General features: G+C 40.1%; 1 protein-coding gene and 1 pseudogene across 4 annotated transcripts; one reads left to right on the top strand and one right to left on the bottom strand.

Moving 5' to 3' along the window:
- Positions 1-43,376: 43,376 nt before the first annotated feature.
- On the bottom strand, positions 43,377-271,268 carry Arhgap32 (Rho GTPase activating protein 32). 4 transcript variants are annotated; one of them, XM_057766589.1, is made up of 23 exons: positions 270,990-271,268; positions 187,690-187,798; positions 168,923-169,014; positions 168,399-168,440; positions 167,973-168,057; positions 147,863-147,949; positions 131,474-131,611; positions 127,339-127,431; positions 125,965-126,087; positions 122,319-122,396; positions 104,371-104,452; positions 72,550-72,699; positions 62,438-62,540; positions 61,687-61,831; positions 61,189-61,271; positions 60,390-60,497; positions 59,963-60,108; positions 58,875-59,070; positions 57,280-57,425; positions 55,143-55,214; positions 52,303-53,181; positions 50,665-51,647; positions 43,377-49,190 (listed from the first exon to the last, which is right to left on the bottom strand). In XM_057766589.1, exons 2-23 carry the CDS (start codon positions 187,792-187,794, stop codon positions 46,941-46,943), a joined length of 6,186 nt encoding a protein of 2,061 aa, XP_057622572.1. In that variant the 5' UTR covers positions 187,795-187,798; positions 270,990-271,268; the 3' UTR covers positions 43,377-46,940. The 4 variants fall into 4 exon arrangements, with proteins under 4 accessions (XP_057622572.1, XP_057622570.1, XP_057622571.1 ...); XM_057766587.1 differs by lacking the exon at positions 270,990-271,268 and adding an exon at positions 201,466-201,581; XM_057766588.1 differs by lacking the exons at positions 168,399-168,440; positions 270,990-271,268 and adding an exon at positions 201,466-201,581.
- Positions 146,371-146,704, top strand: LOC130872597 (eukaryotic translation initiation factor 1-like; annotated as a pseudogene).
- Positions 271,269-283,382: the final 12,114 nt, after the last annotated feature.

Here is a 283,382-nt window from a genome sequence, read left to right as displayed (position 1 = left end):
TGATGGGAAAGAGTCCCCCGTCTAGTCTATCTGGAGAACATGTCCCGGCTTGTTATCTGTAGCAACTGGGAACCTTCATTCACACCTCTTATCCCATGGCCTGCCTTCCAGCTGGCTTCAGCTATGTGACTCCTCTGAGCAATGACCACAGAAGCAGACACAGCTTACCGTGGAGTTGACAAAGAGCAAAGGTTGCACGTTGACTTTTCAAACATACCTTTGCACCTATCACATGTGGGGCTGTGGTTAGACACCCCTTCCGGATTCCTGGACTTGGTTCTCCAAATGCTACAGTGAAGGTATTTGTAGCTCTCTGTTACCACAATGAGAGGCATGGCACCCCTCAAGCAAACATGGTCACAGCAGGGGGTGGGGCATCATCCTGCAGAAACACCCTTAGGGATCAGCTCCCCAGGCTGCAGACACAAACAGGCCCAACTCTCACAGTGGTGCTTGCTGATGCCCTGCTGTGCTGTAGGGCAGCATTCCCTTCATCCTGCAGCAGGATAATCAGGCAACACCATTCTCCGGTGCCCAGAGAACTAATAAGCCTTGGGAAAAGATTCCGTTGGGGAAGAATGGCTTTCCCTGAGGGTCTACTTAACCGCTGGGCTTGAGTTCTCTATCAGTAGCCTAAACTGTTGTGTCGATTTGCCCTCCTGAGTGTAGGATTTCAATCTTATGAGAAAGAATATGGCTACTCTGCGAAAGGTTCACCCAACAAAGCGGCTTGACCTTAGATAGCTCTTTCTCATTTAAAATAGGTCAATCCTAAATTGTCGGAATTCAGGTGCATTCCCACTTGGAGCAAACTCATTCCTGTTTTTGTTCATCTAAACCTGCAATTATTGGCATTTGTCATTTGAGCCAGTATTGGGGTGGGAGGGTCAGGCCTAGAGAGACCACTGCCCCAGTAACAGGGTTCACAGGGAAAGCACACATCAAGATGGCAGGCAAGACAGATGGCCAGGGAGTCACAAAGCTTGTCTGTCCACACATAACTTTCACCTTTTATTTAATGTTAGATAATCGGAACACACCTTAAGTCATGAGTGACTGTATCTTTTTCCTTTGACTAACTTTGAAAATACCCACTTTAGGGGGTCCCTGGGCTGTCAGTCTTCAGGCAAGGCATAAGTAATGACTGTACTCAGGGAACCCTGGGGAAAGATGGGGAGGCTGCGGTAGTCGAGGAGAGCCAGCGAGTTCTCATGGGAGACCTGAGCTCCCCTGAGCATGTCCCTGGCAATGGGGTTGATAGGAGGTGGGCCCCTGTTTTGGTCATCAACTGGCAATGTCCAAATCTCACACAGGCATGGTGGCTAACTAGACGTTCCTCACTCAGATTCCAGTGCAAAAATGACACAGTGGGCCAGGACACTGATTCATCTTGAGGGGTGGCAGAAGAAGCCCCAGCAGTTACTGTGTGATGGACATCCCATGTACATCCCATGTCTCACCTAGCGCCCACCCACAGGCTAAGGAGAGAGAAGGAAACCCAAGAGATGCCCTGGCAGACAGCAGTCACACAGACTGCTCCCATCAGCAACCAGCAGTCAGTAAGAGCGCCTGGTGACACGGAGTGACACGGAGTGTGGGGACTGCCCGAGAGTGGTAGAAAACAGAGACGCAGGCATGAGACAGGGAGCTGCTGGGAGGCCAACAGCTTCTCACTGAGTGTGCCCCAGCCTGTGGGCACAACCATGAAAGCTGTGCAGATGTCTAAAGGAAGGTTATCGGAAAAGGAATCCCCACAAGGGCTGTGAATTGAGGAAATACCAGAAGATACATGAATCTAGTAGCAGACTCCCAGAAAATCCACCCTAGGGACGCATAACAGTGCCCCTTTAGACCCTAGCAGAGCCCAGCAACAAGATGTGTCCACCTTTTTGTGGGAAACAGATGTCTAGGGAAAAGTTTTGGAAATAGAAACGTTGGCTGAGTTGGTTCTTTTTTCCCCCCTCTATGGGACTATTTGCTTTTATTCAAAAGCAGCTATTCAAATAACCTTGGCTTCCGTGTGCTAGAGGCAAGCGTTCTAAACCACAGGGGAGGGATTGCTGAGAACTCAATGTGTTCGCCAGCACACTGAACTTCATCCTCCTCAAACAGTAGTGTAAGCACAGAGAACCAGGGTCATTCGGGGTGAGGCTGCTGCTGGAACAAAGTAGCTGGTATATATGTCTGTGCCTTGAGGATGCCTGTGTGTGTACTTGCTGACTGCTGCTGTCTCATTCTGAACCACCTCTGAAATAAACACGTGGACAGAAGAGACTACAGCCAGCCCTGTGTGATCTGAAACTCCCAGGCTCTCCTAGCTGGGCTGCGACCCAGGGAAGTGAGCCGCTGCAGCCATTCCGGGATTCACCTACCATCTGCCGTCCTTGCGGAGTGGAGCTCTCTGGGTCTGGTCCATGGAGACATGTGGAAAAGAGGGAAGCTTGTTCCTCAGATTGACTGTGCTCTCGAGGGTAGGGAAAGCCATACAGCTGGCAGTGTTGCCTGGCAGGGTCTTCCCCTCCCTCCTCTTCAGGCTAGAATTCTTCCCATTAAGACACCCTATCTTTTGGGGCTCCTAACCGCCTCTCTGTGTCATATAAGGATGCTCCTGTCTGTATGTCTCTCAGAAACCCCACAGCAGGAAAACCTGGGCATCAATCCAGCTGCTGTTCATTCTGGTCATTCTCTCTGGGCCTGGGAGGCCTTCGCTAGGTATATAATACCAGTCTTATGGTGAAGGAAACGGAAGTCCAGGCTGCATATATCTCAGTGGAAGATATCATGCAAGGATCTGGGCCTAATTCCCAGCATACATCAAAAGGTAGGGACGGAGGCAGAGGAGAGAGAGAGAGAGAGAGAGAGAGAGAGAGAGAGAGAGAGAGAGAGAGAGAGAGAGAGAAAAGAAAGCAGAGGGCTCAATTCACAAAATGTCCAAAGGGCCTCTGAATTCTCACGCCTTCATCTTTCCTATATGTACCACCACTACGTTCCAGAAGCAGGAGATAATGTACCAAGGCCAGGGAGTAAGGACGTGTGGACCAAGCTCTGCGATTAGGATGGGAGATCTAGCCAGGATTCTAAGAAACCTGAAAGCCCCAGAGAGGAGTCAGGTGTAAAACCAATGTGCTTATCAAGGGTTAGGGCCTCCTGTGGCCCACCCAGTGAGTGAAAGTGTACACGTGCGTACCTACACATACAACCCTGTGGCAATGAAAATATGAAGCATGTAGCAGTGCACACACACACACACACACACACACGCACGCACAGCCCTATGGCAATGAAAATATGTAGTGTGTAGCAGTGCGCGCGCGCACGCACACACACACACACACGCACAGCCCTATGGCAATGAAAATATGAAGTGTGTAGCAGTGCACACACGCGCGCACACACATGCACACACACACACACGCGCGCGCGCACAGCCCTACGGCAATGAAAATATGAAGTGTGTAGCAGTGGTCTTACCTAAGCCACAAAAGCAGTGTTTGAACTGAGATCTGGAGGATGAGCAAGAATGGGGGTGATGTACAGGGGAAAACCTAGAGAAAGACATTCCTTGTTTAGGTGACCAAGACACAGGAAGGGGTGGCTGGAGCTCACAGTGGGACTGAAGCTGGAAGACAACAGCCTTGGTCACAAGGAGCAGATTTTGATGGTCACCTTCAGAGCAATGGACTCCTCCGAGAGATCACGGGTTTCCGGTGACAAGCCTGCTTAAGCATGGAGATGGGCTGGACTGGCGAACAGTGAGGGTGAGCTGAACCAAGACGGCATCAGAGCCAAGCAAATGTAAGATGACTGTAGAAAGTATATGAGCCGGGCGGGGGTAGCGCACACCTTTAATCCCAGCACTCGGGAGGCAGAGGCAGGCGGATCTCTGTGAGTTTGAGGCCAACCTGGTCTACAAGAGCTAGTTCCAGGACAGGCTCCAAAACTACAAAGAAACCCTGTCTCGAAAACAAAACAAACAAAACAAACAAAAAAAAAAAAGAAAGAAAGAAAAAGAAAATGAAAAAAGAAGAAAGTGTATAAAGACTAATTTGCAGAACTGTCAGGTGCAAGGTTGAGAGCAATGGTGACCACCCACACTCCTGGACTCCCAGATTACCTAGTGTAGCTGCCCTGGAATAGAATCTACTTTGAGGTAGGGGAGCATGAGTTTAGTTTCAGATCAAACACTCAAAAACAGGTATTTTCAAACATTCATCTAGATCCGCATGGATGAGTCCTGGGATTGGGAGTCATCACGATAGAGGTGGGATTGAAATCGAATCCCCAGAGAAGATTGTCCTAGAAGAAAACAGATGTTCCTAGCCGGCTGAGGCACGGCCCTAGAGAGCTCCTGCAGGCATGACATTAGCTGATGAGAAGACGGGGCTGAGGAGTAAGGAGAAGAGGAATTTGCCATACCGCACATCACCTTCCAGAACTCTCCAAGATGTTCAGATGGAAAGACCCTTGAGGTACCACCAAGAGAACTGCTGTTGCTAAGCCCTCTGGGATTCCAAACGGAACTGGGCAGGGAGCCCTTGGAAGTCTGGTCAGGAGTAAGCGTTCAGGGGCAAATGACTTAAGGTAGCTCTGCTCTCCTAAGCAGACCATCGCCTTTGGAAGCTCCCATTCAGTTCCCCTTCCCAGCCACATCTTGGTCCTGGGCTCCCCTCTGATGCCCACTTCTGCATATAGCCTTGTTTTCTTCTGCGAGTCACATCCGAGCTGTTCTGACTTCGCCTAATTAGCTCCTTTTACATGGTAGCTTTGCCGCTCCTTTCCATCTCCGCTGCCCATTTGAAAACCTTATTTTCATTTCCGAAGCATTCCCTTTTATACTCCCTGTCACCTCTTTGGTTTCTATTGTGAATCTGACATGTCGCTAGCTTAAAAGAGTACATTTCCATATTCTTCTTGCAGATTTGCATTTCCATTTCATCTAGAGAGAAAACGGTGGAATCCTCAGAAAGCGCTGGTGGGCAGAGGGGGCACCAAGGAAGTGACTGGTTCCTTTGTAATATGATATCTCAGAGGAAAATTTAAGACACTAACCACAGGCAGAAAACCTTGAATAGTAAGAGCTGGTATAAAATTGAATTCCTACATCACTGCCCCAGATCTGCCCTATCCCCTTAATTTATATTGACTATGCCCGGAAGGGTATATAGAAGCGCTTTTGGTTATAGCTGATGTCCCAAATGTTCCATTTTACTTATTTCATCTTCTAAAGAGTAAGCTGTGTCTCATGAGCGCGTTCTTCCTGTCCTCAGAGCCTGGCACTACCCTGTCCTTTCCCTACTTAGGAAGGCTAAGGCAGCTGTGCTCAAGGTTCTGTAGAAAAACATTCAGACAGCCTTCACAGAGGTGTCAACACTCGGCAGCATTTTCACCCCCATGCCATAGAGGGCAAGTCCTCTCCCAGGTTTGCAGCCTTCCAGGCTCACAGCAGGCTGCAGCCGTGACTTCACAATTCTATCGCTACTTCCCCTACTGACCTTTGAGATGATTGCAATCACCCTTGCCTTGCTCATCAATTTCCTGAGCGAGGTATAAATAGAACCCCACGCACAGGCACCAGCACTTCAGCACTGTGTGTGCATAGGAGGTTTGGGATAGACTATCTAGACAAGCTTCGCACTGCTCCGCTGATGGTGTCTCCTCTGTGCTCGTGTCCACTCTGTCTCAGAAGGAGAAAACCCTTTCAGGCCTGCAGGCCTGCATTTGGCTTCTGAGTATCTTTCTCTACCGTGGACCAGTGAGGGATACCCCATGGGTGCCGGAGAACTAACTAATGGAGCCTCTTGGGAAGGAAGGGTTTCTTCTGATGGTTTGTAAATACAAGCTTCGCACTCTTTACCTTAGGGGTCATGGACATAAAGGGACAGTATGTCTGTCCATCTTCATGCTGCCCAGTAACTAAGGATGTTAATTCTTTTCTGTCTGTTCTCCCTCATCCTCTCTTCCCTTGTCCCCTCCTCTTAAACTTCATCATGACAGCATCTATCTCAGAATGGCTGGCCTTTCAAGAACATCTTGGATCCAGAGTCAGACGTCTTTCCACTGTTGGTAGCTGTGCCCCTGAGAGAGGCCCTGTGGTTCTGCCATGGGGCTTCTTTCTCTTTACACTCTAACTGGTTGTATTTGTCAGACTTTCCAGTCCCAATATACTTGGGGGAAAAAAAAGAAGAAGAAAAGAAAGAAAGAAAAAAGAAAAGAAAAAAAAGAAGAAAGAAAAAGGAAAAAGCTTAAAATAAGATACATGCCCCGAGGACAATCCCCTAGTGACCAGCAGGCCCTTTCTTCTAAAATACCTAGAACTCTCCAAAATAAGCTACTAGCCGGGATCCAAGCAAACCCTTTATTAATAACAAGGTGAAGAGGATGGCTTTTCCTATTAGAATGTTTCATTGTCGCCAGCCCTTCAGCACTCACTCACCCTGCGGTCAGTTACTAAGCATGTACCATGTTGTGGTTAGTTCCGTGTCCAGTGTCATGCCATGTCCTTCTTCAAGGGAGAATGGAAGGCATTAACTAAAACCCATCTCGCTTCGAATACTCTGTGTGCAGGGCGTTGAGGCTGAGATGCCTAACTATCAGCTCTTGTTACTGCTGCACCTGCGACAGACAAGGATTCTTATGGAAGGGGAAGCAGCAACCCCTCCCCTCAATCTTCTCCTGCAGTTTGTGAGAACCGTGGAGGTTTTCTGATTTCATGGTAACAGGCCCAACAGAGGCTTTTGGAAAGGACTCTGGGGCTGTGAGACAGTTCAGTGGGTAAAGGCACTTGCTGTCAAGCTTGAGACCCGAGTTCAGACACTTGGACCCACATGGTAGAAGGGGAGAACCAACCTCCACAGGTTGCCCTCTGATCCCCACATGCATGCTGGCATATCACCCCTCCCCAACAAAAACATTTCTGTTTGAAAAGAAAAGGCTCTGAATCCTCACGTGGGCAGCCAGTGGAACCATCCACTCACAAATTAGAGGGCTATTTTGCATGCTAAACACATTTTTCAGCTATAAGGGAGCCACGTGGACATTAGCCACAATAGAAGGCTATAATAAATTAATCTACAGCAGACGAGCCCCCAGAAAATTGTTTGCCATGGTCATTGAACCAGATGACCTCAGCCCCAGACTGCTGCTAGTCCTGCAGACACGTGCACTGCACAGTGAGGGTTAGAGCTTCGTTGCAGAACCCATTGTGCAGAAAGCCAGCAGCCCTGCACAGCTCTGTGCAGGAAGAGGGTAAGCTACACTGTGTGTGCATAGGAGGTTTGGGATAGACTAGACTGCCGCTCCCAACACATGCAGTTCCTTCTCCTCCCCACCCTGCCCAGTGCCATGCCAGAACCACAGCAGTAAGCAAGAGAGGCTGTTGGCTCTAGACGCTGTTCTAGCCTTTCTGCTGGACTTCTTCATGGTGTTTGCTTCCCTGTGATATTTCATTTTCTCTTCCCCTCTTCCTCCCCTTCCAGTTACATGCTTCGTTATTTGGTTCTGCCTTCTGATGTGCAACAGATGATGTTTTCACACACACACACACACACACACACACGCACACACACACACACTCACGCACTTACGCCAATGCACAGCTGATGCTAATGTCAGCAGTGTTTGGAGATGAGGGCGTTGGGTACAGTGTCTCATGACAGCATGAGGTGAGATCCTTACTCTGAGATTAGCATCCTTATAAAAAATGACAGGTAGAAGCACCATTCCTCTCTACTCTATGAGGATATTTTTTAAAAATGCTATCTACTTTAATCCCAGCACTCGGGAGGCAGAGGCCGGCAGATCTCTGTGAGTTCGAGGCCAACCTGGTCTAGAAGAGCTAGTTCCGGGACAGAAACCAAAAAAAAGCTACGGAGAAACCCTGTCTCAAAAAATCCAAAAAAAAAAAAAAAAAATGCTATCTACAAACTAGGGCCTGGTGCTAACCACACACAAGATCTGCTGGCACCCTGACCTTGAACCTCCTGGCTTTCAAACTATGAGAAATAGATTATTGCTTAAGTTGCCCAGTCTACAGTATCTATACGATTATTCCAAGTTGACTGAGACTTTTTCCAAGTCTCAAGACCAGCACAGCAAGGAAAAGGCCAAACACTTCCTTGGGGGGGGGCACGGTATTAACTACAGATTTAACAAGTAAAAATATAGGATTCCCTGTTAATTTAAGTTTCATGTAAGTAATAAGTAATTGTATAATGTGAGCACATCCATGTAATGTCTGCAATGTACTTACACTAACATGTTTTCTGTTTTTGTTTTTTTCGTATCTGAAATTCAAATGGAGCTAGGTATGCTGTATTTTCACTAAATCTGGGGCCTACTCACTTCAGCCCACAGGCTTAGTGGGAGCAATCATGGTAGTTGAAGATCTTTGCTGTCCCTATGATGGGGAAGTGATAGGAAAAGCTGTACCCAAGCATGCTGATGGAAAGGTTCCTTTGTCGCCGAGTATTGGTTATGTCCCTCATCACTGCAACAAAATGCCCAACAGGAGCAACTTAAGGGAATGAGTTTTCTTTCGGCTCATGGTTTCAGGGAATATGGTCCACTGCAGTGGAAAGGGCATGGCAGGTGACTACCTGGAGTGGCAGGAGCCAGCAGCTTCTACTTCTCACATCCTAGCAGATCACGAAGAAAGCAAGCTGGAAATGGGGCAGGTATAAATCCTCAAGGCTCACTTCTAGTGCCTTATGTCTGTCACCTGGGGTCCATGTCCCAACATTTTTACCACCTTCCAAAATATTGCCACTGGCTGAGCATCAAGTGTTCTGATCCGTGAGTTTTCTGGGAACACTTCCGATTCAAAGCAAAGATCTGGTGCTGAGAAAAATCAGTCTGGAGGGTCCCATTACACCCCAAGCACCCGGCTCCTTTGCCTCTGAAAACCGAAGGCTGTAACTAGATAATCCATCATAGCCCTTTAGTCTGACCTTCTGGGCCTCTTTACATAGCTATAACCATATTCTGGATGCACGAGGGTATTGTTTTTCCGTTGACTTAGTGGCTGCACCTGGATCTACTGATCATTTAACTACCTTCTGCAGCCCCAGAACCTGCAGTCAGCCCCCCACCCCCACCCCCAGGCCACAGTCTGGTGGGATTTCCAGTCCAGCAAGCACTGGCTCTGCCATGTGTTTTTAACTAAATATTTTGTTCTATTTACCAATAAAGACTTGGGAGTCGGATGTTGGGGTGTAAACCTGCTATCTCAGAGATGCTGAAAAGCAACCAGTTGACCTTCAGTTTTTTTTTTTTTTGAGTTTCATGAAGTATTTATAGAAACGAAACAAAGAAAGTCATAAATTGAGACACTTTGCAAATACATTGGTGAGAACATTAGGTAGGAATGCTAAAGCAAAATGGAGAAACCTGTGCCATAGGCCTCAAACATTATATAATGACAATTTTTAAAGGTACATTATTAGATTTATTTTGAATTACAGTATTATTTATTCCTGATGTGTTTGTCAGGATGCAATCCCATAGTAAGTCATCTGGGTATGATTTCTCTTTATCTATACACAAATCAGTCTGCCTCTAAACAAAAGTCAGAAGTCAAAAAACAAAGACCTTCATTTTTGGTCAGAGAAGCATCTCTCCAGGTATCCCAAACCAAAAAGACAGAAAAACTCCAAGTCCCTTCTTCTTCTTTCCTGTGTGTGTCTCTGTCAGTCTTCCTGGCTTCTCTGCACTCCAAGGCTAATCCCTGCCAACTAGTTGCTGTCTCTGCCCACTGACCCAAGGCTGATTTTATTAACACAGTCTAGGGTTTTATAGTGCCATCAAACATCCTGCAACATGAGAGTCACTTAAAGCACACACTGAATAAAGGTGTCCAACCTTGGATCCCACCCTTGGAAGACTGATATGAGCCCCTGCGTTCTTATCACCAAAACAGAGTCAATATTCTTAGCTGGCTGTAGTGGTGCATGTCTTTGAATCAAGATTTTGAGAGGCAGAGACAGGCAGGTCTCTCTGAGTTTGAGGCCAGCCTGACCTACAGAGTTAATTCCAGGACAGTCAGAACTATATATGGAGACCCTGTCTTCAAGATTCTTGATTATTGTATGTTGGCACTATCCCAGACAGAGCCGAGACTTCAAGCACACCTTCACATCTGTCATCAACAAGTGGCCAGCCCCATTCTGCACGTCTGGCAGAGTCAGTTCCCACAGGTCTGGAACCAGGTGACTTACTACCATGTATTTAATCCCTTTGAAAACTGGAGATATGCGCTCCTTCCATGACACCAGTATTGCCTAGAAATAAAGCTAGCTCACAGCCTCCAGATACAGACACCTTCAGCCCAAGTCTGCTTGCTTTCTTGACAGCACCAGCCAGTGACTGGATATGGGGAGCTCCTCTCTGAACAGTCTGGGACTAGAGATCTCCACTTGTCTCACTGAGAGTATTCTGAGGATCACCCAGTCTGGCCCTTCTTCCTCCTCCTTCACCTCCCATAGTCTGCTGACTTCAATAGTGACCCAAGTAAGTCTCCATCCACCCACTTTTGCTTAGCTCAGCATGGCATTGACAGGCGTTCTCCTTGGCACATGTCCACTATGCCCACGTGGGCTCGGGTATACTCTTCCTGGAGGATTCAACTGATAAATCATTCCATGCTTTGGGGAGCTAGCTTTTCCTATCAAGGTGCTGATGACACAGTCTAGGGATCTTATTGGGTTAATTTTCTCTGCCTGTTAAAGAAAAGACAGAAAAACTGCAGCGCAACAGTGGTAGCAGAAACACCTTGAGCACTGCAGGCAGGCTTAACAGTTGAAGGTGTTTCTCGGAGGGGGGGGGTGAGGAAACACACATATGCAGCAGACACACAGAGTAAAAGGACCTTCTACAAAGCGGAGCAGAGACTCAGAAAACTGAAAATCCCGTTCTCTTCTGGAAGGTTGGCTTTGGGGCTTGTTTGTTTGTTTAAGTCTCTGAAGAAGTTTCCTTCCCTAATTTAGGGTTGGTCAATTTAAGAATGACAGGATGATTGATTGACTGGCAACTGTGCGTGTGACGCGTCCTAATCTTGGCCTTGAACTTGTTGGGCCAGTCCATCAGCAGGGTGACTGCTGGTGGAGACAAAAGCCTACAAGGCCTTTGCTTCATGCTGCCAGACTTTTGTCTCAAGTCAAGAGGGCACAGAAGAAGCAGGCCACCTTGGAAGCTTGCCAGCTTTGTTACCTGGCCCTGGCCCCTCTCCCTGTCTGTCTGTCTGCCTACCGGGAGCAGTCTGTCTAATTCCTAGTCTCATGTTAACTTTAGCATGAAGAACTTATGGGCCCATTCATTTGGTCTTTCAGACAGCAGAAATCAAGCTAATCTTGACCTCATTTCAGCATAGCAGAAGGACCTCTAAACATGGCATAGAGATCTTCTAGCTTCAAGTCACATCCTGAGCTGGGTGGTTTTATGTTAACTTGACAAAAGCTAGAATCATTTGGGAAGAGGGAACCTCAACTGAGAAAATGACCCTACCCGACTGGCCTGTCAGCAAGCCTGAGGTACATTTTCTTGATTGACACTGGATGTGGGAGGGCCCAACTCACTGTGGGTGGTACCACCCGTAGGTTGGTGGTCCTGGGTTGCTAGAAGCAAGCCAGTGAGCAGCACTCTTCCATGGCCTCTGCATCAGATATTGCCTCTAGGTTCCTACTTTGAGTCCCTGCCCTGACTTCCCTGGATTATGAATTATAAATTGTAAGATTAAATAAACCCTTTCTTTAGTGAAAGTTGAGTCATGGTGTTTCCTCACAGCAATAAAAACCTTAACTAAGACATGCCCTGGGTTAACAATCGGTGGGCTTGGGTGTGTGGTTCTCCACCGCTGAGAACTGGCAACTCCACAGCCTTTGCTATGCCTCCATGCCTTCCGTGTGCTAGAATGTTATCTGACGGCTGGGACCCTCTTCATTTGTCTTCCCATTCAAGCTTTTGTGAAACATTGAGATCAGACACACTGGGGATCCCACCTAGCATCCACTGAGAATAGATTTAACCAACCAAAGGCAATAAGAGTCTTTGTCATCAACTAGTTTCCCATACAAGTTGACAGTTGCCCTGAGGGCTTTAGAATCCCATGAGAGACAGAGAGACAGAGAGACAGAGAGAGAGAGAGAGAGACCAAGCATGCTGAGGCCAGAGTTTGATATCGGTTGTCTTCTTTTATCATTTGCCTTCCTTTTATTTTATTTTTTTAAAACAAGGTCAATCAGTCAACCCAGAATTCATTGATTCAGTGAGACTCAGCCAGTTCTGGGATCCTCATACCTTTCTCTACCTCTCTAGCACTAGAATAGAGACTCATGTCACCATGTCCTGCTGTGTATGTGGGGCTGGAGATCTGAAGTCAAGTCCTCACATCTGCACAACAAGCACTTACCTGACTGAGCCATCTCCTGGACCCCAGGCTCCCAATGACCTTTAAAGGTAGGGCAGTCTGGACACTGAAGGGGTTCTTGCCGCAACTGAAAAAGAAGCCCTTAGGCTGACAAGCACACAGAGGCAGGGGCTCTAGGCAGGACTCATTGGCAGTATGGGAACTTACTGGAAAGGGGGTGCACACCTTTCATCCCAACGCTCAGGAGCCTGAGGCAGGAAGACTGTGACTGTGAAAGAAACCTGGACAACACACCAAGACTCTATCTAAAAGAAACAAAACCAAACCAACTACAAGCCAGCCAGCAATGCAAATACCTGGCCACTGCAATTGTGCAAAATAAAGAGGCTGACCTGGGCCACCCACGGTATCCGCCACAGGTGTCAACCACTGCTGTACCGCCTACCCATCTCAGCTATTTCCCTCTCGTGGTCCATGCCAGTGCCAGGGCCCAGCAGCAGGGCAATGCAGCGAGTACTGACTTTCCTGCTAGAGTTTTGTGGTGACGTATGCAATCTTTATTTTTTAGAAGGTGCTATCATAGACTATAATGTAAATGTCACGTGAGTTTTCAAAACTAAGTGTGAATCTCCCCAAACCCTCATTATTGACACTAGCTGCTTGGTGTGGACCATCTAGAGCTCCTTTCCGCCAAGGGGAAAAGACTGCCAAGCAGAGCTGAGGGTCACTCAGGCCACCCCGCAGATTGTGACAGATTGCAAGGATCGGATCAGCAGCGAGTCCCAGAGAGTACATGAGCCTCGGGCGCAGTGGTGGCAGCACCAGGGCTGACATTCTTACTTCTGGGCTGGGACAACACCCAAAAAGTCATTCTGCAATTAGCACTGAGTTAGCATTTTGAGGTTCACTCTAAACCGTGTGGCAGAAGGGAGTGCATGACAGGACAAGACTAACCCAGGCCGAGTGTTCCCTGAGTTGTTCTTAAAGGAAGTGACACTGCATGTGAGCTCTGAAGAGAAGCAGGGGTGGATTGAGAAAGAGGCATGGAAGGGGAAAAAAGCCTCAGCTATGGGAGGCAGCTTGTGCTAAGGCCAGGGAGGAGAAAGTGCTCGAGAGTGACAGGCTTGGCTGTGAACCAGGAAGAGAAGAGAGGCCACACAGGATGATCTCCAGAGGCATTCCCGGCTGCCAGGCAATGCTGGGACTTCCACCTCCAAAGCAGGTCTGCAGAGAGAGGGCTCCTGTCAGCTTTTAAATAAGACTCACAGTCCTGAAACAGGCCACTCAGTCATAGTGTGGAGAGTAACAAAGGGAAGGACTGTATGGTTACTAAGCAGTCAATTAGGGGGCAGAGGTGTTAGCCCAGGAAGGGGATGCTCACAGCTCAGGCCAGGGGAGGATGGGAGGAAGCAGACCGGTTCAGGAGAAAGAAAGAGGTAGGATTGGCAAGCAGGAAAGGAGAGGACAGAATTCCTGGGTTGTGCCGGAACAGCTGGTGCGACCGCAAGCCTTCTGTTACCATACAAACACCCACAGTAAATCAACTTGTGAAGAAAGGCGGCTTGTGTTAGCTCACAGTTTGGAAGTTTCAGTCCATCGTTGCTTGGTCCCATTCTTTGGAGCCTGTGGTGACACCTCGTTAATGCAAGAAATACAAATCTATCTTGGAGAGTTGTTCAGGAGCCAAGTATGAGTGCCCACAGCTCAGAAAGATAGATTTAGTTGATCCCAACTCCCATGACCTCAGGCAGCATCAGTTTTTACAATAGAACGACAACAACAGCAAAAAGATAACCCGACATGCTTTTCAAACACGCAGCTGACTATATCAGGTTGGTGTGTTCCACTGCACACTGTTACCAAACGATGGCCTGGTTCACCTACTGAAAGCTTCATCCACCCCCAACTGTCCTGATCATCTGTGCAAGTCTATCAGCACTTAGTCCTGGCATATGCTCAGAGACGGACAGACAGACAGCTGGCTAATGAGACACACACGTCTTACACTTGGGACAGGGATGACCTTTGGGCAACTAAGAAACCTTGGCACAAAGCAAGGTGCAGGATGGCAGACAGGTAAAGGTTGGGCTGTTGCCAGGATCCCTGCTTCCTGTCCCCCTCTGCTCATCAAACCTGTGTCAACAAAGTCGGGCCCTAATCTCAGAAACCATTAGAAGGCACTGAGAACAAATGAAGTATGAGCCGCACAGCCGAGCAGGCATGTCCACCAAAGCCGGCATTCATCTCTTGCTCAGGAAAAACATCAGGAGTTAAAGACAGAGCAGCCCAGATGTGAGCTGTGCACTGACTGCTTTCCCAGGACTCTCTACTGATAAGTCATGTGAACTCTGGCCTCTGTTTCTTTTCCTTTCGCTACTTAGGGTACAGAATGGTTGGGGGATAGTGGAAGACACCAGTATTGTTTACCAAATGCCAAGAGTAGTCTCTCCAGACAAGGCTGATTTTCAGCTAAGGTGACATCTTCCCTCTGGGAATGTTCCTTAAGATGTTGTGATGGCTATTTTTGTGTCAGCTTGTCTGGGGCAAGAGCTGAAGACATATGATCAAAAACTATTCCAGACATATCTGGTAATAGAAAGTTGGGCTCTGTGGTCAGGGTTTAGGTACGTGAAGAACCTGGTATCTGTGAAGGGGTTTGTTGGATGGGGTGGGTGTTTAAGTCAGCAAATGCTGGATAAAACACATTGCCCTTCCTCTTGCACGTGAGCCTCATCTAGTCAGACCTAAAGAGCCCAGAGCTCTGACCTAACCTGAGCCAGAAGGAGTCTCCGGTAGACTGTCTGTGGCTGGAACTGCAACACCAGCTCCTTGCTGGATCGCCAGCCTACTTCCAATGGTTTAGACTTACTAGCTTCCAGAACCTTCTGGGCTAGTTCTGCTATTTCTATATATGCACCTTCTACTGGGTCTGATTTTCTGCAGAATCCTGACGGATACTCGGATAGAATTCAGATGGCTGGAAAAACACAGAATGAAGAAACCTAAACACCAATGTAGCCCAAAGAAACAAGATCACAGTCTGCTGACAGCAGGGTCTTTCGGTAGGTTGTGCTTCCACTCTGATGATGGCCAAGAACCCACTCGTGACCAGGACGGCGTGGAGCCTGAGGAGTCACAGACTCAGAGACAGCATGTTTTGGATCTTACTGAAGCAGGAAGAATTCCCTCCTTTGACAGGCACGGAGTCCCTGTTACTATCCAGACATTGTTCTAGCCTTTGGGGATAACGATAACAACGCAATGGATTCCAGTGGCTCTACAACACGGTCTGCTCGGGGCACAGAATTATTCTGTGTATAAACACGATGGAAGGAAAAGTCCTGAAGTTTCGCAGATGTAAAAATAGGAAGAATATACCTCATAATGAATAAAATATGAGAATGGCAACAGTGACAGGTAAGCCTTGCTTTGTTCAGGCACCAGCCACAGCACTTCGTGTATGCTGACTCATTTAGTGCACACAGCACAGCCTAGAGACAAAATCTATTGTCATCCTACTTTATGCATTAAGACTGTGATTTCTACAGGCCTGGTACGCACATGGGTGCTCAAAGCTGCCTAAGAACAGAGCTAAGACTTAAAACAAAAGCCTGGGGTTTCTCCACGATCTCACTATAGGAACAGTTTATTCCAAGTCTGTCCATTGTCCAGTGTCCTGTTCAACAGTCCATGGCCCATTCTAGAAAGTTCAGTGACTGTCAGTCAGCAAGCCTGGCTGTGTCTACTTTCAAATGTATCATTTGAATTTTCTGAGAAATTAAATTAAAATACATCTAGAGCAGTTTAGGACTGAGCCATGATGTCACTTTGCCAAATGGCAAATGCAGTGAGAGGCGGGAACACAAAGAGCTCCATGCTACTAACTGCATGTATTGAGAGAACACCGGGTTACTTAGGTTTTATCAGAACCTAGCCCTCACCCATGAATCCGCTCAATAAGCAATTACCACACACCAGGAACCAGGCAGTTGCTGAAAGGGAAGATTCTAGGAACACAGAGAGAGTGCCTATGTCACACGCCCCTCCCATAGGCTAAATCAAAGTGAGGACAGAAAATCTGGACTCTTACAACTTGAGAGGAAGTAGAAGGGCTCTGAGGAAATGCCCTACAGAACAATCTTTTAGATGGTCTCCTCTCTGGTGGTGGTATTTAAGACATCCTGGGGCATTTCACCTCAGCAAAGGGATCACATTGCCATCCAGTTCCCATGGAAACCAAACTGGGACAGGAAGAGCAGCAGCCTCTCAAGGTTATTAGCTCCAAGGACAGTAGAGAAGGCACTCCATCATTTCAGTAGTGCCAGACCCCAGCCACCAAGGACAGCTGAGACAGAGTGTCACTCCAGTGGTCCCAGACCCCAGCCACCAAGGACAGTAGAGACACAGCTCAGCTCCATCTGTCCGGTGGTCTCAGACCCCAGCGCCAAGGACAGTAGAGGCACAGCTCCATCTGTCCAGTGGTCTCAGACCCCAGCACCAAGGACAGTAGAGACACAGCTCCATCTGTCCAGTGGTCTCAGACCCCAGCACCAAGGACAGTAGAGGCACAGTTCCATTTGTCCAGTGGTCCTGGACCCCAGCGCCAAGGACAGTAGAGACACAGCTCCATCTGTCCAGTGGTCCCGGACCCCAGCACACCTTCCTGCTCTGTGAGAGCTGAGAAGAGGAGCATGTGCCTTACAGAAGCTGGCTCCTGGTTCCCTGCTGCCTCCTGGCCTGGTCTGGCATCTGGTTCCGGAATGGACAAGCCCCATGTTGTGTCTTACCCTCCTCCTCCCTCCCCTCAGAGCCACCAAGGTTCCAAATGAGTCATCTTCATTATCAGCTTCAGGAAATGACTTCCGGGAGTCAGGGACTGCTGCCTGGAAGGCCATCTGAACATAAGCTGGCGTCTCAGGATGCAGAGCAGGTGGCAACTGCCTGCCCCAAGTGAACCTATGGCCCATGCATGTCCCCCACCACATGCTCCCCTTCATGCTTCTGTCCCCAGGTCTACACAGCTGCCCCCTTTAGCTCTTTTTAGCACTTCTCTTCTCTTCTATAATGCTGGCTATTTCTCTAGCTAAGATCTTTCTGTTCTTTCAGACACTCAGAATTCCGAGGAGGGGGATCAGCCATTCTCTCAAAGTTGGTTGTCAAGACTGTTGATCCCTGCTGTATTCAGTAACAAATGCCTTCAGATCACGGTGAGCTTGGGAACTTTGTTAGCCTTGATTTGTGGAGAATCCCTTCTGGGTAGCTGGTACCAGGCACACCCACTCCTTCAAGTCTTGATTGTAAATAGGACCCAGCTTGTATTCTCTGACCTAGCAGAGCACAGCCTACCTGGAGCATCACAGCAACTCTGCTTTTCTGCCAGTGTCTGTCTGTGAAGCCCATTGCTGGAACTTGAGCACACCTAAGGCCCAGCTGTGGGAGATTGTCAGTGGGAATGGATAAAGGGGGGCGGGACTGTAGCTTGTTCTCCTTTGTTAGGAGCTTCCCTTAAGTTTACAGACAACAAGAGGAGCTGGGAGGACAGCTCAGCAAAGTGCTTGTTGTGCAAATGCAAGGCTCTGAGTTTGATCTTAGAATCCTGGGGGAAATTATCAGGCTTAGGTTGTTCCCTTGCAATCCTAGTGCTTGGTAGATGGGGAGGATGGGTGGGTCCTGGGGGCTCTCTGACCAACCAGTCTAGCCAAATCAGTGAGTTCCATACAGGTTTGGGGGACACTGTCTCAAATAAACAAGGTGGAAAGCACCTGAGAAATGGCAACAAAGGTTCACCTCCTACCTACACACATGCATACCACACACACACACATACACACACACACACAGAGAGAGAGAGAGAGAGAGAGAGAGAGAGAGAGAGCCAGCGTATAAACAGGTGGTGGTCACGTGCTGGCTGCCCTGGGTGATAATGATTATTTTTAGTACACGCTCCCTGAGTTCCTGATTCAGTATGACATAGCACGGAGGGAAAGGCATGTCTGTCCAGCTTGAAATAATAGGGCTGGGCTATAATCCAGCCCCCTCAAGAGACGCATTTAAAAACTCAAACCAGAGCCTTGGTTCACACCCTGAATGCAACCTCTGAAACCCTTGTGGTGGAAGGAGGAACTGATTCCTGTAAGCTGTCCTCTGATTTCCACATGAGCAGCATGGCACAGCACACACACACACACACACACACACACGCATGTGCACGCATGAGCTAAACAAATTAAGTGGTAAAAAGAAGTTAGATTTCTAAGTAAATACTCAAACAAGAGGTATTAGTACTGAATTTGAGGAAAGGAAGTTGGGCAGTAGGTTGGGATCAGCAGGTCTTTAGCCATAGGACATTAGGGAAGGTAACAATCCTTTCATGTTCGTAACTATACAATCTGAGATGCACAGTTTCCAATTGCGTTAATGACTAATTATCATCCACAGGGCCAGGCTATGAGGAATACTGCCCACAGAAAGCCTTCCCCATCTCCCTGGTGGCAGAAGATAGTTAGTGGAGGTGGGGTGAGGGGAACAGAAGACACAGGTCAGGGTCACTGAGCCAAGTCTTTGCTAGCATCTACTGTCTGTCCCTCCAGTAATCTATATAAGAGACTACAAAGCAATCAGCGCCAGTCTCTCTCTTTGCAAACAGCAACCCTAAGGAGACTTGGAGAATGACAAGAGGCTCCCAGGCTCACAGCTGGGAACTATTGGGACAAGACTGTCACCCAATATAAAGTCAATACTCTCAAGAGGGACTCAACGCAAGTTGTCCCATCCCAGAGAATCCTGGAGGAAGCTCACCTTGTTACTAGCTGTTGTTCCTGCTGGAAACAGCCTTCCAACAGGGTGATGGGAACAGATGATAAAAGAGCTGCTTGCACAAGTCTAGGCTGGGCTGATGGAAGGCTATGGGGTTGGTGTAGCCTCTGGAACTTAGGGAAAGGACCTGAACCCTGGCATGCAGAAACTTGAATGAAGAAGTCCTTTCCTACCCTCAAAACCCAGAGCCTCTGCAGGGGGACACAGGGCCCCACAGAGAAACAGATTCTATTAACTCATTTGCCTCCCCACTCCTAGACACCGGCAGTTTCTTCCAGGAACATCAGGCCATATCCCCATTGGCTTCAGAAGCAAAGCAAGAAGGATGGGAGGGTCTGGAGAGCAAACAGACATATCACATAGGCATACCCCTCCCTTGGGAGTGCTGGAATTTCCTCTCAAAGGGGTGCACACACTCTCCAAAGCCACCAGGTAGCCATCCCCCCCACCCCAATTTCCAATGTCCCTTTGGAGTGGGAGTCTAGCCCTAGCACCCTGCATCAACTTGGGGAGGAAATAATGTGGTGATGGGGGTATCCCTCTTCTGGGAACTTGATGGATGCCAACAAACACTGGCTGGGACAATAGTTAACAGTAATTCCATCACCAAGCTCACAAATAACACATCCATGATGGGCCAGGCAGCTGAGGACAATGGGAGGCCTCTTCAGCACCCATCGTTCCCATTTCTGCCTCAGAGGTTTTCTTGTTCTCAACCACGGTGCTGCCATCCACCTTCCTCTCCACAGCTCTCCTGGATGTCCAAGTCTCCCGTAGCCCTCTGTATTCCAGGCTCCTGAGGCATTTTCACTGTGGGGACGGCTTAGTCATTCCCTGTGCCTGTTCTCTCTGGGCAAGGACTTTGCTCAAGAATTCTCACATCCTTTCCCTAGCAGGGACAGTGGCAGTTCACCAGAGTTGCAGAACTTCATTCTGGATGATTAGTGAGACTCGGTGTGCTCCCCCACAGCACCCGGATCACACACAGAGATTATCCACAGAGTGGCATGAGGAAGCCACTCTCCATGCAGAGGCACTGAGAGGAAAAAACTGTTAAGAGTTCCCTCTCTTTCCCCGGAAATGGACAAAAGTCACAGGGGGTGTACATTACAGGCAGGAGGCTCAAACTAATGGGAATTACAGCTCAGGGCAAAAAGTACAGAGAGACCATCATTTTTAGCCCTCCCCTCAGACATTGGACAATTCATTCATCTCAGTGGACTCTGGCATGTGCCTGTAGCTTGGCTGAACACTGTTCACATACTGTTTCTTGCAGTCCTTCCTCCATCCATAAGTTCTTTCTCATTCCAATAAGGAGGAAGCTAGTGCAGAAGCAAGCGGAGCAAGGTTCAGGGCAGGCTTGAGGCCAAGGTCATGCACAAGATTCCTCCACTATTCTGGGCCTGTCTGTTGCTCCCTTGCTTGCAGTGCCTTGGGTGGCTACCCCAAACATCTAGAAGCCAAATAAGAGATAGAGTGCTCACCTCTGGTCTCTAATGGCAAGGAATCCCACTGCTTCCTGCAAGGAGCCCACCTTAGATGACAAAGTGGCCTGGGTATTATTTAAGACACTGAGAGAGGCAAGCATCTCCCTCCAGCAATGCTGAGGCAGAGCTAAACACTTTTGGACCCATATCTGATGGAGTCCCTAGCAGAAGTAGCCTTGAATGGTGCTTTAGCTTGACTGTCTCCCCTCCAGAACTCAGTTTCTGATGTACTAGCTTCAGGAAATGGTGCTCTTTAGATCTTGGGATTAGGTCACACAAGGGGTCAGGGATGGATGGATGGATGGTTCCTCCCCCATGGGGCCTAATAAGCCATCTTGGAAGCAGAGACTGGGCTCCCATCACACACTGAACCTACCAGTACATGTCTCTGCCTCCAGAACTGAGAAAATCCACTTCTATTCTTAATAAGTGAAGACCTAGTGTGATGGACATTCACTGCTGAGCAATCCCAGCACTTTTATTAAACTGCCTAGGTCATCCTACTCTGAGTAACAGTCTCATTTGGATTATTAAAATTCCATTTTGTGCTGGGACAATGGCTCAGCAGGCAAAGGTTCTTGCCACCCAATCCTGCCTCATTGCCTTCATCCACTTCCACAGAACTCATGCATAGGGAGAAGGGGAGCATTGGTTCCAGAGTATCCTATGACCCCCACCTGCAGTATGGCACATATGTGCACACATACACAACATGCACACAATTTACATATGCAATAATACAAATTAAAAATTTATTTGTATTCTTTGAAAGGTTTAATTTATATTTCCTGGTCTTATTCTCCAGTCAACATTATGAATTTTACTAAGAATAATTTTTGTTCAAATGCATCCCCTTCCTTGTATTGCAAAGAGTCTGGATGGCACGGAGTGAAGAGCTCTGGTCAGGATAGTTCCAATGCCACTGCTTATCCAGTGACTAGGAAACAAATGTTGGGGAAGTAACACCCTTCTCCCTGGGGAGTGAGGGGCAGGGAGAGCAGTCTTCTTCCAACGCTCCTGTGATATTTTCTAAAGCAGAGGGTCAACCACATGTTGCTAGAAAGGAATTGTGTGGCTCCGAGGGTACTTCTCTTAGGTTTTGTACTCCGTAAAGTAAGTACCCCTCAGAGAGGCCTCTCCCTCACAGAATTGACCATCTTTATCTATTCTCACGTCTCTAGTCCCTGGGGTGATGTCAGCTTTGCGTACTTGGTCTGTTCCACCTGTTGACCCAGGTGAGGTACCTTGCTTCCCGTCCATTGTCCTTCGCTAATCCACACAGCAGTTCAGCATCCATATGAACCACAGACTCAAAAGCACTTGGCATCACCTGAGCTGTTCATAAATGTTACTTTTCATACCATTGTCTGTTATAGCTTGGGGAGCAGTGTTCCTTCAACTAGTCAAAGTAAAAATGAACAAATCAAACTGCAAACACTCCTGGGTTATTAGCCTAACGCCATTCTAGTCACTGACCTTGAATACGGGACTGAGGAAGATGAGGAGAGGGTAAGCACTGACACAGCTAGAGAGGTAAAGTCCAGAAAATAACTACCATCTAAGCTGTCAAGGGGACAGAATTATCCTGGAGACATCCTTCTTAGATATAGCCCAGATCACCTGTTTCAATAGGACTCGTGTATTTAACATGTTGATCCCAGAGCTCCACCCCAAATCAGTTCAGTCAGTCTCCGTCGTGGAGCCCAGGACTCTACAGGTTGACATTTGAGGAGACCAGTGTGCACACACACTTTCATTGAAGACACTGGCCCCACCGACGTGGTTGGCCACTTTAGCTATACTTGGTTTAAATAGTAAGGCTAGAAAAGACTCCAGCTGAGAAATGACAAGGCCATGAACTAAGTCATTAGTGGGAAAGAGGTATGAGGAAGTCAACCCAACAATTTGGGGTTTGAATGACCGAGTAAGGAACAATTAGAGCACTCAGAGGAGGAAAAGCATGAACAGACCTGGCCATTTTGGCTACCCAGACTCAGGAGGCATAAGGGGAAGTTGAAATGATAGGTCTGGAGCCTAATGTAAGTTCTAAGACATGGATCCAAATGTGTGGGAAAGATTTTTTCTGAGCAATTTCCCAGGAAGAAGCTTAGAGCAGAGAAAGAAGACTGAAGGCAGAACCTTCTGGAACATCAACATCTAAAGGGCAGGTGGAGGAAGGGTGCCATGTCCACTGAATGGTGCTAACTTTGTGTGAACATTTATTGCATGCCTATGTGTCCATTTTAGAGAAATCCGTATTTTAAGATGATGGAATGCTCATGTAAGGGCACACTGATAAACATGACTAGAAAGTATGAGCCCAAGCTACTTAAAATATTTAGTCAATAATCTCTATGAGATATGATGTAGGCAGAAAGAAAATTCCTAGTTTGGGAGCAGCACAATGGCTCAGGGAGTAAAAGTGCTTCCTATATAAACTTGAAGACCTAAGTTTGATCTCCTCACTCCACAACGGAAGGAGAGAACCGACCTCTGAAAGCTGTCTTCTGACTTGCACACATGCATGCATCACATCAGACATCTGAGTATGTCTGCACTCAGAGGTGCATCATCATCATCATAAATAAGTAAAACTGAGAGATGACTCAGCAGCTAAGAGCAACCACTGCTGGTCCAGAGGACCTGGGTTTGGTTCCTAGCACCAGCACCATGTGGTCCACAACCACCTAGAACTCCAGCTGCAGACAATTTTTTGGCCTTTCCCACCCCATCACTTGAATACACACAGTGCACATAAACTCACAAAGGCATAGCACACATACATATACATAAATAAACATTACTACATCTTTCAAGGTAAATTTTAAAGATTTAAAGTCCTAGTTTGGACAGAGAGGTGAGGAGAGGATTGAGCTAGGTAGCAGAAGAGCTAGTGCTAGTTGAAATGGCGTGGATATAATTTGATCCTATTCAAGGGTTCAAGTCCCTGTGTGTTAAGAAAGTAAAGTTCTTCCAGTAACATTGCCTTCAGTAAGAAACGGCACTAGCCGATCTTTTCAGGTGTGAGCATAAAAAAACCCAAAAGGTCACTTGGGAAGACAAACTGCTTCTGTTCCTCATATTTGAATGGGGCCAGAAAGGGTATTTACTGCAAATGTCTCTTGACTGAGAATAAAATGAATTTTCCCTCTCCATGTTTATATTGTTGGTAATAATTCACAACTATTTCCTATTTACACAGCATTTCATTTTGTCCAGTAAATGTTTAACCATGACTGTGCCTTGAAAAAAAATGTAAGAATTTACATGGAGTTTACAGTGTGCCAGGCCTCACTAAGTGTGTTACTATATGGGCCCACCGGCTCCACACAGCCTTGTTATAGACTAGGCTGTTAGCCTTGTTTTATAGGGGAGCAGCATAGGGGTTGGAGGTCAAATAATATTACCAAGGTCCCATCTAGTCGTCCCAACCAGCTGGCTTCTGTGCTTGTTCTCCTGTCTTATTTCATGCAGCTCATGTCCCAGAGCCTACTGGTTATTAATAAGTGGAACAGTTTAGATTATACAGGTACTTTTGAATTTCCCAGAGGAAGTCAAATAGAGCTAATACCTCTGAACTGACATGAGGGCTTTTGGCAAATTAACAATCAGCAAGCCAGAATGATTCATAAATGTTCTTCCTTGATATCAGGTGATTTGGACCTTATAATATATGCACATGTCATTACAGAGCATGATACATATTCATCAGTTTAGATGGCTTTCCGCTCTCTGGATCTAGCTAGATGAGAAATTTCCGGGGTGAGGAAGTGCATGCTCCCAATATTGGGAGTCACTGTGCAGGAAAGCAGCGAAAGGCCAGGGACACGTTCTTAATGAATGAGTCAGGTAATGGAGGGGAGCTCAGGGAGGCACTTTTAGCTCACAAAAATATTGCCAGTTATTTCCCCAAAGTGTCTGAGTCCATGAATCTAAACCTGAAGTATATTTTAGGGCTTGATGTTTTTCTCTCTCTGTATAGAATAAATGCATTTTCCTAACTTTCAGAGAAATGTAGGCATAATTTCTTTTGAAACTCCACAGAATTAACAGCATTTCTTTGTGCTAATGTATAAAGAAAACAGCTTCTTTAAAATCTGACCAAATCTCTGAAGCAAAGATAGAGACAGCTGGAGGTCGGCTACAGTCCAGAGTCACCCTGGATCCTCGCCACTCCCGCCGGCATCCCAGGTGCCCATGCGTCGTCTCTCCCTTGCACCTGCATGCTCTCAGTCACTCGCAGACACAAGCTCTTGCCTACTGCGTAACTGAGTGTTAAAGGATAAATGCCGGAACTCCAAGTGGCCAGAGTTCTTTAAGAATACTAGCAAGATGGAATTCCTGATGCTGGGGAACTTAGTCATAGAAAATAGCCCCAATCTGAGGACAAATTATAAGGTGTCTCTTAAAGGCTTCCTTAGCTATTGTTAATGAGCTAACAACATCTCTGTTTATTTTTTTTTCTCTTTTATGTGTGTATGCTGAGGGTGTTTGTGTGGGGGACATGTGTTGTGCTGTGCATGTGGAGGTCAGAAGACAACCCTGGGTGAGGGTCCTGTCTCTCACCTTACTTGAGGCAGGGCTCTTGCTGTTGCCGCTGCCCATCAGGCTCACTGGGTATTAAACTTCCTGGGATTCCCGTTTCACCACCCACCTTTCACTAGAGCCCTGGATGACAGATGAACTCTGCTGTATCTGGCTTTACGGACTTTGTGGGTCCCTGAACGTAAGCACAAAGTACTTTACCCACTGTGCCATCTCTCCAGCCCTTGATAAATACTAGAGAAGACCTAAGGGGCAGAGGCCCAGTCAAGTCATTCCAGTAGCCACTGTCGCTCTGAGGGCAGGATCAGTTCTGAAAGAGCTGGCTGAGAAGCTGAGAGGCTATTTGCCAGGACCGCTGTACCTGGATTGGAAGCCAAAGCTTGCTTTAGCCGCGGACTGAGGAACCCACTCTCTTTGGTGGAATCACCGAAAGGCTATGTCAAACAGTACACAGGAGCAATCGAATGCAAATGAAGTAGACACAACACACACACACACACACACACGAGAGAGAGAGAGAGAGAGAGAGAGAGAGAGAGAGAGAGAGAGAGAGAGAGCATGGCTGGGAGTTTAACAGTACAGCTGGGAAACATCAAGTCATACACATAGGAAATTCCACTCCTCCAAGCTAGTCATTTAAAATATTGGTAAAATACACATTAAATGTAAGGCTTTGTTCTAAAATAAATAAACAGGCAAAAAAAAAAAAACATTAAGGGAGTTCCGTGGGAGCCATAGAATGGGAGAAGATTCAATACATTAAATGAACATGGGATTCCTGTTCTTCTTTTCATATTGAGGCAGGGTAATGTGATAGGAAAAACCCTGGGGAGCTGGGAAGAGAGAGGAGTTCTTCTCTCAGGACTTCACTCATAGCTGTGATAAGCAATCAGAGAGATAAGCAAATAACCTGGAGCTTACTTGGCTTGAACTACACAGACACCCCTTTCCTAGCAATGCACCTGCAGCCTGGGACCCACACCTGCACTGAGTTACACACACCCCTTTCCCAGCAATGCACATGCAGCCTGGGACCCACACCTGCACTGAGTTACACACACACACACACACACACACACACACACACCCTTTTCTAGCACCTGCAGCCTGAGACCCACACCTGCCCTGAGTTACACACACACCTTACCTGCAGTTTCTTCCCCTGTGTGGAGTTGCATTTATACCTCACTTCAAATAAGGACCGTAGTTACTCCTTGAAAACCTATGGAAATGCCGCATTTCCATTCAAACATATCTCTAAACATGTCCAGGAATAGGAGACATGGGGCCAAGCCAACCTGAACTGGCTTGGGGTGCATGCACAGTAAGGTAAACTGTGTCCTATAAGCAGACTTTTAGGGAAACCCCTACTTACCCCCCTATGCCAATCCATAATTGGGAATGCTATACATGATTAAAATTCGATGTATGGGGAAGGATATGTGCAAAGAAGAAAGTCTGGCATAAGCCAAGCCTATCACCCAAAGCAGAAGACCACCTACACCTTGGTAACCAACCCCTTCTCCTCCTGGACCTAATAAAAAGAGGCCCAGGCAATAACAGGACTTTGGGGCCCTGTAACTAAAGTGGCCTGCGGCTCCCTTGCAGTGTGACCTGTACTGTTTCAATAAAAAAAAAAAAAAACTTGTTGCTTTTGCCATTTGTGTGTACTTTTTCAGGCCTTTGAAGAAGATGTCAAGAACCTGGAAAGTCCTGGTCCGGATGAGAACACTAATAGCCAAGCCTCTCCCTGGCTGAAAACCAAAAATCTCAACCATGGGGCTGGAGAGATGGCTCAGTGGTTAGCAGCACTTGTTGCTCTTGCAGAGGACCTGAGGGGGTTCAATTCCCAGAATCCATGTGGGTAGCTCACCACCACCTGTAACTCCAGTTACGGGGAATCCAAAGTCCTTTTCTGACCTCTACGGCTATCAGCATGTACATGGTACACAGACATACATGCAGGCAAAATATTCATACACATACAAGAAAAGGAATAAATGATTCAAAAATGAACAGTTGTTGTGAAGTTATTGTCATAGAGAAATTCCTTTTAAAAATAGATGTGTCAAATAAGAATGTTAAAATCATAATTAATCATGCTTAAGGCCTAATTATCAAAGTCTTCCTTCTCAGTGATTATCTTACTATTTTTGAGGAATCATACCAGAAAGCCCATTTATAGTAACAGGACATGTCCCAGGCCCTGTGTGCAAGCCTAGCCTTCTGGTATTTGCTTATCAGAGTATATTCCCATCCAAGGCACCTCCAGAGCTGTCCGACAATAGCAACTTTTTGAGATATAACTTGAGGATGGTGTACAGGCCTGCTGCTGTCTTAGCTTTGTTCCCCATTAGGGAGATAAAAATACCCTGACCACACCGTGCAACCTAGGGCGAGAAGGATTTACTTTACTAATGATTCCAAGTTACAATCCACTCTGGCAGGGGAGGTCAAGGCAGCAGGAACTGGAAACAGCCGGTCACATTCACAGTCAAGGGCAGAGAGAACATAGCCGTACAGGATTACCTTGTGGTCAGCTTATTCTCCCCACTTTTACTCAGCTCGGGACTCAAAGCCCAGGACCCTCTCACCCTAACAGAATTTTAAAATCTCTCACAGACGTGTCTACAGACCAATTTAAACTTGACCTTTCCCCATTGAAAGTCTCTCCCCAGGGAATGTTAGATTATGTCAAGCTGACAATTAAACCCAACCCTACAGCCACCAAGACACCTCTTTATTTGAGAAGCACACGCCACAGCAGGGGATGCCTATTCTCTCCTGGAGTGCCCCAAGGGGCGGACTCTTGCTCTGTCTTGGTTTCTTCTAAATCTCCTTCCATTGCGTGGCCAAGGGCTTTGCACAGTGGATTTGTCTGAGAAGGAACGTTCAGGCTGCTTGGGTGACGGCTTGGGAGTTGTGCATCTGTCACTGCTGCCACCCTCCATGTGATTATACAAAACACTTGTGACAATGAAAAGAAGAAAGACAAACAAAACACCAAGTTCAAGGCAGCCCACAGAAGAAAGGGCAATGAGGATCCATTCACAGGCCTTCTGGGTACAGACTACGCTTCTGATCCCTTGAATGGTGGCCACCTGCTATTCACTTTGGAACAAATCTTCTTGGCACTTTTCCAAAGTGTTCTAATTCACAGTACAAAAGTTTTATTTAAAAAAAAAAAAAAAACAAACCACTTTGAGAACCAGTGAGATGGCTCAGTGGATAAGGGCATTTGCCGCCAAGCCTGACAATTTGAATGTAATTCTCTGGGTGGAAGAGAATTGACTCCTATAAGTTGTCCTCTGACCTCCACACATGTGCAATGACATGCCACTTCCATGTATGTGCATATATGCACAAAAAATAAATCAAAAAATGTGAAACTGGAAAAAACAGGCTAATGCCTGTGGTGGCTGTGGCGTTAGTGTGCTGGGCTCTTACACAGAGGCCTCCAACTGTTAGCACCAATGCTCTTTCTGTAACTGATTAATAAGCTCAGTTACTTTTTGCCTCATGTTTTAAAGAAGTTTAAAATTTTCCTATAGTGATTTGGCTTTTTAGATGGAAAATTGTTTTCAAAGATAAAATACATACGCACATATTTACTTACTGCCACCAATACATATGACTCACGACGGGAAGCCCCACACTCTGCTCCCTAGTCCAAAACCTCAATGAGTGCAGGAAGTCTGGTGCTAACAGAGCAGTCTTTTTTTGTTGTTTGTTTTGTGTTTTGAGACAGGGCTTCTCTGTGGAGCTGTCCTGGAACTCTGTAGACCAGGCTGGCCTCAGACTCAGAGATCCGCCTGCCTCTGCCACCTGCATGCTGGGCTTAAAGGCCTGTGCCTTACCCAGCCAGAGCAAAGTCTTGTGTGACTCAGTTTCCACATCCCAAACTAAGTAACAGACAAGGGAAGTGCAGGATGTGGATCCCAAAGGTTCCTTGACCTGCAAGCCACACCAAGATCAAGGCCAATCATGGTAGTTACTGACGGAAGCAGCCCGGTGTCTCTGGATTAGAACAGGTCTTCCTTATTTCTCTCTGATGATGTTGGATTCCCCTCTGTATGTTGTAAATACGCTTTATTGCCACTGGTTGATAAAGAATGACACTCATGACTGAACTGAACCCACAGACATTATCCCTGTTTTAGATGGAGCACCCTGCAATTTTACTTCCCCTCTGTCCCATAACCTATGTACTCAAAGGTTCTGGGGATTACAATATACAAGTCTTTGGAGGAGCACTGTTCCTGTGGAGGAACATTCTCATGACCACAACATTCATTAACTATTTAATCTTGCCTTTTACATGCCTTCCAGCCAGCATATGTGTTCATCCGTGTGCACACAAAAGTTTTACACAAATTTAAATTATCAGCCATGACAGGTGTGTGAGGAAAGATCCAGCATAAAGACCAGGGTTTGGTTCCCAGCAATCTTATAACCCCAGTTCCAGGGGGTTTGACCCCCATTTCTGATCTCAGCGGACACCAGGCACCCATATGGTGCACAAACATACAAGCAGGCAAAATGCTCACACCTGTAAAGTAAGTAAATAAAATAAAATAAAGAAAATACATAGATGAAAAGAAATTAAAGAGAAAGGAACAAACCAGAAATGGTAACACTAGAAGCATCTTGTATCTCAGAGGTAAGTTCTGCGTGAGCGCGTGAACAAAGAGAAATACATGGAAACATAAGGAAGGGAACAAGCTCTGGGTGAGGTGGAGCACACTTGTAATCCTAGCATGAGGAGGCTGATGCAGGAGGAGTTTTGAGCTCCATGCCAGCCAGCCAGTCTTAGATAAAACAACTAGGAAAGAAAGGAAAAGAAAAAGAACATTCAAAGAACAAGAAGTAGCCCTGATGTGTGTGTGTGTGTGTGTAAGGATTTTTTTTTCCAAATGAGAAAACAGCCCAGAAAGTTAATGTCAAAGGTGAGTGACTGAAGAGAAAAGAGAAAGGGGCAATCAAGCCAACAGTTACAAAGTTCAAACAGTAAGTGTTCATAATGGTTCCTTTCTCTTTGAGAAGAAAACACCAAATTAAGAATATTCAGATCCGCAGAATTGGGAAGCAATGGCTGCAGACTGGAAGGAGCAGCCGGTGCCTGGCCAGAGGAGTGCAGACAGACTCACAGCATGGTGCAGTCAGTTCCATGGAGAAAGAAGTCGGCTTCCACATAGAAAAGTTTTACACAAGGATCAGGAAACCAGACAGCATCAGACTTAACATCTGTCTTGGAAGACAAAGGCGATGCCATCAGAACTCTCAGGGGAATTGGCTTTCACTTAGAATTCTAAAGGAAGCCAGACTTTCCAGAAGTGTAAGAGTCGGAAAAAATATCTTCACACACAGCCACGCTACACTTCCTCAGCACCTTCTCCAATAGAAAGAGGGCGGGGGTGAAACGCCCCAGTGCAGAACATAGCAAGGAAGCATGGGGTTGCAGCCTGCCACTGCAGGTCTTCTGAAGCAAGGCTGGAGGACAGGCATGCAGGGCCCCAGTCCTCCATCAGTGGCTGCGGAGGAGAGAGGCAGGAAGAAACGGAAATGAATTCAACACTGACAGGAAATGGACCGCTGCTCAGAGCTGTGAGGGTGAAGCAATAGGCACACAGGGAACATGGAACACTGATTAAAGGCTTTGTATGGTGCCATCAAGAGGTAAACAGAGACAGGAAAGTCAGATGTTGGGCTCTCTCTTTATGTGTGTAGGAGTGAGGGACACTTTGGATGTGGAGGATCCCTACAATTCCAACATCTGTGTTAAAGGCAGGGTCCCTCTCTTGGTTCTTTGGGGAGGCTACAGAGAATTAGTGTGAGCCTCCAGTTTCTCACTTTCCCAGCTTTAGCTCAGTCATGAGGTGGATGCTATGTCCCATCACAGGCCCTCACTGTGACGTGCCTCCTCAACACTGGTTCAAAGCAACTGAGCAAATCAGTCATGAACTGATCCCGATGGAGCTCTGATATTGTGAACACACACCTGTTCTCTCCATAACTTCATTGGCTCCAGAATCCATTACAGGGACAGACGTTGACACACAGTGACTGTGTGCGGCTGGGACTTGACTTGGTGGCAGCGGAGGACTGGTTTTCTGTTGCTTACCAGAGAGACTCACCAAATATCTAAATGGGGATGTTCATGACCAGCAGTGTTTAGAAATGGGTTGTAAATACCAGGAACAGTGCCGGGAAGAGAAAGCCCACCCCAGGCAGCAGACACTGGGTTAATGAATGGCTGGTTCTCTTTTACTGTGAGACTTGTGAATTGATTTGACTTTTAAAAACTAATCATCTACGTTACAGGAAAACTGTGTTCTCAATGGACACTGTCCTGGTTTGGAAATGTTCAGTTCCAGGGAGCTAACAGTCCAATTTCACATCTGCTGGACACACCTTCCACTAATAGGGTCTATGGTTTTGAGTATAGATGCCCCTAATGAAACTCAGGGTGAGGCCTGGTGCCCAGTGTAAACGTGGCATGGTAGTGAGGCCTGCCAAGATCACAACAAATCCACCCTCATGAGGGGTAACAGATCTCTGGGAGATAGTTCCGGCCCTCGAGAGGCTGAAATCCTGACAGGGTGGGTTGTTAAAAAGCAAGGCTCCCTCTTCCATTTTTCTCTGCAGTACACACCCACCTCCCTTTCTGCTTTCCAGCCTGGCCTGAGCCCTCATTTCCAGTTTCTCAAGATAGCAAATAAAGGTCTGTTCTTTCTAAACCACCGTCTCTGGTATTGTATTACAGTGACAGAACAGACTAAGACAGCATCCTACCTTTTCCAGACCATTTTCTCACGGATCTCTTTCTTTGTTCCTGGGTGGTTCGGAGGCATCGTGACCTAACTGTAGATCAGGTCAGTATCCCCCTTACACAGACAGCTGTGGAAGCTGCGGGTGTGTATGTGTGTACATGTTATGGGGTCAGCTCCCTCACGTTTTATGTGGAATAGAATAGTATAATTAGTCACATGATTATGAATAAGGAGTATGACTAAAACCAAGGTTTCCCGACATCTAGTTGAGATTCGTTGTGACTATAAAGCCTTCCCAGAAATGCATTCTGGGAAAACAGCCTATGGACAGAACGTTCTGCAATCCAATATGTCGTGCAAACTAACAGGCTTAATCTGTGATCATGCCATCGTCTGGAGGATTGGGGACACTCTCAGGAATAAGTTCTTTGAAACAAAGTTTGGGCAATGCTATACAGAACCTAGGCTAAAGTCCAAGACTGGAAAATTTTTCTTCAGGAAACCGGCTTCTAAGTCATGGGGGAAAGGAGCTGCCCAGGAGGCCCTATTAGTAATGCAGCCACTGTGGTCTAAGAAGAGACTAGTTCAGCAGAGCAAGCACAGACATTTGCATTAAAAAAAAAAAAAAAAAAAAAAAAAAGAAAAACCTGCAAGGATTCTGGTGTGCATCCAGGGGTTTGCAAATGCTGCTGGGGGTTTAAGATAAAGCCCTGTATGAAAAAGCACATAAAACTGAAGGAGCCGAAGTCTAGATTTTCTATGCAATTTTATAAAATATAGCAATAAAAGACACTTATGAACTCAAATACATGGAAGAGTCCTTGGAACTCACATGGTGCCTTGTTGAAGTTTCAGGGCTAGTTCCAAAACAGTGCTTATCAGCAATCACTTCTCATCTTCCATTCTCTGCAGAGTCATTGCTTCTAAAATGTGCTCTTGTAAAAGTGGAGTGAAGATGAGGACCCAGAAAATCAGTTGTTGAATCATCTGTTCAATCATAAGCTACAGTAATCAGGTCCCTTCTGAATAAAAAGTATGCTGACAGCACCCTCTCGTGGCTCATAAAAGTACTACCTCCTCATGCTGTAAGCACATTTGAACTGCTTGTTTGTGACCAAGGGCATTTTACTTTGTGTCACACTCGCACTGAGCTTACAAACAGACAGAATTAGCATCTCAGTAAATTACTTCTGAGAGGCAGTAGAGAATTAAGAAGGCTATGTGATCAAACCGACACCTCAAATTGGGCAATCCATGGAGGCTCTCTGGTGGTGTTGGTTCTCTGTGAAGGGGTGAGTTCCCATGGCTTGTTCCAGGAATTTAAAGAGATGAATCCTATGGACCAGACTGAAGAGCTTGGATTTAGTGTGTGTGTCAGAGGCTAAATGAAGGAGGAAGAATTCTCCAGGAGGGGCACAGAGCACTCGCCACGCAGTGGGCAGTTAACTCCCTAACAACTTTCAGGAGACACCACTGTACACACACCATATAAGCTGTTGGAAAGATGTTAAAATTTCGCTTTAGTTACCCACTTAGTGCTTTAGTCTCTCCCTTGCAGATAAGCAGCGACTCCTGTGACCCATGTATGCTGCTGTAAGCATGGTGCCACTGAGCATCATGATCAACAGCCCTAGTTCGAACAGCCACTTCTGATTGCTTCTACCAGCTAGTGCCCTTCACAGGAAGGCAGAAGTCTTTTGTTCCGAGAGCTGTATACATTCCATGAATGGTTCTTATGCTTATCCCACCGTCTCAAGTCTCCTGTTTTTTTTCCTATGGTGGGGGTCACAAGGGAGCTGGGTGTATTGGGGGGTAACAGAAAACCTTCCTGGGCTGTAGTCAGCCACGTTCTCTAAGATTAAGTGGGAGTCATTCCAGGGAGTCAAAATAACCTGTAAACTGCAGTGGTGGCACCAGTCACTATCCTGAAACACTCATCTGTGATTAGTAAAATATTTTGAGCCCAGCATTGGAGGAAGCTTTTTCTGGCATCATGGAAACTACTCCTTATCTGTGTAGCTTCTTAGAGGGGTCATAAAAGACAGAGAGTCCCATATTTCAGCCTCCTACTAGTTATAAATATTGATTGAAGAGAACAACTTCCCATCATAATCACAGTATAATTAAGTGGCATCAAGAGGAGCTTGCAAGCAAGGTAATGGCCTTGCTAGCAGGGTCCAGATAACCATGAAACACAGGCAGAACAATTACTTTCAGAAATTTATGATCCTTGGCATCAGAGAATAAGGAGGTCTTGGGGTTCCAGGAAGTTTATCTCATAAGGGTCTGTGTAGCTCCAATGGCATTCCTTCTAAAACTCATGGAGTTCTGTTAAAAATAGATCATCCAGGCTGGGCAGTGTGGTGCTTGCCTTTAATCCCAGCACTAGAAAGGCAGAGGCAGGCAGAACTAAGTTTGAGGCCAGCATGGTCTACAGAGTGAGTTCCAGGGCAGCCAGGGCTTTACAGAATAACCCTGTCTCAAAGCAAGCAAGCAAGCAAGCAAACAAGTAAACCAGGCAGGAACTACTTAATTCTTATGTTCCTAAATGTTATTATTTCTTGGTGCGTGGAATTTATTTTTGCCAACTCTCTAAGCCTTGCTTTCTCTCCTCTCTAAGTTGCCATGCCTGGAAGAAAGGGGCTCAGTCTTCACTGTCTACATGCAGGATGATGTAAGGGAGTGTGTATTGGGAGGTCTTTCTCACCCTACTGTGACCACCAGTTAACACTGTTAGTCTAAATGTGCTGATAATATGATAATATGTGAAAACAAACAAATGAGATTTGGTCTATGGAAAAAGATCTGCCGTGTTCCAGTTGCCAGCATCTTCTTCCTAATGCACTGCAATGGGCCCATTCATTCTCCCAACTGTTAGTTACAGGGGCGCTACTGTGTAAAAGAAACAGGAGACACAATCCCTGCCCTCTGGAGTCCACACCCCAGACGATTAAGATAATAATATGAGGCAATAGCCAGGTAAGGGGTTTGGGAGTGTAGCAGAGCATTTTAGACAAGGTAATGAAGTCATCTCTGAGGCGGTAAACTTTGAACAAAGATGAAGTGAGAGAAATCTGACCATCTAGGGGTGAGCCAGTGCAAAGGCTAAGTAGAAGTCAACCTGTTTTGTTCATGGAAGAGCAAAGGGCCCATGAGATTGCAGTGAAAGATCAGAGGGAGGGTGGTCATATTTGCTCTCAAACCGACTCTCAGGAAAGATTTGACAAGCTTTCCTCCATTTCTCCGGGCCTAGAGCAAGAAACTTGCTTCCTTTACCTCCAGTCAATGGTCAGAAACTTGTAAATACACAGCTAATACCCATACACATTTATAAAAAGATGTTTTGCCTGCATGTCCATTTGCACCACATTTGTATAAAGTGCTCGAGGAAACCAGAAGAGGATGCTGGATGCCCTTGTATCTGTTAGAGAAGTTTGTTGTGAGCTGCCACACGGGTGTTTGGAGAGTCTTCTTAACTGCTGAGTCATCTCTCCAGTCCCCAGAAACAGGGTTTGAGCCAGCACAAAAGCTTTTTACCAAGAGACAAAAAAATCACCAAGAGTAGCACTGACCAAATACACTGCTACCTCTAACCTACATTGCTTTCAGTGTCTTTGACTCAAAGCCATATCACTCCCGCAGCCTGTATTGGGTTTTAATCATTGTTCTTTGCCAGCAGGATGTCGAAGCATCGCTGTGTATGATGTTGCCTTCCAGTTACACAGGTCAGTGGGAGAATCTGGGTTGAGTAGAATGGGATGAGAGGTGGCAGAACCATGTGCTGTTCCAAGCTCATGTTGCAGTTCTCTGACCTTGCCCCTACCCCCTTCCCCCACATGAGGAAGCAAACTTTCTGGGCACATTCCCAACCAATGGGAACAAGAATGACTTACCTTACTGTGCTTCTGGAATGTATGTGTACATTTGTGTGATGACATTTCTAACACAACATGCTTGTGAAAGTCAGAGAACAATCTTGGGTGCTGATTTTTTACTTTTACCTTGTTTAGGACAGGGTCTATGCTGTTAGCTGCTGCATATACTGGGTTAGCTGGCCCACGGCCTTCTGGGTATTCTCTCCTGTATCCGTCTTAATCTTACCATAGAAGCTCTGGGATTAGATATGCACTATATGGGTTCTTAAGGATTCAAACTTAACTTCTCACGCTTGAATGGCAAACACTTTACCACTGAGCTAGCTCAACAACCATAAACTGTATTTTAATGACTCAACACAGTCACCAACGTTCAGTTCCCTTTAGCCCTGACTCAAGAATTATGCTTCCAGTGATAGAGGTAAGGGATGTGAGGGGTGAGAGCCTGCACAGGAAATTCTTACCCATCACTGGGATTCACAGTATAATATAAACCGTGTGTGTGTGTGTGTTAAAAATACTGAGATTTTGATGGTGTTGTCTACAGCATGAGCCTAGCTTATCCCAGCTCAGGGGTAGGTGCGCTGTTCCCTGTAATCACAGCAGTCTCAGTCATCCAGCCACTCCTCTACCAGGGCTTTCTGGGTTTTTGATGTGGGAGTGTCCTATCAATCTGTTGATTTCATTGGTTAAGTAATAAAGAAACTGCTTGGCTCTCATAGGTTAAAACATAGGTGGGTGGAGTAAACAGAATAGAATGCTGGGAGGAAGAGGAAGTGAGCTCAGATGCAGGGCAGCTCCTCTGAGAGACAGACGCCATGCTCCCCTCTCCAGAGCAGCGCGATGAAGCTCCGACCCAGGATGGACGTAGGCTAGAATCTTCCTGGTAAGCGCACCTCAAGGTGCTACACACATGAATAGAAATGGGCCAAGCAGTGTTTAAATGAATACAATCTGTGTGTTGTTATTTCGGGTATAAAGCTAGCCATGCAGGAGCTGGGCAGGACGAAAAGCAGGCCCGCAGCTCCCACTACAGATGGCGCCCAGACATGGGGCACTGAATCTACAGAAAGCCTGAGAAAGCTTGGGAAAGAATAAAGTAAAGCATATTTTCTTGGTAGCAGCAATTTCTTGGTTCTGTTCTGCTTGCTAGAGGCAAGAAAGCGCTCTCATCTAAGAGAGGCTTCCTGACTCAGCTTTAGCTGCAAAAACTTGCAACTCTCTTAAGAGGTCCTGCCACAAAACACTTAAATGGTATTAATAAAAGCTGAACGCATGCTTTTCGGTTTTCAGCCGTAGCAGGAAAAAATGTGCCGTTTAAAAATGCCGTCTTTCTGGGCCATCCTGCCAGAGAAAACTCTGACTCTTTGAGGCAGGAGGTCAGCTACAGAGTATTTGAGTGTTGTACCTTGTTTGCTGGCAAGGACCTTGAAACGCCACAGAGTTGTGGTGATAAACATGGCTATAGCCGGTACCTCCGCCATGAGGCTGGAAAGCTAAGGAATGGGCTGAATCTAGCTGGCAAAGCCACGGCTTTAATCCTACCCATATTGCTCAGTAACTTAAAGGCTCGTGTGGTCAGAAAAAGAGATATAGTAAAGAGATTCAAAGACAAAGAAAAACTTTAAATGATTTACAGTGTACTTAAAAATATATGCAGGCTAAATGGTAAAGTTCTTAAAAGTAAAAAAAAAAACAAAAATAAGGAAGAAAGAAAGTAGATGGGTGTGGTAGTACACACCTTTAATCCCAACACTTAGGAGGCAGAGGGAGATTGACCTCTGTGACTTCAAGGTGTGGTAGCACACGCCTTTAATCCCAATGCCTGGGAGGCAGAGACAGACGGATCTCTGAGAGTTCAAGGACAGCCTGGTCTAAAGAGTTATTCCAGGATGAAGATATACAGAAAATATAAAAGTAAAAGTAAACGAAATAGAGGTTAAAATAAAGCCGCACAAAGATGGAAAATACAAGAAAATCTTGATACTATATGCTATTATGCTGTTTGAATTGTTTGAATGCTGAGGAAGGAGCAACAGCTGCTAAAAGATATTTGTTTATAAATGTTGCTGAACTAATCCAAGATAGATATTTTCAAAATACCTTGACTTCAGAATTTGGATCTAAGGATATGATACTTTGGAAAAGAGTTTCTTCTTTTGTTTTCACAGAGGATGAGACACTGTGGATTGCTTCTTGGATCCCAATATGGTATAATAGACCACGCCCTCCTGAAGGGTTGCTGTGAACACCCTTAAAAAATTGCTTCGCTCAACTGCCAACTGAGATGAACCTAGCAGACAGGTTATCCCATAAAAGACCCGAATAACAGCACCCCCATTCAGCAGGAAGCAGTTTGGAGAGAAAAAACTGCGCCCATGTTCCCATATATTGTTTATAAATGTTCTTTTACATTTAAAGGGGGAGATGATATAGATGTGAATAATTTGCATTGATATGAATCTTCATTTACTGATATTAATTTAAGGTCAATTTTATTATATGTATGTGTATTTCTGATATTAAGGTATTGTGATTATGTAGTTCACTTAAAAATGTAATGTATATAGGTTGTTAATGGATAATTATCAATAATAGTCAAGTTTGTAGTCATGTTAGATTTTCTAGATGTGCATGCATATATTTCAGATAGGCATTCATCATATCTTTCAAAGGCTAGAGAATATGGTATTTTAAATGTTTTAATAACTTAGGGTTTTTCATGACAATGAGACACTCTGCTCCTGGTAGCACCAATCTACTTCAAGAAGAAGATGGGCATCGAAGAGGCACCTTATGGAGTTTGATAGCCATTTGGGCAAGAAACTGCTCTTGCCTGGACTATTGCATAAACTGGACACAAAGAACCCGCAGAGAGAGGACTGCTGAACTTGCCTAAAGGTGAGATGATCTTTCGGGGTTCCTGATTTATGAAAGAGTCTGCAAGACATTCTGTAGGACACAGCAGATAGTGACTGAACTGCCTTTGAAAGTTCCTGCTTCATGGAAAAGTCTCTGGATACTATGGGCCTGAAGGCTGAAGATGGATGCCCCAACGGTACAGAGAAACTTTGGGTGACTGTCCAGGCAGCAAGATGTCTCTGTCATTTCTAGAGTTTCGAAAATTGCTTACTTTTTGTTTGCTTAGGTAATATTGTATTCTTCCGGCGTCTTTGATGGAGTTGAAGAATAGATAGATAGTTATAGTTATAGTTTTCCATTGTTATGATAAAAGATAAAATAGATATAACTGTTTTGTCATATGTAATTTTGCTATGTTAAAGTTAAAGCCTTCCTTTTTTATTTAAACAGAAAAAGGGGAAGTGATGTGGGAGTGTCATATCAATCTGTTGATTTCATTGGTTAAGTAATAAAGAAACTGCTTGGCTCTCATAGGTTAAAACATAGGTGGGTGGAGTAAACAGAATAGAATGCTGGGAGGAAGAGGAAGTGAGCTCAGATGCAGGGCAGCTCCTCTGAGAGACAGACGCCATGCTCTCCTCTCCAGAGCAGACACGATGAAGCTCTGATCCAGGATGGACGTAGGCTAGAATCTTCCCGGTAAGCGCACCTCAAGGTGCTACACACATGAATAGAAATGGGCCAAGCAGTGTTTAAATGAATACAATCTGTGTGTTGTTATTTCGGGTATAAAGCTAGCCATGCAGGAGCCGGGCAGGACGAAAAGCAGGCCCGCAGCTCCCACTACAGGTTTTGAAAACACATTTTGGGCCAGAAGTGAGGCTGATAAAAACTGCAGGCTCTGGACTCAATAGCTTGTGCTTGACTCCCATTGAATGTCAGCAGAATGGGTTCAGGTATATTAGACACTATCTGTGCTGAGGCTCAGCTCACACTGCTGAAGAGTTCTAGCTTTGGGTCAGGAAGACCAATGAGTTGATACTAATGTATGTAAAATTAGGATAGCCTTGCACATGGTAACCAATCAACAAACTGTTAGTGCCATTAACTACTTTCAATACTATCACTACATGCTGGGTTTTTTTTTTTTTTGACATTTTGTGTTAATTCTTGTTAAATCTAGAAGTATGTATCTATTTTTAAAGATAATGGGAAAGACCCTTATTATTCACCAAATCTCATTAACTGAGAATGGAGAGAAAGGCAAAGTCCATCTCTTTATAGCATGTTTTATAAAACACCACATCATTCTTCTCCTTAGCATTTTTTTTCTCCAGCAATTCATAAACTTCTTCCATCTTGTGCTGAGAGTGAGCCAGTCTATGAGCAATTGGAGTCAAAAGTGGAGCACAAGCAAGAGGATGCCTATAAAAGCAGTGCTTTAGCAAGAAGGCACGGTCCTCAGACATGTTATTGCATACACAGAACACAGCTGAGCTCTGACACAGTACATGGACACAGTTCAGGAGTCACATGATCAATACTACAGAAATAAATATTTCCCTGGAAAGCTTAAAAAAAGTATTTCAGTTATTTACTAAGCCCTGAAGTAAGCAATAGTATTCACTATCAGATATGTTCTAAGACTCACTGTGATGTCATCTTAACGACTACATTATGCCTTGCACATTTAATCACCAGAACTTTTTTTTTTTTTTACACAGTTTGTTAACCAAGCAAAAATAACAAGAGTTATTTTATTTACTTAGAGACAGGGTTTTACTATATAGCTCTGGCATTCTGTGGACTAACCTGGCCTTGGACTCCTCAAAGAGATTTACCTGTTTCTGCCTCTTTAGCACCTAGAATAAAGGCCTGCATCACCACAATTGGCTCTTCATTTTAAATTGTGTACATGTTTGTTCATATATACCTGTCTATGTGGTCATGTGTGGAGGCTAGAAATCAACATTAGATTGACTGTCCACCTTGTTTTTTGAGAGACAAGGTTCCCCACTGATCATAGAGCTTATACATTTGGTTAGACTGGCTAACCAGGCAATGCCCCAGTGTCTTCCTGTGTCCTCCCCACTGTTAGGATTACAGGTATTCGCTGCATGCACAGCTCTCTGCATGGACACAAAGGATACAAACTCAGGTCCTTGTGTTTGGGCAGCACACCTATTGAGCCACTCCCACAGCACACCAGTTTCTTTTATGACAGACACAAAGTTGCAAATGAATACAACTGAAATGAATTAAAGCCTTACAAGCAACTGTGTAAGCAAAGGGCAGCCCTCTTCTCTGTGCTGTGTGGCATTACTCTCAGTTACAGTAAACGCTACTAACTTAATCATTGCATGCTCTCCCACCAGCCCTTTAAGATGTACTAGAGAAGAGAATGCCACAGCTTAGCAGGCGCTGTAGGAGTAGCTTTAGAACTGAGCTCAGTAAGTGGCTGAGAATTAGTATGTGGTAGTCAGGTTTCAGTGAGTCAACCTAAACCACTTTTCCTGGAGTGCAACTCTGAGTACAGGGTCTGAGTCTCAGCCTCACCCCTGCTATCTATGTGATAGTGTGCAAACTGCTGACTTCTGTGTGCCTTGGTTTCATCCATAGAACAGTAGCTCAAGAATAAATTCGTTCTAAGATATTTAATGCTTACTACAGTGCCTGTCACTATTGAACACCAGTTATTGGTAGCTTTAAAAACTGCCGTGTTGTTCAACACACACACAGTTTTCTAAAAAGCAAATGATTTAACAGTCCTTATAAAATCTTTTGGAAGAAGTCAGTTCAAATTAACCAGAGCTATTTCTACTTCATACACACAGTATTTGAAATAGGTGACTGGCTAAATAGCAAATGTATTCTACCTGCATTTCTGGCCTCACACCAGAGACTTTACTGTGAAGTGCAGGAAAGGGAGCATCAACAGTGGTCAGCAGTCTTTTGTTAACTTTTTTTCTAACTGTCAGAGAAATTACAAGAGGAACCTGGGTGTGATGTAGTAACTGCTGTGACAAAACATCTGCAGTGACGCAGTCATATGAAGGGTCACTCTGACTTATTAGCTTTAGGGAGGTTGCTCATGGGCTTGCAGCTTCATAGTGCATCATGACAGAAGTATAAGAGGCACACTGGGAGCCAAGTAGCAAGAGGAACAGGCAGGTATCTGAATACTCTTGTCTCAAGAACATTCTTCATGAACTACCTTCCACAAAGCCCCACTTCCTAAAGGTGCCACCACTGACTACTAGTGCAACAGGCTGCAAACCAAGTACATATGGGCCTTTATAGACACTTCAGGTCCAAACGCTAGCACTCAGTATTCCAACAACTATGGGAAACCAAGGTGTGAGTCAAGAATGTGAAGTTAAATGAACTGGACATAAGTTCCTGTAGTGAGAACCAGCCTGTGAACTGCACTGCCTCCATTAGCTCTCAGCCTTGACACCAATCCCACTGAGAGGCAGGTTCCTGAGGCTGACTCCAGACCTATGCAGTTAGCTTGATAGTGGCTCTAGCTCTCTAGGTGTTTATTATGGATTCTACATTTTGAGGATTATTAGCTGAGAAACTTCAGGATTTCTTTTCCAAAAACTGGTGTATTTAAAACATTAGCTGAATGAATCATACCTGGACTTTTGTATTCATGTGTGCATGCAGAGGTAAGGGTGTGTGTGTGTGTGTGTGTGTGTGTGTGTGTAAGATAGAGGTCAATGCTGGGTGTTTTCCTGGATCACTCTTTACCTTTGAGACAGTCTCACTGAACCTGGAACTCAACAATTCAATAAGGCTGTCTGGACAGTGAACTCCAGGATCCCCCTGTTCACTCAGGCTGCCTCCAGCCTCTAGCTAAGATTTTTCTACTGGCAGAAAATGTAACAAACTTCCTCCCTCTTGGCTCCACCTCACCCAGATTTCGTTCATTACTTCTCAATAGTCAATGCCACAGGTTGGTGACCAAGCCTTTTTCAGAAACAGACACTTCAGATCCCAACTCCATTCAGGTATCCCAAAGGTTATCACTGTATCACAGTGCACTAATTTGTTTGGAAGAATACCAGCATCATAGTTTGTGGTCTAATCTCCCTAAGTCTTGCTGACACTGCAACATTGGCCTGCCAGGGGGCTGTGCTATTCATACCTACAGCAAGTTCTTTCACTGAAACACTGTTTCCACTGGATGTGCAAAAGCCAGCTTACCACAGGTAGCTGAGTCTAGGGGATGGTTATTTTCTGATTATCTCGCTCCGAATACAGGATGTCCAACATGCCTTGTGAGAATGGGAAGGCATGTGTTGTTTCATTCAAACTCCCTTTCCGGAGGACTCTGAGAAGCCAGTTCAACTTCTGGGGACTGCATACTAAGTGCCAGGTAGCAGCAAACAGCAGATCTTTAGACTCTCCAAAACAGACAGAAGGCCTGTTCTCTGAAGAGTTTGAGCTGAAAGGACTTGGCCAGAAAATACACTGCAACTCAACTGACACACCATCTAACCCAACAGGTTGTGGCATGCAAACATCTAGTCAGAGCACCCAATAAACCACCCCATCGACTCCACCACAATTCATATTAAGTCAGAAAGGAAACACATACACAAAATGTCTGTTTTAACCTGAAATAATTCTGTTGATATTGGAATTGCTTTCAGTGGGACATTTGCTTTAAACCACAAGATATCTCCATCTTAAGTACAAAAACCCCTTCTCCCTACCACCCCCCACCCACGCCAAACAAGGGAACAAACAAAGCCCCAAACCCACAACTCAGTTTCAAATAAGTTTGGAAGAAATGAGACTGTAAATATTTACACAGGGAGCAAGAAGTAAATCACAAAACTATTTACAAAAATACACAAGCTTAAATGCATTAACAATTTACACCAGTTCACAAAAATATTAAAACATAAAAAAACACTATATAAATTAAAGAACTCAAAAGTATGATCTAAGACTTCCTAGGATGCTTCTCTCATGCAGGTCATGGTTGAAAATCAGGTTTTGCTATCTCAGAATCTAAACTGCAAAACAATCATTTTTAATTCTTTGAACATTAACAGTACTAATCAGATAAGGAAAAGACCCTCTGTGCACACCAACATTATCTTGCACACATTAAAATAATCATTCTTGACATTTCCATAATACACAGTACTGATAATCACATGCCTCTAACCATTTGGAAGTAACTTTCTGACATACTTTAGCTTTCTTTATTACTTTCTTGCACTCTCTGCTCAGGTGATACTTTGCCAACATACTGAACGGGCGACCAACAGGGCTGGAACAGAGAAATGGACTTTTCGACCCTTCTCCGCACACTCACTACTGCTTCCAAACTGACAACAGCTCTTTTATCTGCTCACCTCCGTGGTCCCTCCTCCGCACAGAATTAGTCTCAGGATATTTCTTTAACCTGACCCTACATTTTAAAAAATGTTTTACCATTAGAAGAAATGTGCAGGCCCTGCCCTTGGGACTGTCCTAGGGACTTCTCCAAACCGAGCATTTAAAATATATGAATGCATGTTTAAAAAGAAACTGAATTCGGTAAGAAATAAGGCTCAGATTAGATTTATTAGTAAGAACATGATGCCCCTGGAGCTTTTAGCTGAGCTCCTAGCCTGCTATCTAGGAACATCTACTTCAATCTAACCGAACTATGGAATTTTGCCAAAAAGATAAAATCTGGAGACATGGCTGCAAAGGTACCAGTGGGATGAGATTCTGTTTAATGTGTAAGGCAGTTCCACTTCCTTGACCATAGTGCTCCACGCCAACACTTGAAAAGAACATTCAGTTCCTGTGTTTGTGAGGTCACACACGAGGTGGACGACACTGAGGTAACCTGGCTCACAGTGATTTGCCATCCAATTTCTGCCCCCACATTGCTAGAGAAACATGTGGGCAAAGTTGTTCAAATAGCGGAATCCAAAGTTAAGGCTGTTGCTACATACAGTAAGTAACTTTAGACTTTCTCTAAAGTTTTGTTTTCACACTTATACCAATAATCTGAATTATTATTCTGTATTTAAAATATTTTCCTGACATTTCCAAACCCATAGGATGTTATTAATAAAGAAACTGTCCTAAGGAATTAACCCTAGTATTTATAAAAGAGACTTTTAGCTTCAGAAGTAAACAATATGTGTGACAAACAAATCTACAAATATCAAAATTGGTCTGGACCTCAGCACTTTTTTTCAGGCCAGGCCTGCAGACACTGAAGCCACTTGTCTCACTGTCCTCTCTCCCTCCATCCGTGACGCTAAGGATAACATTCAGGGCTGGTGTGGTCTTCAAGAGGCAGTAAGTTGCCTCCTTGACAAAAAAGATGACATGGGTTGAAAAAGAAAATACTGTCTGCCAACACATCCGTGCGCCAGGTAGAGGCAGCCATCAAGTTTCTGGACATTCTATATATCAGCTGGGTCTGCATCTTTAATGCAGATGCCAGAGTTCCCACAGACCTTTGTGTGTAGGTGTTTCCAGGTGTCTACTTTAGACTTCACTGGATCCCTCTGGTCAATTTGGGAAACAAAGAACACCTTACAGAGTATCTCCAAATACAAACATGTTCTTAAAACTTTAGTTCTAAATATAAACCCTTAAAACGCAAATATATGACTTAATTACAAAGACTGCCGTAAATCTAATCTTTCACAATTTCACAGCAGTAACAGCAGCATGATTTTAGTCTCTTAAAAGATTTCTTCCTTTGCTCTAAGTAAAAGGTAATCCCATCCTAAAAAGCCAGAGCAGCAACTATATGGAATGAAATCTCCTGTGTCTCCTACAGAGTATTAAAAGATACAAATGTACAAAACTCAAGTATTATCATGACTTATGGAATGAAATGCCAATCTAACTCACTTTTAACACAGGTCTGCCTTACCAGACTTGGCTGGCTGGGGTGGGATGGGCCTAGGAAACAAGAGGGAAGCTGGGCTGAAGAGGTACCCTGTCCCAAGTCCAATAAGGAATGCAACTTTCAAAAGAAAGTTCCAGGTATTCACATGTTTAACATGTCTAGAGAGTTAGAACTATTCTGAAATGCTGGTGTAGATGACGAACGCAGTAAGACTGTGACCACACAACAGAAGTGAGCCAAACCACAAGATTCCAGAATGCCAGTGGGCGAGATGGAACTGCGTACTCAGGGTCAATGCACAATGTAGTTTTCTAACAGGTAGTTTGTAGGGGTTCTGCAAATTCTTAGGGAACCCACACTGTAAGTTAGAAATTGAGTAACATGTACATTTATATCCCTAAGAAACTGTATCCAGTTAAACCATGCTGTTTTTTGCTTAGTGAGAATGTTTTGGATTTAGAGCTAACAGGGTGACTATTTTATTGGCACTACAACGTCCTGAATCTTGTAGGATGTGCAGGGGGACAGCTCACTGGAAGCACTAGTGATGTTTTCTGACAATAACAGAGTTCACTGACAATAAGAACTTCATTTTCTTTCGAAGAAAAGTTCCTTAAACTTTAACTTAAAAAAGTAGCCCCTCATGTTTCTGTAGTGAGAAGAGCGTACAGACTGACAAGAAGAAAAAGGCTAGACTACTGAAGAATGTGGTTCATCTTGGACCGCTATTTCACAATGATGTGCCACTAAATGTTTAAAATCCTAATTCCTTTACCTTTTAATGATCATGCTGCTAGCAGTCTAAATGACACAGCGGGAGGATCAGGGAGTTTTCTTTCGAATTTAGCACACTGGGCTCCTTCATGGACAGGGACGATGAAAGCAGAACAGAGTGGAGAGTCCACCTCGGCAGGCTACATGGCCCCTACCACAGTGGGAACACAACGGGAAATGCAGAGCCCACCAGGGAATATAGGCAAACTGCTCTGAGCTAGGTAGCAAGTGCTAAGAAAGGTCAACGTTAAATTCAATGAGTTAAAGGCAGTCCTTAGAGTCTTACAAATCAGTCCTGTACAGCAATAGGGTCTGTGGTGAGAACTTCTCCCCTAGGCTTTCAGCACAGCACTTTACAATCATCCAGATCTCTTTACAGACAGACAACACAGCCTATGGATGGATGAGGTGGGAATGAGTGGGGGGAAGGTGTGGTTTGTTTACTTTTATTATGTGTCTTTCATATGGTCAGGGGTTTTGTAGCATTATTTTTTCCTTAAATTTTTTTGGTTATTGAAAAAAATAGAACAGTCCACTGTCCAGCAGAGGCTGCTTCAACTCTATTGCTCCCAGGGCTCATTCTGCATGGATCTGTGTGTCAGGATGTGGCAAGGACAACTCTGCGGGCAGGAAGGCCCCCTGACCCAACGCTGTGGCATATGTCCTGCTCTGAGGATGGACAAAGCCAGAGGGCACATAGGCCCCCATGCCTCCCCCTCCAAAGCCTCCTCGCTGGTGCTGGGGTAGGGAGTGGTAATCCTCCAGGTTATCATATTGGGACACAACAGTCATACTGCTCTGGCGCTTGCTGTGTGTTGGATACTGGTATAGCACGCTGGGGTCCCTCTCCAGGTTCTGGGTATGGTGGAGTTTTAGGCTGTGACTCCTCTCTGGTTTGGGGGGTGGGACCATAGACTGAGAGAAGTGTTCCTCCTCCTTGTAGCAGTCTCTGGAGTGTTTCTCAGGGGCAGGTGGCTGCCTGGCTCGAGGCCGGTCGAGATCTTTGGAGAGCCTCACCTCCTTGTGGTTCATTCTTAAAGACTCCTGCCCTGATGTGACATATTTCCCTCCAGAGTTATGGTAGCTGCCTGGCTCAGAAGTGTCTGGCATCCCTTTGGGCCCATAATCTAACTGGCCAGCTCCCTGGGGATAAGGTGGTCCATTTTTTGATTCACATAATTGCCTATGGCTTACTTCCTGATGCGCCCTGTGCTCTGGAAGGTTACAACCCATATCGTGAAGCTTTCTGTTCCTAAGGCTGCTTTGCTTCTGTGGGAGGGATGGCTTGTCTACCTGGGTGTTGCCATACCCCCCATGATGGTGGGCTCTGTCGAACTCCGGCTCTGGATGCTTCCTGTAGAAACGGTCGTCCCCCTCAGGACTGACAGCCTTGGCTGGGTGCCGCCCTTCTTTCCCCTCAGCCACAGAGAGAAGTCCAGTTTTCCCAGGATCTGATTTACTACGCAGATGGATGACATAGATTCCTCCCAAGTCATCTTGCACAGCTGGTGCCATGTTGTCGTACTGTGACATGACCGGCCCTTTCACCTTTTGTCGTGCTCGACTCTCTCTCCTGATGGACTGCATGCGGTATTTTTCCATGTCCTCAAAATCCCACGAGGTGTAGGTGTGCTTTACATCAGCAGTGGGGGGCATGTTGACTACATTATGGTCATTACCAGAGAAATAGCCAGTCATGTTGGCCCGTGGACGTGGAGGCAAACCAGCATAATTGTATAAATTCTTTCCTTGTAGCCTTGAATTGTATAAAGCAAAATCACGGTTGGGTAGGCGGTGAAGGTGCCTCAGTTGGACTGTGCCATAGGCATCAACATCACACAAGGCTCCGTCGGGGCTGTAATAGGAGCTTGAGGAGCTGGAATATGGACTATAACGGTAGTGGACCCGTCCATTCTCAAAGTAAGGCTGGAGCTGCGTTACATGGTAATCTGAGCGGGCCTGGGAGGACTGATATGGCTTATACTGGTAGACGGGCCTTGCGCAGTAGGCTGGTTCATCATCTGGGGGAACTTCTGTTCGTGAAATGGGAACAGAGCGGATCATGGAAGGTGGGGGTGCATGGAGGGACTGGACCCTTCGGATAGTGGGGTAAGGTAGAATGTCTTCAGGGCAACAAGTATTCCTAACTGAAGAGCCCAGAGAAGAGACATACTCAACCCGGCTGCATGGTTTAGAGTGGTGTCCAGACATGTTTCTTCCCGGCGCCACATAGGTGTTATAACGAGGACCCATGGAAGCTGGTGGCTCTGATCGGGCACCATATACCTGGTGTGGCTCTAACTTATTGTGGTGTGGAGGTACGCTCTGGGGACGGAACTGGCAGTTTGGAGTCATATTGAAATGTGAACAGTTTTCTGGACCAAAGGGCTCAGTGGTGACATCAGGTCTAGCAAAGGAAGAATAGGCTATCTTCTGAGAAGCATGCTTAGGCTGTGAGATGGGGAGTGGCAAAGGCAATACACCATCCATCGAGGCTGAAGAAGGGACAAAGGAGTGATAATTTGAGCTGCTGTTGGTATCTGCAGTGTTGGAGTGCATGGCAGCAGCCATCTTGCTTTCCACTGTCCTTGTTGGGGGAATTGGGGCAGCAAAGCCACAGGAATGGCCAGGAAAAGACTCAGCACGCAGGTGGAGGAGGGGGGCCCTGGTGCCTTCCCGTACCTTCTCAGGCAGTCCTGGTTGGAGAGCAGAAGCAGCCATGGGACACTGGGCAGCTGAGCTGCCATCATTGACAAAGATGGATGCAGGATCACTCGGGACTTGAGGCTCAGGTGGCCTCTCTGGAGCTGGACCTACTCCCTGGACCTGTGGAAAGAGAGTGACATTAAAAGTCTGTTGCTTAAATACCCCCACCCCCCCAATGTGCAAACCCAGGCTATTTGAGTGGCAGTGTAGACTTTCCCAAGCCCTACAGTCACAATGGACCTGACCCCATGACTAGAAAAGAGTATCTGCGTGGCTACATGGTTCATTACTACCTGTGGAGAAATGTGCAGTGTTTTCTAATTTATGCTAGGCTTTACATATGAGGAGAGGCTGCCTACAGTGGACTCTAATGTGCCGACCCAAACACAGGATTAGACAAACAACAGAGCCAGACTTAAAACTAAGCATCCTGCCTATTGGTCTAAGCTCAGCCTCAAGACCAGAAAGGTTTTTAAAATGGGAATAGTTGATTTCATCAGCTGGAAGGGGTTCAGAGTGACTCAGTTCCACCCAGAGAACAGCTGTAAATCTCTAGATACAGGAAAGAGCTAAAAAGGGCTTGTCTGGGATGGCAGCAAATCAGAGCTCACTGCCTTTTCTTTCCATTCACCCTGTCTGTGGGTTCATACACTAAATGTCCCTGAGAAGCAGGTGCTACAAATAACATCCTCCAGTAAGGACTAGAAGTTTAACTCCTTTTGGTTTAAGGTGATCACAAAACCTGTAGTAATATATTTTTGCTCTTTCTTTTTCAAAAGGAAAAAAATAGAAAATAACACCTTTGCATTCTGTATTTAACATTCTCTCATGAGAGCAGGTATTTAACTGAGGAACATAATTGGTTACTGGTTATGGTTGAAATCGTAACAAACAAACCACACAAAAATGATAAGATATTATTATTCCTTATACTTCTGTAAGATATTAAATATATTCTTCTGGCCGGGCTGTGGTGGCACACGCCTTTAATCCCAGCACTCGGGAGGCAGAGGCAGGCAGATCTCTGTGAGTTCGAGGCCAGCCTGGTCTACAAGAGCCAGTTCCAGGACAGGAACCAAAAAGCTACGGAGAAACCCTGTCTTGAAAAATCAAAAAAAAAAAAATTATATATATATATATATATATTCTTCTGTAAGAAGAATCCTACAAACATGTGGAGAATGAAGTACTTTCAGTGTACACATGTGAAGGGTTGCCACAGGGTGGTTACAGGACTCGCTCGGCCACAGCGAATCAATGATGGAGTTGTCAAAGAGAACTACCACCTCAGCCCTGATATCTGGGGCTCACTTTGTTCACTCTGTCAGGATCTCACTGCGAAGGACCTCCATGCTTCAAGAAGGGAAAGCAACACGGAGGGTTAAGCTGTCTTTACTGCACTATGGGCTCTCTGCTCTGTCTTTACTGCAAAGCCAGTAGCCAGGCAAGGGCAGAGTTGTCCAAATAGCGGCTATTTTATAAAACCTGCCACTTGACTGAAACATACCTCACTCAAAGATAACATATCCCACTGAAAAATGACATACCTTTGGAAATAAAATATATCATTTCACTGACTTCCTCTCCATCTTACCTTGTGGGAATTATTCAATCCTACACTTGGAGCTTCTTGTACCTGCCCCAAGACTGGCGGTTGCTCTGCTGGCCTCTGGGAAGGAGGTGGGGGGAGGGGGCGGTTAATTCTGTGCACACGCTGAAGGGTTGCAGTCACAAAATCAGCAGCAGCTGGCTGCTCAGCCATGACCCTGCTGGTTTCTCTGCTGCTTGTTTCAACTCTTCCTGGAGTTGTCATCATATGAGCCATAGTGGCTGTGCCGGTGTTCTCTTCAGGGGACCCAGAAAGAGGGTGAGCTTTGTCCCTAGGCAAAGTAGAAGGCATGGGAGATTTGTCTGTAAGTTCTGAGGAATGATGGGGTTTATCCACACTGGTACCAAGATAAGAGGGGGGCTCATCTCCACTGGAGACATGAGGTGGAGACTGGTCCTGCTCCACAAAGGAGACAGCGGACACGCTGGTCTTCCCAGCCTGGTCTTCAGGGAAACTTCCATGATCATCAGACTTCTCTGAGTCTGCTAAGGGAGCTGAAGTGCTTCTAGCCTTTTCTGGGTCCCCAGATAAATGGTTTCGATGTAGCGGATTCCCTATTAGGTCTACTTGGTGGAGTTGCTCCCCAGAGTCAGTTGTGTTAGAATGAGTGGGATCTCCCATAGCTGCTGTCTCTGGGAGAGGCTGGTTACAATTTCCGAGTCCATTGATCTGCAGGTGGAACTGCTCTGCTGGTCGGTCCGTTTGGAAATAGGCTTTATCTAGAGTAATGCTAGAGGAGGAACCAGGCAGTTTCTCTTCAGATGTAACCACTGCCATGTCTCCATAACTAGTATACCCAGCCTGGGAAGTCCCTGGTCTCTTCAGTGTCTGAGTTGAGGCTTGCTGTGCAGACTCAGCTAACGCTAGTGCCAACATTCGGGCGACATTTTTCGGAGGCGGTGGTGGTGGGATAAGAGAGACTGAACTGACAGGAACGGGATCTTGAGGGGGGTCATGGGTAACTGCTCCTAGTGGGAAATTGGGAAAAAAAATTAGAATGAAAAGGTAGCTTATGTTACCCTACACGGAAAGCCAAACACTCCCCATGTGATCACTAAAAACAGGTGCCTTCCATATTTCAAAATGGCAATCCATGATCTTCTATCCCACATGCAAATGTTGAGAACACACAAGGTTCAAAAGGAAAACATAGGGTTTAAAATTTGCAAACTCCTCTTGAACTGCTACAACTTGGGTGGAGGGAGAAGCAGGTCCCCCACCTGACTTAGAAAAGGTCACTTAGAGTACAAGGTTCCAGTGCTTACAGACTGTGATGTAGGCTGGCTCATTAACTTGTAAGGCATAATACATAATATGATATGTATTAGAAGAGAAAATAGAATCAAGAGCTACAAAGTTGTGCAAAAAATTATCCATGAATTCTGACTGTCCAAAGAGGTAGGGGTCTTTTGTGAAGGTCTGAAGCAAGATCATGGGCCCTTTGGGGAGTTCTGTTTGACTCGTTTTAGTTTAGGGCTTTGAACCCTCAGCACCATTCAGAAAAACATTCTCTTTGATTATAGCCTAGCTGTGGAGAAGGCTTTCTCTTAAAAGGCACAGATGGCACACAGGACGGAAGACCACTCTTAAATTAGGGAAGGAATAGAGGAGAACAAACGGTACCTGTCTGACTCTGTCCAGAAGGTACAGCCTTGCTCTGACTGCTCGAGACAGGCCGCTCCTCTGCCCCTGGCAATTCTACTTCTTCAGCTGCCCCCTGCTCCAGGGGCTGTGCTTCAGGCTCACACCCTTCCTGTGCCTCTCTCTCACTTGTTTTCGTCTTTCCTATCTGGGTGGGGGATCTATTTATGACATCTCTTTCTTCCACACTTTTGTCCCAAGATGGAGGTGATGCATTCTGAGCTATGGTATTGGAGACAGTACCAATGACTTCTGACACCCGAGGTGGAAGAGTCACTGAAATGGGCTCAGATATGTTCATGGAAGGAGACTTGCTTAGCTTGCGTCCGATCTTCGGAGAGAAAGCATAAACAACCTTTTCCGTAAATGAAGATGGTTTAGAAGACTTGTCCTCAGTTGGACTCAAGTCCAGGGTAAAGAATGGACTCAGCTTTTCCTGGACTGGAGACACAGGTTCAGAACTTGTAGTACTGCCTGGAGTCTGCGACTGGCTACCACCTGCTTCTACATCCTTCTGACTGGTACCCGGTTTATCCCTGGCAAACCCTAGCGAATCCAGAAAGGAAGCACCACTCTCCAGACATTCTGACTCGGCTTTTGGAGGGCTGCATTGAAATGACATCGGATCAAAGTCGAGACTGGCTACTCCAATGTCTGGTGGACTCAAGTCAACATCCTCAGCTGAGTGAGGAGACACAAGAGCTGGAATGTGGAGCAGCCCCATTTCCTCTTCACTCTCATTGTCGTGGGGCAGATTATCATAGGAATTGCAGCGGTTCCCCAGCATTTCTCCATTGAAAGAGGCAGAGAGTGCATCACTGCTAGACCTGGGTCTTCTAGGTCGGAACAACTTGGAATCACCTGGTAAAAATGGACAACAATATCAAAGCATGAATTCACAAGACACACGATACCATGACTAGTCACCTACTTAGTACAATAGTAATATTGTATAGCATAAGAAAAATGCAACTTTTTTATTGTTTATTTATTTATTAAAGATTTCTGCCTTCTCCCCGCCACCACCTCCCATTTCCCTCCCCCTCCCCCATCAAGTCCCCCTCCCTCATCATCCCTAAGAGTAATCCGGGTTCCCTGCCCTGTGGGAAGTCCAAGGACCACCCACCTCCATCCAGGTCTAGTAAGGTGAGCATCCAAACTGCCTAGGCTCCCACAAAGCCAGTATGTGCAGTAGGATCAAAAACCCATTGCCATTATTCTTGAGTTCTCAGTAGTCCTCATTGTCCATTATGTTCAGCAAGTCCGGTTTTATCCCATGCTTTTTCAGACCGAGGCCAGCTGGCCTTGGTGAGTTCCTGATAGAACATCCCCATTGTCTCAGTGTGTGGGTGCACCCCTCGCGGTCCTGAGTTCCTTGCTCGTGCTCTGTCTCCTGCTCATGATTTGGACCTTGAGATTTCAGTCCGGTGCTCCAATGTGGGTCTTTGTCTCTGTCTCCTTTCATCGCCTAAATGTTTTTCTTTGGGTTCACCTTCTTAATTAGCTTCTCTAGGACCACGCATACCACTCTTGGGAATATACCCAAGAAATGCCCTATCATACAACAAAAGTATATGCTCAACTATGTTCATAGCAGCATTGTTTGTAATAGCCAGAACCTGGAAACAAACTAGATGCCCTTCAATGGAAGAATGGATGAAGAAAGTATGGAATATATACATATTAGAGTACTACTCAGCAGTAAAAAACAATGACTTCCTGAATTTTGCAGGCAAATGGACGGAAATAGAAAACACTATCCTGAGTGAGGTGAGCCAGACCCAAAAAGAGGAACATGGGATGTACTCACTCATATTTGGTTTCTAGCCATGAATAGGGGACGTTGAGCCTATTATGCGTGGTCCTAGAGAAAAATGCAACTTTTAATTTTCTTCCCACAAACTGTCTCTGGGTGTACAGACATCAGTCATTTATGGTAAGAGAACGTCCAAATTAACAAAGAAGGCACTGTTCCACAGCCTGGATAGGAAAGAGGCAAGGGAGTCTTGGATTGTATTACTGATCCACCACTGACTCTTGCCATGACACTGGGCAGGTTTCTTGCTTTCTTTGTGTCTTATTTTATCATTGGCTTCATATATAACTTATAAGTAGAAGTCATCACTTAAAATAACACTTCGGGCATAAAACAGTAAGAAAAAAGGGGCTGCTTATAATGGGAAAATATCCTTATGCTATCCAAATTTCTTTTTAAAGCGAACATGCTTCTTCCTAATAAAACGTATTCACATGCATTTTGTAAAGCTCTCCATTCACACACTTAAAACACTTCTACTTTTTTTCCTAATGAGAACAGGCTTTTCACTTCTCAAACAAACCCAAGCAGCACAGCACAACACTTGCTTTCATAAAGTTTGCCTGTGAGTTTCAACTTAGGCTGTAACCACATCTCCCTCCAGCATCTGCCAGATGTTGGCCCCCTTTGGAGGTAAACTTGGGCTTTAAGTTGTCGTGTCCAAATGTTAATGACCCTTGAGTAACGGAGACCACCCACATCAATTAACAAGTGAAGCTCAAAGTTGTTCCCATACCAAATCTAAAGGAATTAGTGACACTTGCTTTTAAGCACTGACAAATATAAATGTTTGCTTTCAAACATTTCAGCCATTTGATATAAGTAGTATTCATGCCAAAATAACACACCATATTAAAATATTCATGAGTTTTAATTGAACCATATTTAATAAATACCAATACTACTGGAAGTGATATTTCATAGTCTTCTTACTAAGCACATATTCACAACAAACTTCTGTATGCATGTTCTTTTATGCAATCCATCACAGAACATTTATGCTTACCATCAACTGCATGGAGAGAAGTAAGGGACTCCTCACTTTTAGCTGAGCGAAGAGTTCCTTCTGCCCTGCCACCTAAATAATCAAAACCAAACAGTGTAAAACCTGTGATTATTAAGGATTATGCAGTTAAAGGGCTTGGTGTTTTTCCTGACTTTGTATTTCCAAGTGTGATTAGTCATTTTAACAGTCATATTCAGTTTACCACCCTATTATGTAAAGTGCTGCACTATTCTGTTTCCCAGGTGAAAACAAACCCTTCCAACGCCTACAAACTTGCATACAGAGGCAAACTAAAGCACTTCTTCACTTCTTTCCTGTATGTTTCCTGATGACCAACTTCACAGCCTTGGGTGATGTATTTAAAAGTTTTTTTTTTTTAATTCATTCATGTGCATGGTCCATGCGAGTGCATGCACACATATGTCAGCACTCTAGGAGGCCAGAAGAAGATGATGGATCCCCAGAGCTTGTTACAGGTGCTAGGAACTGAAGTAGGAACTCTCCTGTAGAAGAGTCTTTGACCATTAGCCATTCCTCCAAAGCCCTCTGATGACATCTTACAGTGGCCCGTCCTCAATGACAGTGCCTTGTGAAAATACAGGACAATGAGACACTGAGAAGAAGACCCTGTAAAGATGCAGGTGGAGAATGGAGTGACGCCACCTAAAGGCAAGAAATGTCAGGGGCCATGACGGGACAGACGAGGCAGGAGGGAACTGCCAGACTCTGAGTTTCCACACACTTTTGTGCTTCAGTCTCAATTTGTAATTATTTATGGTGGCAGCTGCAGGAACTCGGTTATTTTAATTGCATGCATTAATCTTATCTGCCACCCTACTGTGTCTTGCTGGCCTGCTGGTAGCAAGCACTTCAAACTGCAGGTGCTTTAAGTCTTGTCTCTTAAGCTCTTTGCGACCTTCCTGCTCTCCTCTCTTGACAACAAAATCTATTGTAGTCCTTTAAAAATCTTTTTTTCCCCAACCTGCCCCTCTTCCTACTCTGCTCTCATTTCCTGAAACAGGATTCTTAGTTCCCTTAAAAATGAGGTGAATTGCACCTCCTTTAACACCCAAGCTAAAAGCTCTCTTTCTTGGTGCTGGAAAGCTACTTCAGTGGTTAAGAGCACTGATGCTCTTCAGCAGACTGGCTTTAATTCCTAGCACCCACACAACATAGAGCTCACGGCCACCTCTAACTCCAGTTCCAAAGAATCCAGTGCCCTCTTCTAGCTTCTATGAGCACCAAGCACATGGACTGCGCACACAAATGCAGGCAAGACATCTGTACACATAATGTAATACTGATTAGTTTTCAATTAGCATTCCTGACTACCAGCCCACCATCTTAAGAACTGACAATGTCCGCCAAAGACGTCAAACAGTACATCAGCTGTGCTTGCATGCTGAAAGTCATTCTTCACACAGATTCCTTCCTAATTAGACTCTTAAGGCAGGGAACTACCTAAATTTTCTTCCTTCACAACTTGCTATCAAAATATCTACTATATGGGTAATACATGATTGCAAACAAAATGATATAAGTGAACTGAACATTATTTCTAACAGTACCTAAAGAGAAAAATATACTATTTTTCTAGATTAAGAAGATATTCTTATTAGAGCACAAATTTTTAAAAACTATCTTAAGGAGTATTTTACTCAACAGTTACAGATCTGATGGAATACAATACTCTCATCAGCGAGTTACCTAGAAAAGAGACTGTCATTGGTTATTATAGTTATGAATGTGAAAAGTATGCTGAAAAAGATTTTCAAATTTTAAATCTATAAAACTAAATATCAAAACAAGTACACAACACAGCAGTATTTGCTTATTATCAGCAATATATAAGCCATGTTACAATAAAAAAAGCAATGTCACAAATGCACTGCTAATTCTTAAAGTGTTTGTGTGTAAAAATCTACAGTTTCCTTAAGAAACTGAGTTCTTCTGTATGTAATTTATATTCTCTTATGAGCTGGGGATAATCAGACCTGAAGAGAATCCACCTGTGCCCACAACTACGCACGCTTTACAGTGAGGTGTGTTGTGATGGCATGGGAAGGGACACCCAGAGAAGGCAGCCATGAGGACAGCAGGCAGTCTGCTGTAGCAGAAAGGGTGGCAGAGTGCTCACCTTTCAAAGCCATGGCTTTCATCTCCGAGGGCTCACTCTCATTACGCTGCAACTTGCGTTTAGAGACAGAAGATGACTTCCCCAAATTGAAAAAAGAACGCCAGCTGCCCACAGGAGATTTTTTCATCTTATTCTGAGGCCTCTTTCTACAAAACAGAAAACAGTTTATCAGTATTAACATAACTGGGGCTTTATTTTTCCTACAGAATACGTAATGAACAAATGGTAGGAAGAACAAAACTGTTTGGAGAGGTATAATAGGAACCATAGACAAGCCTTCTCCCTGCTGCGTAGTGCACTGTACAGTGCAGTGCTGTATGACAGGGAAGCTAAACATGTGGGTAGTAACGTGAGCAACAGCTTTACAAAGGTCACTTGTACCTTACAATCTAAAGAAAAAAAACCTGAAAATAAGACAATGATATTAAAGTCTCCACAAATAAAACAGTATAGAAAAACTGAGGTAAGCAGAAAGAACAAGGACAGAAGACAGGATGTTTAAGAATCTGGCATATGCTGAATGCCAGGCAGTGTGCCAACTACCCATGTACAGTTAGATGTCCTTTAAAATCAGATAACCAAACAAGAGGCCGATTAAATAAAGACCTAAGAAGTTCAGCTAATTTCTTTACTACTGTGAAACTATGTGAGGAAATGAGAATTTCATAAAACCTAAACATCTCTACATCCTAATATCTACTTTGTGAATCACTACACAGTAAAGACATCCTTGAGTAAATCAGAACTAAAATAATAAAAACAAGGTGCTGAAGACAAAGTAACATTACATCCCAAAGTAACATTATTCACAGAAAGAAAAGGAAGGTGAAAGAATATATAACAATGAAAAATAACCAATTCTGAGGTTTTGTTAGTGTTGCCTCATCTAAGGAAACAAGAGCCTTACATTCATGAGTACAAGCCAGAAGGGTAGCAGTCACTTCAAACACACCCTGCACATAGATTCATCATCCTACAGACCTAGCAAGGGAGTCACACCTGTTATTGGTGTTCCTCAGGGAAGCAGGCAGGGAGGGTATCAGCTTGGAGAGACTCAACTAAACACTGCAGAACAAACAAAGCCTCATACAAGTTTGTAACTTTGTGTTGGGTCGAGTTCGCAGCTTCTCTGGGTTGTATGACAACTTCTGCACTCATCAGAACTGCACAGGAGGCTCCACCCCCATTCCTGACCCGGTGGGGTCTCAGCTGGGTGGAAGGGTCTATATGTCTCAGTTACTAGGGACTCAGACACTAGTCAGGAGTCTGTTGGAGCAGGATAAGGAACCAGTATCTGAGAAGCCATTGCACATTCACTATTTTCTGACTAAGTTGTTTCAGTACAACTTATTTTTAAATTCCTAAAAAACATTTCTCAGAGAGAAAAGCCAACGCCATACAATGAATGTGTATCCCTTTATTAGCAATTCCCCTTGTACAACTAACTTTCTTTTAAAGGGTTTGACATCACTCATATTCAATTAAATATTTTTTAAAGCTGCCACAGATTTTATTATAATAATAATTAAAAATTTAGAGCAAATTATTTTCTACAGCTATGAAACCATATTTTAAAATAGGACAGTGTATTTTACCTTTCCAGTGGGAACTCAATAATGGTATGAAACTTCCCTTGAAGTGCAGCAGGCCCTTCGCCTACTTCGATGTACTTATTTTCAGTCACAATGGGAGAATTGACCTGAGCCTGTGTTCTTGCCTGGGCTTCCTCCAATGTCAGCAGCTTGGTAGATGGAGAAGATACCAGCAGCGACTTGGGCCTTGACAGAGACGCTTCAGAGAAAAAGGAAGAAGAATGTCAGTGTTGTATGCACAAGTCAGTTTGCCCATCATCAATCTCTACCTAGCGACAGTGTTTCAACTTTTCTTCAAGGTCTTTCAATGACAAATATCACAATGTTTTATATTTAATAAGAAACAGAAGGTGACATTGCAGAGCACAGTGAAATTCTATCATAATCTATTTTCCTTTCAGGTAAAGGTAATCATTCAACATTTTTAGTTTTAGAAGAATTTTTCTTTTTATGCTAAATCTCATATTTTTATATATACTAGTAATGTGGGTGAGGTTTTTTAATGTCTAAAATCCTTTTAATTATTTTTTTGTATATGGGTGTTTTGCGGGTACATGACGGTATACTACTTGACATGTAGTACCCATGAAAACCTCAAAGGGGTATTGCATCCACTTGAACTGGAGTTGCAGATGGTTGTGAGCCACTGTGTGGGTTGTGAAAACAGAAGTTGGGTACTCTGGAAGAGAAGCCAATGCTCTTAACTGCTAAACCATCTCCCCAGCCCTGATGCAAGATACTGTTGATGAGTAATGAACTTATAGCAGTCCCATATATGGTATCACTATATATACACATGGAGTAATATTCTAAAGCTACCACAGATTTTATTATAATAATAATAAAAAATTTAGAGCAAATTATTTTCTACAGCTATGAAACCATATTTTAAAATAGGACAGTGATTTTACCTTTCCAGTGGGAACTCAATAATGGTATGAAACAACTTGTCAATTTGTTGAGCTTGCACAAACATAAATTAGCTGTCGTCTATCACTGTCACACAGTATTAGATGAAATGATAATTGCAAAGTTCTCCATTCCTTTAGAAACTTGTTCCTGGTAATAAGGAAAAGCAATCTGAGCCATACCTGCCCCTTCCTGCATGACAGCGCTGATTTTGCCACTGAAGAGCACATCTACATGATTGAGGATGAACTCAACAACCACAGATTGAATTCTCACTTCCATGAAAGCTGCTGTCCCACTGAAGCAGGCCGACTCTATCTGCTTTGATCTGTGGGGTCAATAACAGTTCCATCAGGGCTGCGAAGGGAGGTCTCCCGATGCACAATTCCTCAGCACAGAAGTTCCAGAGACATTGGTGGAAGAAATCATACTTTTACAGTCCCTTAGGCAACGCCTACAGGCTGCTTTAGGGAGGTGTTAACTAAAATAATAATTTGCTTTACTTTTTAACCTTTTTTTTTATTGTTTGTTTTTGACGAACCATGATGCAAGGCTTTTTACAATTCAAGAAAGCTCATCCTCTAAAGATCATAATCAAATGTAAGTTACCTCAGCAGGTTTGGTGCCCAGACAATGGCAAGATTTTTTGCATGCATATTCGTGATGGAGCAATAGTCCGCTAGAAGAGAGAGGTGTCTCATCAGGAACTCCAGGGTTCTGAAAATTGAAACAGAACATGCTAGTTGAAAGAGACACTATATGGCAGTGTGGAGATCACTGGCTTGTAAGTTTCTGACATCAGAATAGAAAACAGTGCATGCACAATACACACATTTGTGCTTTAAACATGTGTTTAAACATCATTCAAAATGAAATTTCCAAAAAACTAAGTTTCCACACCAAGTAATATTTTGAAGTTATGCTATTCTACTTTCTGCAAATAACTAAAAGGAAAGGGTCTAACCATCTAAAAGCATAAAAACAAAGCATTACAAACTTAAAGGTGACCTTAGCAATTCTAATAATACCAGGAATAGTGCCTGGATAGCTGAAGTACTTTCATAGTGAAAAGCCCACCCAGCTGTAATGTCCTTGTTCATCTTATTTATTTAAACCATTCTATGCATACGGAGATTAAATTACTCGTCAGGATACTTTTGGAAATAAAAAGTGATCAACTTATTCAGTTGATACACATACACACCCCTACACACATATCTGTGTATACTACCTATCACCCATCTACAGCAGCATCTCTGGATAACAACACAAAGATTAAAACCAATAAAACAGTGGCCAAGAGACAGAACTAAAGTTTCTATTATTAGAAATAACAATTTATATATAAACCAACAAAGATCTAGTTGTGCCCAGAATGCATTTCTCTGTCTGCCAGGTCATGACTTACCTGTAGTGTGGTGGGGGGAGCTGCTGGATGACATCATGAATTTTTATCAACCGCTCTTCATCTGTTGCTGCTGAAACGGCATCCTGTAACAGACATAACCCAACAAACCAGTTAGCTTTGCTAGTCCAAATGAGAGTTCTTGACTTGCAGTCTCACTCTGATACTCATCTACAACATGTATCAAGACACTGCATCAAGAGGGAACACTGCTTCCACATGCTTGGTGCTCAGATGCCACTGTTAAAAAGCGTGATGGTATGCAATGTCACACATGCTAAGTTAGTGGTTCAAAGCAAAAAATAAATGAATAACAATTTGAAAACTTTAAACACCTAGTTCTCTTGACTACTATTATTTGTTCAAGGAGGTTTTTTGTTTTTGTGTTTTTTTAAGCATAAAATGAATTCTCACTGAAGATTAAGTCAAAATACATTTTAAATGACCACACAACAGAACTATCCAGAGAATGTGAGATGATGTGCCCCAGCCCATACTCACAGAGAACTTCTCATACAGCTGGTAGGTGAGCAGAGGGTTTGGGAGCTCTCGGAAGTACAGCTTACAGAGGGAGCCCACAGAATGGATGTCTTGAACATAAGGCTCTTTCGTCAGGTCGGGGACATGCTCAGAATCAAACTCATGACTAGCCCAGACAGGAAAAAAGACAGGATTACTTAAATGAAGAAAGGAAAATATATGCCATAGAACAGAACGCAAGTACACAAAATGTTCAATTATATGTAACAAACCAGTATTTGGACTTCAATAATAGTAAGAAATTATCTTTTGTCAGATATCCATGTGGAAAATAAGGACACAACTTAAACAATAAAACAGAAATAGCCTCTAGCTCAAAAGGTTTACCTTTACTTCAGTAACTTGCTACTTTCTTGAAATCATTAGATTTCATGTATTACATTTGGGTTTTGACACACATGCATGCAGGTCAGAACTCAATTTGGGAGTGTGTTCTCTCTTTCTACTATGTGGGTTCCAGCTTGAAACTCAGGTCACAGAGCTTGGTGGCAAGTATCTACCTGCTAAGTCATCTCACCAGCTTTCTTCAAACATTTTAGAGAGATAAAATACTATTGAAGTATTGAGGAGGCTAGAATACATGGTTCTGGGACATTCTTTGCTAGTTTATCTCAACCATGTTACTGGTAGCTATGGTTATAAAAATTACTGTTTCTGAAATAATTTTAATTTATTGAATTAAAAAAAAAAGGAAAATGTCAAAGAGTTTTACCGAAGTCTCTGGATATTGGAGGCAACGCCAGAGAGACGATATATGCCATCCACAATGCCATACCTCTCGATGAATGCTGTGCAGCTCTGAAGAACCTGGGGCACTAAAGAGAGTTTAAGGCAGATTATTGTTGCTATTCAGTGTAACCAACATGACACCCAAAACATCTTAGTTTTTATAAGCAAAATAAAATTTATAAATCGAAGAGCAAATTAATTAGTCTGTTATTAAAAAAAGAAGAGAATCTGATTATTACACCTCATATCTAAACCTGGCAATACCAAGCCTGGCTCTGTTTATACATGGTGCAGTCTCTGGCCACAGACTCATTTAGATCAAATGTTTAACCCCCAACACAACTATAGACTACAACAAACAGCAGTTCACTCGAATGCCATCCACAGCAAATGATTTTATAAAGTTAAGCACATGTGCCACCAAGGTAATTACTTACAAGTGCTGTACTACTTCACTCCTAGACACGTTTCTTTTACCTCTTAGTCAATGCAAAGGGAGAGCTACTTCAGGCATATGGGCTAGAACAAAAGTTCAAAACTATGGGAAAAATTTCTGTAACCATTTAAATTTTTACCATAGCCAGGGACTGGCACTCTTTATTTTTTAATGCAAATTAATCAGCACACAAACTTCTTAATTGGCCATTTGATAGTGTTAGTTAAAATCCCTGACAAGCAATAATTGGGAGGACATTACTCGGTCTATAAAGAAATAAATACTACACTAAGGATAAAACACCCAGAAGCTGGTTGGGTGTATTAGTAAGACAATCTGAGCTACTGAATCTCATTTAATGTATATTACTATGTCATTTTTTTGTAAACTGTAATGGCACCTTGCTTTTCTTGCCTCTGGCTAAAGTCATCTTTCAAATTCTATCAGCTATCATATTTCACATTTAAAATTTGAAAGCCCATGTGATTAAAAATAAAAAAGCAGTGGCAAATCACATTGATCGCTTTGTATATCAAGGACTAGTCCTTACAGTGTAGACACTTCAAAACATTCTCATTCTCTCCCCCCCTCTCTCTCCCTCCCTCCCTCCCTCCCTCCTTCCCTCCCTCTCCAACATGTGCATGCACAAACACACCATGAGACATATACAGAAGGGAAGTTAAAGGGCAATGAGGGAACTGGTTCTCTCTTTCCATAATCATGTGGATCCCAGGGATCAAACTCAGGTCATCAGGCTTTACCTGATAAGCCATCTCACCAACCCCACAATGCATACTTGTTTAATTCTCAAAGAAATTGTATGGGCAGAGTACTATTATTACCCTCATTTTATAGTCAACGAACTACATCTTCAAATGTAGGGCTTCTCACAGGGGTTCTCTGTGAGGACGAGATGGTTCTCACAGAGGCCTGGAGGAACTGATGGAAATTAAATTACAACACTAGTAGTTTAAGCAGAGTCAACATTTTAAATTACTGCAATATACTGCCAGGTTCATAAGGCCCTTTATAATTTATACTCACTACCTTGTTTCTGTGTTTTATAATTCTAGAAAAACAGAACTCCTCTCTTTAACCAGTTTCACCACATAGAGAACTCTATGCTGTTGTTATAGCAGGTTCAGTGGTCACTCTTTTTTTTTTGTGTTTTTTTTTTTATTAATTAATTTATTTAATTATTAAAGATTTCTGCCTCTTCCCCGCCACCACCTCCCATTCCCTCCCCCTCCCCCAATCAAGTCTTCCTTCCTCCTCAGCCCAAAGAGCAAGCAGGTTTCTCTGCCCTGTGGGAGGTCCAAGGACCACCCACCTCCATCCAGGTCTATTAAGGTGAGCATCCAAACTACCTGGGCTCCCACAAAGCCATTACGTGCAATAGGATCAAGAACCCATTGCCATTGTTCTTCAGTTCTCAGTAGTCCTCATTGTCCATTATGTTCAGCGAGACCGGTTTTGTCCCATGCTTTTTCAGACCCCGGCCAGCTGGCCTTGGTGAGTTCCCGATAGAACATCCCCATTGCCTCAGTGTGTGGGTGCACCCCTCGCAGTCCTGAGTTCCTTGCTCGTGCTCACTCTCCTTCTGCTCCTCCTTTGGATCGTGAGACTTCAGTCCAGTGCTCCAATGTTGGTCTCTGTCTCTGTCTTCTTTCATCGCCTGATGAAGGTTAATATTCAGGGGGATGCTTATATGTTTTTCTTTGGGTTCACCTTCTTATTTAGCTTCTCTAGAATCACGAATTATAGTCTTAATGTCCTTTATTTATGGCTAGAAACCAAATATGAGTGAGTACATCCCATGTTCCTCTTTTTGGGTCTGGCTTACCTCACTCAGGATAGTGTTTTCAATTTCCGTCCATTTGTATGCAAATTCAAGAAGTCATTGTTTTTTACTGCTGAGTAGTACTCTAATATGTATATATTCCATACTTTCTTCAACAAGATTGACAAACCCCTATCCAAACTAATTAAACGACAGAGAGAGAACACGCAAATAAATAAGATCAGAAATGAAAAGGGGGACATAACCACAGACACAGAGGAAATTCAGAGAATCATTAGATCTTACTACAAAAGCCTGTATGCCACAAAACTGGAAAATGCAAAAGAAATGGACACTTTTTTAGATAAGTACCATATACCAAACCTAAACCAAGACCAGGTGAACGATCTAAATAGACCTGTTAGTCGCGAAGAATTAGAAACAGTTATCAAAAATCTCCCTTCCAAAAAAAGCCCAGGACCAGATGGTTTCAATGCAGAATTCTACCAGAACTTCAGTGGTCACTCTTAAGCTTCCCCAAAGAACCAAAGTCAAGGAAGCTGCAGCACTCTGCTTATGTGGTTACTGGACAGATCATTTCCAAATGTCTCCTGATTATACAGCTCACAACTGTAAACTCTTCAAGGTGAAAAACCAAAACAAGCTTCCTCCATCTTTGGGCATTCAGCACTCAGGAGTGCCATCCTGATATGACTACAAAATCAGCAAGCGATTAACTCACTTGTGCTCTGAGAGCCAGTTACTTAAGGGGAGGGGGGCAAGGAACGCTTTGGTTTCATACAGAGTTATATTCATTTTCAGTTGTGTACTTTTATCTCTAAGACATTCAGGAACTTTAGTAACAAAAAGAGATGCTTATGTATCAGAGAAGAAAACTATAGAGAACTTTTGAAGCTTCTGGGTGTTTCTTAGAAATAACCAATCTGAGCCAGGTAGTAGTGGCGGTAATGTACACCTATTATCTCAGCACTCGAGAGGCTGAGGCAGGAGGATCTCTGTGAGTTCGAGGTCACCTAATGTGGGATTCCCCTCTGTATGTTGTGAATACCACTGGTGAATAAAGAAACTGCCTTGGCCTGATGATAGGGCAGGGTAAAGCTAGGCAGGGAAAACAAAACTGAATGCTGGGAGAATGGAAGAAGCCATGGAGCCACTACCGGAGACAGACATGTCGGAACCTTACAGGTAGGCCATGAACCTTGTGTTGAAATATAAAATAATGGAAATGGGTTAAATTAAGATGTAAAGCTAGCCAATAAAAAGTCAGAGCTAATAGGCTAAGCAGTGATTTAATTAATACAGTTTCTGTGTGGTTATTTTGGGTCTGAGCTGCTGGGTGGTTGGGAAACAAACAAGTGGCCTCCTACTACAAGCCTGGTTTACAGAGTGAGTTCCAGGACAGCCAGAGCTGTTACACAGAGAAACCCTGTCTTGAAAAACCACCCCTCCCTCCAAAAAAGAAATAATCAATCTGGTGTGCTAAATATAAAGTCATCTTTTAAGCTTAGGTCCCATTTCCAATAGAAATGGAGTAAAATTTAGGGTTACAAATTTGTAACCTATTCCAAAGCAAATATATTTACAGATTACTGGAATAATGAATGTGAACACTTTATAAAGGGAAATGGAAGTATTAATGTGCATGTGTACATACACACCTGAGTGTGTGTTTGTACATTCTTATTGTTTTGCTACTGCCCATGCCAAACTACAAACTCTAGGGACACTCCTGTCGCCACCTCCCATCTCCCACGCTTGGGTTCCAGATGCTCATGTTACTCATCTAGTTTCCATGTGGGTCCTGGCTCCTCACAGCTGTGCTTTTACTCAGTGAGCCACAAACCTCCCCTCAACCCCAGCTCCTTGTTCTTTGTTAAAGAAGCTTTTCATAGGGCTGAGGATGTGGCTCACTGGTGAAAGTGTTTACTATACAAGCACAAGGATTTGAGCTTCGTCCCCAACAACTGCGTAAAATTTGGGTGCAATGGTCCACATTGTGACCCTAATGCTAGGGAGGAGATGGGGACCCTGGGACTTAACAGCTGGCTGGTCAGCAAAGATACTGTTCCAAAAACCAAGGTGGCGACAAATGAGAAATAGATCCAACACTTACCTCTGTATTTAGCAGTCACATGTATGTACCAGCACATGTGCATGCGAGCGAGTGTGTGAGCGCGTGCATGTGCGCGCGCGCGCGCACACACACACACACAGCTTCTTACTAAGCATGCTAGGTCACCCATGTACATAAGGATTGGCCTTGGAAGAAATCCTTTCAGGAGAGGATTTTATTTTTCATTTATGTATTAATTATTTCTTCTTTATTTATACATTATTTGATTTTTACAAAAATAAGCTGCCAAAAAGCACAGGTAACTTTTACTAGACACTTATATCATGTGATAGTAAATATGTTCATAATCTCCCAAAGAAGCAGGAAAACTTTTTAGCTACCCCCCTCCCAAACAACCTCTACCAAACCAGCCAACTTCATATAAAACAATGACCTAGCTGGACTATAACTATAGAAACCTTCAAAGTGACCCCTCCAAAATAAGATCACTTCACGAACTATTCATAAATATTCTAAATACAATTCTGGTTTGCTTTAACACTTTCAGTTTTGGCTATGATCTTACAATAAGAGAATAAGAAAACATTTGAGTTGGAATTCAGGAAGTTTAGAATTACTGCTAAAAGTAGTAGGATGAGACAACAGAAACCGACCCTTGTTTTCACATGACATTTGGTTTTATGACTGGTCTCTTTCTCTCACACTGCCCAATCGATACTTATTAGATCGATTTTACCTGTGGATGCCATGCAGGCACTATGGGCAAGGATGCAATGCACAGTTGACTTTCAGGGAGACGGCTCTGTGGCACTGCCACAGCACTACCGTGCACTCAGAACAAGCATGATTCCCAGTGAGGAGACTATACCGACACAAAGGACTGGACTCGGAGTGATTTCATCTGTCTCCCCCACCTCAGCACTATGTCATAAAACCCTCATCTATGTACAGTAGTTTAAAAGTAAGGGCCTTTGCTCAAAGAGACAAATAACTTCAAAAACAGTAATGTGTAGAGTTTCCTCCCTTTAGATTTTAAAATACTTTTCATGTATTTTTTTTCTTTTCTTATTTGTCACAGGGTCTCATGAAGCCAAGGCTGGCCTAGAATTCATCTTGTAACCAAGGATGACTTTGAACTTCTGATCTCCTTGACTTTGTCTCCCAAGGACCGGGACTAAAGATGCACTCTACCACGCTGCTTTACAAAGTATGAGGGACGAAACTCGGGGCTCTGCCTACTGGGAAAGCCCATAAATGGGCTACATCTCCAGTACTAATACTTTTGTTTCAGATCAAAATAATTTTACCTATTTCCTACAAAGTTCTCACTATTCTTATTAGCAATTTCCTTTCAAAGTTTTAAGGAAATCCCATTTTAAAAATGTACAATAAATAAAAGAAGCCTTCATGTAAAAAAAAACTTAGATACTCGAAAACTATGTTCCACCTTCCAGACTTTATAATCACAGAATTTATAAACATTGTGTAAAACCTTCTAATTGTCAACACCAAATGTTATGTTGGCAGCTGTTTTCCACTAATTATGAAAAGACAGAGGGATAGAGAAAGGGATCCACTAACTGAGGAAGGAAGGGAGGGAAGGAGAGAGAGGGAGGGAGGGAGGGAGGGAGGGAGGGAGGGAGGGAGGGAGGGAGGGAGGGAGGGCGGGCCAAAACTTCTAGGTCTGAGCTGATGCTGGAAGGTCAGGCATGGAACACCCTGGTGAAGACTGACTCTTATTAATGATCCCACCCAGCAAGCATGTACAATGGTAAGAGACATAAAAACAAGAAAATAACCTGACTCTAAGGTTAAGGATATTCAAGTAAATGATAAAATCAGTAGAACATCTGCACAGAAAATTCTGTTGGCATATTTTTAAAGAGCCAGTCTTATAAGTATCTGTAATCTTTAGTGAGCTCACATTTGCCAAACTATGAGACATTAAGCTCTGTGAAATCATCCTGAGAGAACCTGGGCACTAGGGACAAGAAAATAAAGAATAAACAGAAAACTGGTTTGTCAGGCTCCTACATGATTTTTTACAACACCATGTAAGAGAAACAGGTGGGGTTTGTGATTTGCTCCAACATGGAGGTGCTGAAAAGTAGAAAGTGTAACAGGATTATCTCTGTAAATATGATCACTCACTAGGAATACAACTCAGAGAATGAATCGCTCAGCAAAATATTATTCTGATATAAGCTTCTCAGAAAAAAATGTGTGACAAATATCCATGTTTCTGGTAAAGACCCTGAAGTCATGCTTTGTTTAAGGACCGGGACATATGCTCAGGCAAACATCCTTGGATTTCACTGTGCCAACATCAGAGTGTGTATTCACACGCCTAACCATGTGGTTACTTTACATCCAGCTTGTATAATCCTGTAAACTGCTCCAAGGGCACAAACCGGGGCAGCACATTACTGTTCTGAATACTGTGGTTAATCATGGCCCAATGGGTAAATATTTGTATCTGTGAACATATTTAAACATGACAATTGTAGAGAAAAGTTTAGTATAAAATAAAAAATGCCACGCACCTTTTGAGTGCACTTACTAAATGGGGATTTCAGGACTTGAAAACGTGTTGGCTGAGTCAGTACCTAGGCCCAGGCATGCTATGCACCTCTGACTAGAAAGCTGTTGCACGGGGTGCACTAAGCTCATAAAAATATTTTTCTTTAATAAATTAATCTTAGCTACTATAACTGTTTATTTTATAAGTTTTTTTACATTTTGACTATTTTGTAATCACTGCTAAACCCATAATTCACTATAGTGTTCTTCCTTAACCTCCAAACTTTTTAAATTATTTTACTTTTTTCAGCTTTCTTCTTAGAAATAAAGACATAAACATCTAACCCAGTCTAACTCAGGGTCAGAATCTTCAGTACCATAGTCTCCACTTCCCCATCTTGTCCTACTGGAAGCCGACAGTGCTTTCTGGGGTCACTCTGAAGCCCTGCCACAGTTGTTCCTAGTGAGCTGTCCATCTCCGGGTATCCACAGCAGGCAGCTTGACCTACTTCTCTTCTACCACAGATCTGCCAATAAGAGCATCACACAGCCCCATCACACAGCCCTTACAGACAGCCTTTGGCACTGGTGTAAACTGAGCTTGCTGAGGCCTAGGAAAGCTGCTGCAAAAGCCCCATCATGAATTTGGGTGGCTCTTTTTCTCCCACAGCTTCCTTTACTCTTGCTGCTTCTTCAACTGTGCACTTTTGATGCAGTTCCAGTTACTCCACAGTCATCCATTCCTCAAGAACATCCCGTGACTGAGTATCGCCCTCACCCACACCTAGGGTTAAGGCGTTTGCCAGCTCCACCTCAGCCATGCTGATTTTCACAACCTTCCCACCCTTGGCAAATCTTCTGAAGCAGAAAGACTCTTCTAGATGCCATTTATAGCATGCTTTGGTGATGCCCAAGCAAGGTTCTGGTAGTGAGAGTATTTCAGTTTGATCAGAACTTCATGAGCCTAAGACAAGTCAGCAATTAACTTGGTCATCTCCCTAGCCCCAGACTGTCAATTTCTGTTAGTCTCCTTGCCCCTAATAATGCAAAGTGTTCTTTAAAATATTTCTTTATTCTTTCATAATTTATACCCCCCACTTTACTTTCTTCATATTCTCTCCACTTTCTTTTACTAAATCCCTTCTTCTCAGCCACTCTCTTACTACTTTCCTGCACGTGGGTGAGTGTGTGTGCTTGTAGCCCACTAGGATAGCATGGATGGTAGTGCTTTATTTGAGCAACGGTAACTCACCAGTGTATACACCACTGAAGAGTATGACACTCCCTCTCCAGCAACTACCCAGAGGGATGGGGCCTTAAGAGATCCCTTCCATTCAGACAGAATGTTAGCTATGACATGTCCAGAGGGGACTGTGTCAGGGCACTCCTTCGGATCCTCTGTTTCCTGCATTCTTTCTGCCTCCTAGTCAGTGATGCTCCCTGAGCATTGGAGGAGTTCTGCAGATTTCCCATTTAAAACTGAGCATCCAATAGTTACTTGTTTTCAGTACTTTGATCAGTTTTGGGTCTCTAATAAAACAGAACTCTTAACAGTCACCAGCATGTCTTTCTTTATGATCAGAGCTATGACAGAACAAGTGTGCCTGACAGGAGGGACCAGTCATCACTGACTGCCTTCTACCTGCATAGTTCCTAATCATGCTTAACACCGTGTCCAGGGTAAGCAATGTGGCCTCTTCCTGACAACATTAATGGTTGCTTTTATAAACTTAGGGACCACAATGAAAAACACAAAATGAGATTAAATCAAATACATGAGAAAATAATCCAGTCAAGAGACACAGTAAATGTAAAATGTGTGAGGCTGCTGCCATCACAGCATACCATATAGTTCCAGAGTAACTTTTAAATAGAAGCAATGCACTCTAAAATAACAAGTGTAATTCATAATGTGTAAAACTATCACAATGAAACATTTTCTATAAGGAAAATGTGCTTATTTTAAATAGTACAGTTATCACATAAAATAGTAATATTATCATTCATTATCATTATCAGGAACTATGTACACAGGTCTGCTATGTCACACATATAATCCCAGCACTCAGGAGCAAAGGCAGGGGGATCTTCATGGCCATTCTGGACTACATATGACTGCAATCTGGGCTACATAGAAAGACTTTGTCTTGAAAAACATAAAAAATTAGGTATGTCATTATAATTTTACAGTTTATACTTTTATACAATGACCAGTGCCAATTTGACATAAATACTCAGTGCTGTGCTGGCCAAGACATTTTGCTGAGAGGCAATTATTCTGGAAACTAAACTCAAGCCCTGGGATCTCCAACCTGCACTAAGTTTTTGGAAGCCTACAATCTCACTAGGTGACAGGAATTTTTCAGCTACACTGCAGCCTTACAGGACTACTGTCATATATACAATTTATCACTGCCCAATACAGCACTATGCGGCACACTACTATAGCTTACAGTTGTAATTTATTTATAAAGTCTAAATAAAGCAGAGTGAATGTAAGGAAAAACAATTATATGTAATACATAGGTAGATCTTTTTATTTTATATATATTTCTCATCTTCTCTCACAGTTATATATAAAAATATGAATATTTTTCTTCCTGATTGTTCTAGTTGTTTTATAATTTAAAGTATACACTTAATTCTTTTAGACTTTAAATAGTCTATGTGTGTATAAAATATATATCATGGTATAACTGCAGATATAGACTGCAAACAATATAGACAAAGTCTCAAATTTTACACACTTATTAAATGAAATATAATCTGGATATTAAAAAACACATTTCTGTTCTAATTAAAACTTCAGCCCTCAAAACTTCAAACTCCTTTCCCTCCCTCCTACAATTCATCAACCACTAAATTATTCATTCAGAATTTAAGGAGAAAGGAATGTACATTTTAGGTATAAAATCTAGGAGACTTGTTTTAGGATTTTACAGTATCAAGAAACAACACCCGTCATTGGAAACAAATGTTTGAGGACATGAACAGGGAAGCTGGCTGAAGAAGTAACCTGGACAGATGTGACAAAGTCCACAAGGTAACAATGCCCTTTGTATGCTGCCAACTCTATCCGATCAGAACACTTCTGGCAAAGCACTTCCTAAGACTCTCAGCTCCACCCAGAATGGAGGTGAGCCCCAGCACCAGCTGCTAAACTTGAACCACGGCACACTGGTCACCACATCTGCCCTGTGACTGGTGACAGAAACCAATACAAACATGTCAGGAACAACATAAGCTCATAAAGCTGAATATTACCTTCAAACCCAGAATTCAGAAGGTGCTCCCCCAGGTCACAACCAAACACTCTCTCCTTCAAGATTCCCCGCTGCTTTAGCTTCTGTTTTGTTGGGCGAGACTTCATGAATGTTCGTAGGAAAGTAATGAGCTTGCCGTGCTTTTTGGACACTAAAAAAACAAAAACAAAAAGAATATCTTAGTTGTGGCAAGGATTACAATTCAGTTAGCACAAGAAGAAACTAACCTTGATAGTCTACCTTCAAGATAACCTGCTATAAACATACTTTATAACTGCAGGCAGTTGTCTAACTGTTGATGCACTTTGTTCTCCCTAGACTGTGATCCTATTTGATGGGACTGTAAGCAATTACATGCACTGTAGTCTGTGACTTTTAAATCAAGCTCGCCTGGCAAACCAGTCACCATCTCAGAGCATGAAGAAGGAACTGAGTTCAGATCCAGTGTCTTGTTTTGGATATCTTCATAGTAAGAAAGGCCTGGCAGAGAATAAAGGTAGTTCCCATCCAGTTGTCTGGAAATGTTCTTTTCTTTTTTCTTTTTATGTATTGGAGAGTAAGCCCAGGACCTGTGTATGCTCATCAAATGTCCTGCCACTAAGCTATCCTCAGCCTTTACACTTTTTATGCTGAGATGGTAAGTTGTGTGGACAGCTTTTAACTGTTTTGTAACCAGGCTTTGCACTTAAGATTTTCATGCCTTAATTTCCCAACTAGTTGAGATAGACCTGAATTTCACGCCTGGATAAAATATTTCTCTTAATGGTAAGACATTTCCACAGCATTTGTAATTCATGGGATACAACAGGAGAAAGAAACTGTCTTCCCTCTTCTTCCACCAAGAGGCACATCCTGTGATGGCATAAAACACGGTGATCAACCTAATGGCAATAAAATACCACATTACCTAAATACATCAACTTAACTTGTTTGAAGATCAAGACAATAAATAAAAAAAATAGTATCTGGAGAAAACATTTCCATTGATTAATACATGAGAAAGACAACAGTGAAAGCACTGAAAACAAATCCCTAGAATAGTGATGTTTGCTAAGAATTGCACCCTTCAGGGTGAGTTACTCTAAAAGACAGCACACAGCAAACCAACACCAGAAGCTCAGAGATCAGGAGCTGGACGAAAGGCATTTTGCCAAGGTTTTAATTCCTTACTCTGTACACACAATTACTGGAGTCTGATTCATCTTTCTCCGGATTCTTCAGCAAATCCAAATATTCAGAGCAGATGAAGACAACTGAGGGAACTCTGTGCACCTACAGCAACTCAGGACCCAGATGGACCACTCTAGACCAGGTCAGACTTCACCTCATGGGAAACACTATCTGCAGATGGAAGCATCTTTCTCACAGACTGCAAGTATCCTAGCTAAGCTTTCTTGAGACACTTTCTTTGTTATGCTCAGGAAAAGTTCTGGATAAACTGGAGCAAACAGTCCCTCTACAAGTTCAATGGAACAATCTGTTTTAGTCATCAAATATTTAAAATTTACTCAGAAGTCAGTCGTGATGTACACACCTTTAATTCCAGCACTCAGGGGGCAGAGGCAGGTGGATCAATGACTTTGAGGCCAACCTTGTCTAAACAGTTCCAGACCAGCCAGTGATACACAGTAAGCCTTCACTCAAAACATTTTTTTTTTTACCTAGAATCAATATAATTTTGGTGCTACCTTTAATGTGTTAAACCTGCAAAAATTAAAAAACTTTCCTGTCTAAAGTTCTTTGCTGTAAAATAAGTGTCATGCTCTTAATTTCACCAGTATGTGGTGAGATATTTACAGTATATTGGTTAATTTCAGAGTCTGTGACACAAACTATAATAATAGGCTACTGTATATTTCCCCCTAGCTGCTAGTAATTTGATTAATTCATATTTACTATTGTGTGTACATGTGTGTACAAAGCATGTGGAAGACAAAAGACAACTTTTGGGAGTCCCCTACTTGCTGAGGCAGGGTCTCTCTTATTGTTGTTGCCATATTGTATATTCCAGGCTAGATCATCCATGAGATTGCAGGTGATTCTCCAGTCTCAGTCTGTAGGAATACTGGGATTCCAGAGTTCAGGCATTTTGGACATATTTGGTTAACAGGCTTGTGAGATAAGTGCTTTTACACTGAGCCATACAGTCAGCCTTTATCTCCAATTTTAGATGAGGACAACGAGGCACAAGATGGTAAGTCAACTGTATACTACTTAAATGAAGAGAGCAAGAGAAAGCCAGATGTTTTAGTGGTTAATAAGGAAACTTGGGAGCAAAGAAACCCAGGAGACAGGATGGTCAGGGAGAACTGCTCCAAGGAGTATGTGTCAGAGCCAGAAGGCATGAGAGCTAGTGGGGCAGCAAGTATTCAATGTGGTTACAAATGACAGGTCACAGCAGAGTATGGGCTTTATGCCATGGGAACACAATGACTAGCTTGAACAATTTAAACAAGTGATTACTTAAAAAGCCACCCAATATGAGAAAGTCAATCGTGCACCAACAAGGAGTTGGCTGAATATATCATTTTACACTCAAACAGAATTACTGATATGCATTTCTTTGCTCCTTTGGTTAGTTTTTTGAGACAAGGACTCCCTACGTAGCCTTGGTTAGGCTGAAACTTGCTGTGTAAACCAGGCTGGCCTTGAATTCAGAGATTCATCTGCCTCTGTCTCCCAAGGGCTGGGATTAAAGGCTTGCATTGCCACATCCAGCCATTTTTATTTTTTTTTAGAGCCTATCTACTGATTAAGTATAATCTCTAAGATAAGCTGAGTCTGAAAAGATATAGAAAATTTTTATCATATAAAAACAATTAGGAATTCATATATCTCTCACAAACACTAACAAATTCACAACATATACATGAATATATATATATATGAAGAGAAACCTGCTTGCTCTTTGGGCTGAGGAGGAAGGAAGACTTGATTGGGGGAGGGGGAGGGAACGGGAGGTGGTGGCGGGGAAGAGGCAGAAATCTTTAATAATTAAATTAATTAATTAATAAAAAAAATCAGCAAGGAAAAAAAAAAAAAAAAAACAATTAGGAATTCATATATCTCTCACAAACACTAACAAATTCACAACATATACATGAATATATATATATATATATATAAAGAGTCTTTTTAAGATTTATATTTTAAAAGTAGATCTCTTTTTTAAAAAAGATTTATTTATTTTATGTGTATGTGTATGGGTATTTTGCCAGGATGTACAGATATACCTGTAAGCATGCCTGGGGCAATGGATGCTCTGGAACTGGATCCATCTGGACAGCTGTGAGCTGGGAATTGAACAGGGGTCCTCTAGAAGAGAAGCCAGAGTGCTTTTAAGCTCTGAGCCATCTCTCCAGTCCCTAATGGTATGGGAGGTCCTTCTGTCTATGTGTGCTCTTACTGGTTAATGAATAAAGAAACAATGGCAATGGGTTTTTGATCCTACTGCACGTACTGGCTTTGTGGGAGCCTAGGCAGTTTGGATGCTCACCTTACTAGACCTGGATGGAGGTGGGTGGTCCTTGGACTTCCCACAGGGCAGGGAACCCGGATTACTTTTAGGGATGATGAGGGAGGAGGACTTGATGGGGGAGGGGGAGGGAAATGGGAGGTGGTGGCGGGGAGAAGGCAGAAATCTTTAATAAATAAATAAATTAAAAAAAAAAAAAGAAAGAAACTGTCTTGGCCTGTGATAGGACAAAAGAATCGAGCTAGGCGGGGAAAAGAAAACTGAATGCTGGGAGAAGAAAGGCAGAGTAGGGAGAAGTCATGGAGCCCGGCCAGAGAAAGACACAGGTCGGAATCTTGCCAGTAAGCCATAGCCACATGGTGATACACAGATTACTAGAAATGGGTTAAATTAAGATGTAAGAGTTAGCTAATAATAAGTTAGAGCTAATAAGCCAAGCAGTGATTCAATTAATACAGTTTCTATGTGGTTCTGGGTGGCTGGAATGAACAAGCAGCCTTCCTATAACACTCTAAGATTATTTTTTAATTTCATTTTTATTAATATTTTCCGCTTATTATATATATATATATATATATATATATATATATATATACCACAGTTTCTTCATCTTCCTCTCCTCCTGTTCCTCCTATTTCCATCAAACCCCCTCCCCATCTACTCATTTCTCCTTCGTCTCCAATCAGAAAGGGGCAGAAGATTTATTTTGGTTATGCATATTTGCATGTGTTCAAATAAACTTAACAGCAGAAAGGGACAAATATTCGTTTTTTTCCTTATTACTTGGAAACATCATACCTAGAATCATCAGTGGGAATTAATTACACATGGAAATCATAACTAACTGATGATGAGATAAATTTACAATTATGATCCTTTAAACAAACTCTCAATACAATAAACCCATTATTCAGAGATTATCCCACGTTTAACTGGTCTTTACAGAGCATTAGGCTGTTCTAATCCTGCTTCTTGGTTTGCTAACATGGCTTTCTTTCCTGTTGGGATAAAGAGTGTGCACATTTGTTCATTTCTAAAACAGTGACACAAAGTCTAACTGATTAAAGCTGCAATAAAAATTAAGAGCAGAGGATGTCACTAGGAATTCTAGGTCCCATTTGTACTTAAGGGTGCAGGGAAACTGCCTGTGTGCACATCCTTTTTGCATCTACTGTGCACCCATTTTGCTCCTGTTAAATTCCAGAACCATTACTGATATACAGGAGTAAGAGAGTGGTAGATTTACTTCTTGAATATTTACATCCCAGCCTAAAGCCTAAAATAATACCTATTCATGGTGATAAAGGTTAATCACACTGGATTAGAAATTAGGGTTGGGGGAGAGGGTGGAGGGTGTCAAACTCAAGCCCTCTGCAAGAACAGTAGTAGCTTTACCCATCAAGTTAACTCTATAGGTCCAGCTCTATAGGTTATTATAATAAATGTGACTATAGGGCTGGAGAGATGGCTCAGAGGTTAAGAGCACTGGCTGCTCTTCCAGAGGTCCTGAGTTCAATTCCCAGCAACCACATGGTGGCTCACAACCATCTGTACTGATATCTGGCACCCTCTTCTGGCCTTCTGGCATACATTGAGGCAGAATGTTGTATACATAATAAATAAATAAATCTTTAAAAAAAATAAAAAAAAATAAATGTGACTATAGCCCTTTCTAGACTGACATATAAATAATCTAAATTTAATTCTCCCGTTCCAGTCCTTTGTTTCTGTCTTGTTTAATTGGATCTTTTAAGAAATGTTTATCTTAAATACAAGAAAGAGAAAGAAGGGTAAAATAACAGTAAGGATGTATGAAAAAATTATAAAGAGGATACTATTTAGTATCTACCTAAAAAATTTTAGTAGGTACTATCATATACCTAAAAAGATAATACCTGTATGCTTGTATATAAACATACATATATAGTTTAAATAAAATTCTCTCATTTGGGCTGACAATGCTCCCTCTGAAAGCCAAAAATATCTAATAAAAATATAAGCACCTGGCAAGGGAAGCCCTCTTTTGAATTGTTGGTCAGGGTTGTTCAATAGACTTCCAAAATATGTACTGCAGTTGTTGCTCTTGGTTGCTCTCCAGAGGTAGAACATAAGTCCTGTTGCCAAAGATATTATGTGCTTCATTCACAGGACCCAGAGACCTCTGAGCTGGAATTGACATGAATGCTTCGTCAAGAAGACTAAATTTCATGGGACCAGAAGGCATCATGCAAGCTTCCAAAGGAAGGAGGCAACCGGCAGCTCTACCCAGCTATGATGCCTATGAACCACAATAACCACCAGCATGGCACAATAACCCTAAGGGTACAGTAATGGCATGCATACCCTGGCAGTAAACAAAAGTCTCTAATTGGACTTAAGACATGCCTGTTACTAGGAATCCAGCCATCTAACCAGGGATAGTGAAGTCCTGGATATTAGAGAAGAATCTACAACTGCTACTTTACTAAACCAGCATAATCCATACCTACATTCTAAATGTTTATCCTTATAATCCCAGATGAGCCTAGTCTTAACCCCTTATTGGGGAAACTTTTCTTTGTAATAGATCACAACCATTATAGAAAACCACAAACAAAATACAGAGCTGTGGGAATCAGTCCCTACAGATACATCTCCAATACAAACTCCTGCACCCAAGGCAAGGATCACTGAAGAGTAGATAGAATATTGTATACATAGCAGACAGACAGACTGACAGACAGACAGACAGACAGACAGACAGACAGACAGACAGATAAAAACAGACCACGAATTTGAAAGAGTGCAAGGAGGGGTACGTGGGAGGGCTTGGAAGGAGGAAAGGGGAAAATGATATACTATAATCTCAAAAAACAAAAGAAATAATGTTTTTAAATGTCTATGTTGTTCCCAGATTTAATTTGATTGTTTCTTGTATTTCACCATTAAAAATAACTTTGGGTCTTTTGGGAAGAAAACAAATGTAAAGAGCTTCCCTGTCCCTAATTGAATAAAAGTATAAAATAAACTGGTGATGACCTTTATCATGTGATGTTCTGTATCTACTAAGGTTATCTTTTAGTTGTCTTGTTTTTTATTTTATTTTAAATTTTGAAAGAGGTGAATTAAATTCAACCCCCCTCTGAAAGTCTTGTATGACTTTTCATATCTGTTTTAGGTAAAGAGATTTGTTGAGGAGGGGTCAGAATTTAACAACTGAAGTTGCAAGCCATGAAAAGTTCTTCTGAAGAACTGGAATAAATATCAGAAGTGAAAATAAACATGAAGACTGGTTTTTCTAGTAAAGAAAGAGGGATCCAAGTGTAACAGCCTAGGCAACAACTTCTAAACATGAGGCAGCTGTCAGGACCTTAGAGATATTAATGAATTTAATTTCAGTTTGTATTAATATTGCATTCTAAATGAATATCTAATCACTATTACACTCTTAATCCAAACAGAAATATTAAATAAAATGATTACCTCCCATTATCTGCTATGTCAAGGGTTATGGGAACACTTCCATTTATGCCTTTCTTTTCTACATATCCAGCAATAAATTATCAAGATAACCTAGCACACATATTTCAAGCCTCCTCAGTAATATCTGAATATTTTAAAACACATCAGAGCCAATGCTCTAGAAATTTAAAGCTTTTATAGCTTCTCAATAATAAGAGAAATGCAGAGTAAGTACCACTTACTTAAAATGCTTGGTAGCAGAAAGGCTTTAGATTTCAGATATTTTCAGAGTCAGACAAATCTATCTACTATCTATCTATCTATCTATCTATCTATCTATCTATCTATCTATCTATCTATCTACATGAATATATATCTCTCCATGTATCTATGGAAAAAGATCAGAGGGGACCAAGCCTAAATAAAATTCATTTATATTTCATGCATGACTTACATATAGTCTATGGGCAATTGTATGTAATGGTACTTTGTATCCACATTTTGACTACAATTTGTTACATGAGATACGGTGTACAACTTTTCATCTGTGACATCATTTTGATATAAAACGTTTTGAGTTCTAAGCACTTCAGATTAAGTATGTTCAATCCCTGGTCTGATAAGATAAGCCCTTTGTTGACTAGGCTAGTGAAAAACTACTGGGCCAAGAGTACAAGGATACGTTTTTGACAACGAGTTTTGTTAGATTACAAACAGGGAAATCGGTGTAAGATCTTAGTTCAGTGGTATAATAAAATGTTTCACTAGGCAGCACAAATCTAGATTTCAATAAAAATACCCCCAAACATAAAATTCTTTGGGAAAACAGTCAAACAGCATAGAAAACCTCAAGTCTATGTAAAATATGGTTTAAATAATTTATCAAGAGCATTATCTAAAACTTAATTAGAAAGCTCCGTTTTAAAGGGGGAGGGTTTCCTAAGTCTTCTGAGGAAAGGGTAGCATAAGAACTTAATATTAAAAAGTCATTATTAAGGTTATTGTTTAATGTCTAGTATACAGAGTTTAGTTCTTTTTAATTATTTACGGATGTTTAAAATTAAAGCAAGGATCTTTATATAACTAATTTATATAACATACATTCCTTTCTAGGACTTAGGGATAAAACTGATTATACTATATTATATTCTATTAATTATTTTGACTTACTTTGCTTCCAAGTACTTAGACAACCACTAAATGACATTTATGTTATCATTTTTGTTAGCCAATTGCATATACATTATAAAGATTAACTTTGGCCCTAGGTTTCAAGAAGATAGTGACTATAGCAAAAGAAAAAAAATACAGTAAATTTTACCTACAGAATTCTGGGCTTCTGCAGAGTGGTGCTCAAATGTCAAAACTCTTAACGTCTTCTGTAATTAGCTCCTATTTTTGAAGTCAGGAATACAACAGTTGTCCAGCTTTGGATTTCACACTGATTCCCCAAAATATTCAAAAATTCTTTAGGTAAGCTGAGCTTCAGCTTTTTAAATGTTCTTGATGTTATTGTGGAACAAAAAAAAGTACAGAATCACTCTTGCTCGAGATATCATTAATAATTTTGAAAGTAAGAGAAAACATAATTCTGTTACTGATGCAGGTGACAGCTGCAGGAGGCTGCCAGAGAGAAAACACTAGAGCGTGCGCGGCTCACAGTAATGATGACATTCCAACCTCAAAGGGAGGAAACCAGGTATCCTAGGAATGCCTGCCAAGTCCTGCAGGCTGGATTTAAAATGGCACACTGGCAGTAATAACTCTCTGTTGGAGAGAAAGAGACAGAGACAGAAAGGGGGAGGGTGCAAGTGACAGAACTCTATTGACAGTTATATAATAGGCTCTCGTTTGCTGATGAGGGAAATCAGGAGCCATTTCAAAGGCAAAGCTGACTTGAAAGCAAATCAATGACATTAAAGGTTCTGGAAAACAGGTCTGCAGTGAATTTAAAAAGAGAATCTTTCGCCAGGCAGTGGTGGTGCACCAGACAGACAGAACATCTTCCAGTGATAAAGAAAGAAGAACAGCTCACACAGAAAGAGCTAAGCAGAAAAAGGCAACCAGTTTCCCCATACCACAAAGCACTAACACGGCATTCCTAACATATATGGATATTTGACACCAAAGAAGCATCAGGCGGCCGTCCTTCACAGAGGATACAAAACACACAAAGTTACAACATGAAATTTTTGAAAGCTATGTTCCTTGGAAAAATGTCATGACGTTAGATACCGCTCTTATTATCTACCCTGCTTGTTTGATTTTTCCAGGAAGCTGTGTCTCTTACTAGAAATATCATAGAGACACAAATCTAGATTATGTGACTCTAGGTGGCTTTAAGCTATGTTTTCTCAACTCACAGGCACTTGTTTTTATTTTTAAATTTTAATAACAAACTAAAACATATGAGTAGTTTTCTTCCTCAGCTCTTTGCAAAACCAAGATAAGTTCTTTTTTTAAAAATAACTTGGTGACTTTACCAACACAGTTATATAAAAGACTATGACTAATTTCATTTCTAAAAGTGGAACAAAAGGAAGATTTGCATTTTACCAGAAGCAAGTAGGAGGAAACATGAGGTGGATATAAATTTCTTGATGTTGAATGTATTTTAACACCAGAATGAGATAAAATACACAGGTTAAAGGTTTTTTTTTTTTTTTTTTAATGCGCTAAGAGGTTTAATATTGTTTGGGTTCTAATTTTTACAGGATGACTTACTACTACTTGGCAAGTATGATTGCAGGAAGAAATATATTATTATAAACAGTCTCATTAAAATTAAAGTATAGCAATCATGTATTTTAGGAATTCAGTTGAGTTTACCAAAATACTGTATGAACTTTTAGGGAACAAAATTTTGGAACCTTAAATTCAATGGCATGAAAAATCACTTTCCTGGATACTACTATTTCTTCTTTGATTAGATTCAAACATAAGCATCTTCAAATTTTACTGTCACTGTATCCTATTAAGCTATGAAGGTTGGTATGAGCATTAGTATTATCATAGGTGGGCTGGGAGAGCGGTGGAGACTTTAGAACAAAAAGTGAAAGGGATAGGTTCTAAAAATATAGATATTTTGAGAGTTTGGAACTTACATTAAGTCTTTTTAAAGGCAAAAAGCTGGGCTTTGAAGTCAGACCCAAGGATTAGGATTCAGCCTCTCCTCATTTCAAAATTCCGAAGTCTTTAGCAAATTATCTACTGGAATCTCACTTCCTTTGTAACACAACAGAAGGACAATACTAATAGCCACCACTTGACGCACAAGAAATGACAAATGCCAAGTGTTCTGTGTCATTTTTCCCATTACAATTTCTCTTTCCTTTTGTTCTGAAAACTTCAGTAATCTTCCCTTGGTACATGATTGACCAAGAATCTGACTGCTTTTCAAACCTTGTTTGTTCCAATTGGCCACACAACTCCATGAAAGACCCAAGCTGAACAGAGGGCACAGACAAATGCTGGATGGTTTCTAGTTTTCCCTCCTGTAATTTTCTACCTAATTTTACATTTCTGCTCTCTTCTACTAAATACACAACAATATTTCCTAGCGCTTGGAAGGAGCAAAAGTTGTGCTTTCAGATCATTTGACTGAATGACAGATGCAAAGTTGGCTATGAAAAAGAACTCTAAATTCTGAAACTTCTCCACATAATATTTTGAAAATTACAATACTGATTACAATTTAAGCAATGGTAGGTCAACCTTGAAAAGAAAAAAAGAATAACTGACCTGATTTGTGATTTAGAGAAAATACTTATTTCCATGTAGTGCTCATGAAATAATATAATAAAAATGCTTCATTGTCAAAGCAGCAATGAACATGACCTAGCCACGCAGTCTCTGGGAATACATAGTCCTTTGAGAGTGGAGACAGCTGTCCTTAGGGAAGGCAGTGCTGGAAGGAGCAGAGTGCTGGCAGGAAGGGGCAGAAGGGGACTTCCTTCCTTATGCTAACCAAAGCAGCCTTTCCAGGGCACTGCTCATTTTCCATTAATCAACCACTGAAACAGTATTAGCCCACAAGAAATATTCTCTCTCTCTCTCTCTCTCTCTCTCTCTCTCTCTCTCTCTCTCTCTCTCTCTCTCACACACACACACACACACACACACACACACTCATCTAATAATGAAAACTTCTATTACATTAACTCAGGTCTAGAAGGCATTACCAACTAAGCTGACCAAAAAAAGCAGAAAATAAATGTTTACTAAAACTCTCTGGGAAAATAACATCTGTGAAGCACAACTGACAAATTCTACTTTAAGAAGTGATTATATCTCTACAAACAAGACAAATATTAATGTTATTATTTCATTTCCAGATAAATACTGAATCAGAACGCACTTGAGAACCAAGGTAACATTTGCTCAAATATGATCTAAAAATAGAACCAAGGAATTAGTCCAAAAGTAGTTTGAATGAAATATTGAAAGACGGATTGAAATCTCCTTACCTCTTGTTGTGGTGAAAGTTTTAAGATCAGTATTTAAAATTACTCTGTGGCTGTATTTAGCAGTAGAGTCGGCAGGCAATGGGAGCTGTGCATTCCCCAACAGCTTAAGAATACAGGACAATCACACACCAGCTCAGATCTTATCCAGCATGTCAGCGTTCCTGGCCAGGTCTTCACCACACTTGGAGGTGCCAGCTGTTTCCAGGTCCCCCTCTCAGAAGCACTTGGCCCAGATTTCAGGCCTGTTTGAGCCAGCCTCTGTAAAAGCTCGGCCTCAGAACCTTAATCCTCCTCTCTCAGAGCAGCTTTGCCACACCACAGGAACGCCCCAATTTAAGCTCACACTTGCAGAACAGGCTTCACCAGCATGGCTCCACCCATCAGCCTCCCACAGGTGAGTACTTCCTGTTCAGAAAGCAGTCCTAGAAAACTGCCATTTAACTGTGCCCTTCATGCTTTGCCAGTTCCTTACTATTCAGTTATTTGTATTTGCTAAGTGGGTGGGTGCAGTGTAACTGACAAAACGAGGCATGTTAGGCCAAAGCCAAGACAAGGAAAGTAAGTAATCAAGTAGGAAATATTGCTAGTAAAAGGCTGAGTCATAAAGCCCACTGCAGCAGGCTAAGGGGACCAACCTTTCAGTGTCTTCGCTGATGCTAAGTTGTGAATGTGATGCTACTGACATGTTTCTAAAATGCATCCACTGACACAGACTCTTCATGGAAAGTTCTAAGAATGACGATTATGCATGGATCACGGAAAAAAGAAGTTTGCTCAAAATGGAAAATTCAGAGCTTCCAAAGGAACTTTCACTGCACAGGGGTGAGGCTTACTTCACCACTGTCTTCAAGGAGCTTCCTGTCTTCTACTGGAAACATTGAACAGCAAATGAAGCAATCCTCAGCCCTCAGCAACCTCTGCCAAATGAGCATTCAATCAGCCTCGGCTATGACTATTAAAACATTATATATACACACTAAAGAGAATCTTCACTTAACCTACATTATCACCACTGAACCAGAAAACACTGATATACTTCCTATTCCAACTGAGGTTTTACTAATTCCAATGTAAATTCTACCATCAGATATTGTTTTCTTCAACAAAATCATTATTACATTATCAGACACAATTCTAAGTTTTACTAAGATCTTCATCCTAACTCTATGCAGCTGATACTGTTATCTGATCTTACAGATGCACAGAGAGGCTGAGAAACACGCCAAAAGTGCACAGCTATGAGGCAGCAGAGACAATGCTCACAGGAGTTACACACTGTGCGAGACTGCTCATTACATTAACTCTTTCCTCCTTTTTTGAACATACCTTTGAATATAAAATTGTTGCTAAATGGCAAGCCATAGTAGAGAAAGTAATGAATTAATTTGATTTTAAAATACAAAAGGATGCAGGAACAAAGCAAGTTAATTTCCCACTAATGGAAAAGCTGTAGACTTGAGGGTTTTGTTGAGCAAGATGTAAGGCTCCTAGAATTTATGCATGACAGAGAAGGCAAATCCATTCTTTCTGAATTTCAAATTAAAAACACCTCTCCCTCCCAAACCTTTCTTTGCTCAATATAAACACAAGCAACGGAGAGCAATGATCAGAAAAAGAAAATAAGAACGAAGCCAGTGCTGGGGCTAGGTTGTAAAGTGGCTTCCACACAGGCATGCATAATTGATTCAGATCCCCAGCACCCATACAGAAGGCCTGGTGCAGTAGAAGGTGTCTATAATCTCAACACCAGGGAGGAAGAGACAGGCAAGATACCTGATGCTAACTGGCCAAACAGTCTTGCTAGACTGGTTAGCTCCAAGTTCAGTGAGAAAGTCTCAAAAAAAAATAAGTTGGAGAGTGCTTGAGAAAGACATTCAGCATCAACCTCTGAACTCCACATACATGCAAGGGTGTGCACACATCCACACAAATGTCTATATATATATATATGCCCTCCACACAAACACAAAGAATAAAGGTGGGAAAAGAAGAAAAACATATAATGTAGAAAAGTCACTTCGCTAGTACCTAGTACAATCCACAAGGCCCTTGTATTACCTACAGCATTAACAGGTACAATAAACAAACTCCACAAAAGCGTATCTAGCTGTGAGAGAACTGCACAGTTAACAACACCAAACTCTCATGTTAAAACCAAAGGCTTTTCTCTATGGCAAGTAGAAGCAGACAAGAAAGTGTACACAAAAACTGGCAGATCTGGGGATAAAGTCTAGACTATGGCTAACTACTGGGATAATGTCAGTTTCCTGCTTTTGATTATACACTACATAGCTAGTTATGTAAGACGTAACAACTCGGAGGAGTAAAAAGTACAAGGGACCTCTCTGTGCTATTTCTGCAACTTCTAAGACATTATTTTAAAATAAAAAATTTGAAAGTTCCTCTAAATGAAAAATGCACTATATTGTCAACTATTGCACACCTATGGCAAAGGGGAAGCCACCTGTCATCTTCCCTTTGCATTTCAAAAGCGTTTAGAGCGATCATCTGTGAGATATGAAGAGGATGTGCCTTGGTGTATGTAGGAGGCACAAGAGAATCCACTGGGGAGGCAACTGGCTATATTCTTAACTTTTATTTCAAAGTCTCCACAGTGTCTGCAAATTCTTTGAAGTTATGGCCAAATATATACAGAAAATTAACACTCTCTTGTTCCACATACCATCACCACTTGCCTGGTCACCTTAGCAGCCACTGTGTGACTCTTTTCTTTTACCTCTAAGGCAGCCACTAAAATGATTCTTTTGACAAAATACATTAAATCAAGCAATTGCTTTGCTTATAATCTTCTTTACCTTCCCAAATACCATCAAAAGCCCCACAGCAGCACCTAGGCCCAGAGGATGTGAAATCAACCTCTCCCATTTTTTTAACTAATTAATTTATTTATTAAAGATTTTTGCCTCCTCCCCGCCACCACCTCCCATTTCCCTCCCCCTCCCCCAATCAAGTCCCCCTCCTTCATCAGCCCTAAGAGCAATCAGGGTTCCCTGTCCTGTGGGAAGTCCAAGGACCACCCACCTCCCGTCATTGAACCTATAATTCGTGATCCTAGAGAAGCCAAATAAGAAGGTGAACCCAAAGAAAAACATATAGGCATCCTCCTGAATATTAACCTTCATCAGGCGATGAAAGGAGACAGAGACAGAGACAGAGACCCACATTGGAGCACTGGACTGAAATCTTAAGGTTCAAATCAGGAGCAGGAGAGAGAGCACGAGCAAGGAACTCAGGACCGCAAGGGGTGCACCCACACACTGAGACAATGGGGATGTTCTATCGGGAACTAACCTCTCCCATTTTGATCTAAACCCTCCATTCTCTCTCTAGCTCTCTGGCCTTCCTAACGGCACATTTGCAGGCTATAATCTTTGCTCACAAGTGATGCTCCAACAGCCCCTTCCCTGAAATCTCAACCCCGTATGAACGATATCCTAGGTGCTCAGCTTCTGAACCCCTCTCTCAGCTGTATTTCTCTCCATAGCACTTACCTGCTATATCATATAGTTCACTGCTTTATCCACCACCACCCCCTCTCATCACTCCCTCTCAATTCCCCCAAGACTGCAGTTCCATCTGTTGTATTCTATTTCAGCTACAGCATGTATTATACACCAATTAATTCCTGACCAGGGGATTGGAGCATTATTATTTCTCACTGGCAAGGCACTTGGCCTATCATGAATGAGGACTAGGGTTAGATCTCTAGCACCACACAAGATAATAAATAAATCTGATTAATGAATGAAACTAATACTTGAAATGATATCTTAAAATGGCAAAGACTAATTAGAATAGACAACTGTGGCTAGGGGCCCATCCTAACACAATTTGAAGGGGATGTGAGAAGTTAAAAAACATTTTGATGTCCCTAATGGAAACAGCTTTTGTTCATAAGTAGAAGTCAGAAACTGTTTTAAAGTATGTATCAGGCACAAAGGATGCAAAAATTGCATAAAATGGAAGGAAAGGGAAGGAAAGAGGAAAGCCGTCATAAATTTTCTAGGGTTCTTTTGCTGATGAAGCATAAGAAAATATTATCTTGATAGCAAAGCGGTGGTGGCACGTGCCTTTAATCCCAGCACTTGGGAGGCAGAGACAGGCAGATCTTTGTGAGTTCGAAACCAGCCTGGTCTACAAGAGCTAGTTCTAGGACAGCTAGGGCTGTTACAAAGAGAAACCCTGTCTCAAAAACAAAACAAAAAAGAGAAAATATTATTTTGAGATAATCTTTATAGTATATTCAGAGAAGAAACTGACTCGGGCATTCTAACACTCCCCTGACGCTTCCATAAAAGATACTGGTTTTATCACCTGATCCTCCTTTTTAAAATTATAATTTTAATTTTATTCTTGTTATGAGTGTGTTTTACCTATATGTGTGCCTATGTACTCACAAAGGCCAGGAGAAGGTATCAGAGCCCCCTGAAACAGGAGTTACATAGAACTGTGAGACAGCACGTGGATGCTAGGAACTCAACCCGAATCTTCTGGAAGGACAATCACTGCTTTTGACCACTGAGTCATCTCTCCAGGCCAAACTCAATTCTTAAAGTGCCAGCCTCATGCATGTTTACGTTCAGCAGGAAGAATATTTAAGACAACATTCCAAATAGGAGAGGAAAAGTGTGATCATTTCAATTAAAGTGACACTGAAGGAACATGACAATAAAGAAGCCAGAAAGACAAGGAATGAAGAAAGGGAAAAAGGAAAGGAGGGAAGGAGAGAAGGGAGGAAGGAAGGAGAGAGAAAAAGGAAATAAAGGAAAGAACTGGAATTAGCAACTTCACAAATAAAACAAGAAAGAAAGCAAGATATTAGAAGACCACTTTTTTAGGAGAACACTACAAGGAAGTTTTGCCTTAAAAGAACACAGTAGGAGGGAGATGGGTAGGTCTAACAAAAATATGTTTATGAAACTCTCAAAGAACTACTAATTAAAAACAAATCCAACACTGCAGGCTGGGAATGCTGCTCTAGACACAGCCTTGACCAGCATGCAGCCAAGGCCCTGGACTCCACCACAGCACTACTCCAAACAACAAACGAACCAAAAACTATCAAAAATTTTAGGTTTTGTTCTTAATTTCAAAACTATTATGATACGATATCATATTAAATTACTTCTTAAATAAATCAAAATATCTCATCAGTTACATATTTGAACTATAAAATTATTCCCCAAAGTGAAAGCTCAGTTATTTCTGTATCTGCTACCAGAGGAAAACAAAACTGGTTATTACCAAGCAGAGAACAAAAATATATCATGCAAGCCTATTTATGTGACCATCTAAAGAGGCTCCTTCTCCCACCATTGTGCTATAAATACTATAATTAGGGCCCAAGAGATGATTCAGCAGGTAACTGCACCTGCTGCTGGGCCTGAAGATCTGAGTTCCATCCCTGGGACTCACGATGGACAGAAAGAGAGAAATAACTCATACAAGCTGTCCTCTGACCTCCACACATATATCGTGACATGGACACACACGTGTGTACATACACACATTAAATACATGCAATAAAAATATTTTGTGCTGTCTTTGGAAAAGTTTTAAACCAAAAATTATCTATATCAATTACATAGATCTTGTTTCTGACCGGGAGATTATACAACATGAATCAATGAATAGGAACTTGGAGGAGAACTAAGAGTAGGGACTTGTCTAGCATACCTGAGACCTGGCTTAAGCTCCAACACAGAGAAATACGAAGAGATTCCAGACAGACATGTAGACAGACAAATCTCCTTCTAGTTTAGCTTAATTCTGATTGTTTATTGTTTTGTTAACTCTCTATTAGTTCAAATTGATATTTTTATATTTCCTTTTCTTAGATTTAAATAATATTAATTTTTTAAAGAATTTCACATATTTTTAAAGATTTATTTATTATAAATATATGGGGTTTCCCTTCATATGTTTGTGTACCACTTGTATTCCTGATGCCTGCAGAGAGAGTTCAGAAAATCAGATCCCCACATAGAATGCATTCTGAACAGATTCATACTCCCCCACTCCTCCTTTTATCACCCTCCTCTCAACCTGCCCATACCATCACATCAAATTTAAGATTCCTTTTAAAAAAAGAATTACTTCTTTGCCCAGCTGGTCCAGTTTGTGTGGCCCAGCTGGCTTTGAGACTGGGGTGTGCTCTGCTTTACCTGATTTAAAACAACAACAAAACAATTCTCTCTCTCCCTCTCTTAACAGCCATAAAATGCTAATGTCTTCTCAGCTAGTGGAGGAAGTACATTCTGCCTTCCTGCCCTCTAACATGGGATTTTGTCTGGCTGAAGCATGCACTGGTCTTATGTATGATGTCATTTCATGTGTGCATCTGTCTTGTTGCATCTGGAAAACACTGTTCCTTGAAGCCACCCCCACCTCTGGCTCTTACAATCATTCTGCCCCCTCTTCTGCACAGATTCCCTGAGCCCTAGGCATGAGAAATGTAATGTCCAATCTGGGACTGAACACTCTACAGTCTTTTGTTCTCTGCACATGATCAATTGGGTCTCCGTGTTAATTGCCACCTATGCCAAGGAGAAGCTTCTCTGATGAAGGCTGACAGATGCTAAGATCTATGGGCACTGTGATAACTTATTAGGAACATATGGTTCCATGGGTCATAGGCTCAAGGAGAGAATCCAATACTATTACTCTACTAAATGACCACAATATTTAAGCTGGCTTTCTAAAAATTTCTGTCTAGCTATTTTAATAATGGTCAGAGAGGTTTATCTAAGTCCCTAGTCTTTTCTGTTTAGAAGCTCATAGCTCAAAAGTACACTTTAATTTCACATTCTATTTGTTTGTTTTGCTGTGTAGCTCTGGCTGTCCTGGAACTCACTCTGTAGAACAGGCTGGCCTCAAACTCAGAGATCCTCCTGAGTGCTGGGATTAAAGGTGTGTGCCACAACTGCCTGGTTAATTTCACATTCTTATATGCTAACTATTTTGTGTGCTGGATGGTTGTACTGTTTGTGTGCTATGCTTTTAAGTTTATGATATATATGTACATATACATATACACACATACAGACATACAAGCATACATTTACATACATACGAAAAAGAAGATAAGGTTGCTTGGAATCTTTTGGTCTGGTGATTTTTTTTAACATTGGGAAGCTGGAGTCATTAAAAAATAGTCTGAAGGAACACACACACAGAAAAAACTTCTGCTTTTTTTCAGCAGCTTTTCTCAATGGTTCTCCTGTCTCCTCTTCCTCTTACTTCTTTTTCTTTTCCCTTCCTCTCTCACAGATAAGATTAGATAATGACAGAATGTCATGAAGGTAATTATTTTTAAAAGATCAGGTGTTGACCCTAATAATGAAACTATGACATGAAAATTTAAGAATTTATTACATAAGCACAGGAGAAACTATGCAGAGCAGAAGGCAGAATCACCGAAGTTGAAGATAGGTCAATAGAAGGTATCCATGTAAGAAATCAGAGAACACAGGCAGGACAGTAGAATTGGTGGGGACAGTATCATGGAACGGAAGCAATGTGGATCAGAAATGAGAGGAGACAACAACTGAGGCTATTTCCAAAGTGGAAAAAGATATCAATATTTCTCCATGAATACTAAGCAACACAAACCCAAAGATGTATTTCCTCCGCTCATAGCAGGATTGCAGCTTCTTCCAACAAACTATATCCTATTATTCACTACTATTTTTTTTCTTTTTGTTCTCTCAAACTTACTTTTTTTCCCCTTAAGCACCAAGGATATTTGCTGTCTTGGTTAGGTCACAAAAACTCAGTTTCATTTTTATCTACACAAATTATTGAACACATTAAGATCATAAAAAAATAGCTTTAAAGGGAAAAAATTTCCTGTTGCCCTTGTTGTATAATAGTATAGGGAGCTTTAAGTTTTCAGACTCAAACTATAGCTGTATCTTTCCAATGTGGCATCTCACAGTGACAGATGGCAATGTTAAAAATAAATAGAACATTCAAGTTGTTTATACTGTAGGCAAAGACAGTTTTAAAGTGTGAAACAAGCCCAAGGCTGATTGAATTTGCATCATCTCTTTCAATCTGCATTAGGAATGCACATTTCCTTAAGCCAACTCTGAGTTTTTTTCAAAAGATAAACCATTAGCTGTGAAGGTATACTTGTTTTTCTACTAATGATTTAAAATTAACAATGACTTGCAATTCTGCAAATACAAACCTTTCTATAAGTGATTAACTTTACAACGGTAAAGGCTTTGAAAATTATTATTATAAAAAGCATTACTTTTCCTTGAAAACCATGACAAACTATGAAATTAATACAAAAAATTGTAATGCCAAAGTTCACTAGGTTTTAAAAACTCAGGTTATAGGACACCTGTGAAGGAAGCTGCCAGCGCCGGGATGTAATGACTAATACATTTTAAGTTACAACACAGGAAGACATATAAAACCATGCTGAAGAAATTACACTATTTTTCTTGTGCTCAACCACAAAGACCTTAACAAATTAACGTAGGCAGAGGCTGCATTTTGTTTTCAGCTGTCTAGACCCAAAGAATCATATAGAAACCATATATATATTAATTACAACACTGCTAGGCCATTAGCTTAAGAATATTCCTGGCTAACTCTTATATCATAAATTAAGCCATTTCTATCAATCTTTATATCGCCATGAGGCTGTGGCTTCCTGGGTAACGTTCTGGCATGTCCTTCTCCTTTGACAGCTACATGATGTCTCCCTAACTCTGCCTACTCTTTCTCTATTTCCTGCCTGGCTTTACTCTGGTAAGCCATTGGTCAAAACAGCTTTATTAATTAACCAATAAAATCAACACATATACAGAAGGATATCCCACATCAAATTAGCTTTCAAAAAATTTAACATATTTTTACAGCATTCAACAAACCAGAACTAGAGGGGAAGTTCCTTAATCTGGTAATGTACAACTATGAAACTGCACACAGACAACATCTCCCTCAATGGCCAGAGACTAAATGCATTCCCCCAGATCGTGCATAAAAATGGTGTACACTCTTTTGACTTCTACTCAGTTTTGTGCTGGTAGATCTCACCAAAGAAAACCATCAAGAAAAATTAATAAAAGTTGAATACAAACCAGAATAGAACTAGTATTTGTGCATATAATTTTTAATATAGGGAATCCCACAGAAACCATTAAAATGCTATTAGAACTGAGGCTTCTGAATAAGACGACAACTGCAAGTCTCTGGGTAAAGTAGAGAATGAGAAGCATCAATCAAAATAACAGAGTAGATTCTAGGGGTATGAGAGATGACTCAGAAATTGAGAGCAGATACTTCTCTTGCAGAGGATTCATGTTTGGTTCTCAGAACCCTCACTAGATGGCTCACAATGGTTTATAACTCCAAAACCATTCTGGGGTTATCCGCTTTTATGTGCATGTGACGCACATACACAGACACATATGTACACATGAATTAAAAAGACTTTTTTTTAATATTCCAAAGAGAGAAAAGATTAGAAAAACATACAGGAAGAGCTAGGACAGGTTAAAGGTGCAGAAAAAAGAAAAATGATTCACCAAAAAGAAGCAAGCAGCATGCGGCTCCAACCATGCGGCCCTCTGTGTTATGGAGGTTAATTAGAACTATACCCAAAGGGAAGCTAGGCAGCCCTGGTGACGGCTGGCAGCCCTACCCACAAGCCCAGTAAACTAACATTTTACAGCATTGACATTACAGCAACACTGCTTCAAACAGGTACTTGATGCTTAACATGTTGGAAAATATAATACAATTGTTTGCTTTTTCCACTCACAACAAACTCTGGAGATAGCTCCTTACTATGTACCCACCCTTGCATGTGCAAACTGAGGAATGTGGGCTGAAGAAGTGAAAGTTTCTGACTTATCAGTTGCAAAGCTCCATGTGGACCCTGCTACAGTAAGGGAAGCTACTATAAAGTGACATTTGACACTTGTACAGGTACAGCACTAGCACACACTGTAGGAAAAGTAAACCCTTCCAATATTAGCTTCTTCCCTGAAGACCAAGCAGCTGCTCCAACAATGCACCTTTTAAAAAGTGTTCATCTTTTATCCTTCATTTTTTGGTCTCATGCATTTCCTCTTCTGTTTAGCAAATTTTGTTTAGCAATATTTTGTCTTTTTATTATTTTTCAAAAGTTTTGTATTTTTATACCTCTTTTTACATTTGCTGAATTTATCTTTACAGTACACTCTACATTACTGCAGGCATTTGCTGTTCTAGAGTGCATGTGGCAACCAGAGGTCAATATAGAGTACGTTCCTCAATCACTCTCCACAATATTTTTTTGAAACAAGGTCTGCCACTGAATCTGTATCCCATGGAATCAACTAAACTGACAGGTTGGGGAGCACCAGGGATTGTCCTGTCTGCCCGTGCCTCCTAATTTAGGATTAGCAGCATAATCTTTCACTTGAGGCTCTTATACTTACAAAGCCAGCACTGTACCAACTGAGCCATCTCACCAGTCTGTATGTATGTATGTATTTACGTGTGTGTGCATAGACATGTACAGTCATAAGTGCAGCCTGCAGCACGGAGATCAGAGAACAACCCACAGGAGTCAGTTCTTTCCTCCCATCCTCAGTCTTGGTGGCAAGAACCTTCAGTTACTAAATTATCTTGCTGCCACACCTGCCAATTGACTTTCAGTGTACTTCTTATGTTGTTTGGTGTCCTACTGCTGTTATTACAATAGCCCTTTCCTCCTCTCTGAGTGGTACTAGGAATTGATCCTCCAGAGTTTAATAGTCACTAAACATTGCAGTATCTAGCAAAGTAATGTTTTTAAATTGACTGGGAAAAGGGATATTTCAAGAGAAGCATAAACTAAAGCAATTCATGACCAACAATCCAACACTGTAGTAAGTAATTAAAAAGAAATAACAATCCAACCAAACAGAAAAAGTAGCCAAAAATAACAGGATTCAGCAATAACTCTAACCATACATAGTCTTAATTCTCTATTTGAAAGACAATGGCTAACTATGAAATTTTAAGAACACCCATTTTTAAAAATTTTAAAAACACCCATTGTGTGGGACAATGGTCTATATTCTGTCAATTATACTTTAAACAAATGCTGATTGGCCAGTAACCAGGCAGGAAGTCTAGGCAGGACAACCAGACAGGAAGTAGAGGTGGGTCAAGGAGAACAGGGGAATTCTGGGAAGAAGGAAGCCCTTTCCTCTGCAGTTGTGAAGAAGAAGCAAGATGTGACTGCCTCACTAAAAAAGGTACTGAGCTATGTGCCTAGCATAAAAAAGAATAATGGGCTAATATAAGTTATAAGAGTTAATAAGCCTGATCTAATGGGCCAATTAGTTTATGACTAATGTAGACCTCTGTGTGATTTCTTTGGGACTTAACAACTATCGGAACCAGGCAAGACAGAAACACTGACAACATCCAACTATGAAATGTCTCCAAGAAATCTAATGGCAAAAGTACCACAGACTGCAAGTGAAAGGATGCAAATATGTGTATCAAACTAACCACAACTGAGATCAAGACAACACAGGTATTCTGATATGTGAAGTATATTAAAACCCCAAAGCAGCAGCAGAAGACATTAAAAGGCCACTAGATAATAACAAAGGGAAACACAAAGAAAATAGCTGTTAATATATGTGCACCAAATGTTGGCACTCCCAGCATCATAAACATGTACTGAGAGATATAGTAGGACAGGGTGATCCAATATAATGGAAGACTTCAGTACCTACTCTTACCAGACTGAAAATCAACACATAAAGAGCTAGACTGCTCTACACATCAAATGGACACAAAAGAGAATATTGCATTCAAAAACTATCAAATATATATTATTCTCAGAGGTTCAGGTAACAGTTTCTAAAACAGCCTACATTTTATGCCATGAGACCAGTCTTAGCAAATATAAATGAGTTGGGATTTTTCTGTATCCTATCATATTATAGTGGAATATAACTAAAATTAACAATGTGTGTATAAACATTCTCAATTTACATAAATACTTGGGATACTGAACAACATACTATTGAAAGACTAGATGGACACCGAAGAAATCAAGGAGGAAATAAAAAATATTGCTAAATGAAAATGAATTCCTGAGATGCAGCAAAGACAGTTTGAAAAATCAAAGTTTATAGCTATGGATGGTTAGATTAAAACTCATGGATAGAGCTCAAATAAATAACTTAATGATGTTCTTTAAAATCATAGGAAAATCAAGAACAAGCCAAATCTAAAACTGGAAGAAGGAGAGAACTAACAAAAACCAGAGAAAAATTAATGAAATGGAGACTAAGTAAATAAAAACTGAACCAAAGAGCTGTCTCTTTAAAAAAAAAAAAAAAAGACTGATAAGCCCTTATTCAATCTAAGCAAAAGAAGGTGACAGAAGACTCACCCCCATAAGACATAAAAAAGAGCCAGGTGGTGGTGCTGCACACCTTTAATCCTAGCACTCAAGAGGCGGAGGCAGGCGGATCTCTCTGTGTTTGAGGCTAGCCTGGTCTACAACAGCTAGTTCCAGGATAGACCAAAGCTACAGAGAAACCTTGTCTTGAATAAAAACCAATAAACAAACAAATAAATAAATAAACAAATAAATAAAAGGTACAATAAATTCTAATGAAATTCAGATTATTAGAAAATAATTTGAAGACATATTCTGAAATAACTGGAAAATATAAATGAAAAAAATTCTTCACAATACATATGTCCTAGAAAAATTAAGAGACCCAACAACATAAAAGTATCCATAACAAGCAATGACACTGAACTAGCAGTAAGCAATTCCACCTACCCCAAATCTCTGGACTGAAAAGATTCACCATTGACTCTACCAGACTTCCAAAGAAGAGTTAGCACTCATCCTTCTCAAATTGTTCTACAAATACAAATACAAGCCCTTTTGTGAATCTGAGTGTTGCTGTGACAGTAATATTCGATAAAGACACAACAGAGAAAAACCACAGACTAGTTTCCACAATGAATATACATGCAAAAAATATGCACACAAAAATTCATTAAAACAGTAAACAAATACAGAGCACATCAAGATCAAACAACATGGTTATGTTAGTTCTGCTTCATGATGCAAGGGTGGTATATAATTTGCTTTCTATTTCTGTGATAAACACCGTGACCATAAGAAACCTGGGGAAGAACAGGTTTATTTTAACTTATAACTCCCAGGTCATGATCCATCACTGGCACTCAAGGCAGAAGCTGAAGAAGAGGTAATGGAGGAATGCTGCCTCCTGGCTGGCTCTATGACCGAGGGTTTCTACTGTTATGAAGAGACACCATAACCACAGTAACTCTTATAAAAGAAAATATTTAATGGGGTGGCTTACAGTTTTAGAGGTTTGGTCCATTATCATAATGGCGGGACATAGAGGTGTGAAAGCAGACATGGTGCTGGAGAGGAGCTGAGAGTTCTACATCTAGCAGGTAACAAGAAGTGAACTGCCTCACTGGACATGGCTTGAGCATGTATGAGACCTCAAATCCCACCTCTACAGACCACACTTCCTCCAACAAGGCCACACCTACTCCAACAAGGTCTCATCTCCTAATAGTGACACTTTGGGTGGGGGGGGCATTTTCTTTCAAACCACCATACGCTTCATGACTCACTAAGCTTCCTCATTTATATAACCACCTGCCCAGTGGGCTGGATCCTTCTACATCAATATTAATCAATTGCCCATAGGACAATGTGATAGAGAGGCATTTTTCTCAGTTAAGCTTCGTTCTTCCCAGATGACTCAAGCTTGTGTCATGTTGACAAAAAAAAAGAAAAACAAAACAAAACAAAACAAACAAACAAACAAAAAAACCTAGCACAAATGGTTTAACAAACAAAAAAAGAATCTTAAGGACCGAAATCTGGATAATAACATTAGATGCAAAATGTCTTTGATAAAGTTCAAGAAATAATGAAAATTCATGGGAAAAGTAAAGAATAGAAGGAAAGCCGGGTGGTGGTGGCGCACACCTTTAATCCCAGCACTCGGGAGGCAGAGGCAGGCGGATCTCTGTGAGTTCGAGGCCAGCCTGGTCTACAAGAGCTAGTTGCTAGTTCCAGGACAGGAACCAAAAAGCTACGGAGAAACCCTGTCTCGGAAAAAAAAAAAAAAGAATAGAAGGAAAATGCTCCAATATAATAAAGGCTACATATAACAAGTCAACAAAAGAGATGGTCAGTGGCAAAGAGCACTGTCTGCTCTTCCAAAGGCCCTGAGTTCAATTCTCAGTAACCACATAGTGATTCACAATTATCTGTAATGAGATCTGGTGCCCTCTTGAGAAAGAGACCTAGTCAGTCGTCCTCATCAACTTAGACCATCAATATGAACAGGTTCAACAGAATTGTCATATATAGGCTGTCCATGTCTATGCATGCTTCAGCATTGCCAGGGCATAAATTTCATTCATTCACATATAACAAACCTATAGCTAATATTACAGTAAGAAGAGAACTGACAGTATGGGCTCTAAAGCCAGGTCCAAGATAAAGGTATCTGATGTGGGAAGGTCATTTGTCAATCTGTTGTTTCATTGGTTAATCATTAAAGAAAACTGCTTGGCCTGATAGGTCAGAAAATTAGGTGGAGTAGAGAGAACAGAATGCTGGGAAAAAGGGAAGTGAGCCAGACGCCATGATGCTCCTCTCCAGGGCAGATGCAATGAAGCTCCAGCCCAAGATGGACGTACACTAGAATCCTTTCCGGTAAGCCACCACTTTGTGGTGTGGTGCTACACAGATTATTAGAAATGGGTTAGTTGAGATGTGAGAGTTAGCCAAGAAGAGGCTAGATATAATGGGCCAGGCAATGTTTAAAAGAATACAGTTTCCGTGTTGTTATTTCGGGGCATAAGCTAGTCAGGCAGCTGGGAGCTGGGTGGCAGGAAGCTGCCTGCAGCTCCTTTCAACAGGTATCCAATCCACTATTAATTCAGTATAGTGCCTAAAATCTTAACTAGAACAGAAGAACATGAGAAATGTATCAAGGGGATATAAAATACATAAAAAGGCAAAAGGTCAATTTTTCTTTATTTGCAGACAACTTAGGAGACCCTAAAGAATCCCACAGAAGACTCTTAGATCTAATAAACACTTTTAACTAGGTAGAAAGATACATACTCAACACACAAAAATTAAAGCCTTTCTACATACCAACAATGAACATGATGAGAAATGGGGAGAAGTGGAGGAAAAGAATTTACGACAGCTTAAAAAATAAAATAACTACCTAAGAATAAACCTAAGCAAAGAGGTGAATGACCTCTGTTGGAGGGAGATTGCTTCTTGGTTCCCGGCTGCCCGGCTAGCTTAGACACAAAATAATCACACACTGTATTAATTAAATCACTGCTTGGCCCATTAACTCTAGCTTCTTATTGGCTAATGCTTACATCTTGATTTAGCCCATTTCTATTAATCTGTGTATCGCCACATGGCAGTGGCTTATCGACAAAGTTTTGGCATGGCAAAGTTTCAGCATGTCTGACTCTGGCAGCAGCTCCATGACTTCTCCCTGACTCTGCCCCTTTTTCTCCCAGCATACAGCCTAACTGTCCCTGCCTAGTTCTGTTCTTCCCTCCCATAGGCTCAAAGCAGTTCTTTATTCATTAACGAATAAAACCAACACACAGACAGAAGGCCCTCTCACACCAGACCTCCATGATGAAAACTATTAAGAAACAAAAGAAAGAAATTGGAAGAAAAAAAAAACACTAGAAGATGATAAAACTTCCCATGATTGTTGACTGGAATAATTAACATGGTGAAAATGGTTATATTACCAAAAGCTATCCACAGTGTCAATACAATCCCCACTAATATTCCAACAATGTTCTTCACAGAACTAAAAAAAAAAATCTTAAAATTTATATGGAAGCATAAGGTCCTTGAAGAGTGAAAGTGGCCCTAATCAGGAAAAGCAACATTAGTAGTATCACAAGACCTGATCTGAAATTAAACTACAGCGCCCAAACTACACGGCATGCTACTGTGTGTCTCTCTTTCCCTCTGTCTCTGTTTGTCTATGTACCCCTTTCATGAGACTAGAGTAGAATGAAATGTCTAAAAACAAGCCAAGTCATTTAATTTTTTCCAGAGGTGCCAGAAGGATCTACAGGATTCAAGAAATCATTTTGGGGAATGTAGATATCCACATGAAGAAGAATGAAATCAGATCCCTACCTCTCACACTGTACAAAAATCAGTTCAAAATTTATCAAAACTTAATACATGTTTTGAAACTTAACATAAGATTTGAAATGCTGAAATTGCTAGAGGCAAGCATAAAAACTACTTCAAGATATAGGCACATGAAACGACTTTCTGAAAAGGCCTCTAAACACTGTGGGATAACACTCTTGTTCACTGTAAAGATTTGTTGCTCGTATTGGTTTAATAAAATGCTGATTGCTCCTAGCCAGGCAGGAAGAATAGGCAGGGCCACCAGACTAAGAGAATTCTGGGAAGAGGAAAGGCAGAAATACAGTTATCAATCAGACAGAGAGGAAACAACAAGAAAATACCTCACTGAGAAAAGATATCAAGCTACATGGCTAAACATAGACAAGAATTATGGGTTAATTTAAGTTGTAAGAGCTAGTTAATAATAAGCCTGAGCTAACAGGCCAAATAGTTTATAATTAATATAAGCCTCTGTGCGTTTCTTTGAGAATAAATAGCTATGGGACCAGGCAGGACAGAAACTTCCAATTTCATCTAATAGCTTAGAAAATAACTTCACGAACTGACAAACTGTAGGTGCATGAAACCAAAACGCCTCTGCACAGCAAAGAAAGCAATTAGCAGAGTGAAGAGACAGTTTACAGAATTGGTTAAAATCTTAATCAACTATATATTACAAAAAGTATATTTATTAAAAAGTATATTTAGACTCTATAAAGATTCCCCCACAAATCATCCAATCAATAAATGGAGCAAGTTAATTGCACAGACAGATCTTAAAAGAAAAATATAAATGACCAATAAATATATGTATGAATCACCTAGGTAATTTGACTATATAAATATGCCTTTGAGCATATTTATAAGGATGTTTCTAGAGAGACTTAACAGAGGAAAACTTACTCTGAATGTGGATGGTACTGTCTCATAGACTATATTCAAACACTAAATAAAAAGGGGGAAAGAGGAAGGAGGCAGCAGCATCCATCTCTCTACTTCCTACTGTGCTGGCTAGTTTTATGTCAACTTGACATAAGCTAAAGTTACCTAAAAGGAGGAAACGTCAATTAAATAAATGCCTCCAGAAGATGGATTGTAAACAAAATGTAAACAATTAGGTCATTTTCTTAATTAATGACTGATGCGGGAGGGCTCAACCCACTGTTGGTGGTATCATTCCTGGAGTGGTGGTCCTGAGGACTACAAGAAAGCATGCTGAGCAAGGCATAAGGAGCAAGTTAGTAAACAGCACCCTTCAATGGCCTCTGCATCTGTTCCTGTCTCCAGGTTCCAGCCCTGCTTGAGTTCCTGTCCTGACTTCTTCAGTGATTAACAATAATATAGGAGTGTAAGCCAAATCAACCCTTTCTTCCCCAAGTTGCTTTGGTCATGGTGTTTCATCAAAGCAATAGTAACCCTAACTAAGACACCAAGGACATAATGTGACCAACTGTCTCACATTCCCGTTGCCAAGCTTTCCCTCCAATGTTCCTTCAAATCATGTGTCAATACAAGGCCCTCCTTCTTGCCAGGCATTTTGTCATAGAAATGAGAAAGTAAATAACACACCACTCTTGGGCACATACCCAAAGGCAGTTACATCAGCAAAACCACCGCAAGAACTTGCACATTTATGTTTACTGTTACAATAGTCACAATAGCCAAAATATGGGACTAGACTAGATGTCCATCTGCACATGAACAATTTTTTTTAAATGTGGTAATATACACAGTAGTCATGAAGGAGACTGCTCCTAGGTGTGTCAAGTTGACAATTGAGATTAGCTGTCACATATGTTTACAGGAAAATAGATGAAACTGGAGTCCTTGTGTAAAACAAAATAAACCAGGCTCAGAAAGACAACTATCATACCTCCTCTTACAAGTCAAATCCAGAGGGAACTAACTATGTGTGGGGGAGCAGAGTGCCTAAAGATAGGGAGGAATGAAAGAGGGTAATAAGGAAAAAGAAAACTGAATTCACACAGCATTTTGTCATGTGAGATCTATGGACAAAATATTGTCTTTTTTCTTCTTGTGTAGAATCTTGATATCAGGAAAGTAGACATTTATTTGGGGTGGGGGAGGGGAGGACCAGTGATAAGGGAGAGTAGGAACAGGTAAAAGTAGTTGTGGGCAAATATGAGCAACATATAGTAGTGTGTATGTGTCATTTGAGAGTCACCGTTTTTACATTAAGTTAAAAAACCCTATGTACCAGAAAGATGAGAACATGACGAAAAGTTGCATGTAATTGTTTAGCGCGGTCAGAAATATAAACAACTCCACATGAACAGGCAAATATCATTAAGTTATAGCTACATTATAGCATAGGAAGTCTTGAAAACATGCATAGAAAAAATATGATATGTCCTGAATAGAAAACATACATAGAGACAAAGAGTAAACTGAGTCAGAGAGGTAAGGCAGAAGCATTTCCAATGCCTGCTAATTGACACAAGATTTCCTTGGGGGGAATAATAAAAACATTTCATATTGGCTTTACAACTGTGAGGACACTGAAGACATTGAATTCCATGTTGTACTTTATAAGTCTGTGTATATGTGTTTTGTCTAGGCAGTGTGCCATGTGTGAGTATGGAGGTCACAGGAAAACTGTGAAGTCAGTTTTGCTCCTTCCAAAAGCTCTGTGGAAATCCAGATTGCTGGGCTTGAGTAACAAGAATCTTTACCTGCTGAGCCAATTTTGCCAGCCCTGAATTATGTATTTTTAAAAAGTGAACTTTATGGTACAAAAATTATGTCTTTTACATGACTAATGACATATTGTAAAAAAAAATTAAAATCATAAAAGTTACCAATAAAAATTTATCAATCAAACACCCAAAGCAGGAAAAATTGCTTAAAAATGACAAGAAAATCCTGGCTTAAGCAAAATTACAGACAACATTATTTGGAACAATTTTCTTTACTGAGAAATAAATTTAGTCTCCCTGAAATACATCACTATGAGAGAAATAATGGCCCCCTAAGCTGTGAAGAGAAACGCTGTGAAAGGCTGTCCCCTTTAGCTTTTCTAGAGTGCTCAACATAGGCACTGCCTGATGTGCGCTGAGCGCAGACGTGGGAGAGAGCACATAATAGAAAAGAATAAGCTTTTCTTTTCCTGCTTTTCAAATATGAGTTCTAAACTCACGGCTACTTCAGGAAAAACAGTTCAAATAAATTTGGGGGCCTAGAAATGTCTTCTTCTTTCATTAGGATGGAGGAAAAGAGCAGAAGAAACATAAGATAACCAGGAAAAGTAAATTTCACTACTTATTCCCTTCAAAATTCATTGCTCTTATTTTTCTTTTTAAAAATTGATGTCAAGGTATGTAGTTTACCCTTCTAATACTCAGTAGGCAGAGGCAGGGAGAGTGCAGGTTTGAGGCCCGTTGCCCTACACAGTATGACTATTTTTTATAAAAATAAAAAGCATTATCAAATCAAGCATCCTTGAACTAGCAATTCAGTAGAACCCTGCCCAGGCAAAACTGCTTGAATAAATTTAAAAATCCCCATTCTCTTTCTTCCTTAAATCCCTTGTAATATTGCTTTATTTCTTTATAACTTGTGGTACATATTTGCATACTTATGTACATATATATATTTAAATAAGCTATATAAATAATTAGAAATGCTGTTCCAAACAGTTTTTATGCCCATACTTACAGATAAAATATATGTTCTTTGCAACTTTGAATTTTTAACTAATCATACTACCGGATTAGGTGGGTCAGTCAGTCTGTCTGTCTCTGTCTCTCTCTTTCCTACACACAAAGGGGGGGGGTAAGCTTAGGCTGAACTCAAATTCACAACATTGTTGAGTCTGGTCGTGAACTCTTGATTCTCCTGCCTCTCCTCCCACATATTAGGATTATAAACAAGTCACCACAGGTGGCTTCCAATGTTACTTCTCTAATGTGTACTCACCTTATCCATCAGTATCTAGCCTCCTACTTATAATTATAAGAGCAAATAATTATAAAGCTACACAACCCACAATTCATTAAAATTGCCAAAATAATGAAATGCACATAATTCTTTGACATGCTCTACAAAAAAGAAGGTATTTAAAAATCAAAACCATATAAAACATATCTATCAATAAATGCTAAGAACAGGAAAGCAAGCAAAATACTTTCTTGAAATACACCGTATGTTATCTGCAACCAGCTGGCCACAATCACAGGATGGAGAAGGTGCACTCACCTGGTTTTGGCACTGAGTTGGTCACTGACTGGGGAACTTTCTGGTTAATTAACTCGACACAATGACCAGGGAAGAGTCCCACCTAAAGAAAAGTAACAAAGAGAGGATTCCAAACCAGCAAACAGATCAGTGTGTGAACACTGCCAACTCAATTCCAGCAATGTACTCTACAGCCCCTCCCAAATGATTCTAATATTCCAAGTTTCTGAATACCAGATGACAATTACACAAACAAATAATAAAACAATCTGTTGCTATGAGTATGCAAAGCTATGTGCTGTTTTCTGTCCAAATATCTAAGTCTCTTTGTTAGGGTTTTAAATTTCCTAAAAATTTTTTCATACCAACCAAAATATCTAATCAGACTACAAGCCAAACATCATATAGGCAAAATAATATCTAGCTGAAATCTTAATCTAGTTGTATTGATACCTGTACAATCAACATTTAAATTGATTTTTAAAAGGCCAACATCAAGCCATAATTCAAATTGTTTTATGAGTATCTTTTTCTCTCTCTTGCAGGTTTCATTTAAAAATAATAAAGATAAGTAAGTTCCTGAAATAATGACTCATTAAAACTACAATACCCACTGCTGCTAAGGAATCAGCAGTGCAGACAAGGGTAAGCAGAAAGGAAGAAGAAAGACCTTCCAATGAGAGCAACAAACTGGTTTTGCAGAGCACACTACACTGCCATTACATTAGAGCTGCTTGCAGAGCCTTAGGTGAAATCCCAACAAGGTGTATCTGGAAAGTACTGAGTTCCAGGCACTCAGAGATATGGTGTGACCAAGAGAATGACTACAAAGATAAAAACCCAAGAGAAAACGTATAAGGAAAATCTTTACCAATATTTATAGATGTTTCCTCGGATAGGGATATAAATGGGACGCCATGCAGCAGATGTTAAAAATGAAACATGAAAACTACATCATGCTGCATCCCCCTTTGTTGACATGGGGAAGAATGGGACTGTCTTCCAAGAGTATGACTCATGATGTTCTGAGCTGCATAGTTTCCATCTGTGTGGGGTTATTTTTCACAGACTCGTTTGCTACATTATTACTTTAATTTCTGAATCGATACTCTATGATATGTCTTAAAATTATAAAGAATAATCACACAGTAAGTTGAAAAGAGGTTGTTAATCGAGTATGAATTTTGTCTAAAAATTTTGAATTAGGGATTATTAAAGCCATGTCTTGCAAAATAATGCATCAAATATGTTTTAGTAGTAAAATTTGTTTAACATATTTTCTATTCAACTTCTTGTTTCTCCAAACAAGTAAAATTCTTCCAAGATTGGTAGGACTGGATAAGAAACAACTTGTATTCTTCAAGAGGATACATGGCATATCGGCTAACAGGGCAGCCTCAAAAGCTGCCTGGGCCAGTCCTGAATTTGCTGCTTGCTAGGTTAGATAAGCAACTTGGTCTCTCTGTAATTCAGTTACCCTCTCCAAACACAATAATAATAATACTTATCTCATAAGGGTGTGTGTGGGGATTAAACAGATTAGTTTAACTTGAATGCATGTAGTAATCACTTGTCAAATGCTATGTTATTATCCCAGTATGCTGGCTACTGAAGACTTCAGGACTCTAGCTCCTCCACCAGATGAACAGGATGTTATGCCATCTCTTCTCTGTGTATATAAGCTAAGTTACTCTCAAATGTTACTCCTCCCATAATAGCTTAATTCAGTTCAATTTAGAAACACTTAAAATTTGCCATAAAGATTAGACTAAGTAACTCATCTACTTTCGTAGGTTCTGGGCCCTGAGTAAACAGCTTAGTTTTCCAACTTGTGAAATGAGGAATCTCACCACTCATACTTCAAGAGTTTAAGTAAAAATACCTAGCCTTGCCAGGCAGGGTGGCACATACCTTTAATCCCAGCACTCAGGAGGCAGAAGCAGGCAAATCTCAAGTTTGAGGCCCACCTGGTCTACAAAGTGAGTTCCAGGACAGCCAGAGCTATTACACAGAGAAATCCTGCCCTTGAAAAACCAGTGTGTGTGTGTGTGTGTGTGTGTGTGTGTGTGTGTGTGTATCCCTAGTTTAGTCCTTTAGCTCAGGTGTTATCTGAAATTCAGCAAAGAATGAGTTTCGCATCACTTCCCTACAAAGACTGCTCAAAGCTTGATGCATTTCTTCAGGGGACTATATCACCATGTATACTATTTTTATCTTCTAAGTTTATCTCAATGTGCTATTTAAGTATATGGGAAAATTCTGTTCACATCTGGTGCAGATCTACAATAGATCAACTGAATGCCGAATTCTGATCACTGTTCTCAGTGCTCTTTCTTACACACTGTATTTAGGCAAACAAAATATTTAGTTTCTAGATTTGACATTCAAGTGAAAACAAAACATATGTGAATGCAATGTCATGTTACTCTCCTCTCTCTACTTGTGCTTATTGGCATCTCAGCATCACCTGACCACAAGGAAAGACCTAGAGACTCTCAGAGGCCTTTGCCTACCATCATTAAGCTGTTGACTCAACTGTAGATACTATCTACCTTTCCTCTTGCCTTCTTTTCCTTAAAGCCAAAAGCGTTCTTAATGGTGAAGGGCTCTTTTAAGACAGACAATTATGTATTTGTAGAAGGCAAACAGATTCTATGTTCCCATCTTAAACGATCCATTGAAAACAAATGAAACTGTATTCTGTTGAAAGTACTATTCACTGACATAACTAACCCTGAAACAGTTAAGGAACACTGATACTTATCAAACAGATACTTAACTACTCCAGCACATATGAACACCTACCTCTAAATCATCCCAAGTGTTAAGGGCTGAAAGTGTCTAGAGCTCTGGCAATAGGACCTACTTGATGTGACATCTTGTTTCTTATCTTACTCTTTCTGCATCAGTGTTGGGAAGAATAGAATCAGGCCTATCAATCATCCAGGCTCAAATGAGATTCAGCTTTAGGAGAGGTTGGCAAAGAGGCAGCAGAGGAAGACATCAAAAGGGGGAGAAGACTGACTTTGGGACGGAGTGAGGATCACAGAAAGGGGTGAGGAACACTATCTCAGTAGCTTCCCCATAAGTCTCTGCAATGAAGTGAGACGTCCGAGAGGGTACTGAACCTGCAAATGTGCTGGTGTTCATTAACAGGCCCCAATGAGGAAAATGATGTTGATTTATGGCATTTTCTAGTGTTTGTGGCATAAGCACCCCTACCATAGTTAGTTTTAAAGTGCCAATGGGGCACAAGATTGAAAAATGATGCAGAATAGCACTTGGTAATATATTTGTATTATACAAACTCATGAGAAGAATGGAACTTCAGGAGCAGGAATAGTAAAATAGAATAGAATAGTAACAAAACATTGTATTTTAATACAATTAATTTATTGTAAACTTACACACTTCAAGTTTTAGTAAAGGTTGCATTTAGCAACCACACTAAACTCAGAGAGTTTTACAAGTGACTCCAGCTCACCCTAACCTGTAGCTATCTACTGGGTCATGTGCCTGTGAAGCACTGGTAGTTCTTGGAATCTCTTCTGACTGGTTGGCAAGTCCTAGCTCAGCTTTGGACTCTCTTGAGAACATGTAAGTTAATTATGAGAGTCTGGTTTAGCTTCAACAAAGAGGAGACTAAAAATATTTTGATGCAAATTAAAGAAAATGTTAGGTAGAAAAGCAGTGAGATAGAAATAGCCTGGAGCTTTGGTATAAGTAGGAAGAGAAAAGAATCCTTGTTCAACATGGAGGCCTTCTCTTAAATATTGTCTTCCTGAAGCAGCCAACCAAAAGCTAAAAAGAAATTTAAACATGTCAGTAACATGCACATCACTGACTTTCACAAACTTTTAAAGTTTAATTTATTGGGTGTAATCATAAGAGCAAAGTTTATAAGCTTAGCAAAGATCTGCAGCCACCCAGTCGTACCAGATTTTTCTATGGGAGTTATTTGGCCTCAGAAAGCTACAACTCCAGTATTTCATTTGCTGACTAAAACTTCCTTCCCCCTAAATCTCTGGTGTTTATATTCTGCAACCAATGCTGAAATTTGAGCCATTCTAAGCCTTTCATGCCTACATTCCCCCCTTGGGTAACATGTCTCTTTCAACTTATTTTTTTCTATCCAGTATGGACACCCTGTTGACCATTTAAACATTTAAACCAATGCTCTTAGTTTCCTTCCATGTTAATCTTGTACCACATCAAATTCAGCAACAATCATAACTGAACTAAAGCTTTTCTATATCTGCACATGCTATCTATCTTTGAAGAAAACCATATAACTGAGATGGTCAAACAAGTCCAAAAACACAGAAATGCAAATTATTTTCCCCTTTCCACAACCATTCTCAGAGAATCTACTCTACTTTAGACCGAGCCCAGTCTGACCTCCAGGCCCTTTCCAACTCCATTTCATACATGCACATGACAGGCTATGGAGTCAATTAGTCTAGATTTTAAAACTAGAGCAAATACTGTTTCCAGTGAGTTACTAGAAGGGAAAACAGAACCTTTCACAAATAAAGAGTAAGAGACAAACAAAACAAAATTAAAAAGGCAAAAGCTTTTCCAAAAAAGGATCTAAAAGCTGGAGTGCAAATTCTCATTCCTTTATCTTGTTTCTGGTTGCACCACTGGTGTGGGTTCTTTACGCATTTCTTCTTGAGCCCCTCCTTTCCCTACTCTTCATCTCCCACAGGAGCACACTGCACTGTCTTCTGAAATGCCCATTCCCTAATTTCCATTAGAGGAAAAACAAAACAAAACCTTTACAGCCTGACGGACTGATTTGATATTCAGAAATAAGGTCATAGATTGAGAAGTCAATCCAGGAGGTGACAGAAACATACTATTTAAAGTTCAGAGAGTAAAACGTCCAGAGCAAAGAGAATGAGGAGGTAATTCTCCCCCAAAATGTAGAAGTCAAATGGTAGAGCATGGCCTACATATGCATACATGCATATGCAACAGAAAAAAAAAAGGCAGAACTTGCAAAGTGCTGTGCCAAGTCAGTCAAGAGAAGTGTCAAGAAGACAGAAGACAGCAATCAGATGCTGATGTGAGCTTAGATATGAGGAATAAGAAAAATCATACTTGTTTTTACATTAAGTCTGAGACCACAAGTGATGTCATAGATGTAGGGTTTAGTAGGATCACACTTGTGACAGATGACAGCTGAAGAAAACTACAGTATACCTCCTCAGAATACGAAAAACATTGAGCTGAAGACAACTAAAATATAGGGGAGCTCTGTCTTCCCTCTGATTACCTAAAGCTCAGCTTCTTGAAATAAAGGTTGCATAAGTGGGAGTTATAAAAAATTGGCAATAGTGAATGCTTTTGCATGTGAAAAAAACAAAAAAGGAATTAAAAGTCAAGCACTAATGTATCCAAGCTGTCTCTGGCAGTGCTTCCCTGGGTTCTCTCATGTAGCTTCAGTTTGGGCTCTGAGCACACAACATGCAAACTTGTGCTGCCACAACATGCAGTGCCCATGGACATGGCCTGAAATTACCTTCGCTCAGATAGTATAGAATGTTAAGAGTAACATGGTTGTGTTTTTATTGCATATGCAAAATTTCTGCTCTTACAGAAATTATAATGGTAAAAACAAAGACTTCCATTATTTTCCTGCCGCCATTCTTCAGTAACTGTTAAATTAGTGTATCTTTGTAGCACATTTGATTAGAATGCTTGATTGTAAAAACTGTTGATTGGCAGAGTGATGTCACACACTTTTAATCCCAAAACACAGAGGCAGGGAGACAGATCTCAGTGAGTTAGAGGACATCCTGGTCTATATAGTGAGTTCCAGGACAGCCGGGGCTATAAAGAGAGACTCTGTCTCAAAAACAAACAAAAAACCTGTTTGAGTCTTGTTTAATATAAAGATCATAAAATAAATTTTGCCTAGAAATTAGGAGAGAACTTCCAACCACTTCTGAAATGGCCCTAAACATACTTCTAATAAGTTACAGTAGGTATTTATGCCATGTTAATCTTAGCAATGATGATAACAAAATCAAAATAGCTATCAAACATGAAAAATACTGATGATGTTCTATATCCCACATTATAAAATACATATTCAAGGTTTAATTTAATTTGTAATATGCTAAACAAGCATATTGTTAATAATAAAACCATATGTATCCCAAAGAATTGTTCTAAAATAGATTACTTTATGATTTATTAAGTGTTTGATTTGTATTTCTGTTTTTTGGGTTTTTTTTGTTATTTTTGTTTTGTTTTGTTTTAACCTATATACCCAAGGTTGTTTTCTCTGGTTCACTGGTTCTCTAGAGGGAGAAGTTACTGGGCGCGGGGGGGGGGGGGGGGGGATTAAGAAGGCCTGGCCTGAGGTAGGACAGTAATCTATTACATTCATAAAAGGTCTGAGTTCTCCTTCACCCTAGAGGATGATGTACAATCTCACTGATCCTTGGTGCAACCCTGCAATGATACCAGGGGCTGTCTCCCACATTTGCCTCGCTAGCTCTCCACCTCTGAAAACTGGGGCTGCTTTCCCTTGTGTCACTTCTAGACAGTCTGCTGCTCCTCTGTTGAAGGTCCAATGCTTCAGTTCCTGTTCCCTGAAGCTGTCCCATGCTGCATGCACTACATGTAAATAAAGTTGGTTCTCTCTTGGTAATTTGCCTTTTGTTGTAAGAGTCTGGTCCCAACTACACCTTTGTGAGTGTTGGGAGGAAAATATTGTTCTCACCTTCAATGTAATGCTGAGCTTAGAATCTAGATTGGATAGAGACAGTAAATACAAAAAGTGGGTGACGGGAAATGAAGAACAATGGAATGACATCAATCACAACTCAGAGGGTGGGACAGACATGTCTTTTGTATGGCAAACACCTGAGGAGATTCTGTTTCTTTGTTGAGTTAATTCAAGGAAATGTCAAATAAAACAAATTACAATTGCCCTAAAACTCTAATTAGTTTCCTTTATCATTTAAAAAGGACATAAGAGCAGCAAAGAGTAACATGCTTAAGTCAGAGTGAATGGGTTAATGGTTAAATATGGTCAATGAGTAAGTTTATAAAATAGAGCATTGGTCAGCAGTTAAGAGTATTTGCTAGCAGAGGACTTGGGTTCAGCTCCCAGCACCCACATGGCAGCTCACAAATGCCTGTAACTTCAGTTCCAGGAGATCCAATGCTCCTCTTCTGGCTTCAACCAGTACCACAAACACACAAATAATGCACTTACATATATGCAGGCAAAACATTCATACACATAACAAAAAATAAAAATCTTTAAATCTTTAAAAGAGAGAACACCGGTATATAAGACAGAAACAGAGAGTGAATGAGAATATGCAGTCAGAGTCATGAGTAGTCATTGTATCATAGCAAGCACGGAATTTGAAGTTCATTCTGCAGAAAATAAAACTAAAAAATTCTGAGCACCAGAGGAACAGAAGGTCTGTTTCAGGAAGAAATCTAGTAGCAATGTGTCTTTCAAAGCAGAAGAGATACGATAGATAAGAAGTAGAGTTTTACTGGGAATCTGTAAGAATAGAGTAATAAAAAAACTATGCTATATAAAATGAAGAGGAGTAAAGGGATGCGAATTGTCAAGTGAGTGGGCATAATTTTTTCTTTTACTATTCTTGAGTTCAACTGGTACACAATGAACTACACGTTTAAAATTATATTTTAGTAAGTTCTGACACCACAGTCAAGGAAGCATATAAATACACTCACCAACCCTAAGGCTCCCTTGTAATTCTTCTTTCCTTACATCTCAGCCTCTCCCCCGACTGCCAGGCAACTCTTATACCTATATACCATTGTACATTACTCCAAATTTTCTATGATTTCATTTGAATGAATCCTGTGGAATAAAGTTGCCTTATCTGTCTTTTTCCACATAGCATAATTACTTTGAAGATCATTCACATAGCTGCATGTATAAATGCTTAATTCCTTTTTATTACTAAGAAAAACTTTACTGTATGGATGCTATCATATGCCTATTCATTAATCTGCAGCTTGCAGATAATATAATCATTTACAGTCTTAGACTATTATATATAAAGCTACTATAAACATCGATGTTCAGGCTTTTGCATAAACATATTCCTCCTTTCTTCTTGGGTAATTCATTAGGAAAGGATTAGATAAAATATGTGGGAGGTGATGAATGCTGTGAATATGTTTTGCCATTGGTTAATAAAGAAGCTGCTTTTGGCCAATGGCTTAACAGAGTAAAGCCAGGCTGAAAGAGATATATATAGAAAGTAGTCAGAGCCAGAGAGAAGCCATGTAGCCACCACCAGGGACAAACATCTCTGCTAGGGCCACTGAAACTTTGCCAGTAGATCATGACCTCATGGTGATGTACAGACTAATGAAGATGGGTTAGTTTGGGATATAAGAGCTAGCTAGCAATACAGTTAAGCTCTTGGCCAAACAGTATGACAAATAATATATTTTCAGAGTGATTATTTCAGGTCTGAGCTGCTGGGAATGAATGAACAGCCTCCCCCAACAGAGAAGATATGTAATAGGTGTATAACTCACCTAAAAATCCTATAAACTAATGCAGAACCCTACATTCTAACCAGCACTGCACAAAACTTCTAATTCTTCAGCCTTGCCACGTAAGTTATGGGGCTATGCCTCATTGTTATAACCTACACTTTCTGAAAGACTATTGCTGTTGAAAATCTATACTTGTTATTCAAATCCTTTTGGATATATGTATGTTCTAATCCTTGCCCATCTTTGAAACCAAGTTCCATTTCCTAGTGAGTTTTGGAATTAATTCACATGTTCTATATTCAAGTTCTTTATCAGATGTAATTACTGCAAAGACTTGCCACGTAAGTTATGGGGCTATGCCTCATTGTTATAACCTACACTTTCTGAAAGACTATTGCTGTTGAAAATCTATACTTGTCATTCAAATCCTTTTGGATATATGTATGTTCTAATCCTTGCCCATCTTTGAAACCAAGTTCCATTTCCTAGTGAGTTTTGGAATTAATTCACATGTTCTATATTCAAGTTCTTTATCAGATGTAATTACTGCAAAGACTTGCCACGTAAGTTATGGGGCTATGCCTCATTGTTATAACCTACACTTTCTGAAAGACTATTGCTGTTGAAAATCTATACTTGTCATTCAAATCCTTTTGGATATATGTATGTTCTAATCCTTGCCCATCTTTGAAACCAAGTTCCATTTCCTAGTGAGTTTTGGAATTAATTCACATGTTCTATATTCAAGTTCTTTATCAGATGTAATTACTACAAAGACTTGCTCCCAGTCTATGCTTATATTTCTTTTATGGTGCTTTCTAAAATTTTACAAAATTAAAATTATTTTATGAATTGTTCATCTGATGTTACACTTAAGAAACCTTTGCCAAATCCAAAGCCACAGACATTTTCTCTTATCTTCATTTGAGGAGTTTTATAGTTTATTCTTTACTTTTGGATATGTGATCCATTTTGAGTCAATTTTCACACTTGATGCAACATATGAACTAAAGTTCATCTTGGTGGCAAAAATAAGTCATTCCTTCACTGAACTGGCATTTGATGGTTACTGGAATCACTTATCCATATAGGTGTGGGTCTATTCTAGAATCTATTCTGTTCCACTACGCAGTCTTTATTTGCATTAATACTTCTTGATCCAGAAGTTCTATAGCAGACCTTCACTTTGAGCTAGTTCTCTTTTGGTTACAAATCAGGCCTGGTTTTTCTACCCTAATTCTTCTGCATTTCCATGTGAATTGTTTTATCTTCTCATCAGTTTCTACAAAAGAAGTTTGTGGGGATTTTTACCTAGGATCATTTTGGGAAGAAAGAATAATTTAAGAACAGAGCCTACCAACACACAATCACGCTTACTTGGGTTGTTTTCATTTCAACCAGCAAGCTCCTGTAGTATACAGTATACATATCTTTTACATCTCTTTTCCGCTTTACAGCTGCATATTTTTGAAGCTATTATAAATGGGCCTTGTCATGCTTAATAAATGCTGTTCAGTCTGTGGACTTCCTTTAAAGTAGGAAAGCTCTTATGCGCTTATCCTAAGTAGCTATATCTAAATGTGTATTTTAAAAGACAGAAATTATTTTGCTTTTTATGTCTTTTGTGTGTGAAAGTTTCAGATGTTTTTGAAATTGTATACACAGGTAGGTAGAGGTGTTATTTGTAGCTTTTATTTCAGAGTCATAAGAAAGGGTCTTAGAAGACAGTTCAAACGGGAGAATATATAGTTTGAAGAGCTTAATAATTACTGCTCGTAACTGTCTTATCAGTGGCTTCAGTGAAATTGGACATGTCAGACAACACTTGGTAGGATATATTGTGATGATATGAAGTAATAAAAAGCTATGCAGTAGCAAATTCATTTCTGGGCATCAATGATAACAATGCACCAACCTGAAAAACTTAAAACATCAGCAATGAATAAAAATATGTAAAATTTACACATTTCTGTGATCTAAAGGAGGGTTGGTGCAAAGTCAGAACTCAGTTCTGTATTTGTAGTATTCTAGTAATGACTGTATTTTGTATTTACCATTTTTATGAAATAAAACAATTTATCTATATTTCTGTGTCTAGATTTTTGTGTGTGTAAGGTTTGTTGTGTGTGCTGTGTCTGTATGTGTGTGCTAATTTGCCTGTTTGCGGATGCACACGTATGTAAGGATGAACATGTACACAAACACATGTGTACATATGCATTTGGAAACAGGGTTGACAATAGGGATTTTTTTTTTTAATGTGCACTGGTGTTTTGCCATGGGTGTCGCATCCCCTGGAACTGGAATTATAGACAGTTGTGAGCTGCCATATTAGTACCAGGAATTGAACCTGGGTTCTCTTGAAGAGCAGTCAGTGCTCTTACCCACTGAACTATCTCTTCAGACCCCAATATTGGGGATCTTAATAGCTTTTCCACCTTATTCTTCTTGAGACAAGGTCTCTCAATCAAAATCAGGGTCCATAGTATGTCAAGTAATCATCTTGCCCTGGAGAACCCATGTCTATGTTCCAAGACTAGAATTAAAATTTAGCCAGCACACCTACCCAGCAGTGTTATGGGAATATGAACTCTGGTACTCTTGCTTGGACATGAAGCACTTTGATCAATGAGCCATCTCCTCAGTTCTGCCTCCAGACTTCTATCCCTTAAATGACAGTTTAGAACCATATGGCCCACTGTCATCTACTACAGAAATCTAGGATTCTTACAAGCGGAGAAGTAGAGGTCACTACTGTTCATAAATTGCTACTGTGATCTGTTTTTTACCCAGAATGCCTGTTATTATGTGGGTTCTATACTGATCAGGTTGTTTTAGGTTTTTTTCTGTATGTAAATATGATAAAAGGACTCTCACCTAAAGCTGTGAGAGTTAAAGGTTAATGAAAATGTGCTTAGAATAGCTTACATATGCACTTACAAAATGACTTCTATTATATCATGTATTCCCTCTGCTCTTGAAAATATGTGAGCTTCTAGATGATATTCCTTGTATATTCATATGATTTATCAATATTTATCTATAAAAGAAACATTTTGTTCTTTTTTGGGTTATAAAAAGGTGCATCTTTTTTTTAGAAGGGCAAGCTTTCCAAGTACCTACATTTGTTATGACAATCAGACAGAAAAACATTAAACTCTTAGGTAAAGAAAGTATTGGTATTGAAGAATTGTTTTAATTTTTGTGCACAGAAAAACTCACACACTGTTCTGGAATAATTAAAAAAACAAAACATGTGATCCTTGACCATCCTGTGGAGAAGTATACAAATCGTTGTTACCTCCAAATGGGATTTATCTTCTATATTAACCACTTTGCCAATGTATGTAAGGAAGAATCCCCGTGAGTTAGGAAGACAGAACAACTGTTGAATTTTATTGACTCCCTCTAACTCTGCAAAGTGTTAACAACGGAAAGTTGAATCAGTGGACTCCATATGAAAATCATCTGTGGAATTTGCTATAAAACTTAACCTCCTACTCCATGTCCTCAGATCCTGATACCAAAACCCAGTTGTTGTTGTTGTTGTTTTTGATTTTCAAGACAGGGTTTCTCTGTAGCTTTTGGTGTCTGTCCTGGAACTAGCTCTTATAGACCAGGCTGGCCTTGAACTCACGGAGATCCGGAGATCCACTTGCCTCTGCCTCCGGAGTGCTGGGATTAAAGGTGTGTGCCACCACTGCCCAGCCCAAAACCCAGTTTCTTGGGCAATTATGATGTAAGTGGAGCCCATCCCAAGACAAAAGCAGAAACCCTCTGAGAACATTGCACTTAAACTAATAATGATCAAAGCTGCTACCACTATGCTTGTATAATGCCTTTGACCTAAGGACCTTACTCCACACACCAAGAATGGCTTATGCCTAGGAGCGTGAATCTGAGAGGGATGCCAGCTATTTTAAAACAGTGACGGCTTCTTTCCCACCTGAAATATTTAATATGCTGAAACTTTAAAATATTCAATGTATGTCTTAGGAGACAAAACTACACATTTCAGAATTTCAAATCATTGTCGTTAATATAATCTCACACTTCCTACTCCCAGAAGTTTAAAGAAAAGAGAGTCCTGGTATAATTTAAACACATGGATGAACTTACTCTTCTGTTCTCACAGCTAAATTATAGTCTGGGCTAGAACAATGTGTTAAACATAATGTAGCAAATTGTTGGTCTTAACCAACTTCCAGCAGAGACAAAACACACCAGAAGTGATCTGGCATCCTATCCCACAACTACTGAAGCAGAATTTTGGGGCTTTAGTCCTTGAGTTCAGTGTTTTATGATATTTCCCTTGTGGTTCTTATACACACTAAAGCTGAAGCACCAGAGGCTAAGATGAGCAGAAAAGAACAACTGGTAGCAGAAGAGCATTATGACCTGAAGGGCTGCGACAGTCACACAGCACCATTAAACACCTCGTGTGATGGATAAGCCCTCAAAACCTGACTGCTGTCACACAGGAACAAGAAAGCTCAGCAGCAAGACCCCATAGAGCTGGCAGGAATGGGAAGTGGTATAGCCACTCTGGAAGACACTTTGGTCTTTTTTTTAAATGCTGAATATATTCTTACTATGTGATTCCATAACTACACACCATGGCATTTATCCAAAGGACTTAAATGCTTAAAATCTACACAAAACCTACAAGTGGATATAATAGCAGAGTTACCCATACTTGCCAGAACACAGGAGCAGTAAGGTGTCCTTCATGGGTGAATGGAAACATAAACTATGGCATATCCAATATATGTTCTGTCAAAACCCACAGACTGTACACAATACTCTATCAATATTGGTTCATTAATTTTAAACCAAGTCAAAAACTGGTCTTCAGTAGTTGTGGAATAGGAGTGGAGACTGCACTTTTCTGATCTGTGTCCAGCCTGTACATCACCTCAGACCACTTTGGAGCCTGACATGGGACCTTCTCAGACACACCTGACCTCAGGAGTAAGGCAGGATTCCTACCCAGCAGTCTTTCCAGGGAATTCTTCACAAGGACCTCAATCTCTTATCAAGTATGGCCAATACTCCAAGCTCTTGCTAACTTTGGCCTGGGAAATTAGAGAAGACCCTATTCTCTAGCAAATGTGAATATGAGATATACAAAGGACCCTCAGAGGAAACCAATTCTGACAACTCTTTATTCATGGACTTCTAACTTCTAGACCTTATGAAATAAACACATCCCACTGTTCAATTCCTGAAATTTTATCACCTATTTATACCATAATATATGAAATACAATGACCTGCAACATAATTTACATTAGATAAATTTAAAACTCTAATACTGGCACTCTGATTACTGTCTTTCTAAAAAAGGATCACATAAAGATTCTCTTATAAAGAATCATTCCCATAATACCCTTCAACTGTTAAAGGCTTTTAAAGATTACAACATTCAGGTAGGTTTTGCTATAATACATTTAACTATACAAAATAAAGCCCACTAGTAACTCGGAGTATTTGCTAGCTCTGCTGAGGTCCCCACAACTCAGAATTCAAAAATATCTATTAAAAAAAAAAAAAAAAAACTACCTTCTCTAACAGTGGGAGGAAGTAATTACCTGGAAGTCTTTTTAAATTAAAAAAAAAAAAAAAACAAAGCAAAACACTGCCTTAGAAATGCTATGTAACACCTCCCCCAAAGATGTCCAACATGTTTTCCCACTCACACTTCTCCATGCAACTGGCCATATGCACTCTTACAAATGACTGGTGTAGGTGCAAGGAATAATGAGCTGAGTGGAGCCTGTACTAAAAATACTGGGCTCATTTTTAAAAACTTTTGACAGTGACATTTGAAGATCTGCTCTTGGTATATAGGTATCTCATCAACTGCTGTTCTTAGAGGAGATTCCAATGTCATCTACACGTAGTTGCTTTCTTGAGGCCAAGGAAAATAAAAAAAAAAAATCCATATAAACAGGATCTTATGTCAAATACAAATCTCCCTATATTAAAAAAATTATTTTTGCCAAGTATGGTGGCACACACTTAATGCCAGCATTTGGGAGGCAAAATTAGGTAGATCTCTATGAGTTTGAGGTCAGCCTGGTCTACAGAGTAACTAGGATACCCACGGCTAATTCCCTACGTAAAGAGACCCTAACTCAAATAAGTAAGTAAGTTTATGTTACATAATATATACTGGTAATAAATTGATTTTCTACTATTTTTAAACTACTTAATGTATACTAATTTTGCATAATTTTATAAAATATTTTAAGTATGTATATAAGAGGGGGGTTATACTTGAATGTACGGATACAGGTCCCACAGAGTCTAGAAAAGGGCACTAGATGCACTGGAGCTGGAGTTACAGGTGGTTGAAAGCCACCATGTGGGTGATAGGAACTGAACTTGGGTCTCTTTAAGAGCAGCATGTGATCTTAACCAGTCAGTCCCTATATTGACTTTGAAAAGTATTAGTCTGACAAATCAATCTGTGTAGGTCTTAATTAAAAAATTTAGAGAGGTAAATCTATGCCTACACTACTCAACAAGTATTTGTTATAGAAATGAGGGGAAACTGTTACTAACAGTAATAGAAATAAGACGCTGAAAGAGAATATGAAAATTTTCAGCAGAACCTCTGATTTTAATAATAAACTTAATTTTTCTCTCTGCTTCCTTATCCTTAGTGTACAGAAAGGCAACTGATTTTTTGGAGTTGATTTTGTAACCTGCCACATTACCAAAGGTGTTTATCAGCTGTAGGAGTTCTTTGGTAGAGTTTTTGGGGTCGCTTATGTATACTATCATATCATCTGCAAATAACGAAAGCTTAACTTCTTCCTTTCCAATATGAATCCCCTCGATCCCCTTATGTTGTCTTATCGCTATTGCTAAAACTTCAAGCACTATATTGAAGAGGTATGGAGAGAGTGGACATCCTTGTCGTGTTCCTGATTTTAGTGGGATGGCTTTGAGTTTTTCTCCGTTTAATTTAATGTTAGCTGTCGGCTTGCTGTAAATAGCTTTTATTATATTTAGGTATGACCCTAATCTCTCCAAGACCTTTATCATAAAGGGGTGTTGAATTTTGTCGAATGCTTTTTCAGCATCTAATGAAATGATCATATGATTTTTTTCTTTCAGTTTATTTATATGGTTGATTACATTGATTTGCGTATGTTGAACCAGCCCTGCATATCTGGGATGAACAGAATTGAAAACACTATCCTGAGTGAGTTAAGCCAGACCCAAAAAGAGGAACATGGGATGTACTCATTCAGATTTGGTTTCTAGCCATAAATAAATGACATTGAGACTATAATTCGTGATCCTAGAGAAGCTAAATAAGAAGGTGAACCCAAAGAAAAACATATAAGCATCTTCCTGAATATTAACCTTCATCAGGCGATGAAAGGAGACAGAGACAGAGACCCACATTGGAGCACCGGACTGAAGTCTCACGATCCAAAGGAGGAGCAGAAGGAGAGAGAGCACGAGCAAGGAACTCAGGACCGCGAGGGGTGCACCCACACACTGAGACAATGGGGATGTTCTATCGGGAACTCACCAAGGCCAGCTGGCCGGGGTCTGAAAAAGCATGGGACAAAACCGGACTCGCTGAACATAGCGGACAATGAGGACTACTGAGAACTCATGAACAATGGCAATGGGTTTTTGATCCTATTGCACGTACTGGCTTTGTGGGAGCCTAGACAGTTTGGATGCTCACCTTACTAGACCTGGATGGAGGTGGGTGGTCCTTGGACCTCCCACAGGGCAGGGAACCCTGATTGCTCTTTGGGCTGACTAGGGAGGAGGACTTGACTGGGGGAGGGGGAGGGAAATGGGAGGCAGTGGTGGGGAAGAGGCAGAAATCTTTAAGAAATAAATAAATAAAAATAAATAAATAAATAAATAATAAACTTAAGTCTAAAGGAAACAAATAACTTATCTAAGGCTATACAGAAGAAAGCTGATAGTAATGCCAAGACCAAACCACCACTCATCTTAAAGCCAATCTGGTTTTAGTCACTTCTTTTTTAAGCATTTACTTATTTGCAACACACTTGCACAGGTACACACATGCAAGTCAGGGCACATGGGTGGAAAACAGGTCAACTTTTGGGAGATAGTTCTCTCCCTCACTATGTACACCTCAGTGATTGAACTCAGGTTGTTAAGCTTGTCAGCAAATGCTTTTACCTCCCAAGCCATCTCATACCCAGTTTTACAATTCATCAAAAGCATTTATTACTCAGAGCTCTGAAGAAATTAGAAGAAAGAAATGTTCAATTACACACATAAAGTGTGTAGCAAAATGAAGATGACAATGTTCTGATCTTAGGAAATTAAAATTGTTGTCTATGCTGTAACAAAAATGATAAAACTAAAGATTTCAAATAAAAACATTTAAGTTTTAAGATTAGTATGAGTATTTATTGAACAAAATCGTATATACATTAGGCCAGATATAAGCACTTAACATTTCTGTCTTCACCCAAGTGACCTCTAGGACAAACTGTGAGGTCAAGTAAAGTCCTGTGATCTCCATTTGAGAAGACACAGCATCAGAAAAATACGGTCAGGACAACACTGGACAAAAGCCAAGCAGACTGGCACCAGAGCTTATAATTAACTACCACACTGCACGGTTTTAACTACACTAATATTTTCTAAATATGCACATTTAATAAAAAGCTAAAAATCAGAATTCTTAAAATAGGTAAAGCTTAAAATAGCTACATAAGAGCTAAATATCCAACTTTCTATTATAATTTATATGTTTTTGCAACAGTTTTATAGGGAAGGCACAACTACCAGCAAGAATCTTATCCCTCCCTCCAAAAACTTGGGTACTGATTAAGTATAATTTTAAGACATTTTCAGAGGGTACTCTGTGTAGTTTTAACAGATAAGATTATATATATATTAGTGCAAGGTCATTTAAAAGATGCCATTGTGATAAAGTGGCCAAGTGGTTAAAGCTGTAGACTGCTAAAAGAGGGCCACTGTCAAATATCGAATTGTAACACATGTGGAAAAGGTAAATGGAACATATTGCAGTTCTACTGCTCTGTCATCAACACACTGATTCATTTTCATAGGAAAAAAAACTGATGGAACTCAGAAAATTCTAACAGAAAACATATTTGAATTGTTATTTGAAACCAATTAGAAGCAAGGCATATTCATAGCTCTGATCACCTGGAAAGTGGTCCTCAGCCTGAGACTGCCTGCACTCTGGCTCTAGCCAGTTCAGGAATGGAATGGAAGGGCGGGGGCGAAGAGGGGAAAGGAGGGGAGGGGAAGAAAGTCAGCACAGTACAACCAGACTCAGGAATAAGGGCTAACACCATTATCACACACATCTTTGAACATTTCTAATGCCATCTCCTGGCACATCTTGTAAACAGCTACACTAATGGAACATACAGAAAATGTTCTTTGAGTTTCCACACATTTAGTGTTTGTGTTGCTTACCTGAAATCCATGTTTGCCTCTCCACCATGTACTTAATACTTTGGGAGGCATGTCAATAACAGAAACAATATCTCCCACCTGCGGGAATCAAAATTTTAAGTAAAACATTTTTTGATAAATTTCAAACCAATTGCCATATCTTTAATTAACATATGAATACACAGAAGAGCAAAGTACTATTTTATGCTTTAATAAATTCTGGGAAAACATGCTGACTTTTAAAAAATAATTTTAACAGTTTTACCCTTTATTAAAGGGTATTCTACTGAAAGTTAAATAGCACAAAACTGATTCAGCTAACAGAAGTGCAGCGCTTTCAAAAACTAGATTTCGGCATAATACATTTTTAAAGATTTATTTATTTTCTGCATAACATTTTGCTTGTATGCGTATTTGTGAACCCTGTGTGTGTCTGGTGCCTGCAGAGATCAAAAGAAGGTACCAGAGCTTTTGGAACTAGAATTATGGATGGTTGTGAATCATCATGTGGGTTCTATGAACCAAACCTGGGTCCTTGCAATAGCAATGAGTGTTTTTACCTGGCATGTCACCTTTCCAGCCCCAGTAAGTATAAATCATTTTTAAAGTGAGGCATTACTCCATCACCATCACTATCACTTCTGTTAGAAAAGAGTTGTCAACTTATGATGGTTTTGTTATACTATGGTGCAAACAACAAGCATTTGTATAAACTTTGTCTGATGTCTTTTGTATGCTGGTGAAAACAGCCAACCAGATGACCATGGAGGAAAACCACAAATACTCTAGTCCTACGCAGCAAGGCCAGGGTTATGTATATCAATTAATTTCTGATTCAATTGGCTTTCAGTTTTTTGAGACATAAGTTAAGGAGCTTTAGAAATTTGTTCCTGCTGTTATTATCAGCGATCAAAGTTATATCTAAAGGACAGCACTAAATACACATATTTTGAGTAATAGTATCTATTAATACTGATTACCATGTTCATACTAGCACAACCCTGAGTACCTGACATATCTTAATCACACAGAAGAAGCTTGAGATGAGTTCTTAGTAACTGTAAAGCCTGTTAACTCCACTATTAGTAGAAAGTACTAATACTCCACTAAAGAATTAAATTTCTTCATTGTAAATGGCAATGTATAAGCTTATACCAATGAACAAATCATAAACACAAAACTTTTCAAACATATATTTAGTAGAAGTTATATTCTTTCATCGAAAATGCACATATGCACCCACCCACTGAGATGGTGGGGCTGATCTAATGGGAGCTCACCAAGGCCAGCTGGACTGGGACTGAAAAAGCATGGGATAAAACCGGACTCTCTGAACATGGCGGACAATGAGGACTGCTGAGAAGCCAAGGACAATGGCACTGGGTTTTGATCCTACTGCACATACTGGCTTTGTGGGAGCCTAGCCTGTTTGGATGCTCACCTTCCTAGACCTAGATGGAGCGGGGAGGACCTTGGACTTCCCATAGGGCAGGGAACCCTGACTGCTCTTTGGACTAGAGAGGGAGGGGGAGGGAAGGAGGGGTGGGGAGTGGGGGGAGGGGGAGGGAAAAGGGAGGCGGGGAGGAGGCAGAAATTTTTAATAAAAATATGAATTTAAAAAAATGCACATATGGGCAGCACTAATTGGAGTTAATATGTTACTGAGAAAGAAGATAACGTGAGACTAGAAGGGGCAAAGTGTTAGGGGAGAACTGAGGAGGTGGTGAAGGGAAGAAATCAGGATGCATATGATCATGATTCTCTACATACATATGTGAAATTCTCAGAGAATCTTTAAAATAAATTACAATCTTTAAAAAATATTAAACTTTAAATGAAAATATATATTAAGTATTGAAATGGTGAAACTTGTTAACTTCCCAATGTTTTTAAAGTTTAGAAATTAATTTGTATGATATATATTTTATAATTAAACATTCAAATTAATTTCTATTTATTTATTTATCAAAAGAAGGTCTCACGAATAGCCCTGGGTGTCCGAGAATTCATTACATAGTCAAGCTGGCCTCAAACTCAGAGACCTCATGAGTGCCAGGACCAAAAGCATGTGCCACAATGCTCAGCATTAAAATTTATTAACAGAGAATTATTTTATGATAAAATATAATTTTTCAGTATAGATTAATTCCAAAGTAAGAATAAAAATTTAAAAAGAAAAATGCTAATAGCTATGATGACAGGGCTACATCTGCAAGACTGTTACTACTACAGCTTGTGCTAAGGAATCTGCCTTTTATGTTTACTCTGATTTCCTGGGTCACAAATAATCAATCTTCATGTTTGTTAAGAGTCATGGTATGTTTCAATACTGGCATTTTTTATATGCAAAGCCTAACAGTTTAGTATGGGAACAGGTCTTAACTATAAAACTGTTCGAGGCCAGCCTGGTCTACAAGAGCTAGTTCCAGGACAGGAACCAAAAAGCTACGGAGAAACCCTGTCTCAAAAAATAATAAAAACAAACAAACAAACAAAAAAAACTATTGCACTGTTTTTCCTTTTATTTGCCTAATCAACACACATTTGCTGATTTATTATACTATCATAAATGCAGTGAATAAAAATGAACACCAGAGATACATGTTTCAGACCTCAGCGTGATCAAACATTTCATCCTTATGATAGACAACTGGATTTAGATATTCTACTTCCTTTTTCAATTTTTATTAGCACATGTCTAATGTGCAAATAATGGGCTTAATTTTTTTTTTTTTATACAAGTACACCATGTCCTCTGGTCCCATCATCCTCTACTGCTCTTTCTCACCCATTCCCACCATGCCCTCTGGTCCCATCATCCTCTCTCACACTATCCTCCCTGGTTTCCTTCTCACAAATAAACCCCCTCCACTTTCATGTTTGATAGATAACAGGCAGACATATTTAATTCTGGATTCCACATATGAAAAACAACGTGATATTTGTCATTCTAAGTCTGGCTTATTTTATTTAAAATTATGGTTTCCAGTTCCCTTGGTTAACCTGAAAATGACATAATATTGTTCTCCTTTCATAGCTGAGTAAAACTTAATTGTGCACATATACATTTTCTTTCTCCATTCATCTGCTGATGGACAACTAGGCTGACGACATAACCTTGTTACTGTGAATGGAGCAGCAATAAAAGGATGTTATATGGCTCACTGATAAATGAAAAACGGTTAGCATTTATTTTGCCTCTTATCAGCCAACACACATTTTGTAGACAAAAACTTAAACCCCTTCCTTTTGCACATGACAGCAAGAAATACTCATTTTACTCTTAGCCTCTCCTTTGATAACTCAGCACCCCACTAAGTACTAGATATTATGTTTGCTGAGATGAACAAGGCAACCATGACTGCATGTCAGAGTGATGAGAGTCATTCTAAAAGGCATCCAACTCTGCTTTCGAGTATGCAGTCCCCATGGAGTAAGACCAGGGATGACTTCCTGGTAGATATGGGAGACACTGACAGTAAAAGCTGAAGGATGAAAATAGTCATTTAAATAAAATTAGAAAGCTTTCCAGGCCAAAAGATAAAAGACTATAGAAAAATCTCATGTCTTCATTTTTTTTTTAATTAAGTGAATTCTTAAAACAGCTAGAGACAGGCAATAAAGGTAGCAATGACCATAGGACAATTAACACTTTCTAATCATTTACCTCTAAGGTCAGTTCATCAGGGGCCCGAGCAGTGTACCGTTTGATGACATGGGCAGCACCGACAGCAGGAGTGTTGATGGACGACTCCTCGTGAACTAGAAGATGGTTTCCCTTATTGTCAATCTACAATGAAAATCAAGTGCCATGAAATGTCTAAAGTCATGGGACTTGTCCACCCATAAACAGAGATTCAATTTAGAGAGACAATAAGCCTCAAAAGTCTTTTTATTTTTTTTTAAATCTCTCATTTATGAGGGCCAGCAAAACAGCTCAGCAGATCAACACATGTGCCAACAAGTCTGAGCAGGTTAGGTTTGAGCCCTTAGGACCCACATGTTGGGAAGGGAGAATCAACTTCTCCAAGTTGGCTTCTGATTTCCACACATGTTCTGTGCCACGTGTATGCTCCACCCCACAAATATAACAACAACAACAAAAAATCTTTAAAATCCTATCACTTACTAGGTAGCTAATATACGAATAGCAGTAAGTGTGCTGTGCAGATAATGTATGGAATTTTACTTAATTCTCAAAATATACTGTCATTACCTTCATTTAAAGGGGAAGATGAAAAACTGGAAAAAGCCATTTAATTTAAGAAAAATTAAACTATTTTTCTAACATCATTCAACCAACAAAGGTAAAGTCATAGTTTTAGTGCAAGCAGGCTTGGCTCAGGGTTCCATATCCCTCTTTTCTTATAGTATCTCAATTTTTACTGAGAGGAAAGAATATATAATTATACATATACAAATTAACAGTAAATATCTTAAGACACTCTTAAATTGGGACCTCTAAAAGATTAATTGTCCATAAATAACAAAAATATTTTCAATTCTTAAAGAAATGAAAAACAAATAGCTTACAAAATATCTATTAACGTAATACTGTATAACAAGATAGTTCTTTTACAAACAGATTTATAAGTTATTAATTTTATCTAAAATCTGTATTAAATATTTTATAAATAGGTTTATAAAATATATTAAAATGATTTTCTAATTAAAGAGAAAGATTTAATATCAGAATATCAGCTACTATGCTGGGGAGATGGCTCAGCATTTAAGAGCACTGACTGCTCTTGTAAAGATTATCCTCCCAGCACACATATGATGGTTCATATCATTTGAAACTTCAGTTTGAAGGCATCTGAAGCCCTCCTCTGGCTATTTGGGGTAGCAGGCACACACAGCACACACGCAGACATGCAGATACATTAAAATTAAAATTAAAAATATCAGGTATCAATTCTCCTAGAAGATGAGAACATACTTTATTTTTTTATTTGTGAAACTCATCAACTATCAGATTTCAACAAAGTCCTTAAGTAAATCATTTTAGAATAAGCTTTCACCAAGATGATTAGACAGATACCTCCATCCAGGTAAGGGCAGGCCCACAGTTGATCTTGTTGCCAGCAATAGTTGAGAGGCGTGACAGGTAAGCCATAAGCATCTGAGTAACTGACTGAAAAGAAAGAGTCACTGTAACTCATAGGAAAGAGCAACTCCCTACTTTTTATAAAAAGTTATTTTTAGGAGGAAAAAAAAACCCTACAGATCTTTGGGAATTTAATAATTACATTGGGTGGGCATGGTGGCACACACCTTTAATCCCAGCACCCAGGAACCTGGGGCAGGTGATCTCTGTGAGGTCAGCTGGGGCTGCACAGAGACCCCTATCTTAAACATCTAAAAAAAATAATAGTTATAGAGAATTCTTCAATGAAGTTACAGAAGACTATCACTGAAACAATGACATTTTTTAAAGAATAATTCAGCCACTTTCTATTGTGGGATATTTAGTTTTTAATACCTTATCATCAAGGGCCATACTGTAGAGGTTCTGATTTTATGACCTTTTTTTTTTTTCTATTTTTGTATTGAAAACACACAGGGTATTTATTAGAAGGTACACGTATGTGGCTTTTCTGCCTATCTTTCCTCTATGCTTTCCATGGCTGTAATCTCCCATGCATATAGCTGTATACAGGCAGCCATATCATGTGATCCTACACCATGGTACAGCTCAGTGCTCTGGAACATGATAATCTGAGGCAGAAGAATGATACAGAACCTACATCTGTACATCTATCCATTACAGGATAGCTAAACACTTTCTGATTGGATCTGATGTCTTCTCCACAGAAGGGAATTTCATGTATGGTACAATAATCCTGTGTCAAAAGCCTACACAAGGTCTAGAAAATCACAGACCCTAAGATACTGCATGTTATTGTTATTTTGCCAAATAGTCATGATGTCTGTCAAACTGCCTTCTAAATAAATATTTGTAGGAATACCAATAGATGGGGGCAGTGCTCTTAATACAGGCTAGAGAATCTGCACCCAACCCCCTGCCATGGGCAGCAGTCAACTTGGACATTGATCAAAGTGATAAGAAGAAAGAATAGATTGCTCATCACCAAGGAAACATCTTTATCTAGTAGCCCTACCCTAGGACGTCCTTGAAGTCTCACAGAACAGCTTGGAAGAGGAAACAGAGTTTAAGTACTACAGGATAGGAGTAGCGCTATGGAAACACTGTCTTCCAGATATGAAATGGCTATTGCACTGTGGTTACTTACACAGACCTATGCAAGATCAAACTATCTAAAATCCCAGCAAAGATGGGGACGACAATGTTCAGGCCCCACTCTTACTGAGGAGCTACTGGCAGATGATAAATTGAGGGGAAGAGGGGGAATTATTCTGCTTGGAGAGTATGGCCACTGGTAAGTTTCCAAAGTTTCAATGGATGGCCACACACCATGTGCACCACTAACTAGACTTAGTAGGTTATCAAAAGAAGGCATGCAGGGGCATGTTTTAGAGGGTACAGGGAAGATAGATGGGGAAATAAAGGGATGTGTTTATTCCACTGTATCCATGTATGAAATTCTCAAATTTTAAAAATTTAGATAATGCTGTCAAAAACAAAACTACAACCAGGAGGGCCAAATTCCACCTTAGGAGGCAGCAGAACTTGTCAAGGGTCATCTATGTGGTGCTAGTTTTGCAAGCATGGAAGATGCAAGACTGAGGAATTCACAGTCTGGTCACAGTTCCTGAGAGCCATGAAGCTAAACAAGTGGCAGGGTCAGATTCCCTGCAAGGAAGAAGAGGGCTACTGTGTGAAGCTATGAAAGTGAAACCTGCTGAGAGGCCAGGACCACGGGATGCCCACTGAAGAAAGCTGCACGCATGAAGAAGTGTCAGTCCTAGAGAAAGGATATGCCTGCTGTAGGCAGCACAGCTAGACGGGTGTGGCTGCCAAATTCCTTTGTAACTAAGGTGACCCCATTATCAGTACCAAATGATAGATATTGAGTTATTTGGTATTTTCCCTGATGGATTTTAGTCTCACTTTGGTCAAATCTTTCTTTGCTCTGCCTTGTTCGTCCCCATTGGAATGGGAATGTTTACTCAATGGCATTATATGTTAGAATTATATCAATTTGATTTTTGATTTTGCAGGGTGTCACACTTAAGAGAATGCCTTGAGTCTCAGAAAAAAATAAAACTGTGTGTTAGAAGTGTTGGTATTGTCAAAGACCATGGGGACTTCTGAAGTTGGACCAATGCATCCTACACTGAGAGATGGCCACGAAACGGGCAAAGGGCAGAATGTTGCTATTTGAATGTAAACTGTCTCCCATATTCTAATGTGTTTCAGAACTGGCTTCCCAGATGGTGGTGCTGTCTAGAAGGTAGTAGAACCTTCAGTAGGTAGAGTCTGTTGGATGAAACAGGTCACTGGAACAGCCTTGATGTGGGATTCCTCTCTGCATGCTGTGAATATGTTTTACAATTATTGATTAATAAAAGGATCTGCTTCGGCTTATAGTCAGGCTGGTAGAGATATAGTGAGAGAGTAGGCAGTCAGGGAGAAGCCATGTAGCCACCACAGGAAACTGTGCTGGATGCCGGACGGAATCTTATCTGTAGGCCACAACCACATGGTAATACAAAGATGAATAGAAATGGGTTAATTTAAGATATAAAAACTAGCCAATAAAAAGCGTGAGCTAACAGGCCAAGCAGTGCTGTAATAATACAGTTTTGTGTGATTATTTCGGGTCTGGGTAGCCAGGAAACAAACAAGCAACCTCTGTCTATAAAGCCTTAAAATGTTATAACCCATATCTACTTCCTGTCTCCCTCTGCATGGAATGTGACCAGTCAGCCTCATACTCCTGCCACCATGGCTTCCGCAACATGACAAACTATCTCTTTGAAAGGGGAAGCCAAAGTAAATCCTTTCTCCCTTAGGTTACTTCTGCTAGAGTGTTTTGTGACAGCAACGTAACAGTAACTAAGACAGTTGTCTGGTAGAATTTTAAGGAGCCTCCCTGAAATTGAAAACAATGTTTTCTTTAGCTCTACAATCTACAAAGTTTTTTTTTTTTTTTTTTTTTTTTTGATTTTTCGAGACAGGGTTTCTCCGTAGCTTTTGGTTCCTGTCCTGGAACTAGCTCTGTAGACCAGGCTGGCCTCAAACTCAGAGATCCGCCTGCTTCTGCCTCCCGAGTGCTGGGATTAAAGGCGTGCGCCACCACCACCCGGCTTCTACAGAGTTTTTCAGATTAATTTTTATTTATTTCCTTATATCTGCTCTCCTCTGTAACTCTAAGGAGTAAACACTACTCTGTACCTATTCTCCACAGGTCCAAATGTCTTCACACAATGTTTTAAATCCTGGCCTTTTCAGTAGCTATATACTTATAATGTAGTATACAGCTCACTAATTCTCTGTAGCTGTCTCTTTATGTATGTTGTCCAGTTATCTAGATCTGCTATTATTGATGTACATGATATTTCATTTTCAAGATTTGATTACTCTACTTTACAAAAATATGTTCTCATTTCATGGACATATTCTCCCCCAGAAGTGATAGTCTTACTTTCAAATGTCTCCGCAATGTCCTCAGCTACTATTTACTTGGTGTCTGTGTGTAAGACCCCACCTTCCTGTTCTACAATCATCCTATACAAGGGCTGGGGCTGTATTTTGATTTCCCACAAAATGTATATCATCTATTTTCAAATATTACTCACAATTTTTATTCCAATTATACTTCTTTATTACTGGCATGATAAAGAATTTCTTCTTTATACATATGGTTAAATTTTTACATTTTTAGGAATTTTGCAAAAGTGAAAATGAATGTATAGACACAGCTTGCCATCAAAACAGACCCAACAGCATTGCTTCATTATGGATTTCATTAGCAATTTAACTCTTTTCATATCTTTGGCTTTCATATTTTCACGTTCCTTAGAAGAATGATCTGCTAAACATATTGACTACTATTAACATTACCATCATTACAAGGTTTTCCCACCCTCATAAAATATCCACTGATGCGTGCTTATTTCTGAATATCCTAGTAAGTCTCTCTTCTGAAATAAGCAATCTTAGGAACCCTAGGCACTCTTGGATTCCACAGTGACAAAAATGTTGACTGACTCCCATGTGTTATTATTTCTGTGGGTTTCTAAATGATTACCTCAGGACTGTCCTTCAGGATGTCAGACCGGGGAAGCTCTGAGAGTTGGGAGAATCGGCGGTCATAAATGCAGAGATGAAGATGTTTATCAAGTACCCGGAAATCTTCATAACTTCTTTTAACAATCCAACTTTTGCCCTATGGGTAAAGAACAAAATTCCAATAAGTTCATTTTTTCTTCAAAATGCTTAAGATCAGGCCTTTATTCTCTAATGGTATCTTATCCATGAAATTTTGTGTTTCCAAATAAGAAGCTTCTATTAACTTAATGATGACAAGAAGTTTTGCTTCAAACACTCCAGTGAATAATATTATGGAAAGGTCAATACTTATTCAAGTAAGATGAACCATCCATTGTCCTCTCCCTACTACTCTCCAAAGTCTACTGCTACTCACTGAAAATAACTGCTGGGGGTAAGATAGCATGTGACTCTCAATCTACAGAAAAAAAACAACTGTTTAACTAGGCAATAAATTATTTCCTAAAATCAAAGAAAAATAAAAAGTTAATTTATGGTTTAGTTAATATGGTAAAGGAAGCAGGAGCTCCTTGAAGGATAAGAGAAAGCAAAACAGAAAGCAGCATTTGGGAGGGTCAGTGTCCATGTGTATATGTGGGCTGGTTAGTACCCCATTCCCAATGTGGAAGGGTAAACTGACCACATCTCCCCTGCAGTACCTTCTTCCCTCTCCTTTCTCATCCTAGCATAGTGGTTCTCATTAATGACTAGTAGTTCAAAGCATCCAATCAGAAAGTATGTCACCATTATGTTGGATATTAAAGAAAAAAGACTAGAAAACTAGAAATCCTGCTATGTTATCATCAACACTAAGCCTAGAAAAAAACCTAAAATCAAAACTACTAAACACTTCTGATGAGGCATTAAATACAGAAGATACAAAGAATTCGACTTAATTTCAGGATAATAATAATAATAAGATTTCAAACGGGCATAGACTTAAATAAAAAATTCTCAAAAGAAGTTTTATGGATACATGAAAAAATGTCAGTATCATTAATTGTGAGTGAAATGAAATTTAAATCTACAAAGAGGCATTGCCCCACTCGGGTTAGACAGACAACAAAAGGAGCTGGTCAAACCCACACACCAAGAAATACACAATTTGAGTTAAGTGAATATATTGAAGCTATTTTAATATATTTCAAAAACAGCAACTAACACTAATGAGTTCACCGATAAATTTTACCAAATGCCTAAGGCAGAAATTATACCACATTTATAGAATCTGTTTCAGAAAACAAAAGAGAGGACACTTCCTAAACCAGCCTGTGAGACAAACATTAGCTTACTTGCAAAACTAGACAAACCTTGTTATCCGAAATACACACAGAATTCCTAAAAACAAAAAAGGAATAGCCTAATTTTAAAAGGAATTAACAAATACCTCACCAAAAATTAATATAAGAAATAATAGCCGGGCGGTGGTGGCGCACGCCTTTAATCCCAGCACTTGGGAGGCAGAGGCAGGCGGATCTTTGTGAGTTCGAGACCAGCCTGGTCTACAAGAGCTAGTTCCAGGACAGGCTCCAAAACCACAGAGAAACCCTGTCTCAAAAAACAAAAAACAAAAAACAAAAAAAAAAAAAAAAAAAAGAAATAATAAATAAGCATGTGAGAAATTGCCTAATATCCTATATTATTATAGGACTGAAAATTCAAAAAAGGCCTTTATAGGGATGGTCCCAATCCAAAGTTCTAGCAATACTGAACACAGGCAAAGCACAGAGCAGTAGGGATGCTCATTCACCACTGTGAAGAATACAAAATGGACCAGTCAATTTGGAAGAAATTCGGCATTTTCTCAAAAAATTACATATATTCTTACCATGCAACCCAGCTTCATACCTTGAGTTCAGACACATATAAACTGAAAACTAGTGTCACATAAATTCCATCAAGGGGATGTTCACAGCAACTTTACTTATAGATATCCAAACCTGCAAGCACCCAAAAGGGCCTTCAGCTGTGAACGCACAGAAAGTGGTGCAGGCACCTGAAGGAACAGTATTTAGAGCTAAGCAGAAATGAACACTCAGCCATAAAAGATATGGAGGAAGCTCCCCAGACACACATGAAGTGTCAATATTTAATCAATATATGCAAATTCCTTCCAATTATCCTTATGGGATTCAATGAATCATAACTTCTTTACCCATATACATTTTTGTATATGGGTATTTTGCCTGCATAAATGTCAAGTGCACCACCTGAGTGTCTGGTACTATGGAAACCAGAAGGGAGCATCAGATTCGTCTGTAATTGAAGTTACAGATGAGTCAGTAGGTAGTGAGTACTGGAAACTCAACCCGGGTGCTCTGAAAAGCAACCCATGCTGTTAACCCTCTCCAGGCCCAAATCATAACATAATTTTAAACACTAAGCCATCTACTGTGTGAAAAAATATTTCCATAAGATATACACCAGTTTTTAGTTACCAAAATACTTACATTTGCATTTTCTAGAATAAATGCAAATTGTTAATGTGTCAAATATAAAGACACATATCTCCTTTAACATGGAGAAATTTTAAAGGCTTATTAGCAAGTGAAAACATGTAAAAAAGAACCAATTCTGACATTCTCATTCCAGGGATGGTAAACTATGGAAACAATGCAAAACTAATGTTTGTGAAGGGTTTGTGGAAGGAAGGTAATTACACATGATTTTGGGACAGTATTAGTATTTTTTTTTTTTACAATACTAGAATGATGGATGTCATTACATTTTCAGCCAAGTCCATGCTATGTTGCGCCCAAAGAGTATGGTCCAGTGTAGACTGTGGGCTTCAAGTGACAATGATAACTCTCTATAGATTCATCAGCTCTTAAGTGTACGACTGTGGACATATGTTTGACTGTCTCTTAAAAATTTCCTGTGTAAACAAAAGATGGCTCTCCTGCGCAGTCTCATTTATGAAATCAGAGCAATATGAAAATCTCCTAATGTGTTCAAATTTACTGAACAAAATTTATCAACTAAAGGACCTATATGATGAGCAGTCATGAAACAAGAAAGTCAAACTAAGACTTTGTTTTTTAATATTCTGAGAAGTATAAATAAAACATTCTGAGAAGTATAAATAAAATGATAACTAGAATACTTTATTTTAATAATGTTATAAAGGAACAATGCAAAATCCTTCATTGTACTAATAATTTTAATGTTCTACCAATTTTTATCTTAATTATCACTAACACATAATTATTATCATTCAATAATATCAAAAATTAGTAAGCCTAGCAAGTCTGAAAAAAGGAAGTATTCGCTATCCTTCCTGAGAACAATCATTGCCCATGTTTTTGTAATTCTTTTGTTTGAGAAAAGTTAATCTGAAAAATAATAGTTGCTTTATAATTTATATTATAAAGTTCAGTAAAAAAAAAAAAGAAAGAAAGAAACACAACCTAAATCTTAGGCTGGACGATGCTCAATACAGAATCTGACACAACCTGTGAGCAACAGTTTACTTCTCTGTGAAATGGGTAACAACATCGCCATCTTCCATAACTGCACAAAGTTTAAACTGCCTACAGCTTTGCTCACACACAGATGCTCTCCAAATGTTAACAGTCAATCCACTGTGGTAGTAACAGCATTTGCTAATGGACTGAGTTGAGAGGAGATAGGTAATACAAGGAACGCTTTTCTGCCATGGAATGTCAAGCATGGGAACACCAGAGTGCAGGAGATATTTTGAGACAGGAAGCCTTCCCTTGAAACCAGCTGTCTGTTCCACTACCATGAAAAAAAGAACCCTGAGATTATTGCAATGTTTCTATTTTATCTTCCGAAAAGATAAACTAATGAATCTAGATGAATTGTAGTTATAGTGAAAGTATAGTTAGGATCTTTCAATAAGTATTGTTGTCTTTGGGGTTGGAGAGATGGCTCAGCAGTTAGAGTGCTTGCTTACTGCTCCTCCACATGACTGGGATTTGGTTCCCAACATCTACATCACAGCTGTGAACTAACTGCCTGTAACTCAGGTTTCAGGAGATACCATATACTCTGACCTTTGTGTGAATGTGTGTGCATGTTTACACATAAATCATGTCGGCACACACACACATTAAAAAAAATTAGAAAAGGGTTGTTAGTATCATCTACTCTAAAACAATAGGATAAAATAGTGATTATTAAATAATAATACTCTTCTACCAAGAAAACTATATTTTGAAAGAAATAAAAAAGGAATTTTCAGCTGACAAGTTAGAATAAATATGTTTAAATTTGTCATTTTAAACTGAAACTGAGAAACCATCACACTGATTTCCAAAGTGTCTGTACAAGTTTACACTCCCACCAGCAATGGAGGAGAGTTTCCCTTGCTCTGAATTCTCTGTAGCATTAACAGTCACTTGTGTTTTTGATCTTAGCCACTCTGACAGGTGTAAGATGGAATCTCAGGATCTTTTTGACTTGCATTTCCCTGATGGCCATTTGAGATTCTTCTGTTGAGAATTCTGTTTAGATCTGTACCCCATTTTTCAAATTGGATTATTTGGTTTGTTGATATCTAGTTTCTTGAATTCTTTATATATTTTGGAAATTAGTCCTCTGTCAGATAGGAAGTTGGTGAAGCATTTTCCCAATTCTGTAGGCTGCTGTTTTGTCCTTGACGGTGTCCTTTGTCTTACAGAAACTTTTCAATTTCATGAGGTCCCATTTATTTTCAATTTTTGGTGCCTGTGCTACTTGTTTTCTTTTCATGAAGTTTTCTTCTGTGCCAAGGAATTTAAGATTATTTTCCACTTTCTCTTCTATCAGGTTCAGTGTAACTGGATTTATGTTGAGATCTTTGATCCACTTGGACTTGAGTTTTACACAGGGTGAGAGATACGGCCACTTTGGAAATCAGTGTAGTGGCTTCTCAGAAAAGTAGGAATCAATCTACCATAAGACCCAGCAATACCACTCTTAGGCAGATACCAAAAGGATGGTCAATCATACCACAAGGACATTTGCTCAACTATATTCAAAGCAGTTTTATTTTAATAGTCAGAACTTGGAAACAACCTCGAAGTCCCTCAACTGAGGAAAGGGTAAAGAAAATGTGGTACATTACACAATGGAGCAGTGTTAAAAACAAGGTTTTAACAAGTGGTTAAAAACATGGACCCCAGGAAATTTGAAGGGAAATGGATATAACTAGATGAGTGAGGTAACTCAGACTGGGAAAGATAAACATGATATGTACTCACTCATAAGTGGATATAAGCTGTAAAATAAAGGCTAACTATGCTATAATCCATAGACCCAGAGAGACTAGGTAACATGGAGGATTCACGGGGGAACTTCTGGATCTCCCTGGAAAGGGAAATAGAAGAGATCTTGCGAGTAAACCAAGGACGGGTGGATGGGGATGGGAACACAGGCAGTCAGGTTGTGGGTCGAGGGTGATAGTACTGAGACTACTGGAAAGGGTCGGGGGCATATTTCAGGGTCAGATAAAAACCTGGCACAAAAATCTTCCAGGAATTTACAAGGATGATCCCAACTAAGACTCCTGGCAATAACGGGTATGTAACCTGAACTGGTCATCTCCTGTGACCAGATTGGTGCCTAGCCCAGTTGTCATCAGAGAGGCTTCATCCAGCAACTGATAGAAACAGATGCAGAGAGTCACAGCCACACAATAGGCAGAGTTCAGGGAATCCTGTAGAAAAGGCGAAGAAAGGACTGTAGGAGCCAGAGGAGGCTAGGACACCACAAGAAAACTCACAGAATCAACTAAGCTGGGCTCATACAGGCTCAAAGAGACTGAATATACAACCAGGGTGCCTGCAAGGGACTAACCTAGGCCCTCTGCATATATTTAACAGTGGTGTAGACCTCCTAACAGTGGGAGCATTGGCTGTCTCTGACTCTTTTACTGGCTTTTGGGACCCTACTTCTCTTAGTGAGTTGCCTTGCCCAGTCTTAACACTTGTGGAGGTGCTTAGTCTTCCTGCAACTTGATATGACATGTTTTGCTGACACTCATGGGAGACCTGCCCTTTCCTGAACAGAAACCAAGGGGGAGTGGGAACAGAGTGGGAAGGGAGACTGGGGTGGAGGGGTAAGTGCAGTCAGGATGTAAATTAAATAAATATATATATTTATTAAAAAAAAAACTAGTTCTGATTTGTTAAAGAATGTAACAGAGGGGATGGAGAGATGGCTCAGCGGTTAAGAGCATTGCCTGATTTTCCAAATGTCCTGAGTTCAATTCCCAGCAACCACATGGTGGCTTACAACCATCTGTAATGAGGTCTGGTGCCCTCTTCTGGCCTGCAGGCATACATGTAGACAAAATATTGTATACATAATAAATACATATTTTTAAAAAAGAATGTAACAGTGAAAAAAATGCTTTTAACATTAAATACCATTGACATGATGCTCATAAATGCTTCACCCCATGAATGGAACTGTCTATAATTGATGTCTGTGCTTACTGAATTTTAAAACTTACTCAATTTTCAACACAGAAGACAAGAAAGTTTTCTTCATATTTTCTGTATATTTCTAAATTTCCCAGGATTCTTACTCATTTCCACAAATTTTTAAATAAACTTTTTTTTTCTTTAAAAACGGAAGAAATATACACAGAAAAAAAGGAACATCATTTTCAGAAGATATTCCACCTACAGCAATAAATAAGACACAAAGAAAACAATATTTTTCTTCTGAAGTAGCTGATGTGCTTGCTCACAAAGGATAGGACAGAATGAAGAGAGTAGAATGGAAAGATCTGAGACACAAATTAATTAAGAGAACTTTAGATGATGTTAATAAGAGGAAATGAGGACTGGGAGGATCAGTGACCTCTAGGATTAAAGTATCTGGAAGTACTTTTCCTGTGGTTAATTCTCGGCAGACTTACATTGAAGAGACAAGACTAAAATCATTTTAAACTTAGGACCCATTTTGTGAAAATCTAACCTAACAAGCACCCCATCCCGTGTACCTGGAAATTCCGAGAAAAGCCACAAACGCCCAAAAACTGCCTGGCTGCCTAGAAACCTGAGAACAGCCAATCAGAAGTTAAACAAACAAGTTTTTACAACTACCAGGTGTTTCTGTGGAAAGTTACAAAAATCACCTCTTGACTTAGAGCCAAATGCAATATAAGCACAACCCCTACCCAATCTGGTAATGCCAAGGCATGTAACTCCCTGCTTGCAGTTTTCCTTTTAAAGACCCCCTTGCACTGTGAGCTATGGGCCTTCCTCCCTCATCCACTGTGTGATGTGCAGGATGAAGTCCCTGCTTGCGAGCTTGTAAGAATAAAGAAATTTTGTGTGATTTCATCTGTAAGTCGGCTCTATGGTGGTCTTGTTGGGGGTCTCACAACTGAGGCATAATATTTGGGGGCTCGTCTGGGATTCCTGGATCCTGCGCAACCCCTGGACCCCTGACACCAAAGGTTTCAGACAGACCAGTGAGTTCCCATTTGTATCTGTCAATTATCTGTCTTTCTCTTCATTTACTTTTAGTTTGTCTTTTACATCTCTGACTAATTTTGAGACATGGAATCCTCCGAAAATCCAGTTTTTTTCTGAAACAGCCCAGGTAACCTAAGTGGATGTGCTTGAAGGTTCTGGTTGCAAGGATCTGGGAGACACCCCAAGACCTGACAGGAACGGGGGAACAGGTAACTCTGCCAGGGGGCAGAGTGCCCCACAAAGTACATGGTCTTTGGTGTTTTAGAGCCCCCAGACTCCAGAAGAAGGGAATCCAGGGTTCATAGAGACCATAGACCTCTGACTTTGTTTTCAAGGTATTTTCCTCTCATTGGGCCCTTGTGCTTGTGTTGTTCTTTGTATCTCTGTTCATTATTTAGACAACTGGCCTGACGCTGACTGCTAACATGGGACTGCTAACTCTTCTTCCTTAGAGCTTTGCCCTGCACACTGGGGTGATGTCAAGGCAACTGCACATAACAACAACGTAGAAATTAGAAAAGAAAAATTTAATATCTTTTGTAGCTTAGAGTGGCCCTCTTTCAATGTTGGATGGCCAACAGAGGGATCCTTTAATGCTGGCCTTATAGGTGCAGTATAGAACATCATTTACCAACCGAGGACTGGCCACCCAGATCAGATTCTCTGTATAGTCACCTGGCAGTGACTGATAGAAAACCCTCCACCATGGGTTAAAAATATTTTTCTGCCTCAACAGGTTAAGGTTCTGGCTGCTGGGAAAAAACCCGGAGGCTTGCCTCTGCCCAAATCCTAAAAGGGGAGATCAAATGAGGAGGGTATCTTTTCTCAACCCTATACACCTCACCCTGGGGGCCCCCCGAGCCTGATAATAACAATGCTGTGGAAGCTCCTCTAGAGAATCAGGCAGCAGTAGAAGCCCAGCCGAGGCTACCTGCAGCAAGCAGAGAAATACTCTCCAACCTCAGGGCCATGTGGTTCAACCACTGAGGTCAACTGGGCTGCCGAATGAGGATGGAAACCAACAGTATCATTACTGGCCTCTTACCACTAGTGCTCTGTACAACTGCTGTTTGCAAAATGCCCCCTTCTTTGAGAATCCCTGTGACCTCACTAATCACTTAGAAACTGTCCTCTTTACCCACCAACCTACTTGGGACAATAATCAGCGGCTATTGCAGGTCCTTTTCACCACTGAAGAAAGAAACAGGATCATCATAGAAGCCTGCAAAGTTGTCCCCAGACCCACTGGGGAGAATACTGCAGATTCAGCCTTTATAGATGCAGGGTTCCCTACTGTCTGGCCAGAATGGGGATCATAACTCAGTAAAAGGTAAGGAGAGACTCAAAGTCTATATCACCAGACTCTATTGGTGGGTCTCAAGGCAGATTCCCGGGAGCTGACCAATATGAGTAAGGTTTATGATGTGAGACGGACCTGAGGAGAGTCCCGCAGCCTTCCTGGAACGCTTGCAGGAGGCCTTCAGGCACTATACTCCCTAAGACCCAGAGGCACAAGAGAAAGAAATATCCTTGATCTTGGCTTTTATGAACCAAGCAGCTCCAGATATAAAGAAAAAGCTCCAGAAACTAGATAGACTATGGGAAAAAAAATATCAGAGATTTAATGATGGTGGCAAAGAGAGTTTTTAGTACTAGGAAATGTGCAGAGGAATAAAAATACAAAAAGGAAAAAAAAAAGACAAGAAAAGAACCTTGCTCACATGTTAGAGGCACAGCAGGAATGCCACCACTGGGAACTGGCCAAGATTTTGGCCCCATCAAGAGAGAGAGATGGCCCACACCAGGGAATATGACAAGCAGCTTCTGGCAATAGAGAAGGCAGAAACAAGGATCAGAAAAACCTGAGACTAGGGAGGAATCAATGTGTAAATGGCAAGGAGGAAGGACACTGGGAAAAAGAATGTCCAAAGAAACAGCAAAAGATCAAAGTCCTGCAGTTAGATGTGGACAGTGATTAGGGGAGTTGGGGTTTGGACCCCCCCTCCCAGAACCCAGGATAACCCTAAAGGTGGAGGGGAAGAAAATTGACTTTCTGATAGACACTGGAGCAGAAAACTCAGTGTTCTTAAAACCAGAGGGGCCTATATCTAATAAAAAGATCTGGGTACAGGGAGCCACCAGAACCAAACCCTATTCATGGACTACCCAAAGAATGGTGGACTTAGGAACGGGATGGGTAACCTATTCTTTCCTGGTGATACTGGAATGCCCATTGCCCTTCTGGGCCGAGACTTGCTCACAAAGATAAAAGCACAAATACATTTCTCTAGTGACAGGGCTAAGCTACTCCACCATAATGGGGTGCTGGTCCAAATTTTGGTCACCAGTGCCTTGACTGAGGAATATATGCTCCAACAGAAACCTGTGAAGCCTGATCTCTCCATGTAGAACAGGCTTCAAAAGTTTCCCTTAGCATGGGCAGAGACGGGAGCCATGGGATTGGCATCCCACCAGCCCCTGATCTATGTGGAGATCAAGCCAGGGGCAGATCCTGTAGAAGTCTGCCAATATTCCATGCCCCTCAAAGCAAGGAGGGGAATCACTCCACAGTAAGGCGACTGCTGGAACTTGGAGTCTTGAGAGCCATTCAGTGGACCTGGAACACTCCCATGCTGCCGGTAAAAAAGCCTCATTCCAATGATTACCAGCCAGGGCAGAAACTGAAAAAGGTAAACAAGAAGGAAGCAGATATCCATCCCACAGTGCCAAACCCTGACATCTTGCTCAGCAAGCTGACCCCTGACTGGCAGAGGTACATGGTCCTGGACTTAAAGGATGCATTCTTCAGTCTGCGCTAGTCCCCCAGTAGTCAGCCCTATTTGCCTTTGAATGGCAAGACCCAGAGATCGGAATTAGCGGCCAATTAACTGGGACCAGGCTGACACAAGGATTCAAAAACAGGCCCTACAGGAGGACTTGGGAGAGTACTGAGCCCAAAACCCAGACATAAGCCTGTTACAGTATGTCGATGACCTGTTGACTGCTGCTACCAACCAGGAAATGTGTCTGAAAGGGTCGGAGAATCTACTGCAGGCCCTTGGAAGCCTGGGATACAGAGCCTCTGCAAAGAAGGCCCAGATCTGCAAACAAAAGGTAATGTACCTGGGGGATGAGCTCAAAGGAAGCCAGAGATGGCTCTCAGACACCCACAGGGAAACTGAAGATTCCCACCCCTGCTTCAACTAAGCAGTTAAGGGAATTCCTGGGTACTGCCAGGTTCTGCCACCTCTGGATTTCAGGGTTTGCTGAACTAGCCAAGCCCTTATACCAGGTCACTAAGGGAGAACAAGATTTTACTTGAACAGAGGACAGACAGAAGACATTACCCTCAAGCAGAGGTTTCCAGAAGCCCTGGCACTACAGCTGCCAGATGTGACCAAGCCCTTCCACCTGATTGTGGAATAGGAATTCTGTTAGGGGAATAGCTAAAGGCATGCTCACGCAGACCCTTGGGCCATAGAAAAGGCTTGTAGCTTACCTGATTGAGAAACCGCCCCATGGCCATGGGCTGGTCCTCTCGCCTTCTAACTTAACAGGCACACCCCATCCTTTATACCTGGAAATTCTGAGAAAAGCCACGAATGCCCCCAAAACTGTCTGGCTGCCTAGAGAAGTTAAACAAACAAGTTTTTACAATTATCAGGTGTTTTTGTGGAAAGTTACAAAAATTGCCTCTTGACTTAGAGCCAACTGTAACATAAACACAACCCCTACCAAATCTGGTAATGCCAAGGCATGTAACTTTCCCTGCTTGCAGTTTTCCTTTTAAAGACCCCTTGCACTGTGAGCTATGGGCCTTCCTCCCTCATCCACTGCATTGGTGTGTAGAATGAAGTCCCTGCTTGCTAGCTTGTAAGAATAAAGAAACCTTCTGTGACTGCATCAGAAAGTCAGTTTTGTGGTGGTCTCAATGGGTGTCTCGCAACTCAGGCATTAACAACATCTTATTGGACAATTAGATTTGTTTGACTGGTATCTGTTGTCTGTTGTACTTGCTTTGGGTCTACGGTAGACCATGTAAATATTTTTGTATCATGAAAGCGACACTCTTACACCCAGTTGGCCTGGGATCTCTTGAGAGTTCTAGAATTTAATGTACGTACATACATACGTGTGTGTGTGTGTGTGTGTGTGTGAGCACGTGTGTGCACACACACATGTAGATGAGAAAATATGCCTGCTTTTGTGCAACAAAACTTTTCCTGGGGAGACACAGCACATATCTACTCACCCTAGCCCAAGCTCCTATGACAGACTAAAGTACACATAGCACCAAAGCCCAGGTTACTGAACTGGGTGTGGGCTTACTTACAGGAGAAGAAATGACTCAGAATAATTCTGATCCTGTATTACCAACTGCATTACCAAGGCCCACCCCAGCATGGGTAACAATTCACAAAGTTGGAAATCTGGAGCACACTTCACAGTCTACAGGCAGATTAATAGGTTGGAGGTGGTCCATTTCCAGATGCATCAGTGTGTCTAAACCTCCTCCAGACTGCCAATCTGGTCTCAGAGTCTCTACAGCTCTGCTCTTTTGAGAGGTTTTTGTGTCGTCCTCCAGTTTAGCTCTGAATAATCTGAGACAGGCTCTGGCTTTTATTGTTTACATTCAGTCAGGGACAGGCCCAGTCAATCTGGTCAGTTTCAGGGACTTTTTGAAGCTATTTTGAGTTATTAATCTTCCTGCTTAAAGAGCTTCTCTGTAGGAAGAAATGTTTCAATCTCATAAGAAAAAAAAATAACCTATTACACAACACCTGCCCCCTAATGTCGTGGCAAGAAACTAGACTAACAGTCATTTAAGTGAATTTCTGAAATTTATTAATATTTGGGATATGTTTACAGTACAAATCACACCAGAAAACGATAAAGACTTTGCCAAAACAAACCAGCCAACCAGAGTATACTTGGGTTCAAATCTTGGTACCTCTTTGATTTTATTACATTGTGGACGGGTACTAACAGTCAAGTCTTGGTTGCATTACGTACAAGACAGAAACCTGACCATCTATCTCACGGTGCTGAGAATGAAACTACATAATATATGTCATATGGCTACAGGCACATAGCTCATCAAGAAATGTCAAATGAACTTTGATTCATTCTGTACAGAAGACACGGTTTACATTGCTAGACTCGTAATTTTAAAAGAAATAAAAACTGTAAAGAAGATAATACCCAAAGAAATTAGTGTTACAACTTACAGAAAAGGAAAAGACTAGTCAACATATTTTACCTTTGAAGCTAATAAAACAAGATAGCATGTAAGATGACAGATCAAAAATTTTAGAAAAATAAAAAGAACTTGGGGCTGGAGAGATGGCTCTGTGATTAGCACTGGCTACTCTTACAAAGGATCTGGGTTCAGATTCCAGTTTCCATATGGCAGCAAACAACCAGTTCCAGAGATCCAATGCCTTCTTCTGACCTCCAAGGCACCAGACATGCCTGTGATTCACATATATACATGCAGGCAAAATAACTCACACACATATAAAATTACTTTAGGAAGAACTTAAGTACATATCATTAAAATGTAGAAGTTAGCAGAGGTATAAAATGCATGAACAGCTCTTGAAACAAATTACATCAGTGTGAGTCTTTGTTTCATTCCTGTCACTGTGGTAAAATACTCTTAACAAAAAGCAATTTAAGGCAGAAAGGGCTTATTGTAGCTCAAAATCCCAGTTTATAGTCAGTCCATCATATCAAGGACATCAAGGTTGCAGGCATAGCCACAGTGAAGAGTAGTGACAGAATGAATGCATGATGCCTATTATTTAACTTACCTTTCCCACTTTCACACAGCCTAGGATCCAAAGGAAGGGAACAGTGCTGTCTACAAAGGCCTGGATCTTTCCTACATCAATTAACCTAACCAAAGCAATTCCCAACAGACATGCCCACAAGGCAACCTGCTCTAGACAATCCCTCACTGAGACTCTCTCACCAGGTGACTCTAGACTGTGTCAGGTAGACAATTAAAACTAACCATTGCAGTCTGAAATGGTGATCTTATCTTGCTAGAGACTAACCAATTTTTCAGTCTACTCTGGAATGAATATAGGAAGGAAGTAGAGGGGAAGATGGCAGTCAGAAAGCTGAACTCTTTCACAGCTCCTGCTGCTAAGACTACACATAGCTTAGGACAGCTACTTTATTACTGTGAGCCTCAGTTTCCTTGTTTGCAAAATTAAAGGGTTCAGTAGTGAGGCTGTCAATTATTTTTTAAATTCTCATTTAATATAGCTTATGGCTGGCATATGTGGTGAGACTATTAAACTAAGCATTGATGCTTCAGTAATTATATAGAGTGAGGCAGAGAAGAGACGAATGGCATCATTATCAAGTAGTAAATTATCATTCTGGCATAATAAATACTATTAGCAACTGTTCCAAAATGTTTTAAGCAGTTTGACAGGACATTTACAATGAGGAAATTATTTAACATCTAGGTCAGCAATACATGGAAGTGCAATCATGTAACAATTATGCATTTAAAGAGTGGTTGATCAGAAGAAGAGATGCTCAGATGTATTAGGCTGCAGGGGAACAGAAAACTTGATTCCAGATATACCAATCATGTTTTATAAATAAAGAACACATGATTCTCTTCATATATTAGTAGCAATGATTTATTAGAAAAGCATTTAATATTTGCATTTAAGAAACCAACTTAGCATTTCTCTTAATATGGTCAAACCTGAAACCAGCAAGGACCTGAGATTTTTTTCTGATTTTGTGTTTTCTTTCCTTCTCTTTCACCAGGTCTCATCAATCACCCGATGCTAGTCATTCACTCTGTCTTACCAGCAAAAATACAAGTCTTTGTTGACTTACACAAATCACCAAGATTAAATAGGCTCTGTATATGCAAATGTTCATGTATTGCCTGTTATCAATACCTTGAAATAAGAAAGTACTTCTCTAACCAAAAACATTTTATGAAAGGTTACATGGAATTTAGAACTTCGTCGTTTCTCTAAGAAACTGTGGTGACATTCAACAAAGCACATCTAAATTACATACAAGCTGAACTCTATTTCCAATACCATGTTTCAACACCTAAAATTAAAAGTACTTAATTAGCCGGGCGGTGGTGGCGCACGCCTTTAATCCCAGCACTTGGGAGGCAGAGGCAGGCAGATCTCTGTGAGTTCGAGTCCAGCCTGGTCTACAAGAACTAGTTCCAGGACAAACTCCAAAACCACAGAGAAACCCTGTCTCAAAAAACCAAAAAAAAAAAAAAAAAAAAGTACTTAATTAAAAAAATTATTCAAATCCAGAACTAAGAATTTACATATTCCTTATATAAGCAACAGAATTTTCTAGACTTAATAAATTTTAACTTCAAGAACACAATCACAATCCTAGTCACTCAGCTGCCTCCCCCTCGAGCCCCCTTGCTTCCCCAACACCCCCGATGCCCCCCCACCTCCACTCTTTCGACCCCTTTGCTGATGCAAGTAAGGGTAATGACCTGCTTCCTGCTGGCACTGAGGATTATATCCATATAAAAATTCAACAGAGAAACGGCAGGAAGACCCTTACCACTGTCCAAGGGATCGCTGATCATTACGATAAAAAGAAACTAGTGAAGACGTTTAAGAAGAAATTTGTGCAATGGTACTGTAATTGAGCATCCAGAATATGGACAAGTAATTCAGCTACAGGGTGACCAGTGCAAGAACATATGCCAGTTCCTAATAGAGATTGGACTGGCTAAGGATGATCAGCTGAAGACTCAAGGGTTTTAAGTGCTTGTGACTCTGAAGCTTAAGTGAGGATTTCCTTGCAATAAGTAGAATTTCCCTCCTGTCCCTTGTCACAAGTTTAAAAACCTCACAGCTTGTAAAATTTAACCACTTGGTCCGCTTTTAACTTGGACTAGTATAACTCCTTCATGCAATAAACTGAAAAGAACCAAAAAAAAAAAAAAAACCCACAATCACTGTGTTTTTAAAAATACAGAAATTCTGTATCTTATTTTCTCCCCAGAACTAAAAATTACATGTCGAATAAAATCTTCCTCCCAACATTTGTTTTCCAATAACCAATTCATTAACAGGCAGAAGGCTCTTTGAGTGTAGTACAAGTGAATCTGAAATATGTTTATGCTCCATGTTTACTAGATAAAGAAATTTCTGATTTCAAATGGCATATTTTAAATCTCATTATGAGCACGCCATGATGAATACCCTCATGTTCCAATATGAGCAGTCAAGAAGCAGCAGCTACAAAGCATGCATACATCTTATTACACCTAAGCACAGTGGTTCTCAACCTTCCTAATGGTGTGACCCTTTAAACAGTTCCTCATGCTTGGTGATCCTCAAACATAAAATTATTTCATTGCTACTTCATAACTGTAATTTTGCTACTGTTATGAATTGCAAATATCTGATATGTAGGGTATCTGATATGAGATCCCCCCAGGATGAAAACCACTGCTATATAATAACTTGAGGAAGAGAAAAATGGCCTTTTCTCTCATGACATATGATTAAAAACTGATTTAACTTCTCAATAAATTTTGTATTTCTTTTGTAAGAAATACTTTTACTTAAGATCTTAGATGAAAACTGATCCTGCTGAACTGACAGCTTCAGCTCTAGCATTTAGAAGTGCTGATGTGAAAAGCTAAGAAGCACAGTGCTAGTACTCACCACTACTCAGTACTTCAAAGTGCCAGAAACCTCCACATTGCTAAGAAGGAACAACTGAAACCTTGATGGTGTAGTGTATGATGACACTTGTTTTTAAAAAGATACTAATGTGTTTTCTTGTAATAGTTACTCACAGCTCAATTACATTTCAATAGAAGCATCTTTTTGCAGAATATAAGTCTTTAAGCAATGTGAGAAATACACTGTATTAATAATCATTCTAGGTAGAGGATGCATCCTCAGAATTACCTGGCAGGCAATCTGCACGAGGTAGACCAGCTCTTTAGATTCACAGCCATTTTTCATGATTTCATTCTGCTCTTCTGATAGTGAAAGCTGTGTCACAGAAGAAAACAAACAAGGAAGTCATGATTCACAAATAAGAATAAACTACGCATACAGTAATACCTGGACCCTCACATCAAGTTTATGTAAGATGTGCCTTCTAGAAGTCTATAGCTGAAAGTGCAGGTAAAAGAAAACTTCAGGATTTCAAAAGTACACTTTCATGAATGTGTTTCATTCTTTTTTATCTAACTAGCACAACTGCACAGAAGCATAAGCAAGTTACCATAACATAATCAGGTCACCATTCCCTTTATTTGTTTATTATGCACAAAAGCATTAAACTGTAAACTTAGAGATGCCATCACAAGTTTAAAAAATAGCCCAGACTATTGTAGGGTAAACAAACTGGCTGCCCATAAAATGGTTTAACCTATAGCCATGTATAATTTCAAACTTACCATTTGGGTCGGAACACTGGCTTTTATTTTATTTTTACTTGAATTAAGCTGACAGCATATATAAAGCTTAGGGTCTCATATGAAAAATAGATTATGGCTTCTATTGAAAGAAAACAGAAAATCGGCAACATGGGGCTGATTCGTGAGCAGGAGCAACAGCTGAGACCAAATTGTCTTTAGATGAAGTGTATATCCAAAACAGTCTGCTACAGATCTAACTACTCGCTCTATGCCATCTAGGCTAAGGATCGCCATCCATTGTGCTGCTAGCTTTGCTATTTTTCCTGTACTCTATTTGTTTTACAGATTCATGTGGTACACCTGACTCCAATTTGGAAGTGAAATTATGACTATCCCCTAAAGTAGGACTCTGTGTTCAAAAGTAACAGTAAGTGACATGTAATAGTAATCTACCTACTTAGTGAAAGGACCTAACACTTATTCTCAAGTCACATGGCACTCAAGAAATCCTTCACAAATGTCACATGTCATTGTAGTTAATGCTGTAAACTATACTCTGCTTAAAAAAATACATTCTCAATGTGAACAATGTCATAGGAAATTATTTATCAAAAATTTTCAGATATTAAGAAATTTGCATGGTTAACAATGAATAACCTAGTTTCATGGCACAAATGCAGTTTTAAAAATTTAAAGACTTAAGAATGAAAAGAACCCTAAATAAATTCCTGAAAGAGACAAGACTTTTGCTAAGGCAGGAGACAAACAAGAGCCTGGATGCCTGGTAAGTTCCAGAGAATCAAGATTCTTCCTCAAACAGGACAAGGATAAGTCAGCCAAACCCTGGGAGACTGTGGACTAAAGTGACAAACTGTAATTACAGCAGCAGAATTGACTGATGTCCAGCCATCAGCTGCTTCCCCAGTCTGAACCAAGACACATTAAAGACTAAGGAAAAGCAGCAGCTGGGAACTGGCCTATGCAGAGCAGGGAGCCTCTTTAAGCAAGGACCCTACGGCCTTGAAGCACAGTATTGAAAAGACAAAAAGGGCTAAGAAACATCCCTCTAAGACCACCATGACACTCAACAGCTAAGACTAAAATGGCCCAGAAAAAGCTGAAAAGGGCCAAGGAAGACAGCCTAGTCTGTTAGAGAGTACAATGCAGCTAGTTCTCAGGGCCTGGGACGTAGAGAGCTTACTGAGTTACAAAAGTCAGGAAAGCTGTGGCGGCACAAGGGAGAAGAAAAGAGCTGTGAAGGCAGACACAGAGAGCAGAGGCTACACACAGAGAACTGGGGTGGTAAAGACCAGAGACTGTACCTATTCAGTCCTCATATTTCTCCAAAAAGTAACCTCTCGTCTAGATTATATCTGCAAATAGCTAAAGGAATTAATTAAAACTGCTGCCAAGAACAAGACCTCTGTCTGTGGTGGCGAAATTTAGTTATTACTTTAACTGCACCTGGAATCAACTAAAGTCAAGTTTCTGTTTCCCCTGTGTGGGATTTTCTTGACCAGACTGTCAGAAGCAGGAAGGCACTCATGAAATGTGGGCAGCACCTTCCAGTGGCAACCCAGATACAGGGACAGGAGAAAGGTAACTTTGCTTTTTTTGCCTGCTTACCCCCACTCTTGTTGACAAATTCACCTACCCTAAAGCTACAGCATTCCTTCTCCAATAACAGAACTGACTTCTCTGGGATTCCAATGTAGACCGAAGACCAGCAACTCTCCAGGAATCCTCCAGGCCCTTAGCTCCAGACTGAGACAGCTGAGGCATCCACCCACATGGGATGAACCAGGTTCTTGGCTTCTCCAGTGTGAGACTGCCACTACTGGACAACCCAGACCAATCCTGTAAGCCAATCCAATAAATGACCCTTTAATCTGTATACTCCTTCTATCAGTGGTGTTCCTTTTGAGAACACACTAATATATAAAAAAGAAGAAAGGAAGGAGCAAGGAAAGTGAGTTATCAGCAAAACTGCCCTGAAAAAGACCTCATGGCAGACACACAGACAAACAACTGCATTCATGACACTCAGAGAAAGAGCAGATGTGAAGAGAGAGTCAAATAAAAAAAAAAAAGAAACACTCTATAAATAAAATAAAACATTGATAAGATGTGTTAAACTAAAAAGAAAACAAAATCAAATTGCGCAGCTAAAAAAGGAAAATTTATTCGAAAGAGCCAAAGGCAGATCAGAGCAGACAGAAGAAGAGCAGTGAACCAGAAAACAGAACACTGAAAATGATCGAATTAGAGGGATAAGGAAGAATAAGACTAAAGTACTGAAGAAAAGCAACAGACCCCAGGGGAGCACGGGAAACCATCAAATGTACGCATTGGTGTGTATGGAGTCCAAAAAAAGAACAAAACAAAAAACAGGAAAAGAGAAAAAGAGGGCAATGGAATTTCAGGAAACAAATATAAAAACTTCCCCAATTTGATGAACGATGTGAATATCAAGATACACAATGAACCTATACAAACCTAAAGATGTCCACATGCAATAACAGACAAATGTCCTAAGACAAACATCGTAAAAGCATCCAGAAAGACCCCACTGAGCTACAGACAAGGAGTTCTCAAGAGGTCATCAACCATCCTCATCAGAACCTTTGAGTACCAGAAGTAAGAACACCCAAATGGCCACTCAAGGACAGTTCTGGGAGGAATCAGACATAGCACATCCCGAGACACTCTTTATCCACACACACACACACACACACACACACACACACACACACACACACACACACACATATCTGTATCTAGTTCTGAAGGACCAGGAAGAAGCTGACTCAATATGTCATCTTTTTAAAGATTTTTCTTTTTTCTCATGTGGTTCTTCTCACCATGTAGAAAAGTCAATTTAGAACAGAAAACTGTAGAAATCAGTATGGAGGTTCCTCAAGAAACTTAAAATAGAGCTAACTGCCACATGATCTAATTATACTAACCTTGTGTAAATGCCTAAAGAACTCTAAATCAAAACACAACAAAAATGTGCACATCCATATTTATAGCTTTACTATTTACAATAGCCAGGAAATGAAACCAGTCTAGATGCCTATTGATAAATGAAGAAAGTGTGGCACATATACGCAGTGGAATTTATACAGCCATTAAAAAATAAATAAATAAAAGCTAAAATCATGACATTTGCAGAAAATGGAAACTTGAAATTTTTTTTTTGAAACTTGAAATCTTTAGGTGAAATAAACCAATCTCAGAAAAGTAAATATTCTGTTTTATCTCATACACACAACCCAATTTAAACTTATCCATGTACAAGTATACATGTATGTATGTATGTATGTATGTATGTATGTATGTATGTACGTATGCTTGTGTGTATGTTTGCCATGAAACCAAGAATCACGTAAGGGAGGAAAGAGATATCGATGGAGATGAGAAACAGAAAGTGTGTGGCATACAGGTAGCGGTAGAGTAAATATAGGCAACGATTGCAGAAAGAAGGGAATCAGCTGTAGGGAAGAAGGAAGAGGGCTAGGAGAGGGAACAAACAGAAATAGAGTATAATGGCACAGATGGATGATGACCACAAACAGTTTAAAAAGAACACCCCAAACTGTTATGTTTGTTGACACAGAAAAGTTAAGGTGTATGCTGTTTCTAGATTTGTCCTAAAGGTAATAGTCAAGGCTGTCATACAGAGTAAAATAAAAGAATAGCAAACACTAACACAAAACATGGGAGAGTAAGAATATCAATAAAGGTAAAAGCATGCACAATTACATAGGCCAGTATATCTTTAATAATGGGTTATGGTTTCACTTGTGTACATGATTTAAGAAATTCATCCTTTAAAAAGATTGGTGTAAACAAAAGCTTAAAAAACCCAGTTATTGGGTTGAAAATACAACTTAGTAAAAAAAAAACAAAACAACAAAAAAAAAACCTAAGGCTCAGAATTCCACACTAGGACCAGAAAAGTAAACAAGACAAAAGTAATAACTAAAAATGTTACATTAAAGCGAGTAATCTTTTAACCTTGGCTAAAAATTCCATATTTTGTTTCCTGTGTAACTTAAGAGACATTTAAAAGAATTATTAGTCAATATTTGTGGTAAAAAAATTATACTTTTAGTTCTGTGACAGGAACAACAAAAATGGAGCTGCTATAGGAACAGCTTTAGGCACTGTTGACACTGATATAAATATAAAACACCAATGAAATAAGAATGATATAAATGGGGCTGGAGAGATGGCTCAATGGTTAAGAGCAATTCCTGCTCTTCCACAGGTCCTGAGTTCAATTCCCAGCAACCACATGGTGGCTCACAACCATCTGTAATGAGTTCTGGTGCCCTCTTCTGGCCTGCAGACATACACACTGACAGAATATTGTATACATGACAAATAAATATTTTTAAAAAACTCAGAAAAAAAGAATGATATAAATGGGAAGGTATTTTATGCTTATATATTAGACAATTTAATATTATAAAGTTCTCAACACTAACTCCTCAGAGCAATATACAAAGTCAACACAATGACATAAGAAGCAAATAAGTAACACACATTTTAAGGCAAAAAAAATATAAAAATTTTCATCAAGCCAACCATGGCAGTGCCTTTAATCCCAGCCGTCTGAATTTGAGTCCAGACTGGTATACATAGAAAGTTCCAAGCCAACAAGGGATACAACGGTGAGGCCTTGCCTCAAAATGAAACAAAACAAAAATGTGGCTGTTTCTTCCTTTCCTACAACACAATTTTGGAAATGAAGAGATAATTCAGTCATTAAGAACATTTGCTTCTCTTCTAGTAGACCTGAGTTCAGTTCCCCAGCACTCATGTCAGGTAGCTCACAACCTCCTGTAACTCTAGCTCCAGAGGATCCAGTGCCTCTTGTCTCTGTAGGTACCTGACTCAGATGCACATATCCAGAAATACACACACACATACACAAACACCCTTTTTAAAAAAACAATACAAACTAAGTGTATGTAATCCATAATATTTATCAATGTCAACAGTATGTAGAAACAGGGCTACAACTCATCATTGGCAAAAGCAAAAATAAACTCATTTACAATGAGCAAAACATCTAGAGACAGTTCCCTAAGTAAATACACAAATGGCCAGTAAGCACATGAAATGATAATCAACACAACTAATCATCAGAAAAACTTATACTACAATTGTAACATCTGAAAATCTAAATTACAAATGAGATACCATTCCATATCTACTAAGATGGCAATTATCCAAAACAAAACAAATGATAATATGAATACAGGAAAATTGGAATTATTGTGCAATAGAAGGAATATAAAAAAGGGTTGGCCCCTGTGAAGTAGTACGGTGACCCTTGAAGAAAAACAATTAGTACAGAACTCGGCAATTCCGTTCTGTGTTTATATTTCCCCAAATAAAGGCAAGCTTTCAACAACAACAACAAAACAAACAAACAACTAGAGACCATATAAGCATAAATCAGGAGGTGAACGGATAAGCAGAACATAGCTTATACTTAAACAAAAGATATTATCCAGCCTGAGGAAGTATGAAATCTCTGACACACCAGTATAACAAGGTGAACCTGAAGGACAATCATAAAATAAACCAGTTTTTAAAGATAATAACAGAACATATGGGAATTCCAAAAGATTGAAACTTTAAGGATCTCCAAGGAAATGAAAAATTATTGCTAGATATTGATAGCAAACTAGTCACTGTGAATTTAAAAGCAAGACAAATATGGAGTTTATAAACAAAACACCAAAAAGAAAAACAAAATGAAGATACTTAGTGGTACAGTTTAGATTTCAGAGAGATAACCGAAGATATAAAGTAGATACTGAGAGGGTCTAAAAATGTGGCAGAGATGATTAAAAAAAAAAAAAACACTTCCAAAATTCATTAAAGGTATAAACCTCAAATACTAAATCAAATGGATTTAGTAAGTCCCAAATATGATAAATAAACCCATTCTAGGCATATCATATGCATGCCTGTAATTATCAAGGCAAAGAAAAAGAGCCTTTCAATCTTTAAAGAAGAAATATGTATTATTAAATGTATAAAATGAATGGCAGCTAAATTTTCACCTGAAACAAGCGAGGGAAAAAGCCAAAGAAAAAGGTCTTTTAAAAAGTGAAGAAAGATTTTTGTGTGTGTCCCAAGATGTGATCTATTATAGAGGAGCTTCATGCTCTGCTGAACAGAATGCGTATTCATGAATCTGAAGGCGTGCACGGGGTTGGGGGGTGATGTGGGAGCATTTGGAAAGAGGAAAGGGAAGGGGGAAATGATATGATTACACATAAACTCAAAAAGTTAAAAAATTATTTTAAAAAGTGATGAATAAAAAATCGTTAATATAGTCCATGAAAATAACCTTCAGAAATGTAAGTAATACAAATATACTTACAAATTACAAAACCTGGGGGATCTGTTTCCAAGAGACCAGTTCAACGAGGAAAGCTAAAATAAATTCTTTGTTCTAAAGTGAAATATTTCCCTATAAAAATTAAAAACTGCAGGAGGGAGGTAAGAAAACTAGAAACAGCAAACATCTAAGAAAATACAGAACATCTAACTTATGAACAGGAACAGATGGAGCAGATTAAGAATATCTTCAAGCTCTAAAATAAATTTACCAAGATTTTATTCATACCTAAATACTGTGCAAAAACATGAGTCAAAATGAAGCGTTTTTTTGTTGAACAAAAACAAAATTTCCATCAATAAAGCCTGGCTGAAAGAGTTTTAACAATACATCCTTGAGAAGAAGAAAAGCAAGCCTGGAAGAATAAAGCATGTCAGAAAGCAGAAGTGCTGAGGATGCCATCAACACTACTTTACACCTGCTAACAAATTCTACCTGTATGGAATAAGAATGACAACCTGTGGGAGACAAAACAATGGAATGGCTGTCCTGGACAGCCCAGAGTATGGAAGATAAGAAACAGGAATTTGATAAAAAAAAAAAAAAAAAAAAACTAAATATGGGGCTGCACAATAGAAGAAGGTCAGATACTAATACATTTTTTGCTTAAGTTAGGTGCTCAAGTTAAATTTTTAAAAATGCATTTTCCAAGCCAGAAGAAAAAGATTATAATTTATTTATTCCTTTTTGTTGAGCTGTACATTTTTCTCTGCTCCCCTCCCTTCCTCTCCCCTCCCCTTCAACCCTCTCCCAAGGTCCCCATGCTTCCAATTTACTCAGGAGATCTTGTCTTTTTCTACTTTCCATGTAGATTAGATCCATGTATGTCTCTTTTAGAGTCCTCATTGTTGTCTAGGTTGTCTGGGATTGTGATTTGTGGGCTGGTTTTCTTTGCTTTATGCTTAAAAAAAAAACTTGTGAGTGAGTACATGTGATAATTGTCTTTCTGTGTCTGGGTTACCTCACTCAAAATGATGTTTTCTAGCTCCATCCATTTGCCTGCAAAATTCAAGATGTCCTTATTTTTTTCTGCTGTGTAGTACTCCACCATGTAAATGTACCACATTTTCCTTATCTATTCTTCGGTCGAAGGGCATTTAGGTTGTTTCCAGGTTCTGGCTATGACAAAGCTGCTATGAACATAGCTGAGCTCATGTCCTTGTGGCACAATTGAGCATCCTTTGGATATATACCCAAAAGTGGTATTACTGGGTCTTGAGGAAGGCTGTTTCCTAATTTTCTGAGAAATCACCAAACTGACATCCAAAGGGGTTGTACCAGCTTGCATTCCCACCAGCAATGCAGAAGTGTTCCCTTTTCCCCACAACCTTTCCAGCATAAGTTGTCATCAGTGTTTTTGATCTTGGCCATTCTTACAGGTGTAAGATGAAATCTCAGAGTTGTTTTGATTTGCATTTCTCTGATGACTAGGGATGTTGAACATTTCCTTAAGTGTCTTTAAGCCATTTTAGATTCCTCTGTTGAGAGTTCTCTGTTTAGGTTGTTTTAAAGTTTAAAAAAAAAAGTAGGAAATAAAGACTAATAAATAAAATCATTCATCCCGAAAAGAATTAGGAAGAAAACGGGGAAAAGAAATTGTATTTATGAAAAACTGCCAGTATGTAGGACCAAACAGTAAAAACAGAAACTAACAAATGGGCTGTGCAAGGTGGTGAGGGAAGGAGGCAGTGACTAGCCCTACCCAGCGGGGAGGACTATGAACCAAAAAAATGACCAGCTTGGCAAGATATCCCTAGTTACAGTAGTGTACTCACATGTTGGCAGAAATCAATACATCTTCTAATTGGATTGAAACCCTGCTCAACAGGAGGGAAATCATGCCTGGTACTGGAAACCAACCTCCAGGTGCCAGTGAGGTCATGGATCCTGGAGGAGGACCTGCAACTTACCCTTTACTTGTGCAGTACAATTCCTAACTGCAATCTAAGTACTTAGCCTTATGCCCAGAGACAAGGGATTGGAATCCAAAGGTAATGCAGGCTTAAGACAATGATATATTTCTGTGCCTTCAGCTTTGTAAGTCCAAGTAAGGAGTTAATGGTTTTTAGCAAAAGCATCTTCAAAATGTGTGTTTCCCCTTCCCTAGCAGGCACTTTATCCATTGCATTTTTTCTCTCTGGATGATCTGTACTTCTGTCTTTCAATATCCAAATTCCGTCCAGTTTCCAATAAAGGTATAGTCTATTTTACTTTGAGTGCTTCGGGAAATCACCTCTCAGACATCTAAATACCTATACATTTATACTTTTCTTCTTAACTGCTACTGCTACACTGTTCGCTCTCCAGAGACTTTCTGTCAGAAGTACTCTCTAAGTAGTGATGCAAGGTTTCCAAGAAAGCTATCTGAAGAAGAACTAGGAGTCCTACACCCAGGTCTGAACAATGCATGTCTTTTATGCACTGTCTAAACCAAACTACAAAAGAATGAGCTAAATTCACCCACAGAAATTGACAAAACTCAGTAACTTAAGCAATTTTCATGCTCTTCAAATGAACAGTATATCAGTCCTTTATTAGAAATAGCACAACTTTCAAAGCTCATATTTTTAAATTCATTCCAAATCTATCTTTGGAATGATGCTTCCTGTATTAGCTTTACTTTTTTATCACCAAGGAAACCAATCATTATTAGTGTTGTTAGAATTTTTAAAAATACAACTCTACTCATCAAGTTCCAAGTATTCAGAAAAGTCCTTTCTCATAGGGAGGGTGAAAGGCGAGTAAAACACAACACTCAACCCACAGCACAGTCATTCTCCAAAGCTTAATCAACAGATGGCAAAGAGCACAGAGAGTTCTTTTTTCATTCATCATTTACAGTTGGATAATGGTGGCAAATTCAGTGTTTTAGCTATAAACTGTAAACAAGCTTCCTTTCATGTCAGAGGCCTACAGGAGAGAGAGAGACATGAGAACAAACTCTGCTGTAAAAATTAAATGATCCACCCACATAATACTTCATCCCCTAATCTCTGCAACTACGAATTCAACTACCTAGTTTATAGCACTGGTTTAAAAAAAAAAGGCCTGTGGGATCATATTTCATTATCAAGCAGATAAGCACTAATTTTGGTCTGTGGGTCAAATATCAGTAACACAATTGGCCTTCAAGTTTATTAAAGAAAGACTAGAGATCGACAACACATTTTAGTGTACCTACTAAGTCAGCAGAGCACTGTCTCCTCAGATGAGTGTGGATGAAGGAACTGATTTATTTACTCATGTCTAAACACTACAATCACACTCAGCTCAGTGTGTGGTGTTCATAGTCTACAAATGTAAAAATAAACAAAAAGTTCCTCAAGGACCACAGCAGGATCATGTCCCATTTGATTGTGACTTACATCAGAGCACACATTTGTAGAAAGCAAAAAATTACACATTTTTGCATCATCGGGGCCTTCTGAGCAAAGATCACAGGTACTGGGTTTAGGGGTTAGACTGAGAAGTGAACTGTCATGAGACAGAGCCTTACCTCTCACCCTAAGTCATGTTTACATTCCAAGATGTTTGTGAATGGATCTCTGTTTCTTTTCCTCAGAGAAGGTGCACAAAGTCCAGCGCAAGGTCTTTCTCTCTCCATCGTGGCAAAGAGAAATGCTGGGTAAAAGTACACATATCCTAAACTAAACTCCTAGTTTCGTAACTGTGAGTATCTCTCCTGGGCTACAAACCCCAAACACAAGGTCTATTTGTTTCTCATCAAATCACTCCACCCAACACAGCAGCAGGAGTCATGCTATGATTAGAAACAGCCTGTTCTCTGTTACTGTTGGATCTGTAACTGTAGCTTATAGAGTAGTGGTTCTCAACTCTCCTAATGGCTGAGACCCTTAATATAGTGGGGACCCGAACAATATAATTGTATTGGTTAATACTTCATAACTGTAATTTCTCTATATTATACATTACAATGTAAATATCTGGGTTTTATGTTAGTCTTAGGCAACCCCTGTGAAAGGTCTGGGTTGGGACCCACAGGTTGAGACCCACTGGTATAGACTAACATCTTACACCTTTCATGGTTTCAGAGTCAACACACCAGTTTTCAAGTATTCTTTAGTTAATTTGAAAAGCAAGTTTCAAGAACAATTATGACTCCAAAATATAAATTTCCAATAAGCTAAGGACTTTTACAGCAACAAGATAAGCTCACATAAAGTTAGAAACCCAAGTCTTGGATTACAGCTGCATTTGATAACTCCGTCTGAACTTCCAATTATCCCCTCAATGATTTTCTCCTAGATGGAATATTGCTACAGAATATGCCCAACATTGAAGCTGCATTTTCCATTTCTTTTGGATTGAGGAAAACTAAATTAAGGATGGGAAGACTCTCTGGAAAGAGATTATTGTGAAGTCAAACCTAACATCATCATCTTCAGTCATGAAAATAAGTGTGACATCTTCAGTGTTCAGATGACTATTTGGCTGCACCAAGCTTTTGCCTTAGCTCTTCTGCCTCTTTTCTAGACAGGTATGGCGACACGTGTCTCTAAAGGAAAACCGTAAGTTAGGGCCAATCAGAACTACACAGATCTAGGCCAACCTGAACTACATAGTAAGACTCTCTCAGAAAATACACCATGAAACAGAATTGCTGGCCACTGAGATGGCTAAGCAGGTGAAGGCACTTGCTACAAAATCTGATGACCTGGATTCAATCTCTGGAATCCACAGAGAAGAACCAACTCCCACAAGTTGTCCTCTGCTGCCCCCACGAGTCAAGGTACATTTACAGGAACACACAAGCACACATGCATGCACACACAAAACAAATAAATGAAGAATTTCTGTCTTAAATCCTTCAAAGACTACTAGGTAATCTAGTCTATTATTTAACTCTCATCTTCTCTCAGTACTCTGTGACATAACTATGATAAATATTTTTATTTTTCTTTAACAAATGGCGGCAACAACATAGTTCATATACTTTTTAACTTTCAACTAGGACATTTTAAAACTAAGGTTCATTTTTTTTAACTAAACTATTAGTTCAGCCTGATTATTCTTTTCTATTTGAAAAGGAACATTCAGAATGTCCGTACTACACAGTAAGTTCTTCAGCAATGCTTATTTCAAACTCCTTTACTAAAATGGTTGTGAAGAATTAATGAGACCATGTGCAAACAGTTAAAAAATAATTCAAATTACCTTATTTAAAATGAAAGTGTAAGGCTGGGGATACAGCTCAGTGTTAGAGAGTTCCCCTGCATTTAATCCTCTGCACTTGGGATGGAGGGGATTCCAGAATCAGGTGTGTTAGTCTAAAATCTAATAAGCATTTTGGAGGCAGAGTCAACAGACAAGGCCAGCATAGGCTACATGGTAGGTTTTAGACCAGCCTGGGCTCCAAAGTAAAACCTTGTTTCAAATAATCAAATAAAAATCCAGGATTCAAAAAATGTGTATTATTACTCCTCACTGTTTTTAAGCCACACTTCACCGCCTATTTCCCCATTTCACAGTATCAAAGAAAGACTGTAATAAAGGGGAGTCACAGCTGCACTCCCAAGTTACTTCCACAATGCTCCCCCTTAAAAACCTTAGGACTCAGGTGTTAAACTTACACTTTTCTTATTTCTGACTAAACCTGATCTGCCACCTTGCACTGAAATTACTTACCAGTATATATAAATGTTGGGTAAAAGATTAAAACTACACAAATGATTTCCTATAATCAAACATGTCCACTTGCCAGGCTACCACTAGATGGCAGTATGACACAGAGCACAGAGGAAGAGAGGGCCTTTAAATTGATAAAAGTACCTATTGTTTCTATGAATGTTACAGGAGACTTTTTCCCCTCTCAGCAAAACAAATATCTTGTGATATCTGGATAAATCATTATTTTTGTTCATGAGACAATACAATTTGGAAAAAATGCAATAAAAGTTGCTGGGAGCAGCATGGTACATGCCTGTCGGATACTATGCTAACCCATTGTCAGCACTGATTTCAGTATGGTGACCTTCCAGGAGTGGAGGGCCACCAACTGCCTAACATAAACAGTGAGTATCTTTTGTTTTCATATTTTTACTTCCTTAAACAAAATACAATACACTGGTGCATCAACAACCATAGTTTGTAGCACCAAAGTACTTTTCAAAGGAAATTACAAAAAATTGACTGTATTTATTAAAAACCACTATATGAGAACATTGACTAAAGGGTGGAACCCAAATTCAGCATAAGTAAGACCCTGGGTTAAATACCCAACAATGCACCCAGCACTCACTGGCTGGAAGTAAAATGAACTATTAACAATTTCTATAACAATGTATTTCTCTCAAGAAAAGATATACGACATTAGCTGCATAATACTAATGGAAAATAAAGAAGAAAGAGTGGTTTAAGACAAACAGTTTTTGATAGGTAATTACTAGTAAGTATGTTTTCCTCAACTCTTGACTAGAAAAACAAAAAAATAAAAATAAACTTTCCAATTAAGAAAAAAAATTAAACAGAAAAAATATATTTAAAAACCAATCATTTGAATAATGACAGAAGACAGGTTGATCAAGAAAACTAAAACCTGGCTTTATGGTCAGACTTAAATTTTAGAGTATTTTACACAGTTTATACTCTATAAATTTAAAAGGTATAATATGTTTTTCTTAATATAAAATATAAAAACTAATCTTTTAAAAAGACAAAAACAAATTAGACCAATCTTAAATATTAACTTTAAATGATAATTAAAAATTAGACCTCTTACTGGGAGCAAACACAAAGGTTTTAACAGAAAAACTGAAGAAAACTTCAAACAACAGATAGCTCTAATTAATGCAAATTATTCCAGGGTATTTATTAAAAGCGATAAGTAAAAACATCCCCCCATGCTTAGGTAGAGAGATCAATTAAGAAATATTAGTAAAATGATCAAAGAAATTTGTATTTAAATACACGTAACATAACAGAACATGTTCCAGGAATGCAAAGCTATCAGAAACTCTGTATTTCTACTACTTTTTAAAAACAGCTATTCACACTGGATGGAGGTAGACTTAACACAACATGGGATAATCTTCCCTGCCCTGTGCTGTTATTTCTCTTTTCCATTCACCTTGTCACTATCTCAACTGTTTGCATCAGAGCACATAATCCAGTTTCTTAGCTGAAAGAAAACATTTGCCACCGTCCAGTATTTCTAGTGCATTAAGGAAACCCCATATGAAGATAAAGAAAGCAAAACCAAGATTAAGTGACAATCTGACCTGTGATCAGGAACAGAGAGTGCAAGGAGAATGCAGCACATAGCTCATGCATTCCATCACACCAGCATCACTTCTCTATATGGTAGCACAATTAGCTGAGGAGAGGTCTTCCAAGATGCTTAGATAATCTACCAGACTAGAGACAACACAGGAGTTTACCTCGTTTCTGCAACATAATGCTTATGTGCTGCCAACTCTTGTGTGTATGTATGTATTCATGCATGTATACGGAACTGAGAATCATTTACAAAGTAAGTAATAAGCAAGGAAGTGCTCTTAGGGTAACATACAAAGATAGCCTGACTTCAGATGCTGGCTGTTACCAGTGCAAGCCCTGGCAGGTATCCTTTCATCACTCAAATGTCCACCTCTCTAAACTGGGAAAACAGAACATGACTCAGACGAGCTTTGGAAGACAAGAACCAAGCTTAATGTTTTCCAAATGGATGATCCGTTAACCAACACATACTGGACAATCCATCAATCCATCTTCCTCCATGAATCCAAAATTGGTAATCTTTAATAGACGAGAAAAATGTAGGTATCTATTTCCAGACTATAGTTTGTTGGTTTGTCTAGTCTTGTGCTGGACTACAGTTAAGACAAAAAACCAACAAGAATAACAAAAAGAAGAAAAAAGAATAATCAAAGTATTCTAAGATATGGTGCACAAAGAGAGACAAGACATCATTCATTAATGCACTGCCTTAATTTACCTGTTCTATGAACAAAATACAAAAAAAGTAACAATGCCTGCTACTGTCATAAATGTTGAGAAAAACATACTCTCACTGCCTTCAGAACAAACTGGCATAAAGTCACACACAAACACACACACAAGTGCGCGTGTGCACACCTCCTGCTGTGTCCACATCCCATTATTCCACTATTGTCTGTGGTTTAGCTTTCTACAGTTGCAGGTACCTATGCCTTCAAAAGTCCAAGGATACTAAACGGCAAACAATAGACATAAGCAACTCAAGCTTTCAACTGCATGTAATTTTGACTGGAGTGATAAACTCCATGCTGTCTTACTATTACTGGACATGAGACATCCATCATGTAGCATTACTCACACTATGTAGGATATAGTCACTTGGTGTTCGGTAATCATCTCGGTTATAAGATTAATTGTCATGGTATTGCAGGGCTCATATTTAAATAACCTTTATTTTATGTACTAATGGCTCTAAAATACAAAAGAAGATACTAACAATTTTATTAAATATGTTGCTATAATTATTCTTACATTTTACTATTGTTGCCTTCTTACTATACCCCATTTTTAAATTAATGTTTTTCATAAGAAAAAACAGTATATACAGAATATGTGCTATTGTAGGCATCCACTAGAGGGCTTGGGATTCTCCCTCTCCCCCCCCCCCCCCCCGTGGGTTATGGAGATTACTACACTTAAGACAGAAAAAACAACAAATTAACAAAAAATGCCACTATTTTAAATGTACATACTCCAGAACCCAGTGAGTCCTTTCATAGGATTTTATTTAGGGAACACCGTCAGATCAAGAAAACACAGAATATCTATTAACAGGAAGCTAATTACATAAATTATGTACAATTTTTAAAAAGGTGGGCTGAGAGATGGGGCAGAAGCTAGGAGCACTTGCTGCTCTTGTAGAGGACTGTTAGGTTCCCAGCACCCATGTGGTGGCTCACATCTTTAACATCAGCTCCAGGGATCCAATGACTCTCACCTTTGTGGGCACAAGGCACCCACATAGTGCGTATACATACATACAGACAAAACACTCATACATATAAACAAAAAAAGTAAATGCTTTTTAAAAATAAAATAAATAGCATATTGTAGTTGTTTGAATGAGAATGGCTCCAACAGGCTCAAATATTTGACTACTTGATCACTTGGAGGTAGAGATGTCTGGATAAGTTTAAGAGCTGTGTGTTGATGGATGCAGGCTTTGAGGTTTCAAAAGTCACCTGCCTATCTCAATTCCTTCTTCCTGCTTAGCCTCTGTGGTTCCAGATGTGGGCTCTCAGCTGTTCCTACTGCCACGTCGGCTGTAATAGATTTTTATAGTTCTTGAACTACATGCCCAAGTAAACCCTCTCTTGCGTAAGTTGCCTTGGTCATTGTATTTTATCACAGCAATAGAAAGTAAGTAATAGACATGGAACTGTAAAAAGAGGGGATTCTATACTTTCAGGAGCTAGGTGGGCAGGGTTGGGAGACCGTCTGGGCTGTGGACCAGCTAGGCCGTTAGTCTGTCCACCTATCTGGCATGGCGTCCAAATTCACGTGAGCACCAAATGTGGAAGAGCGCTTAAAAGAAACCCCATACTAGCTCAGAATTGAGAAGCAGACATTTATTTAGGGGTATACTCACAAATCAGAATCCTCTGCTGAAACAGAGCTCAGAAACCAAATATCAAAGCCGGAAAAGAGAGGCCAGACGCATGCTCTACATCAGCATATATAAGTATAAGGGGCCATGCCCAGTGGGTGGGTAACCACTGGCTGTAAGACTTCCTACAGCACAGGAGCAATAAAATAACTCCAAGGTTCATACTTTCAAAGAAAAAAAGCATTTTTCAAAGTAGAGTATATAGCAGAACCCACATCAATTTGTAAAATGATGTTTAGGATCAAGTGTACTAGGGTTTATCTACTGTAAAAAGCAACACACTTACAAAGTGATAATTGAAACAGACTATTTTTTAACTGTTTGTGATATACAGAATGTAGAACTGTTTGAAGGTCAATATTATGTTTACTTTTCCTATAAATGGCATTCAACCAGACTATAAAACATAAAACCATATACAAAATAAGCACAAATAGCAAGTCAGCAATCACCAACAGATAGTCAAGCCAGGTGGCTACTACAGTTCTTTTACCATACAACTACAACTCAGTTCATAGAAACTAATGTTTTCCTTCTAAACATGACTTTGTCTCAACCACATCAGTAGCAGAACCTGTGAGTTAGCTGGAGAGACCCAGGTCCAGAAAAAACCAACAAGAAGTGGATTTCTCAAGAGGAATTCATCCAAATGGAGCATGACCAACAGATAACAGAAGGTTCGGGAATTAACTTCAAAAGGTAAATGGAGCTGGTTTCTATAAATGGACCCCATTCCCACACTCCTGAAACTACATGACACATCAGCATAGTCAGAAAAACCCTCACTGATGAGCTTTAGATGTAGAGGGAACACAGTGAGTTAGTGTTATACCCTCATCCTTTCTCTTCTAGTTGAGAGGTGGCAGAAACAGGTAGAACTAGTACAGCTCCTTTCCACTGAAGACTCTGCTCACCAGCAGGAAGTCTACCCGAAATTTCCCTTAAATCCTTCTAGTAAGCCTAATCTAGCAATATTTCAGAGAAGTCAAACCCAGTTGAGTATTATCCCTAATCCACATTTCTTCCATACACACATCATACAGTCTTAATCGCAAAACAAAACATGAAAGTTTAGTGCTATAATATCTTATAATCTTATACATCTCAGCAATAAAGGAAAAGAAATGCAAAGAAGTGTACCTGCTAGCTCAAGATCACCAAGTTCCTAACTTCCAAGTAGAAAGGCTAGCACTAACTAAAGCCTGTAATTCCATTCTGTCATGCTTACCAATAATAGCTTTCTTTTTATTTTAAATCAGAGTCCTCAAAGACTCCTGGCCTGTCATATATTGCCAACATTTTAAACCATCTTCTCAATTTGGCTATAGCTCTCTAGACTATTTCTCTTCCTGATGTACATGAGACATTTTTACAATGTTTATTATTTGCAAAAGAGGGCTCTCAACCTTGTAAAGACAAAAACCAAAAACAAAATGCACACCCACAACGTAAGTTTACCAAGAAATAATATACCTTCTTTATAAAGCTATGGCAACAAGTTAAGTCACTAAAATATGTAACTGTCACAAAATGAAAAATATATTTAGTACTGAATTCTTGAACAGTTCTTTTGTAGAAAAACTATCATTTGTGGTTAGAACAAGAATGGTCCCATAAGTTCCTATGCTTGAATGCTTGATCTGCAGTTGGTAGAACTGTTTGGGAAGGATTAGGGGTATGGCCTTGTTGGAGGAGGTGTGTTACTGGGGGTGGGTTTTGAAGTTTCAAAAGCTCATACCATTCCCAGTTAGTGCATGTGCTTACTCACGCTTGCTCTCTCTCTCTCTTCCCTCCCTCCTCTCCCTCTCCCTCCTGGTTATTGACTCAACATGTAAGCTCTCAGCACCAGTGTCTGTTGCCAGTCCCCACCATGACTGTCATGGACTCAACTACTGAAAGACCCCCGTCCCAGCCTGTCATAATGAGAGACCCCCGTTCCAGCCCATAGCAAGGTTCAAATTAAGTCACCTACATAAGCTTAGAAAAACAAATTTTAGAGAAGCAGATAGGGCCCCGCTGAACAGGATATCTGCGGTCAGCTAGCTCTGTAGAAACTGGGCCCACAGGAAGACAGCTAACCACTGCAACAGTCTGTCAAAATACCCAGAGAGTTGAACCTAGCTTTATCCAGGTTTTGTGGTTTTTTATGAACCTTCAGATGGATAAACAGCCCTGCCCTAAACTCGACCCTAGCCCACCCAACATGTAGGAACCAATGAAAAGCTTGTTGCTATGCCGTCTTTTATGTAGCCCCTGAACCCCCTATAAATGCATGATGTATTCTCAGCCCAGGGTGCTAATTCAGCTAGCTCATCCAGCTGAGTTGTTTTGCAGCACCCGCAGGCACCTGTGTGAACATTAAACTGCCTCTTGCTTTGCATTCAGTGGACTGGTCTCGATTCTTGGGTAGGGGGATCCCCAAGGTGTGAGACACCCTTTTAGCGGGTCTTTCACTACCCTTTGGAACTATGAGTTCCAAATTAAATGATCTTTTTTTTTTAATTATTTATTTATTTATTATGTATACTATATTCTGTCTGTATGTATGTCTGCAGGCCAGAAGAGGGCACCAGACCTTATTACAGATGGTTGTGAACCACCATGTGGTTGCCGGGAATTGAACTCAGGACCTTTGGAAGAGCAGGCAGTGCTCTTAACCACTGAGCCATCTCTCCAGCTCCTAAATGATCTTTTTTATAAGTTGTCTTGATCATGGTCTCTTCACAGTATCAGAAAAGTAACTAAGAAATTATTATAGCTGAAATCTCAAAGATACTAGTATTTATGCAAACAAAACACCCTTTGGTGTCTTACAGTCAATAGTCAAAAAGTCAAGTGTTAGAAATCTCTGTTGCATTTTAAACAGTCAATTATCTGGAACAGAATATCCTGAGTTTTCATAAATCCTACAGATCAAATCCATCTAAATAGGTTTTAAGATACAATTAAGAAAAGTAAAGTACACTCTGACACATATCAATCATGTTAGGAAGACTTCCTTCGAGGTAAGGCAGAACTAGATTGGCAGGTGGGGAACTTCTCTATGTAGTATGTGGAAATCAAGATCTCTTTTTCTATTTTGACTATCATGAAAAAAAACAAATAAAATGAAAAACAGCTTTTGTTGTTCTGGGAAAACACAGCTTTTTAAAATAATCACAACCTGCCCTCTTTAAATTTTCATTTTTCACCTTAAGCTGCCAGTGACTTATCACAAGAGCAAAGTATTTCATTTGATACCAAGAAAGAATGTAGAGGCCAATACACTTGAAAAAGAATCAAGCGGGAGCACTGTAACCTTCCAGATCTCAAAACTCAGTGACGGATTCAAACAAGGTGGTGTTAGCAAGGCTATATAATTCAGAAGACAAAACTACTTTATAAAGCCATGGACATACAAACATGACTCATAATGGGGGGAGGGGTCCCTAACTGATCCATGTTAGTATGGTAATTAAAAATATGTGCCAATTTGGCATCAAGTACTTATCAACAGAAAAGAATAAAAGATTTTACATCAATCAGTAAATATCAAAATATTAAAAATATTAAAATATCAACTACCACTTATCTCAATTTAGAATGTAGGAAATACTTAAAATATACCTGTATACTGCCAAATTCCACGTTCTCATAATGAAAATGTGCACATTCAGCCATCTTGGGGAAGTGTCCCTTGGTGAAGGGTAACCTAAAAATACATGAAAATAAATATGAAACAAGATACTTGACTACTCAAAATTAGTATATATATATATACACCATGGATTTCAGAGCTCATGCAAGCAAAAATACTTAATAATAAGCACATGCATGTGAGCCATAAACATTCACACAAACCTTTTTAGAAACACGTGGAACCAGATGCATACTGCATAGAATGTGTGGATAGCAACCAAAAATGAGACATTGTCTCTTAACCTTGCCCCAATTTGACGCTCATAGAAAAGCCAGACCTTTGGCAAACTAACTGTAAACTGTCTGCTTCTGCAGAGAAGCAGAATTCACAACACAAAGCACACCAGACTTTACCTGTGGATGTTGTCACAGCCCATCAGTCCTGGAGTGCTGGACCTGGGTACAGAACGAACATTTTATCCTTATCTTACCCAGGCTTACACGTGAAGCTTATTTCCCTGTTTAGCCTTCCTTTATCAAGGCAGAAGCTGGATTTCCGGTTAAAACTATGTAGGAAAGACTCAGGTGTTTCATGTAACTTTCAACTCTAGGTTAGCTCTTTCAGGCTTCTTAAGGGCAAGCCTAGGATTCTGTAATTGAACCAATAAAGCTGAATTCCCTTAATAAATGAGATTATGCATTAGAGGTACAGAGGCAGGTCTAAGTGTTCCTGTTAGACAAATGAAATTTAATATGCAACAATGTATACAGAAGAAAAATAAAGTATATTTTTAGGAAATGAGTTGTATAAAGACCTACTCAGTTCAATCCTGAGTTACAACGTAAGGCTTAACAGTATAAATTGTTATATTCATAGAAAGATAGAACTGACATTCATTTGTAGCAATTTGTTGGAGTCCACTCCTGGCTGTACTTACTTCTTCACATGCTTAACCTTCATGCTTGCTGTACTGCCACAGGCCTTGAGGGAAAGCTCTCCAGGGATCTCTGGGACATCTGCTCCTCTTGCCTTAGAAAATAAAGAAAAGGAAAGCTATGGTGATTCTGTTAGTATTGAGACCTCTTTTATAAAAACACGTTACAGATAAATTTTTACTGTTTCTTCTGAACCTGTATTAATAGCAACATGTTTTGATATAATATTCCTTTAAATTGTGAAATTACTTGACTTTTAGCTAGTCAGAATAAACTAACAAAAATTAAAATTAAACACCTGAGTTTACCATATAAGGGAAAACTTGCTGTAAAAACAAAAATTTCTAGTTCTTGTCATAAAATTCTATAATCAGATATTAGAATTCTCAGTACAAACTAAAATCTCTCCTAGGAGTTATTGGAACGAAACAATCTTGGTTACATTACGATTATCAACAAGTGTTTAAAGGGGTATTATGAATAATGGAACAACAAGCATTTCTCACTTCAAAAGTTTCAGTTTCCTAGCTCAAGAATTACAACCTTAACTAAATTAATTTTTTTTCTTATAAAAAAACTAGTCAATATAGTTTGGATAATGTTAAAAATGTTTCAACTACATGAGGTAACTGCATTAACTTATAAGAATTGATTCTGGTATATTACCATAAGCAGAACTATTTTTTTCATTTTTTTCTCCTTAGCAATGTTAACTATTAGTAAGACCTGCTAGTCAATCTTCTTAGATGTTCCCCTACTCTTTCCAAGGTTTTCAAAACAAGAAAGAGTGTATACTATATTCTTCTGTACTTTTTTATTTTGTGTGTGACAGAGTGCATGTGAGTGAGGAAATACACGGTTCACCCGTCATTATGATGTTGTACTACTTTTATCTCAGGTTCCAGCATTAGTGAAAATTACACTGATGACTTTCCCACCATTGCTGTCTACAGCGCCGTCACCTCTTGAATCCACCCTTTGATGTTTCTAGTCACTGTGAAGAATTTTACTTTGTCATTTTCTTCTCTATTCTATTACAGAAGGCATATGAAAACTATGGAATATATTCAGTGAAATGACAATGCAGACCACAAAGCCAATGTCTCTAAGCTAACAAAACAAACAAAAGCCCTAAACCTTCTAGAAGAATGATGCAATCATTTGAACAACTTCACACAAAAACTGGGTGAGGAATGATTTCACTGGGCACCAGTCTGTAGGTCAAATGTTGCAGAACTCAACTTGCAGTTCACTTGCCTTTGCAGTAACCTTTACTGGACTGTGGCCATGTATGGTCAGAGTTGGGGAGCTGGCAAGACACTAATATACACCAGACGGCCCTTTCAGAAAAAGTCTGCCTAGTTGTCTAGTACGAGATCTACCCCATTTTACTTTTCTAAATGCCTTTATTTTGTTTGGTATTTGGAATAACTGATGAATGCTGACAACTGATAAGACAATATCTGGGATCATAAAATAACTTTCTAAATAAGGAAAAATCAATACAAGGTCCAATAATACAAGAGATTTATGAAAATGGTTGAGTGGGTCCAAATGGCAATTGGGAAGTAGATTTCTTTGCTATATTATTAGGAATATGATAGATGGCCAGCGGTGGTTTGAATAAGAATGGCCCCCATAGACTCATATATTTTTATGCTTAGTCACAAGGGAGTGGAACTCTTTGATAGGATTAGAAGGATTAGGAGGTGTGGCCTTGTTGAAGGAAGTGTGCTATTGGAGGCCATTTTATATATATATATATATATATATATATATATATATATATATATATATATATATGCAGGTTTCTGTTTACCAGAAATCTCCCTTAATCTGCCCCGAAGGTCAATTACCTTGTGCTAGCTGCATCTACTTCCTGGTCAAATATGAACAGCATGTATCAGCTCAAAGACCCCACCATGATAACTATCATACAAAATCTTCCTGCTTTTCTGCCCCCTAAGAGAGAGCCTTGGCAGTTTAACATCCAATAAACCTTTGTTCCTTCCAAGGGAATGGTCTAGTAAGGAGGTTTCACTAGACCCTTGGTTACATCTGGTGCTGAAACCCAGGAAAGCCTCTGCTTACCTATTAACAATCCTTCTGCTTACCATGCCAAAATCCTTCTGTTTAGGACAATATCACCAGTACTGTCATTTGAAAGGTTGCGGGGGAGAGAGTGGGGAATGGCACTTTAGACCTAAAAACTAGTATTCATGATTTAGGAAGAATTTTAAAGGTCAGATTAAAAAATATAACAGAAGGATAAGACAAGGCTTCAACCAGGACATCTAAAGATAAGGTCTAACAGCCAGTAAGAATGTGAAGCACGGCTAGATGCAAATAACTGTCACAGAAACAGAAAGGATCGTGTGGGATTCTATCACATACACAAAAGAACGTGGATACAAAAAACACATCCACATTGCAGGATTTCATGTACAAGAGGAACAGACAACTGGTGGAAAAAGTTGACTGAGAGGTACACAAGAGGTTTCTGAATTTTATATAACTTTCTATGTTCAAATCTTGATCTTGTTCATACATGAAGAAAACAAGTAATTTCATCAATACATACACATAAGATTATGAGGGGCAGGGGTGTGCTGGTGCATACCTTTAATCCCAGCACTCAGGAGGCAGAGGCAGGTGGATTTCTGTGAGTTATAGGCCATCCTGACCTAAAGAGCTAGTTCTAGGACAGCCAAGACTACACAAAGAAACTCTGTCTCACAAAACATGTTACTTCTCCATATATAAATTAGGCTTTCATTACAAGGTAAAGAAAAAGGAAATGGTGAAAGGGCAGACAACATTATAATAGAAAATTGTAGGCCAGTCACAAAATAGCAAAACAAATTAATAAAAATACATCATAACTAATGTGCTCTAGAGGGACAAGGGTCATATTATATTTTTAAATCTATGCCTTGTCATTCATTCTTGATTATAATTAAAGTGAATAGGGAAAACATTACAGTATAAACTTGATAAATACAATTTATCAGATAAAACTCAACATGTTTTCATGATGAGTTGACTGGCAATGATTGTGGCTGAAAGTTGTAGACCAAAGAAGACACTCTGCCCTCTCACATCTTACCAAGACAGGAATGGTTTCCTTTCTGCCATTTTCATCTTACATTGGCAAAAATACGAACTGTCCATACAATGAAATAATCATGACTATAAAGCAATCAGGAAGATTCCAGCCTATTGCTGTGAAGTAGCCTGCACCAGGCTACCTTAAAAACAGTAAGTATGAATATGCATGTGTGTTTTACTTAAAAAATAGAAGAGTAAGCAAAAGCTAATTTGAATGTTTACCAATGGGGAAGACAGAAAAAGGGAAAAAGACAGATTGTCCCTATTTTGAGATTTTTTTGAGGCCACAGAAGCAACTTAAATATCAGTAAAAATAAATTAAAATGGGAAAAAGCAGCACCCTCTAAAAATAGAGGATGAAATAAAAGAAATGATCCTAATTATATGTTAGTGGCTAAGCCCAGAGAGGGATTACTTCAAGTGGCAATAAAGTAAAGCAATATATCCCTACAAGGATTATTTCTTACAAGTGAAACAGATTGCCTTCTAAAAAAACTGACATTCCTGTTTTGAAACTAACAGAGGTAGAAGATGGGCCAGTGAGGTGGCTCAGCAGGTCAAAGTCCTGAGTGCAGAAGCCTGGCCACCTGAGCTCACTCCCTAAGACCCATGGTGGAAGGAGAAAAACAGCTCCTGAAGGTTGTCCTCAGACCTCCAAACACATGCCAAGGAGCACGTGTTTGTTCTTACATATACTTCACACACAAGCATACACACAGTAACAATTAATAAAATTAAATTTTGAAATGAAATAAAAATGGAAGAGTAGACCAAATAAGCAACTACTAATGTCACTAAAATACTAAGGTCTTCAGTGTAGGAAACAGTAATATAAAACCGGAATCAGAGTAGAAGTCTGTAGTCATCTCTGCTGTGCATGTGATATTGCTATGTATATGTTCACATACAGCTCTGATGACATGATGGACCAAAGCAGAAGGCATAGAGAATCTCAGTCATGGCAAGGCTGACCTTGAATTGGTCTTCTGTGAAGTGCCTACAGATAAGGTTCTGAAATGAGTTCTATATGAACACAGCTGAACTGAGAGCTGATTAAATATTGAAGGTAAAGTATCAATTACTGCACAAAAATTTGTAAAGGGAAGGAAGTTGTTGTCATGGGGCCTTCATTCCTTTCTCAAAACCTTTAGTAAACAAATATAAAAACATATGACATGTTTATCAAATGTATAGATAGAAGACCACTGAAAGGAAAAGTGATACTAAATGCTAAAGGTAAACAATTTCAATGAGTTGCAAAGACAAACTGAAATGAATGCCAAATTCACTAAGAATCAAATTTAAAGCCCTAAATTCATGGTAAAAGTTCTATTGTGTAAGGATGGGGTTGGAATATGATTTGTTTAACAAGAACTCACGTAACAAGAACTGAGGTCAAAAATCTACAAGAAACTTAAGACAAAGGGATTTCCTTCCAGTAAAAAGCCAGTAGTCTTTAGAAATGCACATCTACAAGACGAGCATTTGCTGCTCTACAGTCTGAGCCAATCAAACCATAAGGAACAATTGACCCATCCTACTAAAACATATTTTGATTTGGAAAACATGAAAAAACAAGAAGACATGTTTTGTCCTGTCTATTTTCACAGCTCCCTAACCCTCCTAAAATTACTCTAACATCCACCCTACCGGTGCAGATGACAAAAGACTCACTCAGGTAACTGATTGTGGTGACGATATATCCTAATAAAGAAGCTGGCAATGTTGCCTGGTTAACTGCAATGTCATTTAGCAGTAACGCCATGTACTATATCTCTGGGTGTGAATCTTCAAAATGCAGTAAACTCCATGTTGATGTGTATCAGAACATTAACAAGGATTACAGACTTCAAAATGTTTATTCTTTGAGAATTGTGTACATGAACACAATGATTTTTGGATCATACCCAACCCCCTCCACCCTTCAAACTTTTGAACAAAGACAAACGAGAAAAATGTAGTATGTGGAAAGTGCTCAATGTCTCACAAAACTGAAAGAAATCTGACCCAACTGTTCTGTGCCACAAAGAAACTGAGGCCAAGAAAGAACAGCAGTTAGCAGTGTTAGGCACAATGCTAATTAAATTGGCAAGTAATCTGGGGATCTCCATACCCTTTAGTCAGTAATTCTCTCTCTAGAGAATAAAAAGAAAAAGTCATCATAAAGTTATTCACTGAAGCAAAAAATATGAAATATATTTAGGACTCTATTAACTACAGAACTACATTCTACTTTGCACCTTATATAATCATTAAATATGTTTAATACTTTTATTTTTTTTATTATTAGAGATTTACTTTTATTATCTTTAATCATGTGTATGTATGTCTGTGTCCATGTGGGGCTATGTGCAGGTGAATACAGCACCCTGGGAGGCCAGAGGCCAAAAATACCCAAAATCTCAAATTACACACAGTTGTGAGCCACCATATAGTGCCGGGAGTCAAACCTGAGTCCTCTGGAAGAGCACTGATGAGCCAGCTGTCTGGCCCCAAAGCACTGTTTTTATGTTAACAACAGCAACATACAGAATACATAAATTATCCCAAGAAATTGGTTTCATGAATATTGATGGATTAAAATTTTTTGCACTATCTCTGTTTTCATCAACTAATATTAACATATATGGCAAATACATTATGATGTGTAAAGGCCAAAGAAAACATATAACACTGCTCTACGTAAAATTCTAAAACAAGCCCTTTTCCTACTTCTCCATTACTCCGTCTATCTGGGTACTTCAGTGAAGTGACTCTGCAGATGAAATTAAAGGTTCAGGTCAGTCAGTCAGTCTTAAAACACCAGATTTATCTAGGACAGCAATCCCAAAGTAGATTTTCTCAGGCTAGTAACAGAAAAGAAAATAAAAAACGACTACTGCTAGCTTGAAGGCTGAAACGGTCCCATAGAGTGAGTCAGGTCACTTAAAGAGCAGAGATAGGTTCTTCTCTGACAGCCTAGAACCACAAGGAACTACCTTCTGCCCACCACCTGAATGAGGCAGGAAGCTGATTGTTCCACGGCATCTCCAGATGAGAATTCAGTCCAGTGGATGCTGTTTTCTGTGTTATAAGGCCCAAAGCAGAAAACACTCCACCTGCCTAACTTATAGAATGAGAAATAATGAATGCCTACTATTTTCAATCTCTAAGTTTGTGATAAAACTACCTGAAAATAAGTTAGAAAACCTGGTCACATGTTACCATTTTCCACTTCTACTCTCTTAAGATTCAGTTTGTTGCATCAGTTTTATTTCATGCCTACTGTGTTCCCAGGATGTAGAAAGCTGAGACAGAAGGATCAAGAGATAGAGAGCAGACTGACCTATATAGCAAGAACCAGTCTGCAGTGGTTTGTATAAGCAATAACCTCATACACTCGGGCATTTAAATAGGTGGCTCCAATTTGGTAGGGCTGTTTAGGGAGGTTATAGAACCTTTAGGGGGCGGAGCATGGAAACAGGTCACTTGGGGCAGGCTGGTCCCACCTCCATTTCATACTATCCCTTTCTGATGTGATGGAATGTGATAGGCCAGCTTTCTATTCCGCTGCTGCCATGCCTTCCTTGTCATTATGGACTCACTCTTCAGAGCCACAGAGAAAACCAACACTTTCTTCTGTGAGATGTTTCTATTCTGGTATTCTATCACGACAACAAAGTAACTAATTCACTGTCCCAAAAAGAAAAAGAAAATCACACTCACACACATACACACACACACACACACACACACATGAACCCCACAAAGTACTACGTATATCTATATAATTAGATGAATGAGATTTTAATATAAAATTTATACTATAAAGAAAAACCAGGAGCAGTAAGATATCTCTGAAATAGCATGTGTTTACAACAGGTGCCTTTGAAAATAATGTTCAATTTCTGACAAAGGAACATGAGATAATAAGATAAAAATCTAATAATCATTCTAATACCTTAGAAAATATATTAAACCTAGAATATATTATAATAAGTAACACCATCATTAAAATGATGCACCCTTAAAGGATAAATAGGTTACAAAAAGATTTAGTACCTTTTGGAATATTTTCAGAAGAACATGAACACAAAATATACATATTTTTATAAAAACAAGAACAACAAAACAATTTTCTTCACTTATTCAAGAGACTTCTCGATTTTATGTTCTCCAGGAAAATTATCACTAAGCAGTCTGAAGGAAAGAAACAGGTTTTTTTAAGTCTGAATATCATGAGTTCATGTGAAAGTCTCAAGAAAAAAAGTCACAATTATGTAAAAGATACACCAAGTCTCTGAATGTTGCCTATAGTTCTCTCCTAAAAGTCTGTTCAGCATTACTGAGCTGCATCACATTTGATAATGACCAGCATATTCACTAACAAGAGCTAACAAGTTCAATAACATGAAAATTTATCAGGAGGTGACACACGCCTTTAAATCCCAGTACCCAGGAGGCAGAGGCAGGCAGATCAGTTTGAGGTTAGCCTGGTCTACAGAATGAGTTCCAGGATGGTGAGGCTATCCAGAAAGACCCTGTCTCAGACAGAAGGGAGAAAGAGAAAGGGAAGGTGGGAGAGAGGGGGTGAGGGAGGCAGGCATGCAGGGGGAGGATGGGAAAATCTAAGGCTCTGTGAGATAAATAATGGTAACTGGTATATTTATTTTCTAATATCTGGACACCACAGACCAGGCCCAGCAACACACCAGTCAACTAACTTACCTAGCATCATAGACAAGTACTGAAAACCAGAAACAGGAATCCAAGAAGGCTGCAGGCAGGTTTAAGACCCTGAACAATAAATGTATAAGCCATACAAACAGTCCTAAGTAAAACACATTGCTTCAATTCAACTATCGACTTCTAACTAAAAACAAAAGGATGAGAAGAACAGAGCAAAACAATAACCATGACACCTGAGCGTGACGGAGAAACAAGCTGCTCTCCAGTAGAAGAGTTGCCTTAAGGTTCACATCTACCAGAAACATCTCAGAGAACCAATTAACAGCAGGAGAAATTATTCAAAGGCAACGTTTAAAACGATTTGGGAAAATTATTAGCAAGCACCATTAGGATAATTATCACAACTCCTCTGCTCAGCAACAGCTGGTTAATCAACCTAAATTAGCACATTTACATATTAGCAAATTTATGCCTTTCTATAACTGAGCTTCATGTTCTCCATCTCTTTTTACATCACTCCACTGCCCTACTTGTTTAAAATAATTCTGCTTCTTCAGATTATACGTGATCCCAAAAAACACAATTTTATCATGCATTTTATAAAATGTACTAGGAAAATCTAAGAAGAGTACACTATTATCTTTACAGGTATTTTATCTGTGTGGCGACGTGTGCATACAAGTATGTGGGGGGATTATAATGCTCTCACCTGCGTGTACATGTGTGTAGAGACCAAAGGTTAAGCTGAAGTGACATCTAGAATTGCTGTCCACTTTGTGTTTTGAGACAGGGTCTCGCACTGGACCTGGAGAACAATGTTTCTGCTAGATGGACTGGGCAGCAAACGACAAGTTCCACCTGTTCTGTTTGTCTTTATCCCACGATAGTGCAGGAGTTACAGGCAGCACATCAGGTATTAAAGTGAATGAGCCCTGGGTATCTGACCTCAGGTCTGCATGCTTGAGCAGCAAGCAATTTACCCACTAAGCCATCTTCCCAGGTCAAGATCCTTTGTTAAGGTAAATTTCTTTTCCTTCAATGCTACTAAAAAGTAATGGTGATCAGTTCTATAATAAACTATATATTATGCATTAGATCCACTAATACACACACACACACTCCAAAATTGCCTCTTCATTAATTACTCTAAAGGAATAATCCAGCTCTTCTATCCAAGCTTGCTCTGCTAGAAACTTTAAGCGATACAGTGGAAAATAGCCCAAGTATAAAGAGCTGCTTGTGAGAGCCCCCCAAAAAGTATCAGTAAGTCTCACTTTCGTTTAAAAAGAAATGGGGGGGGAGCAGAAAAAATCATAATGTCTGTTCTAGTTTGTTGTCTGTTGCTGTGGTAAAAACCAACTTAGAAAGGAAAGGGTTTCTTTCTTCTTACAGGTTACAATCTATCACCTAAGGAAGCCAAGGCAGAAGAAGCTCACACAAGAACCTGGAGGAATGTAGCTTACTGGCTTGCTTCCTCTGCCTTGTCCTTTCTGACAGAGCCCAGGCACACCTACCTAGGGACAGCATCACCCACAGTACGCTGGGTTGTCACATATTAACGAGCAAGAAAATGCCCCACAGATACACCCACACACCATCTGATCAAGACAACTCATCAACTGAGGTTTCCTCTTCCAGAGTGATTTCTCACAGACTCCAGTTTGTGTCAGGCTGACAAAATTAACCTGTGCAAATGTTCAAAAAGAAAGATTGAAGAAAGTTTGGGGTTTTAAGGAAAAGGTCATTTCGTTTGTATAAAGAACGGCATCTCCATTTACGAAACGAATATTTACTGAAAACTTACTATGACTGGCACAGAGAATAAAGCAGTAACTAGCCATAATTAAAGGCTCTACTCACACAGCTAACATTGCAATGGGGAAGAAAATAATCACATAAATTTTCAGTATTAATAAGTAATATAGAGAAAATTAGACTAATGTAGCACTAATTCTAATTGATCTTAAAAATAAAAACACATATTTAGATATAGGGGTAAATGCTGAAAGATCATAGAAACAGAACAGACAGCCACTAGAGAGTTCTTACCTCTACCAATGCTCAGATCGAATAGGGTATCCTGTCTCTACAAGTCCTCAGACTGGATGCCATCTCTACAAAACCTCAAACTACATTAAGAGCTCCCGTCTCCTCCTCATGTTTCTCTCTCAGCCCAGCCATATCCACCTCCCTAGTGCTGGGACTAAAGGCATGTGATCCCAAATGCTGGAACCACCTTTGTGGTATGCTGTTTCTCTTTTAGACAGATTCAATCTCAAGTAGCCCAGGGTGGCCTTGAATTCCCAGGTGTCCGTCTTCCTCTACCCAGTGCTGGGATTAAATGTGTGTGCCACCACTGTCTGGCCTCTCTATGGCTAACTAGTGGCCAGCTCTACACTCTGACTCTGATTGTCAGACAAACTTCATTAAATCACAAAGTATCACTACAGAGGGGAAGATGGGCAGTGGTGGCACACGCCTTTAATCCTATCATTCAGGAGGCAGAGGCAGGCAGATCTCTGTGAGTCTGAAGCCAGCCTGGTCTACAAAAGCTAGTTCCAGGAAAGGCACCAAAGCTATACAGAAAATCCTGTCTCCAAAAAACCAAAAAAAAAAAAAAAAGAGAGAGAAAGAGGGGACACCTAGCAGAGGTGATGCACACCTTTAATCGCAGCATGGAGAAGGCAGAGGTGATGCACACCTTTAATCGCAGCATGGAGGAGGCAGAGGCAGGCAGATCTAAGTAAGTTTGAGCCCAGCCTGGTCTACAGAGCTGGTTCCAGGACAGTCAGAGATACACAGAGAAACCCTGACTCAAAAAAAACAACACACACACACAGGAATGCAGGGTTACTGTTTTAGCTAAGATATGAATACTAGAAATGAGGATGCAAGCCTAACAATGGTCTGAGAAAAAGCACTCTTCAGGCAAAAGAGCACACACAAGCAGCATACACACTTGTCAACTATAACTCATGTTTGATATTTCTAATACTAAACATAAATATCAAAATCCTAGTGTGATGGCACCAAAATGGTGGAGAAACAAGTGTAGATGGTTTTAGTCCAAGGTATGAGCACACTTGAGAATTGTGCAAGCATCAAAATAAATCAAGTAGGAAAGGACTTTAAATTATCTGATTCATAATAATACAAGGTTTGGGACATGGATGATAAAGTCAATTTGTTAACATGAACCACAGAAGAGGAAAAGGGAAGGCTCTTCCAAGGAGTCTCAAAGATGAGATTCGTGAAAAATCTGTTATTCGTGATGTTTAAAAGATTTTAAGTGGAGGAATGAGTGCTCTTAGGGGTGAGAGATGGGGATAAGAAGGTCAGGTGCACTGCAATGCCAGTGAGGAACTAGAAGGTAACAAGCATAAAGAGAAGCATGGGGCTATGGATGCCAACATTTACAGTGGGAGGGAAGCATCCTGAAAGGTACAGCCTTTATGAGTAGCAGAGTCAGCGTGTTGGCATGTCTGCTGTGTATCCTTAAGTGACGGAGGGGAAGCCACTCACACATGCAAGATCTGCAATACTAAACACTCACTGTTTTCCTAATTTTAAAATTGTGATTCTCTGAAAAATAAAATTTTATGTTGTTTTCAGGGACATAGCTGTTAACAGAGGTATTTATAGACCAGCCATTTATGTTGTTATCAATAATTTTATTTGCTCCAACATGAAATTGTAGTAGGGAGGCCACTAGTTAGTTCCTGGCTGCTCAGCAGCTTAGACCTGAAATAATCACACAGAAACTATATTAATTAAATCACTGCTTGGCCCATTAGTGCTAGTTTCTAATTGGCTAACTCTTACATGTTAACTTAACCCATTTCTATTAATCTGTGTATCGCCACGTGGCTGTGGCTTACCGGCTAAAGTTTGGTCTGGCTCCAGCAGGGCTACATGGCTTCTCTCTGACTCTGCCTCCTTTCTCCCAGCATGCCATTTAGTTTTCCCCACCTACCTAAGATCTGCCCTATCAACAGGCCAAGGTAGTTTATTAACCAACAGTATTCACAGCATACTTTTCTGTTTAAATAAAAAAAAAAATCCCACATCATAGAATGATCTGCTTTAGCAAAGTGCTGACCACATATGAATTTTAATGACTGAAAAGTAAACTGAGGTGAAAAATGTTCCTACCACAAGCCATTAAAACAGCATGCTCTTCAGCTCACACTGCTGCACTACTAATTCAAGTGCACTGAATTGTTATGTTTTTAAAACACCAATGCTTACATACATACCCGTCAAATATGGTTGGTTTAGGTATTTCTAATTCTCAAACATAAAATGAATAACAAAATCCTAATGTGATGGCACCAAAATGAATAGAGGAATACAAGTGTGATGGCTTTAGTCCAAAACTGGCAAAAAAAAAAAAATACCACACATAAGTATGTGTGTATATACACACACCAGTTGTTTTACGTTAGTGTTTAGAAATCCATAATATGCAATTACTAAAGCTTTTCAATTAATTACAAATAATTCATTTTTAGTAATGTATAAAAGTTCTATATTTCTTTATTAATTTTCTTTCTTGTTTAGTTCACTGATTTGTCCTGTTTTAAGAAGTGGGGGCAGGATCTTATGATGTTGACTAAGCTGACCCCAAAATCCTAGACTCAAGCAAACTTCCCAACTCAGTCTCCTTGCTGCTGAGACGACAGGCAGTGTCTGGATTACAGTTTTCATTTTGTGAGAAGGGTTACATGTATGTATGTGTATGAGCATATGTGTGCAGGTACAAGTGTACCATGTGTAGAGGCCAGAGGATAACATCCTGGGTCTTCCTCAGTTGCTCTCCACCTTATCTACTTTGAGACAAAATCTCACTGCACCCAGAGCTCACCCACCCATCAAACCACAGGGATCCTCCCTTTTCTGCCTCCCATGTGCTGGAAGTGGAAAGCAGATGAAGTTCTGGGGGAGGGTGCACTGTTGACATGGGTATGGCCTGGTCAAAGAGGCCAACGCCTCAGACTCAAAGGCATGGAAAGGCCTCACTCTGGTCAGGGTATGAATGTACAGGAAAGGCTGACCATCCACTGAGAGAGTAAGTGTAAAAAGCTCCCACTACAGTTTCTTCCTCTCCAGGATGACACTGTTCCGCTGCAGAATCCCTACCAATATCAGGTGACCCAGCCCCTCACTGGTTGCCATACAACACTGTGTATCTGGGCTACTAGTGCATCTCTACCTGAGCACGCAGCTCACTGAATCCAAATTTATGTCCCTGGTATCTGTCTTTACGGTCTTCTCTCCCAGTCAGGTTCCCAGGACCCAGCTGTACAGGCCTCAGCAACTGGGATTACAAGCAAACATGATGGCATCCAGCTTTGTATATGGGTGCATGGATCCAAATTCGGATTCCCATGACTGTGTGGCAAGTACTTTACCAAGCGAGCCGTCACCCCAGCCTCTGGCTTGAATTTTTAAAAATAATGATTTTTGTTAGCAATCTGTGAAGAGTAGAAAATCATAACAGAAGAAGAGCACTAATTCAGGGGTTTACTACTGCTTTGATTTTTAAAATGTCTCTAAATAAAATCCCTTAAATTTAACAGTTCATAAATTTCTTAATCTCTTTAAATGTTGATGAAAAGCTAACTTTCTCATTGTGCCACACAAATCAACAGTTAAGCCCACTAATTTTTACATTAACTCAAAACTAATTAAGTGGAACTGTCTTAGAAAAAAATTTAGAAAGTTTCTTTTACTAAATTTTTCTCAAAATGGTTTCACTTGAGTACTTCTGAGAGAAAATGGTGCAAAATTCATTTTTAGTCAATATGTAAAACTAACATGTATTTCCAGAGAAAAGTTAGTAAAATACTGGCTCAAATTTCATTCCTGTATTTTGTTTTTCTTTTTGTTTTACATTTTTAGGTTTCTTTCTTTTTGAGAGCATGGTTTTGCCTTATGTGTGTCTATGCACGATGTGCATGCCTGGTACCTTCTGGGGTCCAAAGAGAGTGTAAGATCCCCTGGAACTGGAGTTACAAATGGGTTTGAATCACTATGTGAGTGCTGGGAACCAAACTCAGATCCTCTAGAAGAACAAGTGCTCTTAGCCACTAGCCAACTCTCCAACCCCCATTTTGCTTTTTGAAATGTGGTCTTGTGTAACTCAGGCTGGCCTGGAACTTACTACATAGCTAAAATGACCTTAAACTTCTGATCCTTTTGTCTCTACCTTGGGAACTCTAGGATTAAAAGTGTGAATCTCTACACCAGGTTTTATCTGGTCCTAGAAATCAAGCTCGGACTTGACACATGCTAGGCCAGTGTTTTAGCAACTAAACTATATCCACCACATTCCCTGTATATTTTTATAATTCAGGAATTTGATATTTATTGAATGTGATGTTTTTAACAGAAAGATTATAGTGTTCCCTCAAGGAACCTATGCATGAGAAAATTAAGAGTACAAAATAAGATTATTACAAGGAGTTGATATATGCGATATAAAATGTAATTTTAAGATGGGTGTTATGATGCACACCTTTAATCCCAGCATTTGGGCTGGGCTAGACAGAAAAGCCCAGTCTCAAAACAAAACAAAAGAACAAAATTAAAAGTGATTTCCACGTGTACTCAGATAAATTTGTTGGCACTGTAAGGACTGAATACAATAATTTTGTGTGCATACTACAAGTACACAAACACAGAGTGAATGGAGCACTACAAAAAAACTTATGCTGTCTTCCTTTCTACTCACAAACTAAATGCAGATTTATTGGAAGTTATAAAACTATAAGGAAGACAATAATGGGCAAACAAATTACTAAATATTCTTTTTTTAAAAAATATTTATTTATTATGTATACAATATTCTATCTACATGTACGCCTGCAGACCAGAAGAGGGCACCAAACCTCATTACAGATGGTTGTGAGCCACCATGTAGTTGCTGGGAATTGAACTCAGGACCTTTGGAAGAGCAGGCTATGCTCTTAAATGCTGAGCCATCTCTCCAGCCCCTAAATATTCTTTCAATGGAATGTTGATCCCTCCAGAAATTACTTAAATTAGTAATGGTACTGAATTTTTTCTTTCTTACTATTTTAAACTTGGTAAAGATGGATTCAATGTACAGAAAACTGAGAATGCTTCAAATAGTCTCAAAAGAGATACAAATTATGTCTACTGGAATGGAACAATTGAGGTCAAAAGAGATACAAATCCTGTCCACGGGAATGGAACAATTTGCATCAAGTTGCATGTGTTTTAGTGTCACAAATGAAGATGTTTTGGGTTTCTGGAGCAGTTTAACATCTGACAGCCAACATGTCAACTTGATGAGACCTGAGATCAACTGAAAGCTAAACCTCTGGGTGTACCTGTGAGGTGTTTGCTTGACTGAATTATTGACGTGGAACCCCACTCTAAATGTGCGAAGACCTTTCAAGGTGGCCCAGATGTAAGGGGGTCCAAGAGACAAGCTTTGTTTTTTGCATACTTGCCTTCATGTCTCACTGTCCTGTTCATCTAAGGAGTTCATTTATCCTTTCACTGCTACTGCTATTGCCATTCTTCACTAACATCTGAATTTCCAACTTGAACAGAAGACCAGTGACTCTCTAAGAATTTCCCAAACCTTTTGGGACAAACTGGGACTGGCAACTAAAGCACTCAGCCTTGTGAACTGAGAAGCCATCGGTTCTCAGGCTCTCCAATATGAAGACAACATACTGTACTACCTAGACAGAATTGTGTAAGCCCTTCTAAAAGTCCCTTTTTATTAGATATTTGTTCTAACAGTCCTATTCCTTTAACTAATATAACCCTTAAAGGATTCCTTCTTTGAGTTAAATATATCTTGATGTGTTCAACCAGTAGTTTTGTGAAAGTCATGCTTATACCCTCTTTTAAAATGAATGTGAACCCTACCTTTCCTCAAAAAGATAGAAGGAAAGATATGTCCACAACTGATTACAGTCGTACTGAGATCTGGGGTACAGTATAGGAATACTAAAGTATAGTATAGGTCACACTGAGAATTAAAAGAATCATTTTAGCTCCAGGAGGCTTGGGAAAGCCTTCATCTAACAGGCTTGTCCAGCCTTCTGACATTACAATATGGCATTGTCCTCTACAAAGTTCATACTCAAGAGCCATGCTACAGAAGAAGAAAAGTCACACAAAAATCTCATAATGGGGACTGGCTAAATGGCTCAGCAGGTAAAGGCCTTTCCTGCTCAACAATGAAAACCTACTTGACAACCTTAGTTTGATCCCTATAACCCATACAAAGGTAGAAGCAAAGAATCAACTTCCACAGTTATGTTCTGACTTCTGCACACATCTTTGGCATGTGTACTATACACATAACACACTCAGACAACACACACAGTAATAATAATAATGAATAAAATTTAAAAACTAAGTGAATTTTGAGTGTCACACAGTAAAGGAACAGAATAATGACAATTATTAACTTTTAAGTTAGATAGCAAAATATTATATGGTGGACTAAAAACAAATCAATATTATTAAGCTATTTTCAACTTTTTCAGGGCAAGTCTGAAAAATCAGAAACAGAACACCATGTAGAACAAACATATCACCATCTAGAATTTCTTCATAAAATTACAAAATTGTAACTTAAGTAACTTTTCTAACAGCTCATCTGTTGGCTGAACTACTAGAAAAGCTGATTACCAACAGAGGCAACTCAATTATGATTGACTATATCAGCCCAAGAAATTCAAACCCAAAAAATTCAAGCCCAGAAATATGAACTAACTTAATTCCATTTTGGGAAAACAGCTGTTTGAAGAGTTGAGTTAATATCAGTAGTTAGTCTAAAAAAACTAAGCAATAATGTTCCTTCCCTCGATGAATGGCTATGTGTAACCAGTAAGTTTCAGATTCAGATTCTGAGTTTAGAGGAGATGAAGTCTTGGCCCCTATGAGGGATGTGCATTGCACATCTACAGGACAAAATGTTCACAAATAACTTAAATAAGCATTAATTGAGTACAATCCAAAGTAGAATTTACCATAACTATATCATAACTGATTTAGGCAAAAATATGTGCAGAAAAAGGTTTGGTTGGACATATTTTAGTTTCTACTATTGAACACTAAAATGCTTTGGTAAGTTAGTTTGTTATAAAATTGGTACTTTGAAAGCAACTTAACCTACAATTACAAACCAAAGTAGTTTATAAAGTCATTTGAATGGTTAGTATTCCTAGAGCCACATGTAGTCATAAGCTACTGTATATACTTCCCAAGCTATCGAATCTTAAGGAGATTTTCTTTCCCATGAAAATTTGTAATGAAAATAATTTCAAACTCAACCTTCAGGCTCAGGGCAGTATTGTTCAGACCATAATGCATGTGCAAAGTGAGTTCCATATAATAAATATCATTTAACTGTGTAATGAGGTGCTTCCAACAATGTTTCAATGAGAAGTAGTTAACATGTAATATAATGATATTAAAAGGCAAATATAAATAAGAAAATCTAGTAACTATATAAATACAAATAGCAAAATTTGATCAATTAAGATAATATACTTGGAGCTCAGGATACAGTTTGATGCACCTGCCTGGCATGCACAGAGCCCTGGGTTTCCAATCGCCACTTCAAAAGACGATTATGCTTGTAACCTGTTATCAATAACTGAAAACCTATCTGAATGAAGTTGCCTTTTACAAACTGAAATTTCTGAATTCTCATAGACCAGCATTGATAGATAAGTGTTTACACTATATTTTATGACATGGAATATTAACTTTGAACTACAATTGAAAATAGTTATTTTAGCTCATAAAATTTTTCATTATTTTTGCTGACAGACCCCAATTACAGATTTTTTAAATAAGTAAAATGAGTGGCTGAAACATGTTTCCTGGAAAATTATACTGATGATTTTTGTACCTTATTTCTCAACTAAAATTGGTTTCCCAGCAACTCAGCAAACTCAATTTTTTAGGGTAATCAGTTTAAAAATATGAAGTTATCCATGACATCGTTAGGTCACAGTCATCAGTAAACATCATTCCTTTAAATCTATAAACTTAGAACTAAACTCTAACCTCACTGCATCCATTACTATCTTGAGTCAGATGATCACCACTTCTGGCTTACTGTAGCATGCCTCCCACACTCACACACAGACACACAGGTCTCTTGTATTACTATTGTACCCCTCACTGGTCTCCTGGTTTACTGGAACACTCTCTCACTGGCCACCTGGTAAAATGGAACAACACCCCCCGCCCCCCAGTCTCCTGGCTTACTAGAACACCCCCTTCCTGGAGCACTCCCTCACCAGTTTCCTAGCTAACTGAGGTACCTCCTCCCTGGTCTCCTGGCTAACTGGAGCACTCCCTCACTGGTCTTGTGGTTTACTGGAGCACCATATCACTGGTCTCTTGACTTCCTTTTTTTGCTTCTTAATACTTATTTTCAATCTGGACTTCCTTCAAAAGTCAAGCCAGATCCTCTCACTCCTCAGCCATAAGTTCTTCGTGGTTTCTAACCTCACTCAGCAAAAGCCAAAGCCCTTGTCATTGGATCACATGGAAGCACATGATCTGTTCTCCACCCCCAGTACACTTCTTCTGACTTGCTCATATTCTTCCACCAGCTCATTTAATTTGAGCTACGCTATTTGTGTTTCTTTCAGCTTTCTTTTTAATTCTATGACATAGCCTTTATTTAACTTGTTCTTCCATTGTCTAATATGTTCCCAGATACACATACTATTGCTCCTTTACATTCTTCAGTGTCTGCTCATACTTCACCTTCTCACAAAGGCCACCTGTAGACAGCAATTATTATTTCACATTGTATTCTACCTCTCTACCTACAGGTTCTAAAACAGTACCTGAAAATATCTACTCACTAAGCATACAAACCAACAAAAAGTACTGAACTGTTTCCTGTGAGTAATGTTGCAATCATTTTTCCTTACATATACTACACACACACACATATATATATATATATAAAACATTGACTTACCATTGCACTAAGTGTTTCTTCCCAATCAGGCCTCTCTCGAGGGTGAACATTTCTATGTAGCTCTGGAACAAAATCATCTTCTTCAGACTGTATTGAGGGCTTCATTTTCCTAGAGAAAGAAACAGAGAGACTTTTATAAGAATTTCCATTTCAACAAAAACTGTCACAATGAACACAATCCAAAAGGCAGTAAAAAAATACATTCAGATTTTAAATTTAACTCAAAAAACGTGAGTGGTCGATGGTGATCCTTAATTTCTACTCTGGCTTCCAGAGATCTACCCTGATATACCAAACACCTGCTTCCTACTCCAGAAAATAACTATAATAATTATTATACAAGGCCTGATTACATCTATTCAACATAATGTGAACCTTGAAAATGATCTGTTACAGAAATCATTTACTCTGAAACTGTGTCTACAGACTGTGCTAAGCATTAGTAAACCTTCATAAGGGGTCTGGGAAGATGCATGATGAATGATGAGGCTTGTTAAGGGCTTACTGGACAAGCACAAGGACCTGAGCAGCCAAGACTGTATGTAATACACTTTCATGTACACACATACAACACCACTAACACAAAAGTCCCTGTGGAAATTCCCCTCAAATCAATATATTAATGGTTATGTGCTCAAAGATGTCAACAAAGCCATTCAAAATGAAGGTTAAGAAAAAAAAGAAAGAAAATCAGCTGAGAACTGAGTAACTCGTCAGCAGCCCAGCAATGCTGAAGAAACAAGGGACAAGATGGCAACACTATGTGCTCTAAGCTCTTGACTGAGACTCCAAGAAAGCCATGTCTCAGAACTGAGCCCGAGAGAACAAGAAGTAACACTATGGTTGTAACCAAGCCACACAGGGTCAGAAGTGCTAGGGAAAATACTCAATTTAGAAAATAAAAAAGTAAAACAAATAAAAACAAGATCTATTGAAAATTCCCCATCTACATTACATGATATCCAATAATAAATTAAGACGTAAACTTTAAAAAAAGTAAGTAAAAAGTCAAGGCAAACTCTCATCTAATTCAGATTTTTAAATTATCGAAAAAATAGAGGCAGTATGGTCCATTTGTAGAGTCTGCTCCAGATAAAGGAGTCTTTAAGCAGCATCACTCCTGGCCCAACAGGAAATGACAGATAAAGGGCCATCAAGATGATTTAGTTCTAACTCCCAGACCCACATGGTGGAAAGACATAACCTCCATGCATGTGCTATAGCATGTGTGCCCATGTACATATTACATACACAAATACAATAAATCAATAAAAATAATTAAAATTATAAGAGCTTTCTAAGGCAGATAGTCTACAAAATTGAAACTTTCCTAGAATGCATCAGATAAAAAGACTCAGGGCAGGCAACTAGAGTAAATTCTAGAGAAATGAAAAGTATGGGCTTTTTCATGATGAAACAGATCACAGGCAACTACTTGCCTAGGGCCAAGCAAGGGAAAGAGAGATAGACTAGCTGGTAAGAAGCATTTGCTTAATTTTTTATTAAGCTGCTTAAAATATTTATGGCTCATATATTCAGTGAAAATTAAAGAAAAACAGATAAAAGTGAAGATTTCAACAGGGGATTGGAGTATTGAGACACTCATGTTCACTCTAAGACTAAGAAATATATATGCAATTACAGATTCATTAGATGTGGGCCACAGAGATGGTTCAGTAGGTAAAGGTGCTTGCTGTCATGACTGATACCTGAGTTTGATCCCCAGAATCGGATGGAAAGAGAGAATCAACTTCTGAACATTGTTCTCTGACCTCTACACACAACCATGGAGGGTATGTGTTGTTAGAGCAATAAGAAAACAGATGAACACAAAAACAAAAAAGGTAGTTAAAAAAAATTTTCAAAAGGAATTCACTAGATATGTTTAAAAACAAACCTGACTGAATAGTTAACTAGAAAACAATCATCAAACTTGAAAAAAAAAAAAAAAGGAGAAGAAAATATAACACAAAAAAATGGCAAATGAGTCAGGTGGTGGTGTCACATGTCTTTAAATTTAGAGGCAGAGACAGGAGGATCTCTTTGAGTTCCAGGATAGCCAAGGGCAGCTAAGGCTACACAGAGAAACCTTGTCTCAAAAATATGTCAAATAATATAAGCTCTTACATATTTCTAAATTGATGATAAAAGTAAATGATGAGATAGAGAAAGGAACAAAATCAGCATTTTAAAAACAATGTCTGGAAAATTTTTTAACTAATAAAAGCCATCAAGCTCTCAACTCAAGCCAAAATTTAATTTTGAATTTTTATTTATTTTTAGTTTATGTGTGGGGATATTTTGCCTGTATGCATGAGCGCACATCATGTGCATGTAGTACCCGTGGAAGCCACAAAAAGCATCAGATCCCTGGGGACTGGTGCTACAGACTGTTGTGAGTTGTCATATGGATGCTGGGACTTGAACCAGAGTCCTCTGGAAGAGCAGCCAGTGCTCTTAAGTGCTGGGTCATCTCTCCAGTCCTCAAGCAGAACTTTTTAAAGCAAATTATGTATATCACAGCTGAACTACTAAATATAAAATTCTACAAGAAACTCAAAGTCAGTACAAAGGACAAACTGACTTCAAAGAAGCAAAAATAATACGAAAAAAGGTAAAGCAAGCATGAATCACTGTAATAAGGGAAAAAAACACTGTAACCTAGAATCTCCTACCTTTCAAAGTATCCATTTGAAAAAAAAAAAGCAGGTAAGATAAGCCATTTTCAAAACAAAACTGAATTTACCAAAAGGAAAGGAAACTAAGTGAACAAATTTGAGAACTATAGACACTAGAAAATAGAAAAGATTGACAGACTAACGGGTGAAGAATGCATAATTACAACCCCAGAATTTGGTGGGAATCATACATGATTCTAACAGTTAACATTTGGCACCCATCATAAATTTCAGGGGGGGGGCTATTTTAAGGAACACAGCTAACATAGTTCTTAAAGGTGAATCAGGAAAAACAGAGTATGTCTCTGGTAACACTATCTGAGGCCCTACTCAGTTTATTGCTGCCTCTTTTTTCAAGTTACAAAAAGAAAAATAAACAACATGAAATTAGAAAAAAAATAAAGATTGTAATTATTTGACATATACATAGATAATATGAAAGTCTCTATAATTTAAAATTATAAGAAGTTTAGCAAGATTCCTGGATAAATAGTCAATATGTAAAAATCAAGTATATTACTATATAATACTGTATGTTTACAATTATTTGTGCTCAAAATGTAACCAACACACATATTTTACTATATTTCATAAAGTAGGCTACTACAAAGTAAGAATTAGCACTGCCACTTGCACCAAATGAATAAATTTTTCAAATGTTCAGCAAGAAAAGCCACCACCCATTACATGATACATAATTCTATTCAGATGAAGTTCACAAAACAACAAAATTCATCTAAATGACACAAGAATAAAGGAAGAACAAGAAAATTGTGGAACACTAGAAAAGTTATCTTGATGAGGCTGTGTGTAACTGAATGTGTGGAAAGAGAGACAAACTGAAGACTTCACTATATGAACATTATATTGGAATAAAAGTATAAAATAAATGCTCACTATCAGACAGTAAAGATTAGTTTACTAGACATAAATGTGTTCACATATACTGTGTCTCATAATAATGAAATGGCTTCATAAAAACTTGGTATCTACATATTACAGGAACTCTTGTTCTCTGCTTTTAAATTATGAACAACTGTTTGCTCTTCACATGTTTGAGGGCAGCCTCACCTTTAACAGAACATTCCACTGCTTAAGAATTTTCAACTATGAAATCTAAAGTACCTAGAGCTATTTTTTTTACAAGCTTCTGTAAAATAATTTTAGTCTTGAACCTGTCTGTATACAGTAGAACAAAATGAGAAATTCCCTCAAAAAGAAAGGTATCAGTTAAACTGCCCTGCTGCTTCTCCTGAGAAAACTCTTCACATCTTTAACACACACTGTTTGTACCAGTTCCTGATGCAGGAAGTCTTTCTGTATATGTGTTGCTTTTATTGGTTCATGAATAAAGCTGTTTTGGCCAATGATTTAGCAGAGTTAAACAAGGTGGGAATTTCAAGTAGAGATTAAGAGAGAGAGAGTAGGCGAAGTCAGAGAGATGTCACACAGCTGTAGGAAAAAGATGTCTGAACCCCTTAACAGTAGGCCACAGACTCATGGTGATATACAGAATAATAGAAATGGGTTAATTTAAGATTTAAGAGCTAGCTAGAAATATGCTGAGTCGTTGGCCAGCCAGTATTGTTATTAATATAGTTTCTGTGTGAGTATTCGGGTCTAGGCAGCCAGGAAAAAAAAAAAAACAAGCAGCCTCCGTCTACAGGTTCCTGCTTCGACCTTGTAAAAATGCATGACCAGCAGTTCTGAAGTTCAACAGAGGTCCAGGTAGACTCCCTTCTGAAGAAAAAGACCGTATTACAGAGTCCAGACTAGCACCTCCATACTACTCCAGCCCAGATACTTCTTCTTGGTCCTGTGAATAAATTCCAAGCAGCAGCAGCGTTTTCTCTATCTCTTCTAACTTTCACAATTATTTATTTATTGTCCTTGATCAGGCCCTGGATCTGCTACAGATGAACCAGTAAGTCATTCCCTACTAAAGCTAACAGGGACCAGAAGCCTGTCTTAGGGTCTCAACATTCTCTGAGGTTTATACATAAGAGAATATGAGGGATAGGACAAGTGCTCTCTGTCAGAGATAACAGGTAACTTTGGAGTTTTAGGCAATTTTTTTCTATATAGACAAAATGTGTTTCACTTCCACTGATGAAGATGGCTCTGGGAGATAGCCTACACAGCAAATCTGATCACCTTGGCTCATCTCAGCTGTGGCTGAAGTAATTCAGTAGTAAGTCTGAAGCTCTGAGGCTTCTGTGTATTCTGTACACTTACGACTGAGACAAACTACACACATAGAGTATGAAATATCACTATCCCACCTTCGGAAGACACTAAGAGCTGTGACTGCAAAGCCTCTACATATAGGAGCCTGGGGCTGGAGAGTTAGCTCAGCAGTTAGAGTATACACTGTTCCTTCCAGACAATCCCAGTTCAGTTCCCAGCACCCACTTGGTAGATAAAAACAATCTGTAGCTCCAGTTCCAGGGGATCTGACCTCCACAGGCACTGCATACATTGGTTCAGACATACTTCCAGGCAAAACATCTACAGACATAAACTAAAAATAAACTAATGTTTTAAAATATACAGGATATCTGTTCTGGATAGTTTTTATAGATTAATACATGCTTAAATAAATTCAAAATATTCAAAATTCATAAGAAATTTTTAAAACAAAATTTGTAGCACTAATGGGGCTAGTTACATTGTTGAAAATGACATCCAGATTTTCTAAAGCTAGTTGTTGTCAGCCTATTCACTTCCAACTGAAAATGTCTGATGTTTTAATAGTCATTACAGTTTTAGCAACTAAAGTTCCCAGTCCAGTATCCCCACTACTGAATGGTACTATGTGCCCCACTGGCTTGGGGGAGCCCTCTATACCATCTCTAGGCTTCTCATCCTATGACTTTTCTTTACAACTCAGCACTACAGATTTCAACTACTATGGAGTTATTCCATAATATTCATTTACCCAAGTCATTTATGGTTTTCTCTTTCCTAAATCATTCCATGACTAAGTTAATCAGCCCAAATCAATTTACTTCAACATTTATTCACTTATTATACTGAATGTACAATTAGACTGAACTAATATCTTTATGGTATTATATAGTTTTATTCTGAACAAAGTATATTCTTAGTTTATTTCCTGACTTTTATGTTCTTTGGTAAAGTCTTATATTATACTGTTATTTTTGTTGTCATTTTTAAACATGTCTTAAAGAATCAAATTAGGTTGATTTGGGGCATCTTTTTAAATTTTATTACTTTTTTCTTCCATTATATCTTGTAACCTACTGGTATTTGACAGTTCAATATGCTATTATTAGATATTTTACAAAGAGAAAAAATGGAATGTGTTGCCACATCAATTGCTCTAGATATAGCAGTTTTCCTGGAAGCCCTACTTCCCAGTCTGAAGACAGCAAGGCAGCCACTCATATTCCCAGAAATTCAGCATGCTGAGCACCAAGCCTTTCAGAGAAGTTTCCAATCGAGGGCGTTAGGGGACTGGGGTGGGAGAAAAACAACTTTGGCACTGTGCTTTGCATTCCAGACTACATATATGTGAAGAAACAAATGTCTCTCCCCAGTCTGCAAAATTTCTGTAAGTTCAATAAAGGGAAAAGAATCCTGGACAAAATAAATCCTGGCTGACATCATCAGGCCAGACTGATCAATTTCAGGAAGACTAAAAGCAGATGGGATCATCCTGATTGGTAAACCAAAGTCTCACCTAAGGCAGGGATGAGACTGAACACACAGAAGGCAAAAGTATCCTACAAAGCTTTCCTTACCAAGCATGGAAAAGAGAAGAAAAGAGAGCCAAGACAGAAAAAAAACAGAAGGTAGAAGAAATTACTTTATTTAAAGTAATTATAACCGAATGAGAACATAGAAAAGAAAATGAATGATTGTCAAAGAAAGCAAATGAGCAACAGAACTTCCAAAGTGTCCAGGAAGGGTCATCTGTTCTTGTTAAGTTAATTTCCTTTTGAAGCACAGTCTATGTAGCCATGGCTAGACTGGACCTTGCTATGAAGACCTGCCCTCAAACTCACAGAGGTACCCTTAAGTGCTGTGATAAAAAGAATGTTCTATTTTTTTAAGGTTAACTATGGTACATTTATGAGTAAAAGTTTCAGTATGTCAGAGCTTTAATTTAATAAGTATGATAGTGTAATTAACTGAGAAACTTTGAGTTGACAAAGAATGTTATGGTTAGGGGGAATCTTAAGTGTCCTGCCTCCCCCCACTCCGTGTGTGTGTGTGTGTGTGTGTGTGTGTGTGTGTGTGTGCTGGGAATAAACCCAGGCATACTAGACAAGCATTCTAACACTAACCCATATGCTAACCTATATTTTTAACATAAACAATTTAATAAATCAAGAATTTTTAAACTATTTACACTGTTTTTATGCTCTAAGGCCTTTTTGAACATCAAAAACCTCATGCAGACAAGCATATACCTTTCTTATGAAAGGTTCACCTTGGGCACCAACCCAAAGGGCTGAATTACTGAAATACCAGGAAAGTCTTGCACTAGCATGCCTTGAGGTTAGGACAAATTTATTTCACAAATCGTAACAACAGAATAATGGATGAGCTCCAACATTGCATACATTTTCTGAGATTAGGGATGCTTACACGACACTCTCGTGATTATTATTCTAACACTGATAAGAATATGTTCACTAAAAACTGTATTTAATATTAAACAAATATTTTGAGGACCAAAACTGAACTTCAAAGCAACATAATTCTTTCTGGCAAAATATACATATTTTGGCATTTTGTATGAGATATTAAAATGAGATGCCTATAAAAAGTTCTATTTTATACAATGGACATGAGTGTAGAGCTGTAATTATTTGAATGGTTAGGTTTTAGTATTTTCTCTCCATCTTTCCCAGTTCATAAAAACTGATTGGTAATCTCAAAATCAAGAACTTCAGAAGACAAGAATGATAAAAATTGGGAACTGTCAAGTCTTCTAGTAATAAATAAATCACTCTAATACAAAAGTAAACCCATAGAAGAAATGAAGTCCCACTACCCAGTCCTACTTGCAGAATCATTCCAAGCAAGGCAGATGGGATAAGCCAGTCAAGCACATGAGATACAAGTTTCATAATGTTTAAGACCAATAGACCCTTCCTAGTCCACTCAGTAAGGTGTGTACACCACACTGTTCCGCTAAGTGGAGTAAGAAGTTTCTCTTCTCACTTAAAAACAATGGTCTAGAAGGCAGATACAAGTAGAGGTGCTTGAGGGACTCAAAATAGTGGGTTCATGGCTCCACCCTAGTGTTGGCTGCATATCTACACATCACTGATACAGAGAAACACCTCAAAGGAATTTCAAAACTGTGGTGCCTCTGAGAAGTTATTGCTTAAGTAGAGAGTAGCAGAATAGACCAGATAAATCGCAAACCTTTTCTACAATGAAACTCATTCATTACACTTGGACTCAAATCTTTGGATGTCTTTGCAACATGATAATGTTGGCTAAGTAGATCTAAGACATAAAACCCCACCTGGAAAACAATTTTTTTTAAAAATGACTATTTTATAAATGATGGAGGAAAGTCATTGGTTAAATAATAAAGAAACTGCCTAGGCCCATTTATAGGCCAGCCCTTAGGTGGGTGGAGTAAACAGACAGAATGCTGGGAGAAAGAAGCCGAGTCAAGGAGTCGCCATGATTCTCCCACTCCAGACAGATGCAGGTTAAGATTCTCCCTGGTAAGCCAGCTCGTGGTACTACACAGAATATTAGAAATGGGTTAGATCAATATGTAAGAGCTAGCCAATAAGAGGCCGGAACTAATGGGCCAGGCAGTGTTTAAAAGAATACAGTTTCCGTGTAATTATTTCGGGGCATAAGCTAGCCATGCGGGCGGCTGGGTGCCGGGGATGCAGCCCTGCCGCTCTTACTACAACAGAGTGGCACCCAACGTGCAAATGAACTCCATGTAAAACCTGAGAGGGCTTAAAAAGGAGAAAGAGAGAATTTAAGACAGCTTTTTGCTGTTTGTGGGTTGCGTGCGGCAAAGAAATTGTCCTGACTCAGCAGCAGGAAAAAACTGGCTGTTTTAAAATGCCGGCTTTCTGGGCTGCACTGCCATCGCAATCTCTGTCTGGCTCCTGCGGGAGACAGAGTCTTTGAATGGATCATTTGGAGTAAAGTGCTACTAAGGCTTGCTTGATGGCAATGTGGACTGCTGTGTGCCTGGAACTGTGTGTGGGTCAGGGGCACCAAATGGCTCTGAGGCAGGAGCGGCTCAACTCCGCCATACTAAACTGTGCTGGTCTCAGGCAGGAACTACCGTAATTACCATAATAACAGCGCAGTTAAGGTTTAGACTGAGCCGGACACAGGTGGTACCGTATTACCCCTACATGGTGCAACTTAAGTTTTTAAGAACTGCTTAACATTTTAAGAAATGCTCCTGAAAAAAAAAAAAATTACAGATTCACAATAAAACAGATTCAGACATAAAAGACCTCTATGGGTCACAGTGTTGGATGAATGTACGTAGGCTTGAGAGAGAAAAAATATATATATAGAGAGAATAAAGTTAATGCCCTTAAAAAAGGGGGATAAAGTCTTTAAAGAGACAGAGTACAGATAGTTATAGATTAAAAGAAATAAAGAAAAATAAGCCACGTAAAAATGGAAAATTCACAGAGAGTCTGGATTCTTTGTATTATTGTGTTTTCTTTAAAATTTTTGACTGTAAAGGAGCTAAGTGCAGAGAGACATTTCATTATATGGGCTGCCAAGCTAAACCAGAATGGATACAAGGGTATTATGATTTCAGAATATGGATCTAAGGATATGATGCTTTGGAGAGGGTCTTCTTTTGTTTTCACAGAGGATGCGACCCTGTGGATTTCTTCTATCCCAATATGGTATGATAGACCACGCCCTCCTGAAAGGTTACTGTGAACACCCTCAAAAAATTACTTCACACAACTGCCAACTGAGATGACCCTGGCACACAGGTTATCCCATAAAAGATCTGAATAACAGCGCCCCCATTCAGCAGGAAGCAGTTTGGAGAGAAAAAAACTGCGCCCATGTTCCCAAATATTGTTTATAAATGTTCTTTTACATTTAAAGGGGGATATGATATAGATATGAATAATTTGCATTGGTGTGGATTTGAAGGTCAATTTTGTTATATGTATATGCATATTTCTAATCTTGATTAAGGTATTGTGATTGTATAGTTCATTTAAAAATGTAATGTATAATTAGGAAATATAGGTTGTTAATGGATAATCATCAATAATTGTCAAGCTTTTAGTCATGTTAGTTAGATTTTCTGGATGTGCATAGATATATTTCAGCTAGATAGGCATTCTTCATATCTTTCAAAGACTGCAGAATATGGCATTTAATGTTTTAATAATTTAGGGCTTTTCATGACAATGAGACACGTCTGCTTCTGGCAGCACCAGCTACTTCAAGAGGAAGATGGGCATTGAAGAGGCTCCTTATGGAGTTGGTTAGCCATTTGGGCAAGAAACTACTCTTGCCTGGACTGATGCATAAACTGGACACAGAGAACCCACAGAGAGAGGACTGCTGAACTTGCCTAAAGGTGAGATGGTCTTTCAGTGTTCCTGACTCATAAAAGAGTCTGCGAGACATTCTGCAGGACACAACAGAAAGTGACTGAACTGTCTTTGGAATTTCCTACTTCATGAAAATGTCTGCTGGATACTATGGGCCTGAAGGCTGAAGATAGATGCCCCAACGGTACAGAGGAACTTTGGGTGACTGTCCAGGCAATGAGATGTCTCTGTCATTTCTAGAGTTTGAAGTTTCTTATTTCTTGTTTACTTAGGTAATATTGTATCCTTCTGGAGTCTTTGATGGAGTTGAAGAATGGTTAGTTATAGTTATAGTTTTCCTTAGTTATGATAAAAGATAAAATAGATATAAATATTGTAACTGTAATTCTTGCTTGATAACTGTTTTGCTATATGTAATCTTACTATGTTAAAATGAAAGCCTTTTTTTGTTTAAACAGAAAAAGGGGAAATGATGGAGGAAAGTCATTGGTTAAATAATAAAGAAACTGCCTAGGCCCATTTATAGGCCAGCCCTTAGGTGGGTGGAGTAAACAGACAGAATGCTGGGAGAAAGAAGCCGAGTCAAGGAGTCGCCATGATTCTCCCACTCCAGACAGATGCAGGTTAAGATTCTCCCTGGTAAGCCAGCTCGTGGTACTACACAGAATATTAGAAATGGGTTAGATCAATATGTAAGAGCTAGCCAATAAGAGGCCGGAACTAATGGGCCAGGCAGTGTTTAAAAGAATACAGTTTCCGGGTAATTATTTCGGGGCATAAGCTAGCCATGCGGGCGGCTGGGTGCCGGGGACGCAGCCCTGCCGCTCCTATTACAACATATAGACTTGCTATACAGTTAACAGATATACAGCCTAATATATTTTATGTAACTACTCTAAATAAAATTTCTCTTTCCTGACAAGATTCAACATTTACAATCTTCCTTTTCTGGGTTATAGTTCCCTTCCCACTTACAGAAAGCTCCTTTTAATGATCATTAAAGGCTATTCTATCCTAAGGGCTCAAAGACTTTCTAAATAGTATAAGAACGACTGTTCAGGGGGACAAGACAGATAAAGCACACAAAATTAACTCCATAATACAAATGAGAAGTCAGAGGAGCAGAGATCAGCATCCATAGCCCTGAACTTCACAACAGAAAGTGAACAACTCCTACAGTGCTACCAGAAAAAGTTCTGTTTCCTGATCCCAAGTCCGAAGATAAAGGCTATTTATTGTAAGCTAAAAGACAAGCATTTGCTCTTCTCTCTGAGTACAGCACCTTCCCTAAAACAGACAGTGGCTAGAGTCACCAAGAACCCACATTCCAGATACCTCAACATTAGTTCTCTCACCCAGGACTCCTCTAGTGACATGGTATCATTCTTTTAAGAGTATATTTAAAAACTAACTAAGATGCTAGTCATGAGAGAAGAAGAATATACAATCTTTTGAACTCATCTCATTTAGGAGACAGAAAGAAACAGAGAGACAGACAGACATAAAAAGAGTGCAACCAAGACAACGGTTTGGAAGTAGGTAAATTAGCACAGGTTTTAAAGAAGTCTAAACTTTGGTGTACACTTAATTATAAAGCTAACTTTAAAAACACCTCTCCTCTAGTAGACTGTATTACTTGTTTCTCTGGAGTCAGAGCTGTAGCGCATCTCATCCAACCCTTCACCTTCCACACCCACATGCATTTTTCTGCTTGGCGTTTCAGCAGGAACATGCTGTGGATGTTGTGAAAGCCTGCACTGCCTTGTTTCCTCATGCTTTACTGATGAATAGGGCGAGAAACACTGTGAAATGGAGCCTAGCCCACATCTCTTTCTTGGATTTGTAAATAAAATCCCAAAGGCATATCTGGTTTGGAAGAGTGATGCTGATATTCAGATAGGATATGCAATTGTAAACAACAACAAACTCCCTATGGTTTCATGGTTTCCTAAAACAATACCTACAAGTAGCTCAGTTTCTCAGAATGACTATGTTGTCAGTACTCCCTAAGACAAGGGTTCAGCCTTACAGACTTACTTTTAAATGTCAAAAGAAAATCATAAGAGAATTCCCACTGCTTAACAAATAAATCTAGAATTACAGTACTTCACATACTATAAAGTATCAACAGAACCAGGCCCAAGTTGTACCTTCCTTTGGCAAATCCACAAAGTATCACAATTTTAATGAAGTCGGTTTTACTATAAAAAGAAAAATTAAATAAAAATAAATTTTAAAAAAAGTATACTGGTAGGAGATACACAGACCACAATAAAAACCAGTGGATATGTGTAACATCAGCACCCTTGAGAGAGATGAGGCTTATGCAAATCTGTAAGGCTAAATAATATTATGGTGCAAAAAATGAAATGAATAAGAATGATATGAAATAAAAGCTCATTTTCATAGTCCCAACATTTTAGAATATACTTCTCATTTGCTTCAACCATGAGTAACAAATTTCATGTGATCTACCAAGAGTTCCTAACATTCAATCGCTCCTTTCCTTAAGTAAGATCTAAAAATAAATTCTAGATTTAAAAAATAAAATCCTTTAACTTCAGAGGGAAACACACATGCACACACAGTTTGTTTGTGTGTGTGTGTGTGTGTGTGTGAGAGAGAGACAGAGAGAGAGAGACAGAGAGAGAGAGAGAGAGAGAGAGAGAGAGAGAGAGAGAGAGAGAGAGAGAAATGATACTTGTTTTGAGTATTAAACATAGTTGATGAACTGATAGTCACCTGCCTAAGGACTATTAGGTAAAATTACAAAGATATCTAATTGCCCATGTTCATTACGGTAGTGGGTGTATGTAGCTCAAACTTCAAATTTCATCAAGAGATTTTTTTAATGACTATAAATGTGTTAAATCCTTAACCATGTATGAAACAGACTTCCTAAATTCTGTAACAATGCAATTAAATTAAGTACTGTCAGTTTCCTCCAGCAGCAAAACCTCTTTGTTTAACAGAGGCCACAGAACTCTCAACCAGGAGGCATCCTACAAAACCTCAAGTATTAAGTTTCTACCAGAAATTCCAAAGCCCAGAAAGACATGGGTGTGGGTAAGTGGGTAAAAATGAGAATCAAAGCCACAACATAACTGATGTGAATTTAGTTAAGATGTTTCATATATATTCATAAATGCAGGCAACTGTCGACACACACACACACACAACACACTTCAGAACACATTACCAAGAAAAAAAAGTGAAATATCCATTAGATGCAAATGAATTTGATCTGAAGATCAAATCTATTAAGATACAAATCAGACACAGAAAGGGGTAACAGTTCATTATGAGTCTCTACTTGAAATTCCTGAAATGCTACTATAAAACCTGTCTAACACCTTCTCTTCCTGGTGCTGGAACAAGTAGTTGAAAATATATTTTACAAGCTCAGGGCAAGTTGTGGAATGAAGAATGCTACAGCCAATTGAAAAGTTGCCCTCTTCCATTCCAAACCTATCCAGAGAGAAACAGAATAGACCGAAGAGGAGGAGAGAACAGACAAAAGATTGAGAAGAGGAAAACTCCTAAATTACCTGAAATTTTCTTTCCTTTCTTCGTCTTCATCATCAGTCAGCTGGGTTATGACTTCAGAATCCAGCCAAAACACACTGTCGTCCCCCAAAGAGCCACTCTCACTTTCTGTCTCCATCTCGTACTGAGATCCTCAAGGCATGGGATATGGAGCACCAGTGTTCAGGTTGGTTAGCACTACTGCTGCTCACTCAAGAATGTGGCAGCTCTAGCTGGTAAGTGATGATGCTGGTTTCATTGCAGCTGGGAGTACAGACAGGAAATCCCAGGCAGCACACTCACTGCATATGACTGTGCACCTGTCATACCTTAGACCCTCCCACTGCCTTAGGCTCTATGACCTACATAATAAAAACCAGAGTCCAAATCAGGGTGATCTTTCACTAATTATCCACTTTTAATAACTATTTTTCTTATGTCGTTTCCAGGTAATATGTATTTTCAAAAAGCAGGTTTCTGTTTGCAACTCAGGCTTTAAAATGATAAACAGAAAACTCAAAAGGCTAACTATATACATCTGTGTCCTGTGCTAGGCTCCATGCAAGACACAGTTACTTACCTCGCAGTTAGGGAGGATCACAATTAATAGAGAAAATATGCAATGTCTAGGGACCTTCCCAGCTTCCTGCCTTCTAATGTTACATATCTTTCCTTCCTTTGCTCAAGTGACCAGAGTGATAAGAGAAAAATAAGCCTGTTCAGGGTTCATCTAAGAAAAAAAGTGTAAAAAGTTGAAAGACACTGACAATTATTATATGAAATAAAAACATTAAGGCATGTTCACACATTTACACTGGAAAGGTACATGCTGGCAGTAAAATGGTTTACTAGGAAGTAAGTCCAAGTATTGGATCAGTAACATTGCAAACATTACAATCGCTTCTTTGAAAAAAAGCCATGCTCGGGCTGGAGAGATGGCTCAGAGGTTAAGAGCACTGACTGCTCTTCCAGAGGTCCTGAGTTCAAATCCCAGCAACCACATGCTGGCTCACAACCATCTGTAATGAGATCTGGTGCCCTCTTCTGGCCTGCAGGCATACATGGAAGCTGAACACTGCGTATATAATAAATAAATAAATCTGAAAGAAAGAAAGAAAGAAAGAAAGAAAGAAAGAAAGAAAGAAAGAAAGAAAGAAAGAAAGAAAGAAAGAAAGAAAGAAAGAAAGCCATGCTGTTAGCAACCACAGATGTATCCTATAGTGGTGGGTACTTGTCTCTTACTGAGCAACAACAAACATGGAGCCCTGATTTTTATGCTAGGTCCAAACAGACTTCAGAAAAAGAAAGGGACAAAACCAACATCCAAGAGTTTTCTCATTTGAAAGCTCGGAAAATTAACTTCTGGGTGACTTGGCTTATACAGTACCTTTTCCTCCCTGGAACTTACAGAATACTCATTGACTTGGATGCTGCAGTTTTGACAACTGATGAAGGTTTAGTCTCCTGCTAGAAACTAAAATTTATTGGCAAGCCTGAAAACAGGTATAAAAAATGAATTGTTTCTGACAGGGATTTGGAAAAATTCCCTAACACTTTACATAAAAACATCTTGCAAGCCGGGCGGTGGTGGCACACGCCTTTAATCCCAGCACTCGGGAGTCAGAGGCAGGTGGATCTCTGTGAGTTCGAGGCCAGCCTGGTCTACAAGAGCTAGTTCCAGGACAGGAAGCAAAAAAAGCTACGGAGAAACTCTGTCTCAAAAATAAAAAAATAAAAAAATAAAATCTTGCAAAATATTCAAGTTTCTACCTAAGACAAATCTTAGCAAATTCAGATCTCTATAATCACTTCAAAAATGAGAATATGACCATGGGTATCACTCTAGCAAATTTCTTATCAGCTAACAAAGACTTTGAGGGTGTGAATTAAATTTCTTCTTTGTTCTGTACATTAACATAAGTGCCCCCCAAAACAGATATTTAAATCTAAAAATTAAATTACTGAACATCATAAGAAATTCCTTTCAACCAACCATCTTACAGTAGAAGTGTCCTGAGTATAATTTTATAGAGTTCTCACTAAATTTTCAGAAAGTCATAAAAATCATAAAACACAAATCAATCTTCTTATATAAAAAATGTTTATATCCAGCTGGTAATGGCTCAGTGGATAAAATGTCATCTACATAAATATAAAGACATAAGATTAAGTTCCCTAGAATCCACATATAAAGTCAACTATGGGGGCTGAAGAGATTACTGAGCAGTTTAGAGTACTGATTGTTCTTACAGAAGACCCAGGTTCAATTCCCAGCACACACATGGATGATCACAACCATCTCGTCTGCCCTCTTCGGGCACTAAGTTACACATATGGGATACCAACATGCATGCAGGCAAAACACCCATACACATAAAACAAATATATTTTTAAAAAAATTTTAAAGCCGAGTATGGCTGCATGTGTCTGTAACAATGGGAGCAATGAGAGCAGAAAAGGTAAACTCTTTCAGTCTAGCCCAAACTTCAAACTCCAGGTTCAGTGAGAAGATTACATCTAAGAACATAAGGCAGTGAATGATAGAGTTGGACATATCAAATTCTGGCCTCCACACATGTACACACAAATGACTATATCTACACACACGGGGCGGGGGGTATTCATAACTTCTATAATAATAATAGCAAACATGAACACAGTCAAAATGTAAAAAAGAAAAAAGAAAGAAAAGAAGCACATCACAGCTGGTTAGTTTTTTTTAAATATCCAATCAGTTGACACAAATCTCTAAGACCCAAGAGCCCAGAGGAAAATTGATAAAAAACGAAATAACCAACAAAACTCACAAGATTTTATCACATGAAAAAGTGCTTAATGTAACACAGGAACAAGGGAAGAGGGCCCACAAAGAGAGATCTTTAAAATTTTTGCACATAAGCTTTTAATAAGCAGGTTTGGTGGTGCACACCATTCATCCCAAGGCAGAGGCAGGCATCAGGATAAGTTCCAAGTCACCCATGGCTCCACAATATAACAACTCTGTTGCCTGAGCAAGGCATTAACTAACAAATTCCCACCACCAGGCATGAGAACCCTGCCCCCCTTTTCCAAGTTGGTCAGGGGAATCCAAGAGACTCCCAAAACTTTATAGGCTAATGATACTGTCCTTGGTTGTTTTCTGAAAGTGGAAGATAAGTCTCTATTGCTGTATTTTGGACACAAAACCTGGAGGATTAGAACTGGACCTAAAAATCTCCCTAAGGACTATCTTTAAAACCAAGATACCATGAAAACTTCCAAAGGAGAGAAACAACCATTAATCCTACTGAGTTATGATGTCTATGAACCACAACAAAGACCAGTAATGCACATTATCCCTTAGGGTGCAATAGCGGCACACATACATATCTCAGCAGTAACAGACAACTCTGATTGGACTGAAGACCCACTCAACAAGAGGGGAATCCTGCTTGATACTGGAAACCTAGCTAACTACCTGAGGCTAGTGAAGTCCTGGATCTTGGAGCATACAACCATCACTTTACTAAAACAACATAATTCCCAACTACCTTCTAAATATTTATCCTTATCCTCACAGGTAAATATAGGCCTCACCCTCATCAAAAGGGGAAAAAAAAAAGTCTATAACGGAGACCAATACAGAAAACCACAACCAATCAAAGCATAGGACAAGGGGCCATATAGTGTTCAGTGCTCAGGCCTAATGGGTACATTTACAACAACACAATTCCTGCACCTAAGGCTCAGAGATCATAATGAGAGTTGTTTGGAGCGGGGGTGAGGGGGAGAGACTGGGACTAAAGACAGTAAGAACAAGAGGAACAGGAAGTATGCTGTGAGATGTGAGATTGTGTCTTTTAAAAATGTCCGAGAAGCTAGACCCATGAAGTTTCACCAACATAGCTGCCTATAGGACAGCTAAACAACCTATAAAACATCCTAAACAAGGATGACACTGAGACATCCTAACATGGAAGGGAGATATATGGTTGGGACTCAACCCTTGACAAAGAAATACAGGCAACTGAGCAATGTTGGGAGTGAGAGAACTAGTCTTCCCTAGGAAGCATTCCCAAATTGGTTATCTAATGCCAAGTGATTAACGCTGAAGTCATCTATACACAAGTAATATTATACAGACTGAGCAGGTTGTTTTATATATTTAGGAACATACACATATACATGACAACAGTTAAAGAAAAAAGTCATAAATTTTGAAGAGCAAAGGGTACATAGGAAGGACTGGAGGGAATGAAAGAAGAAGGAAATGATGCAATTATATTTTAATTTCAAAAAATGTAAAGATCTTAAACTGAAAGATGATAAGGGAAAATCAATATGTATGTAGGTGAGAGCTTAAACAGGTGCATCCTCTATGCAGGAAGAGCTGGTAAAACCAACCAAAATACAAAATAGGCATCTACTTAGCCCAGTAATATTACAAACAGGAACGCCCATGGTAGTACACTTTATGATAGCAAAAGAGAACACCCCACACAGCACCTAGGTCTGGATTAACATTGAATCACATAATTAACTCACTGAAAAGCCACAATGCACAATGCTACATAGGTAAGAAGACAAAGCAGCCTAATGCTTATGATGAGAACAATCAACAGAAACACTGTGAAGGCAAGGAAAAGAAAAGGCAAAGTGTAGCACAGCACATACAGGTGCCACCATTCCACTTCAGAGAAAGATGCCCATACAGATGCGTAGATCGTCCACTGAAGAAAACAGGAAAGAAAACTTGTGTTTTCACTATATTGTGCTATACTTTATTTTATATATTATATTGCCCTTGCAAAAAAAATTGATCTTTGATGTCCCTCAAGAGGTAATTGTGTTTTTATACAGCTATAGTATACAAAATCTATTTCTAAACATTCTCCAATCCCCCTAGTCACTTTTTCTTTTACCCCTTCTTTTGCTTGCTCAGTATCACAGCTGACCTTCCTCACTTCTGCACATCCTTTAAACATGATAAACTGTGGACAGGTTTTATACATAAGACAGACGGAAAGTTGGCTTATATAAAGCACTCTGGAAACAGCCTATTTGGGTCCTTCTACAATTTAAGAATCCCAACTCCAGAAAGCCTGCTTCAGGAGCAGTCTTTATCCCACAGGCACCAGGTAGATTTCCTAAGACATTTAACACTTTTGACCTAGCATCAGATGTTTTTTTCAATTTATGTTTTTCAACTCATGTTTCCATCTTCTGTTCCCCTTTCAGAAGTCAATGTAGATCTAGCAGAACAAATAAATGACTACCAGAAGGGAATAGGGAGAGAAACAGGTGAATAATTGAAACTAGCAGACAATAACCCCAAACTCCTGATCACCACACCTCTGATGCCATGTTCTCCTCATTTGGTTTTGTTTGTTGTTTTGTAGTACTGAATCTAAGTCCTCGTGCATACACGATCCACCACTCTGCTGTATCATCAGCACTTTTTGTTGACTTGTTTAAACCCCGAGCAAGCAAGCTTCACTTTCAATTAGGTTTGTTAGGCAGCAAGTTGTGCACTAATTCACAGGAGTTGTTAGTAGTGAGTTTCGAATCATTCCCACCAATGATGTCAGTAGAAATCCCACAAATGATTTAAAAATCCCACTAGGGCACCTCCTAAATGACTCAGAGGGTATAGGCACTTGTCACAAACCTACATGGTAGGAAGAGAGAACCAACTTTTAAAACTTGTCCTGTGACCTCCATACAAGCCTTGGCATATGTGCATGCATACATTCACAATAAAGAAGGGAGAAAAAAATCCCATTAGAAGAACTTCTTAAGGAGAATGGTGAGAATGCTATTTGAAAAGGGGTCTTGCTATGTAGCCCAGGCTGGCCTAGAACTTACAATGTAAATCAAATTGACCTCAAATTCATGGCAATCCTCCTGCCTTGGCCCCCTATTGTGCTGATTACCAGACATGTACTACCACAATAGACTTAGAAATGTGACTTATTTTTCAAAGAGCAGTGGTAAAGTCCTACAGCGGCAAATACTAAGCCTGCAGCAGAGCTAAGCCCTCTGCATAATGCTGACAACCAGTTTAAGAGGCAGAAACCATGTAGCTACCACAATACCACCCGGCCTGGCAATAGCACTATTACAATAATGCCACTATTGCTGCCATAGTGGCATGTCTGTTAGATGAGCAACCCATCGCTTCCTGCCTGAGTCTAAGGTCACTCCATGGGAGGTAAATCGTGTCTAGCACTGTACATGGATCAAAAGCCCATGGCTGTGGAGGCTACAGAAACCTCTGCTGCTATATTGCTAAGTGGACATGGTATTGAACTGCCTTCTGGATATTTATGTTTATAGCCACAGATCAGTACTTCTCTCAGCCTTTGTCAGAGAAGCTTCTACTCACAGGAGGAGTCAGTAGAAATAGAGAATCATAACCAGTCAAACTTCTAAGAATAAATGACTGTTGAATGCCCAGTCTTAAACAGAGCATCTATTTCATCCCTCCAAGGCTCAGGGAACATCAACGAAATGGAGTGAAAAGGATGTAAAGCCCAAAGATGTGGAGGAGTGCTATGAGACAGTCTTCAGAACACAACATGGCTGTTACACTCATGAACTCACAGTGGCTATGAGTCTAAGATAGGCCCATCAACATTCAGTAATGGAGGGGAGGGACTCATGAGATCTTACACCTCTTTGAGCAGTTACTGGAAGTTAATGGTCATTAGGGGAAGGAAAGACAATTTCTTCAGTGATTTAGTTACTTGTAAGTTGCCCATGCCTCATTCAAGAACCTCTAACTAAACTGTATGGGGGGCAGGGAGGAAAAGCATACACTATAAGAAAGAGGAAGACAGAAGGGGGGTTGTTGGGAAGAAGGGATTTAGTTGGAGTGGGGGGGAGAGAAGATAATGGGGAGTGTGCAAGCGACCAAAATAATTAAAACATATATAAAAATGTCAAAAATAGTAAAAATATTTCCCCCCAAAATGTGGTAAAAATCAACACGATTGTTGTACTGCAGATAAAGATACTCATATTCATCACCCAGGGATATGCATGTTTCAAATCTGCACTGAAAATGCTTTTCATTTATTCGTGAGTCTAAGGCAGAAAAGCTCAATTTCTAGGCCAGACTGGGCTAATCAAAGAAATTCAGGGAGGGAGGGAGAGAGGGCAAGAGAGCAGGAGGGTGGGAAAAGAAGGAAGAGGGAGGGAGAAAGTACAGGGGGAAGAAAGGCAGGGGAGAAAGAAGCTTTTCAAATATTATACACTCTGACCTACTCAGGAGGCTGAGGCAGGAGAATCTGAAGTTCAAGGACTGCCTGGGCTACAGAATAAATTCATGGCCACCCAGTTTAGTGAGAGCATATCTAAAAAGAGAGCTGTGAATGCAGGGTCAGCAATACCTATCCACCATATGAAAATAATGTGCAGTTCCCACCTCTGTCCACCTCCGCCTATTAGCCTGACCCTCCCTAGTCCCATAGCTTTATTTAGGCATTTATCTTTCAGGGAGAGTGTGAAGGGTGATTTCTTGACCACATTCCACTCCCCACCTCACCCCTCATATACACAGTTCATGGCTAAACACAGTAGAAACTGGTACATAACAAGGTTGAACACAAAGGGAATCTCAAGACAGCAAGAAAGCAATAGAACAGTAAAACTCTCAACTCTCTCATTTCAACCCTCATTTGTTATCACCACAAAACAGAACTGTTGTTTATAAAAACTGTTAAGTATAATGCACGGTACAGTCAATACATGCCTCCTTTACTGGGTGCTGAGTTCCAGAATAGTTTACAAATCACTCCAAATATAAAGATATTAAGTTCACACATTAAAAAACCTCTAATTCTAAATGGGGATAGTATTTGGGTTAAGTAATACTAGTCTATCAAATAATTGTAAAAAGGAAAATTTACACAAGAATTCTTCTATTTCCAAAGACTGAAGGTTTTCTTATAATGTAAAGTCTAATGCAAAATGTACAAACATCACTTGTCTTTTTATATTGACTAAGCAGGCATTTTTTTTCACAAAGCAAACATTCGAAATGTAACATTATTTAATCTTTAATTTTCTTCAATACAGGAAGAAGTTATTGAGGCAGGTTCTGACTGTGCGACCCTGGCTGGCCTGAAACTCCATATGAAGACAATGCTGACCTTAAACTCACTGAGATTCTCCTGCCTCTCTCTCCCGAATAGCTGGGATTAAAGATATGAATCACCATACCCACCTCTGAATCTTCGTGGATGTTCCTTGTTCTAAAATAATTAACTCTGAAAGAACCACAGTTCCCTTTGTTATTGTAGATTAGTCATGGTTCATGGTCCTTAGATACTGATATGTGCTTCAATTCCAAGTTATATATGTACAGGACAAACCAGGTTAAGAATATCTGAGGAAATCCATTTTACAACAATATTAAAATTAAAGAATTAAAAACACCTTCTCTGGATACTTTAAACAAAACCAAAAAGGTCCGCCTGACTAGAAAATATAAACAACCATGGAACATACTTTGTATCATTAAATACAACAGTCTAACTTTAACTGCATATGCTCGTTAAATTAATTCCTTTCCTATAAAACAGCCACCTTAACGCTGAATCACCCCACTGCAAAATATATGTTTTAAAAACTATGTCACAGGTGAGTTCGAGGCCAGCCTGGTCTACAAGAGCTAGTTCTAGGACAGGAGCCAAAAGCTACGGAGAAACCCTGTCTCGAAAAATCCAAAAAAAACAAAAAACAAAAACAAAAAAAAAAACTATGTCACAGCCAGACAGTGGTGGACACGCCTTTAATGGAAGCACTCATGAGGCAGAGACAGGTGGAGTCACTGAGGTGAACAGCCGAGGCTACACAAAGAAACCCTGTCTCAAAAAACAAACAAAACAAAAAGTTCATTTTCAAAACCCTATGAACAAAATCAGGGGGTTAATCCACATACACCTGAACCCAATATTTAACCATAAAATTTACAAATGGCGTGATTTTGTTGAGTTAAATTAAGTTGCAGTTTGGTAATCTCAACACAGAAAACAATAACTATGTAAAGTTAATGTATGAGTACAAAGCAATGTGTGTAATAAAAACATTACATGACGTAGTACAGGCAAGAACATCAATAAATGACAGCCATTATCACAACTGAAACCACAAAATCTTTTCACACTTGAGATTGTATTAAAACTTAGAAAACATTTCAATCTATAAATCTCTAAATATTCAACCTGCAAATATCTGACTTCGAAAACTGAAATGTCTACTATTATTTTACGAGAGTAAGTGATCTAATAAATAAAAGGAAAGGAGTCCCAACTAAGTCACTAGGTTGTTTTCTTATTATTTGCATCTCTTTCGTAATTGTGAGATGCTGTGGATGGGATCTGCAATGTCCCCTGCTGCTGGCACTTGGGGAGGGTGTATAACATTTAGGACACGGAGCCTGGTTGTCAGAAGTCAGACACTTGTAAATACTGTGCCTGGCCTCAGGGTTCTTCCTTTGGTTTCTGGTCTGCCATGAAATGCACAGCCTCTACTATGCATTCTTGCCACCATGATGTATGCTGCTACTCTGGCACCCACCCCCACTGTGATGTGCTGAAAACAGGAGCTAGAATAAAATTTTTCCTCCCTTAAGTGGCATCTGTCAGTTATTTTGTACCAGATGCAAAAATAGATAATACTTTAAAGACAGTAATTAAACAATTATACAGGAAGCTCATCTCTGCCATCACCACATTCCCAGTGAGGACTACAGAGGAAGTACGGTGCTCCCGCTTATTCCCAGGGGTAGAACCCTAGAGACCTGTGAGTACTGAAACTGCAGGCAGCACCAGGTCACACAAAACTTACATATTCATAAAATCATTAAAGCTGAGATGGGTATGACTTTTTCATTCTTTTATACTTTTTTGACACTTTGAATTGTTCGCAATAAGTAAAATACTTAGATTGAATTTAGTGATATCAGTTTACTGTTTCCCCTCTCCTTGGGTCATGATCTTTTACACTTTCACCTGAAGGCAACACTTCTCAGCTCTTCCTCAGCATAGCCTAACTACCACACCACTACTCTTGTGCTTTCAAGTCATTACAAAATAAAACAATGTTCCTGAACATGAGCACTTCACTACTGCCAGAGTCAATCTAATGTTAATTCCTTTAGAATAAGAATCAAAATTTCTCCCTAAATGAACTTAACCCTTTATTTTTGCATATTTATCCTAGTCTGATGTTATCCTTCATAGCAATTACTACACTCCTTAAGCCTTAGTATGTACTCAGATGCCATTCAATTTAAATATTTTAACCCTTTATTATGGAAATTGCAGGGTATCAAAAAGTGTAAATAAAAGGATGACAAACCAACAGCTCTCTATTGCCCAGCCTTAGAAACTAACTATAGACCAGCAAAATGGCTCAGTGCATTAAGGTACTTGCTGTGCAAATCTGAGTTCAATCTTCAGATCCACATAAAGGAAGAGGAAGAGAATCAACTCCACAAGCTTTCTCTAACCTCCACATGCATACCGTGGCATTCACACTGCACCATGCACAGACACATATAAACACAATAGCAATAGTAGTAGTAGTAGTAGTAATAATAAATACCTAAGGGCTAGCAAGATCGTTCAGCGTGTAAAGATACTTGCTGCCAAGCCTAACATGGAGTTCAATCTCCAGAACTCACAAAGTAGGAGAGAAACTGACTCCTATTAAGTCTTGGTCTCAGTTTCTCTCTCTCCCTCCCTATGTCTCTGTCTCTGTCTCTGTCTCTCTGTGTGTGTATGTGTCTGTGTGTGTGTCTCTGTCTCTGTCTCTCTCTCTCACACACACACACAATAATACACAGTAAAATTTTAAAATAATTAATTTGGAAAAGCTCCACTCCCAGATTTTTCTACTTCACTGGCCTCAATGGGTAGTATGTAAGCAAATTCTAGGTATCATTTAATCCTTATATAATTCAACATGTCTTTAAAAGCAAAAAAAAAAAAAAACTGTATATATGTATGTGCACATATATGTGGAGGCCAGATTAATCTTGGATGTCATTCTTCAGGTGTGAACTGAGACGGGTTCTCAGTGGCTGGATGCCAGTGAGACCTAGAGCCATAGCTGCTGCTGCCTCAGTAGAGCTGGGGTCATAAACTCATGTGAACTCACTAGGCTTTTTTTTTTTTTAAGTGGGTACTAAAAATTGAACTCAGGTGCTAATGCTTGAACTCTAAAACCTTTTTAAATAATTTTATGTTTTTAGAGATGTAATAATCCCTTACCTGAAATGCCAGTCAGTAAATAGCTTCCAACTGTCATTAAACTTTTTCCAATTTTTTATCAATTCATCTGTTTAAATCAAAAACAATCCACCCACATTATGACAGTCAGCATGTCTCTTCAGTCTCTTTTCACTGAAGGTTCCCCACCTCCTCCATTTCTCTATTTACTTTCATTCACCCTTTTTAGGGAGACAGAAAAGGATAAGAATTGAATACCTGGGTCCCATGTGTGGCATAAAATCATAAATTCTTAAAAGCTACAAGAATACTCTAATGTTTTCTGGCTATTTGTTTTCTAAAATACGCTCAAATGAACAAGACATACATGTATGCACAAATCTCTATCTATCTATCTATCTATCTATCTATCTATCTATCTATCTATCTATCTATCTATCTCCACATGCACACACACAGTGTGACCAAAGGCCCATAGATAATCGGTTCTCACAATGCCTTACCAAGTATAAACGGGCAGCTCTTCAAGGCCTGACATTAAAATGTTTCAAATGCCATGTGGTTTATAACATAAATGGGCTCTTTTCTTTTTACTGCTCCTAACAACATGTCTGTCCTGCCATAGTCAGCGAATGACAATACGTGCACACATATGAAAAAAAAACATGTTGGGTATCATTGTCTGTTTAGCTCCTACTGTTTAAGAATAACAGAGAATCAATGCAAACTATAAAATATCCTTACAGTAGAGGATAGAAACTTGGAATCGCTCTTAGACCAGAAAAACATTTAACATCCTAGGATGAACTGACCTGTTATATGACAAGAGTTGGAAGCAAGAAATTTAGGGTGCTAAATTTAGAGGTTAGACTATGGGAATCAAGAGACCAATGATAGTTTACCATAACACACAGCCTGAATTATCTGAGAAAATATGGACTCAATGGTATCAGGAATTTAAGACAGTAAGACAAAAATACCCATGATCTTCCAAGTCCATCCGGTCCAGTCTTACCAAGAAGTATTACATTATCCCCTGACCCACTCTCCAGCAAGAAACCTGATACGGTGATATAAAAGTCAGCACACAAGAGAGATCTGCAAGCAATCCCAAACAAACCAGAGTTCTCAAGAGAAAGGACAACGCCCCAGAGTACCAGTTTTCTCGTTTACACAGCCTGCCATGATGCCTATCTATTCTGTTGCTTCCAAATTTAAACTCTAAGTATTAGTATGATTTATAAAATATTAGCTTAAATTCATATAGGAGCTTACTATCCAAAGGATTCACACTTCAAACATAATGAGAGATGACAAAAAGAAATGAAGTCAAGGGAAGGGTGGGAAATTTGCATTCAAAACATGGAATTTAGGGAACCAAAGTTTCAAAATACCCCACTAAATAAAGAATAGAGCAGTAAAACAGGTGCAATAACACATCTCAAGAAATGTTACACATTAAGAAAGCACAATCACAGCACTATTACTGTGTTTTCTGAAAATCCGACTGTATTAACAGAAAAATCCACGGCCTAAACACAAAAATAGGCATATTCTCAGTAACTATGATTCAAAGACACTCAGATGGCTTTTCACTAACAAGTTTGTTTGTATTCAGAATATCAAGTCTATGGAGGATTCAAACCTTCAGGTGAAAATTATTTTAATTCTAACTTTGTTGAAATCAGAAGCAACAAGGTAGAGATTAGGAAAGAGAGCTGCTGAGTGCAAAGTGAGAGCACAGGTACACGCACAGGCTCACATCAGCGCACACGTACACTTATGCATGCATGCATGCAGACAGGCAAGCAAATGGAGATGAAAAAACTATGTATGCTCAGAGAACAATGTTTAGACAAACAGCAATATTTGTCTATTTATCTAGAAGGGACCTTTGCTACACATGTGTGCATAAAAAGTAAGTAAATTCTGCCGAGTGGTGGTGCACGCCTTTAATCCCAGCACTCGAGAGGCAGGGCAGGGAGATCTATCTCTGTGAGTTCAAGCCAGCCTGGTCTACAAGAGCTAGTTTCTGGACAGGCTTCAAACCTACAGAGGAACTCTGTCTCGAGAAACCCCCCCTCCCCCAAAATAAAATTAAGTTCTTAAGTCAGAAGTAGTTTATAAAGCTACAAACAAAAAATATCCACTGGTCAAAAACCACAGGTTTGGGAGCTAAAGAGATGATTCATAGATTAGAGGACCGTGGTTCAATTCCCAGCACCCCATGGCAGCACATGACCAGTCCTAGGGGATCTGACATCCTTTTCTGGCCTCTTAAGGCACCAACCACGATGTGGTTCACGGAAGTGATATATTCAAGCAAAATACCCATACACATAAAAGTAAGTTTAAAAATAAATAAATACATAAAATCAGGTTTTTCAAAACTGAAACACTGGCTTTATTATCCCACAAAACACAAAATGAAGCTATGAAAACTACTAGGAATGGTGGCCCACATCTGTAATTTCAGTGCTCTGCAAGCTACAGCAGGCGGATTGGAGTCTGATGCCAACCTGGGATATGTAAAAAGACTATGCTGGGGGGGGGGGTATTCTTTAAAAAGTGGCAGAAAGATGAGAAGATGGCTAAATCAGTAGATGCCTGATGAGTGTGCAAGTGTGAGTATCTGAGTTCAGACCCTAGAAGCCATGTAAAAAGCCAGGTAGAGCAGTGTGCATCTATAATCCTAGCACTGAGGAGGCAAAGATACAAGGGTTCTTGAATGTCGTTAGCCAGCTGATCTAGCCAAATCTATGATCCCAGATTCAAGGAGAAACCTGTCTCAAAAAGTACGGTGAAAGTGATTGGGGAAGACATTCACATCAACCTCTGGCCTCCACGACATGAGACATGCACATATTCACAGAAACACACCCATATGCTGAACCACACATACACACACAAAAATAATGTAAGTGGTAGCAAAGGAAAATTAATATTTTTTTCTTCTCTAAGAAGAATATTTTGTGTTGTTTTTAGTTTCTTGAGACAGGGTTTGGTTTGTCTGTAGCTCTGGAGCCTGTCCTGGAACTCGCTCTTGTAGACCAGGTTGAACTCGAACTCACAGAAATCTGCCAGCCTCTGCCTCCCAAGTGCTGGGATTAAAGGTGTGCACCACCACCACCCAGCTCTAAGAACAACTTTTAAAATCATAAAACTTAGGAGCACAAAATCAATTTGGTATAAGAAGACTATTATATTTGATCAAACAGTAATTTCAGAAAACGATATCACTTATAACTTTGCAAAATCACATGTGAAACAAACTTAAATTATTAACCAGAATGTCTTAGAATATAAGTGAGGATATCAACAGTCTACAAAGAATTCTTGAGATGAAACATAGGTGACAGGATATTCAGCATCATGGAACTTGGACTATGAATCAGTATAGGGAGTAACCACCAACTGTTACTGACATCTCTGCTAGGCTCCCCTTTCTGAACAAGAAACAACAAAGCTGGGCACAGTGGCACACCTGAAGTGCAGGGTACTGAAGACAGTGAGGCTGGAGGCTGACTTGAATCCAGAAGTTCAACGGAGATTTCAGTCAAATTTGAAAACAAGAAAGAAAAGAAAGGAAGGAAGGCATCTGCCTAAAGGACTATCTCATGCAGATGTTTGTGATACTAAAGAACCAGGTGAGTAACTTTTTCCTACTTTACAAAACAAAAGATCGATCAGAAAAACCCAAGGACCATTCACAATAATTAGCACACACTGGAACTGTACAGATCCAGATATTTGCATAAAGATAATCAAGTCTGAAGTCAGCTAAAAAAGTTAAACTCATGTTCACGCACTTCTGTTTTCAATCTTACAATTCTGTGGTCAATAATCATATATTTCATTTTAAATCTTATTGCCCAAAGGTCTAGCGACTTGAGAAGGGAAATGACACTATTCCTGTATTACATCTCAAGAAACAGATGTGTGGCCAGGGTCACATAAATTCACAAGGGGTATTCATTCACCTCCTACGTCACCTTAAAAAGTCTCTTTCACTGAGAAAATTTCAAGTTATTTTCCCAGACCAAAATATCCTGCAATGCTTCCAAAAGTACTGCTCTAAATACTCTAGACTGCCTTCAAATATACAAGAGAAATGGGCAGAGGAAAGCTCATCTGTCCAAGGACATCCGGGGAGAACAGGAGTCTGACCACAGAGACCATTCACTCACCCACTGCACCATTCTCCATCTCACTTCGGAGCCAAGCACAAGCTCTTCCACTGTACCACTTTTCTATCACATAAACTGGACCAATCATTTGTGTAACATTATGAAAGATTGCATATTAAAAATGTTTCCTACAATATAAAATTTTATTTAATTACTTAAAGCACTTTCAGAACTTTAGTCTAATATTTATATTTTAGTAATGTATGGTTTATTTAATTCAGTTGAGATTATGCACACTATTTTCTTTTTTAAGGGAATATTTTTTTCTTTTATTGAAAATAGTTTTTTTTCTCATATAACATACCCGATAATGGATCTCCTACCCTCTACACCTCCCGGTTCCTCCCCATCTCCCTCCCACCCAGACCTATCCCCTTTCTCTCTCTCACTGGAAAACAAATGGGAGTCTAAGAGACAATATTAAAATAAAAACTAATACGATGAAATAGAACAAAACAAACAGAAGGAAAAGAGCCCCCCCCCCAAAAAAAGGAACAATAAACAGATACAGACAAAGAGACCCATTCATTTGTACCCAGGAATCTCATGGAAACATTAAACTGGAGACCATAATACACACAAAAGACCTGTATGGTAAAAAGAGAATATATGTATGTATGTATGTATTTATACATACATACATACATACATACATACACACACACACACACATATATATATATGAGATTTCTTTAAAAAAAACCCTAACGTGACTTATAAGACAAAGAACCTTTAAAGTCATTCAGAGTCTTAGAATATGTTAAAAATGTAGGCGAATTCTTTGTTAGACTTATAACATGAATGGTTTATAGTCTAATTCTATAAACCAGCTCTATAAAGTGGAGCTGGACTTTGGGAAACAGACTCCGTTTCTGAGGTAAGTAGAATGTGTATTACATTTCCCCAGGAACTGTACAACAAACTATATGCAAATATGAATATTATGTGTAGTATTTGAAAAGTAGATAGTTGTTTTTAACATATTCTGAGACTCTGAATAACTTGTATAGGCTGGAGAGATGGCTGAGCAATTAAAAAGACTCGTACTCTTCCAGAGGACCAGGGTTCATGTCAAACATCCACATGGCAGCTGACCATCTTTAACTGCAGTTCCAGGGTATCCAGTGCCCTCTTGTGGCCTCCACAGGCATTGCATGCTTGTAGTGCACAAACATCCATGGAGGCCTAAGACCCATATATTTTTATAAATAAACTTTTTAAAAACTGTCATTTCAAGTCCATGGGATCCTGCCCCTTTCTGAATGGAGAAGGAGGAGTAGATGTGAGGGTAGAGGGGAAGCAGAGAGGGCAGAATGGGAGAAGAGTAGGTAGAGAAACTAACTGGTATGTAAAATAAATGAAAATTTTTAATTAATAAAAAAATGTTATCTTTTCATCCATTCCAATGAGGTGCTGCAGCAGTGATGGCAGCAGCAACACTCTGGGACAACAGAAAAGATGGCTTCAGGAAAACGAGGAATCGGCCAGACCCCATTTGGAGTCGAGGGCATGAACAAGTAACTGGATTTTTAAAAACCTTCTCTTGGGGGTGGGGAGCCTTCAGGACACCCTGATGACACATGGCCACTAACAGAGTTGTCTCCCCAGTATTGCTTTCATTGTGCTCATCCACTTGGGCACTCAAAGGCTGCCACTACTATGGCCCCAGGATAGCTTGGCAGCCACTGGTACTAACAGCAGATTCTGTGATTACCCACATGGTACTAGTTTTACAGTCATACAGAACATTTACAAGGGTTATTGAAACTCCTACCCAGATTTCTTATGGGACGCCTAAGAAGCAAGACAATGTATGACAAGGTCAGGGTCCTACAGTCAGCCTGGGAGGTGACGGTGAGAACGCGAGCTAGAGTCTCCAGAAAGCTGACCTTTGCACATGCATGCATGATGGTTAGGAGGAACTGCTGGTTAAAACCATCTGCAGTGAGAAGGAATCGTAACTGAGCAAAGTAAGAAACCTTCCTGCAGACTACAGGCCATAGCCAACTCCTCAAGAAGCTTTTAACTGAGCAAGGCTGTTCAGAGCTCTTAACCCCACGTCAACTAACTGTTGGGTGACACTGGGGAAAGGGATACTTTTCCTCACTCACACATACACATGGCTTGGGGGTGGGGGTGAACATACAATTACACTCTAATTCAGATTTCTCTCTCATTAACTTTATGGCTGAATTTTAATTTTTTCTTTTTTTAGTTGGAGCATTACTTTAAAAAAAAAAAAGGAAAAGCTTCGTTTTGAAAACTATACTTTATCTCACCAGAAATAGAAACAAGCTTCAGCTATGTGTGCACTGGAATGGACACAGAAAACTTATGTTCTCATCCTTTTCCATGATGTTCCCACAGGATATGCCGAGTATATCCTTTCCAAGGGTTCTCGTTCTGACTGAGGGAAGAACAAGGCACGTTTCTGTACTACTTCCAGAATGACTCTCCGCACAATAACAAGCGGAAACGCTTGTGCCTATGTCTCAGCTAGGAGCTGCTCTGCCACCTCCGCTCCACACGAAGCACAGCAAGCAGAGCACTAGTCATGCCCCAGCCACACCATATTCTCAGACCGGCTCTTGGGCTTGCTGATAACACTCTTCTGTCCTAGAAATAATCATTTCTCCAGCAACTTTCAAACTTTTCTGATTTTTAGTAACCTTAATAGCATTGGCATATTATTTATGAAAATAAGCGTTAAGACTCCTAGCCTCAAACTTTAACAAACCAAACCACAGCTCTATTTTTGACCACATAATAATTAATATTCAGACTCCTAAAGGGAAAAGTAAAGATAAGCAGAATTTGTGTACAAATAAAAACCTAAAATCCCAAAATTATTAATGTTTGTATCAATCACTAACACAAACCATGTTCACTCTCATTCAGCATAATTTAGCCTTTTAGGCTATCCAGATAACTCTTTGCCAAGGAAAAACTAAATACTGGCAATCCTGTGTTCAGTCAAATCTATTCACCCTCAAGCTCATAGAAAAACAATGTCAAAGAATCAGGTATCAGGAAAAGGAAGAGTCCACAGAGAGGTATTTGCATAAACTGCCTAAGAAAACTAGATCTACCAGACCAGATCATGTAACAATGATTATGTTCTTCCTGTATTTGATTGGAACAGGCTCTGGAATTGTGTTAACTTTGAAAACCAGTATTATTAACTGAGATAATGCAGCTTAAGTCCTGCTAGAATGTTCACTCACCATGTGCTATGTCCAGGAGAACACAGAATAAACAAAGTGCAACAGATAACTCTGGGATTGAGTTTAGGGCCAAAAAATGGAAGGGACTGTGTGTGGCATGCGATCAGGAGTGTAGGAAATCATGGCCGATATGGACATAAAAACATATGAATAAGCTTTGTGAGCAAAAAAGAAGGCAGAGTAAATTAATCTTAAAATATTACAACAAAAAACAATAGGTCACTTTTACAAAAGAAAACCCTCACTTTCAGCATTAATACTGAAGATGGCATGGCTTTCTGAACAGGGAAATCCAATTACTCCCAATACTTCTTAAGGTCAGAGAAATTCACTTCATGAACCATTGAAGGATATAAAGTATGTTAAGGCCACAAAGCTAAGACAGAGGGTATCGTTTTCAAAGGCAAGCACAAGAATAAGGTAAAAGTACCAATTAAGAAGATATAAAGTTACTCTCTAGCTCCAAATAAGCATACTACAGGTACCAAATAAAAACTGAATTTTAAGAGAACTATAATCATACCCACCCCCAATCTTTCCTACCCAACAACTTTGCTTTCAATAGATGGCAAAATGGTATCTGTTTCTCCACCAGTTCTGCTTTTAAAATAATCAATAAGTTATATTAAAAAGACAAAAAAAAACCCACCAGCTGATAACTAGGAAACTAGGGAAGACTGATTTAAATTTTACCTTGTCTTAGTCAGATTTTTCTCAACAAGAGCTTCCCAGATTCCAGACTCCAGTCAGGATTACTGCCAGATTTACCTGTTATCATGGGACCACAGAAATAGCAGGGCTCTTGACTCAACTCTAGATCTAGAAAGTTCAGGCTCAGAAATCTGCATGCTGAACAACTTCCAGATGACTGATGGCTAGGTTACAAGTCTTAAGTCTGGGTCTGTGAAGAATTTGCGAAGGTAAGGATCTCACATCTCTAAGCGGCTGTCTCAAGGCTTAAAGACACAGGAGAATTACCCAGGGCAGTTTTCAAACAGACTAAACTCTGAGACTCATCAACTAAATCAGGATTCTCCAAAGGCAGGTAGAGGGCATTGATATGCCTTACGTGGTAACTAATTCCAAGTGATGTGCCCTGCTGCACAAAAAGACGTAGGAAACTGCTTCCAACTTAGAGTACAAATACACCCTAAATTTCATGACATTCTGTACTGGCATTTCATTTGTATTTTAATAAATAAATCTTGCCTGAAGAGCAGAAAAGCAAAACATCCACACTTGCCTTACACACCAGGCAGAGGTGACACACACACCTTTAATCCTAGTAGCCACAATGACAAACACCTTTAATCCCAGTAGCCACACTAGCTTGCCATAGAAACCAGGCAGTACTGGTCCACGCCCTGAATCCCAGAACTAGAGAGGATTATAAAATGGAAGGAGACAACTTCAGGCTCAGTCTCATTCTGAGGTTTCCTGGAGGCAGGATTACCATGTGTGGGTGGGGATGGAAGGAACTGGAAGAAATGGAGTTAAGGGAAAGATATGGACAAAACACATTATATGGATTTATAAAATTTAAGTAGTAAATTTTTTAATGAGAAAAGGAAAATTTAAATGGTATATACTAAAAAATATCTAGGAGAAAAGATGCACCTGGGCCATTAGGCTAAGACTAGCTGTAGGAAAGAAAACTTTATGGAAGAACAAAGATATTAAAAAGATATGAAACAAAGAAGACAAATAGCAAGTATACATCGTATCTTATCAATAACTTTTAATATACATTTAATGCATATGAATTACATTTTCCAATAAGCATTCTATTAGTAACATGTGTGTCATTTACAAAATATATTTTAAATAGAAGTACTGTGTAAGGTCATTCTGTCAGGAACAAACCATATTTATCACAGGGACCCCACAGGACATTACATAGTGGCCTAGTGTCTAACAAAACATTTCTCTGAACCTATTCCCATCATTAAGCCCCACATGACTATATAAAGATACAAACAAGTTGCAAGACAAAAAAGACACTCCAGCACAAAAAAAGACAGCTGGGCTGACTACATCAAGAAAGATAAAGTCAGACACATGAGTTCCAAGTCACCTGAATATAAAACAGGATGCTGCCTCAAACACTCACATACACACACGCACACACTAATTCTCTCCCTCCCCTCTGTGTGTGTGCTCCTAGCAGTGCCAGGTGTAGTGGCACATAAATGTAATCCCAGCACTGATGAAGGAAGAAGGAGGTTTGCCAAATTCTAAACCAACCTAGCATTCATAATGTGACCTTATCTTTAAGAAAAGAAGAAGAAAAGCCACACAACAAAAAGATTAACACTACTGACAAGTTTTTAATACTGGTTATAAACTATTAAACAATACATGTGATTTACTTAATTGCCACTTCTACCCATACAGGAACATTTGGCCATGCCCAGCTCACATAAAAGTAAAGAGAGATCACTTACCTTAGGACAAAGAACCAGGAAACAGAGAAGTTTACATTTAATACCATATTCTTTATACAAAACTGCATTGTCTAGACTAGTTTCAGGATTCATGAAAATCTAAACTATTTTTTTCCTGTGTGTGAGAGCGGTGCATGAAAGGGGAGGTAGACCAGACTAATCCTCCTCAGTGGTTCTCCATCATATCATATCAGTGACAGACAGGTTCTCTCACTGAACCTATAGCTCAATGATTAGGCTACACTGGCTGGCCAGTGAGTCCTCAGGGCTCCTCCTGTATCTGCCTTCCCAGTGATTACAGCTACAGGCCATGTTACCAGATTTTTACAGGGGTATTGAAGGTCTGAATTCAAGTCTCGAGGTTTGGTCTACAAGCCCTTTCCTAAGCCATTTCCCTGATCCCTCTAAAACATAGATATACATTAGTGTGTGCATGTATGCGTGCAATCGTGTGTGTGTGCGTGCGTGCAATCGTGTGTGTGTGTGTGTGTGTGTGTGTATTGACATTGTTTTTTTTTTTCAAGACAGGGTTTCTCTGTGTAGCCTTGGCTGTCCTGGAACTCATTATGTAGACCAGGCTGGCCTTGAATTCACAGAGATCTGCCTCCTCTGTCTCCTGAGTGCTGGGATTAAAGGTGTGCACCGCCACCATCACCCCCTGGCCCCTCCAAAGTATAATTTAAAGATACAGTCATACTAATAAATTAGTTTTTTGCAAAATTTTATTTTTGTTTCAACAGTTATTCATGTCATGGTTTTGGCTTAAATCTTATGCGCATTCCCCATAGCTTCAGTTTTCACTACCTTACTAACTTTACATACTTATTAAAAGTGTGTACTCACACAGTACCTGGGAACCCAAGGAAACCCTTGCTACAAATAAAATGCAAACTATGTATAATTAAAGCATTACTCATATGTAAATGACTAAAAATAAGTATATATAAATATTACTTTTAAAATATTCTCCTAAATCATGTTTACAGTAATTTAATCATTAAACCTTGAAAGTCTCCATAAATGTATAGTTGAGTCAACTACTTCAAAATACCAACGATGGAATGAATACAATGTCCACATCTGCAATGTTGTAAAGTACCCCATTACCAACACAAAATAGTTTTGCTATCATGTTAAGGTCGGAGTTTGCAGAGAACAAATACACAAAGGTAGCATGGCGGGGAGGTTGCAGACAGCATACTCAGACACCAGAAAATAACAGTATATCTGAATGTTCTAAAATTGTCGACTTCTTAAAAATTAATATCTGCTTTGCTAGGACAATCAGTGTGAATAGCAGATATCCTTCAGTAATCTAGCCACATACCAAACAACAAAAATACCTTTCATTCTTGGTTAATTACATACATGTACATACTTACTTTTCTTATTTTCATCCCCCATTGCCCTCTCATCCCTTCCCACTCCCACTGAAATCCTTCTTCCCTGTGGGCCTCTATGTTACTTTCATGGTCTGGTTTTGTGTTTGTTAAGTGTTTTCGACAAAAAATGTTTTTAAGATGCTAAATAAACTATACAGCTAGCTGCTCTGAAAGAATTGGAACATTAGTAGTACTTTAATAAAAAAAAATACTTCAAAAGAGTTAAGAAAATTTTACATGATATTGCATATCCAATTCAGGTTAATTTATAAAAATATGAAAATAAGTTCATTTTTCCTAAATTAATAAATGTATAACTTGAAATGGTTCAGATGTTACTAAAAGAATGAGAGACAGGAACCTTTAACTCTCTCTTAATCTCCCTCACTGTGACTTCTAATAACAAGGAAAATCATACCGTATATAAAACTGTATGACTAAATTTACTTGATTTACTTCCATTTTTGTTTATTTTTGTTACAAAATACCTTGCAAGACATTTTTGTTACAACATGTCACGACAGCAAATTAACAGTTCATTGTACACATTTTGTCTTTAAATAGATCTTTTCACAGTATTACTTCCCAACAGCATGTAATAGGGGAGACATGTCATAGTGTGTGCTGACAATAAAACATGTTAAAAATAAGATTATAATAACCTTGATCTAAAGGATTTCATTTTCATGGAATACCACTTTCATTTTAAAAAAACTACAGCCACTCAAACAATATTTAGTAGTTTCTTAAAAATAAATTAATTTGCCAGTTCAAGGAAAGCACTCGTTACAAATGATGAGAGCTGAGCTTTCATTGAAAGTCACACTGTGGAAAGCTGGTGGAGCCTTTCCATGGTCTGAAACAAAGGCTCTCCTGACATGACTCAACTCTGCAGGTTCAATTCCTCACACTCCAAACCAAAAGAAAAGAAAGTTACTCTCAGAAAAAAAATTATCAGACACCAAACGAGTGGCACCTGGAATTACATGTGCTTGCTACCATGCTCAGCACTGTGGTCTTGCTTTGGTTAAAATAAAATTGGTTATATAGTGAAACTACGGAACAGGTACATTATTAGAGTTCATTGTGTTGTCTTCACTTTTATCTATGTTTGAAATTTTTTATAATGAGAAAATTCCTGGCCTAACCAATTCCTGGAAGTAAGTATACATGACAAGTTTTCTATTTGTATTAGTTTGACTACAAATTGATACAATTAAATTATTTAGAATAACTGTCTAAAATTTACTAACATCAATTGTATATACACTTCAACTGAGCAATTCAATATTAGGATACCTCAGAGAAGGCAAGCATATACGCACAAGGAAACATATGCAAGAAGCTTCAAAGCAGCAGTTTACAGCAAAACTGCAACCACCTAAATGTCTTTAAGTGGAATGACGAGTGAGTACAGAACATTAATACCATGAAAATACATGTGGAATATTAGTTTAGATGTGTTACATTTGTTTATGCTGTGGAATATTTGTTTAATGATACAAAGATGTGTTGCCTTTTTATGTTGCATTTATTTAACTCTGTAAAGCTGTGTTACTTTGCCTGTCTAAAATATCTGATTGGTCTAATAAAGAGCCGAATGGCCAATAAGTAGGCAGCAGAGAAATAGGCTGGACTTTCAGGCTGAGAAAATAAGTAGGAGGGAAAATCTAGGCTTGAAAGGAGAGGAGGATGCCAGTTACACAGGCAGCCACAGAGTAAGAAAGGAAAAAAGATACATAGAATAGAGAAAGGTAAAAAGCCCAGAGGCAAAATGTAAAAGAGGAGGAATGGGTTAATTTAAATTAGAAAAGCTAGCTAGAAACAAGCTAAGGAAGAATGAGTCTCTGTGTATTAATTTGGGAGCTGGACGGTAGACTCCAAAGAGTAGATAGATAGATAGATAGATAGATAGATAGATAGATAGATAGATAGATAGACAGACAGATAGATTGAATAAGACAAATTATAGCTTCATATACTGTCATGCAGAATACAAAACATGATCTATATGCTTGAAGTCAAGTTTTTTTAATAAAAGTATTAAGAGTGTTTTCTGAAACCCCAGGTTGGGCTGAGGAGAACTACTCAGAATAAAAACTATACCAGGAGATCGTGCCAGAATAACTGGGTTTTAGAACCAAACACAAGCACATAACTGTCACTGTCTTTGAACTCCCATTCTATCATTCCCTTGTTTTTCCGGGTTTTTAATGAGGACCTCACAGGTTTTGATCAGTACAGAGCTGAATGCCAGCCTCTAAATCATTTCCAAGTCTGAATTCCCAGTCCCAGTGAATCCTTCATATTTGAAAAAAAAAATGATCTTTTATAAATATAAGAATCTTAAAATGGAATTATCTTGGATTCAGTAGACTCTAAACCCAAGGACAAGTGTCCTTTATAAGAAATATCAGAGAAACACGCGCTGTCCCTGGGTATCCTAAAACAAGGAAACATGGGGACTGATTGTGGTACTGAAGCAGAGTTTGGTCAAAGGAAATTAGACTTTGGTGAGTCAGTATAACATGAATGATCTATAAAAACTAATCTGGTAAAATGAAGTCATTACATAAAAGTTTTTTTAAGATTTATTTATCATGTATTCAGTGTTCTGCCTGAATGTATGCTTGCATGCTAGAAGAGGGCACAAGATCTCATTACAGATGGTTGTGATCCACCATGTGGGTGCTGGAAATTGAACTCAGGAACTCTAGAACAGCCAAGGCTCTTAACCTCTGAGCCATCTCTCCAGTCCCCGCACTAAAATTTTTTATTACATTTATTTATTGTGTGCATATGTGCAAACTTATCACAGCCTCTCTCTCTCTCTCTCTGTGTGTGTGTGTGTGTGTTACATGTGTGAATATGCCATGGCTTGTGAGTGGCAGTCAAAGGATAACTTGGGGGATGTAGTTCTCTCCTTCTAATGTGGGCTCCAGGGTCAATATTAGGTATAGTTTAGGCTGTCTGGCCTGGCCCTTCTGATGCAGCAGCACCTGTGCACCCTCATGAGCGCAAAGCAAAGGAAAGAGAGGGCAAAGCAAAGAACCAAACATAGCTTGTAAAACAAGAGCAGATGTTCCTAGCTGGAAGCCAGGGAAGGACAAGAAGACAAAGCAGGAACTGGAGAAATGACTGCTCTTACTAAGAACCCGGAACCCATAGGGAGGCTCACAGCCAGCTGTAACCCTTCTGCCCTCCATTGACACTACATGCACATGACCCACAGACATACACTCAGGCAAAATATCCATACACATAAAAAAATTAAGTAAAAAAAGGGGGGATTTGGAGCAAAAATTAAAGTTCAGTAGTGGAGAATGTACAGAAAGTGACCCAGGGCTGGCTCTCACATTTGGCACAGCACTGCAGATCACTGGCTCACACAAGCAAGTTATCATCAGTTAATACTTCTGAAACTACTGCGCAAACTGCTCATAAAAGTCTGTTTTTTACATTTACGGAGCCATATAAATGAAACAATCACCTCTCCCTCAAATCCCCAAACTACCTCATCAGTACATCCTGAAGCTCTACCTACAACACTTCCTAAATCTGTCTCTCCACAGCTATTCCTGCAGCCCAAACTTCCAGCACATTCCATCTGACCAGCAACATCATCTGTGTAAACTCCCCTCCCATCTCAGAAACAAAGAGTTATTTTCTGAATTCACCTATTAAACTCTCCATGGTAGCATGAGACTCCATCAACCTTTCTCACTTTTGCCTGGACCACAGTCCTGCAGTCTGGAAGGCTCTCCCACTCATGCTGCAACCCCTGCTCACTCCTGCAAGTCCTCTGCACTCATTGTTCAGTTTTTCAACCCAGCAACCTTTCCAGCCAGGTCCATTTGAATGGCCCTCCCTAGCGAAGGCCTTGAATGGCCACAGTAAGGAAAGCATCTCCACCTCAGCCACTTGTCAGTCCTCTTATCTCTAACAATTAGGAAATGTCAGAGAATACCTTTCTTCATTCCGCTCCCAATACTTCTCTTCATTCTTTTCATTAGCTCTACAGATCATTGTGAACAAAAGAGACAATGCATTTTTCAACACTAAAGTCAAGGCTATAATGCAACAACCTACTCAAGCACTGGTAAGAGATCTGAAAGGGGGGTACAGACTGGGACATCAGCATTCAACAGACTATCAAGCAACCCTAGACAAAAATGACAGCACTTTACACTCTGAGAGTTAATTATGTATCAAAAATTTAAGACACAGAACTCCTACAATGAGGCAGAGACAAGAATCAGCTAGAAGCCTGCAATCTAGCTAACACAGAATAGGCAATGCAGCAGCAGAAATAAGAGATCATGTCTCAACAAGGTGGAAGGTAAGAACCAACTCCTGAAAGCTGGGCTCTAACCACCACACCTGTACCAACGCACATACTCAAATTCATACACACACACCACCAGCAGCACCACCACCACCCACATTCACACAGAGAGAGACAAATAATTTTTAAGTGAAATATTGCTTATGGTTCCATTTCAAAGTTTGATATTTCAACATAAATGATTACATTAAAAACTGGTCATCTTCAGTGGGACTAGAATTTATCCCCAGTGCATGAACTGGCTTTTTTGAAATCATCCCCTATGGAGGGATACCTTGCTCAGTCATGATACAGGGGTAAGAGGCTTGGTCCTGCTTCAACTTAATATGCCAGACTTTATTGACTCCCCACAGGAGACCTTACCCTTTCTGGAGAACGGAGTTTAGAAGAGGCACATTGTTACTAAGAATGCATTCTGATTCCTCTTCCTTCCACAAACTACTTTGATTTGCTCTAATGAACATCTTCATTCCTATCTATACCAGATGCACTTCTAAAACTGGTCTATGTCTCAGCTGTCCAGATTTTTACTACCTTTGGGTTTCTGTTAAAATATTCCTGGTGTTTGGAGGCTGGAGAGATGGGTATGAGCTCTCACTCTAATTACAGAGGATGAGGTTGGTTCCAAGCACCCACCTGGCACCTCACAATCATCTGTAACTCCAGTTCCAGGAGATCCCACACCCTCGTCTAGCCTCCACAGGCAGCAGGTTTGCACATGATGCTCAGACATTCATGTAGGCAAACATCCATACACATAAAAGGAATAAATAAATCTTAAAAGCTCTGTGGTATTTTTTATCCATTTTAAAAGCAGTTATATTAACTATTATAGGATTAAATACAGAAACGAGAAAGAAGAAAGTTAACTAGTTACCTCTATCACATCTTACTTAACCCTCAATGAAAATCCTGGAGGAAGGGCTGGAGAGATGGCTCAGAGGTTAAGAGCATTGCCTGCTCTTCCAAAGGTCCTGAGTTCAATTCCCAGCAACAACATGGTGGCTCACAACCATCTGTAATAAGGTCTGGTGCCCTCTTCTGGCCTGCAGGCATACACACAGAATATTGTATACATAACAAATAAATAAATATTTAAGAAGAAAAAAGAAAAAGAAAATCCTGGAAGAAAAGCAAAGCAGTCTCTCTAGAATCATGCAGCTAGTGACAGTCTCAACCAGGGTCTGAATGAAGCCAACTTTAACTCCAGACAGTGTCCTTACCTTATTCAGACTTTCTTAAATCTCAAGGATGAGCACATACTTGCATGGGTGAGAACCTGGTGTGCATTCCCAGCACAATATCTTACTAACATTTCAGATTACAAAATTAATGTTTATTCATTGTCAAAAATCACACGAAATGTACAAGGAAAACTACAACCTCCCATTCTTCTGCCTTTTAAATATAACCACTGCATATACCTCAGGATCTTTCTTTATAAAATGGAATCTCAAGTTGCTGGAAATAGTTTTATTCTTTACCTTTTTAAACACAGTGCTGGGTACTGAACATGCTAGGTAAGCATTACATACCCAACCCTTCTGTTAAGGTTTTCAGGGTCTTGCTAAATTGCCCACACTGGCCTCAAGCTTCTGATCTCCCTAAGCCTCCAAAGTAGCTGAGACTACAGGGACACCCCCACTGCACCCAGATCTCCCGGGCCTATTCTTTACCCACTCTGCTATATTCCCGCTTCTATAATGTTCTACTTTTTCTTTTTATTGTGGGTATATATGATTGGGATGGATATGCCACAGCACACATGTAGAGGGATCAGAGAACAGCTTAAGTTGGTTCTCTCCTTTCACTCTTCCACGGGTTCCAGGAGAGGCTTGCACTCCAAGTATCTTTACTGGCTGAGCCATCTCCTAGCCTTTCCCTCTTTTTAAGGCAAAAGGGATTATGTAGCCCACGTTTATGTAGTCATGGATGGCTAAACTCTGCATCCCTTCCCAAATGTTACTAGTTCTATTCTTTACCTTTATAAATGATTTATAAATGCATCTACTCAAAATTTAATTAAAACTTTAAAAGTATAGTTTAGTCGGGCAGTGGTGACATACGCCTTTAATACCAGCACTCGGGAGGCAGAGGCAGGCGGATCTCTGGGAGTTCAAGGCCAGCCTGGTCTACAAGAGCTAGGGCCAGGGCAGGCACCAAAGCTACAGAGAAACCTTGTCTATATCTATCTATCTATCTATCTATCTATCTATCTATCTATCTATCTATATATCTATATATCTATATATCTATATATATATAGTTTCCCCTCCTCTCTAAATCCTGAGCTATTAACAGACATTTTACAGTCATTTTTTTCTATTTATGTATATCCTTAATTCTGATTATAAATACACTTCACAATATGTTTGATATGTTGCTTTCTCTTTCTGAGAGTTACCTTCATTTTCATTTGTGTGTACATTTGTGTGTTGGTGCATGTGTGTGAATACATGTATGTGCTTATAATTTGTGTGCATGTATATATTCTTCCTTTTACATATTTAATCATTACAGGTCTGTACTTGCAAGTCTGACTTGTGTTTTTGTTTAGGATGGAGGTGCAGAACTAGCATGAACCCAGGACATTGTGTGTGTGTAGTACATAAGTTCTCTCACCAAGCTGCAAATGTAGATCCACGACTCTGCTCTCAACTGACAAATACTTAGAAAATTCATCTTTTTGTGCAGTTCTTCATGTTTCATGAACTTTTCTTATTAGTCTTTATGAATTAACTTTACAGTGGTTACATAAAATTTGTCAATATGGATAAGCTAAAATTATTTTTTTCAGAAGTTTTAATTTGTCAAATATTCACCAATGAATACAAGACTACCTTGAGTATTTTGGTTAAATTTTTCGTGTAACTGTATTTAGATAGGATCATAGAGAGCTGAGGAGAAGGTATAGCAAATAAAGATACCTATCCTGTATGTCTGAGGATATAATTTCAATCTCCAGAACCCACATAAAGGTGGAAAGAACTGACTCCACATATGTCCTCTGACCTATACCTATGCATGATGGCACATATATACATACATATCACGCACACAAAAAAAAATAAATAAGAGAAAATGAATTTAAAAGTCTAACTACTGGATCAAGAGTAACACTTCATGGTTCTTGATACATTATTTCTAATTGTCCTACATAAAAATGCATTGTATTTAACTAGCAGGTATATTCTGTTGAATATTATTTTAAAACGTGCTACATTTGTTTATGCTATAGAACATTTGTTTTAATGATAAAATATATGTTGCATTCTTTCATGTTGCATTTGTTTAACTTTGTGAAGCTGTGATACTTTGCCTGCCTAAAACACCTGATTGGTCTAATAAAGAGATGAACGGCCAATAGCAAGGCAGGAAAAAGGAAGAGAACTAGAAGGAGAAATCTGGAAAGAAAAGATCTAGAAACAAGAGAAGGAGGACTCCAGCGGCCAGTCATTCTCACCTTTAATTATAAATGATTTATAAATGTATCTACTCAAAATTTAATTAAAACTTTAAAAGTATAGTTTCGCCGGACAGTGGTGACGTACGCCTTTAATACCAGCACTCGGGAAGCAGAGGCAGGCGAGCCTCTGAGTAAGCCACAGAGCAAGCACAAAGCAAGCCATAGAGAAGAAGTAAAGAAAGGTATATAGGATAAAGATAAAATCCCAGAGGCAAAAGATAGATGGGATAATTTAAGAACAACTGGCTAGAAATAAGCTAAGCTAAGGTCAGGATTCATAAGAAAAAATAAGTCTCTGTGTGTGATTTATTTGGGAGCCAAAAGAGCAAAGAACCAAAGAGTAAAAAACTACAGGTACAAATTCTACTACTGCATTATTTTTATCTTTGTTTGGTGATTTTGTTTTGTTTTTGAAACAGGGTCTAACTATAGCTCCAGATGCCCTGAAACTCACTACATAAAATAGGTTGGCCTGGAACTTACAGAGATCTCCTGCCTGCCACTGCTCTACCTCCCAAATGCTGGGATTAATGGCCTGCACCACCATATCCAGCTTATTTTTGCTCTTTAAATATATATATACACACACACACACACATATAAACATATACAAAGTACTAGAAGCTAAAATATTGCAATGAATGCTAAAACTCAACTTTGGACTTTGCTTAGATCAGAGAGTATCTAATAATTTAAATTAGTGAGTTGTGATTTCTTATGTATTGGTCAAAGTAATTCTAACACAGAAGACAACAAGTAAAGTGACCCTATCTTGAGAAAATACCACTAAGTAACTCCAATGATGATAGTGATAAGATAACAAAGTTGGCCAAGGTGTAGACTACTTTTCTCAGGAACCTGTACCTCGGTGAAATGTGCTCCAACAACCTGGACTGTGGAGTACAACTGTATAACTCTGCTAAGTGACTCGTTTTCCACCAACTACATCATCTGAATATAAAAGGTACAGAAAGGGTTACAGAAGAAGGCTCAGCAGGCAAAGTGCTGGTGTAAGCATGAGGACCTAAGTTTAAATCTCAAGCACCCACTATGTATGTATGTATGTATGTATGTATGTATGTATGTATGTGTATGTATGTATACATGTATGTATGCATTATGAAGGAATGTATGTATGTTTATTTGCTTTGAGGGGAACAACTGCAACCACATGAGGCCATGTACACCTGTCCCCAGCACTGTGAAAGGTAGAAACAAGAGGATCACTGGAGCTCACTGGCCATAAGCATAGCTCCAGGTTCAGTAAGACATCCTCTCTCAAGGAAATAAGGTGGAGAGTAACAGAACAGGGTACTGATGTCTCTCTCTGGTCTTTGTGCACTACCACACAAGAACAAGCAAACAAAAGGAGGCAGCGGCTGTCCTTGTTTGCTTTCTGTTGCTGGGATAAACGCCATGACCAAAACAACATGAAGGGGAAAGGGTTCATTGCACTTTCCAGTCATAATGCATCATTAAAAGAGACAGGGCAAGCAACTCAAGAGAAAAAATGCTGACTGGTTGCCTCCCAGGCTCACAAGTCAGCTTCACTTCTGATGTGGCTGGGGCCCAAGGCCCAGGATCACAGCACACGCAATGTGTTGCACCCTTCACATCAATTAGCAATCAAACAAACTCTCCATAGATATGGCCACAGGCCAAACAATCCATGGAGTCAATTCTTTATCTGAGGTTGCCTCTCCACAGGTGTCAAGTTGAAAATCAAGATTAGCCATCACAGACAGCCTACACAAATAACACAAAAATGGTTTCATGAAAACACAGAAAATAACATCTAATTTGCTTATAATTAATATTTAAGTGAAACTACTTTTGAATGATAACTTTAACTGAAATCTGTCTAATGATCATACAAAATGGCATCAATGATAGTTGGATTATATTTATATCAAAGTATTATCAAAGAAATAAAGCAGAAAACAGTGAACGCTAAAACAACAGCAAAGTGTCATTACCAAATTGAGCCTCGATGACAGGGTCTCAAATATATGTTATCACCATCAAACAAAAGGAAACATCAATTCTAAACTAATGTTCAATTTATATCTACAGTATGCTTTATCACCTTAAAACATCTTTACTGCCACACTAATTGGTTAATTTTCAGTGTGACAACTTTCCTCTGATCTACAGTCATAAGCATGTGTGTGTATGTGTGTGTGTGTGTGTGTTAACAGAAGAATACCAAAAAAGTCCACTGAGACCTAGTCTCAAAAAGGTAGCTCAGAAGGGTCACTAGCTCAAACCAGCCTGGGTTTTACAGCAAGGATTTTCATTGTTGTTTTCAGTTTGATTTTTTTTTTAGATTTTTTTTTTTGTTTTTTTATTACTTAAAAAAATACCAATCCAAATTTCCACTCCCTCTCCTTCTCCCACTCTCTCCTCTCTTCCCACTCCCAAACCATTCCCTCCACAGACCCTCCCACCCCACCCCCCTCCAATCCTAAAAGAGGGCCATGTGCCCCTCCCTGTGGAAAATTTAAGGCCCTCCCTACTACATCTAGGTTGAGCAAGGTTTACAGCAAAGAGAACAGGGTTCCAAGAAGCGAGTACACGCAGTAGAGACAAATCCCAGTGTCACTATCAGTGGCCCCTCAGTCTGCCCTAACTGTCAACCCCCTTCAGAGTTGACTCCCAGTCCAGTTGGAGTTGGTGAGCTACCATTAGCTTGAGCAAACTCTCAGTGGATGAACCCCTCATGGTCTTGAATTCCTTGCTTATACTCTCACTCCTTCCATTCTTCAAACTGGATTTTAGGAGCTCAGTCCAGTGCTCTGATGTGGATCATTGCCTCTGTTTCCATCTATTGTTGGACAAAGGTCCTTTGGTGATATTTAAGATAAGCATCAGTCTAACTACAGGGTAAGGCCAGTTCAGACACCCTTTCCTCTATTGCTTAGGGTGTTAGCTGGGGTCATCCCTGTGGGTTCTTGGGCATTACTCTAGAGCAAGGTTTCTTGCTAACTCCATAGTGGCTCCCTCAATCAAGATATCTCTTTCCTTGCTCTCATATCTGTCCTTCCTCCATCTCGACTATCCCATTCCCTCAAGTTCTCCTCAACCCCCTTTCCTCCCCTTCCTTCTACCCCATCATCATGCTCCCAAATTTTTGTCTGTTTCCAATTTTTAGGAGGGTCTATATATGTTTTTCTTTGGGTTCACCTTATTACTTAGTTTTTCTAGGATCATGAACTATAGGCTCAATGCCCTTTTTTATGCCCAGTATCCACTTATGAGTGAGTACATACTGTATTCATTTTTGGGGGGTCTGGGTTACCTCACTCAGGATAGTGTTTTCCAATTCCATCCATTTGTATGCAAAATTCTAGATGTCAATATTTTTTGCAGCTGAGTAGTACTCTAATGTGTAGATGTGCCACACTTTCTCCATTCTTAAGTTGAGGGGCATCTATGTTGTTTCCAAGTTCTGGCTATTACAAGTAATGTTGCTATGAACATAGTTGAACAAATGCTTTTGTAGTGTGATTGAGCATCTTTTAGGTATATTCCCAAGAGTGGTATTGCTGGATCCTGAGGTAGGTTGATTCCCAGTTTTCTGAGAAATCGCCACAGTGATTTCCAAAGTGGCTGCACAAGTTTGCATTCCCACCAGCAATGGATGAGTGTTCCCCTTGCTCCACATCCTCTCCAGCATAAGCTATCATTGGTGTTTTTGATTTTAGTCATTCTGACAGGTGTAGGATGAATCTCAAAGTTGTTTTGATTTGCATCTCCCTAATAGCTAAGGAAGTTGAACATGTCCTTAAGTATCTTTTGGCCATTTGAAATTTTTCTGTTGAGAATTCTCTGTTTAGTTCAGTACACCACTTTTTAATTGGGTTATTTAGAATTTTTAATGTCTAATTTCTTGAGTCCTTTATATATTTTGGAGATCAGTCCTTTGTCTGATGTGGGGTTGGTGTAGATTTTTTTCATATTCAGTAGGCTGCCTTTTTGTCTTACTGACTCTGTCCTTTGCTCTACAAAAGCTTCTCAGTTTCAGGAGGTCCCATTTATTAATTGTTGTTCTTACTGTCTGTGCTACTAGGGTTATATTTAGGAAGTGGTCTCCTGTGCCCATGTGTTGTAGACTACTTCCCACTTTCTCTTCTATCAGGTTCAGTGTGTTCAGATTAATATTGAGGCCTTTAATCCATTTGGACTTGAGTTTTGTGCATGGCGACAGATATGGATCAATTTTCATTCTTCTACAGGTTGACATTCAGTTATGCCAGCACCATTTGTTAAAGATGCTTTCTTTTTCTATTGTATAATTTTTGCTTGTCAAAAATCAGAGGTGTTGCCAGGCGGTGGTGGCACACGCCTTTAATCCCAGCACTCGGGAGGCAGAGGCAGGCGGATCTCTGCGAGTTCGAGGCCAGCCTGGTCTACAAGAGCTAGCTCCAGGACAGGAACCAAAAGCTACGGAGAAACCCTGACTCGAAAAAAAAAAAAAAATCAGAGGTGTCTGTAGGTGCATAGATTAATATCCTGTTCTTTAATTCAATTCCATTGGTCAACATCTCTGTTTTTATGCCTGTTTTCATTACTGTAGCTCTGTAATAGAGCTTGAAGTAAGGGATGGTAATACCTCCGGAAGTTCCTTTATTATACAGGATTATTTTGGCTATCCAGGGTTTTTTGTTTTTTGCATATAAAGTTGATTATTGTTCTTTCAAAGTCTGTGAAGAATTGTGTTGGGATTTTGATGGGGAGTGCATTGAATCTATAGATTGCTTTTGGTAAGATTGCCATTTTTACTATGTTGATTATCCAAGAACATGGGAGATCTTTCCATTTTTTGGTATCTTCTTCAATTTCTTTCTTCAAAGACTTAAAGTTCTTGTCAAATAGGTCTTTCACATCCTTTGTTAGTGTTACCCCAAGATATTTTATGCTATTTGTGGCTATTGTGAAAGGTGATGTTTCTCTGATTTCCCTCTCAGCTTCTTTATCCTTTGTGTATAGGAGGGCTACTGATTTTTTTTTTTTTGAGTTGATCTTGTATCCTACACTTGACTGAAGGTATTTCTCAGCTGTAGGAGTTCTCTGACTTCTTCCTTTCCAATTTGAATCCCCTTGATCTCCTTATGTTGTCTTATTGTTATTGCTAAAACTTCAAGAACTATGTTGAGATATGAAGAGAGCAGACAGCCTTGTCTTGTTTTTGATTTTAGTGGAATCGCTTTGAGTTTCTCTCCATTTAATTTGATGTTAGCTGTCTACTTGCTGTATATTGCTTTTATTATATTTAAATATGATCCTTGTTTCCCTAATCTTTCCAAGACCTTTATCATGAAGGGGTGTTGAATTTTGTTAAATGCTTTTTCCACATCTAATGAAATGATCATATGGTTTTTTTCTTTCAGTTTATTTTATATGATGGATTACATTGATAGATTTTCGTATGTTGAACCAGTCCTGCATCTCTGGGATGAAGCCTACTTGATCATGATGGATGAATTTTCTGATGTGTTCCTGGATTCAATTTGCCAGTATTTTATTGAGAATTTTTGCATCCATGGTTCAAACCCAAAATGTCTTTCATGAGTTCCTCTAATGAATGCTTGATTGCCAGCTGATGGGCTTTGGGGAAGAGATTAGTTCTAAAGGCTCTAGTAATGGGTCAAGGTATCAAGGGATTCATAATGTAATATTATGAGAGATGGTGAAGATTAGGGCCTAGTGGAAGAAAGCTGGTCAGTGGAGACATCCTTGTGACTCTATCTTGCTCTAACCATTCCTATATTCTCTCTGTTTCATATAGTCTTCCGCTATATAAACTACTCTGCCTAGCCTTCCCACCATAATGGACTGAACCCTGTGAAACTGTGACCCAAAATAAATCTCCTCCCTTAAGTTGTTTCTGTAAGGTTTTGGGGTACTATATTAAGAAGAGTAATGGTGTCTTTTCTAACTATACCTATATCACAATAACCCCCATACTAGTAAACATGCTGTTTTTACTCAATAATCTGTCAACTTCTTTCTTTGACATGGAGAACCAACCACATTGAGAAAACTACTGATCATCATTATAAATTAGGAATTTCTACCCAGTACAACACCACCAGTCTGTAGTTTCAGTCCTCAGAGTTAGCAGGGGCACCTAGCCCAGTAGTTCAGAGCAAGCTTGGTGAAAGGAAGAGAGACAAAGATAAGCAGGAAGAGACAGAAAGGAGAGAAGAAAAGAAGGAAAGAAATCAACTCTTTCTGTTAACTAAATAAACACTGTAAAGTAAGCCAAATATTGCAGGAGTATCAGAGGAACAAGTCAATAGCTTATAAAACTATTAGCTACAAAGGGCAGAAATGATATTTCAAATCCAACTGTATAAGAACAGGTTCAACTGTTATTTGCATACAATCACTGTTTCAATACACTGAAACAAAACTATATATTATCACAAAGCAGTATGACTGTTTTTTGAGCGTATACCGAGGTAAATAATCATTAAGCCTAAAAGAACTCCAGTCGTGGTTAAAAACATGAAAGCCTTCCAAAATTCTAATCCTTCTCCCCAGCCACCACTTCCCAGCCACTTTTTAGCCAAGCTGTAAACAAAACCAAGGAGTATATCGCTTAGAGAGCTCCAGAATTCCTACACATGCATCTGAGCAAAATGATCTGTCTTCAAAGCAGGAGCTGGCACATGAAGTACACCTGAAGTCTCATCTACTGAGAAAACTAAAGCACAAAGGATCTCCTGAGCCATTCCAAACAAACGGGAGGAATTAGAACATAGTAAGGTTGAGGTCTGACCAAAGAACACCAAGAAGCTTCTGTAATCACTGGAGGAAACAGTACACCTACCAGAACTAAAGCGGTGGAGCTGGAGAAAGTTTCAATGGTTAAGATAACTCGTGTGGGGGGAGGGGGTGCTGGAGAAATGGCTCAGTGGTTAAGAGCACTGACTGCTCTTCCAGAGGTCCTGAGTTCAATTCCCAGCAACCACATGGTGGCTCACAGCCATCTATAATGAGACCCAGCACCCACTTCTGGCATTCAGGCACACATGGAAGGAATGTTGTACACATAATAAATAAATCTTTAAAAAAAAAAAAAAGATAACTTGCTGATCTTCAGAGACCCAGGTTCAATTTCAGCACCCACATGTGGTTCACATGTCTCTAACTCCAGTTCCAAGGAATCCAACACCCTTTTTTGACACAGATGCACCAAGTACACCCATATGCAGGTAAAACACCCATATGCAGTTTGGGGGGGGGGGTGTTTTGTTTGTTTTGTGTGTTTTTGTTGTTGTTTGGGGAGTTGTTTGTTTTTGTGGTTTTTCTTCTTTTTGAAGACAGGGTTTCTCTGTGTAGTTCTGGCTGTCCTGGAACTTAACTCTGTAGACCAGGCTGGCTTGAAACTCTGAAATCTGCCTGCCTCTACCTCCAGAGTACTAGATTGGATTAAGTGTGTGTACCACTACCACTCAGCTAATTTTTAATTTAATTAAAAATAACTGAAGCAGTGACAATAGAAGTGAAGAGATATTGAGAAACTAATAGTGGTTTAAGAGATGTAAACACAGAACTATATAAATAAAATAAGCCCAGGTGTGCTCTGGAGGATTGGACTGCCAGGTAAGTATCCATTCTTCCTCCTACAATAAAAATCTGTAACAACATAAACAGAATTATATTACTTATTTCTATATGCTATGACCAAATACCTAACAGAAGAAGGAAGGGTTTGTTTACATGATTTAAGGAGATAGGATAAGATGAAGCGACATGAATGATGCACAAGCTGTGATGTAATGACAGGCTACTAGGTAAGAATTACTTGTATAGTAACCTGTGATAGCTGATCTGGTAACATACCACACTAAGTGGCTGCTGAGCACATAGCATTCTCTGATATCACCACAAAAAGGGAAACTCAGTACAGCAAGTTGCAGTGAGAGAAGAGATCCATTTTCTTGTAACTTTTATCATAGCGTATTGTTATAACTGTTCTGTTTAATATTACTATTATTAATGTTTCACTAAATGTAACTTATAAATTAAACCTTATTATAGGTATATAAGTCTAGAAAAAACGGTACAGATACAGCTCAATGTCATAAGCATGAACTGTGAGTCCCAGGTTGTATCTACCTTACACAAACATAAATACCAAATTATATTGTTACCAGCAAGCAATGTCACCAAATCCAAGTAAGACATGCTAAGAACCTCCTCTGCTCAACTCTGACTGGAAAGTTCTATCTGAATCATATCTGTTTCACTTGCTTTTCTATTCCAGCATTTACACAGAGTTTGAAAATCAGCATGTACTCAGTAAATACCTAAGCGGCAAAGGTTGTCATTCAACTCTCCAGGGAAAAACATATACCTGATCTGTGAACACAAAAGAAACCCCACCCACTCTACAGTTGTGTAAATAGACTGCCAAGCAGCACAGCAACTCTGAGCTTTCATCTAAGTGAAATAGAACACATTAAGCGATATTTTATCTGTACAAGATTAATTCTACGAAAATTACATTATAAATGAGGTGCATTATTATAAGTAATTTACAAAGTGTTTAAATACGTAACTCACCTTCAGTTTCAACTTCTGAATCAAGCATGCACTTTGCTCTTACAACTCAGCACTCGGTAACCAAATGGAAGGAACAAAAATCCTTCATATAGCTCCTATGCACACAGATCTCTAATTATTTGTTCACCTATTTCTAAAAGTAAGGAAAAAGTATCCCAGAGTTCTTATGACAGCCACATATTTCAATTTCCGAGCTGTACAGCATACATTCCCTTACCCAGGGATCTACGTATCTTCCACCTACCTATAGTCTCCATTCACCAAAGAAAACAAGAAATACTAGAGGATGGGAGAGGGCTGAAGGCACGTGATAGACATGAGTTATGAAAGGATATGACATGTGCTGACTAGTTTCGTGTCAACATAGGCTATAGTCATTGGAGCGAAGAGAACCTCAATTGAAAAATGCCTCCATAACATCAGCTCTATGCAAGCCTATAGGGTATTTTCTTAATTAGTTATTGATGAAGAAGACCCAGCCCACTGTGGGTGCTGTTATCCCTGGACTGGTGATCCTGGGTTATATATATATATATAAAGCAGGCTGAACAAGCCATGAAAAGCAAGGAAAAGCAAGGCAGTAATCAGCACTCCTCCAAGGTCTCTGCATCAGCGCCTGCCTCCAGGTTCCCACCAATTTGAGTTTATGACTTGGTTTCCATTAGTGAATTGTGACTCAGGATGTAAGCCAAATTTCCTTCCCAAGCTGCTTTTAGTCATGTATTTCATCATAGCAATAGTAACCCTAACTAAGACATAATACTAATTGGCTTTTCTAGCTCTAATTCTATCGTTGATTTTTTTTTTATTTTTGGTGGTGAATAAAATGTATTCAACAGTGAAAATGTAAAATCCAATATGAAACTCTACAGCTTCAGAATGGCTATCCTAACTGTAAAACAGTTTAGTGAGGTGTATATATTTTGGGTCTGGTTAGTTATTATATGTGATGTTTATTCAAAGCTTTTTTAATTTAAAAACTTTATAAAATTAATTTATTTTAAAATAACAAAAGCTAAAAATGATTAATTTTGTAAATAAATTATAACCATTTAACTTTAAAACCTTGCAGAGCTGGGCAGTGGTGGCGCACGCCTTTAATCCCAGCACTCAGGAGGCAGAGGCAGGCGGATCTCTGTGAGTTCGAGACCAGCCTGGTCTACAAGAGCTAGTTCCAGGACAGGCTCCAAAACCACAGAGAAACCCTGTCTCGAAAAAAAAAAAAAAAAAAACCTTGCAATTTCTTCCACATGAATTAACATTAAATGGAAAGGAAAAGAAGGCAGGTTATTAAAAAGAACATCTTCAGATTGACAAAAATCAGACTGTTACTAACAAGGACTATTGCCTTTAAATGTCATGTTAAGATGACTCACATTTCCAGATGGACACAGTCACTATTCTCGTCTCATGTTTCTGAAACAAACTAATTCCCAAACACCACATCTACAGAGCTGTTCATAATGGTATATGAAACAGCTGATTACTTACAAATGAGAAAATCAAGTGTCAGTGCAATTAAATATACACATTTGAACTAAGAATGATTACTGCACACTACAGTTATTGATGCTAAAAGTGAGCACTGATTTTAAGAGTGTGTATAATCTATAAACCACAAAAATATTTCCACTTCACTTAAACAAATTGCAAATCCATTTAAAGGTTAGAGATGCTGACTGGATTCTCTATATGGCTAAGTAGATTAATGCCAGCATGCCAGACAGCAGGCTGAGGGAGATAGAGAGATAGAGATAGAGATAGAGAGAGAGAGAGAGAGAGAGACAGACAGACAGACAGACAGACAGACAGACAGATGATAGACAGACAGTGATTTAAAGGTATACAAAATAAATATACCTCCACCTAGCCAGATGGCAATTCCCAAAATTAGCTGAGACCATTTTAAAGAAGAACAAAACTAGAGAGTTTAATAGTAAGAGTTAGGAAACCTAGAGAAGGGAGGGGAGTGGAGAAAAATATATAGCTCAATAAAAAACAATTGAAAAAATAAGTTAGGAAACCTGTCATAAAGCTATAATAACTGGAACAGTGTGGTTTTTTTCAAATGGAGAAAATCTGGCCAATGGAACACAATAAAACAGAGTTGACAAGTATCCCCTATATAAGTGGTTACCGGATTTACAGCAAAAAAAGATCATCTTTCTAATAAATGATGAAGACTCAACTAAACATCCATTTGGGGGAAAAAAAATTCCCGTAGCATTTCACATCCTACAGTAAAAGCAAGTACAGAAGGATGCAGGTGGAACACAAAGAAGCATTAACCAGGAAGGAAAACATGGTCATCCAAACTACATATACATTAGACCTACTCTTCAAAGGATTCTTAATATAGGCTGAGGGTGTAGCTCAGTTAGTTGAGAGGTTGTCTGATGGAGGTGGGTCTTGTATTAATCTGTTGTTTTTATTGGTAAATTAATAAAGAAACTGCCTAGGCCCATTTGATAGGCCAACCCTTAGGTGGGTGGAGTAAACAGAACAGAATGTTGGGAGAAAGAAGCCGAGTGAGGAGTCACCATGATTTTCCCAGTCCAGACAGACGCAGGTTAAGATCTTTCCTGGTAAGCCAGCTCGTGGTGCTACACAGAATATTAGAAATGGGTTAGATCAATATGTAAGAGCTAGCCCATAAGAGGCTAGAACTAATGGGCCAGGCAGTGTTTAAAAGAATACAGTTTCCATGTAATTATTTCAGGTAAAGCCATGCAGGCGGCCGGGTGCCAGGGACATAGCCCCGCTGCTCCTATTACAACAGTTGTCTGGTGGCACATAAACTGGGTGTGGTGATGTATTGCCTGTAATTCCAGCACTGGGGAAGTGGAGGCTGGAAATCAGTTCCAGGTCATCCTGTGTTACATAGCAAATTCAAGGCCAGTCTGAAATACATGAAATCAGACTGAAATCAAACCTTATCTGATCAAAAATGGTAACTGAAAAGCATCTAAAATAGTGAAAGTGTAACCCAAAGAGTAAGAAAAGATAATTCATAATATAAATATCTGACAAGAATTATAACCTGCTATATTTAAAAAAAACAAAAATTAGAAAAGACAACCCAACAGAAGGGTAAGTAAAAAAAATATGAACAGGTACTTCAAAAACCAGAATGACTAGGTTAAAAACAAGTGCCAGTGAGAACAAGAGTCAAGAACCCTGTGTGTTGCTGATACCCTCTCATCTTGCTATTCTATTCTCAAGTACATACACAAGACAATGCTTACACATATTAACCCACCATACGATTACCAAAACACGTGTACTAGAAGATTCTTAACAGCAGTATTCACAATAATTAAAGCAGGAAACAACCAAAATGCCCACCAACAGTTAGGGTATATTTACATAATGGAATGCTATACAGCACTGAGGATAATGTATAATTATACATAATAATATGGATGCTGAACAAAAGGAACCAGACACACACACACAAAATAAGTATGTTCTGTACAACTCCAGTCTACAGTTCTGACACAGGCAAGAACTAATCCCCAATGTTTAAAGTTCATACCTGAAATCCACCAAGCAACAGGGGTGTTTGTTGTGATCCTCGTCAGAAGCTAACTGCACATACATGCTCAGGTGGCAGTCATGGAGCTACGCATATGGGTAGACTTAAAATCCATTAACACATAGGAAAATGAACAGTGAACTTGGGCATACAGGAGGATCTAGACCATAAGCTCCTATCTTGGACCAGCCCAGACTGATCCTAATTATGCTATAGTTACCGAAATTCTCTCCAATTAAAGAGAGTGCTACAGTTTCTATAGATTATATAAGTAGATAAAGCCAGAAGACTTAAAGATGAAATGATAGTGGAAAATACCACAGACTATTTTTGAATGTCCCTTGCATTTCTCAACTCTCCAGCAAGTAGCCAGCATCCATCTGGCTGGATATCCAGCTTAGTCAACCAAGTCTAAAAGAAGCAATTCCAAAAATTTCAAAATAAAAATCCCTTGCAAATTAAAATCAGAAGTCTCCAAATTTCCTGACATACTGTCACCGGGGCACAGAAACTAATTTATCTATTAGAGACAAAGGTAGACACATGTTAGAGAAAGTCCAAATTACAATGGCTTCAACAAGGTGAAGGATAGTCTTCCTTTGGGCCAGGCAGGCAAGATGGCTCAGAGGTGTGGGAAATAAGATTGTAATAATCAGTTCAACACTAATGAAAATGGAACACTTTTAATACACCATTCTGCATAAATGGACACTAGGATAGAGAAAAGGCAAAATGCTGGACGTGCTGATTTGTACAAGACAGTGGTTTTAAGTCCCTGACCACAAGAAATTCCTGCTCTCTTTTTTCCATAGGCCAGTAGAGATTCACAATCTAACATAGACCCCTTGTTTGTTTGTTTGTTTGTTTGTTTGTTTGTTTGGTTGGTTGGTTGGTTGGTTGGTTGGTTGGTTGGTTGGTTGGTTAGTCGGTCGGGACAGGGTTTCTCTGTGTTATAGTCCTAGTCCTAGCTGTCCTGGAACTAGCTCTTGTAGACCAGGCTGGCCTCAAACTCAGAGATCCGCCTGCCTCTGCCTCCTGAGTGCTGGGATTAAAGGCGTTTGCCACCACCGCCTGGCTACATAGACCCCCTTCTTAAGTTCGTTGTTTTATTGGTTTAGAACATAAACCCTATCCAATGAGTAATATGGGACTTGAGACTGCCCCTTTTTCTGATGGTAGGCTCAGTCACATAGCAGGCTGCCTGTAACTTTCCAACTTTCAGAATTTTGAGACAAACAGCTAGGAGAGAGAACACCCTAGAGCCTCCTACTTACCTTTAACTTTGATGAACTCTAAGCATACATCAGACTGAGAATGGATCAGAACAATGTATTTCTTAAGGAATATAAAGGAGCTTACCTCCCAAGCCTGGAGAGTTTTTATCTCCTGAATCCACGTGAGGTAAAATGAGAACTGATGCCACCAAGCTGTCCTCTGACTTCTACACAAGCACATGCCTCAAGTGTACACATGCAGCTACATGTGTGTGCATGTGCATAAATGTACCCATACCCACAACCACACACTAATTTAAAAAACTATTTTTATAATTTTAAAGGTTTATTCTTCCCATGAAATGCAAGTTTGGAGGGAGGCACTTGTTGACACTTGGCCTTGCAGTTCACGAATACTATACAAGAAAGGGATGGGCCTCAATGGCATAGAGCTGTCAAATATACATACATTCAACCCCAAGTTCAGTCCTTCAACATGAAAAACATAACCATACACACACATTCATTTTTAGCCTATATAAAGGCTAAATTGCTTGGCCTTTTCCAGATGTTTCCAAAATATTGCTATAGTTTGTCATCATGTGTAATATCTAGGCAGAAGGAACAAGAAATGGGCTTGGGGGGTATCATTCCCATCAAGTGTGGCACTACATATCTGTAATCCCAGTATGTAGGGGAGGCAGAAGCAAGATGACTGTAAGTTTTACAGGCCAGCTTGGACTAAAGGGAAACCCTGTCTCAAAAAGAAAAAAGCGGGGAGGGGTAGACTTTTGCCAGGAAAAAACAAAAACAAAACTGTGACTTTATGACTTCATTCACAATTTCCACCTCCATCTCACTGACCAAGGATTGTCACATGGCTACTCCATCTGGGGAAAAAAAGCTAACAAATACATAGAGCGACAAGGCGAGGAGGTGTGGGGTAAGAAAGGCACATAGAAATGACTGCCACTGCAGCGATGTGTGCCTAATGTGTTTGCCAACTGAGCATATTTCTTTAACAACTGACAAGTCCTGACTCACACCCTTACAAGTTTTCTGTGGTATAATTCTGGCAACTTTTTTTTCCAAAGCTTTTTTTTTTTTTTTTGTACTACTTCCAAAAAGAGGAAACTGTAACAGCACCACCAGCCCTATAACTAAAGGGCTAGGCAGAGGGACCAGTGTCCAGAGTGTCAGATTTCAGGCCTTTTAACCAAATATTTACCAAAGAGTTGAGTATGTTTTCTACAGTATTTCTTCATGCTGTAAGACAATGGCGGATCAAAAACAATGTAACTAAGGGTTGGAGAAATGACTCAGCAGTTAAAAACATTGGCTGCTCTTCTAGAGGACCTGGGTGCAATTCCCAGAGCCCACATGGTGTTTCATGGTCATCTATAACTCCAGTTCCAGGAATTCCAATGCTCTCTTCTGACCTCCGAGGGCATCAGGCATACATGGTACAGAGACATACATTCAGGCAAAACAGTCACACAAAATAAATCATTTTGAAAGATGAGGGAACCTGAAGAGATGGTTCAGCAATTAAGAGCACTTGTTTCTCTTGCAGAGAGCCAAGTTTGGCTCCCACCACCTACATGGTAGCTCACAACCATATATAATTCCAAGTCTAGAAGACCTGATAGCCTCTTCTGATATCTTCAGGCACCAGTCATGCACAACCATAGATACAGGCAAAACAGTCATACAAATAAAATAAATCTAAAAAGAAAAAAAAAAACAGAAGTATCAAAGAGAATGTTAATTTGTAACAATATATTTCGAAATAAACACCAAGTTTTCAGTCTGAGCTTTTCTGACCCAAGATTTAGGTTACTCACATTAATTTACCACTGTCCATTTTACAGAAGTAAATACAGGTGTCCCTCAATATATCCAAGATTTCTAAAATATATGTATGGACAAATCCTTATGTAAAATGGTTAATATTTTGCTCAACTCTATAAACTTAAACCTTCTATTGTAGATGTCCCAAAACAACATAAATAATAATATACAATTCGCTATTAGGCACATACTTTCAATCCCAGCACTCGAGAAGCAGAGGCAGGTGGATCTCTGTGAGTTCAAGGCTAGCCTAATCTACAGAGTGAGTTCCAAGACAGCCTGGGCTGCATAAAGAGACCCTGTCTCAAAAATAAAATAAAATATGTGAATAGCTGTTAGACTGTATTGTTTAGGGAATACTGACAAGAAAAAGTTCATACTTGTTCAGCACAGATGCAATGCTTTTCTTTCAAAGAGCTGATACTGACAGTTAACTGAATCAATGGATGCTCAACTGCAGTTCAGAGGACCTCCTATGATGTGGCACTGTTTGTGGATATGTAGATATCAGAACACAGACCTTTCCTTCAAGCATAACATATACAAATTACTACAATCAGTATTTCCCACACTTTTCAGTACTCTTCTTTAGCTTCCTCTTACATAATCCATCCATTTTAATTAAATGGACAACTCAAAATCAGTATTTTTGCATACAATTGTAACTGAACATACTATATGTTCATTTTTCTTTCAAATCCAGGGTTTTGCACATGCTGGGCAAGCCTTCCACCACTGAATCACATTCAGGTCCAGGGAGAATTCAAAAGCTAGGATGTAGCTCAGTGGTACAGAATTTGCCAAGCCACACATTCATCCCCAGCTCCTGGTAGGAGAGAACAGGATATTCAACTCATGCAATATTATTTGGCTATTTTATGGCATTCTGTCAAATGTATCCTCTATTCTGTACTATAGTTTACTTGTTTTTTAAACAGCTATCACATTAAAACCCAGACCTATGAATATCATGGGACTAATTTTAATTTAAAGACACCAAACATAATACTAAAATAAAGATATACAAATTAACCCAAATCTTTTGAATTTAGTTTTTCTTTTGTTTTGTTTTCTTAATCTACAGCCATTTAAGTATGGTACCTTTCACCTAATAAAACAAACAAACAGGGGTGGAGAGATGGCTCAGAGGTTAAGAGCACTGACTGCTCTTCCAGAGGTCCTGAGTTCAATTCCCAGCAACCACATGGTGGCTCATAACCATCTATGATGAGATATAGTGCCCTCTTCTGACATGCAGGTGTACATGCAGGCAGATACTGTATAATAAATAAATAAATAAATAAATAAATAAATAAATAAATAAATCTTTAAAAAAATAAAGCACGCGCGCACATGATGTTCAAAGATCCTAGCCTAAGTCCAGTCTCTCATCCATCACCTTTAGGCCGAGTGTGAACAGCTACTGTCTGCAGCAGTATGTACCTTACACACTTGTTTATCCCCATTAATCTCCTCATCCCCACTCTTTCCTTCACAGTTCCCATCACTCACATCTCTGACTCCTAAAGGAAGGGGTCTCAGATAACTGACTCCTGAAAATCGTCTTATCTTGGGTCTTTAAAACAGGCATAGAGTTTTTATATTTTTAATAATAAATTGTTTTATCACATAAGAATAGCTAAAAAAATAAAAGAATAGCTAATAAATCAATACTTGAGGTTAAACCGCCAAATGATTTTTCATAAAGGTAGTGAATAAAATTCTCCATCAACTAGTTTAAATTTTATGTTAAACTTTTGATTGGTAAAAATATATAATAGTATATTTCAAGACATTACTGAAACATTAATCATTCTCTTACCATAACTAGCACACTAATTTTTCCCACCTTGCATCTTATCATTCCTTACCTAAGACAAAGCAGCTAATGATGTCACAGATTCAATTATATGATTCCAGTTATGCAATATGATCCCAGATTTCTGAACCATATCCTAACCAGAACATTAAGGTCTGGTATTCACTACTGGTTATAAAGAAAACTACGGCTTCTCTCTCTCTCTCTCTCTCTCTCTCTCTCTCTCTCTCTCTCTCAGCAGTTTCTGTCTCTCCCTTTTCCCCACTTCTCCCCTTCTCCCTTTCTCTTTCTCTCTCTCTCTTTCTCTCTCCTCTTCCCCCTTCTCCCCTTTCCTTCTATAACCCAATAAATATGTATCCAACTTCACACTGCAACAACAATAACAACAAAAAAGAAATCTACTTAGAGACTGGAGAGATGGCCCCGAGGTTAAGAGCACTGGCTGCTCTTCCAGCAGTCCTGAGTTCAATTACCAGCAACCACATGGTGGCTCACAACCATCTCTAGTGGGATCTCATGCTCTCTTTTGGCATAAAGGCATACATGCAGATAGAGCACTCATACATAAAATAGATAAATAAATCTTTGAAAAAAAGGGAAGAAAACTACCTAAAAGTATATATAAAAACACAGACACAGATGCATCATTAATGGGAAAGGAACCATATCAAAGAACATGTAGTGTCTAATGATTAATCAGGGTATTAATTTCAAATACAAACATCTCTGTTTACTAAAAGACAGCTACAAGACGGCATGAGTCAAAACAAGGTGTTATCCAAAATCTTCTGTAAATTGTTTCCAAGGACAACAGATTTTAAATAAAGGCCCAAACTTGATCGTTAGTATATATAGCATATACTAGTATATAACCAAGAGCAGTGTACCAAAGGCTGAGCTGCTCCGTTACTTGCAGACATATTTGATATAGTATCTGCCAAAGACATCTGCCAGATTTTTGTTAACCACCTTGGAAGAAAAACGAAAGAACAAAGTAAGTATGCAACTGCTGTAACCAGCTCACTCATCTGAAACATTCGTAGGTTTTACTCCCAGAATAATGCCCAACGTCTAAACGATATAAAAAGCAAGCCAAGGAATTAGCGTGACCCAGATTCAGGACTTCTCAACCACTGGAGCTGGAAGACAGCTGTAAGCACGAGCATAACAAGAACTGCTGAGGAAAAAGCCACAGGCATGCACCATCCTTCTTAGTATATGAAACAGCAACAATTAATGCTGCCATTTTACAGGGAGAAGCAATGTTTTTAATAACTACCACTTTGGGATACGAATATCTAATTATATTTTGCTTTTTAGACCCAAGATTCTTCTGAGAACAGTAGTAATTTCTTCCAATGAGACTTTCTTGGTGTTTTGTTTTTCTGGAATAGGACCATTAAACAATTCTGCAGAAAACAAGGAGAAAGAATATCCCAAGTCTACTGGCAGCTTTTCTCATCTTCAAACAATTCCTCCTTCATATGCACAGCCACAGAAGTCCAGAGGTCACTGGCTTCTTTGTACTCAGTTCCATGGTTGTTACAAACAAACTGTTGTCCCCACTCCTTCAGTGAAATGGGCTATAGCAACTGCAGCCTGAGTTACATCTGAAACCTGCATAAGTCAGGCTATTTCAACTCTGAGTTATCAAGCCTCTTTTGTGAAAGGAAGTCATTTATTTACCTGGGTATAAAGTAATAATAATTCTAGTCAAACACAATCATTGGCCCAAATGGCTTTATGATTTCTTCTGATAATTATCATACTTCATATAGCACTATTTTTGAGATCTTTGTTAGCTTCGTTTCTCTGAGGTTTTTCTTATCCATGTTACTTTATTCAATTACACATAAAATATAGAAGTGTATTATGGACCTTTATACTATGATATATAAATCTTATGTTACATTTAAAGTTTAAATCTTAAAATTAAAGTAGAACATGGCTTTAATCCCAGCACTGGTGAGGCAGAGGCAGAAGCAGGTGGATTTCTGTGAATTCAAAGCCAACCTGGTATGCAGAGTGAGTTAGTTCTAGGATAGTCAGGGCTACATAGTGAGACTCTAACTCAAAAAATTTCAAAAAAAAAAAAAAGGAAGAGAGAAAGAAAGGAAGAAAGGAAGGATGGATAGATGAAAGAATAAATCTTAAAGTTATTAACTTTATTTGCAACAGATAAAAGTCTAAAACAATCAGCATTTATAACCAATATGTATACTATTTAGAATAATATACTTAAAACATAAAAGTAATGTTGGCTTTCTTTATATACTTTAATAAGAACTGCTTAAAATGACTAAACTGCATATTTTTAAGTAAATTACTATTACTTTAACATGCTACTAGGAGCTCCAAAATCTACTTTATTATAGCTGGATAATTAATCTAAAAATTACTCCCAAAAATTAGGCAGTGATAAAGCAAAGGTTACCTGAGCATCTTTGAAGCATTTTTGTTTTTGTACAGCCACCCTGCAAACTTCTGAAGAAACACCAAAGAACTGAACCATCGCATTGAAGGAAGAAAAAGCTTTGCAAGCACAAACTTAGGATCACTCGGCCACAGAAACCTTCCACACCTCCTAGCTAACCAAGGCAAACACTCTACAAGGATGAAAATACTATTCAAAACTTACTAAGACACCAGCATGTGGGGAACACTGCAGTCCACTGAGAAAATGAGCCCCATCGTTTATATTTTTTTATCTTAATGAGCATAAAGTGAAGAGAGAAACAGTTGAAAGCTCCGGAAGAGGGACACAAAGATCACAACAGCAAAGGTCACAGAAACACTGCTGAAACTGAATCATGCTAAAAAACACGTTTAGGAATTTTTTAAAAACTAAAATAAAACGGGAAAGTTATCCAAGATTTTATGGCATAAAATTCAGTAACGAAGAACCAGGCATGTTGGCACACTCCTTTAATCCCAACACTTGGGAGACAGAGGGAGGCAGATATCTAAGGTTAAGGTCAGCCTGGTCTACAGAGACACTTCCAAGACTACAGAGAAACCCTGAGAGGGGGAAGCAGGACTGTAAATGACCAAAGAGAATCTACAAACCATTGTCACTTTTATAAAGTCACTGAAGAGGGTGTTTTCTGCTTCTCCTATAGTCCACAGTCCCAAAGCAGTAGGAATAGCCAAATATTTTTGTGTCACTGAAGTAGTTAAAAGTAGAGTGAAGGATTTTCTGAAATTCTGCTCCAGTTCAGACTTCCCTTCCTGTTTCTGAAGAGGCTGTCCTACAAAAGCTAAGTTCCAGTTACAAGAGATGGCTTCTCCACAGACGCCTGCTCCTCACTTGCTTACACAGAAACGCTGAAAGAATAAAGCCAATAAAAAAGAGTTTTTTTTCACCTCCAATTCTCTCCCAGGCTCAGCAAATAGGAAAAACTTGTCAGTTTTCAGGAAATACTGTTGAGCAAATAAATACATGGAAAATTGCTTCCTACTCGGAGCAAACAGCTGAAGTAAACTGGTCCTCTTAATCAAGGCAATTTTCAATTTAAATGTCTCACTAAATGACTTCCAGAATATTAATAAAACAATCTTAAATATTCAAAATTATTTAGCAGGCAATTATTATGTCTGCTGTATGGAAGTCTTTCTGACAGTCACAGAGACATCTTCAGCTCTTGTGTTGTAAGAAAACTTAAGGAAAGTAAGAAGAACCCGCTCCCCCCTCCCCAAAGCTCAGTTGTGCTATACTGTGAAGACACTTAACACTACCACACAGTGCACCTCAACATACTGGATAGGAAATTCTATACTGTGTACATCTTACACAAAACACACAGCAGGGGACTACTCCACAGGGTACTTGTGAGGAATAAACCAAGTAACTTCTAAGAGGGGCTAGGAAGGGTTCCTAGTCTCTCAATAATAATTAAATTACCAATAACAAGAACTACTGGTCAACTAAAGCAGCTATTAACTTCTCATTCAATAAAACGGAGTCTTGAATCACGGTGGACATCTTTTAAAAAGTTCTCTTGGAAACTAGAGCTTACTAAGGGGTGTACACACCTGGATAATTACAGGGACTCTTGACTACTTAGACCGACACAATGAAACTGAAATTTATGGAGGTAGATGTGGTTATCCAGATCAAGGAGACATAATATCAAGCCTGGAGAAAGCACTGAAAATAAATAGGAAGCTCTGGCCATGCCTTCAACTCAGAAACAGTCGAAAACAGGAAACTCCTATTAAAAATATTGCTAGGCAGTGGTGGCCCACGCCTTTAACCCAGCACTCAGGAGGCATAAGCAGGCAGATCTCTGAGTCTGAGAACAGCCTTGTCTACAGAGTGGTGAGTTCCAGGACAGTCAGGATTATGTACAGAAACCCTACTCAAAAAAAAAAAAAAAAAAAAAACCTGACCTAGGGGGCTGTGGAGATGGCTCAACAGCTGCTCTTCCGAGGACCTGGATTACCCTTCCCAGCACCCACAGCAGCACTCAACTGTAACTCCAGGTCCAAGGGATCTAATGCCCTCACCTAGTCTCTGCAGGGACCAGGCATGCTCGAGATATACAGACAAACATACAGGCAAAATACTCATACATATAAAATAGTTTTTAAAAATTCAATGTTGAACCACTTCCAGCTACAAGGTATCTCTTTATGAGCTGTTGACCAGGGAAGCTCCTAGAAACCTAAAAATAACATAGGCTGTTGCCTCTGCTCTGGGTTATTTACTAAACCAGATGGTAAAGACCTATTGTGAAGTCACTACACGCTTGAGTTCCAGGATACAGAGAAGTCCAGCTGGAAATGATCTGTACGATTCTTGCTAGCTAGCTCTCATGTGCTAGAAAGCTGTTATGCAAGACTCCAAAGGAGGGGAAAATCATCAATGGGTGTACCCAGCTGTGGACCCTGTGTGTCACAACAACAATCTAACAGGCATGATATACCCACTAGTAAAGTAGTAGCATGGTTGTTATGGAGATAGACAATCTATTTCTAATTGGATCTGAGGCTGGCTCCATAAGAGGGAAATCATACCTGTTACTGCAAATCTGGTCAAAAGCTGGGTAGGATATAAGAACTAAAGGGAACCTACTACTGTTGACATGTTGTCAACTGTCTTCCGAATATTTAGTTTCATACCACAGATCCGTGCTGTTCTCAATCTCAGTCGGAGAAGCCTCTCTTCTCATAGGCAGCAGCTACTGCAGAAACTCTTAACTAGTCAAAGTGCTAAGAAACAACTGAGTGTTCAGTTCCTAAACCCATCTAGATCCCCGTCCTCTCCCCTGCTCTCCAAGGCTCTGGGAATACTGCTGAAGAGGGCAAAGGACGGGAAGGAGTGGTATGAAATGTCCTGTACACACACACAGCTACTGTACTCAGGAATCCACTGTGGGTACTTTGCAGTCACAAGACATAATAAGACCTAGCCAATCTACATTCTAACATGGGTGAGGGAGGGGGTTCATGGGCTTTATCCCTAACTGGGGGGAGGGGGGGTGAGTGGTGTAGCCTCTGCTAAATTGCCTATGCTCCAGGTAAATCCGTTCTCATAGAAGATTACCAAGGCAATCTACAAAAACCAGTTCAGATACACACTTCAAGTCAACTTTTCCTATTAAAATTATAAAAAAGTAAGCATTAAAACATAAAAGGCCTAGCATTCACTGCTTTTATAAGCATAAAACCTTTAATATTGTCTCCGGTTTTTTGCCAAAGATGTAGTTCACTGGTAGAGAACTTGCCTAACACACATGAAAGACTTTTGGTTTTACCCCACAAAGCTGAAGCTAACATTCTACTGCCTATCACCCTGTCCAAGCCATGAAAGGGAAAGTGGGCAGAGATGTGCTGACTACTCAAAATTCTCAGCAGTTTCTGAACCTTGGCATAACTGACATTTCATTCCAGATAGTTCTTTGACAGGTAAGCAGGGGAGGTTTCTCTGCTTGTTGAGTATGCTAGAGAATTAATTTCTCCAAATGTAAAAACAAATCTGGAAGACATTCCTTTCCCAGGCCAAATTCAGTATTTATAAAATCACATGGTTTGCAAAGTAGTGCTGAGAAAAACCCACACTTCAAGTTAGCTGACCCCAGCCCTATGTTCTGAATCTACTCTCTCCCTAGCAGAGCATGCCAAAATTAGTTAACCATGTTTCTTTGAATGACACCACCACCAAGACTGTTGTAAAGTTTGAATAAAAGGACATCAGTAAGGATCAATAAAAGTATGCACTCAGTGCAAAGGAAAAATAAATTTATATTTTGGGGTTAGCACTTTAAAACTAGTTTTATGAAAATATATTGCATGTTTTTACCTTAATATATTTTAATCTTTTATAAATACTTTAGAATGACCATTTCATGGAGAGATGTGCCCCCCTCTTTGCCCCTCACCATCTGCAGCAGGCCAGCTGGCCCTGGGGCCGTTAAGAGTGGAAAAGCTGGCCCTGTCCCTCACCAGCTGCAACAATTGAGAAAGCAGGCCCTGAACTTCACCTGGGCAGCATAATAGAGCTGACCCTGTTGACAGGGCATGGGTGAGCCAGCCCTGAGAGCATGAGAGTAGGAGATCTGGTCCTGACCCCTTTGACTGCCATGTGGTGGCATGGGCAAGGAAAGGATGCCCCCCATCACCACCTATAGCAGGGGAGAAAGCTTCCCTGGGGGCAGGGGCATGAAAGCAGAAAAGCTAGCCCTGTCCCCCGCATCAGCTGCAGCACTCTGGAGTGGGCCCTGCACCTCACCTGAACAGCATAGTAGAGCTGGTCCTGGCAGCGTGAGTTGTGGGTGAGCTGCCCACGACGATGTGAGAGTAGGCAAACTAGCCATGCCCCTTCTTGCCTACTGCACAGGGTGAACTAGCCAGGGCAGTGCTGGAGAGCTCACTCTGGCATTGAGAATGCAGGACAGCTGGCAGGCTGACCAACCCAGCCACCACCCAGATCCAGAGCCAGGGCTATGAGTTGGCCCACACCAACATCTACCCCATCTATGATCTGGTGGACCATGTAAAGAATCCAGTCCTGCAGATCCAAAGCTGCAGAATCTCCATGACATAGGATAACAACAGAATATCCAAAAGGACTTCCAGCGAGGACCCAGTATCAATAGTATAGCGAGAGCCAAAGACCTAGAACCAGACCAATGACTTATTGCAACGAACACTTTCAAGTAAAAATTTATGGACTAAAGAGTATCCTGTGTGACTCACTGTGTCACACTACAGCTTCCATGACAATATTTTTTTTCTTTTAAATTTTCTATTATTGTATTTTGGGGCAGAGATTGCAAGGGCAGAGGGCAGACACAAAGGGACTTGGAGATGTATGGGATTAGGATGTATAATATTAAATCCACAAAGAATTAATAAAGTTTTCAAAAATGACCATTTCAGGCAAATATTACTATAATAACCAAATACAAAACCAACCTAAGAAAGAGAACAATTAATATAGTGTCAACATTCAAGATGTTAGATTAACTGTCAAATTTCATAAAATATCATTTATTATATATTAAATAAACTTTATATTCGGGCCAAAAAACAAAATGACTATATAATGAAAATTAGGATAGCAATGTTCTAAAAAAGAGAGAGAGGAAGAGAAGCAGGAGGAAAAGAACTGGCAGAATGCCCTAAATCTGAAGGTGATGGGGGGATATAAGGAACACGATTTGGGTTAGTAGAGAGAATATACCAAAAAAAGAGTCGAAGGAATCGAGTTCTAGTTTCAGCTGGCCTACTTGTGTGAGAATGTGTTGCTAGACAAGTCACTTAACCTGATTTATTTCCTCATTAATAAGGAGAAGAAGAAAAAACACTTTGACAGCGCTAACATTGTCAAGTGTCACACACACACAAAGATTCCTTTAGAATGCTTTTAAGGCTGTAAATAAATTCCCTGGTATTATGAGACTTGTACGGTCACATATCAGCCTGAAGGCAAGGGAGGTTTCCCAGCCTTTTACATCTTACAGTACATAACAGAAATGACGGTACTGGAGCAAGAACCCTGGGGTAAATGGGTCATGCCACTGGAGCCCAAATATGATCAACCTAGTTCCTGCTCATCTGTCCTGCCAGTCCTCTTTGAAGACCGGGGAATCATTATTTCTGACCCATCTGTGCACACTCAGTACAAGACTTGGCCCACCAGTTACAACACTTTCAGTAAAGCACCAAGTTCAACTGGGGGCACTCCCTAGTAAATGACTTCAGCAAACAAGATAAAGTCCACAGTCTAACTAGGACAGATCTGCACCACCTTGAACCTAATCAACTGGGACTCCTGTCCTGGGCCTCAGGCTTTAAAAAGCCTTATACCAAGCTGTGAGTGATGGCACGCGCCTTTCATCCCAGCACACAGGAGCCAGAGGCAGACAGATCTGAGTTCAAGGCCAGCTGGTTTACAAAGGGAGTTCCAGGAGACCCAGGGCTACAGAGGGAAACCCTGTCTGAAAAAAAACAACAAAAATGTACCAGCCCTTCCTCTGGCTACACTCCTATGGGGCCCGAAGTTCTTAGGACCTACAGAATGTGTTCGTAAGCAACCTATATGCCTTCTCCTTAACTAAGACCCCAGAACGCCACTCCTGATGACAGTGTGTGCCCAGGCCTCTTCCTTGAGCTAATTCTCTCAAGGGCACCATTATATACAGCCCTAGACCAATGGCTGATAAAAGTGCTGCTGCGTGAGTTTGGGCTGTAGTGCTCACACTGTGTACATATCACTGGCACAGGAGGCTAGTGGAGAGGAGGTGTCAGGGAAGAGACCAGTTCTCTGTACTTCACCATGTTCTCAAGCAGAACTTCGCAATCTTAATCTCTAAGACTGATCCAAATCACTGTAAGGCAGACAATGGGACTCCTTTCTCTGTTGGTTTGATTTATAACTTCAGATTTTAGTCATTTAGCAAGATGACTTCCTTGCATTGAATCTATAGATTGCTTTTGGTAAGATTGCCATTTTTACTATGTTGATTATCCAAGAACATGGGAGATCTTTCCATTTTTTGGTATCTTCTTCAATTTCTTTCTTCAAAGACTTAAAGTTCTTGTCAAATAGGTCTTTCACATCCTTTGTTAGTGTTACCCCAAGATATTTTATGCTATTTGTGGCTATTGTGAAAGGTGATGTTTCTCTGATTTCCCTCTCAGCTTCTTTATCCTTTGTGTATAGGAGGGCTACTGATTTTTTTTTTTTTTTTGAGTTGATCTTGTATCCTGCATTTGACTGAAAGTATTTCTCAGCTGTAGGAGTTCTCTGGTAGAGTTTTTGGTCACTTATATACACTATCATATCATCTGCAAATAACAAAAGTTTGACTTCTTCTTTTTCAATTCAAAAAATATGGTAGAGAATGGCAGAAAAGACACCAATCATAGACCTCTGCCTTCAATTTGCACATTCTCTCTCTCTCTCTCTCTCTCTCTCTCTCTCTCTCTCTCTCTCTCTCACACACACACACACACAAATTGATCTGAGAAAGCCGTAAACCAGGCATGACAGTTCAAACCTATAATCTCTTTAGAGGACACTAGAGGATCACAAAATTAGTCTGGGCTATGTAAGGAAATTCAAGCTAGCCTGGACTACAAAGTGAAGACCTGTTTTAAATTCTACCCTCTCTCATCAGAAAACAAACCCTTGTTCTTTGAGGTTATGGAGAACATGATTACAAACTAAATCTATAATGAAATAAAAATAAAATGAAAAGATAAAATGAGATGAGATAAAAAAAAACACAAGATAGAGGTGGTTGCTATAGACAGGTAATTACAATGGCCTCTCTGGTGGGGAAGAAAGCAGACATTAACTGATATGGGTGGGGTGGCTTATTTTATTTTTTTGTCCTAAGGATTGAACCTAGGGCCCCATGATTCTAGCTCTTGAAAACAGCATATTTTAATCAAAGAGAATAGCAAGCAAACATACCTAAGAAAGTATATGTGTTTACTGGGGTAGGAAAAATGAGTATCATCCACATATTACAATAGCAAAAATATATCAGGGTGACACCACCAAATGCTGACACAGATATACAATAGGGATCCCCATTCACTGCTGGAGGAAATGTAAGATAGTATGGCCACTTATGAAGGGAGGTTTCGCAGGACTAAACATACTCTTACCAGATGATCCTATCAACTATGCTCTTTGGCACTGCTCAAAACAGAGCTGAAAATAGATCTACATAAAACCTGCACATGGGTGTTTATAGCAGCTTTATTCAAAATCACCAAATCTTGGAAGCAACCGAATTATCCTTTAGCAAAGGAATGCATAAATGAATTGTGGTACATGCAAACAATGGAGTATTATTCATTGCTAAAAAAGAAATGAACTATCAAGCCACAAAAATACATGTAAGAATCTTAAATACATTACTAAATAAAAGAAGCTACATTAGGCTGGAGAGATGGCTCTGTGGTTAAGAGCACTAGCTGTTCTTTCAGAGGACCAGAGTTCAATTCCCAGCAACCACATGGCAACTCACAACTGCCTGTGATTCCAGGATCCAACACCTTCACACAGACTTAACGTGCAGGCAAAAGACCAATCAATGCACATAAAATAAATTAAAAAATAAAAAAAAAGAAAAGGCTATGTTAGAGCTGGAAAGACGATGTAATGGTGAAGAGTATTTACTACACAAATGTAAGGATCTGAGTTTGTATGTCAGGGCCCACATTTTTCAATAAATAAATAAATGTTAGGCATGGCCACACACAGGCCTAAAACCTCAGTGCTGTGGGAGGCACAGACAGGAGTATTCTTGAAGTTTCTTAGCTGCCAGCTTAGTTCCAGATTCAGTGAGACCCTGTCTCAAAGGAATAAGGTGGAGAATAACACAACAACCCATCACATACACATGTGCATACAACAGATACACCACCATGTGAACATACACACAAATACACTCCTGATGAAAGAAAGGATGGTGAGGCTACACAGTACATGATTCTAACTATAAAACATTTTGGAAAAGTCAAAACTGTGAAAACAGTAAAAAGACATGCAGCTATTAGGGAGAGATAAATATGCAGTTGAGCATGCAGACATAAGAGGACTTTTACAGCAGTGGTACTGTTCTGTATGGTAAAATGGTGAATACATCATTCATTACCATTTGTGTACCAATAAACCCTGGACTTTTGGATGATGTGTTGCTATGAGTTTAATAAATGCAACCACACCAGAGCTGTTAAAAATGGAGCTGGGAGACAGGGGTGTCAGGAAATTTGTATGGACATTTTTATCACTTACTCAGATTTGCTAAGAACCCAAAAATCTGTCTACATGGCTCAGTGGTAGAGTATTTGCCTAGCAAGTGTAATACTTAGAGTCTATCCCCAGCTTCATTAAGTGGACTTATTGACAGATTGACAAACTATAATAAACAGTGTTTTTTTTTTTTTTTAAAAAAAAAAAAAAGGACGAAAATCATTATGAATTCAGCATAATGACCAGGAGAAAATCAAAGAAGAAGCTGGGGATCAGAGGATGTGCATAAAAATGCTGGACCAGGGGGCTGGAGAGATGGCTCAGCGGTTAAGAGCATTGCCTGCTCTTCCAAAGGTCCTGAGTTCAATTCCCAGCAACCACATGGTGGCTCACAACCATCTGTAAAGAGGTCTGGTGCCCTCTTCTGGCCTTCAGGCATACATGGAGGCAGAATATTGTATACATAATTAATAAATAAATAAATAAATAAATAAATAAATAAATAAATAAAATGCTGGACCAGAGTATGTTATTATTGAAACTATTCTGTATACTGGAGGATGCTTAGCAGATCCAGACCTCAATTTTGCTAGATGCCAGTGGCAATTCCCAATCTGTCCCTAAACACTAAATAATGTTCCCTATGGGCAAAACCTTCCTGGGTAGATAACCACTGACACAGGTCAAGCTAAAGGTTTTGCTTCTATGTTAAAATGTTAGGGTCTGCCTTCCATACTCAGTGTATTGGAACCATTCAAAGCGAGAGTGTTAAGATCTGACTAACATTTACCATTACTCTGGTCCCTGTATTTAAGGAGGATTTAAGGAGGACAGAGTCCAGAGCAGAGGCAGAGAAACTGTTGGCAGGTTTCCAGGAGAGAAAATAGTTTGACCTACATTGTAAACAGTGAAAGAAATTCAAGATGGAGTCAGGACCAGACTATACTGTGACGGCTGAGCTTGGTAAGTCTTTATGTGAGATAAAGAGAAAAGGTCAAAGGTGATTCCAGGGGTTTTGGTCTTCACAGTGCATGGATGATGGTGCAACCTACTGAGACAGAGAAGACATGAAGGGAGAAATAAAGCAAAGGAACCTACAGTCTTGTTTTGTCCATGCTGTCCTCAGAGGCATCCATCAGAAATTGAGAAAGAGACATGAACTCAAGTGGTATGGTGGTTTGAATGAAAATGGCCCACATAAGCTCATAGGGAGTGGCATTAATAGGAGGTGTGGTGTTGTTAGAGGAAATGTGTCACTAGTGGCAAGCTTTGAGGTTTCAAATGCTCAAGCCAGGCCCAGTGTCATTCTCTTCCAGCTGCCTGTGGATCCAGATATAGAACTCTCAGCTACTTCTTTGGTACAAGGTCTGCTTGTGCTCCCATGACAATAATGAACTAAACCTCTGAACCTATAAACCAGACCCAGTTAAATGCTTTCCTTTATAAGTGTTGCACAGTTAAGATGTTTCTTCAAAACCATAGAAACCCTAAGGGGGAAGAGACCAGAAATGTAACTCAAGTGACCTCTAAACCATGAAAATGGGTGAGTCACCTGAGAACCAGAGGCATTTCAAATTTTCAAGCTGGAATAAGATGACAGAAAAGGACATAGAAGAAACAAAATGTGGCTGCTGCACAATAGCCAGAGTGAAATATCAACAAGATGCAGGTAAGGTACACCTGATTGCAAAATACCAATTTCAAGGCCTGGGGATGTAGCCCTGTGGTAAGAGTTCTTATGTATAGCGGCGGTGGTGGCGCACGCCTTTAATCCCAGCACTCGGGAGGCAGAGGCAGGCGGATCTCTGTGAGTTCGAGACCAGCCTGGTCTACAAGAGCTAGTTCCAGAACAGGCTCCAAAACCACAGAGAAACCCTGTCTCGAAAAACCAAAAAAAAAAAAAGAAAGAAAGTATTAAGAGTTCTTATGTATGTGGACTGGCTTTCATTCCCAGGACTGAAAAACAAATAACTGATTAAAAATCCTTTTTTAATATTTTGTTGAAATAAAATCTCCTTTTGTAGCTCTGGTTGTCCTGGAAATCATTAGACCAAGCAGGGCTCAAACTTGTGACAATCATTTCTCTGTATGACTATAGATGTGTGACACCCTATCTGGCAAAAAGGGGGAAAAAGGATATGTTCTTATGTAATCTGGGCTAGCTATGAGCAGACTATGTAGCTGAGGCTAACTTTGAACTTCTGATCCTCCTGCCTCTGCTTGCCATGTGCTAGATTTGTAGATGTGTGCTACCAAACCTGCCATGCCTTCGTGTGTGTGTGTGTGTGTGTGTGTGCATGTGTGTGTGTGTATGTGTGTATGTGTGTGTGTTTGTGTACAGGTAGGTATAGGTAGGTAGTTAAGCAGAGAGAGAAAGAGAGATTCAAAATCTCTTATGTACCAGCCTGCCTTCAAACTAGCTATGAAGCCAAGGATGAACTCTAGCTCCAGATCCTCCTCCTACCCCTTCTGAACGCTGGGATCAGAGGGATGTGCCACTTATGTACAGGTTGTTTGACACCGGGGATCTAACCCAGGGCTTTATGTATACTGGGCAAGCACTCTACCAACTGATCTACATAGCCAGACTAAAATGTATTTAAAAAAAAAAAGCACAATATCAGTGGAATGGTGGGACAAGAGTATGAATAAATCAAGCTAAAGAAAATCCAGCAAGAAAGGAGAAACAACAAATGTAAACAATTCTTCAAAATTTCTGCTTCAAAAAGAACAAAGCAATTGGGCAGCAGAAGAAAGGCTAAGGTAAAAGCAAAGGTGGTTTAAAGCAAGTGACTTATTCAATTAACATAACAATGACTGGAAGGAAAAATATTATTCCTCTCAAATTATCCACCTAAGAAAAACAAGCAGTCCCAAGCTAAGCCATGGCTCTATTGCAAAAATTATCAGGGACCTATAATATCTATCCGCTGCCCTCAAAGGCAAAGCTCTCGGCTACAGGGTTGAATAGTATGTCCATACTAACAGCTCTGTGTTAACATGCTACATTCTCAACCACAAAAAGGAATAGGAGGAAGTGGAAGACAATTAGCTTCCTCTGTTAAGGCTATGACCTAGATATCACACATACCACTTCTGTTCACACCCATTTAGCCAGAACTGAAACACATATCCATGCCTAGCGGTCAGAAAGAGGCTAGAAAATGTAGTTATTAGCTGGACAGATACATGTCAAGATAAAACCTAAGGGAAGCTATAGGAATGGCATCTAGAAAACAATTAGTTACCAAACTTGCCAGTAACACACTCATGCGTGCCTAAAAGAGATAGGCCAGGAAAGAAAGAATGATAAAATAAGAAAGAAAGAAGAGCAAATGAAAGCCAAGAAGGTAAAATCTGTGGTTTAAACTGTGTCAGGAACAGAATCCTTTTGCTCTGTCATTTCTCACAAGGCTGCCTTTTCAGAAGGAAAGCTGCCCCTTCCATGTACTTCTAGTAAATTAAAAAATGTAAAATAGGTAATTTCTAGGGCTGGGGATAAAACTCCTTAGGTAAGAATACTTATGGTGTAAGCATAAAGACCTGAGTTCAAATGCCTAGCATGTACAGGTGCCTGAAACCCCACAAAGATAGACAGATTCTTCAAGTTTGCTGGCTAGGAAGCTGAGCCAAAATGACAAGTTTCAGGGATAGTGAGAGACCCTATCACAAGGAATAAGGCAGAGAACAACAGAGGTAAATACCCAAAGTCCTCCTCTAGCCCCTGGATGCACATAGGTGGTCACAAATGCCACACAAGAGTAAATAAATGTGGTAGTTTGAATGAAAATGTCCCCATACGCTCAGAGGGACTAGCACTATTAGGAGGTGTGTCCTTGTTGGAGGACGTGTGTCACTTTGGGTAGGCTTTGAGCTCAAGCCAGGCCTAGTGTGTTTTACTCTCTCCCTGTCACATGTGGATCTCAGCTCCTTATCCAGCACCATGTTGGCCTGCATGCCACCATGCTTCCCAACATGACTAAATAATGGACTAAACCTCTGAACTGTAAGCCAGCCCCAATTAAATCCTTTCCTTTATAAAAGTTACCACGGTCATGTGTCTCTTCACAGTAACAGAAACTTGAAGAAAATAAATAAATTAAAAAAAAAAACTTAAAAAAGCAACTTCCATCTAATATGGCCTGGACTAAGTAATTCTCATTTAGATATTAATAGATTCATTCAGAGCTGTTATTTCTGGGCCAAGAAGAAAGTGATCAAATTTCAGAATTGGAGGGTGTCAATACAGCTCATCCTGCACATGTTCAAGAAGGCAGGCCACAAAACAGCCTCATTCCACTGTCTTCTTCCTTGTGTTTTTGAATGCTCCTCCTAACAAAGCTTCCTAGAGCAGAGACCAAGACACCTTCTTCCTTCCACTGTAGAAGCATCATACAAAATCTGTAGGTGTACTTGATAGCTACTGATAAGCGAGAGTTGGTTTCCCTCATTCTGGGGTGAAGACAACTACTGAATGTGAAGGACTGCACGGACAGCAAGATATAACCTGTCAGGTTCCCCTTGGAACGGTCAACAGAAAAAGGGCAAAGTGCAAGATAAGATAAAGGTCCTCACTTAATTAAAAAAAAAATCACAGAATCAAAAACTGTTGACACACAGGAACCGGGAGCATAGATCAATCCTCAGCATCCCCCACAAGGGGAGAGGGGATGAAGAATTTGGGATCAAAAAAAGGACCTCAGCAACCTCCAATCTGACCTCTCAATTTGAATCTGAAGAAAATGAATCTGAGAGACAAACCATATACTAAGGTCACAAACTGCTCACAACAGGGTCAAAATAAATGTCTCGGTTCTCCAGCTTTGGATTCAAAATTCCTTTGAACCTGTAAAAGTTGCTTCATTAGGAGGGGCAGTCACTGTTTAATACTCTGGGTAATTACTGAGTTAAATGACATATTATTTAAAGCACTGAAAATGTTTATTGGCAGAATCCTTTGACCATCTACTTTTGCAATGAAAAGAGAAACAGGAGCACAGTCAGGTGACCTACCCAGGATAAACGTTGGGCTACAAAAAATAAAGATCCTACTACTTCAGACAATTGAAGGGCATATCTACTGCAGTTATCACACAGCAGATGCTTACAGACAACCTGAATCTAGTTTACCATGTTCTGATGGTGGCAATACACCTTTGTTTTCAAAGTATACCATCTCTACAAGAGCCAAGATTAATGGGATACAGCATTTAAGCAAAGCTAGCAGGCTGGAGAGATGCCCTAGCCGTTAAGAGTTCACATTGCTCTTCCAGGAAACCCGTTAACAGATCCCAGCACCCTCATCAGGTGGGTCATAACCTCCTCTATCTTCAGCTACAGGAGATACAATGCCCTCTTCTGACCTCTTTGGCACCCACAAATGTGGTATACACATACAAATAAATAAAAATGAAAAATAAATCTTTAAGAAAGGAGAAAAGCTAGTTAGAGGATGGCCATGAGCCAAATCATTGAGTAATTTCTGAAAATATAATATTACATTCACTTTGAATATCCTAGTTCATGTCTTTCACGTGAGAAAGTAAACCAGATACCCTATTCCTCACTTAATTTTCTCTATCCCACAGGGGATTCCTTTAAATATCAAGGAAGAGTCCTTGTCCAGGTATACTGTTAAACTGTAATTACTTTATCAGATCCCACTCTTTAGTCCCTCAGGGGATATTTCTGCTCAACCTTCATCTGCCAGATTAAGAAATCTCTGGTTTTATTGGGTTTTTATCTGTAGAGAGAATGTCACTTTACCTTAGACTTCTCAAATTTTCAAGTGCTACAATTGTTCCCCATTAGTTTTGCAGGTGCACAGTGCTGACCCACTATGGAAGACCCCCTCCACCTGTAAACCACTGTTCTACCAAGAGCAATGTGGGAACTTAATCACCTCCTCTACCTCCCCTGGTTCATATCACTTCATTTAAGGATCATACAAGGCCAGGCAACCACCCAATTTCCAGGACTGCAAGAGCCACAGTGACCCCAATTCTATTTTGTTTAACTGTCAGAACAAAGGCCTTTTTCTGCTTGCTCACTCTTCCATTGGGATTAACACTAAACAAAACAGCATTTGAGATGTAACTTCTATTTCTGAACTGTAAAATAATTTAAGCCAAATACTTGAGAAAGAGTTTAATATCAAGGTCTCTAAGCAGCATAAAAAAATTAATTTTTATTATTTTAATTCCAAAGAGAATGTTACAAAGATGTTGCTGCAAATCCTAAGAGTTGGAGTACAGCATACACACTGGGACAGTTATCTTCCCTGGCCTAATTAAAACAGGTCTTTCTCACACATCTTTCTAAAAGAAAAAAAAAGCCAATACCAAAATAGAAGTGGTATTTAAATTCACCTGAGGGTATTGCTAGGAAATTATCAAGAAGCAGGACCTTGAAAAAACAGATGCATCTTCCCCTTTCTCTTAATTATCTAGTATATATATATATGTATATATATATATTTAATAAATACATATTACAATACATAAGACATAGTTCAAATTACTTATTGTTAGTTGTTAACTAAACTAATTGTTTCAGTAAAAGAGAAAACTCCATAAAATTCCAAGTAGCATAACACTCAAGGAGAAAAAAAACTCTATAATCTGAGCTCAAAATTATTACAGTATTTTAGACTAGAATTTACAGCCATCACGTTCACTTAGTGCTTACTGTTTACTCAATGTTGTGTCGATGTGACAAGCACCATTCATTTAATCCCCATGACAGCTTCCTAAGGTAGACAGTAACTATACAATTTCCTAGTTATAATAGAGACACCCATATCACCAAGATACAGGCTTATGCAAGACTAAAGGTTTTTAATATCATATGGATACAAGTCTATCTGGCTCCAAACTAAAATTTAGTGGTTATCCAGAAGTTAGAACTTCAACTTCAAGAGGTTGTGGCAGGAAACAACACCTGTGCTAATTACAGCAAAAAAATGTCATGTCCTTTTTCTGCAAAGGACTCAGTGTTAAAGATTTTAGGGTCTGCTGGATGCACTGCCTCCAAAAATGCTCAGTTCTGCTATTAAATGTCAGGCTGGCCATCAGTAGCACGTAAAACAAATGAATGTGACCATATCTAATAAAACTTTTTCTTGTGGCACCAAGGATCAATCCCAGGGTCTTCCACAAGCTAGAGCAGGGCTCTATAATTAAACCACTGAGTGATATCCCCAGCTCCCGGTATTTTTTTTTAATTTTTCAACCTTTTAAAAATGTTAAAATTGCTCTTAGTTCATGAGTCATTTAGGCTTAAAGTCTGCATTGGGCCAATCCCAACCTAAATAGAGCAAAGAGGCTGGAGGAATGGCTCAATCAATAAAGTACCAACTATGCAAGCATGAGGACCTAAGTGCAGATCCCCAGAACATACATTTGAAGAAAAGAAAGAAAAAGGTTAGCATGATGGCCTGCATGTGCAATCCCAGTGCTGGGAAGGTCCCTGGAACTGACGTGTCAGTCTAGTCTAGACTAGCTCCAGGACAATTAGAGACCCTGTCTCCAGAAACAAGACGGATGACTCCTGTGGAATGACACCTGAGGCTGACATCTGCCCGCCATACACACATGGACACCCACGTGAGCACACACACACATAAATACAGACAAACAAAATTTGTTTCTTAGAGTGCTACAGATCAAAGCCTGGGCCTTCACTGTACCAAGCAAGCACTCCACCATTACATATCTAGCCCTATATAATAATTTTATAACTTACAAATGCTTACTTATAAAATTCTTAGTATTCTGAATACTCTAAAGAAGCACAAAGTCTCAATAAACTTAACCTTTCTCGGAATAACTAAAAATTCTCAAAAATCCAAAACTGTAGTTATTGCATAGGAATCACCTCAGAAATAAGTTCCACAAAAGCTTAGAACTGGAAGAAATCTAAAACATCCTTGTTCGTTATCTACATGCTGTAAATCACTTTAAAATATTTGCTAAGGGCTGGGGATCAAACTCAAAGACAGAACATTTATTTACCTAGTATGGATGGGTCCCTGGGATCAACCCCTAGCACGACAAGAAAATATCAAATTAATGAAACAGTTTGTCAAGCCAATTTGCCAGGTGAGACGGGACTGTATTTAACACTGTTCGTGTGTAATCACAGCGCTGCCTCACTCACAGCAGGTTTTACAAAGCATTTCCACATGCTTTCTACCACCTGACCCTTCACAACTATAAAAAGAGGATAACACAAGCTTTCCCACACCTATTTTATAAATAAATAAAAACAGGTTCTGAAATGTCAGTTGAGCCCAAGGAGAGTATAATGCAACTAAGCTACTGTGCTGGTCAGTTTTATTTTGTCAACTAGACACTACCTAGAATCAACCAGGAAGAGTGAACTTCAATTGAAGAACTGCCTCCATCAAAGTGCCTGCCTGTAGGCATGTCTGTGGAGCCATTTTTCTAATTAATGACTGATGAGAGAGGGTATCTCTCACTACAAGCAGTGCCACCACAGGACATGCAGTTCTGGGTTGTGGAGAAAGAAGATGAGGGAAAAAAGAAAACAGAAAACAGAAGACGAATAAGCCATGGCAAACAAGCAGTAAGTGGCATTAAGCAGCATTCTCCCACTATCTCTGCTTTAGTCCCTCCTTCCATGTTCCTGCCCTGGCATCCCTCAGCTATGGACTGTAAAGTGTAAGCTAGCCTAACCTTTTCCTCTCATGATGACCAGTGTTTCATCAAAGCAACAGAAAAGTAACTAGAATAGTTACTGAGTAGCAGAACAGCCATGGCCTATCTTCAAATCCACTTGCATGTTGACCACTTCCATGGATCTCAGATTACATGTTCACTGGTTAAACCCTTAAAATTTCCAAAGATGCTAGTCTTAGCCTTTAAGATACTATGTTTAGTTCGTCTCATCTTCCTTTTGCTACAGTCTTAATGAAGAAAACATCTGCTAGTTCCTGACATTTATTAAATTCATCTATAGGCAACAGTGAGTCTATATATACTATGCACATAATATGCCCAGTCAGTTTGGAAAGAGGATATTTTGATGGAAAAAACATCCAATGGGGGTTGGAGATGCAGCTACGTTGGCACAGAGCTGGCCTAGCAGTCATGAAACACCATATAAATGGGATCTAGTGATATGTCTCTTCCACAGCTACATATCAAGTTTGAGAACAACCTCGCATCCCTGAGACCTTGTCTTGAGAAATGAAGAAAAAAGTCATCCAGAGAGGAAAAAGCAACAGTAAAAACATATCCAGTATAACATTGAAAGAGACAATGAAAAGAAAGAAGCAGAAATGAATGGACTGTCATTAAAGTCTCGGTCCGACTTGGCTAAGCTTCTGGTGATTGAAAAATAATGTGGGGTTGGGAAAAGGAAATAAAAGAACCATAACTGCTACTGGAATTCAAACCGACATCAAAGGCTCTAATGACAGCTGAGCCTGCCTTGCTGGTTCTCAGCCTCTCCCTCGGAAACAAAACTGTTATATAACTGACCAAGGTTCTTCAACTAACACTTCCTCTCTGTCCCACATCCATCTTTTGTCCCCCACTGCGTCACCCTGCCCCCATCTCCATGGGCAGGATCATAAGCAATCTGGGCGGCCACCACAGCTACAGCTGGACAAGCCTCTGTCCAAAGTGCTGCTTTATTCCAGGCACTGCTCCACAGACCTCGGTAAGAAGAGATTAACTGGTTTAAGTACAGTTCCAGCCTCACACCGTTACAGATTACTTATTCTGAAAAGCATCACCGCCATGTCCAACTCTAGGAGGAATCAGACTCCAGACATTCCTGCAAATGGAAATCACACCGTCATCATACCTCATCTTCACAAACAACCCCCTGAAAAAGAATACACAGTAGAACTCTTGAAAAACTCTGAGGATGTGCTGTGGCAATTGCTGCGCCTATTGCCTTCCCACTCAAGGCCAAGGAACAAATGTGGATTCTGACTTCAATTCACTCAATAATGAAAACAATGCATTCATGAACCACAAACATCGTTACTCAAAAATCCAGTCACTGAATCAAACTAGCTGTTTGTGGACTCGAAGAGCCAGTTACTACATGCACCGTTTGCCTTTTCTTCTTCCAATAAAAGCACACAAATAAAGGCAATGTTTACAAAAGCAACCAATGTATCAGAAAAGTTCTGCCCATTCACATTCACTTAAAAGGTCTCAATCTGTGCAAATAAAACTCTGAAAGAATGGAAAATAAAAAGGGATGCTTTACAACAATGCCACGGCCCAGCTATCCATGTAGCATCATGCAATGCCTCGAGCAGTTTACAGCTTCACTGTAATTCTACATAAGATCAAGATTATAATTATCCAAATTCTATTTCCTAAAGGATAACTGTGAGACCATCCCAAGCATCCTTAGATGGCCTCCACCTCCCAGCCACCTTCTCTAAGTCTCGGCCGCAGGTGAGATTCTAAATGGTCTTACAGACTAAAGGTAAGAAACCGGGTGGCTTTCTCCCTACAGTGTCCTGTGTGCTGTGCACGAAACCTTTAACATAAATATTTACTCTAGTCAACAAAATGGGAAACGCAGCACACGGAGGTGGCGGGGGTGGCGGGGGGGGGGGGGGAGACGTCAAGGGAAAAAGGGAGGCACTAAAGTCACCACTACTGTCCAACTGTAGCAGCAACTTCAACCAATTAGGATGAGAAGGGAAACTCTACCGGAGTCCCAGGGAGCCGAGACCGCTGACTCCGCGGTCCCCGCGCGCGCCGGGGCTCCTCTGGCAGCAGCCGGATCCCCGGGGAGGCGCGCTGTCGCCGGCCTCGGCCTCGGGCGGGAAGCGCCACAGCAGGCCCGGAGGCCGTCGGAATGCCCGGTTTGCCGAGGGATGAAAACGGGAGGTGGCGGGCACGCTGTTCAGTCGCCCTGGGGGGCGGGAGAGACCCAAGATGCCCCCAAGGGCATCGGATCGCAACGTGCACGTCCAGAAGCACCGGTGCCGGCCAAACTGGGAGGCCCCGCAGCCCTGCCCGCCGCGCGGCCCACGTCAGCGGCGCCCCCGGCCAACCCGCCCGCCCGCCTGCCCGCCCGCGCCTTACCGAACCCCACGGCCCCGCCGCGCCGCCGCGGCGTCGCTGCGCGCCGCTCTCCGCTCCGTGTCTGCCCTCCGCGGGCTGGGCCCGCCGTCTTCGTCCGCCGCCGCCGCCGCCGCCGCCGCCGCCGCCGCGCTTAGCGCCGGGCCGCCCAGGGCCGCCGCGGGGGCTCGGCCGGGCGCCCCCCGCGCCAGCGCCTCATCCCGCCACGCCGCCCCGTCAGGCGCGGGGGCGCCGGCTGCGGGCCGCGGCCTCGGGTCGGCACCTCAGGCGCGCGGCGCGCTCCCCTCCCGAGGCCGCCTCGACCACCGGGCCGCCGCGGCGCGCTGCAGAGCCCCTCGCCCGCACGCCTCGGGCCGCCCCCGCCCCACTGGTCCGCGCCCGCTCGGCCTCCGCCTCCAGCGCTCCGCCTCCTCTGCACCCGCGTCGCGCGCAGCGGGAGAAGAGGCGCGCCGCCGCGGGCGCGGGCGCGAGCACGCGCGCGCGAGGAGGGCGCAAAGAGCGCGCGCACGGCTGCCTCGCGCGCCGCGAGGCCTCGCCTGGTGTTGTCCCGGCGAGCGTGTGCACTGCGGGGGCGCGGCTGGGGGCCGCAGCGGGCTGGGAGCGGGGAGCCGAGTTGCTGCCCTGGACCTTGCACTTCGGCTGTCCTCTCGGTCCCTGCGTCCTGCGAGGGTGCTAAGATTCCAGAGCAGGAAAAGAGACCACGGCAGAGGCTTCTCTCCTCCCCTTGCTGACCCCAGAATCTTGTCAGTGCACCCGGGACGGGAGGGGTCGTTGCCGCCAATCGGGAGATCTCGACCCTTGCTCTCTGGCTGGTTTGGGGCTAGACTGAACTCGCGTCGCTTATATTTTGGAATTGGGCTGTGCAGGGTGCTTAAAAGTTCCCTCAGTTGGCTCCTTCATCCAGAGTTCTGGACCAGCAAATTGAAAGTGGTGAGAGGAAGGACAAGAAAGGGTGAAAGAGTAGGGAACTTGAAGACGCGTGGTAAGACGGCAGATCTGGAGGCCATAGAGGGACTCCCTGGGAACCCTCTGACTGGATGCCATTGCCCTTGATTCCCCCCGCCGTCCCCCCACACACACCACCCCACCCCCGTTCTTTTGTTCCGCCTCCAAAGACTGTGCAGAGCTTCCACCTGCAACAACAATCAGTATGACAGAATGCCGGAAAGATAGCAGGATAGTCTACTGATTATCCTCCCCCGCTTTTTTTTTTTTTTTTTTTTAATACCCTCTAGTCCTTCTGACTCCTTCCATGTCTTAATGTTGAGGGCAAAGGGAGCAGTTAACCTATGTAACTTGCTTTTACATTCAAGCCTATTAATGCCAAATACTGCATCGTCTAATGTCACTGCAGTGATTGGGTCCACTCAGCGTTCAGTCATTTTAGTGGGAGTCATTGAATGTAAAACATGGCCTTGACCGCAATTAGCTGAAATTCAAGGGCACACACGAACCAGGATTTCACCACATTCTGGAGAGAGATTAGAGAGTGAACGTGTACAGTAATTCCATTTTCCTGAAAGTGTCAGTAAAACCAGCATTTCTTTAGGATAAAGATCCTACATGTTTTCTAGCATAGAATCAGGAAAGCAATGGAATGAGAATTTTAGAGGCACGAACTGGGGTGGGAAACATCAAGAAGCCATGTTTGGTAAGTGTATCTCAGCCACCTACTGGAAGAAGCACAAGCATCTTGGTCCTCAGGTAAATGAGGAACTCTGGAAACATTCTATAATTGTAAATTCTTTCTTTTACCATATCACAACTGCCCCTTTTGGTCACAGAGAGCAATGTCTGCCAGAGGCACAAGCATGAATCTGGTAACTTACGTTGGTCTGGGAATTTGGTGAGCATGAAATACAAATACCCTGGAAAACCCAAGGACGTCAGAGTGGAAGAACTAGGTCACCACAGGAGGCAAATTTTTCCCAAGGCCATGGCATCTTGACTACTCAGCTGAGATCCTCCCAGAGTCTCCATTTTATTCAGAAAACCTCCACATGCTAAAGTTTTACATAAAACCCTTAAATACTGAATGTTGGATGGTTTATGATCCAGTGTTGGGATTGGGCGATATATAAAGGAGTTAGGGTTTACATATACGTTGGATGATACAAAATTCATTTTGCTTTAAATTCTCTTAAATGTTTTGGTAACTATGACTTTCTTTGTGCTTTATCTAGTTCAGAGAAAGAATCAATGCCAGGTATTTTCCAAACACCAGCGCTGAATAGGCAAGTTCAAGAATTCTGATCCTCCTTTATCTGTTGTGAGCCACACTCCCTCCCTCTGGATAGAATCACCCAAAAGTCCTCCTGTTAGTGCTTATCATTGCTAAACCTGCATACAAGCCTGAGGCTTTGATCACTGGACAGTTCTGTAGCCATCTGACCTTGGTGTTTTAGATGTTTATAATCAATTACCTCTGTCTTCATAACACCCTCAGTGACTCGATATATAAATCACAAAAATTGCAACATTCCCTAAAAATTTAAAAAAAAAAGAAAAAATCCATCCAACTATAAAAATGGAGCTAAATGATAAGATTTGTTATCTGTTTGTGACTTGCTTCAGTATTTACAAGGTGAGGGGAAGAAAAAGGAATGCATACTCCCCCTCTCTGGAACTGTTGGATGCATCAGGCTGGCCTCCTTTCTCAGCCTTGGCACTGTCATCTTCCAGGAGGTGGCATCTGGGCTCACTCCCTGCATCTCAGATCTGTTGCATTGCAGTCTCCTCTAGGCTGTGAAGCCGAGTCACAGTGCAGACCAGTAGAGCCAGCCAAAAGAGCAGCCTCACAGATGACTGCAACACTTACCTAACCTTGAGTCTTAGAAACGAGCCTGGGAATTGAGCGAGGGAGAGAAAGGAGCTTATTTGAATCCCAAAACCGAATGCTCCACAGCTAACTTGAGACAAGCAAGTTGCTAAGAGTGGGCGGAGTTTAATAGAGAATTTTCCCCAGCTGACAATTGACATTGCCTTGCTTATTTATTTTTCTGGCCAAGAGGCCAGCTCCATATTACATCCCCATTCTAAAAATGGGGAGAGCAACAAAGGAACTTTTTTTGAAAAGGGTTTGCTATCAGCTTGGCAGTGGTAGCCCACGCCTTTAATCCCAGCATTCAGGAGATAGAGGCAAGCAGATCTCTGAGTTCAAAGCCAGTCTCATCTATAAGCCGAGTTCCAGGATTGCCAAGGTTACTTTGTCTTGAGAACCCGTCTTGGAAAAACAAACAATATTTGCTCTTTAATGTAATAATTCTCCTGGCTGTTGGGCAACATTTTAAGGAACATGTGGAGTCCTCTTCATTGGGGCTTGACAAATCTTGGTATATTTGAAATGATAAACTTTTCATCTTCTTTCCCTATCACTTTTAGTTTATTAGCATCTGCCACAATAATTTATCATTTTTACTTACTCAGCAATGTAGAGATTTTGCTTATTCTCCCACAAGGGCTTTTCTTTCTTCCTTTTCTAAACCTTGACACCAGCTGCACCTGTCTGCATGTTTGCTTTTGAATCATTCAAGTCCTTTGTCATCTCTGATGTCCTCTAGTATTCTAAACGTTGACTTCAGAGCTCTGACCCTGGGCTCTTCTATTCTCTTTCCGCACTCCCATCCTGGGCAATCTCCAGCTTCAGGCTTTAAATAGAACGCCATGCATTGACTCTGACCTCTCCCAGGGCTCCAGACTTATACATCCAGCTGACTCCCAGACATCTATGCTTGGATATTTCAACCTTGATGTATCTGAAACAGAAAAGTTCTTAAGACAGAGTCTCTCCATGTAACTCAGATGCAAACTCCTCATGTAGCTTAGGCTAACCTGGAACACATAATCCTTTTACTTCTTGAGTTCTGGCTTTACAGGTATGCACCACCATGCTCAGCTCTCTCTCTCTCTCTCTCTCTCTCTCTCTCTCTCTCTCTCTCTCTCTCTCTCTCACTGTCTCTCTCTCTCTCTCTCACTGTCTCTCTCTTTCTCTGTGTGTGTGGGGGGGTAAGGATCAAACCCACAATCTTACACAACTTAGACAAGCATTCACTATTACCAAGCTACATTCCCAGTCCTAAAAGAGAACAATTATTTATATTCAAAACAAAACCCAAAGTTGCTTTATCCAAGGCCTTCCCCATCCCATTGCCCAAGCACCTCTTTCTGTCAAGCAGCACATGGGTTTTGTCAGCAAATTCTTCCTGTTCCACCCTCCAAACTGAACTCAATTCCTTCCCTCTTAGCTACTCCCATCTAGACAGACCCTCATGATCGCTCTCCTAGTGAGCTTCCATTCTTTCTTCCCCATGGTCTAGTCTCTATACAGCCCCCTGAGAATGCCTTTCAAATAGCTAATAGGACACCATTCTTGCTTGAAGGCTTCCAGGACTCCCTGCTTCTAACCACACTACTGGTGAAATCTGATCCTCTTTCTTCAGCCTTTCCAGTCCCTAAGCCCTGCCTGTCTATCCAGTCGGGACTCTTTCACTCTTCACCAACTACCTGACTCTGACCTCTCCCAGGGCTCCAGACTTTTACATCCCAGACATCTATGCTTGGATATTTCAACCTTGATGTATCCGAAACAGAAAAATTCTTAAGACAGAGTCTCTCTGTGTAACTCAGATGCAAACTCATCCCACTACTCCTCAGACCTTCAAGGGCAGCTTCATTTCCCTGGCTTTTAAATTAACCTCCTGAACTTCCGTCTCAAATGATCTGTCTACTCTGGCTTCTCCTTTTTTTCTTTTCACAAAGCACCTACCCCTGTGTTGGTTTTGTGTGAGACTGATACTTAGTATTTTCTCTTTCACTGAAATGTAAGGACTGTAAGGGTAACAACTTTCTTTATGCACCATTGTGTCATATTGATAAATGGATAAATGGCACTAACAGGAAACAGAGGAAAAAAATAACTCACTTCTCTATTGTTACTTGTTCCTATGTACAAATGGGGACAGTTTCAAATTACAAAATTAAATAATTGGCAAATCAAGGCAAAGCATTCTGAAAGTCTAAGAAAATATGAAGAGTTAGCAAAGGTGTGTGTGTGTGTGTGTGTGTATATAGGAATGGCTAATTTTAAACACTTTTTAAAATCAGCATTTAAGTCCCTGAGCCTTTACAAAGTATAAGAAAAAACTTTTTCAGAAATAGCAATGTGGTCCATATAATAAAAGCTTATTCCCTCTCTATCCTCCACCCCTTACTCTCCGTGTGGCAATGTTGAGACATTTTCTGTAATGTCCTGACTTGTTTCAAACTTGTGGGCTTAGGTCATCCTCTTGCCTCAGGCCTTGGATTACAGCCATGTACCATCATGCCTGGCTGTTAGAACAATTAGAAGGTGAGAGCTAGTAGAAGTTAGTAGAAGTTGGTTAGGCCACTGGAGGCCCTGCCCTTTGGAAGGGATTATGGTCATTTTTCTAGGACCCTGCTCTCTCAAGAGTAAGTTGTTATAAGGGAGTAAACTTGATTCTTCTTTTTTCTCTGGTATCCTATCTAACCATGTGGTCTCTTCCTGTCACATATATTCCGGCCACAGTGCCATCTGTCACGATGTAACACCATGGTGGGTGGGCAGTGGCATGCCAAAGCTAACACACACTGCTCGGGATTTCAAACGCCCCAAATTATGAACTATATAAGCCTGTTTTCTTTACAAATTACCCAGCATTGAGTGTTCCCTTAGAGCAATGAAAACCAGCTTAAAAGACAGGCTGAAGCAACCTATACACGCGTATACCACCTAGTCAGATCCTGTACACTGGGGAATCAGAAAGACAACACATAATTAACTGTGTAGTTAGATGTCGAGGCGGGCCAGGAAATCAAAGCAATGCCACTGAAATGTAGACATTTGTATAGAAACGATTGGTTCTATTTCTTAGCAAGCACAATCAAGTGGAGCTTTGTGCAAAGTTTAATGGACAAAGAGGAAACTATCACATTTTTGGGTACGAGATCCTTGAGAGGCAGCAGAATATCTTGGAGGGGAGTGTGGCACAGAGCAATTTTGAAGCTGTATACCCCAGCAAGCCTGCTGCTTTAGCGGGCATGCTTACCTGAGGTGACTTGGGAGAATCTACAAATCCCTTTGGTGGCTGTGAGAGCGGTGAGATGACACTATGAGAAAGCACACACATGCACACTTACGTGCACACACACACACACACACACACACACACACCCTTTTCCTGTATATGCACTGAATGCTCCACTCCTCCCTCCGAGCTCAGCTCGCCTGAATCAGCACTGCACTCAGACACGTGGTGATGCTTCCAACCCCAAAGCCTTTTATTAGATCTAAAGAACTGAAGCCAGTGTGGAGGCAATGCATGGGAAAGTGACTTGGGAAAGCGAAAGATCAAAGAGAGGTCACTCAACCTCAGGCTGCTGCTTTCCCAGGGTGCTCCCAGCAATTCCCCTCCCACAATCTTGTCTTTTATGACTTCCAGTTTCAGTACTGAATTCATTTCAGACAGTCTTAAAGCATCTGGGTTTTCCTGACATGTTGGCTGAGAGGTTCACCTAGGCTTCTCAAACTGAATGCAGAAAATAGGAGGTTTCCCAACAGCTTAGAGGAACTGCACTAGATAATCCTATATGGCATTTTTTTAATCACTTGTCCTTGGCTTAGGAAGTTGTTTTGTGTTTAACTTTAAATACAGATGATCCCTGGATGTACTGGAGTCTAGAGGTCATAATATAGCAAACAAAACAATAAAACTACCCTATCAAAATATTAGTCCCCTGTTCCCCACTCAATTTTTCCTCTATGAATTTCATGCTGAAAACAAACAGCATTACTCTCTGAGTGATATGAAAGGCCAGTCTCCAGCAGAGCTGGAAACACACTAACTCACCAGCTCCCTTCTTCCTTGGGTCACGCTCCAATTTCAAAACCATTTCTCTGTAGTCTTTGATGGCTTTAAAAAAAAAAAGCAATGGCCCTCTTGCTTAGGGCAATGGGATAGTTTGTAAAGCAGTACAACAGAGGGATAGTGTTGAGCAGGTGAGAAAATGGTAATTTAGTTGCTTCGGAATGCTTCTCTGGGGTGTTCAGTAGACGACCAAATGTTTACGCAAGTATGAGACAGTGTTGACTTTGAGAGAAGTTTAAGCAAAGAGAGATTCATAAAGTCTATATGATAATAAAGAGTGCTATTGGGGCTGAGGAGGTAGCACAGTCAGTCAATGTCCTCAAAAGATCATGTAAATAATACAACACCAATAGACAAGTTAAAGTGGACAGAGAAAAGCTCACTAGGTCTCAACCCAGACAAAGAACTAGAGGCAACTAAGGAATGCTGAAAGCAGGAGAAATAGTCTTCCCCAGGGAAGAGCACACCAATTGCTTATCCAGTACCAAACGGTCATCCCTAAAAACATACATACAAGTAACATTATATGGACTAAGAATGTTGCATTTATATATTTAGGAATATACTTACATACATATACATACATGCATGTGCTTAGACACCTATATATGTAACAACTATTAAAGAAAAAGAGGCCATGAATTTGAAAGAGAACAAGGGGAAGGGAGTGCATGGGAGGGACTGGAAAGAGGAAAAGGGAGGGTGTAATTATAATCACCCCAAAATATATTAAATAATGAAGTGCAAATGGCCAATACATACGTGAAAGCAATTTTTTAGCTGTCAGGGAAATGCAATCAAAACTACACTGAGATTTGGTCTTACACCCGTCAGAATGGCAATCATCAAGAAAACAAACAATCATTGCTGGGAGTTGGGAGGGAAGGGTTTACATCCTCTTGGTGTGGAAATAAATGAGTCCAGCCTCAGTGAAAACAGCATGGAGGTTCCTCAAAGAACTAATTAATAGTCCCTATGCATGGGAGGTAGAGACAGGAGGATCATGAGTTTGAGGCAAGTCTGGGTTATGCAGCATGTTCCAGGATATCCTTGAATACATAATAATACCCTATCTTAAAATGAAAGAACAAAAGACTAAAACTAGAACTACCAAGTAATCTAGCTGTTCCACCCCTAGGAACACTGGGAATATACCCTAGTAAGTTTAGCCCAGCATGCTACTGAGGTACCTGTATACTGCTCATCTTTACTACACAGTATTCACAATGAGCAGGCAAATAGCCTACAAATGACTGCATAGTGAGCATGTAAGGCTGGGAAAATGCTTCAGCAGGTAAAGGCATTTGTGGGCAAGTCTGATGACCTGGGTTCAGCCCCTAGAACTCACAGCAGCAGAAGAAAAGTGTTCCGAAAAGTTGTCCTCTGAACTTCACATGACTCTCTGGCATGTGCAAGCATATACACACACTAATAAATAAATAATAAAAATGTTTTGGAAAGAGAATGTAGTCCATGTAGCCAATGGAGCCATTATTCATTCATACAGAAGCATGAAACTATCTCACTTGCGGAAAAATGGATTGAGCTAAAGTTCATTTTAAGGAAATTACACCAGAATCAGAAAAGACAAGTACCACGTTTCTGTCACATACAGAATGTAGGAGAGGGGTGTATGGGGTGTAACCTGGAAATTGAAGGGGGGCTATTTGAGAAAGAAAGGCCAGTCGGTGAGAGAGGGTATAGAGGGAAATAGGACATGAATATGAACAAAGTTACATAATAAACTTGAGTAATAATTGTCTTGATGAAACCCATCATTGTATACAACGAATATATGTTAATAAAAAAAGAGGTGGCACCCAGTCGGAGGCCGTTAGGTCACTGAAGGGGAGCCCTGTGACAGTAAGAGCTCAATCCCTTTCTTTTTTTCTTGGCCATAAATTAAGTAGTTTACTCCACCAGGCATTAAAAGTGGTCATGTGGCTGGGCGGTGGTGGCGCACGCCTTTAATCCCAGCACTCGGGAGGCAGAGGCAGGCGGATCTCTGTGAGTTCGAGACCAGTCTGGTCTACAAGAGCTAGTTCCAGGACAGGACCAAATGGAGAAACCCTGTCTCGAAAATAAAAAAAAAAAGGGGGGGGGGTCATGTGCCAACTCAGGTTCTAATTAATAGGAGCAATTGATGAGCGACTAGAACCTCCCAAACGATAAGCCAAAATAGACCTTTCCTCTACATAAACTAACTTTCTCAAGTATTGTAACAGAAAGCTGCTCAACAGACCAGGCTCCCCTCCCCCATGAGAACACCCACTTTCACCCTGTTTCCTCACATCCACCACAAAGGGTAAGAAAACAAGGGTCCTTGCACTTCCGTTCCCATCACTGCTTCACATTAATTGACCGTGTCCCTTCCCAAGTCCACTGAAGATATCAAAGACAATACTTCCACACCCAGGTACAGTGATTCAAACTAGGCTCGCCTACAGAGATTAAACATTACAACTAACAGTCATTTCAAGCATTTAATCTTCACTGAGATTTTTCTTGGTGGGGGAGGGAGCAAGGGAAAGGTTGCTCATTGGTTTGTTTGGTTTGGGTTTTGGAAACACAATGTCATTACGCAGCTCAGGATAGATTGGAATTCATGATTCTCCTGCCTCGGCTTTCAAAGTGCTGGGATTCCAGGCATGTGTCACCATGCCCCCAGCACTCCTTTCTGTTTTTTGATGGGCAAGTAAGCCAGAGTAAGAGAGTAGTTTTTCCAGTCAACCCATCCCATAATCAATAGCCCCGCCTCCAAACTAATCCGCCATACCCTCTCTGCCCACCCCACCCCTCCTCACCCCCCTCGTGGTTTCTTAGACCAGTCAGAAGCTTCCTAGGTATCACTGTGATACTTCAATGGTGTTCTTTAACAGAGAAACCATCACCCTGTTTTCCCAGAGCAGGTCAGGGATTTTGTCTTTTCTTTTTACCAAGGGAGAAAGCTAGCTCCAGGGAGACCGGGAAACCCCACCGAAAAGCAACTTTCCTAATTAAGTTCTCACCTGTTCAGTAGGGACCGTGCTAAAGGGTGGGCAGAGAAAGGCAAACAGGGAGTGCCTCTGATTCGCAATGCTTGGACTTTAAGAGAGATGAAAACAACAAGGGCTAATCTATGGGCATACAGACATCAAACAGCTGTACAAACATTGGGCAGCAGCAGAAATTAACCACGAAAGTAAATAAAGTGTTTACGTTATGTAAAAGTCACACAGCTGCCGTTCTTCTCGACTAGGGCTCAGGAGAAGAAGAGAGACAGGAGGCAAAAAAGCTTGTATTTTTTTTTTTCCTGTTGGTGATGATGTCGGCAGGAAGGAGCAGAAAGGTCACATGTGGCTCAGGGAACAAAGACAAACTATTACATAAACCCTCATCCGCGGGTGCATAACCTCTAAACCTTGGTCTTCAGAATGCACTGAGTTGGTTTCTCAGAAGTTGCTCTCCTATGTAAGGCCGTGCTTTTGAGAATCTGTGTCAGTAACTAATTTTAAAGTGCTAGAGATGGCCCCAGCGGCCAGCAACAGCAGGAGCCCAGTGAAGAGGTCTGAGAGCTGCCGCTGGAACTGCCCTTCCTCAAAGGACAGCTGGATTTCCTACCTGCATTCCGGGTCATCAAGTGAACTGCAGTAGCCCACTGCCATGGGAGACCCTGCCTGCTAGCCTGGCATCGTGGAAATGTCCCCAGCCTTCCTAACGAAGAGACACAACTTTAATCAGCCCAGACGCCTAGACACAACTTTAATCAGCCCAGACGCCTAGGGTCGACACCTAGTGCACGGGACACATGAATGATAGATGACTTACTACGATGATCCTGAATCTTACTTTAGATGCTGAAAAAGAGGAAGATTTGTTGTGTTTAAGGGGAAACAAACGTTTGTCCAGAGACATTATATCTAGTAGTCTATATGTGAAAAAACAGTAAAGATTTTAAAAGACACAAAACAATGCAATCTTTTTTTTTTTTTTTTTTTTGATTTTTGAGACAGGGTTTCTCTGTAGCTTTTTGGTTCCTGTCCTGGAACTAGTTCTTCTAGTCCAGGCTGGCCTGGAACTCACAGAGATCTGCCTGCCTCTGCCTCCCGAGTGCTGGGATTAAAGGCGTGCACCACCACCGCCCGGCTAACAATGCAATCTTATTGGTATAAAATTAGAAATGATAGTGGAAAAGTCATGGAAAAAATCAGAACCACAATTTAGACATTAATCACTGTTAATATTTTAGTATACAACTTGGTATAGATAGATATATTAAAAATTTTACAAGGGCCAATAATATACTGATGTGGGAGTCTTCTGTTTTGAGTTGATTTCATTGGTTAATAAAGAAACTGCCTTGGCCCTTGATAAGACAGAAAATTAGGTAGGCGGAGTAAACAGAACAGAATGCTAGGAGGAAGTGAGGCAATCGCCATGCCTCTCCTCTCTGATCCAGACCCGATGAAGCTCCGGCCCAAGATGGACGTAGGCTAGAAACCTTTCCGGTAAGCTACTGCCTCGTGGTCTACACAGACTATTAGAAATGGGTCAGTTGAGATGTGAGAGTTAACCAAGAAGAGGCTAGACATAATGGGCCAGGCAGTGTTTAAAAGAATACAATTTGTGTGTTGTTATTTCGGGTATAAAGCTAGCCGGCGGCCAGGATCCGAGCGGCAGGAACGCAGTCCGCTGCTCCTTCTACAGTATACAGTAGCTTAGAGGAGTTGCTTCTCCCACGTGATTGAGGAAGAATGGACAGCCACATCCAGAGATGGACACAGTAGAACTGTCCTCTGCATGCATATCATGACATGTATGTGTGTAAACACAAATCAATAAGTAAAATATCAGTGAAAAATGATGAATTTTTAAAAATTATATCAAGAAGACCATACTGGAACTATTGTATATAATCTACTCTTTTCCTTCATAGTATCATTTAGCTTTTTCATGCCAATAAATGCTTACATTGTTTTTATGTAATCATATATCCATACCATACTCTCTTTCATAGTCCTCCATGGTAATGACTGGTGGAACATCTTTTTTGTTTGTTTGGTTTTTGTTTTTTGTTTTTCTGAGACAGTGTTTCTCTGTGTAGCTTTGGTGCCTGTCCTGGAATGCGCTCCATAGCCCAGGCTGACCTTGAACTCACAGAGATCAGCCTGTCTCTGCCTCCCGAGTGCTGGGATTAAAGGCAGGCACCACCACCGCCCGGCTGGTGGATCATCTTTGCAGCTGAAAGTATGTGCACATTGTAGACGCCTGAGAGTTAGATGTCTTCTCTTTTACTAGGGATGTAGCTTAGAGGTAGAGTACCTGCCTAGCATAAGGTCCTGAGTTCAATTCCCAGCAGCACACACACACACACACCAAGGCAAGCAAACAAAAATCCTTCCCTCGTCCCAACTGATATCAAGAACTCAAAGATCAGAGATCAGTGGTTAGTTTAAAAAGTGAAACAGTGCCAGGCAGTGGTGGTGCACACCTTTAATCCCAGCACTTGGGAGGCAGAGGCAGGCAGATCTCT

The sequence above is a fragment of the Chionomys nivalis genome, chromosome 4, assembly GCF_950005125.1.
Source record: "Chionomys nivalis chromosome 4, mChiNiv1.1, whole genome shotgun sequence".
Classification (NCBI taxonomy): Eukaryota; Metazoa; Chordata; class Mammalia; order Rodentia; family Cricetidae; genus Chionomys; species Chionomys nivalis.
The sequence above is the reverse complement of the archived record's forward strand: the minus strand, read 5'-3'. Positions and strand labels throughout refer to the sequence as shown.

What these genes read in the sequence shown, in the direction of transcription:
- Arhgap32 (XM_057766587.1), bottom strand. Translation starts at nt 201,581, where the DNA reads ATGGAGACAGAAAGTGAGAGTGGCTCTTTGGGGGACGACAGTGTGTTT. An exon ending in TGTCATGCAGGAAGGGGCAG is followed by an intron (nt 59,071 to 59,962) that starts GTATGGCTCAGA and finishes TTTTCTCTGAAG; the next exon opens with CGTCTCTGTCAAGGCCCAAG. An exon ending in TTCTCTCCATGCAGTTGATG is followed by an intron (nt 53,182 to 55,142) that starts GTAAGCATAAAT and finishes CATTTTTACCAG; the next exon opens with GTGATTCCAAGTTGTTCCGA.